The sequence below is a fragment of the Amblyraja radiata genome, chromosome 4, assembly GCF_010909765.2.
Source record: "Amblyraja radiata isolate CabotCenter1 chromosome 4, sAmbRad1.1.pri, whole genome shotgun sequence".
NCBI classification, from domain to species: domain Eukaryota; kingdom Metazoa; phylum Chordata; class Chondrichthyes; order Rajiformes; family Rajidae; genus Amblyraja; species Amblyraja radiata.
Window position 1 is genome coordinate 50,675,702 of NC_045959.1, and position 228,209 is coordinate 50,903,910.

The following is a 228,209-nucleotide window of genomic DNA, read 5'->3' on the forward strand; positions in this document are numbered from 1 at the left end:
ATCAGGGAAGGTAGTACATCCGTGGATAACAAGGGAAATCAGGGATAGTATCAAAGCGAAGGATGATGCGTACAAATTAGCCAGAAAAAGCAGCATACCGGAGGACTGGGAGAAATTCAGAGACCAGCAGAGGAGGACAAAGGGCTTAATTAGGAAAGGAAAAATAGATTATGAAAGAAAACTGGCAGGGAACATAAAAACTGACTGCAAAAGTTTTTATAGATATGTGAAAGGAAAGAGATTAGTTAAAACAAATGTAGGTCTCTTGCAGTCAGAAACAGGTGAGTTGATCATGGGGAACAAGGATATGGCGGACCAATTGAATAACTACTTTGGTTCCGTGTTCACTAAGGAAGACATAAATAATCTGCCGGAAATAGCAGGGGACCGCGGGTCAAAGGAGTTGGAGGAATTGAGTGAAATCCAGGTTAGCCGGGAAGTGGTGTTGGGTAAATTGAATGGATTAAAGGCCGATAAATCCCCTGGGCCAGATAGGCTGCATCCCAGAGTACTTAAGGAAGTAGCTCCAGAAATAGTGGATGCATTAGTAATAATCTTTCAAAACTCTTTAGATTCTGGAGTAGTTCCTGAGGATTGGCGGGTAGCAAACGTAACCCCACTTTTTAAGAAGGGAGGGAGAGAGAAAACGGGGAATTACAGACCAGTTAGTCTAACATCGGTAGTGGGGAAACTGCTAGAGTCAGTTATTAAAGATGGGATAGCAGCACATTTGGAAAGTGGTGAAATCATTGGACAAAGTCAGCATGGATTTACAAAAGGTAAATCATGTCTGACGAATCTTATAGAATTTTTCGAGGATGTAACTAGTAGCGTGGATAGGGGAGAACCAGTGGATGTGGTGTATCTGGACTTCCAGAAGGCTTTCGACAAGGTCCCACATAAGAGATTAGTATACAAACTTAAAGCACACGGCATTGGGGGTTCAATATTGATGTGGATAGAGAACTGGCTGGCAAGCAGGAAGCAAAGAGTAGGAGTAAACGGGTCCTTTTCACAATGGCAGGCAGTGACTAGTGGGGTACCGCAAGGCTCAGTGCTGGGACCCCAGCTATTTACAATATATATAAATGATCTGGATGAGGGAATTGAAGGCAATATCTCCAAGTTTGCGGATGACACTAAGCTGGGGGGCAGTGTTAGCTGTGAGGAGGATGCTAGGAGACTGCAAGGTGACTTGGATAGGCTGGGTGAGTGGGCAAATGTTTGGCAGATGCAGTATAATGTGGATAGATGTGAGGTTATCCATTTTGGTGGCAAAAACAGGAAAGCAGACTATTATCTAAATGGTGGCCGACTAGGAAAAGGGGAGATGCAGCGAGACCTGGGTGTCATGGTACACCAGTCATTGAAAGTAGGCATGCAGGTGCAGCAGGCAGTGAAGAAAGCGAATGGTATGTTAGCTTTCATAGCAAAAGGATTTGAGTATAGGAGCAGGGAGGTTCTACTGCAGTTGTACAGGGTCTTGGTGAGACCAAACCTGGAGTATTGCGTACAGTTTTGGTCTCCAAATCTGAGGAAGGACATTATTGCCATAGAGGGAGTGCAGAGAAGGTTCACCAGACTGATTCCTGGGATGTCAGGACTATCTTATGAAGAAAGACTGGATAGACTTGGTTTATACTCTCTAGAATTTAGGAGATTGAGAGGGGATCTTATAGAAACTTATAAAATTCTTAAGGGGTTGGACAGGCTAGATGCAGGAAGATTGCTCCCGATGTTGGGGAAGTCCAGGACAAGGGGTATCTACACTGGTCACATCTACCTGTGTTTAGCCCATATCCCTCTAAACCTGTCCTATCCATGTACCTGTCCAAATATTTCTTAAACTTTCTCAACTACTTTCCCCGGCAGCTCATTCCATACACCCACCACCCTTTCTGGAAAAAAGTTACCCCTCAGGTTCCTATTAAATTGTTCTCCCCTCACCTTAAACCCATGTCCTCTAGCTCTCGATTGCCCTACTCTGGTCAAGAGACTCTGTGCTTTTACCGGATCTATTCCGGTAATAGATTCTAGGTATGGAAGTGTGAAAATGCACACCTCCAGATTCAGGGGCAGTTTCTTCCCAGCTGGTACAAGGTAACTGGGCCATCCTACCAACTTCTAGAGAGCGGTCCTGAACTACTATCCATCTCATTGGAGACCCTCGGACTATCCTTGATCGGATTCCAATGGCATTATGCTGCACTATATGTTATTCACGTTATTCCCTTTATCACGTATCTGTATCCTGTGAATGGTTCGATTATAATCAAGTAATGTCTTTCCACTGACTGGTTAGCATGCAACAAAAAGCTCTTCACTGCTCCTCAGTACACGACAATAAACTAAACTCAAATTAAACTAATCTATTCCTCCTCATGATCTTATACACTTCTACAAGATCACCCCTCATAGTCTTGTACTCCAAGGAATAAAGTCATAGCCTGCTCAACTTCTCCCGATAGCTCAGGCCAATAGATCTCGCCTTTACTTGTAGCACTAGCTGACCTTGTACCAGAATAACAATTGCAATTGTAAGATTATTTTTGTTAAAAGGAGGTTGAATATATATGTTAAAGAGAGATGGTGTGTAACTCCCCCTCGTTGGGAGGTTTGCAGGAGCGAGAAGGGGTGGTGCACACCATTGTTAGGGCTCCAGAGAGAAGGTGGTTTGCAGAGAGAGCTCAAAAGCTTGCAGTGTTTACGGTAAGGTAGACCACTGGCGGCTGGGATCAGCTGATTTGTGTCTCCAACGTCGGCCCTGCTGGTTGCACGATGGAAAACTGGCGATTTAAAATCATTTTCAATTGCAGTTTTTTTTTTGTTTTCCCATGTGTAATGTTTTAATATATCAAAAGACGTCCCCGGCTGCAGTCGTGAGTTTGCAAACGTGAGGATGAGGCGCTGATGGAAGGGGGGTGCGGCAGGGAGGGGGTTTACCTGCTGCTACTTGCGACATGGGGATGTGTTACAGTCTGCGACCGCGGCTCTTCAGTGATCCCTCGGGCAGCGGCGGCTGCAGCGGCCCAGACGTGGAGCTGCGCCCTGGGGTCGGGGCCGAGCAGCCGCACCAGGGGGACACGGCGGCCAGGCTGCGGAGCGCCGACGGCCTGGGGCAGCAGCTCCGCCGCAGGGAGACGGACGACTGGCAGCCGCAACAGAACGGTGCCGAGGGAGAGCGGGCACCTCCGCCGCAGGGCAGCAAAGGGCCGGACAGGGACAAGGTCGACAAACCACAGCCGCAGGACATTGAAGCGGACAGAGAGGCCAAACGGGTCAGCAAATGCATCGACAAGATGTTAAAGCAACAGAAACGCGAGTACAAGCAAACACATCGCCTGCTGCTCTTAGGTAAGGTTTCTATAGCCACCTGTCTCTCGGGCAAAGATGTGGGTGGAAGACCCCATCTTGTATGTTCACCCCAAATTTGTGCAAATTGTACCTTCAAGTTCTTTATGCAGTTTCCAACTACTGCTGTTGGTCTCCTTGTCTTTCAGTTTTGTTCACCGTTATTCCTGTGCATTGCTAAGCTGAAAAGAGTGCAACGATTTACTAGGATGTTGCCAGGACTTGAAGGGATGAGCTATATGTAGGGCGAGGTTGGACAGGCTAGGACTTTATTCATTGGATTGCAGGAAGGGATGATTTTATATAGTCGTACAGTGTGAAAACTGTCCCTTCAGCCCAATTTATCCACGCTGACCAACATGCTACATCTACACTAGTCCCACCTGCCTGCATTTGGCCCGTATTTCTCAAAACCTGTACTTTCCATGTACCTGTCTAAATGTTTCTTAATATAGTACTTGCCTCAGCTATCTCTAGCAGCTTGTTCCATACACCCACCACCCTTTGTGTATAAGAAAAAAGTTGGCACTCAGGTTCCTGTTAATGGTTCTCGATTCCCTTACTCGGGTTTAAAAAAAAAAAACTATTTACCCTATTAATTTCCCTTGATTTTGTACATCTCCAAACGATCACCCCTCATCCTCCTGCGGTCCAAGATATGATCTTATAGAGGTGTCTAAAATCATGAGGGCTGATCATGATCGGTTCAAGAGTCTTTTACCTAGAATCAAGGATCAGAGGACGTAGGTTTAAGGTGAGAGGGGAAAAGATTTAATAGGAACCCGAGGGGCAACTTTTTCACACAGTTGATGGTGGGTATATGGAATGAGCTGCTGGAGGAGGTAGATGAGGAAGGTACCATAACAGCACACAACAAAAGCCTTTCACTTGTCTTGGTACACATGACAATAAACTAAAATAACTTTAAAAGGCATTTGGACAGGTACATGGATAGGAAAGGTTTAGAGGCTAAATGTGGGCAGGTGGAACTAGTGTAGATGGGGCATCTTGGTTGGCATGGGCAAGTTGGGCAGAAGGGCCTGTTTTCATGCCGAATGACTCTAGTTCAGATAGGGAATACTAGATTGTCTCTGGTATAGAGAGGTTGTCTTGTGAGAGGTGGGGGGACAGAGGGGATGCTGGAGTTCAGTGGGTGAACACTACATTTCCCATTCCCGGTGGTATTTGCACCTTCTATCTGTGACTGGGTGTGTTTCCTCCAGGTGCTCTGGTTTTCTCCCACATCTCAAAGATATGCGAGTTTGTATACTAATTGGCCCTCTGCAAAATTGCCCTATGTAGGGAGTGGATGAGAAAGTGGGATACCATGGAATTAGTGCAAATGGGCGATTGATGGTTGGTGTGGACTCGGTGGGACGAAGATCTGTTGTATCTCGTAACTAAATCACCCATTAAGGTCGGGATGAGGTAGAATTTTTCTCTTGTAGGGCCATGAGTCTGGAATTGCGTATACTAGAGAGCCATAGAGGTTGTAATATTGCGACAATCGTTTGGCTGCGGGGAAGCCGAGCGTTATGGGGATCAGGAAAATGGAGCTCAGGCTAAGATCAGATGAGCCGTGTTCTTATTGAATGTCCCAGGGGACTGTGTGACCCAATTCTGATCCTATTTCCTATATTAACTCTAGCTGCTTGTGGTGGCTTCAGTTCGTTCCTAAGAATTTATATCAGCTTGCCATTCAAATCTTCAAATGCTGAGTTTGTGGAGACTATTACGAGCACACGCTGTGAGGAGTCGTGTTGCGCAATTTCTTTAGTCATAGGTAGGTGAATCTGTGGAATTCATTGCCACAGATGGCTGTGAAGGCCAAGTCAATTAATGTTTTGAGGGCCGAGATTATATAGGTTCGTGATTAGTACGGGTGCCAGGGGTTATGGGGAGAAGGCCCAAGAATGGGGTTGAGAGAGAAATTCTTGCTGATGTTAATCAATAGCTATTAAAGCAGTGGAGTTGCTGCCCTACAACGACAGTGACCCAGCTTCAATCCTGGCTACACGTGCTGTTTGTTGAAAGTTGTACGTTCTCCCTGTGACCGCATGGGTTTTCACCGGTCTCCTCCCACACTCCAAAGACGTACAGTTTGTAGGTTAATTTGGTGTCTGTAAATTGTAAATTGTCCCCAGTGTGTAGGATAGTGATAGTGCACAAGGATCACTGGTCGGCACAGTCATGGTGGGCCGAAGGGCCTGTTTCTGCACTGTATCTCTCAAAATCTAAAAACTAAAACTTTAAAAGCTCTATATCTTGTCTGATGTGCGATTTTTAGGGTTGGGACATGTCACTTATGGTTAATTGCACCCAGATTACCAGAGGACTGTGTTTTTTGTGTCACAGAAGAAATGTATTTTTAGTATAGATTGCAGAGCGAGGGCACAAAGCAGATCCCTGAAGGAAAGATGCTGAGGTGATTTAGAATGTTCTTGGGTTTTGGAAGGGCGATGTAATCTGTGTCCAGGTTACACAAATAAACCAAACACATGTGGAAAAAAAAGATCTAATACCTGTTGACCAGAAGGCACGATTTAATAGAAAGCACTCAAACTTTTTCTTATGTTATCAGTCACATTGGTGTGAATTGGAAATGGACTTGCGTTTAGTTTAGAGATAGAGCTCGGAAACAGGCCCGCCAAGTCGGTGCCGATCAGCGATTCCCGCACACTAACACTATCCTACACACTAGGGACAATTTACAATTTTACCCAAGCCAATCAACTTCAACAAACTTGCATGTCTTTGGAGTGTGGGAGGAAACCGGAGTATCTGGAGGAAACTCACGAAGGTCCCGGGGAGAGTGTACAAACTCTGAACAGACAACACCCGTAGCCAGGCTCGAACCCAGGTCTCTGGCATTGTCAGGCAGCCACTGTACCACTGCACCACCATGATGGCCTAAAATGCAGTTTTAAACTGAAATTCTGTGCAAACAGAATTCTATAGTAGAAAAACAAGGAACTGCAGATGCTGATTACTACACAAGAAAATAAAGTGCTGGAATAACTCAGCAGGTCAGCCAGCTTCCCGGGGAACATGGAGAGGTGACGTTTCGGGCGGAGACGTTTTAGGCCGAGGCCCTTCTAGAAATGTCGCCAATCCATGTTCTTTGGAGATGCTGCCTGTACAGCTGAGTTAGTCCAGCTCTACTTGTCCACGGGTATTTCTATATCATCTTGCATGTCCATTATCAACAGAGTGTACTCCCTGTTGTCATGAGAGAACTATTACAGCAGACGGGTCCAAGCTACTGGATGTAGGTTGTAAAGCGCTTGTAATTTGTGGTGCATTGTAATAATAATAATAATAATACATTTTATTTGCGGGCGCCTTTCAAAGTCTCAAGGACACCTTACAGAGATTAACAAGAGAGAAAAAACATATAGTCAGAGTAAAATAAATAATAAGGACATCACCAATACACAAATTATAGACAGAAATCGCTCCAAAGACAAAAAAATCAAAAACCCAATGTGAAGAGAGAGCAGCGGCAGCTAAAGCGCGCCAACGTCCACTCTCCCTTCCGACAGCCATCTTGGACACAGACTAACATATTAACTTACACACAAAAAGAAGCATCCCCCCACAATGATTGCCACTGTGGGGGAAGGCACAATGTCCAGTCCCCATCTCCAGTTCTCCCAAAGTCAAGCCTATTGAGGCCACCGCCATTGCCTCTACGGAGGCCCGATGTTCCTGGCCGTTCTGGCCGGGTGGTGTTGCCCCGGCGTCGGGAGAGTCCTTTCAGCGGCTGGGCCACCTGGAACGGCCGCTTCGTAACTGGGGACCGCGGCTCCCGAAGCCGACAAAGCCGCGCCGGTTTGGAGCTCCCAGGCTCCCGATGTTAGAGTCGGCGCCGCCCGCTCCGCTCCGCAGACCCGCAGCCCGGAGGTGTTGAACACGGCGGTCACAGCTCACTGGAGTTCCAGCGCGTCGATCCAGCGCGGCGACCCAGGCAAGGCATCGCCCGCTCCGCTCCGCAATAGCGCTCCAGCGCTGTGCCGCCACCGAAGCCGAGGTGCTGGGAGGTCCCCGACAGGAAACGGCGCTCCACGCCCGCTGGTAGGCCACGAGGACGGGTCGACGGGGCAGCCCGGAGAAAAAGCTGCCTCACCGACCAGGTAGGGACCTAGAAATATTATTACCCCCTACCCCCCACGTTAAAAAGTAATTTCTCCCACAGACAAGGCACAGAACACACTAAAACTTCCAAAAAAAAGTGAATTAAACGGACGTCTGCTGGTTAGCAGCCGTTCCCCAAGATGCCTCCTCCTCCTTGTAAAGCCCCTGTCCCACTGTACGAGGTCATTCAAGAGTTCTCCTGAGTTTTCCCCTGATTTGAACTCGGCGAATGTCCGTAGCGGGTCCTTAGGAATTGGTGGATGTCTCGTAGCGGCTCGTAATGCTAACGGTAGGTACTCGGGACATCCGGTAACTCGTGACGGTTTTTCATCCCTGCAAAAAATGTCCACGAGTCAAAAAATACTTGTGATGAAATTTTTAAAAACTTTTTATACCTACCGTTAGCATTACAAGCCGCTACGAGACATCCACGAACTTCTACGCCCCGCTATGGACATTCTCCGAGTTCAAATCAGGAGAAAACTCGGGATAACTCTTGAATTACCTCGTACAGTGGGACAGGGGCGTGTGTTAGTCACCTTACTTGCCATGCAAGCTGTGTAGGCAATTAGTGGGAAGACAGGTTTTGGATTGTTTGAGTTCAGGTCTGTAACCTTGTCAATACTGTGTGGCTGTTGTGAAGATTCCCACTGTCTCAGAGCCCAGTCTTTTGAGGAAGGACGTTATAGATTTCCTGCAACCTTGTTCTGGAAAGTATAGTGCTTCCTGATTTAATTTCTAAATGACTTGCTTCTTGTTTGGTGATTACACCCCCCCCCCCCCCCCCCCCCCCCCCACCCCACCCCCCTGTTTTTGAACATCATGGCAAAATATATACGGCAGTTACTTCGCTATTCGTGCTAAGTTGCAGCGCCTGGGTTCGTTCCTGACCACGTGTCCTGTCTGTGAGGAGTTTGCATGTTCTCCTTGTGACCGTGTGGGGTTTCTCTGGGTGCTCTCACATCCCAAAGACGTGCAGGTTTGTAGGTTAATTGGCTTCAGTAAAATTGTAAATTGTCCCTAGTGTGTAGGACAGTGTTAGTTTAATGGGATTGTTGGTCAGCACGGACTCTTGAGCCGAAGAGCCCAATTGCACGCTGTATCTCTAAAGTTGGTTATAGAGTCTGGAAACAGGCCCTTCGGCCCAAATTACCCATGTCGACAAACGTCCCATCTACACTAGTCCCACCTGCCTGTGTTTCGCCCAGATCCCTCCCAAACTATCCTATCTATGTACAGTACCTGTCTAAATGGTTTCTCAATGGTGTGGTATTACCTGCCTCAGCTGCCTCCTGTTTTTGTAAATTGCCACCAGTGTGTAAGATACGAAACTGGGATAGCAGAACTAGTGCTAGTGCAGATATTATTGTCACGCCTATCGAAGTGCAGTGAAACGCTTGTCTGCAGGTGGTCGTTGGTCGGCATGGACACAGTTGGCCGAGAGGCCTGATTCCATGCGATACCTTTACACTAAGCTTCCGTGGAATCAAAGTATTATTTATTTAGAATACCACGATTCAGTTTGCATTTCATCTGCTGTAGACATTACTAGTTTCAGCAGGATTTAGTACTTTCATATTTATTTTGATTATTAGTGAATCTGCACTGCAAGGACTGGATTTATCTTGAGTTTTTGATGTTCCCTTTCCAAGAGGACATGGAAAGATGACTCTTCAAGAAGATTCCAGACCTGAAACGTCACCTATTACATGAGGGACCTTGCCTTGCCCTGCCCCTCCTCTCTTCCAGTTTTCTTCCCCCCGCCCCCCCACCACACCCATTCAATCCAAAGAAGGTTCCCGATCCGAATCATCAACTATCCAGGTCTTCCAGAGATGCTGCCTGGCCTGTTGAGTTACTCCATCAATTTGTGTATTGTGTATTATCCAGCATTGATAATTCCTTGTTTCTATGTCCTCCAGAGATGCTGTCCTTCAGAGATGCTGCCTGACCCGCTGAGTTACTCCAGCGCTTTGTGTTTTGTTTCTCAATTCCTGTCCTTTATATAAAAAAAAGACTTTCTGTTAGTCCTTTAATTACTGTATCTTTGTATCGTTTGTAACTTTGCTCCGGCATTTAGTGGATTCTGCTCACTTGGATCATATCCGTGTCACACAGCTGCCTGCCTCTCACTATTGAATCAGAATATCTCGATTTTGCAAGATTTGGATCCAAAGTTTATTTAACGCTCCGTCTGTAGTCTCTGCTGAAGATGGACACAAAATGCTGTAGTAACCCAGCGGGTCAGGCAGCATCTCTGGAGAGAAGGAATAGGTAACGTTTTGGGTCGAGATCCTTCTTCGGACTGAGAATCAGGGGAGAGGGAAACTAGAGGTATGAAAAGTTACAGAACAAATCAGAGCCGGCACCGATGACCAACGAAAGGTGAAGCCCACAATGGTCCATTGTTGGCTGTGGAAGAGGTGATAATGAAGGGATACGAACCGTGAAACCAGCAAGCTGGCTAGGATGGGGGAGGGACGGAGAGCGAGGGAAAGCAAGGGTTACTTGATATTGGAGAAATCAATATTCATACCTCTGGGTTGCTGGTTATGTAATATTCATACCACTGGGTCTCTGCTGTAGACTATACAATGTGTCATGCTACCTAAACTAGTTCCTACCACAAACTTGCATGTCGTGCTCTGAGTTTCTCAAATATGGTGAAAGGCTACGGATTCATATTGGAGGGAAAAGAGAGACTGAGCTGGAAATAGTGCAGCAAAGATTTTCGATGATGTTGCCAGGGCTTGAGCGATAGGGAGAGGCTGTGAGTTTATTCTTTGGAGCACAGGAGGCTGATGGGTGATCTTATAGAGGTGTATAAAATCATGAAGGGAATAGATAGGATGAAAGCAAAGTGTCTTTTTTCCGGAGTAGGATAATCAAGAATCATAGATTTCAGGTGAGAGGAGAAAGATTTAAAAGGAACCCGAGAGGCACCTGTTTCTCAGAGGATAGTGAGTAGATGGAACGAGCTGCCAGAGGAGGTTGATGAGGGAAGTACTACAATCACATTTAAAAGAAACTTGGACAAGTACATGGATGGGAAAGGTTTAGTTTAGAAATACAGCATGGAAACGGGCCCCTCGGCCCACCGAGACCGCCCTGACCAGCGATCATCTGCACACTAGTTCTATCCTACACTCTCGGGACAATTTACAGTAACCAATCAACCTACAAACCTGCACATCTTTGGGAATATGGGAGGAAATTGGAGCACCCGCAGAAAACCCGCACAGGGAAAACATGCAAACTCCTTACAGAGAGCATCTGTAGTCTGGATTGAACCCGGTCTCTGGTTTAGAAGGATGTGGGTCAAACGCAAGAAAGAGGACTAGCTTAGATGGGGCATCCTAGTCGGCATGGGTGAGTTGGGTTGAAAGGCCTGTTTCTGTGCTGTATGACTCTATAGGTGGCACAGTGGTGCAGTGGTAGAGTTGCTGCCTTACAGCGCCAGATACCCAGGTTTGATCCTGACTATGGGTGATGTCTGTGCAGAGTCTGTACGTGACCGCGTGTGTTTTCCCCACGAGTTCCGGTTTCCAAGCACATTCCAAAGATTTGTAGGTTAATTCGCTTCAGTAAATTGCGAAATGTCCCCAGTGTGTAGGATAGTGTTAGTGTTATGGGGTGATTGGTGTTTGGCGCGGACACGGTGGGCAGAATGGGTGTACCTCGAAACTAAACTAAATGTGTGACTATATGATTCTATATATGGCACTATGAAGGTGCTGATATGCAATTGTGCAAATAGTCAACAGGTCAGGAAAGACCGGTGGAGAGGAAAAACACCATGCTTCTCTGTACAGATGTTGCCTGACCTGAACGTTTGCAACACTTTGTCCGAATACTGCTCCATAAGATCATAAGCGATAGGAGTAGAAGTAGGTCATATGGCCCATCAAGCTCAGCGATTCCCGTTGCTGCACCGACTGAAGCCAGAGCTCCGGGTCTGGGGAGAATCGCACCTGCCCTCCCCCACAGTGAGTGGGACCCGAATTCCTCGGCATCGTCACAGGTCACAGAGCGACCTCGGCGCGCCAGTGACCGTCGGCTGCACCTCTCCCCTTTTACAGTGGCTGTTGGTTGGCCCCCTCGGCCTCGGAGCAGCGCCGCCCTGCCGGGCCAACCGACAGCCCCAGACCAACAGGATTCCCGTCGCTGCACCGAGGGGGCCAACCGACAGCTCCCGGAAAAGGGGAGAGGTGCAGCAGACGGTCACCGGCCCGACGAGGTCGTTCAGTGACCTGTGACGATGCCGAGGAATTCTGGTCCCACTCACTGTGGGGGAGGGAAGGTGCGATTCTCCCCAGACCCGGAGCTCCGGCTTCAGTCGGTGCAGCCACGGGAATCGCTGAGCAACGGTTCCCGCAAAGGAGCGGCGGTCAAAGGGATAGATGGCAGGAGAGAGGAGGCAGGGACTGGGGAACGGGAGAGGGGCTTTTATTGGGCGGGTGTCTGCAGGAGAGTTCCGCTGTCCTGTCGGTACGGGGCTTTGGGTTGGCGGGGTGGGACAGCGCTTCTTCTTCACGCTGGCTGTGGGCAGCCGCCGCTCCAGTGTCTCCCCCTGTCACCCACTCGCATCTGCCCCCGCTCTCCTGCTAACTGGCATTCCCGTTCCTCAGATTAAATATATTTTTATACATATTTTACACATTTTTACACATAAATCATGAATAAAGATGAGAATTTACATAAGTTTATGCAGCCAGCACTTTGTTTGCTTTTTCTTTATAGCGAGTGACCTTTGACAAATCCCATGATTCCTTGCGTTTTTCGGAATACCGAACTCGCTTATTGCTCAGGTGTGTTTAATTCCCTTCTTAACACAGATATAAGGGAGCTTTCAGCACCTAGTCTTTCCATCACCGTTGGAAACATTTATTGCTGTTTATCAACACGAGGACCAAAGTTGTGCCAATGAAAGTCAAATAAGCCATTATGAGACTGAGAAACAAGAATAAAATTGTTATCAGCCAAACCTTAGGCTTGTTAAAATCAACTGTTTGGTACATCATTAAGAAGAAAGAGAGCACTGGTGAGCTTAATAATCGCTTAGGGACTGGCAGGCCAAGGAAGACCTCCACAGTTGATGACAGAAGAATTCTCTCTATAATAAAGAAAAATCCCCAAACACCTGTCCAACAGATCAGAAATAATCTTCAGGCGTCAGGTATGGATTTGAAAAAGCTACTTTCTTAACTACTAAACCAGGTTCGCTTCTTAATAAACAGACACCACACAAACTGTTTGGTAGACCAGTTCACAACTTTACTTATTATCGGCCGATGGAAGGGAGGGAGAACTCCAGTCAAGTGACCAATACAGACACTTGACCGTCCTCCGTCCACCACACTGAACAACAGAATTACATTGCCTTAAATAGGGTTTTTTTGTCCCCTTAGCACATTTCACAGACATTAGTCATGGTCAGAGGTACAGGAAAAGGTTTCCACAGAATGCATCACATCAAAGGCCTTTTGTTTACATAGTACAAGATAACATTGGCCATTTGGTTTACGACATTTTATCTTTCCACTTCCCTGGTTTCTCTCTCGTCCTTCATAAACATTGGCTATTTGGATAATGCCATTTTATCTTCACAGAGATCACCCTAGCTCTTTCGCTGCTTCCTCTCTGTCATTTGGTCCTTCATAAACATAGGCCATTTGGTTTATGGCATCTTACTTCAAAGATGTGACTAGCTGTTTCTTTCTCTGTCACTTCCTCACTTGGGAGACAATGTTATAGGATTTATTATCCCACACACCCGCAACCTGAGGCAAGCCTAATTTGAGACTAAATATAAGCTGTAAGCTAGCCCAGAAGCCAATTTAATATCTTCTTATATTTTAACTAAAATTCAGCTTCATCAGATTTGTCAATGACCACTGTCTGCAGAAGACTTCATGAACAAAAATACAGAGGTTACACTGTAAGATGCAAACCACTAGTTAGCCGCAAAAATAGGATGGCCAGGTTACAGTTTGCAAAGAAGTACTTAAAAGAGCAACCACAGTTCTAGAAAAAGTTCTTGTGGACCAATGAGACAAAGATTAACTTATATCTGAGTGATGGCAAGAGCAAAGTATGGAGGAGAGAAGGAACTGCCCAAGATCCAAAACATACCACCTCATCTGTGAAACACGGTGGTGGGGGTATTATGGCCTGGGCACGTATGGCTGCTGAAGGTACTGGCTCACTTATCTTCATTGATGATACAACTGCTGATGGTAGTAGCATAATGAATTCTGAAGTGTATAGACACATCCTATCTGCTCAAGTTCAAACAAATGCCTCATAACTCATTGGCTGGCGGTTCATTCTACAGCAGCACAATGACCCCAAACATACTGCTAAAGCAACAAAGGAGTTTTTCCAAACTAAAAAATGGTCAATTCTTGAGTGGCCAAGTCAATCGCCCGATCTGAACCCAATTGAGCATGTCTTTTATACGCTGAAGAGAAAACTGAAGGAGTCTAGCCCCCAAAACAAGCATAGGCTAAAGATGGCTGCAATACAGGCCTGGCAGAGCATCACCAGAGAAGACACCCAGCAACTGGTGATGTCCATGAATCGCAGACTTCAAGCAGTCATTGCATGCAAAGGATATGCAACAAAATACTAAACATGACTACTTTCATTTACATGACATTACTGTGTCCCAAACATTATGGTGCCCTGAAATGGAGGGGACTATGTATAAACACTGCTGTAATTTCTACATGGTGAAACCAAAATGTGTAAAAATGGCCCTTAATAAAATCTGACAATGTGCACTTTAACCACACGTGATTTTAAATTTGTGAAGTCTCAAGTTGTGGAGTACATTGTCAACTCCATTCTACTGCCTTCCCTCATAACCCCTGACACCCGTACTAATCAAGAAACTATCAATCTCCACCTTAAAAATATCCATTGACTGCCTCCACTGCCTTCTGCGGCAATTAGTTCCACAGATTCACCACCTTCTGTCTAAAGAAATTCCTCCTCATCTCCTTTCTAAAGATATGTCCTTTTATTCTAAGGCAATAGCCTCTGGTCCTAGACTCTCCCACTAGTGGAAACATCCTCTCCACATCCACTCTATGCAGGACTTTCACTATGCGTGGGGCATGATTGGCCGGGGATTCGCTGGCCACAGATTGCAGCTCAAAGCTCATTATTCCCTTTCAACGAATCGTTGGAACGATTTGTGTGATGAATTAGATGCGTGTTTAAACCTAATTGTTTAAATGGTTCAGGATGCATGGGAGGAGAAGAGAGCGAGGCCTTATTCACAGTGCAGTCAGCTTACTGACTATGACTCGCTACGAATAGTGAAAGGCCTGGATAGAGTGAATTTGGAGAGGATGTTCCCACTAGTGGGAGAGTCTAGGACCAGAGGCCACAGCCTCAGAATATAAGGACATACCTTTAGAAAGGAGATGAGGAGGATTTTCTTCAGTCACAGGGTAGTAAATCTGTGGAATTCATTGCCACAGACAGCTGTGGAGGCCAAGTCTATGGATATTTTTAAAGTAGAGATTGATATATTCTTGATTAGTACAGGTGTCGGGGGCTATGGGGGAGAAGGCAGGGGAATGGAGAGGGAAAGATAGATCAACCATGATTGATTGGTGGAGTAGACTTGATGGGCCGAATGGCCTAATTCTCCTCCTATAACATGAGCTAGGGCCCGGTGATGTTTGTGGATATGTATATGTGCTCATAAACACAAGTGTTGCATTTTTTATGCGGAGCTATGAATTCCTAATGCACAGCGGAGTGCAATGAGCAAGCAAACATCTGTGCTGTATGTAATGAAAAGGAGATGGAGGGAGGCTGGTTTAATCAATATGACTATGTTTGTTTCAATATTAATGTTCTATTTCTGTGCTACTGCCTCACTACCAATGTCCTTATAAAGGACGTTGCCTCAGTTTGAAAACAATAGGCCTGCACACTCCCTGTGACCTTTGTAAATGCTGCATGAAAGTGCTGGGCTAAATGTGTGCAGCCTGTATTCGGTGCTGGAGAGTCAATGTGGGGCTAGCTCCTGCTATTTCCTTTGGCTGAGTAATATTGATACTTCCGATTCTGTGCACTGAAAAAAACCCACCAAATGATGAGGCGGAAAAAAAACTCCTCGAGTAAATTAAGATGAGAATTGTTGTAAATGCCCTTTAGGGTGGGCTGTGTGTGTATGTATGTGTATGGGGGGGGGGGGGGGGGGGCTAGAGAGAGAGGGAGACGGGGTTGGTGAGAGGGAGGGAAGGGGGTTCGAGAGAGGAAGGGAGAGGGTTGGAGGGAGAGGGGTAGAGGGAGGAGATGAGGGAGAGGATTGGAGAGACAGTGCGAGGGAGCGGGGGATTGTGAGAGTGGGATAGAGGAAATAATTGCTCAGTGTGTTAGGCAGCAACCCTGGTGGATGTATTTCCTCTGGAGGAAATGGATCAGCCATGTTTGAATGGCGGAGCAGACTTGATGGGCTGAATAGTCTCATTCTGTCTTATGTCGGTACAGTGGCGCAGTGGTTGAGCTGCTTGCTGTCTTACTGCAGCAGAGACCGGGTTTGATTCTCACTACGGGCGCTGTCTGTATGGAGTTTGTACATTCTCCCTGTGACCGCGTGAGATTCGTCCCACATTCCAAAGGCGTGCAGGTTTGCTGGTTACCTGGCTTTTATAAATCGTCCCCTAATGTGTAGGTTAGAACTCGTGTGCAGGTTGATCGCTGATCGGCACAGGCTCGAGGGCACGAAGGGCCTGTTTCCACGTTGTATCTCCAAGTTATTAAAACCAAGGACTGCAGTTGCAGCTTCCACTGACAGTGTATTCCTGTGTTCTGTTTCTTTAAAAATGGAACCCTCTTATTTAGAAACGTAGAAAATAGGTGCAAGAGTAGGTCATTTCAGCCTTTTCACCTTTTTCATACCAAAGTATGATACTTCACAGTTCTCATTTTAATTTCACACACCACTTATCCACCCACTCCTGACCTATGTCTCTCATTGTAGAAACAAAGCTGCAGATGCTGGTGTTTTCACAAGATAGGCACAAAGGCCTGGAGTAACTCAGCGGGTCAGGCAGCATCCATGGAGGAAAACTATGGGAAGAGTCCCAAAACTTCATCCTTTTTCTCCTGATATGCTGCCTGAACCGTTGAGTTACTCCAGCACGTTATGGCGATATCTGCCAGTGGTATCCCGGGTTCGATCCTGACTATGGGTGCTGTCTGTAGGGAGTTTGTACGTTCTCCCCGTGACAGTGTGGGTTTTCTCCAAGTGCTACAAATTCCACCCACATTCCAAAGGCGTGCAGATTTGCAGGTTAATTGGTTTCTGTAAATTGTCACTCGGGTGTAGAATAGAATTAGTGTGCAGATAATGTTTGGTCAGCACGGACTCTGTGTACACTCCTCACAGCCTCCTACTCTTCCAGGTTTTGTCATTTGCAGATTTGTAAATCATCCTATGAAGCCAAGTTCACATCATCAGTGTATGTTAAGAAAAGTAACGAGCTGATACTGATCCTCAGCAAACTCTTCCTTTCTCCAATCTGAAAATACATATTTCACCAATACTCTGTTTCTGATTATCTTTTCCTAATGTTCTACTTCTTTCTCCCTGCAATCCCTTTTATTCCATTCCAGCCTAGGAAGGAACTGCAGATGCCAGTTCACACCGAAGATAGACACAAAAAGCTGGAGTAACTCAGCGGGTCAGGCAGCATCTCTGGAAAAAAGCAATAGGTGACGTTTCGGGTCGAGGTCTGAAGATGAATCTTGATCCGAAACGTCGCCTATACAAAAGTACAGCACAGAAACTGGGCCCCACAGCGTACAATATGTGTGTCCACCACGGGCACCCTCGAAGGATTTTGTTTTTTGTGCAAAACAAAACTTGTCCTGCGCATCTCCTTTAAACTTTCCCCTCTCGCCTTAAAGATATGCCCTGTAGTCTTTTACATTGCCACCCTGGGGGAAACAGTTCTGACTGTATCCTCTCCTTGTCTCCCATAGTTTTATATGTTTCTATCAGATCTCACTTCAACCTCCTGCATTCAGGAGAAAACAACGATAAGCCTATATCCGCAGGAACTGCTGACACAAAATGTTGGACTAACTCAGGCAGCATCTCTGGATAACCTGGATAGGTGAATTTTCAGGTGGGGGACCCTCTCTTCAAACCTGATCTGAAGAAAGGTCCCGACTCGAAACGCTGCCTGGCCCACTGCGTTACTCCAGCGATTTGTTACTCTATTATTTTGAGTTACTCCAGCTTATACATATATTCCACATCAGTCCCTTTTCCCATCCACCCTCGCTGTTATTTCATCAGCACCCTCTATCAAGTCAGCCACGTGATTTGCCTTTCACAAATTCACGCTGGCTTTTTCCAATTCTCCACACTTGTTCCAGTAACAGCTAATTCTGGCCCTGATTATTGTTTCTGGAACTTTCCCCACTACTGTGCTTAAACTATAGTGTAGTCTTCTTCTTCGAGTCCGTTGCAATCTCAGATGTCGTTCTGCCAGTATCTGGCGCAGGTCACAGCTGGTCGGGTCGGTTCAGCCAGGTCCTGGGGGCTGCACTGGGGGGCGTCGTCACACTCCAGTAGGTGGGACATTGTACTGCTCCACAGCTGCATGTGTCTTCTGCCTGGTAGTTCCATGCTTTCATAAGTGCTTTGCACCTCCCCTGCTCCACTCGTAATCTGTTGAGGGTCTTCCAGGTTGGCCATGGGAGGTCGTGCCCGACGGCGAGGCATTCAGTCGGAGTGATTCCTCTCTCCATCCAGTCGTGGGCTCGTGTGTTGAGCTGATTCCATTCATCTTTCCAGATGTTGGTCCTTGCTGTTTCTTTGGTTGTCTGGAGAGGTGGGACTGTCTGCAAGAAACTGGCTCTGGGTTTCGGTCGGGGTGGAGGTGCTGTGTGCCCGTGCCTGGAATCGGTCTCCTGCGCTCCCCGCTCGTCTTGGGCGACGATGGATCGTCTGATATGGGGGGGGGGGCAATACCGGCTAGGGGTGTAGAGGCACGGGACTGGCGTTGTCTTTATGCATCCCGTGGTAATGCGGTTGAGGGTTGAGTCGACCAGTTTGGTGTGGTGGGAGCGGCTCCAGCTTGAGCAAGCGTATTCAGCTGCGGGGATGCACGGGGCTAGGGCAGTTGCACGGATGGTTGGCGGATCAGCGCCCCAACTTCGAGTTTACCAGTTTGCGCAGGATGTTGTTGCGTGCGTTGACCTCGGCTTTGGTGTTCCGAAGGTGTGAGTGTCCTGTCGAGTGTGTGACTCCGAGGTACACGGGGGTGGGAAGTGGTTGGAGAGTTTGTGGCCATCCCACGAGGCCCTCAAGTTGTTTTCCTGCATCTCGGTTTTCAAGATGGAAGCTGCATAGTTGGGTTTTTGAATAGTGTAGTTACTGGGTTTATTCCTACACCCTTTTATGAACAAGGATACAACAACTGGTGGTTTCCAGACTCCTGGGGACCCCCCCCCCACCCTCCATCCCCCCCCACCCTCCATCCCCCCCCCACCCTCCATCCCCCCCACCCCCCCCATCCCCCCCACCCCCCCCCCCCACCGTCCTCCCCCCCCCCCCCCCAAAGGTGTGATCTCAAGAGGGACACAATGTGGTGAACTGTGGAACTGGTAAAATGACTAGGGGAGAGGAAGGGAGCAAGAGTGAAAAGGAGTGTTATTAGGTTACTTAAAATTAGAGAATTCGGTTTTCATAACTGGGTTGTAAGCTACCCATGCTGTCTTTGTGGAGTTTGCCTGAGCTCCCTGTGACTGCATGAGTTTCCACCGGGTGCTCTAGTTCCCTTACACATACCAAAATGTAAGGGTCAGCAGGTAAATTGGCCATTGGAAATTGCTCCTGGTTTAATTTAGGTTCGAGAGACAGCATGGAACCAAGCCCCTTGGACCAACCAACGATCACCCGTACACTAGTTCTTGGCTTCTTGCACTCCTACATCCCAGAATACAAGGCCAATTCACTGCAAACCTGTACGTCTTTGGAGCATGGGATGACCGTCCAAACTCTGTCCAGACTGCACCTGTAGTCAGGATGGAACACTGGTCTCTGGCTCTGTATGTCCCGGACTACTGTGGAGGCCAAGGTGATGGATAGTTTTAAGGTGGCGATTGACAGATTCTTAATTAGTACGGGTGTCAGGGGTTATGGGGAAAAGGCAGGAGAATGTGGTTGAGAGGGAAAGATAGATCATCCATGATTGAATGGCATAGTAGATGGGCCGAATGACCTAATTGTGCTCTTATAACTATGAACTCGTGTACTGCGCCACCTGTGTGGGTGACTGTTTGTCTTGCGGGAGCTGTGAGGAGTATAAATTGAGATTAGTGTAAGATTAGTATGAATGGTCGGCACAGACTCTTCAGGCTGCAGGGCCTGTTTCCACACTCTCTGAGCTCTGTGAGTATTTTTGGATTCCTTTGTATTTTTGGATATTTTTCACTTTCTTTGCCTGCCTTATTTCCTTTTTTTTTTGTAACTTCCTCACTGCGCTTCCTGCAATCAGTCTGGTCCCTGCATGTAAACACCTGGCACCAGTTCCCCTTTTATTTTTCCTGCTGCATTTTATACTCTTGTGGAGATGAGGTGTTGTTCCTGGATTTTCATTGGACATGCCCAGCAGGTCAAAGAAAGAGGTCAGAGTGGGATGGAGGGTTAAATTGAGAGACATCTGGAAACTCGATCACCCTTGGTGACTAAATGGAGATGTTTTGTAATTTGGTCATTCAGTATGCTGTTGTCATGGAGTCACAGACCTGCATCACGGGAATAGGCCATTCGACCCACCATGTTCACTGTACTATACTAACTAATCCTATAGACCTGTATTAAGTACGTAGTGTTCACCGCCTTGGCAATTGCAGGAGTATTGGGTTTCTTCTGTTTTAGGATTTAGTTATTTGAGATACAGCGTGGAAACAGGCCCTTCGGCCCCCCGAGTCCATACTAACCAACGGTCACCTGTACACTAGTTCTATCCTGCACACACTAGGGGTAATTTCTACAGAAGCCAATTGACCTATAAACCTGCAGGTCTTTGGAGTGTGGAAGGAAACCGGATATTCCGGAGAAAACCCATGCGGTCACAGGGAAAACATACAAACTCCGTACAGACAGCGCCCGTAGTCGGGATCGAACCCTGTGTCTCTGGTGCTGTAAGGCAGTGACTCTACCTCTGTGCCACTGTGTTGTAAGCTATTTTGTCAGTGTGCTACAACGAGTAAAGAATTATGACGGGCGTAGATAATATAAACAGGAATAACTTGCAGAGTTTGCAGAGACTTATTCCATTAGTGATGCTGTCCATAATAGGGAGACATGGGTTTAAGGTGATTCTGAATTCTGCCAGAAACTCTTTCCTGCTCTCTTAATCACTGAATTTTCCGCCTTACGACAGTGACAGAGAAATTAATAGAGAGGATTTACGCTTATTTGGAAAAGTGTGCGGTTCTTAGGGATAGTCAGCGTTGCTTCGTGTGGGCGAGGTTTATGAGGATGTTGCTGAACTCAAGAGCTAAAAGGCTCTGTACATTTACTTTAAGTAGGGGAATCAAAAAACAGAAGACATTGGTTTAAGGTGGGGGGGGGGGGAAAGATGTAATAGGAACCAGAGAGGCAACTTTTTCACACGTGGGGTGGAGGGTGTATGGAACGAGCTGCTTGAAGAGGTAGTTAAGGCAGGTATTTTCACAGCGTTTAAGAAACATTGACAGGACATGGATAGGACACGTTTAGAAGGATCTGGGATAAACGCAGGCAGGTGGGACTAGTGTAGATGGGCATGTTGGCTGGCGTGGGCAAGTTAGTCTGAAAGATCTTGTTCCTCGCTGTATGACTCTGACTCCAGGAGAGGTTATGTGTCACAAGTTGTGATTGATTTTTTTTTTGAGGAGGTGACAGTGAATTGAAGATAGGGCTGTGTATGCTTCGGGGATATTTTTCAACAATTAAGTGTCTACTCCATTGACTCAGGGTGATTTTTTTTAAATGGTCAGTATCTGTCCACTCACCCAGTGCTGGAGTAACGCAGCGGGTCAGCCAGTGTCTATGGAGAACCCTTTGCCAGTCAGCATTTAGTGTATTTTATAAACTAGCATCTGCAGTTCCATGTGTCTGCCCCAATTTACTCCCCCACTACATCTCAAGGTATGCCGGCTTTGAAGAAGTTCTCCTCATCTGTCTGACAGGAGTCTGTGAGACCCTCTCTCACTGCCTCCCCTCCGTGATTCAGGCCTCTCTCCTGCTCTTCGACAGCATTCTGACCCAGACTCTCTCCCAGAGCCACGATTGTTTGAAGCAGGGTCCTGACCCGAAACATCGCCCATCCACGTCCTCCAGAGATGCTGCCTGACCGCTGAGTTACTCCAGCTCTTTGAGTATCTTGTTGGTAAACTAGTAGCTTATACCTCTTCAGTCGCTACAAGTTGAATCGGTAGTAGGGAAGACAAATATGCCCCTGCCCCACTTAGGAAACCTGAAGGAAACCTCTGGAGACTTTGCGCCCCACTTAAGGTTTCCATGCGGTTCCCGGAGGTTGCAGGTGGTTGCCGGAGTTTGCAGGTAGTGGAAGCAGGTAGGGAGACTGACAGAAACCTCCTGGAACCTCCGGGAACTGCACGGAAACTGTGGGTGGGGCGCAAAGTCTCCAGAGGTTCCTGTTCAGGTTTCCTAAGTGGGACAGGGGCAATATAGGCATGTAATGCTGAGGCATTACATGCTCTGGTCAGCCTGCATTTGGAATATTGTGAGCAAATTTTAACCACATATCTGAGTAAGGATGTCCTGGCACTGGTCCAAAGGAGGTTTACGAGAATGATTCCAGGAATGTTTGGGTTAACATATGATGAGCGCTGGAAGACACTGGGCCTGTGCTCGCTGGAGTTTAGGATGAGGGGGGCTTCATTGAATTATACAGAATAGTGAAAGGCCTGGATAGAGTGAATGCGGAGAGGATGTTTCCACTCATGGGAGATTCTAGGACAAGAGGCCATAGCCTCAGAATAAAAGGACGTACCTTTAGAAAGGAGATAAGGAGGAATTTCTTTAGTCAGAGGATGATGAATCTGTGGAATTCATTGCCACAGACGGCTGTGGAGGCCAAACAATGGATGTTTTAAGGTGGAGATTGACAGATTCTTGATTAGTACGGGTGTCAGCGGTTATGGAGATGGGGGGGGAGGCTGGAGAATGGGGTTGTGAGGGAAAGATAGATCAGTGATGATTGAATGGCGGAGTAGAATTGATGGGCCGAATGGCATAATTCTGCTCCTAGAACTTATGAACTTGTTGGCTTAACTTGGCTTCCTTAACATCTCCATACTCCATTTACAAATCAATAAGGGCTTCACTTTAAGTGCTTTAGAATGTCTGTACAACCTTTTGAAGGTAGTCAGGGCTGTGATTTATCCTTGAGTTCTGAGGAATCTAGCATCACAGAGATTGCAAAACTTACTGTATTATACCAACTTTTATATCTGACAGACAGAGGCTGCACCTATATTCTTAACAGCAGACTTTTGTCTCCCCAAACTTGGGGACATGGGCTCATTGCTTGAGACCTTATTGAACATATAATGCAGACCCAGCATAGGAACAGGCTCTTTGGCAATATCTGTACTGAACATGATGCAGAGACCAACTCTTGCAGTATCTGCCTGCACGTAATGCATCCTCTGAAGAAAGGTCCTGACCCAAAACGTCACCTATTGCTTTTCTCCGGAGACACTGCCTGACCCGCTTTGCAACCACTTTGCCCACTCTCCTAACCGATCCAAATCCTTCTGCAGACTGTCTGTCTACCTTATCTATGCCTGTTATAATTGTACATACTTGACTTTCAGTCTATTTGAAGTGGCGGCGCTGGTGAACGGCTGCGGCTCGCCTGCAGTCCGTTTGTTTTTACTTTTTTGTGTTGTTTTTTTTGTCTTGTTTGGTTAAGTTTTTGGTTTTTAGGTTTGTCTTGTGTGGGGGGGGGGGGGGTTGGGGGTTGAAACAGGGCTTTCTGTCTCTCCCTTCGGGGGAATGCGACTTTCTTGTCGTATCCCCCTTCTCTGCCTCCGTCTGCGCTGAAGCCTAATGGCGGAGCTGGCGACCTCGAGGCTCCGGAGGCAGAGCCTGTCGGGACTCGCCCTGGGCTCGCTCCCGTGAGGGCGGCCCGGCTCGGGGCTGGAACGGCGCTCCCGTGAGGGGCTGAGACGCTCCCATGAGGGCGGCCTGGCTCGAGGGTAACGGCGCTCCCGTGAGGGCGGCCTGGCGCGGGGCTGAGACGCTCCCGTGAGGGCGGCCTGGCTCGAGGGTAACGGCGCTCCCATGAGGGCGGCCCAGATCGAGGGTAACGGCGCTCCCGTGAGGGCGGCCTGGCTCGAGGGTGGAACGGCGCTCACGTGAGGGCGACCCGGCTCGGGGCTGGAACGGTGCTCCGGTGGCTGAGACGGCGTTCTGGCGGCCTGAGTCCGGGGTTCGGCCGCGGGCCAGTTGATGACGTCGTCAACAGCTGTGTCCGCTGGACTGGAGGGCGGCAGCTTTGACCACCCCGGGCCGCGGTGTTTGAACCGGCCCGTTCGCGGAGCTCGGTGAGCCGCGGGACTGACTTACCATCGCCCGGTGGGGTATCGCCTCAGCGCAGAGGGAGAAGAGGAGGGAAGAGACAGCAGCCCTAAGATTTTTGCCTCCATCACAGTGAGGAGGTGCTTGGTGGACTCACTCTGGTGGATGTTAATTTGTGTTTACTGTCTGTTCTGTTTATTATTGTATGTATGGCTGCACGTAACGACATTTCGTTCAGAGCGTAAGGTCTGAATGACAAATAAAGGATCTAATTCTAATTCTAAATTTGTCCTATTGTCATGATTAGCATTTAGCAGCCACAAGTGTTTAGTATGTTGAACACAGATGCTGCCGTCCAGTTTAATTGATGCCGAGGGTGCACATCACTACTTCCCGAAACCTGCGTGGGAGGTGTTACGTACTTATTCCATTCTCGTCTCATTATTACACTTGTCGCTAATATTATCTTCCAGCAATGGCGGGGGCTTGTGTTTCTGGCTCGGAGAATGACAATTCAGGAGAGGTGGCATTGAAATGTCGCCGATAGATTAATAGAAAATGTTTGCCTTGTATGAAAAATATCTGCCTAGTGTTGAGTGGATGACCAGACTCCACTTGAGCTCTGCTTTGGTTGCCTGGCAACTTGAAAGGGAAGTGAATGATGGTTAAAGTTACTGATAAATGGTTCATTTTATCCCCGGCATTCTCCGGCATTGCTGTAAGGAGCACCCATGAGAAGGTTGCCATGGTTAGTGGAGCTTCTTGAGGTAATCCCTTGAGTACACGTTTAGTGTAGACTTACAGTGTGGAAACAGGCCGTTCGGCCCTCCAGATCCACACCAACCACAATAATCCATACGCTAGTGCTATCCTTTAAGCCAATTAGCCTACAAACCTGCACACATTTGGGCTTTGGGAGGAAACTGGAACAGCCAGAGAAAACCTATGCAGGTCACAGGGAGATGGTATAAATGCCGTACAGACAGCACCCGTCGTCAGGAACGAACCTGGGTAGGCAGCAACATTACTGTTGTGCCGCTGTCAAAAATGGTAGTGTAAAGTTAGTGCCACATTGCTGTTGGGTAGAGAGATCGAACACCCCACCCCCTGGCCTGCCTTCCTCCACCCTCCCTCCCTCCCTGCCCCCTTGGCCTATCATCCTTCCAACATATTTACATGGTTAGACACAAAATGCTGTCGTAACTCAGCGGGACAGGCAGCATCTCTGGAGAGAAGGAATGAGTGATGTTTTGGGTGGAGACCCTCCTTGCATGATTGTTCCACATGGGCCTTTGGTCGATGATGCTACCCTTGACATCTACTTTATTGCATGGAATGTATGACTCCATTTATTGGAGTTTTGTCACCCGGATACTCATTGACACCTTGATGGTGAAACTTGGTGAAACGCTGTCTTAATGTCGAGGACAGTCACACTCTCCTTCGCTCTCAACGTCCTCTGTTTGATCCACGTTAATACGAAGAGTGCAAAGAGATCTGGAACAGAGCAGTCTTTGCAGAACTCAAACTGGGCTTTGGCGAAAAGTAATATTGTTCAGCAAGTGTCACTGGATAGTACCTTCCACCACTTGATTGAGAGGTGACTCATAGAGACATACAGCATGGGAACAGGCATTTTGACCCATCTCGTCCATGCCAGCCAAGATGCCCCATCTACACAAGTCCCATTTGCCTGCATTTGGTCCATATCCCTCTTAAACCCTTCCTGTCCATGGACCTGTCCCAGTTAAATGTTGTAACTGTACCTATCTCAACTACCTCCTCTGGAAGTTCATTGCACATACCCACCACCCTTTGAGTGAAAATGTTGCCCTCAGGTTCCTTTTAAGCCTTTCCCCTCTCACCTTAAACCTATGTCCTCTTGGCTCTTGATACCCTTATTCTGGGCAAGAGACTGTGCATTCCTCTCATTATTTCATATGCCTCTATAAGATCACCCCTCATCCTCCTGCACTCCAAGGAATAAAGTCCTAGCTTGCCCAGCCTCTCCCTTCAGGCCCTCGAGTCCTGGATACATCCTTGCAAATCTTCTCTGCTCTCTTTCCAGCTTATCAACATCCTTCCTATAGCAGAGTAACCAAAACAACACAATTCTCCAAATGCGGCCTCCAACGTTGTGTATAACTGTAATATGATGTCCCAACTTCTGTACTCGACACCCTGACCGATGAAGGCTAATGTAACGAAAGCCATCTTGACTACCCTAGCAACCTGTGCCACCACTTTAAGGGAATTGTGCACCTGTATTCCTAGATGCCTCTGCTCTACACCACTCCCCTGGGGCCCTATCATTCATTGTGAATGACACCATGGGTTGACTTCCCAAAGTGAATGATCGGGCTGTAATTAGTTGCATTGGATTTGTCCTACTTTTTGTGAACAGGATGTACCTGGGCAATGATCCACATGGTTGGCTAGATGCCAATTTTGCAACTGTGCTGGAACATCTTGGCTGGACGTCAAAGAGAAATACAGTGCACACATTGTGTGGCATTGCCCACACCGGCCAACATGTCCCATCTACACTGGTCCCACCTGCCTGAGTTTGGCCCATATCTCTCTAGACCTATCCAATCCATGTGCCTCTCTAAATATTTCTTAAACATTGTGATTGTACCTGCCTCAACTACCGTCCGGCTGCTTGTTCCATACACCCACCATCCTTTGAATGAAAATGTTACCCCTCGGGTTCCTTTTAAATCTTTCCCCCCCCTCACTTTAAACCTATGTCCCCTAATTCTGGGCAAGAGACTCTGTGCGGCTACCCGATGTATTCCTTTCTTGGTGTGGCTAGTTCTTGGGTCCATGGCATTACAATCAAAGGTTGTCGGGTCCTGTAGCCAACATTGCAACCAGTCTTCTCGGACATTTATTTCGGTTGTTATGAATTTGGCTAAAGACTAGTTTCTGGGGTGGGTGAGATCTCGTGTGAATCTCGGGGCGGTAAAGTTGCTGCCTTGCGCCGCCAGAGACTCGGATTCAATCCTGACTACGGGTGCTGTCTGTATGGAGTTTGCATGTTCTCCCTGTGATCGAGTGAGTTTCCTCGCACATTCCAGAGATGTGCACACTTGTATGCTAATTGGCTTCAGTAAATTGTTCCCAGTGTGTAGGATAGAACTGGTGTACAGGTGATCGGAGGTCAGCGCGGACTCGGTGGGCCAAAGCGCCTGTTTCCATGCTGTATCTCTAAAGTAGACTAAACTAAAGAAACTGGGATGGATCATCCACTCTGGCTGAGACTGCTTCAGCACAATGTCTGTGGCAAACAAGATAAACTAATCTCATCTACCTGCACATGGTCCATATCCCTCCACTCCATTCCATGCCTACCTAAAAGCCTCTCACATGCCACTATCATGTCTGCCTCCATCACTATCCTTGGCAGAACACTCCAGGCCAAAACTCTGCGTATCAAACTCTAAACAAAAAACATGACCCGCACAACTCCTATTAACTTTGCCCCTCTCTCCTTAGGGCTGTGCTCTCTAGTCTTCGACATTTCCACCATAGGCTCTGACTGTCTACCCTATTTATGCCTCTCATAATTTTTTATCTGTCATATCTCCTCTGAAGCATCTGGTATGTTTAAAGCGGAGATTGACGGGTTCTTGCTTAGTAAGGTCATCAAAGGTTATGGGGGAGAAGGCAGGAGAATGGGGTTGAGAGGGAAGGGTCGATCAGCCATGATTGAATAGTGAAGTAGACTCGATGGATCGAATGGCCTAATTCTGCTCCAATGATTTATAAAGTTAAAAGAGAAGGGAGACGAGTTTGGGGAATTGAGGTCTAATGGTGGTTTTAATTTTCGTTTAGTTTAGAGATATCGCCCTTTGGCCCACCGAGTCCGCGCCGACCAGTGATCCCCATACACTAACACTAATACTAAGGACGATTACATTTTTGATACCAAGCCAATGAACCAAAAACCTTGTACGTCTTTGGAGTGTAGGAGGAAACCGAAGATCTCGGCGGTCACAGGGAGAACATACAAACTCCGTAGTCGGGAGCGAACCCGGGTCCTTGGCGCTGCAAGCGCTGTGAGGCAGCAACTCTACTGCTGAGGCAGCAACTCTACCACGCCGCCCCTTTAATGATGCTTTTTATTGTTACACGTGCAAAGCACAGTGAAATTATTTTCTTACGAACGGTCCAGCAGAGTTTTGCCGTACCTAGGCACATCGCCGAGTACCAAATTGCACAGAAATAGTCCACTGACCTGCATGCAAGAGGCGCCATGTTTTGGCGCCATTTTCAGAGTCCGGTCCACGCTCTGGGTATTATGGGCGGTGCCCGTTCCACACAAGCCCCAGGCTGTTGCAGGCCTCCTGCCGTTGCCTTCCCCAATATGTGCGGGTCACTACTGTAGGGACCAGCCCAGAAAAGGCATAGGAAGGAACTGCCGATGTTTGCTTTCACCGAAGATAGACACAAAATGCCAGAGTAACTGAGACTGCTTCAGCTCAATGTGTGTGCTGAACACAATGCCAAGATAAACTGATCTCATCTACCTGCACATGATCCACATACAGCCATTCCATTCCTATCTAAAAGTCTCGGGCAGGCATCTCTGGAGAGAAGGATGTTGCCACTAGTGGGAGAGTCTAGGAGCAAAGGCCACAGCCTCGGGATAAAAGGGCGTACCTTTAGAAAGGAGATGAGGAGGAATTTATTTTATCAGAGGGTGGTGAATCTATGGAATTCATTGCCACAGAAGGCTGTGGAGGCCGTCAATGCATATTTTTAAGGTGGAGATTGATAGTTTCTTGATTAGTAGTAGGATTATAAAGGAATAAGTGACGTTTTGGTCGAGACCCTTCATCAGACCCAGAAGAGGTGTTGTAAGCCCAGGAGAGTTAAGCATGGCTCATATTAAACAGTTGAGCCACTTTGCTCCTGTTTTGTTGAGTTCCTGTGACTGCCATAGCAGAGTTCATAAAACGGATGTGGAGTCGGAGGTAGGAAGTTTACGTTTGGTAACGTTATTTGCATGTGTTGGGGTGCAAACTTTGATGCTGCATGAAGTGTGCCCGTCAGCTTTTTCCTGCAGTCTCCAATATCCCTGGCAGTGGTAGCTGTTGAAATATTATTCATCAGCATAAATCATCCAGCTACAGCTAAATTATGCAAAAGCTAAATGCTGTGGGTGCTGGAAATGTGAAAGAAAACCAAGAAAATCCTTGCAGTATTCAGCATGTCAGGTAACAAGGGTCTAGAGACACTTGGTGCATTCTCCATTGAGACCATGTCTAGTTACTCAAGGCTGTTGAACAGTAAACTGTTTTATACGACATGTTTTTTCGTAATTCCAAATGTGCTTGTCAAAGAATATCTCCAGCTTAAAGCTGAACTGAACCTATAATACTTTATTTACACAAGCGCGCGCACACACACACACACACACACACACACACACACACACACACACACACACACACACACACACACACACACACCATCCTCCTCCTCCTGACTACGGGTGCTGTCTGTATGGAGTTTGTACCTGCGTGGGTTTTCTCCAGGTGCCCAGGCAGCTACCAATCGCGGTAGAGTTGCTGCATCAAAGCGCCAGAGACCTGGGTTCAATCCTGACTACGGGTGCTGTCTGTACGGTGTTTATACGTTCTCCCTGTAACAGCCTGGGTTTTCTCTCAGTCTGAATATAAATTGTCAGACAGAGGCCAAAATTTCCTAAGCACGGCCAAAGAAATGCCCTCTCTGTTGAGACAGACTTCATGTTGGTGAACGGGGATATCAGTATTATCTTAAAGGTAGACACAAAAGGCTGGAGTAATTCAGCGGGACAGGCAGCATCTCCGGAGAGAAGGAATGGGACCCTTTTTCAGAATTGGTTGCTTTATATAAAAATAACTGGATCAATATCTTCGGGTGGTCAGGTGTACCTAATTTCAGCGGCCACTTGGTGGTGCAGTGACATACATTTTAATACAGAAGCAATGAAACCCAGTGTTGTAAATAGATGACAATAAAGGATAGTGTATGGGAATCGTTGGTTGACATAGACTCGGTGGGCCAAAGTGTTTATTTCCACACTGCATCTCTAAACTAAGCTAAAAGATATAGCTGAGATGTATGGTGCTGGAGTTCTCTCTCATGGGTTGGTATGATGGGTGTGATGTTTGCGACAATAAATCGCAAAAGAGAGTAAAACTAAGAGCAGCCAAGTGACCGGCTGATAGAACTGCTGCCTCACAGCGCCTGAGACCTCGGTTCCATCCTGACCTCTAGTGTTGGCTGCGTGGAGCTTGCGCATTCACCCTGTGGGATTCCTTCAGGTGCTCTGGTTTCCACCCACTTCCCAAAGAAATGCGGTTTTGTAGGTTAATTGGCCTCTGTAATATTGCCCCTAGTGTGTGGGGAATGGATGGGAAAGTGTAATTACGTTAAACTAGTGTGAACGGGTAATCGATGGCCAGCTTGGATTTGATGGGCTGAAGGGCCTGATTCCATGCTGCATCTGTAAAGGAAACTGTATCTATCCTATCACTGATGTTGGACTCACAAACCTAGTTACCAGGCTTTTTCCTGCTTTCTTAAAACAAAATGCCACACTCCTATTCGCATTTGGTCCCACACGACAAAGATGTGCAGGTTTGTAGGTTAATAGGACTCTGGAAATTCTCCCTAGTGAGTAGGCTAGAACTAGTGTGAATGGTGATCGCTGATTGGTGCGGACTCGTTAGACGAAGGGCCTGATTCCACGTTGTATCTCTAAACTAAACTAAAAATGCCTGGTTTGACCTGTGTGTAACTCCAGACGCAAGGAACTAAGGCTGGCTTAGTCCCAGTTAATCATTCCATCGACGTTCAGTGCCTGCTAGATTTGCCTGCAATGATAGCCTCTGACAAGAGCAGCACGGTGGCGCAGCAGTAGAGCTGCTGCCTTACAGTGCCAGAGACCAGGATTCGATCCAGACTACAGGTGTTGTCTGTACGGAGTTTGTACGTTCTCCCTGTGACCGCGTGGGTTTTCCCCGGTTTCCTTCCACTCTCCAAAGACGTGCAGGTTTGTCGCTTAATTGGCTTCAGTAAAAATTATAAATTGTCCCTAGCGTGTGGGATAGAGCTAGTGGATGGGGTGATCACTGGGCTGTTTCCACGCTGTATCTCTAAACTAAAACTAAAGATAGACACAAAATGCTGAAGTAACTCAGCTGGTCAGGCAGCATCTCTGAAGAAAAGGAACAGGTGATGTTTTGTGTCAGATTGAACTATAACTAATCTATCTGGTCTGACCCTTGAGTAACTCCTGACCCATAGTATTGTTGACTTTGTGCCAGAAAATCATTCCATCGATGTTCTGTGCCTGCTAGCTTGCCCCGCAACGCTCGCCTCTGACGAATTAGTAAATGAAAAGAAAATCCCTGCCACCTTTCTTTAATGTAAGCGGTTTGGAACGTTTCCCCCACCGAGGTTGGTGTTGGGAATTCTCCGCTTGCCCAATCCAGTGGATTCCCAGCGCCTTGGGTCACATCCACAAGGTCAGCCCCACCCAGCTGGCTTGAAGCCGGGCAGTGAGCCAGGCCCCAGGCCTAACCTCGCACCCAGCCAGCTTTTCCATCTGCCACTTGTCCACCTCTCCGTTCAACTTTTTTTTTAAACAATATTTTAGACTTTAGAGATACGGCACAGAAACAATCCCTTCGGCCCACCGGGTTCTCAATGACCAGTGATCACCCTGTACACTAGCATTATCCCACACACTAGGGACAACTTGCAATTCACCTACAAATCTGTACGTCTTTGGAGTGTGGGAGAAAACGGAGCACCCGAAGTAAGCCCACGCGGTCACAGGGAGAATGTACAAACTCTGTACAGACAGCACCCTTAGTCAAGATCGAACCCGGGTCTCTGCTGCTGTAAAGCAGCAACTCTACCGCTGTGCCACCGTACGAACGCCTGTGCTGTCCGCTTCTGCAAAGGTGAAGCTCTCCAAAAATGGCACTGTGGTAGAGCTGCTGCCTTACGGTGCCAGAGATCCGAGTTCGATCCTGACTACGGGTGCTGTCTGTACGGAGTTTGTACGTTCTCCCTGTGACTGTGTGAGTTTTTTCTGGTTTCCTCCCACACTCCAAGGAGTACAGGTTTGTGGGTTAATTGACTTCAGTAAAAAAGAATGGCAATTGTCCCGCGTGTGTAGGGTAGTGCTAGGGATCGCTGATCAGCGCGCACTCGGTGGGCTGAAGGGGCTGTTTCCACACTGTATCCCTAACGAATGAGAGGCTATTCAACATCACACGCATCTCTCAAGTTTGGAAAGCCCAGTTCAAAAATCATTCACTTGATGGATACACGGGAGAGAGCAGTGGAACTATTGTATTATAGTTGCGCCTGGACTTATTGCTTTGACTGCCAGCGAGGGTGTGTGGGTTCAGATTCGGGCCTGCGCCCTACTCTGTCTCCTGAGATGGCTGCAGCAAGTGAAAGGAGATCGTGAACCGCCAGTACTCAACTGAGAGCAAGGCATCAGACACCCAAGCTTGAAACGGAAAAGAACCCATACATTTTTAATAGACCTTATTATATTTTGCAGCTCCATTTCTGCAGAAAGTGGTTCTCTGATCGGTCTTTGGGAAGCTTCCTGCCGACATTTAATTTCCACCTAACGGTCCCTCAATGCTCGCCCTCCCAACTGTTTGCCTTGTTTTCAAGCTGTTGCATCCATCATTTGCTTTAGACTTTAGAGATACAGCGTGGAGACAGGCCCTTCGGCCCACTGCGTCCGCACCGACCAGTTCATGCTATCCTCCACACACATGACACAATTTTACAACTTACCAAAAGCCAATCAACCTACAAATCTGTACGTCTTTGGCGCGTGGGAGGAAACCAGAGCATGCGGAGAAAACCCACAACGCACAAACTCCCTACAGATTGCACCATAGTCAGGATCGAACCCGGGTCTCTGGCGCTGAAAGGCAGCAATTCCACTGTTGTTTTGGAAAGGGTGCAGAAGAGGATTAATTTGTCTGGAATGCCAGAGGTTGATGGGAAACCTGATGGGGGTGTATACAATTCTGAAAGATATCGATAGAATAGCCAGTCAGAATGAATTTCTCTCCACAGTGGAACTGTGCTGTAATTAGGCAGCATTGTGCCACTGTGATCACTGGTCAGCTCTCACTGTCTCACCTACTGTAAAGACTTGCAACAAAAGCTTTTCACTCTACCTCGGTACACGTGACAATAAACTAAACTAGACTCCACCACCTACAGCTTCACACTGCATGCATACTTCAACACAGTTCCCTGCTGCTCCAGCTTGTTTCAGGTCTGCGTCCTAATTTTAACCAATTCTCCCTTCCTCAGTCTCTATCACACTCGCCCCAAACTCATTTCTCTTTCTCGCCACTCCCGTGGGGCAGAAGGTGCAGAAGCCTGAACGCAGGCGTGCACCACCAGACTCACGCACAGCTTCTTCCCCTCTGTTATCAGGCTCCTGCATGCTACGACCATAAGAACATGGAACAGCACAGGAACGGGCCCTTCGGCCCACAATGTTTGTGCCGAACATGATGCCAAGTTAAACTGATCTTTTCCTGCCTGTACAGGATCCATATCACTCTATTCCCTGTACTTCCATGTGCCTATCCAAAAGCCTCTTAAACGCCCCTATCGTATCTGCCTCCACCACCTCCCCTGGTAGTGCGTTCCAGACCACCACTCCACTATGTATATATTTTTTAAAGTGCCCCGCACATTTCCATTAATATTTCTCCCTCTCACCCTATAACTCTGCCCTCTAATGTTGGACATTTCCACCCTGGGCCTGAAGGTTCTGACTGGCTAACCTATCTACGCCTCTCATAATTTTATATACTTCTATCGTCTACCCTCCACCTTTGACGTTCCAGAGAAAACAATCTGAGTCTGAAAACCTCTCCCTGTAGCTGAAAGCTAATCCAGGCAGCATTGTGCAAACCTCCTTTGCACCTTCTCCAAAGACTCCAATTCCTTCCTGTAGTAGGGTGACCAGAAATACATGCAATAGTCCAAATGTGGCCTGACCACAGTCCTGCACAACTGCGTTGACTTATTGACTCATGTATTCAATGCCCCCAAGACAAGCAGACCATATACCGTCTTAACCATCCTATCTACTTGTGCTGCCACCTTCTGTGAGCTTGCACCAAAATCCCTCTGCAGATCAATGCTGCCAAGGGTCTTGCCATTAACAGTACACGAGCAAGGGTACTGTCCGATTCATCTCTACCCCACTGCGAACATTGGACTTTGTCTATGCTCTAGTGCTCTGTATCTTCCCCTTTGCTCTACCTATTGTACTTGAGTTTGACGATTGTATTTATGCATATTATGTATTATGCATAGTGTTATGTGATCTGAAGCTTTTCGCCGTATGTGACATAATAATAAACCTTAATCTCATCTTTCCCTTGTGACCTTCTCTACAGATTCTAACTGCAGCGTGCATTCCGGCTCTCCATCTTACATTATGGGTCATACAGCTCAGCAACAGGCCCTTCTGCTCACTTGACCACACTGACCAAGATTACTCATCTACACTAGTCCCACTTGCCTGTGTCTGGCCCATATCCCTCTGAACCTTTCCTGCACCACCGCGCAGAGTTACTCCAGCACGTAGCATCCAACTGTGCATCTAATCTTGCCTCCCATGTTCTCCACTGCAGGGGATTAACTATTTACTAAGAAATCTCCTGAGAGGCCCTTATTAGTGGCCCATAGAACCCTGCACCACAGTGAAGGTGACAAAGAAATTAATTTGTACGTCGAAGATAGACACAAAATTCTCAGACACTCAGTGGGTCAGGCAGCATCTCTGGAGAGAAGGAATAGGTGACGCTTTGGATCAAGAGCCTTCTTCAGACCGAGTCAGGGGAGAGGGAAACTAGGGATATGAACAAATCTGAGCCTGCACCGATGGCAAAGGAGCCCACAATGGTCCATTGTTGGCTGTGGAAGGGATGTATTTGTATGCCTGGTGCAGCTGCCATTAAACACGTCTAGTTGGTTCCACCGACACCCTCACCAAGTAACTTCCTGCATAACAATGTCTCTCGTGACTACGTAAGGTCTTTGTAAAATGTGTTGTGCAGACGGTTTGAGTGTGTTTTTAGCTGTGCAGAACATCCGTGGTGTAGCATACTGTAAATCACTTTGAACGTGCCAGAGGCCTTTTCCGGAGCCGATCCTCCCGGGTCTTGCTATTCTAACATCGTGAAATGCTTTGCAAATTTTTAGGTGATGCCCATTTGCTGTTAAGATCCCTGTGCACAAATCAGCTTTTTTTTAGGCAACTGATTAATGGTGTTGGTGATAAACGGAGGCACTTCTGCAAGTCTGAAGAAGCGTCCTGACCGGAAGCGTGACTTATCCTTGTTCCCCAGAGTTGCTGCCTGCCTAATCGGTTTGGTTTAGCGTTTAGTCATACAGTGTGGAAGCAGGCCCTTCGGCCCACCGAGTCCGTGCCAACCAGCGATCATCCCATACACTAGTTGAACCAACACACACCGGGGACAATTTACAGAAGCCTGAGTGTGGGAGGAAACCTGAGCACCTGGATAAAACCCACGCTTTCACAGGGAGAACGTACAAACTCTGTTACACACAGCACCCATAGTTAGGATCGTGCCAGGTTCTCTGGCGCTGTGAGGCAGCATTCTAGTGATGGGCCTCTCGGTGTCGACTCAGAGGGCTGAAGATCCTGTTTCTGCGTTGTATCTCTAAAGTCTAAAGTAAAAGACTGTGCAGCCAAATCCTGCTGTAACTACATTTACACGTTTGCTGAGACCACCATCGACCGAGCTCTGTAACTCGAACAATGATGAATTGGAGTACAGGGAAGAGATAGAGAGTCAAGAGTGTTTATTTTCATCAGTAACGAAACGGAACAATGGAATTCTTACTTGCAGCAGCACAACGGTTGTAAAACACAGTACTCAATAGGTAACATAATGAGCTTAAACAAATTGTTTAATAAGTAAAAAATACAATATAGTACAAAACAAAACAAAGCCCCGAGTCCCTCGTGCAACCCAAGCAGTTTGTAGTTCAGAGTTTAGTAGGAGTTTGTACTGTTCAATAGCCCAATGGCTGTAGGGAAGAAGCTGTTCCTGAACGCTAAAGTTTTAAGACTCCCATACCTTTTTCCCAATGTCAGGAGTGAAATGAGAGCGTGGCCATGGTGGTGTGGGGCCTTGATGATGCTGGCTGTGATTTTTAAGGCAGCGACTCCTGTAGGTGGTGGGGAGATCAGTACCCATGATGGACTGGACAATGTTCACCACATTTTTTAAACTGGGCATTCCTTCATTCTTGGGCATTTGAGTTTTCGAACCAGGCCATGATGAAACTTGTCAATCTGTTCTCTACTGTACACCTGTAGAAGTTCAAGAGTATTTGTCGACATACTAAATCTCCTCAAACATCTGAGGAAGTATCAATCTGCTGGGCCCAGGACAGATCCTCAGTGTGTGTATGGTTTCATCGCAACTTTGATGTGAACTTTGATTGTTACCCAGTGATGGGTGTCAGGAATTATGGGGCGAAGGCAGGAGAATGCGGTTGAGAGGGAAGGATAGTTCAGCCATGATTGAATGGCGGAATAGACTCGATGGACCGAATGGCCTAATTCTGCTCCTAGAACTTATGAACTTCGGAATCAAGTTTCGGAATCAAGCCATAGGAACAGCACAGTGGCACAGCAGTAGAGTTGCTGCCTTACAGCACCCGAGACCCAGGTTCAATCCTGACTACGTGTGCTGTCTGTACAGAGTTTGTGCGTTCTCCCCGTGACTTGCGTGGGTTTTCTCCATGATCTCCAGTTTCCTCCCACATTGCAAAGACGTACAGGTTTGTAGGTTAATTGGCTCATTATAATAGTAAATTGTCCCTGGTGTGTGTAAGATGGTGTTAAAGATGCAGCGTGGACTCAGTGGGCCGAAGGGCCTGTTTCCGCGCTGTATCTCTAAACTAAACTAAATTAACCTCACATGCTGCTTGTATAGAGTTTGCATGTTCTCCCCATGACTGCATGGGTTTCCTCCCAGTGCTCCGGTTTTCATGACTTCATGAGTTATTGCAACAGAATTAGGCCATTCGGCCCATCACGCCTACTCCGGCATTCAACCATTGCTGATCTATCTTTCCCTCTCGACCCCATTCTCCTGCCTTCTCCCCATAAGCCTCTGACATCTGTACTATTTTTTTCCCGCATTCCAAAGACATGTGGGTTTGTAGGTTCATGGGCCTCTGTAAAATTCCCCCTACTATAGAGGAAGTGGATGAGAAAGCGTGATAACATGAACTAGTGTCAACAGGTGATCGATGGTCGACGTGGTATTAGTGGGCCTAAAGGCCTACTTCCATGCTGTCTCTCTATTTCAATTGGGATGCATCATTGGGGAATTGGTAGATAAATTACCACTGAAAATTATAGGTGAGTGGTAAAATATACCATGCTCTCCAGAGGTGCTGTCTGACCTGCTTGTTTAACTCTGGCACTTTGTGCCCTTTCAGTCAAAGCAAACATGAATAGATGCACAATTTAGTTTAGTTTAAAGATACAGGCCCTTCGGCCCACCGAGTCCGCACTGACCTGCAATCCCCGGATACTAACACTATCCTGCACACACAGGGAACAATTTACAATTATACCAAGCCAATTAACCTACAAACCTGTACGTCTTCGGAGTGTGGGAGGAAACCTGAGATCCCGGAGAAAACCCACGCAGGCCACAGGGAGAGCGTACAAACTCTGTGCAGACAGCACCCGTAGTCGGGTCTCTGGGCACCAACTCTCCCGCTGCGTCACCATGCCGCCCTATGTTGTAGAATAATATCACACGTTTGCCTCACAACGCCTTGCTTGACAACAGGCAGATAAAAACCACAAAGCCAAGGAGCCAGGAAGCCATCTGGGATCAGGCTCGAATAATTAATTGCTGATGGCGCCTTTGGCAATGGGTCAAGGAAATGTGATTATGGTGAAAATTCCTGTGTGAATTCTCTACACTTTTTGATGAGCCAGGCTATACTGATATAATTACATATTGCACTGAGACAGCGCAGCCTGCTTCTTTAATATCATGCCTTACTGAAAAGACCATGTTGAGAAGATGCTTGCGGAACAGTTATTGGATCAGAAGCAACGAGCATCTTTGACAATGCAGAGCCATCTCCTGTACACAATGGTGCCTGAGATTCCATAGAAATTACTGATGTTTTAGCAAATTTACCAATGATCACAGTGAAAGGTTCATAAGTAATAGGAGCAGAATTAGACCATTCCACACATTGAGTCTACTCCACCATTCAATCATGGCTGTTCTATCTTTCCCTCTCAACCCCATTCTCCTCTCTTCTCCCCAAAACCTTTGCCACGCTTACTAATCAAAAATCTATTAATTTCCACTTTAAAAAACCCAATGACAGCCAACACAGCTGTCTGTGGCAATAAATTCCACAGATTTACCACCTTCTGACTAAGGAAATTCCTCCTCATAGTCTGTGAGATGGCACGTTAGGCATCAACATGCCATGGTCAGTTCTGGGTACCATATTATAAGAAAGATGTTGTCTAGCTGGAAAGGGTACAGAGAAGGTTTACAAGGATGTTGCCAGAACTAGAGGGTCTGAGCTAAAAGGAGAGGTTGAGAAGGCTGGGTCTCTATTCCCTTGAGCACAGGAGGATGAGAGGTGATCTTATTGAGGTGTATAAAATCATGAGAGGAATAGATCGGATAGATGCAGAGTCTCTTGCCCGGGGTAGATGAATCGAGGACCAGAGGACATAGGTTTAAGGTGAAAGGGGAAAAGATTTAACAGGAATCTGAGGGGTACCTTTTTCACACAAAGGGTGGTGGGTGTATGGAATAAGCTGCCAGAGGAGTAGTTAAGGCTGGGACTGTCCCAATGTTTAAGAAACAGTTAGACAGGTACATGGATAGAACAGGTTTGGAGGGAAATGGGCCAAACACAGGTAGGTGGGACTAATGTAGCAGGGACATTGTTGGCCGGTTTGGGCAAGTTAGGCTGAAGGGCCTGTCTATGACTCATTCTGCATATCATTCTGCATAAATATTCTTGTTATCAGCAGAGAGGTGTGTTTTGGCAGATTGTTGAAGATAGTGGTCCACGGTATGTAGAGTTTTGGAAACGACCTTATCTGCTTTGTGATGGCCCCTCTCTCCATCCCAACGCCTGTGTATGATGTGCTGAGTGTTCCAAACAACCGTTGGCACGTGCTGGATCTGGCTGAGTTTATTGCAGGACCTGTCCATGCAGCACACTCAACCAGTTCCCCATCCTCAACACTAATCAAGAAGCTTGATACCATCCAGCCCACTGGATTGGTACCGCGGCCACCATCCTCAACATCACAAAACATGGACACAAACAGCTGGAGTAAGTGAGCGGGACAGGCAGCATCTCTGGAGAAAAGGAATGGGTGATTCCGGTATTCCTCCTCAACATCACTCTCTCAGCAATGCCATTGGGTTACACAAATGAAGTTAGCCATCTTGAAATTCCTCCTCATCTCCATTCTAAAGGTGCGTCCTTTTATTCTGAGGCTGTGCCCTCTGGTTCTCAGCTGCATGATTAGCTCCTGATGGGCCAATTAGTGTAAACTCTTTAGGAACTGGATGTACCATCAGTACCACGTTCCTTCATTGTTCTCTGTAACATCGGCCTCGGCCGTTCGTCTCTGGTGTGAAAGGATTTGCTTCGATCAGGAAATGATTCCTTTGTGTGTTGTGAATTATCCTCGCTGTAGATTCCACACTCATCTTGAGCCATACCTTTCCCCTCCATTTAATCGTTTGTCTCTCTGAGGATAATTAGGCTGAAGAAGGATCTTGACTCGAAACATCACCCATTCCTTTTCTCCAGAGATGGTGCCCGTCCCACTGAGTTACTCCAGCTTTTTGTGTCTATCTTCAGTGTAAACCAGAATCTGCAGTTCCTTCCTACACATAATTTAGCTGTTGTTTATTGCAATATTATGCAGAAATTAGCCTGGTGCGTGCGAGGAGAAGTGAAAGAGTAATGCTGAGATGGGGTAGATGGAACGGGAACAGACTTGTGAGGTGTATAAATACTTTGACAAGTTAATGCAAATGGCCAACTCTCTACTCTCTAACATTGGACTTGTTACACAGAATAACAGCCCTGGACACGCTCTCATTTTACTCCTATAGGGGAAAAAGTATAGGAGGCTGAAAACTGGGACCTACAGGTTCAGAAGTAACTTCTCCCCACAGGCTAGTGTTTAACAGCCTGATAATTATTGGGAAGAGGTCAGGCCCAAAGTATTTAATTGTCATATGTACGGAAACGCAAATATGAAATTCTTACTTGCAACAGCTTAACAGGTCTATAAACACATTATTCAATGGAAAATAATCCTAATACAAAACAAAAGCCTGAAGTCCCTAGTGCAACTATGACAGTTGGTAGTTCGAAGTTTAATTGATCTTTGTAGGTTCAATAGCCTGATGGTTGTTGGGAAGAAGCTGTTCCTGAACCTGGATATCTTTTTCACACAAAGGGTGGTGGATGGATGGAACAATCTACCGGAAGGAAGTAGTTGAGACAGGGACTATCCCAACATTTAAGAAGCAGCTCGACAGGTACATAGATAGGACAGGTTTGGAGGGATATGGACCAAATGCTGGCAGGTGGGATTAGTGTAGCTGGGACATGTTGGCCGGTGTGGGCAAGTTGAAGCGTGTGTCCGCACTGTATCACTGACAGCGGTGAGATTCAAGATTCAAGAGAATTTATTGTCATGTGTCCCTGATAGGACAATGAAATTCTTGCTTTGCTTCAGCACAACAGAACATAGTAGGCATGACTACAGAACAGATTAGTGTGTCCATATACCATTATATAAATATATACACATGAATAAATAAACTGATCAAGTGCAAATAACAGATAATAAGTTATTAATGTTCAGAGTTTTGTCCGAACCAAGTTTAATAACCTGATGGCTGTGGGGAAGTAGCTATACCTGAACCAGGTTGTTGCAGTCTTCAGGCTCCCGTACCTTCTGCCTGAATGTAGCAGGGAGATGAGTGTGTGGCCAGGATGATGTGGGTCCTTGATGATGCTGCCAGCCTTTTTGAGGCAGTGACTGCGATAGATCCCCTCGATGGAAGGGAGGTCAGAGCCGATGATGGACTGGGCAGTGTTTACTACTTTTTATAGTCTTTTCCTCTCCAGGGCGCTCAAGTTGCCGAAGCAAGCCACGATGCAACCGGTCAGCATGCTCTCTACTGTGCACCTGTAGAAGTTAGAGAGAGTCCTCCTTGACAAACCGACTCTCCATAATCTTCTCAGGAAGTAGAGGCGCTGCTGTGCTTTCTTAATAATAGCATCAGTGTTCTCGGACCAGGAAAGATCTCAGAGATGTGCACGCCCAGGAATTTGAAGCTCTTGACCCTTTTAACCATAAAAACGGGCGGTGGGTCCTCATCCTACTCCTTCCAAAGTCCACAATCAGTTCCTTGGTTTTGCTGGTGTTGAGGGCCAGGTTATTGTGCTGGCGCCATATGGACAGTCGCTCAATCTCTCTTCTATACTCTGACTCATCCCCATCAGTGATACGTCCCACAACAGTGGTGTCGTCAGCGAACTTGATGATGGAGTTAGCACTATGACCGGCTACGCAGTCATGAGTATAGAGTGAGTACAGCAGGGGGCTGAGCACGCAGCCTTGAGGTGCTCCCGTGCTGATTGTTATCGAGGCTGACACATTTCCACCAATACGAACAGACTGTGGTCTGTGAATGAGGAAGTCGAGGATCCAATTGCAGAGGGATGCGCAGAGACCCAGTTCTGCGAGTTTGGTAACCAGCTTGGAGGGGATGATGTGTTAAATGCCGAGCTGTAATCAATGAATAACAGCCTGACATATGAGTTTTTGTTGTCCAAGTGGTCCAGTGCGGAGTGGAGGGCCAGCGAGATCGCATCCACCGTTAATCTGTTGTGGCGGTAAGCGAACTGCAGAGGGTCCAGGTTTTTGTCGAGGTAGGAGTTGATTTGCGCCATGATCAACCTCTCAAAGCATTTCATCACCACAGGCTTTAGTGCCACTGGTCGAAAGTCATTGAGGCACGTCACCTTACTCTTCTTGGTCACTGGTATAATTGATGCCCTTTTAAAGCAGGTGGGGACCTCAGAAGTGAGAGGTTGAAAATGTCCGTAAAAACTCCAGCCAGTTGGTCCGCAGTTTTTTAGAACACGACCGGGTATACCATCAGGTCCAGGCTCTTTTCGAGGGTCACCCCTCTGAAGGATTTCCTGACGTCGGCCTCTGTGACTGAGACTGAAATACCACCACAGCGAAATAAGAGCATGGCCAGGATGGTGTGGATCTCTGATGATGTTGGCTGCCTTTTTTGAGGCAGCGACTGTTGTAGATCCCTTCGATGGTGGGGAGGTCAGTACCTCTGATGGACTGGGTGTGTTCACCACGTTTTGCAGTCTTCTTCGTTCCTGGGCTCTCGAGTTGCCGAACCAGGCCGTGATGCAACCAGTCAGTATGCTCCCTACTGTGCACCTGTAGAAGTTTCAGATAGTATTTGTTTACATACCGAATCTCCTTGATCTTCTCAGGAAGTAGATGCATTGACGGGCTCTCTTTATGATTGCATCAATGTGCTGGGTCCAGGACAGATCCTCAGAGAGATGCACGCCCAGGAATTGGCGGGAAAGAAAAGAGAGTGTGGTCAGAGTGGTGTGGGGCCTTGATGATGCTGGCTGCCTTTTTCAGGCAGCGCCTCCTATAGATCCCTTCGATGATGCAGAGTGGTGCTCTGACCTTGTTAACACAAACTGCAGGTGACATCTAATCCATGGATAAAACATCAAAATATCACCATATATTAGCAATGTTACAAAATTCTGAGATTTTAACAATCAAGTCTTTAATTTATCCCATCAGATAAAGCATAAGAAGAAGTTTAATTTGACACCTAATTCACTTTCATATCTTCAGTATTAAAAATGTTATGGCCATTTTCATACTCGGAAATTGGCATCTTGTTCCCTATTGCTTTTTCATTGACTTAACACAAAAGCTGTGATCGAGAACATTTAAAAGCCCATAACTTTCTTAAAATTTAAGAGAACTGAAAGAAATTTTCAGTTATTGTAGATTGAAGCATTCTGAAACAAATATGACACAATCTTACTTAGATGACTTGAAATTAAAGCATATAGTTAGTTAGTTACCTAATTGTAGCTAATTACAAAATTAAATTACTAGATCTAAACATCTATCCATTTCCTAAGAATAGATTAACATTTTTAAATAGCCTAAGTGTCCAAATAACATTCACACAAGAATTCAGATTATAACATAATTTTTAAATCTCATTGTCATGGGTTTATAGGCCAAATGGAAGGAATTTAATGTTTAATACCTGTAAATGAATGGCCATTTAAATCAACTTGCGAGTGGGATTTTCTGGAACGGGACCATTTGGAACATTGAGGTTGCGGTGAATTTAGACCCATATCGGCAGCAAATACACTGCCGGTTCGTTCGGGGACTAAATCACCGTTTCGCAGCTTAAAATGTGAATTAAATACATCTTAAGAAACACTTTTATACATAAAAATAAACTACTTTCTTTTACCTGTCCCCTACATAAAATCCGGCCCCGTTGTCGGCATTGACGGCTTCAGAAGCTGGTTTTAAAATCACTCCAGCGATTACTTTGTCGGGCGAATTTTTAAAAAAAACACACAGAAGGGCCGTCGGAACGATTCTTTAGCAACATCTTGCACTCCAACAAAATATAATTCAGGACCAGGTCGGAAAAAAACCGCATTTTAACCCCCCCCCCCTCAAACGCGCGCCAAAATCGCGCACACGGCCAGTGGCAGAATTGCAGCGCTGCTGAAGGTAATTGTTGTAACATACCTACATATATTGCTGGTGACTTTGTTGCAGAACATGGACCAGTTGGGCTGTGTGTCCAGTCTCCATGCTATGTGACTCTGTGCCTCTATGACTTGACCTATCCCTTTAAATGCTCTTAGAATTTTAGCAACGTTTTAGTGGCAACATCTTAAGTTCAGTTGGGTGGTTTATGCCACTTACAAGAAGTTGTACAAAATACAAAGTGCTGAATAACTCAACGGGTCAGGCAGCCTCTGTGGAGGGAATGGGGCCAGGCAACACTTCGGGTCTGAAGAAGATTTCCGACCCAAAAATGTCACCCATCCTTATTTCTCCAGGGATGCTGCCTGACCCACTGCGTTACTACAGCACCTTGTTCCTATCTTCGATATAAACCAGCATCTGCAGTTCCTGCCTACACTAGAGGTGTGTGTTGTACAACGTCCGCAGGTTGTGCAGTTGTGGTCTGCATAGACAGAAATTTCAGGGCAGAACCCCAAACTTAAGTAGCCACTGTTTTCATATGTACGTTGTTAGGAAGTGTAAGTAACCAGGTAGTTATGGCCTATATTTAATTAACCAGCGACCAAATGACCCTTTCAGAGGCCAATTAAGGGCACTGGTGAAGTCCTGATTCACATCCAGCATGTAAGGACGACAGCTTATCTTCCCTGCTGGTGAACCAGCTTATTAAACTGGATCAGTATTAAGCATTAATAAGCATTACGAAAGATAGACCAGTCCAATGCTTTCCTTATCGATAACCAGTTTATACCCGCTGCCCTTTATAATTCAAGACACAAAGTGCTGGAGTAACTCAGCGGGTCAAGCAGCAGCTCTGGAGAACATTCGTGGGTCTTGACCCGAAACGTCACCTTTCCATGTTCACCAGAGATGTTGCCTGACTCGCTGAGTTACTCCAGTACTTTGTGTCTATCACATGTATCCACCAATCACGTGCCAGGCTTGACCTGAAGTTACCAGCACTTTGTGTCTTTTTTTTGTAAACCAGCATCTGCAGTTCCTTGTTTCTGTATTTCCCCAACTACATTACCCAGAAAACTGTGGGGATTTGCCTATTAAACCAGCAAGGGTACGTTACAGAGAGAATAAACACAGTTTATTAAAATAGTGGCAGCAAGTTCCTGCCAGAATTCATTTTTAAGACCATGGAGCCACCTAGTGGAAGAATCTATGTATGAAAACTTTGGGAGATAATTACCTGGAGAATTCATTTGTTAAAACAATAGTTATTGTGAGAATACAATTGTTTCGTGGAGAGATTGGAGAAACTGGTTCTTTTCTCCCTGGAGCGGAGGAGGTTTAGAGGGGACAAAGATTGTGATATATAAAATCATGAAGGATAGTGTGCAGGAAAGCTTTCCCCATTCCAGAGGTGGATGGACCACAGTCTTTGGTCCTTCCGCTGCTGGACATTGAGGGGCATTAACAGAGAGGACACCCATCAAACAAGGGAAGGGACATCACCTCAGGAGGTCGCACGTACGTGGTATAAGGATAGTTGCGAACACTACTGAATATGAAACTAATTCATGGATAGATGCAGAGAATGTCTGAAGTGGCACGATGGTGCAGCAGTAGAGTTGCTGCCTTACAGCCCCAGTGACCCGGGCTTGATCCAGAATAAGGGTGCTGTCTGTACGGACTTTGGCAGAGTGGGCCTTGGATGGAGTGTGGGGCCATGGGATTAATTCGGAAGGATGCCCACTGGTCAGCGTGGATGTATTGGGCTGAATGGCCTGTTTCCATGCTGTATGAGACCGAGATTCCACAAAAAAAATTCTGCCTTTCCCTTATGCCTCAAATTGATTTCCACTGCCTCAGACTTTAAGGGCCCCACTGAAATATCTGTTATTTCCTTGCTTTTTGCATATGTACAGAATCTGGCTAGACTTCTTTCGTACTTTCCCATTTCTCAACAGTGAATTCTGAAACTTTCCTGTTCACTGTTGAGAAATGGGGAAAGTACGAAAGAAGTCTAGCCAGATTCTGTACAAGTGGTTCAGCTGAGATTAACAAGAGGATTTAAGGATTATATTACATCAAAGGGGAAAGACATAAAGTCAAAATAGTAAATCCTCTTGTTAATCTCAGCTGAACCACTTTTGCTGTTAGATTTTATACTTTCAAGAAAGATATTTTGGTTATAAACCATGTGTATTCTTTTTTTTTAAACATAGACATTGTTTACTGGCATATCTATATTACTAAAAGTCTGTTCTTGACCCGTTTTGGCGATCTGTGCTGCGATTTCCGAGAGAACACCGCCACCTACGGCCGTCATTTTTGGCCACCTCGCTCAGAGCCCCCCTCCGCCACATGTGTGCCGAGGATTTTTCCAGTCGATGAAAAATGACAGAGATATTAATGATTTTACAAAATTCCCCATTCTCTCTGCTGCCCCCACTGGCGGCAGGGGGGATGGACTATAAAACCAGGAAGTGGTGTGCCTCAATTAGTCTGCAAGCTGGATGAAGGCAGAGGGTTATGTTTCTCTGAGCTGTGAGTAACACTGAACACATGTCCACACAACTGTGAGTAAGTACCCTTAATGTGGTTTGAAAATGAAAATATGGTTAAAGTAAAAAAGCACTGCCTGCAAATGGTTGCTTGGGGAGTTTGGGTTGAAATAAAAAGGCACTCTCTCCCCCCCTCTCCTCTCCCCCCCCCCCCCCTCCCCCTCTCCTCTCCCCCCCCCCCCCCTCTCCTCTCCCCCCCTCTCCTCTCCCCCCCTCTCCTCTCCCCCCCTCCCCTCTCCTCTCCCCCCCCCCCTCTCCCCCTCCTCTCCTCTCCACTCCCCCCCCTCTCTCTCTCCCCTCTTTTTCTTCCCCTCCTCCCCTCCATCCCCTCCCCCACCGTCCCTCCCCTAAACCCCCTCCCCTCCACACACCCCTACACCACCCCCTCCACCCCCCCTGCTCCCCTCCTCTCCCCCTCCCCTCAACTCACCCCCTTCTCAGCACACCCCCTCACTCCCCCCTCTCCTCTCTCCCCCCCTCTCCTCTCCCTCTCCTCTCCTCTCCCCCCCCTCTCTCTCCCCCTCTCTCTCCCCTCTTTTTCTCCATGTCCTCCCCTCCATCCCCTCCCCCACCGTCCCTCCCCTAAACCCCCCTCCCTCCACACACCCCTACCCCTTCCCTCACCCCCCCCTCCCCCTCCCTGCTCCCCACCTCTCCCCTCCCCTCACCTCACCCCCTTCTCAGCACACCCCCTCACTCCCCCTCTCCCCCCCTCTCCTCTCTCCCCCCCCTCCTCCCTCCCCCCCTCTCCGCTACCCCCCCTCTCCTCTTCCCCCCCCTCTCCTCCCCCCCCATCCTCAACCCCCTCTCCTCTCCCCCCCTCTCCTCTCCCCCCCCTCTCCTCTCCCACCCTCTCCTCTCCCCCCCTCTCCTCTCTCTCTTCCCTCTTTTTCTCCCCCTCTTCCCCTCCATCCCCTCCCCCACCGTCCCTCCCCTAAACCCCCCCTCCCACACTCCTACCCTCTTCCCTCCACCCTCCCTGCTCCCCACCTCTCCCCCTCCCCTCCCCTCTCCCCCCTTCCCCTCACCCCTCCCCCCTCTCTCCCCCTCACTCTCACCCTCTCTCTCTCCTCCACTCCACCCCCACCTTTCCCCTCTCACCCACCCTCCCTCTTCTCCTCCTCACCACCCCCCTCCCTCTTGCCCCTCTCTCTGTGTCCCTGCCCCTTCTCTCTCTGCCCTCACTCTCTACGCTCCCCCCCTCTCTAGATGTGACTGCAAGTTGGGGGCTATGCGTCAGTAGATAGGGTGGTTATGGGGTAAAAGGAGCAAATTAATAATATTAATATATCAAGGGGGGTAATTAGCGTGAGTGCGGGGGGGGGGGGGGGGGATAGTTAGTGTGTGTGACGCTGCATGCCGCCTCCCCCCCCACAACCGCACGTTGGGGGAACAGACCCAACGGGTCTGCACTTGGTCTAGTCTCTTAATATATTTTCTTCCCATCTACTCTTGCCTCTTAATATTTCTTTAAAGTTGTATTGTAGGTCTCGGATTAAACTAAGTCACAAAGTGCTGGAGGAACTCAGCCGGTTAGGCAGCATCTCTGGAGATCGTGGGCAAGTGAAGCTTCATGCTGGGATCCTTCTTCTGGCTTTTTCTTCTGAACCCATGTTCACCGGAGATGCTGCCTAATCTGCTGAGTTACCCCAGCATCGTGTTTAGTTTAGTTTAGTTTAGAGGTACAGTGTGGAATCATGCCTTTCGACCCACTGAGTCTGCGCTGACCAGCGATCACCCGCACGCTAGTTCCATCCTACGCACTAGGGATAATTTACGCTAACAAATTGTCAATTTGAAGCCAATTAACCTACAAACCTGCACGCCTTTGGAATGTGGGAGGAAACCGGAGCACCCGGAGAAACCCCACGTGGTCACAGGGAGAACGTACAAACTCCATACAGACAGCATCTGAACCCGGGTCTCTGGCGCTGTAAGGCAGCAACTCCACCACCGTGCTACCAAACTTACGTCGCAGCGGCCTCTGCAGTCCGTCTGTCTTTTTATTATTTTTTGTCTCATGTAGTTTTTATTTTATTTTTTGTGTATGTGTGTGGGTATGTGTGTGTGGGGGGCGGGGGGTGGGGGAAAATTTTAAAATCTATCCCCTGCACGGAGAACCCGACCTTTTCTCTGTCGGGTCTCCGTTGTCGTTTGGGCCTAGCACCGTGGAGCGGCCTCCAGCAGGAACGACCTGGGGCTCCAGTCGCGGAGCTGCGGACCTACTCACCATCATGGAGCTGGCCGAGTTCGGAGCGGGTGGAGCTGTGGTGGCGCTCGGCTGCGACCCGAACCCGGACATTCCGAGGCTCCAACCGCAGGTCTGGTGGACGGTGACACTGGGAGCCCACGGGTCCCTGCTGGGAGACCGCTTTTCGGGGCTTCCGCAACGGCGACTTCACCCGCCCGAGTTGCGGGGTTGAAGAGTACCTGGAGCGTGGCCTTGCATCACCCGGTGCGGCGTTAATGGCCACGGGACAATTACCATCGCCCGCCGGGGGCTTTGATTCTGACATCGGGAGAAGAACGAGGAGTGCAGGGGAGAGATAAGTTTTTGCCTTCCATCACAGTGAGGAGGAGATGCGCTGTGATGGATGTTTGTGTAAATTGTGTTGTGTCTTGGTTCCTTCTTGTGTGTATGACTGCAGAAACAACATTTCGTTTGAACCTCAATGGGGTTCAAATGACAAATAAATTGTATTGTATTGTATTGTATGATGCTTTTGGCACATTCTGTCTTTTTCTATTATACTATGATCATCCCACCATAAAGGCATACTAGCCAACAGTTTGTTAACTAATTAACCCTTTAATATTAAATACTAGATATAATATACTAGATATAAAACAGTACAAGAATCTTGAAGAGAAAATTCAATTCTGAACAGAGCAGACGACATCCGGAAGTGGCGGCGCTGGTGAACGGCTGCGGCTCGCCTGCAGTCCATTTGTTTTTACTTTTTTGTGTTTGTTTTGTCTAGCTAAGTTTTTGGTTTTTTAGGTTGTGTTTATGTGGGGGGTGGGGGGTTGAAACAGGGCTTGCTGTCTCTCCCTTCGGGGGAATGCGACTTTCTTGTCGTATCCCCCTTCTCTGCCTCCGTCTGCGCTGAGGCCTAATGGTGGAGCTGGCGACCTCGAGGCTCCGGAGGCAGCCTGTCAGGACTCGCTCTAGGCTCGCTCCCGTGAGGGCGGCCCAGCTCGGGGCTGGAACGGCGCTCCCGTGAGGGGCTGTGATGCTCCCGTGAGGGCGGCCTGGCGAGGGGCTGAGACGCTCCCGTGTGGGCGGCCCAGCCCGAGGGAAACAGCGCTCCCGTGAGGGCGGCCCAGCCTGAGGGAAACGGCGCTCCCGTGGGGACGGCCCAGCTCGAGGGTGGAATGGCGCTCCCATCGGGGTGGCCCAGCTCGAGGGTGGAACGGCGCTCCCGTGAGGGCGGCCCAGCCCGAGGGAAACGGCGCTCCCGTGAGGGCGGCCCAGCCCGAGGGTAACGGCGCTCCCATGAGGGCGGCCTGGCGCGGTGCTGAGACGCTCACGTGAGGGCGACCCGGCTCGGGGCTGGAACGGTGCTCAGGTGGCTGAGACGGCGTTCTGGCGGCAGCGGCATGAGTCCGGGGTTCGGCCGCGGGCCAGTGGACGACGTCGTCAACAGCTGTGTCCGCTGGACTGGAGGGCGGCAGCTTCGACCACCCCGGGCCGCGGTGTTTGAACCGGCCCGTTCGCGGAGCTCGGTGAGCCGCGGGACTGATTTACCATCGCCTGGTGGGGTATCGCCTCAGCGCAGAGGGAGAAGAGGAGGGAAGAGACTGCAGCCCTAAGATTTTTGCCTCCATCACAGTGAGGAGGTGCTTGGTGGACTCACTGTGGTGGATGTTAATTTGTGTTTACTGTCTGTTCTGTTGTCTATTATTGTATTATTGTATGTATGACTGCAGGCACGAAATTTCGTTCAGACTGAAAGGTCTGAATGACAATAAAGGAAATTCAAATTCAAATTCAAATTCAATTGCAGGAAAATATAATTATTAAAACAGTGCGGTGCTGTTATCGGGAGAAATCTTCATTAAAGCAGCAGATGTATTCATTTATAGCAACAAATTTAGACAGCAGCAATTAGGATATTCCATTTACCAAAACACTGAGTTAGTGGGAGAAATCATATATAGATTATGAATATCCTTATTTTAAAATTAGGGAAAAAAACTATTCCAGGATGAAAACATCAAACACTAGAGGGCATAGCTTTAAGGGTAAAGTTTAAAGGAGATGTGCGGGAAAGTCTTTTCCACTGAGGGTGGTGGGTGCCTGGAACACACTGCTGGGTGGTGGTTGAGGCATATGTTAGTGCCATTTAAAAGATATATGGATATGCAGGGAATGGAGGAAAATGGCTTATGTGGTTAAGTGCTTGTCTTTGTATCATAGATAGACACAAAATGCAGGAGTAACTCAGCTGGTCAGGCAGCATCTGTGGAGAAAATGAATAGGTGACGTTTTGGGCCGGGGCTCTTCTTCAGACTGAAAGATAGAAGTGGGGGGGAAGTGAGAAAAGGCGAGAACAAATAAGGAATGGCAACAGATTACCACAACATTTAAGAAACAGTTAAATAGGTACATGGATAGGACAGGTTTGGAGTGATATGGATCAAATGGAGGCAGGTGGGACTAGTGTAGCAGGGACATTGTTGGCTGGTGTGGGCAAGTTGGGCCGAAGGGCCTGTTTCTACACTGTCTCACTCTATGACTCTATATTCTATTATTTAGCAATGGGAGACGGTCACAGTGGACATAGCGCAGACCATCACACAAACCAACCTTCATTCCACTGACTCAATTTAAACCTCACGCTGCCTCAGCGAGACCAGCAGCATAATCAAGGACAAGTCACACTCTGGCCATTCCCACTTTTCCCCTCTCCTGTCAGGCAAGAGGTACAGAAGTGTGAAAACGCACACCTCCAGATTCAGGGACAGTTTCTTCCCAGCTGTCATCAGGCAACTGAACCATCCTATCACCAGCTGGAGATACTATCTACCTCATTGGAGACCCTCGGACTATCTTTGATAAGACTTTACTGCCTTTATCTTGCACTGAAAGTAATTCAAGTTATTCCCTTTATCATTTACAGTATCTGTACATGGTACGGCCCGATTGTTATCATGTGATAGCACGCAACTAAAGCTTTTCACTGAACCTTGGTACACGTGACAATAAACTAAACACAAATCAAATCAAACTGGGAGAATTCAGTTAGTTACAGAGTATAATGGTTGGTTCCTTGGTAGAATTCAATTATCAAAATAGTTGGGGAAAACGGATGAATTCAAGGGTTACTGATACTCAAGTTGGAAACCAAGAGAGTGAATCAATAATACAACAGGGGACATTTACTGGAAGAATTCAGTTTAAAACAATATGGGAAAGTTACTGGGAGAAATCAGAGTAAACAACAGAAGATCGCATATCACTCTACCTTAATTGGTACAGTGATATGCGAAAGACCTTTGAAACTTTTGAAGAATATAAACTGGAGGAATTGAATTTAAAGCAGTAGGATTGAGTTAGTGGGGAAATAAATGAACAGGAGACGTATATCAGGCACCACTGTTGCTGCCCAATGTGGAGGATAAGTTTGAGGGAGAGGATTATCAGTTGGAAAGTTAAAGGTTGCATTTTGGGATTGGATTCCTGTGACTAGTGGTGTCCCCCAAAGATCGGTGGTGGGGCCCTTGTTGTTTGTAATATATGTCAAAGGTATGGACGTGGAGCAAGATCGATAGGTTCATGGATGGCAGGAATATTGGTGATCGTGTGGAAGGTGGAAGATCATGTGGGCGTAGCCCAGACCATCACACAAACCAATCCCTTCCATTGACTTCAACTAAACCACGCTGCCTCGGCAAGGCCAGCAGCATAATCAAGGACCAGTCTCACCCCGGTCACTCCCTCTTCTCCCCTCTCCCATCAGGGAAGAGGTGCAGAAGTTTGAAAACGTACACCTCCAGATTCAGGGACAGTTTCTTCTCAGCTGTTATCAAGCAACTGAACCATCCTCTCACCAACTAGAGAGCAGTCCTGACCTCCCATCTACCTCATTGGAGACATTCAAACTATCTTTAATCGGACTTTACTGGCATCTATCTTGCACTAAACATTATCCCCTTTATCCTGTATCTGTACACTGTGGACGGCTTCATTGTAATCATGTATAGTCTTTTCGCTGACTGGATAGCACGTAAACAAAAAGTTTTTCACTGTTCCTCTGTGCACGTGACAATAACAAACTAAACGAAACTCATTGCTGTTTTGATGAAATGAGCTGAAAAATGGCAGATGCAAAATTTTCAATTTTCCAGGCAAAATTGAGATGACACGGTTTGCGAGTACTAATGAAGCTAGAATATGTAGTGTGAGTGCAAGGGCAGAGGTCGTCTTGAGGAACAGAAGGACCTCAGAGTAGAAGTCCGGAGATCATTGAACGCAGGTAGATAATGTGGTTGGAAAAGCATGCAGGCATATAAAGCCTTTGTCAGTCAGCTCTTTGAGTACAGTAGTAAAAAGGATATGCTCCAATTTTATAAAACCTTGGTCAGACTACACCATACAGTTCCAGCCACCAACACATAGGAAGGATGTGGTAACACTGGAGTTTCAGTTTAAAACTATCTGCTATAGTGGGAACAGTTACTGGGAGAATTCAGTGATAGTGGAAGATAATTACTGGAAGAATTCAAGTGTAAAGTCAGTGGGATCTAGGTACAGGGAGAATTTGATTATTAAATCAGTGGGAAAACAGTTACTGAGAGAATTCAGTTATAAACTCAGAGAGATAGTTACTGGGAGAATTCAGTTGTAATAACAGTGGAACAAATTACAGGGAGAAATCATTTGTTAAAACAATAGGAGATGGTTGGAGGGAACATTATTTTATTAAATCAGTAGTAGAAAGCTGCTGAGAGAATTCAGTTATTACACCTGTGAAAGACAGCTACTGGGAAAATAGAAGACTCGAGGAGAATTTAATTCTAAGGTGGTGAAGTAGTGACATAGAGAGACAGTTAGGAGGCAGACAGTGACAGGGAAAATTCACCTCTATATCAGCAAGATACTGACTGGGAAAATCCATCTCTTAAATCAGCAAGAGACAGTGACTGGGTGAATTCATTTATTAAATAAGCAAGAGGGGGTGATTCGGGAAATTTCAGCTATTAAATCAGCAGGAACAGTGAATGGGAGAATTCATCTATTAATCAGCAAGATACTGACTGGGAGAATGTATCTATTAAATCAGCAAGAGACTGCTAGTGTACGGGGATAATGGTAGTGTATGGGGATCGCTGGTCGGCGCAGACTCGGGGGGGCCGAAGGGCCTGTTTCTGCACTGTATCTCTAAACCAAACTATCTGTTGTTTTAATATACTAATTCTTTAAACAACATTGGCGTTTTGATAAACAAATTCTTCCAACAACTGTCTGCCACAATTTTACAGCTGAATTTTCCCATAACTGTCTCCTGCCCGTTGTAAAAATGAAATCTCCCAGTTACTATATTCCATGACTTTAACAAGTGCATTATCCCAAAAACACTATCCATGTTAAGATAAAGTGGTTTAGAGAATTCATCTATTAAATCAGCAGAGACGGTGACTGGGAGAATTCATCTTTTAATCAGCAAGAGGCAGTGATGTGGAGAATTAATCTATTAAATCAGCGGAGACAGTGATTGGGAGAATTCAGTTATTAACTCAGCAGGATTTGGCTAATTTGGGAATTCAATTATTAAAAAAATGGTAGGAAGTTGCTCGGAGTACTGGGTTATTAAAAGTACAGGGGATGATTCTTTGCAGAATTCCTATATTAAACCATTGGGAGACTTTAATTGGAATGATTCATATATAAAACAGATGGAAACAGTTACGTATTCATTTGTTACTGCCAGAATTACTTTATCTTAACATGGATATTGTTTTTGGGATAATGCACTTGTTAAAGTCATGGAAGAGAGCTACTGGGAGATTTCATTTTTACAACGGGCAGGAGACAGTTATGGGAAAATTCAACTGTAAAATTGTGCAAGACAGTTGCTGGAAGAATTTGTTTATCAAAACGCCAATGTTGTTTAAAGAATTAGTATGTTAAAACAACAGATAGTTTAGTTTAGAGATACAGCGTGGAAACAGGCCCTTTGCCCCCCCCCCCCCCCCCCCCCCCCCCCGAGTCTGCAACGACCAGCGATCCCTATACACTAGAATTATCCTACACACTAGTGACAATTTACAATTTTACTAAAGGCAATTAACCTACGAATCTGTATGTCTTTGGAGTGTTGGAGGAAACCGGAGCCCCCGGAGAAAACCCAGGTGGTCACGGGGAGAACGTACAAGCCCCATACAGAAAGCACTTGTGGTCAGGATGGAACTCGGGTCTTTGGCGCTGTAAGGCAGCAACTCTGCCGCTGCTCCACCGTGCCATAATTACTGGAATAATTTCTTTAATAAAATAATGGTAACAGTTAATGGGAGAATTCAGTTATATATCAGTTTGGAAGTCAGTTATTGTAGCAATTTTATTAAAACTGTTGGGAGAATTGCAATTATTAAAGTAGCAAGAGGCATTTTCTGGCGAAATAATTCATAAAAAATAGCCAGGGACAGTTATGGGGATAATTCATTTATTATAACACAGGAAGACAGCTTTTGCAAGAATTTATGTATTATAATATCAGGAGATAGTGCAGGGACATCTGATTTATTAGAACATCAGGGCCCAGTCATTGGAAGAATTCGGTTATTAAAATAGAGAAAGGCAGCTCTTGGGGGAATTCAATTATTAAAACTAGGAGACAATTAGTGGGAGACTTCAGTCATGAAGGCAGAAGTAGAGAGAATTCATTTATTGAAACAGCAGGAGACAGATGTTGGAAGAATTCATTCAATGAAACATGGATGAATTCAGTTGCTATTATTAATGCAGTAAAATGGAGGCATAAGAAACAGCAGATGCTGAAATCTTGAGCAAAACACAAAATACTGGAGGAACGGAGTTTTCACTTGTTAAAGCAGATATAATAGTGCCACTTAAAAACCTTTTGGACAGGCTCATGGATATGCATGGAATGGAGGGATATGGGTTATGTTCAGGTAGATAAGTGATGGTTTGGCATCATGTTTGGCACAGACATTGTGGGCTGAAGGGTTTGTTCTTGTGCTCTACTGGTGTAACACGTAGACTATTTTCTAAATGGGGCGAATGCAGAAATCGGAGGTACAAAGGGACTTGGGAGTGCTGGTGCAGGATTCCCGAAAGCTTAATCTGCAAGTCGAATCGGTAGTAAAGAAAGCAAACTCAATGCTAGCATTTATTTCAAGAGGACTTGTATACAAAAAAAGGGATGTAATTTTGAGGCTCTATAAGGCGCTGGTAAGGCCGCATTTGGAATATTGTGAGCAATTTTGGGCACCATATCTGAGGAAGGACGTGCTGGCTCTGGAGAGGGTCCAGAGGAGGTTTACAAGAATGATCCCAGGAATGAGTAGGTCAACCTATGATGAGCGTTTGTCAGCACTGGGCCTGTACTCACTGGAGTTTAGATGAAACTCCATATTCCTTATGACATGTTCTATTTTCTATGTTAATAAGTAAGAGGCAGCTATTGAGAGAATTTAGTTGCTATAGAGAGTTACTGGGATAATTAACTGAAATGGTTGGAAAGGTTTTCTGGGGGAATAAAATTATTCAAAGTGCTGGAGAAAGTCACAGAGAGAATGTATTTATTAGGACAGTGGAAGAAAATTACTGGGAGAATTAATTTCTTAAATCACCTGGAGAGAATTTGTATTTTAATGTATGTGGGGAGATTACAGGGAGAATTTATTTCATTGAAGAAACGGAATTTAGATGACGATTACAGAAATAAATCATTTTCTGGGGAAAATTCAGTTAAAGGAACATGAGAGAGAGAGAGAGAGAGAGAGAGAGAGAGAGAGAGAGAGAGAGAGAGAGAGAGAGAGAGAGAGCGCGCGCGTTGCAGGGCAATTAATTAATTCAAACAATGGGAAGCAATTATTATGAGAAATCAATTATTAAAAGCAGCAGCAGGTTTTGTGGCAAAATCAGATACTGTATTAGACCATTTGGAGATGGTCACTGGGAATGGCAGATATAATCAGGATATATATTAGGTGAAATCACTGGGAAAATTCAATTACTAAAGAAACGAAGACAGAACTAGGAGATTTCAGTTACTAAAATAATTGGAGATAGTACCTGAGATAATACATTTATTACAACAATGGGAGATGATACAACATTAACAGCAGACCATTGTAACTAGGTGAATCCTTTATTAAAACTGATGGAGTAAATATTTTGTATGTTAAAGAAGTATCATCATCAGAATCAAGAACAGTCTGATGTTCTTAGGGAGGCACAGTGGTGCAGCGGTAGAGTTGCTGCTTTACAGCGGCAGAATCCCGAGTTTGATCCTGATCATGGGTGCTGTCTGTACGGAGTTTGTACGTTCTTCCCTTGACCTGCGTATGTTTTCTCCGGGATCTCCGGTTTCCTCCCACACTCCAAAGACGTTCAGGCTTGTAGGTTAATTGGCTTGGTGTCATTATAAATTGTCCCTATTGTGTGTTGGATAGTGTTAGTGTGCGGGGATTGCTGGTCGGCAAGGACTTGGTGGGCCAAAGGGCTGTTTCTGTACTGTATCTCTAAACTAAACAGTTTCTTCTCCTCTGTTATCAGGCTTCTGAACGGTCCTTCCATAAGCTTGAGTACAGACCGATTCACGTCCACCATATTGTACTTTGTCTATGGAACTGATGCGCTACAATGCTGAGAACTATATTCTTCACTCTGTATCTTCCCATTTGTGCCATCTTAGTTTGAATTAGTTGTATATATCCATGGTATATTTGATCTATTTGGATAGTTTAGTTTTGTTTATTGTCATGTGTACCAAGTTACAGTGAAAAGCTTTTAATTACATGCTAACCAGGCAGCTGAAAGACTATATATGATTAAAATTATGCGTCCATAGTGAACAGATACAGGATGAAGGGAATAATCTTCAGTGCAAGTTAAGGGCCTGTCCCACTAGGCGATTTTTTTAGGCGACTGCCGGCGACTACGACAATGGAATTCACCGTAGTCAGCACCGGCGACAACCTACGCTATCCTGGCGACAACCTCCGCTATCCTGGCGACAACCTACGCTATCCTGGCGACAACCTACGCTATCCTGGCGACAACCTACGCTATCCTGGCGACAACCTACGTCACCTGGCGACAACCTACGCTATCCTGGCGACAACCTACGCTATCCTGGCGACAACCTACGCTATCCTGGCGACAACCTACGTCACCTGGCGACAACCTACGTCACCTGGCGACAACCTACGCTATCCTGGCGACAACCTACGCTATCCTGGCGACAACCTACGCTATCCTGGCGACAACCTACGCTATCCTGGTGACAACCTACGCTATCCTGGCGACAACCTACGTCACCTGGCGACAACCTCCGTCACCTGGCGACAACCTACGCTATCCTGGCGACAACCTACGACAAAATATGACAGCACCTACGTCAGGAGAAGACAAGCTACGACAAGCCCACGGTCGCCGACTGTCGCCGAAAAGTTTTGAACATTTCAAAATCCAGCGGCGACCAGAAAAACGCTACGATTCTTTGGACGACTGAAGAGTACTAACGAACCATACAGGCAACACCCTGGCAACCGTGTCTAGTCTAGTCGCCAGCAGTCACATAAAAAATTGCCAAAGTGGGACAGGCCCTTTAGAGTCCAGTAAAGTCCAATTAAAGATAGTCCAAGGGTCTTCAATGAGGTAGATAGTAGCTCAGGGCCGCTCTCTAGTTGTTGCCAGGTTGTTGCTAGGATGGTTCACATGACAATAAACTAAACTAAACCCGTAAATGAGAGATGGTAACCAGGAAAATTCCATTATTAAAGCAGGAGGAGGCAGTTTCTCTGAGGAATTGGGATTAGTAAGTGGGAGAAATTCCTCATCAAAAAAGTGGAAGGTTGTAATTGGCAGAATTTAGTTAATGAAACAGTCACTGGGAGCATACAGTAATTAAAACCTTGGTAGGCAGTTTCAGGCAGAATTAATATATTGCAAGGTTGGAGGTCAGATACAGAGAGACTTCATTTATTTAAATGGTGGGAGACTATTACTGGAGAAATCCCTCTTTCCAACTGCAACACAGGCTCTGGGGGGAAAAGGCAATTAGACTGTGGAAGGTAGTTACTGGGGAAATTCAGCTATTTGAAAAGAAGTAGACAGTTCCGAGGAAAGATTGTCGGAGCAGTCATTGGGAGAAACCCTTTATTAAGACAGTCAGAGACAGCGACTTGTGAGAGTTTGGTTATTTAAACAGAATCAGACTGTTCCTGGAGAACTCAGTACTTATAAGTGTGAGACAGAGGCAGAAATTGTATTAAAATAGTGGGAGAGATGAAATATTTACATTATAGGAACATTTATTTGGGCTAACCATTAATTTACAGTGGACAAAACTTTTTTTTTTAATTAGTCAGTGTTACATAGAACATAGAAAGGTACAGCACAGCAACAGGCCCTTCGGCCCACAATGTCTGTGCTGAACATGATGCCCAGACCAACCCTTATCTGCCTGATCAATATGCCTCCATTCCTTGCATATCCATGTGTTACTGGGAGATTTCATTTATTGCAATAGTGGGACAGAGTTACTAGGAGAAATCCGTTATTTAAAACATGAGGAGGAAGTGTCTAGGAGAATTTTAGACATTAGAGATACGGTGTGCATTCAGCCCATCAAGTCCATGCCGACCAACAATCGCCCCATACACTATGCACTATCCTACACACCAGGGACAATTTACTGGAGCCAATTAACCTATAAACCCGCACGTCTTTGGAATGTGGGAGGAAACTGGAGTACCCGGAGAAAACCCGGTCACAGAGAGAGTGTACGAACCCTGTACAGACAACACCCGTCGTCAGGATCAAATCTGGGTCTCTGGTGCTGCAAGGCAGCAACTCTTCCGCTGCGCCACTGTGCCACCCCTTCACCACGCAGCCCCTAGGTACAGTGAAATTATTTGCTGCATACAATCCAGTAAAATCATTTTATAGATAATCACAATCATAGATAAGTACAAAAGTGCAACGATTGTAGTGTAATAGTAGACTTCACCGAGAGAGTACACAAAGAGTCGCCATGTTTCTGGTGCCTTCAAAGTTCTTACGAGTGCGCTCTGATCTTGGCTTTAAAGGCCGTCGTCCTGACGACACCGATCCTCTCCTCTATCCGCCGCCATCTTGAAAACGGCCCTTTGTCCAGCGTCCACCGCAGCCGTTGACTCCCTCCTCCCCGGTTTTTAGAGTCAAGCAGGAGACGAGCGTCGGACGACCCTGCGTGGGTTGCCGGTTCCGTGGCAGGCGGGCCAGGCCTTCTGTCAAAGTATGGCCTCTGATCGCCAGGAGCTTTAAGTCCTACCGCTGTGCTCTGGATCCCTGCATGGATGTAAACTGTAAGAGGCAGTTACTGAAAAAGTAGAAATCAGTAATGATAGAATCATACAGCACAGAAACAGGCCCTTCGGCCCAGCTCATCCATGACCACCAGGATGGCACCTCTATTTGCCCATGTTTGGCCCATATCCCTCCATAGTTTCCTATCCATGCACCTCTCCAAATGTTTTTTAAATGCTGTTTTTGTGCATGTCTCAACTACCTCTTCTGGCAGCTCAATGTGATATGTTGTACTATTTGTTGTACCCTTTAGTTTAATTTAGTTCAGTTTAGAGATAGAGCGCAGAAACAGGCCCTTTGGCCCACTGAGACCATGTCGACCAGCGATCCCCGCACATCAACACTTATCCTACACACTCGGGATAATTTTACATTTATATCGGTGCCAATTAACTTACAAACCTGTACGTCTTTGTTGTGTGGGAGGAAACTGGAGCTCCCGGGAAAAACACACGCAGGTCACGGGGAGAATGTACAAACTTCATACAGACAAGCACCTGTAGTCAGGATCAAACCTGGGTCTCTGGTGCAACTCTACTGCTGCGCCACCGTGCCGCCCTTTAAAGGGTCCTGACCCAAAATGTCCAGTGCGGTCCTGACCTCCCATCTACCTCATTGGAGATCCTCAAACTATCTATAATCAGACTTTACTGGACTTTACCTTGCACTAAATGTTATTCCCTTTATCCTGTATCTGTACACTGTGGACGGCTCGATTGTATGCTGACGGCTTGACGCTGACTGGATAGCACACAAACTAAAGCTTCTCACTGTACCTCAGTACCCATAACAATAATAAACTAAACTAAACTAAACTAACCACCCTCTGTGTGAAAAAGTTGCCCCACAAGTTCCCATGAAACCTTTCCCCTCTCACCTTAAACCTATGCCCTCTAGTTCTTGATTTCCCCTACCCCGGGGGGAAAAGACTGTGCATTCACCCTATTTGTGCCCCCCCATCCCCCCACCACTGTAAAATCATCTCTTAGTAAATGAGAGAATTCAGTTATCAACATAGCGGAGGCAATTACTGGGGGATTTATTTAATAAACAGTAGGACACAGTTACTGTGGGAATTCAATTATTATACAGCAGGAGACAGCTACTGGGAGAACTCAATTCAACAAAAGGAAACAGTTTCTGGGAGAATTCAGTTATTAAAAAGGATGAAGAGTGTTACTGGCTAGGTTCACTTGTAAAAACAGTGGGAAACACTCACCGGGACTAAAAACGTTCATTAGAACTGAGAGAGATTTACTGGAAGAATTCTGTTATTGAACTAGCAGGCGAAGTTACTGAGAGAATTAAATTATTAAAACAACAGAGTGTCTCTGGGAGAATTCACTAATTAAAACAGTGGGAGACGGTTACTGGAAGAATTTTGTTTTAAAAATAACCCATGGGTAGAGAGTTTCTGCTAGGATTCAGTTACTAAAATAATGGGTGACAATCTATAGGAGAATAGTTGTGTTGCCACTCCTTGATTTACGTAAGGATTACGTTCCATCAACGTAGGACTATCCTTGATGGGACTTTGCTGCCACTCCTTGATTTACGTAGGATTACTTTCCCTCAAAGTGACTATCCTGATGGGACTTTGCTGCCTTTACCTGGCACTTAACGTTATTCACTTATCAGTATCGGTACAACTGTGATGTTTTGATTATAATCATGTGTTTGTCTTTCGCTGTACTCTGTTAGCACGCAACAAAAGCTTTCACTGTAACCTGGTACACGTGACAATAAACTAAACTGAACTGAATTTGAAGTGTAACACAGCCCAGACATCACACTAACCAATCTCCCTTCCATTGCCTCGACAATGCCAGCAGCTTATCGGGACGGATTCGCACACTGGCCCTCCCTCTTCTCCCCTCTCCCATCGGGCAAAGGGTATAGAAGTGTGAAATCGCACACCTCCAGATTCATTGAGATGCTTCTGTCCCACTGGTTACTCCAGCAATTGTGGTCCATCTAAAGTGTCTTCACACTTAGTAGGCAACTGAACCAGTCTCCACAACTAGAGAGCAGCCCTAAACTTCATCTAACCTCAATGAAGCCCTCGGACTAGCGACATTATACTTTACTGGCTTTATCTTGCACTAAACGTTATTCCCTATCATGTATCTGTACACTTTGATTAGCTAGAATGTAATCATGTATTGTGCTTACGCTGACTGGTTAGCACGCAACAAAAGCTTTTCATGTACCTCGGAACACGTGACAGTAAACTAAATAAACTAAATGTTACACAAGTCTGAATCACCGACTCTCGAAGTTTGGGTAAGCATTGCCGTCATTGCCGGCTTGTTTTCAATAAAACCTTGTGTAATCATTCAGTGTTGTGGAGTTTACAAACTGCCGTGTTAACACTAGGGACTGAGTACAGAATTGTTTATGTAAGTCCGAGTTTCCGTAGGTTTACGTGTCGCCTATCCCGTAAGTCGGGGAGTGTCTGTATGTCCTTTTTATATTCCCTTTCTTCCTCCCCCCCCCCCCCCCCCCACTGTTTCCTGTGCCTCCTTCCACCCCAGTGCTCACCCATTTCCCCAACTATCCCCCCCCCTCACTTTCCCCCTTCCACGTACATCCCTCAATATCAATCAATATCAGTTTTATTCGTCACTTATTCGTCAATTTGCCAGCAGCGGTACAATGAAAATAGAACACACAAAAACAAAATCAAAATATAATACAAACATCCACCACAGCATTCATCACCGTGGTGGATGGCACAAAAATTGGCCATTGCTCCTCCATTTTCCCCCGTGGTTGGGACCTCAACCCGACGCTGCGGGCATCTAGACAGGTAAATGTCCAGGTAAAGTCCAGAGATTAACTTGCAGACAGGTAAATGTCCAGGTAAGTCCAGAATCGGCGCTTCCCTACCGGAGACCGCGGCCTCAAGTTGGTGTAGGCCGCAGGCCGGCGGTCGAAGATTTAAAGTTCCCGCCGCGCCGCAGCCAGAAGCACCACAGACCGCTGGGCCGGCGGTCGGAGCTCCTCTCCAGGGGTCCCCGGCGAGGGACCCCGCTCCTGATGGTAAGTCGCCGCCGCGCCCGCGGTAGAAATAAGCCGCGGGCCGGCGGTGGAAGCTTCTTCTTCTCCCGGGTCCCCACGAGGGATCCCAGGCTGCAGACGCCGCACCAGCTGGAGCTCTGCAGACCCCGGCTTCAGGCTTCCACGGGCCAGCGAACGGAGCGCTCCCCTCCTGCGAGGGCTCGCCCGCTCCACGCCGAGAGTCCGCGATGCGCCCACGGCTGAAGCCCCGGGCGCTTCTCTGGGAAAGGCTGCCCGATCCTCGATGTTAGGCCACGGGGGAGACAACATGGAAAAAGTTGCCTCTCCATGGAGGAGGCGATCAAAACGGTTTCCCCCTTACCCCCCCCCCCCTCCCACACACCACCCCCCACACAACACATACAAATAAACATTTAAAACAAACATTAAAACACACCAAAAAAAGTTGAAAAAACTAACACGCTGCTGACAGAGCTGCCGCCATTACAGCGCCCCCTCCCTCTAGTTTTACATTTAACTCCTCTTCTCATCTGGCATTGTGTCTCCATTTTGCCTCCTTTCGTCACCCTTTGGTGATCTTTACGTCTCTATCCTTTGTCCACCCATCTACCAACCAAACCCCCTTTCCCATGGCCCTCACCTGTATCCACCTATCATTTGTCAGGCTTAGTCCTGCAGACACGTCTCTTTTGCAGCTTCCTCCCTTCGACTACAGAAAGGTCCCGACCCGAAACATGTCTATCCACATCTTCCAGAGATGCTGTGTGATCTGCTGAATTACTCCATCACTTTGTGTCCCACATTAAATTAACAGGAGACAGTTATTGGAAGGAATCCTTGTTTGAAAAAAAAGTGGGAGACAGTTAGTGGTAGAAATTGTTATTTAAAAAAAATGGGAGATAGTAGGTGGGAGAGGTCTCTAATTAAAACTGCAGAGACAATTTGCTGGATTACTCAATCATTCAAACAGTGACAGGAGTCAATTATTGTAGTAAATGTTAGACAGTAACTGAGCAACCTCAATTATCAAAGTGACGGGAGGCTGTTTCTGGGAGAATTCTGTCCTTTAAACAGTTTAGTTCAAAGATACAGCGCGGAAGCGGGCTCTTCAGCCCACCGGTCCACGCCGACTGGCGATCCCCGCACACTAGCATTATCCTACACACACTAGGGTCAATTTACAAACTTTACCAAAGCCAATTAACCTACAAACCTGTACGTCTTTGGAATGTGGGAGGAAACTGGTGCGCCCGGGCAAAACCTGCGCAGTCACGGGGAGAATGTACAAAACACTGTACAGACAGCACCCGTATTCAGGATCGAACCCGGGTCTCTGGCAACAACTCTACCGCTGCACCACTGTGCTGCGCACAGAATATTGTCATTAAAACTATTAGATACTGTTACTTGCTGAATTTAGTTCTTAAAATAATGAGAGTCGGTGACTGGGAGAATTGACTGGTTAGATCTGTGGGATTTAGTTAGTTACAGCATGGAAACAGGCCCCTCAGTTCATCTCAAGTTATCTATCTAGTCCCATTCGCTTGTGTTTGAGCCACATCTCTTTCAACCTTTCCCATCTGTGTACCTATCCAAGACGTTGTATCTGTACCTGCGTCTACCACCTCCTCTGGCAGCCCATGTACAAGCCACCCTCTGTGTGAAAAACATGCCCCTCCGATCTCTTTTAAATCTTTATCTTCTCACCTTAAACTTATGCCCTACCAAGTGGCAATTCCATATTGAGTCAGTGGGAGATGGTTACTGGAAGAATTGAGTTATTAAAATAGTTGGGGTTTGTAGGTTAATTGGTTCTCTGTAAATTGTCCCCAGAATGTAGGGTGTAGGTGAGAAAGTGGGCTAACATAGAACTAGTGTGAATGAGTGATCGATAGTTGGTGTAGACTCCATGAGCCAAAGGGCCTGTTTCCATGCTGTATCTCAAAACTAATAAAACAGGAAGAGTTTATATCATTCCATACACCCGCCACACTGCATGTGAAAAACTTGCCCCTCTTTTAAATCTTTCTCCTCTCACCTTAGATGCACACTAGTTCACACTAGTTCTATGTTAGCCCACTTCTATGTGCCCTACCATGTGGCAATTCCATATTGTCCATTGGAGATGGTTATGGGAGAATTCAGTTATTAAATTAACAGGGTCATTCATAGGGCAAATTCAATCTATCAAACAGCAGAGCCATGTAAAGGGAGAACTCGGCAGATAAAACAGAGGGATTCAGTGGAAGAAGAGCGACACGGTGGCCCTGCGGTAAAGTTGCTACCTTACAGCGCCAGGGACCCGGATTTGATCCTGACTACGGGCGCTGTCTGTACGGAGTTTGTACGTTCTCCCTGTGACGACTAATTAAGAAGCTAATGGAATTGGGGCTCAACACCTCCCTATGTGCCTGGGTCCTGGACTTTCTCACCGCCAGGCCCCAGGTAGTCAAGATGGGAGGGAATACATCGAAGTCCCTCACCCTGAGCACAGGATCGCCCCAGGGTTGCGTCCTCAGCCCCCTATTGTACTCCCTGTACACACATGACTGTGTGGCTAGGTTCAGCTCCAACTCATTAATTAAGTTTGCTGATGACACTGTGTTGGTGGGCCTGATCTCAGACAACGACGAGAAGGCCTACCGGGAGGAGATGGCTGGTCTAGCACTCTGGTGCCAGGATAACAGCCTCCTCTTGAACATCAAAAAAACGAAGGAGCTGATCATGGACTTTAGGAGGGCACATCATCCGAGGACATACACTCCATTGAGGATAAATGGGGATCCTGTGGATAGAGTGAACTGTTTTAAATATCTGGGAGTCCACATCTCTGAGGATATGACATGGACATCACACGCCTCAGCACTCGTGAGTAAGGCAAGGCAGCGCCTTTACCACCTCAGGCAATTGAGGAAATTCAGAGTGTCTCCGAGGATCCTCCAGTGCTTCTACGCAGCGGTGGTGGAAAGCATCTTGTCCGGGAACATTACCATCTGGTTTGGGAATTGCTCTGCCAAGGACAAGAAGGCTCTACAGAGAGTAGTGCGTTCGGCCGAACGCACTATGGGAACTTCACTTGCCCCCCTGCAGGAACTATACATCAGGAGGTGCAACTCCAGAGCCAACAATATCATGAGAGACCCCTTCCACCCCTGCAACGGACTGTTCCAGCTGCTACGGTCGGGCAAACGCCTCCGTTGCCATGCGGTGAGAACAGAGAGGTTGAGAAGGAGTTTCTTCCCAGAGGCCATTCGGACTGTAAACGCCTATCTCACCAGGGACTAACTCTACTGAACGTTTTTCCTTCCATTATTTATTATGTAAAAGAATATGTGTGTTATGATTGTGTTTATAGTTTGTTTGGTTGTTTGTCTTTTGCACAAAAGTCCGCGAGCATTGCCACTTTCATTTCACTGCACATCTCGTATGTGTATGTGACAAATAAACTTGACTTGACTTGACTTGACTTGACTTGACTTTTCTCCGAGTGCTCTGGTTTCCTCCCACATCCCAAAGACATGCAGGTTTGTAGATTAATTGGCTATGGTAAAATTGAAAATTGTCCCTGGTGTATAAAATTGTTAGTGTACGGGGTGATTGCTGGTCGGTGTAGATCCGATGGGCCGAAGGGCCTTTTTCTGTGCTGTATCTCTAAAGTCTAATTCAATGTTTTGAATAGTGGGTTTCCCCTACTCCGGTTAAAGCCTGTGCATTTACCCTATCTATTCCTCGTGATATTGTACACATCTATAAGATCACCTCTCATCTTCCTATGCTCCAAGGAATAAAGCCCTAGCCTGCCCAACCTGTCCATGTAGCTCAGGCCCTCGAGTCCTGGTAACCTGTTGCAGCAATGAATTAGGAAAGTAAATGGTTTGTTGTTTATTATTATAAGAGAATCTCGGTACAACAGTACTGGTGCTCCAATTATATTGAGAATGCATCTGGAAAGTTTTGTACAGGCCCATCTCCCTGTTCAGGAAAGTTCACCAAGTTGATTCTTGGAATATTGTGAACAAGTTTGGTTGAGTTGAGTTTGAGTTTAGTTTATTGTCACGTGTATCGAGGTACAGTGAATAGCTTTTATTGCGTGCTGATCAGTCAGCGGAAAGACTACACATGATTACAATTGAGCCATCCACAATGTACAGATACGATAAAGGGAATAATGTGAATAACGTTTAGTGCAAGATAAAGCCAGTAAAGTTCGATCAAAGAAAGTCCGAGGGTCTCCAATGAGGTAGATAGTAGATCAGGACCGCTCTCTGGTTGCTGTAAGATGGTTGAATTGCCTGATAACAGCTGGGAAGAAATTGTCCCTGAAACTGGAGGTGTGCAATTTCACACTTCTATATATTTTGCCTGATGGGAGAGGGGAGAAGAGGGAGTGGCCAGAGTGCGACTCGTCCTTGATTAAGCTGCTGTCATTGTCGAGGCAATGGAAGGGAGGTTGGTTAGTGTGATGGTCTGGGCTGCGTCCAGAGTTCACTGCCATTCCTTGCGGTCTTGGACGGAGCTGGTCCCAAACTGATTGTGATGCTGAATGCTGTGATGCCCCCTGATTAAATGCTTTATTCCCAATGTCAGTTCCCTATCCAGGAATGTTTCTCCAAATGTACCCTCCCTATCCAAGGAGGGTTCACCAGATAGATTCTTGCGATAGTGTTTGCATTGGGTGAAGAGCGATGAAGTAGATCTATACTGGAGACACATGGGACTGCAGCTGCAATTACCTGGAGCAAATCTGGATGTTCCCAGAAGTGGGAGAGTCTAGGATCAGAGGGCACAGCCTCAGAATAAAAGGACGTACCTTTAGAAAGAAGATGAGGAAGAATTTATTTAGCCAGAGGGTGGTGAATCTGTGAAATTCATTGCCACAGACGGCTGTGGAGGCCAAATCATTGGGTATTTTTAAGGCAGAGATTGACAGAGTCTTGATTAGTACATGTGTCAGGGGTTTGGGGGCAAAGGCGAGGGAATGGGGTTTAGAGGGAAAGACAGATCAGTCCTAATTGAATAATGGAGTAGACTTGATGGGCCTAATTCTGTTCCTAGAACTTATGAACTTATGTGGGGGCGCCAATGGTGGTATCTTTCCAGTTCCTGAGGTACCTGCTGTAGGTGACATTCTGAAGAAGGGTCTCGACCCAAAATGTCGCCAATTCCTTCTCTCCATAGATGCTGCCTCGCCCACTGAGTTTCTCCCGCCTTTTTTGTCTACCTATGTATAAATATATATGTGTGTGCATGTGTATTTGCATGCATATCTGTGCCGGTACACACACACATATATATATAGGCATTATATTATATATATACAGTGGCTTGCAAAAGTATTCACACCCCTTGAACTTTTCCACATTTTGTCACGTTACAACCACAAACGTAAATGTATTTTATTGGGATTTTATGTAATAGACCAACACAAAGTGGCGCATAATTGTGAAGTGGAAGGAAAATGATACATGGTTTTCAAATTTTTTTACAAATAAAAAACTGAAAAGTGTGGCGTGCAAAAGTATTCAGCCCCCTTTACTGTGATACCCCTAAATAAAATCCAGTGCAACCAATTGCCTTCAGAAGTCACCTAATTAGTAAATAGAGTCCACTTGTGTGTAATCTAATCTCAGTATAAATACAGCTGTTCTGTGAAGGCCTCAGAGGTTTGTTAGAGAACATTAGTGAACAAACAGCATCATGAAGCCCAAGGAACACACCAGACAGGTCAGGGATAAAGTTGTGGAGAAGTTTAAAGCAGTGTTAGGTTACAAAAAAAATCCCAAGCTTTGAACATCTCACAGAGCACTGTTCAATCCATCATCCGAAAATGGAAAGAGTATGGCACAACTGCAAACCTACCAAGACATGGCCGTCCACCTAAACTGACAGGCCGGGCAAGGAGAGCATTGATCAGAGAAGAAGCCAAGAGGCCCATGGTAACTCTGGAGGAGCTGCAGAGATCCACAGCTCAGGTGGGAGAATCTGTCCACAGGACAACTATTAGTCGTGCACTCCACAAATCGGGCCTTTATGGAAGAGTGGCAAGAAGAAAGCCATTGTTGAAAAAAAGCCATAAGAAGTCCTGTTTGCAGTTTGCCACAAGCCATGTGGGGGACACAGCAAACATGTGGAGGAAGGTGCTCTGGTCAGATGAGACCAAAATTGAAGTTTTTGGCCTAAATTCAAAACGCTATGTGTGGCGGAAAACTAACACTGCACATCACCCTGAACACACCATCCCCACTGTGAAACATGGTGGTGGCAGCATCATGCTGTGGGGATGCTTTTCTTCAGCAGGGACAGGGAAGCTGGTCAGAGTTGATGGGAAGATGGATGGAGCCAAATACAGGGTAATCTTGGAAGAAAACCTGTTAGAGTCTGCAAAAGACTTGAGACTGGGGCGGAGGTTCACCTTCCAGCAGGACAACGACCCTAAACATACAGCCAGAGCTACAATGGAATGGTTTAGATCAAAGCATGTTCATGTGTTAGAATGGCCCAGTCAAAGTCCAGACCTAAATCCAATTGAGAATCTCTGGCAAGACTTGAAAATTGCTGTTCACAGACGCTCTCCATCCAATCTGACTGAGCTTGAGCTATTTTGCAAAGAAGAATGGGCAAAAATTTCAGTCTCTAGATGTGCAAAGCTGGTAGAGACATACCCCAAAAGACTTGCAGCTGTAATTGCAGCGAAAGGTGGTTCTACAAAGTATTGACTCAGGGGGGCTGAATACTTTTGCATGCCACACTTTTCAGTTTTTTATTTGTAAAAAAATTTGAAAACCATGTATCATTTTCCTTCCACTTCACAATTATGCACCACTTTGTGTTGGTCTATCACATAAAATCCCAATAAAATACATTTACGTTTGTGGTTGTAACGTGACAAAATGTGGAAATGTTCAAGGGGTATGAAAACTTTTGCAAGCCACTGTATATATATGTGTATATATGTGTGTGTGTGTGTGTATATATATATGTGTATATGGATATATATATATGTATTGTATACATACACATATATGCATTATATATATGTATGCGATATATACTAAATAAATGCATTTGCACCATACATATGTGCATGCATGTGTATGTGTATATATATACACAGTATAGAGATATTGCATGTAACTATATAGTGTGCATATGCCTGTGTGTGTGAGTATATATACACACACACAGGCATTGTATACATATATGCACTATATAGGCATGCTATATCTATTTAGTGCATAGATATATGTACATATTGTATTATATAAAATGTATTTATACCATACATGTGTGTGCATGCATGAATATATTTCATGTATAAGTTTTATTATGCAACATATGAATATATAAATGAAATGTGTGTGTTTGCTTAGTGTGAACCATTTCCCCAATAGTTTAATTTGGCAAGTTACCGGGTGCGGGGTGGGAAGGGGCACTCAGAGGTATCAGCATCAGAGCAGTTTTTGCTTCGAAGTGTCATCAGAACAGTGTTGTTTTTCTCCTCTAACCTCCTGTGCATTAGCGGTGGTGGATGCGCGGCGCCGCTGTGTGGGTTTGGATGGGTGCCCGGGCGTGCGGGGATGGTGCAGGAGCCGCACCGCCCTGTGCGGGAGCCGCGGGGACGCGCCCGTGGCCGCGCAGGCGGAGCCTCTGTGCTCGCCCCCGGCTCGGCTCCCTTGCAGCCCGTGCGCGCTCCCGCGCTGGGTTATTTATAGCATGTTTTTAAAAAAAACATTTGCCCATTATCTACGGCGTCTTCTGGCTGGATTGTTTGATGATTGCATTTCTGCTTTTATTCCAGCTATTGCGTGTTTGTGGTTTAGCGGAGGACGATAGTGCATTTGTTTAAAATATTATTTTGAGGTCTCTTTGGGTAAAATATCCAAGGGGGGGGGGGTGGAGGCGTTTGTGACGGGCAACTGGTTCTCTCTTCCCTCCCTGCCGTTGCACAGAGGGAGGGAGAGAGAGGGAGGGAGGGAGGGAGGGAAGGAAGGAGAGAGAGAGAGAGCCAGCAACCCAGAGTGCGCGCTCCCTGCTTGTGCATCAGTGGCAATTTTGTATCTGAAACCATCTGAGAGAGAGGGAGGAAAGGGTGGGGAGAGGAGAGAGAGAGGAGGGAGAAGGAGGTTGGGAGGAGAGAGAAGGTGAGTGGGGAGAGAGAGCGGGGGTAGCAAAGAGGTAGGGCGGTTTGCTAGAGGTGAGTTGTTAGGGAGCAGGGGACCGAGGCATAGATGAGGCGATAGTCGCGTGGGTTGGAGAGAGCAGGAGGTGCGTTGTTGGTGGCGCGCGACCGGAGCGTTGAGTGGGGTGTGGTGGGGGGGAGGGTGAGGGAGGTGAGGTGAAAGGCAGGGCGAGGAGTCCAGAGACAGCCATGGGTTTGTTTGGCAACAGCAAGACGGAGGATCAGCGGCACGATGAGAAAGCCCAGCGAGAAGCCAACAAGAAAATCGAGAAGCAATTGCAAAAAGACAGGCAGGCGTACAAAGCGACACACCGGCTGCTTCTGCTGGGTAAGCGCCGTGGAGCAAGCGACCGCTCTTGCAACATCATGTTACAATGGAGCTCCTCTCGTGTATCTGCTCCTTCAGTGGCAACACCGGCGCAGCGCTCGGCGTATCTTCATATTGCAATATAATACCAATAGACTGCACTTTGATGTGTGTGTGTGCACTGCAGCCGTGCGAGTGGAGGGCTCCACGGAGTGTGTACCCCTGCGATTGCCGCTTTGTATTTCAGAATCATGTTTCAGGAAAGCTTTGGTGTTTTTTTTTAATTTCTTGCAATATGATGCCAACGGAGTGCATCCTGATGTAGCGTTTTGTTGCAACGCAGTGTCGGCGGAGTGCTCTTCGAAAATATACTGCAACATCATCTTTATATTGCAATATCACATCAAAAGAATACGCCTTGTTGTATATGTCAGTGGCACGCTCCACAATGTATCTTTATATTGCAACATTGTGCCAGCGGAGTGCTCGGCCATCCTAAGTTGTAACAGAATATCAGTGAAACGCTCCTCATTGCATCTGTTCTGCAATATATGTATCCTTGCATCAATGCTTGCTGTGTCTTTACACCACGATATTTCAATGGAGTCCACCTAAATATGTCATCCAGGGTTGGTTACTGTTCCTGTGCTGTACTGTTGTATTGCAATACAATATCAGTGGAATGAATGCACTTTGATATATGCTTGTACTGCAAGGTAATGCGAATGGCTTGCTCCTTGAAACCTATATTGCAACGTAGTGCCAATGCAGGACTCCTTGATGTACATATGTATTGCAACACAACGTGAATAGGATTGATTTCCCTTCCTTTAAATCGCAACCTTATGTGAGTCTGAATTAGCACGTTGTCATAATATTGCAATATGTCAGTGCTGTGCTCCATGCGTTTTTGATCTTGCAACAGCATGTCAATGGAGTGCAGCTTGATGCATCCGTGTTGCAATGTTGTCAGCGTGCCTCTCCTCACCATATTGTCTTGGGTTGCAATATTGTGCCAAGAAAGCTGTGTATCAAAATGTGGTAACTTGATGCTTCCCCACTCCCCCCCCCCCCCCCCCCCCCCCACTCCCCCACTCCCCACTCCCCCACTCCCCCTCCCAGCTTCACTGTTCATGACCCTTCGTTATCACCTCTTCAACAGCCAACAATGGACCATTGTGGGCTCTACCTTTCCTGGGTTATCGGTGCTGGCTGTGATTTGTTCTTTTCATACCTCTAATTTCCCTCTCCCCTGAAGAAGAGTCTAGACCCGAAACGTCACGTATTCCTTTTCTCATGTGATGCTACCTGACCCGCTGAGTTAACCCAGCACTTTGTGTTTATCTTCTGTGTAAACCAACATCTGCAGTTCCTTCCTACGCGTAACCTGATTCTATTGGCATGGCCCATGCTCCATTGTACTGTGACAGGAGCCCTCCTCTCTGTCAATCCTTAAGATAATACAAGATGTTCATACATTATAGGAGCAGAATTAGTCCATTTGACCCATCAAGTCTACTCCACCATTCAATCATGGACGATCTATCTTTCCCTCTCAGCCCCATTTCCCTGCCTTCTCCCTGTAACCCCCGCCAACCATACTAATCAAGAACCTATCAATCTCCAAATTAAAAATATCTGTTGATTTGGCCTCCACAACCGTCTGTGGCAATGAATTCCACAGATTCACCACCTCCAAAATGGAGATATGATGGTGTTAATTCCAGAAAGGAATGTAAAAATACAATGTATGTTTATATACACGTCCATATGGTCATACGCATGTACGTTCTGTTTCTCTCTCTCACATACGCAGAATAGTAAGATGGTTTTGTATTGATGATTCTATTTTTTTTAATTTGCTTGTACCTGCTTCTTTTTCAGGGGCTGGTGAATCTGGAAAAAGTACAATTGTCAAGCAAATGCGAATCTTGCACGTCAATGGATTTAATGCTGAGTAAGTTTTTTTTTGCTGCTTGCTGTGTTTAGGGTTTAAGGCACAGTTGCATGGGGAAGGGGATAAAATAAAATCTGTTGGATTAACTCAATGGGCTGAGCAGTATGAAAGAGAGACACAAAATCTTGGAGTAACTCAATGCGTCAGGCAACATCTCTGGAGAAAATGGATAGGTGACATTTCGGGTCAGGATATCAACTTAGGATATCACTGATATCAAATGACCTCAAAATAACTATTCTTGGTTTGTGCGGGTGCCAGGGGCTATGGGGAGAAGGCAGGAGAATGGGGTTGTGAGGAAAAGATTGATCAGCCACGATTAAATGGCAGAGTAGACTTGACTTAGGCCGAACTTATGAAGTATCTTTGGAGGGGGAGAGGAATGGTTGACATTTCAGGTCGACGATTGGTGGGTCAGTTGGATATGGATTGGGGAGAGGAGGTGGGATGAGAGGAATGTTTAGTAAAACACAAAATGCTGGAGGAACTCAGCGGGTCAGGCAGCATCTCTGGAAGAAATGGATAGGCTTAGTTTAGTTTATTATTGTCACGTGTACCGAGGTGCAGTGACAAGCTTCTTTGTTGCTTGCTATCCAGTCATGATTCCATTCAAGCCATCCACAGTGTACAGATACAGGATAATGTTTAGTGCAAGGTTAAGTCCAGTAAAGTCTGATTAAAGTGAGTCTGAGAGTCTTCAGTTAGGTAGATGGTAGATCAGGACCGCGCTCTAGACTTTTCATGTCGGGACCCCTCTTTAGACCTCAAGATTCCAGTGTTTGCAGTTTCTTGTGTATCCTGGGACGATGTTTGTTGGTGTGTACCAAAGTTAGACACAGAGTGCTGGAGTAACTCAGCGGGTCAGGCAGCATCTCTGGAGACAGTGACATTTTGGGTTGGGACATTTATTCAGACCCCCCCCTCCATACAGTTGAACAGTTTTTTGAGAACATTAGATAAATTGGTTTTGCAAGTAGTTTTCTAATGATATTGCAGTAACATTTGGGATATCTTGAGAGTAGCAGCAACAAAGTGACATCTCGCTCTCTCTCCAGGTTGATAGGTAGCTAAATATCAACATGAGTTGTTTCTACAAGCATGATAGATCCCTTATTGCTGAATACAAAGGAACATGTACGGAGCAGGGTGGAAGCCTCACAGTGCTAGAGACCTGGGTTTGATCCTGACCATGGGTGCTGTCTGTACGGAGTTTGTACGTTCTCCCTGCAGGTTTCCTCCGGGGGCTTCGGTTTCCTCCCACACTCCAAAGATGTGCGGGTTTGTAGGTTAATTAGCTTCTGTAAATTGTCCCTAGTCTACACTGGACACAGTGTTAGAGAAGATCAATGGTCAGCATGGAGTTGGTGGGCCGAAGGGCCTGCGTCCACGCTGCACCTCCAAATCAACATTTACCTTGAATAACTCAAGCCATTCCTGTTATTTTTAACACAGAGAAAAGAAGATGAAAGTGCAAGATATTAGGAAAAATATTAAAGATGCCATCGTGGTAAGTGTTCTGATGGTTTTGCTCATTCTATCGACAATTACATTGATGTGACTGAGCAGAACAAATCCAGCTTTGTCACTCAAATAAACATTCTCTGATTAATGTCCGTAACTGTTTCCTATCCGATTTCAGACGATAGTCTCAGCAATGAGCACTTTAATACCTCCGGTCCAGTTAGCCAACCCTGAGCACCAGGTTCGATTGGATTATATTAAGAGCATTGCCCTTCTTTCCGACTTTGAATACACACAGGTAAGAACCGTTTACCTTTCACAGATCGGTTGTTGGATTTTCTCTTTCAGATGTTGTTTCAGTGTGTTTGGCAATTTCTCTTGCCTTCTTTTGGCTTTCTCCCTAGTCTCAGAGAATAGAAGTTTAGTTTGAAGATAGACACAAAATGCTGCAGTAGCTCAGCGGGACAGGCAGCATCTCTGGATAGAAGGAATGGATGACGTTTCAGGTCGAGACTCTTCTTCAAAGTTCCAATTTAGTTTTTGTAATGTGCACCAAAGTACAGTGAAAAGCTTTTGTTGCGTGTGATCCAGTCAGCGGAAAAACAAGACATGATTACTATCAAGCTATTCACAGTGCACAGATACATGATAAAGGAGTAATGTGTAGTGCAAGATGAAGTCAGTAAAGTCCAATCAAAGAAAATCCGAGGGTCTCCAAATGAGATGGATTGTAGTTCAGGACTGCTCTGTAGATGTGGTGGGATAGCTCAGTTCTCTGATAACAGCTGGGCAGAAGAAATACGAATGAAAATACAGTACCGGAAAATGTTAAAAGGGGCTGAAAGATTGTCTGTCAGATGGTCCTTGCAGTCCATTCCTGACCAGCACGGCTTGCTGTTGAACAAGGAAACTTATACAAAGTTGGTTATAGTGTCATTGAAGGCAGCATGCAAAACGGTATCATGGGTGATTGCACGCTTCATTCTGGTGCACAGTAAGCTGCTGTGATCATGTGCAGCTCCTGATTATACTGATTAGAAAAAAACTTCACAACAGGCTAAAGCCTGTTCACTGTATTACCATCCATCCCTCTCTTGTAGGATGCGGCAAATGGTGTTTGTCACCCATCGAACCAGCCGATTGTAATACTATTCCAGTATCAGTAATGATGCAGCATTGCTGCAAAGTTGCTCCAATAGACAATAGGTGCAGGAGTAGGCTATTCGGTCCTTCGAGCCAGCACCGCCATTCAATGTGATCATGGCTGATCATCCCCAATCAGTACCCCGTTCATGCTTTCTCCCCATATCCCCTGACTCCGCTATTTTTAAGAGCCCTATCTAGCTCTCTCTTGAAAGCATCCAGAGAACCTGCCTCCACCGCCCTCTGAGGCAGAGAATTCCACAGAATCACCACTCTCTGTGAGAAAAAGTGTTTCCTCGTCTCTGTTCTGAATGGCTTACACCTTATTCTTAAACTGTGGCCCCTGGTTCTGAACTCCCAACATCAGGAACATGTTTCCTGCCTCTAGCTTGTCCAAACCCTTAACAATCTTATATGTTTCAATGAGATCTCCTCTCGTCCTTCTAAACTCCAGAGTGTACAAGTCCAGCTGCTCCGTTCCCTCAGCATATGACAGTCCCGCCATCCCGGGAATTAACCTTGTAAACCTACATTTCACTCCCTCAATAGCAAGAATGTCCTTCCTCAAATTAGGGGACCAAAACTGCACACAGTACTCCAGGTGTGGTCTCACTAGGGCTCTGTACAACTGCAGAAGGACCTCATTGCTCCTATATTCGATTCCTCTTGTTATAAAGGCCAACATGCCATTCGCTTTCTTCACTGCCTGCTGTACCTGCATGCTTACTTTCATAGACTGATGTACAAGGACCCCCAGATCTCGTTGTACTTCCCCTTTTCCCAACTTGACGCCATTTAGATAGTAATCTGCCTTCCTGTTTTTGCTACCAAAGTGGATAACCTCACATTTATCCGCATTAAACTGCATTTGCCATGCATCTGCCCACTCCCCCAACCTGTCCAAATCACCCTCCATTCTCATAGCATCCTCCTCACAGTTCACACTGCCACCCAGGTTTGTGTCATCTGCCAATGTGCTAATGTTACTTTGAATCCCTTCATCCAAATCATTGATGTATATTGTAAATAGCTGCGGTCCCAGCACCGAGCCTTGCGGTACCCCACTAGTCACTGCCTGTCATTCTAAAAGGGACCCGTTAATCCCTACTCTTTGTTTCCTGTCTGCCAACCACTTCTCTATCCATGTCAGCACTCTACCCCCAATACCATGTGCCCTAATTTTGCCCACTAATCTCCTATGTGGGACCTTATCAAATGCTTTCTGAAAGTCCAGGTACCTTACATCCACTGGCTCTCCCTTGTCCATTTTCCTCGTTACATATTCAGAAAATACCAGAAGATTAGTCAAGCTTCACTGCATTAATGCCTCGATTATGAATCCTCAGGACAGCTTGCATCAGAGATGCCACAAAGCTGAATAGAAATGGCCTGTCGTTTTTTTTCCTTGTGGTGCAATTCAGATGGTTGTTAGGAAGTGTTTAGCTCACTGTTTGTAAAATTTACAAGCTTATCCCGATGTTGTGTAAGAGCTTACTTTACTTTGGTGGAAACAAAGAACTGCAGGTGCTAGGTTTTTGCCAAAGTCCATTTCTTTAATGTAGGAAGGAACTGCAGATGCTGGTTTACGCTGAAGATAGACACAAGATGCTGGAGTAACTCTGCAGGACAGGCAGCATCTCTGGAGAAAAGGAATGGGTGACGTTTTGGGCCGATACCCTTCTTCAGACTGAGAGTCGGGGGAGAGGGAAACTAGAGATGAAGTTTACTGTGCTGAGAGAATGTGCTGTATAGTTTTGTTGGGAGAAATGCAAAGATTTTAAATGGAAAATATTGATGGAAATGTTCTTTAGTAACTTGTCAGTTTCTTTGTTGAACTAAATTAAGGCGCATGTTTCAATCAAAAGCGCTTGAACAATTGGTTGGGAAGAAAGCCAAACTGTAGATGTTTTTTTAATATTGAGCTTATTCTCAATTTTTCATTAAAAAAAATGCCCATTATCGATTATCCTGAGTAAAGAAAACCTGTAAAAATTGTGAAATATGTTATTTTATTTCCTTCCTATGTTGCAGATTATGGAGACCTTAGTGCAATATTGTTTATTAAACCAATTGTAATTATGTTTAAGATCGGATCCAGCAGTTAGGTGGGTTTCAACAGTTCATTTGGCCTGATGTTCATCGGGGCCACATATGAAGTATTGTGTTCACGCTTGGTCACCATGTTGTAGGAAAGATGTTGTTATGCTGGAAAGACTGCAGAGAAGGAAAGAGTCCAAGGATGTGGCCAGGACTCGAGTGTCTGAGCTACATGGAGAGATTGGGCAGGCTAGGTCTTTATTCCTTGTAGCACAGGAGGCTGAGGGGTGATTTTAAGGATGTAGAGATGTGTAAGATCATAAGGGTGAATGGACAGAGTCCTTTACCCACAGAGGCGAATCAAGAACCAGACGACACAGGTTTAAGGTGAGGAGGGTCAGATTTAATAGGGACCTGAAGAGCAATGCTTTCACACTGAGGGTGGGTATATGGAACGAGCTGCCAGAGGAGGTAGTTGAGGCAGGTTCAATCACAACATTTGAAATATATTTGGACAGGTGCTTGGATTGGAAAGGTTTAGAGGGATATGGGCCAAATGTGGGCAGGTGGGACTAGTGTAGATGGAGCATCTTGGTCAGACTGGGCAAGTTGGGCCGAAGGGCCTGTTTCCATGTTGTATGACAGTGAGTTATTTAATTCTGCATATATGATTAAAACTAACAATTTTCCCGAGTCTTGAATTGTGTTGAAGGTAAATTAGTTTGGTCCTGTTACATGAAGAGGTTTCCAGTATTTGGGTTTCGGGTTCGAACATTTACTTCCGAAAGCATCTCCTTCCCCCCACTGTAAATGATTGATGATACACAGGTCTGGAGTTTCAAGTCATCTTTAATTGTTACACTTGGTATCGTGGTACAGCAGGTGGTTAATTGTTAGTTCATCACTACCGTTTCCAAGACTACTTAATGTAGGAAGTAGGTGTTAATATAAAGTATACAATAAGGTGGGGTCAGTGATGCTATTCTACTATGACTGGTTCACATGCAGTAACCAATCTACATCCTTCCCCGTAAAGAGCGAATATAGTTAAGCACAAATTTAAACGTACTCGCCGTATCTGTCAGGCGGGCGGTCTACTAATACGACCCAACCGCGTACGCACCAACCCCTCTCCATCCGTACCAGAAAAATTAGTGGGGGAGGGACGTATTGAACCCGGAAGGGAAAAAGCAGCTGGGGACACTTTAGGCGACCGGTAGGGTGAGCATGTGGGAGAGGTAGTGTTTTGTTAGACGGGGTTGCCGGCTGGGGCGGAGAACGGGACTAGCAGCAGCAGAGGGTTTAAACAGCAGGGGTGGAGCAAAAGGATCGGCTGGTGGTGGACGAGGTTCTTTTACAAGCAGCAAGTGTTGACGGCTCCGTCTGTACAGGGCACCATCAACCTTGACAAGGTAGGATATGGAATATGCGCCAAATATGGAAAAGTGTCTCTGTAGCTTTTGAATGACCACGTCGGATGTGATGGTGGGCAGTAAATCCATTTCGAACCAGTTGGAGTAGGAGTCAACTTGGACTAGGTAGTGTTTATCGTGCCATTCGAAAATGTCTGCTGCCAGCGACGTTCAAGGCAGTGCTGGTGGGGGTTGTTGTAGCAGAGGCTGTTTCTGTTGGTGCGGTGACAAACTGTTGCAGATGGGACAGGAAGCTGTTCTGTCCCGTATGTACCGGGCCAGTAGAACATGCTCTGTGCGTGGGCCAACGTGGCCTCAGTACCTGGGTGACCGTTGTGTGCCTCTTTGTAGTATTCGTTGGACATAACCCCGAAACGGCATCGCTGAGCCATATATTTCAAATCGCAAATAAATCTTTCACCAGGCTCGTCGGGAAGCTGATGTTCCACGAAGAATTTTGCTCTTTCTAAGATACGGTTTGAGGGTAGGTTCGCATAGTTCCCGGAATTTACGCAGTAAGACGTTAGGGTCACACACCGTCTCAGCAGGTACAACAGTCATAGTGAAGTATCCCACTCTGACACCATGTAAATGATTGATGATACACAGGTCTGGAGTTTAAAGTCATCTTTAATTGTAACACTTGGTATCGTGGTACAGCAGGTGGTTAGTTGTTAGTTCATCACTACCGTTTCCAAGACTACTTAATGTAGGAAGTGGGTGTTAATATAAAGCATACAGTAAGGTGGGGTTAGTGATGCTACTCTACTATGATCGGTTCACATGCAATAACCAATCTTTCAGAGACTATCTTCAAATATAATTGTTGGGTCAAGGCATTTTATGATATTTTTAGTGGCCCAGATTGTGTCATTTTGTCACATCAAAGATGCTATATAAATGGGCGTTGTTTCTCTGGAACAATGTTTATCAAAGATATGGTGGTCAAAAAGTATTGAGTATAAAAGTTGGGAGATCATGTTGCAGTTGTATAAGATGTTGGTGAGGCCTCATTTAGAGTATTGTGTTCAGTTTTGGGCACCGTGTTATAGGAAAGATGCTGTTAAGTTGGAAATGATATAGTGAGGATTTACAAAGGTGTTGCCAGGACTAGAGGGCGTGAGCTACAGGGAGAGATTGAGCAGTCTGGGACTCTATTCCCTGTCACACAGGAGGATGATGGGTGATCTTATAGAGGTGCATAAAATCCTGAAAGGAATACAGGGGTGGACGCACAGAGTCTCTTGCCCAGAGCGGGAAAATCGAGAATAAGGGGGCATAGGCTTATGCTGAAGGGGGGGGGGGAAGGAAAGACGTTATAGGAATCTGAGGGGTAACCTTTTCACGCAAAGGGTGGTGGGTATATGGAAGCAGTTGTTGGAGTGGTGTGTGTGCGTGTGTGACCCACAAAGTCCACACCGACCAGCAATCAACCCGTTCACTGCACACTAGGGACAATTTTACAACTTACCAAAGTCGATTAAGCTACAAACCTGTACGTCTATGGAGTGCGGGAGGAAACCGCAGCACCCGGAGAAAACCCACGGGGGTCACAGGGAGAACGAACAAACTCCATACAGACAGCACCCGTAGTGTGGATTGAATCCAGGTCGCTGGCGGTGTAAGGCAGTAACTCTACTGCTGTGCCACTGTGCCGTCCTTGAAATCTTCTGGAGCCTTGGTTTCTGTCCTACCTCTTAACCCACTAGGGCCACCTACCCTGTGCTCCCTTTAAACATACTCAGTTCACTGGGGAATTTATTATAATGCAAAATTGGGGTATTCATAGGAAAAACACCCCAAATCCCTGAAAATCGGCCTGGCTCCTCGCAGGATTTCTTTCAAGATCTTAGACACCTCTATAAACTCGCCCTTCATCGTCCTGCGCTCCAGAGAATAGTCTCAGACTCCTCACTCTCCGACGGCCCCCCCTGCTCTGCAACGCCCCCCCCCCCCCCTCACTGTCGACCCTCACCTGTGTACTTGACGGCCCCCCTCGTTCCACATCATTCATAAAGGGTATAGGTGTGGCCACAGGGGGAGATAGATAGATAGCCTTTATTGTCATTCAGACCGAAGTCTGAACGAAATTGCAGCAGTCATACATATAATACAATAAAAAACAACAATAAACACATATTAACATCCACCACAGTGAGTCCACCCAGCATCTTCTCACTGTGATGGAGGCAAAAATCTTAGGTCTGCAGTCTCTTCCCTCCTCTTCTCCCTCTGCGCTGAGGCGATACCCCCCGGGCGATGTTATAAATCAGTCCCGCGGCTCAAACACCGCGGCCCGGGGTGGTCGAAGCTGCCGCCCACCAGTCCTGCAGACGCAGCCGCTGGCCCGTGGCCCGTGGCCGAACCCCGGACTCAGGCCACCACCGCCAGAACACTGTCCCAGCCACCCTCACGTTAGTATCGTACCGTCTTCAGCCTCGGGCTGGGCCGCCCCCGACATGGGCGCCGAACCTCCCCCGGGCCGAGCCGCCCCGACATGGGCGTCGCTTCTTCCCCGGGCTGGGCCGCCCCGACATGGACATCGCTTCTCCCTCTGGCCGGGCCGCCCCGACTTGGGCGTCGCTTCTTCCCCGGGCCGGGCCGCCCCGACTTGGGCGTCGCTTCTCCCCCCGGCCGGGCCGCCCCGACATGGGCGCCGAACCTCCCTCGGGCTGCGAGCGCCGCACCTCCCCGAGCTCGGCCGCTCCGACGGGAGCCTCGTTCCACCCTTGGGCTGGCCGCCCTCACGAGAGCGCCACAGCCTCTCACGGGAGCACTGTTCCAGCCCTGAGCCGGACCACCCTCACGGGAGCGAGCTCAGGGCGAGTCCTGACGGGCTCTGCCTCCGGAGCCTCGAGGTCATCAGCTCCATTAGGCCTCAGCGCAGACGGAGACAGAGAAGGGGATTACGACAAAAAAGTCGCATTCCCCCGCAGGGAGAGACTGCAAACCCCGTTTCAACCCCCCACCCCCCCAAAACACAAACTAAAAACCAAAAACTAGACTAACCAAATCAAGATGGCAGCCCTACCGGCAGTCTGTTTGTCTTTTCATTCTTTTTGCTATTTTTTTTATTTTAGTTTGTTCTAAGTTTGTTTTATTGTTCTTTGGTGTGTTTTATGTGGGGGGAGGGGAGTGGGGGAAACTTTTCTCATGTTCTTACCTTCCCGGAGATGTGATCAATTTTCGGATCACATTCTCCGGGTGCTGCGGCCTACAATCGCTGGAGCTGGAAGCCTCCTCGGACTGTCATGAGCCCCACCCCAGGGCACGGATTTAACATCGGAGCGGGTTGCTTGCCTGGGATCGCTCCCACCATGACCACCGCAGACTTTAACATCAAGGGCTCACAGTCTCGGGTGAGGCCGAGTCGGGTGCTCCAACGCCGCGGAGGGCTCGACCAGCCCCGACGTGAGATACGATCGCCCGGCGCGGGGGAGCTGACATCCCCCCGATGCGGGAGTGGAGCGCCTCGATGCGGAGGGCCTGACCGCTGGCTACGGGAGTCAAGATCGTCCCGTCAATGGGGGCTCGAGGCCCACGACCGAGGAAGAGCTAGGGGAAGGACTTGAACTTTATTTTGCCTCCCACCACTGTGATGAGTGTGCAGGAGTCACTATGGTGGATGTTCAATGTTAAAATGTGTTTTGATTGTTCCGTTTCCAAGATGGCTGCCGGAAGGGAGCGTGAACGCTGGCGCGATTAGCTGCCGCTGCTCTCTCTCTGAATTGGGTATTGTTGATGTCCTTACTATTTATTTTTTATTTTTTGTTGTTATATTTTTTAAATTTTTTTTTTTTGTTTCATTCCGCTTACATGTTTTGTAATCTGCTTACTAAATTTTGTAAGATGTCCTTGAGAGTCCTTGAAAGGCGCCCATAAGTATAATGTATTATTATTATTATTATTCCTCCCAAAGTGACACCCACCGCCCCATCAATTTACACAAAATGTTGAACTGTTACACAATGTGCAATAATAAACTCTTCAAATCAATGCCTTCTGCCCCATTCAAAAGCAAGACTTTAACATTTCAGTGTGATCATTGAAAAGAATAATCTCCCATTTTCGACAGACCACACGCCTATGATTTGGTTGCAGTTAATGAAACCGTGGAAGGAATGGTCATTGAAGGAAACTGGGCTGATGGTAGAATCTGTTTGAACTATTATGCAACTTTAGGCAGAAATACTTTGTAAAACTCTTGATCTGCGTTGAGATCAATAAGTAACCTCAGATATTTTTAACTCTGTTAATTTTGAGAGGTTTGCTTCTAATTATAGAATTAATTGTAAAGCCAGCTATAAAGCGTGTTCACAGTGCAGGGCCCAATAAAAGGAAACTGAACCAAGATGCAGGTTTTTGAACAGTATATTTCTACACGTTTCTTTCATTCCTGTGCAGTACATTTGTATAGGTCCGCCAATGATATTCTGTCTGGCAGTTGAGCTTAGTTTAGCATGGTCTCATGTCCGGCACGGACATTGTGTGCCGAACCCCCCTGTTCCTGTACTGTACTGTTCTATGCACGGTGGCGCAACAGTAGAGTTATTGCCTTACAGTGCCAGAGACCCGGGTTCGATCCTGACCACGGGTGCTGTCTGTACGGAATTTGTAAGTTCTCCCTGTGACCACGTGGGTTTTCTCCGGGAGCTCCGGTTTCCTCCCACACTCCAAAGACGTGCAGGTTTATAGGTTAATTGGATGCTGTAAATTGTCCCTAGTGTGTACGATAGAATTAGTATACGGGCGATGGCTGGTAGGTGTGGACTCAGTGGGCCGAAAGACCTATTTCCACAATGTGTCTTTTTGGACATTCTGTTATGCTATTCTGAGCATCATTCAACACACATAGACCGAATTGGTTCAAGTGCTGGCTGGACTATCCATCTGTATCAAGAACTTGATTTTATTTTTGTATCAATAATGACTTTCGGGTGACCTTTTTAATTTTTTTTTTGCTCCTGTATCTTAGGTGAGGTTTATAAGGTTCTTGGGAGCCCAGTTATTTTAAAAGCGAGCACAAACTTGTTGATTGTTAATGGGGCATAGCTGTCATGGTGTTGAGTGACACTTGGTCCGTGAGAGATACGCACACACGTTTCCGTATTCACTCAGGACCTTTACACCAATGTATAACTTTAGGCTCACGAGTCATTGACTCAGAGTCTGGCCATCGCTGGACCTCTGAAGTGCATCGGATTAGTGTGTCCGATCTTTGCCCAGATAGTGTCTTGAGATATTTATTTACGATAGTAAATTAGAATGGCACCAGCTCTATCAGCAATACAAGGAACTGAAGTGCTTGGAAAATATTTCATCGGTGTAATCATTACCTTGTAGGAGGACAGTCTACACATATAAGATTAAGATTAACGATTAGCTTTTTATTATTTTCTTCATGAGTTATTCCTGATATTCACAGCCAGAAGACTCCATTACTGTTCTCAGAGGCTAGTGCACAGTTCTGGTTGCCCCATTACAGGAAGGACGTGGAGGTTTTAGTTCAGTTTGGAGATACAACGTGAAAACATGCTCTTGGGCCCGTGCCGACCAATGATCAGCCCTATACTAGGGGCAATTTTACAGAAGCCAATTAACTTATAAACCTGCACGTATTTGGAGTGTGGGAAGAAACCAGAGCACCCAAAGAAAACCCACGTGGTCACAGTGAGAACCTGCAAACCCCATACAGACAGCACACGTAGTCAAGATTGAACCTAGGTCTCTGGTGCTGTAAGGCAGCAACTCTGTTGTTGCACCATTGTGCCATCCCTTTTAGTAGTTTATTAGTAGTTTACGATGCTTGAATAGAACAGCTATGAATAAAATATATGTCCAGCACTGTAAATCTGCCCTCAGTCTGGATAGAGTGGACGTGGAGAGGATGTTTCCACTCATAGGAGAGTCTAGGATCAGGGGTCATAGACTCAGAATAAAAGGACATACATTTAGAAAGGAGGATATTTTTTTTCAGTCAGTGGGTGGTGAATCTGTGGAATTCATTGCCACAGACGGCTGTGGAGGCCAAATCAATACATATTTTTAAGGCAGAGATTGGCAGATTCTTGATTAGCACAGGTGTCAGGGGTTATGGGGAGAAGGCAGGAGAATGGAGTTGAAAAGGAAAGATAGATCAGCCATGATTGAATGGCGGAGTAGACTTGATGGGCCAAATGGCCTTATTCTGCTCCTATAACGTACTTATCAGCGTGAGGCATGTTGCTGGCATGGAATTAGGATAGGAATACTTCAAAGTAAATGTAATATTGAGTAAATCTCTGAGGCAACAAACTGAATCTCAATCAGAACCATTATCTCGGTACAATGGCGTGCCTACTGGCATTTTTTTGAAGAATGCCAAAAAAATCAGGGAATGAACAGAGGATATTAGACTTTTATGCTTTGGCGATACAGTGCGAAAACAGACCCTTCGGCCCACTGGGTTCGTGCCGACCAGCAGTCACCCCCGTACACTAGCACTATCTTACATACTCGGGACCATTAACAATTTTGACTGAAGCTAATTAACCTACAAACCTGCATGTCTTTGGAGTTTGGGGGGAAACCAGAGCACCCGGAGAAAGCCCACGTGGTCACGGGGAGAACATACAAACTTCGTACAGACAGCACGCGTGGTCAGGATCGATCCCGGTTCTCTGGCGCTGTAAGGCAGCAACTCTACCATATTGAGTCATTTTTTTCTCTGACCTTCAGTTTGTTCTCCCTACACCAAAGTCCAAGTAATTTATGCATAACAAGAAAATCAATGATCGTAAAAGTAACCCCGGGGGAAATGGCGCTGCAGCCCATTAACATCTGTCCATGCTGCCTCCTGTCCCTCTGCCAGTTACACGCCGCTGATCACCAACTCCCCTGTGTTCATTCCCTGAGTAAGGTAACTACGTGGTACAGTGTGTGTGTGTGTGTGGAGTTTGTGCGTTCTCCCTGTGACTGCGTGGGTTTTTCCGGATGCTCCGTTTTCCTCCCACATCCCAAAGCCGTGTGGATTTGGAAGATTAATTGGCCCTCTGTAAATTACTCTAGTGTGTACCGAGTGGATGCAAAAGTGGGATAATATAGCACTAGTGTGAACGGATGGTCGATGTTTGGCATGGACTCTGTGGGCCAAAGGGTCTGTTTCCATGTTGTATTTTCCAACCATCCAATGGTACCTTATCGTCCATGTAAAAAACAACATATTCGAAAAATTCTGTGCGCAAATGAGCTAAGAATAACTCTTAGAATCCATATCCTTCCATTCATTGCATATCCATGTGTCAATCCAAAATTCCATAATAGCGTCTGCCTCCACCACCATTCCCGGCAGCAATTTCCATGCACCCGCCACCTTCTGTGTAAAATAATGTGCCCCCGTACATCTTCTTTAAGCATTGTCCCTCTGGTATTTAAACAAGCTATACCCTCTAGTATTTGATACAAATTCTGACTGTCTACCATATCTATGCCTCTCATGGCACCTGTTGGCCCGTCTCAAATGAAGTGGCACGTTCTGAATGGAATTGTCTCTTTTGCTTTACATTAACGATACAGCGCAGAAACAGGCCCTTCGGCCCAGCAAGTCTGCGCCGGCCAGCGATCACCCCATACACTAGCACTATCCCACACACTCAGGACAATTCACAATTTTTACTGAAGCCAATGAACTGACAAACTTGTACGTGCTTGGAGTTTTTAAGGAAACCGGAGCACCCAGAGAAAACCCACGTGGTCACAGGGAGCAGGTACAAACTCCGTGCAGACAGCACCCGTAGTCAGGATCGAACCCCGGGTCTCTGGCGCTTCATAAATAAAATATGGAGCGTGTTGGGATCTATATTTCTGTGGCATCTTTCATAGCCTGTCCACTCTGTTTGAGGCAAGTACAATCACAACATTTAAAAGACACTTGGACAGGTACATTGATAGGAAAGGTTTGGAGGTATATGGGTTATATGCAGACAGGTGGGAACTTGGTCAGCATAGGCATGTTGGGCCGATGGGCAGGTTTCTGTGCTGTTTGACAATGAATCTAAAGAACAGAAAATCTGAATATTTTTAGGTGGTGAGTGATTGGGTAGTGTTGATGTTCCAAAGGGATCTTGGTGTCCTTACACACCGGCATGTAGGTGTAGCAACCGATTAGGAAGCCTTTGGTCTTTATTTTAAGACAATTTGATTCGAGAAGTAAAGAGGTCTGATGACAATTGTGATCGGCCATTTGTGAAAATGCACCTGCAATGTTAGGTACAGCGTTGGTTTCCCTAACCCAGAGCATACACTTCCCAGAAAGGGAGTACAAGGAAGATTTGAGACTGAGGCCATTGTCTCAAAATATGCATTTCTTTAACCCACTCAGCAGTAATGCATTCTGGTTCTGAGTCACCGAATGAACAAAGTTTCTTCCACAGATTGAATGTACAGGAGGAAGTGTAGCAAAGTCTAGATAATGAGAAATGGCATTTTAAATGTAGACGTTTCTGGGTGAAGTGGACAAAGGCAGTCAGAAAAACGATGTTGAGTTTACAGGTTTTAAGAAGAAATTAGCAAATTAAAAATGAATAAATAAAAGAACCATAATACCAGTGTAAAAAAACCTCTGAGTCTTTAGCGCAACCAAAGATAGTCCATAGAAGTTCACATTACTAGAGGTTAGTGTTGTGTACGTGGAATTGAGCCTGATAGTTGTTGGGAAGAAAATACTCTTGAACCTGGTGGTCACGGTTTTCAGACACCAACCCTTCTTCCTGATGGCAGTAGTGAAATAAGAGGTGGTGAGGGTCTCTGATGATGCTGGCTGCCTTTTTGAGGCAGTGGCTCCTGTAGATCCCTTCGATGGTGGAGAAGTCAGTACTTGTGGTGGACAGGGCAATGTCTAACGCTCTCCTTCATTCCTGGGCGTTCCAGTTGCTGAATCAGGTTGAAGCTGTGGACCTCAATTAAGATCTTCCATTTCTATTTGAAGGCTTTGGCTAAGAGCGTTTCCACTGGCCTGGCGGGTTGAGAGCTATCGTGTCATCTTTCACCTTGGCTTCTCAAAACCAAAACTATGCGGTTCACAAACAGGACTGTGTTGCAAAGCTAAAAATTAAAAATGAAACACACTTGTTCTTGGGGGGAAAAAAAACTGCCCAGGCATCATTTGCTGCTGAATATATAAGTTGCAGAAGCTGGTCTGAGCCTTGTGCAAGTAATTAGATTCATCGATTCAATGGTACTCTGTCACATGTACCTAGGTACAGTGAAATGCTTTGTTTTTGCATACAATACACAAAGTACGCAAAGAGTCGTCACGTATCTGGCGCCGGCAAAGCTACGAAAGTACTCAGAGTCTCGATGTTCCCTCTTTGTTCTGTCATTTCCCCCCCCCACACTGGGTCCCTCTTTTATCTCGGCGGTCTGACCTCCTCTCTGCGGCCTGTCCTCGCCCTGTCCTCTCCCCCTCTCCGGGCCTTCAGCCTTCGTGCCCCGGGGGGCCGCTCCCACAGGGGAACGAAGCCAGAAGGCTCGGAGAGGAGAGGGACGATCGCTGGCAAAGGACCTGGGGCCTAGTACAAACAAGAACAGTTCCTTCCCCACTGCCATCAGACCCCTGAACCAATCACCTCTTTCTCACTCCCTTCCGAGAGATGCTGCCACATACCCTTGCTCTTAATTCTACCTTGTTCCTTTAAGCTCTTATCGAACGTCAATATTTTTTGCACCAGATTAGAGAGACAGCATGGAAACAGGCTCTTCGGCCCACTGAGTGCATGCCAACCATCAACCGTTCACACTAGTTCTGTGTTATCCTACGACTGCACTGCAGTCTTGCACCATTCTGCTGCTAGGCTACTCTCCTTGTATTTATTACCGCTGTATGTCTACAGTTTACTCTTGAGAGTTTCATGTGAACAAAGAATTTAATTGCACCCTGCCTTACGTGACAATAAACAAATCTGATCTCAAGGAATTGTCTCAAACCTATTGTGGAAAGAATTCCACGCTGCAATCTCATGCATCATAGAGTCATACAGTATGGAAACAGGCCCTTCGGCCCATCTTGTCCAACTAATTTAATAAAATGTCTGGTATGAGTAATAGTGATTGGCAAACAAAACCACAGGTGGTTGACAAGGAACGGCAGAGTGTGTAGAAATCCAAAGAGGGGTTCCAACCCAAAACGTCACCCATCCTTTTTCTCCAGAGATGCTGCCTGACTTGCTGAGTTACTCCAGCACGTTGTGTCTATATACAGTGCCCTCCATAATATTTGGGACAAAGACCCATGATTTATTTATTTGTCTCTGTATTTCCACAATTTGAGATTTGTAATAGAAAAAAATCACATGTGGTTAAAGTGCTCATTGTCAGATTTTATTAAAGGGTATTTTTATACATTTTGGTTTCACCATGTAGAAATTACAGCTGTGTTTATACATAGTCCCCCCATTACAGGGCACCATAATGTTTGGGACACATGGCTTCACAGGTATTTGTAATTGCTCAGATGTGTTTAATTGCCTCCTTAATGCAGGTATAAGAGAGCTCTCAGCACCTAGTCTTTCCTCCAGTCTTTCCATCACCTTTTATTGCTGTTTATCAACATGAGGACCAAAGTTGTGCCAATGAAAGTCAAATAAGTCATTATGAGACTGAGAAACAAGAATACAACTGTTAGAGACATCAGCCAACCCTTAGGCTTACCAAAATCAACTGTTTGGAACATCATTAAGAAGAAGAGTACTGGTGAGCTTACTAATCGCAAAGGGACTGGCAGGTGAAGGAAGACCTCCACAGTTGATGACAGAAGAATTATCTCTATAATAATCAGAAACATTCTTCAGGAGTCAGGTGTGGATTTGTCAATGACCACTGTCCGCAGAAGACTTCATGAACATAAATACAGAGGCTACACTGCAAGATGCAAACCACTGGCCAAAATAGTATGGCCAGGTTACAGTTTGCCAAGAAGTACTTAAAAGAGCAACCACAGTTCTGGAAAAAGGTCTTGTGGACAGATGAGACGAAGATTAACTTATATCAGAGTGATGGTAAGAGCAAAGTATGGAGGAGAGAAGGAACTGCCCAAGATCCAAAGCATACCACCTCATCTGTGAAACACGGTGGTGGGGGTGTAATGGCCTGGGTATGTATGGCTGCTGAAGGTACTGGCTCACTTATCTTCATTGATGATACAACTGCTAATGGTAGTAGCAGAATGAATTCTGAAGTGTATAGACACATCCTATCTGCTCAAGTTCAAACAAATGCCTCAAAACTCATTGGCCGGCGGTTCATTCTACAGCAAGACAATGACCCCAAACATACTGCTAAAACACAAAGGAGTTTTTCAAAGCTAAAAAATGGTCAGTTCTTGAGTGGCCAAGTCAATCCGATCTGAACCCAATTGAGCATGCCTTTTATATGCTGAAATGAAAACTGAAGGGGACTAGCCCCCAAAACAAGCATAAGCTAAAGATGGCTGCAATACAGGCTTGGCAGAGCATCACCAGAGAAGACACCCAGCAACTGGTGATGTCCATGAATCGCAGACTTCAAGCAGTCATTGCATGCAAAGGATATGCAACAAAATACTAAACATGACTACTTTCATTGACATGACATTGCTGTGTCCAAAACATTTTGCCCTGAAATGGGGGGGACTATGTATAAACACTGCTGTAATTTCTACATGGTGAAACCAAAATGTGTAAAAATGGCCTTTATTAAAATCTGACAATGTGCATTTTAACCACATGTGATTTTTTTCTATTACAAAACTCAAATTGTGGAGTACAGAGGCAAATAAATAAATGATGGGTCTTTGTCCCAAACATTATGGAGGGCGCCGTAAGTAACGACCGATTCTACTTTACCAAAAAAGACACAGAGCGTTAACAGCAAATAAGAGTCTTTTGGAGATGAGGAGATATGGGTTATTTTCAGGCAGAGAAGTTCTGGTTTTTGCATCATGTTCGCATTAATATTGTGGGAACATGGCCTGTTCTTGTGGTGCACTGTTCTATTGTGTGATCATTTCAATACCTCTTGCTTATATATTTCAGTGGGACACATTCTGGAAGTGTAACCCATCTGGTGTATTTTTATATTCGGGGGGCGGGTGAGGTGTAACTGCCACAGCCAGCATTTGTTGCCTCTTTTGGTGCTGTGTCTCTGAAACTAAAAACTCTTAAAACTAAGATAAAGGATATTGAATTGCAACAAATAGGACGAGACAGTAATATTACACTTAAATCAAGCATTGGACATTGCTAATTGTATTGCAGCCAACAAAAATGCTTGGAGTCCACTTGTTGTTGTGGAGTGGAAATGGCGCTGCCAAATTTTGTGTCGGAGTCTCCCAATGTGACCAAATTGATTACTTTTTCTGGCTGAGTAACAAGGGATAATTCCTCTGCAACTATAGGATTTGCTGATATTCTGGATCAATATCCAGAATATTGGCGATAGACGCAAATAACTGCAGTTGAACAAGGACCTCCCAGATCCCCTTGTACTTCCTCTTTTCCCAACTTGACACCATTCAGATAATAATCTGCCTTCCTGTTTTTGCCACCAAAGTGGATAACCTCACATTTATCCACATTCAACTGCATCTGGCATGCATCTGCCCACTCACGCAACCTGTTGAATTCACCCTGCATTCTCATAGCATCATCGTCACAGTTCACACTGCCACCCAGCTTTGTGTCATTTGCAAACTTGCTAATTTTACTTTTTATCCCTTCATCAAAATCATTAATGTATATTGTAAATAGCTGCGGTCCCAGCACCGAGCCTTGGGGTACCCTACTAGTCACTGCCTGCCATTCTGAAAGGGACCTGTTTATCCGTACTCTTTATTTCCTGTCTGCCACCTAACTTTCCATCCATGTCAGTACCTTACCCCCAATACCATGTGCTCTAATTTTTCCCACTAATCTCCTTTGTGAGACCTTATCAAAAGCTTTCTGAAAGTCCAGGTACACTACATCCACTGACTCGATTGTCCATTTCCTAGTTACATCATCAAAAAAATCCAGAAGATTAGTCAAGCGTGATTTCCGCTTCATAAATCCATGCTGACTCGGACCGATCCTGTTACTGCTATCCAAATGTGCGACTATTTCATCTTTTATAATTGACTCTTCCCCACCACCGATATCAGGCTAACTGGTTTAAAATTCCCTGTTTTCTCTCTCCCGCCTTTCTTAAAAAGTGGGATAATATTAGCTACCCTCCTATCCACAGGAACTGATCACATGTGGTTAAAGTGCTCATTGTCAGATTTTATTACTAGGTCACTAGTACATCAGGAAGATTGTTTGTGTCCTCCTTTATGAAGACGGATCCAAAATACCTGTTCAACTCATCAGCCATTTCCTTGTTTCCCATAATAAATTCACCCTTTTCTGTCTTCAAGGGTACAACTTTGGTCTTAACTATTTTTTTTCCTCTTCACATACCTAAAGAAGCTTTTTACTATCCTCCTTTATATTCTTGGCTAGCTTACCTTCATACCTCATCTTTTCTCCCTGTATAGTCTTTTTAGTTATCTTCTGTTGCTCTTTAAAAGTTACCCAATCCTCTGACTTCCCGCTCATAGTTGCTATGTTATACTTCCCTTTTATTTTTATGCTGTCCCTAACTTCCCTTGTCAGCCAGTCGCGCCTTACTCACCTTGGAATCTTTCTTCCTCTTTGGAATGAACTGATCCTGCACCTTTTGTATTATTCCCCAAAATACCTGCCATTGTTGTTCCACTGTCATCCCTGCTAGGGTATCTTTCCAGTCGACTTTGGCCAGCTCCTCCCTCATGGCTCCTTTGTTCAACTGTAATACCGACACTTCTGATTTTCCCTTCTCCCTCTCAAATTGTAGATTAAAACTTATCATATTATGGTCACTACCTCCTAATGGCTCCTTTACCTTGAATCCCCTTATCAAATCCAGTTCATTACACAACACTAAATCCAGAATTGCCTTCTTCCTGATAGGCTCCAGTACAAGCTGCACTCCACAAACTCCCTTTCTTGGGGTCCAGTACCAACCTGATTTTCCCAGTCTACCTGCATGTTGAAATCTCCCATAACAACCGTAGCATTACCTTTGCGACATGCCAATTTTACTCCCATTAGGGTCTTTTTACCCTTACAATTCCTCAGTTCTATCCATACTGACTCTACATCTGTTTCTATGTCACCCCTCGCAAGGGACTGAATTTCATTCGTCACCAACAGAGCTACCCCACCCCCTCTGCCCACCTGTCTGTCTATTCAATAGGACGTATACCCTTGAATATTCAGTTCCCAGCTCTGACCCTCTTGCAGCCATGTCTCTGTAATTCCCACAACATCATACCAATTTTAAACTGAGCCTCAAGCTCGTCCACTTGATATCTTATACTTCACGCAGTGGCGGACTGGCCAGGGTGTCAGCTTGCCCGATGGCAAGTGGGCCCCTAATGAAGTGGGCCCTCTATATCAAGTGGGCCCCTTTGTCTCCTGGCAACCAATATTGTTAGACCCAGTCCGCCACTGACTTCACGCATTCATATACAACACTTTAACATCGGTATTCACCTCCCCTCTCCCACCGGTCACTATTGGCCCTGACCTTACTCTCTTGTCCCTTCTCGAACTTTCCTTCCCATTAATTTGCGAGTCTTTTGTAACTTTTCCTGTACTTACTTCCCCTTTAACTCCATCTTAATACTCCCAATTTGTCAACCCCTCCCCCCAACTATTTAGTTTCAACCCACACATGTAGCACTAGCAAACAATTTACATACATTGTACAATTTAGGTACAATTTACAATTTTATGAATCTACAAACTTGCACATCTATGGTATGTGGGAGGAAACCGGAGCACCTGGAGAAAACCTATGTGGTCACAGGGAGAACATTCAAACTCCGTACAGCCAGCACCCGGTCAGGATCGAACCCGGGTGTGAGGCAGCAACTCTACTGCTGCACCACCATGCCAGGAGGCAAGGGTTTGTGCCGCCTCTGTGTGCATCGTTCCTTTCTTTGTGGTTGTGTTGTAACAGGCACCATGCGTGTTCTCTGAAAAGGAGTTGAAATAACCCTGTTTGAGCATTGTTTCGTTGGTTCCTTAGCTTAATTCTTGCAGATGGTGTGAGCGTTTCAGCTCCGGTCGGGTTGTTGGGTCTTGTCATTCCAAGATAGCGCCGGAGCGTGGTGACTCTTTGCGTGCTGGTCCCAGAAGACCATCTGTTATCATCCACTACAATCATTCCCCTCTTTTAAATCTTTATTCCAATAAAATATTTATCAGGTTTTCTGACACCCCAAACACTAGTCATACAGCATGGACACAGGCCCTTCGGCCCAACTTACCCACGCCGACCAACATGTCCCACCTACACTAGTCCCACTTGCCTGCATTTGGCCCATATCACTCCAAACCTGTCATATCCATGTATCTGTCTAAATGTTGCAATAGTCCCTGCCTCAACTACCTCCTCCGGCAGCTCTTTCTATACACCCACCATCCTTTGTGTGAAAAAGGTGCCCCTCGGGTTCCTATTAAATCTTTCCCCCTTCACCGTAAACCTCTGGTTCCCGATTCCAACATGTATTCTCCATTCTGCTATTTTTCTTTTTGCCCTATCCCGTGTACTTGTGTGTGACTTGATTGGACTCGTGTATGGTACAATTTGAGTGGATAGCACCCAAACAACGTTTTTCACTGTATCTGAGTACTCGTGACAAAATAAACCAAACCATACTTCATTAATCTTTTATGCAACTATGGAATGTTTTATTCAGCCACTGAAAATTATCAGTTTTAAATTTATGCTATTTTTAATTTTGTTTTAAGTAGTTATATAATCACAATGGAAGCTTGTTGGGAATCAGGTTTGTTGGGTCAGGTCTGATGACATTCTTGGCTCTCCCTCAAGTTTATGATGGTGGGGCACCGGGCAGTTGAATGAGACTTGGGAAAGTTTAACCTTCTCCCTCCTCAAGTGGCTAAATACAGCAGCAGACATGTAGCCACTAAAACTAGACCCCTGTGTTATATAAGGCCAGACCTGCGCACATCTGTATTGTGCCCTAGTGCATCTGTAATGATGTACCTGCATCTACTAACACTGGACCCCCAGTGTTACATAACAACGGACTGGTGCACATCTGTATTGTGTTTAGGGATACAGCACGGAAAAAGGCCCATCGGCCCACTGAGTCTGCGCTGACCAGCGATCACCCCGAACACTAGCAGTATTCAATCATACTCGGTGCAATAGACAATCGGTGCAGGAGTAGGCCATTCGGCCCTTTGAGCCAACACCGCCATTCACTGTGATCATGGCTGATCATCCACAATCCGTACCCCGTTCCTGCCTTCTTCCCATATCCCCTGACTCTGCTATCTTTAAGAGCTCTATCTAACTCTCTCTTGAAAGCATCCAGAGAATTGGCATCCACTGCCTTCTGAGGCAGAGAATTCCTCGGATTCACAACCCTCTGTGTGAAAAAGTTTTACCTCATCTCCGTTCTAAATGGCTTACCCCATATTCTTAAACTGTGGCTCCTGGTTCTGGACTCCCCCAACATCGGGAACGTTTCCTGCCTCTAGCGTGTCCAAACCTTTAATAATCTTATATGTTTCAATATAACCCTCTCATCCTAAATTCCAGAGTATATAAGCCCAGCCGCTCCATTAGCCCAGCCGCTCCATTCTATCAACATATCACAGTCCTGCCAACCCTGGAATTAACCTCGTGAACCCACGCTGCACTCCCTCAATAGCAAGAATGTCCTTCCTCAAATTTGGATGATGAACAAGAACCCCCAGATCCTGTTGTACTTTCCCTTTTCCTAACTTGACACCATTCCTTTTTTTTTGACACCAAAGTGGATAACCTCACATTTATCCACATTGAACTGCATCTGCCCACTCAACCAACCTGTCCAAGTCACCCTGCATCCTCATAGCATCCTCCTCACAGTTCACACTGCCACCCAGCTTTGTCTAATCTGCAAATTTGCTAGTTACTTTAATCCCTTCATCTAAATCATTAATGTATATTGTAAATAGCTGCGTTCCCAGCACCGAGCCTTGCGGTACCCCACTAGTCACCGCCTGCCATTCTGAAAGAGACCCGTTAATCCCTACTCTTTGTTTCCTGTCTGCCAACAAATTTTCTATCTATGTCAGTACCCTACCCCTAATACCATGTGCTCTCATTTTGCCCACTAATCTCCTATGTGGGACCTTGTCAAATGCTTTTTGAAAGTCCAGGCACACTACATCCACTGGCTCTCCCTTGTCCATGTTCCTAGTTACATGCTCAAAAAATTCCAGAAGATTAGTCAAGCATGATTTCCTCTTCGTAAATCTATGCTGGCTCGGACCGATCCTGTTACTGCTATCCATGAAATAGCTATGTGCAGCTATTTCATCTTTTATAATTGACTCCAGCATCTTCCCCACCACCGACGTCAGGCTAACTGGTCAATAATTCCGTGTTTTCTCTCTCCCGCCTTTCTTAAAAAGTGGGATAACATTAGCTACCCTCCAATCCTCAGGAACTGATCCTGAATCTATCGAACATTGGAAAATGAACACTAATGCGTTCACAATTTCTAGAGCCACTTCCTTAAGTACCCTGGGATGCAGACCATCAGGCCCTGGGGATTTATCAGCCTTCAGTCCCATCAGTCTACCCAACACCATTTCCTGCCTAATGTGAATTTCCTTCAGTTCGTCCGTAATCCTAGATCCTTTGACCACTAGTATGCCGGGGAGATTGTGTCTTCCTTGGTGAAGAGGGATTCAAAGTACCTGTTCAATTCGTCTGACATTTCCTTGTTCCCTATAATAAATTCACCTGTTTCAGTCTTCAAGGGTCCAGTTTTGGTCTTAACTATTTTTTTCCTCTTCAAATACCTAAAGAAGCTTTTACTATCCTCCTTTATATTCTTGGCTAGCTTACCTACGTACCTCATCCGTTCTCTCCTCCCTCATGGCTCCGTAGTCCCCTTTGTTCAACTGTAATACTGACACCTCTGATTTACCCTTCTCCCTCTTAAATTGTAGGTTAAAACTTATCGCATTATGGTCACTACCTCCGAATGATTGGCTCCTTTACCTCGTTACCTTATCAAATCAGTTTCATTACACAACACTAAATCTAGAATTCCTTTCTCCCTGGTAGCCTCCAGTACAAGCTGCTGTAAAATTCCATCACGGAGGCACTCCACAAACTCCCTTTCTTGGGGTCCAGTACCAACCTGATTTTCCCAGTCTAGCTGCATGTTGAAATCATCCATAACAACCGTTGCATTGCCTTTACGACATGCCAATTTTAAGTCTTGATTCAACTTGCACCCTATATCCAGGCTACTGTTTGGGGGCCTGTAGATAACTCCCATTCGGGTCTTTTTACCCTTACAATTCCTTAGTTCTATCCGTACTGACTCCACATCTATGTCACCCCTCGCAAGGGCCTGAATTTCATTCCTCACCAACAGAGCTATCCCACCCCCTTCAGTTCCCAGCCCTGGCCCTCTTGTAGCCATGTCTCTGTAATTCCCACAACATCATACTTGCCAATTTCAAGCTCGGCCACTTTATTTTCTATACTTTGCGCATTCATATACAACACTTTGACTTCGGTATTCACCTCCCCTCTCACACCGGTCACTATTGGCCCTGAACTTACTTCTCTTATCCCTTCTCGAACTTTCCTTCCCATTAATTCGAGAGTCTTTTGTAACTTTTCCTGTACTCACTTCCCCTTTAACTCCCTCCCCCCCCACTATTTAGTTTAAACCCACACGTGTAGCTCTTGCAAACCTGCCTGCCAGAACGTTGATCTCCCTTCAGTTAAGGTGTAACCCGTCCATTTTGTACAGGTCACCCCTACCTCAGAAGAGATCCCAGTGGTCTATAAATCTAAATCCTTGCTCCTTGCACCAGCCCCTCAGCCACATATTCAGATCCCCTATCTCCCTGTTCCTGTCCTCACTAGCACGAGGTACTGGAAGTAATCCAGAAATAACCACCCTAGAAGTCCTGCTTTTCAGTCTTCTTCCAATGCCCCTGTCCCACATAGGAAACCTCTGGAGACTTTGCGCCCCACCCAAGGTTTCCGTGCGGTTTCCGGAGGTTGCAGGTGGTTGCCGGAGGTTGCAGGTAGTGGAAGAAGGTAGAGAGACTGACAAAAACCTCCGGGAAACGCACGGAAACCTTGGGTGGGGCACAAAGTCTCCAGAGGTTTCCGTTCAGGTTTCCTAAGTGGGACAGGGGCATAAAAAACTCGCGTTGCAGAACCTCCTTCCTCTTCTTCCCGACGTCGTTTGTGCCCACGTGCACAACTACTGCCGGCTGTTCATCTTCCCTCTCGAGGATGTTCTGAATTCGGTTTGTGATATCTTGAACCCTGGCACCAGGGAGGCAACAGACCACCCTGGAGTCTCGTCTGCCGCTACAGAATCTCCTGTCCCCACCTTGGACAATGGAGTCACCCACACTGTGGCTCTGCCCGACGTCGGTCTCGCCAGTTGAGTCTCATCGCTAGGATTGGAGCCAATTTACAATTTTTACTGAAGCCAAGTAATCTTCAAACCTGTACGTCTTTGAAGTGTGGGAGGAAACCGGAACACCCGGAAAAAGCCTGCGCAGTCACTGGGAGAACGTACAAACTCCATACTGACTGCACTTGGAGTCAGGATCGAAGTGAGGTCTTTGGCACTGTGAGGCAGCAACTCTGTAAGACAGCAAACTCCAATTTGCGTGGTCTTACTGTGACAGTGGAGGAGTCCCAGGACAGAAAGGTCAATGTGGGATGGGGAGTTAAAATGGTTAGCAACTGGAAGATCCAGCAGGATTCTTTGTTTCAACTCTTGGCTCTTGATTCTCTCACACAGCTACTTTCTAATCCAACTTGCCGCTCTCCCTTGTACCCCATGGGCTTATGATTTGTAAAACGCCTTGTAAAAATCCTTGTTTCCCCGAGACTTTGTTTTATATACTCAACGGTTTTGAAAACAAGTGTAACCATGGCTGTGTTTGTTTGGCGATGCTTGTGATTCACTGGCTGGGACTTCAGAGTGCCCTTTGCTGGCATCATTTCTTCTCAGTCGTAAGCAGTCGCTCTTCTGAGGGTGATGGGTGGGGGTGAGGTGATGGGTCAGTGACCCACACTAAAGCTTTCAGGCCATCATATGCAATGGCTGATCTCCCCTGTGACGCAGTGGCCTCGATCCAAACGTATCCATTACCCATACGGCGGCATGGTGCTGCAGCAGTTACTGCCTTACAGTGCCAGAGTTCCAGGTTCGATCCTGACCACAGGTGCTGTCTGTACAGAGTTTGTCCGTTCTTCCTGTGACTGCCTGGGGTTTCCCCGGTTAATTAGCTTGGTGTAAATGTACAATTGTCCCGAGTGAGCGTAGGATAGTGTTAATGTGCAGGGATTGCTGGTCACCGTGGACTCGGTGGGCCAAAGGGCCTGTTTCTACGTCGTATCTCGAAACTAAACTAACCTCAAAGGAATAAAGTCCTAATAAAGTTGTGTCTTTGAAAATAAATAAGCTAGTTAAAAGCTTCAGTAGAAACACAAATGAACCCATCAACATGTTGCAAGGGTCTACTTCTACCTGTGAATGAAACATAAACCAAAGAAATAGTTAGATCTCAAGCCGGGAGTTGAGCAGCCTAGTTGTTGTCTCTGCGTCAATGTCTGCCAGGCCCTGAGCTCCATTTGGTGGGTGGTAGAGCGGGCACCCAGAGATGACATGGTTGGCTGTCTGTTGTTCTGCTCCGCATTCACAGGCTGGGCTCTGGCGGAGTCTCCATCTCCACATGCTGGCACTGAAACGCACAGGGTATAATGTAATAAGAATTGCAGGGGTATAATGTAAAAAGGATCCATTCACATTATTGGTGAGAACGTGAATTGTCTTTTTGAACTATCCTTGCAGAGATTCGCTGTGAAAAGTCATGACAGTACCCCTTTGCTTTATGCTAGGTCTTTAGGATTGCTATCAGCTTGTTTCTTCTTTCTGACAGAAGGGCCTGTTTCCGTGCTGTATCTAAGCTAAACTAAACTTGTGGGTTTGTTGGCCTATTGACCTCTACTAATTGCTCCTACTAATTGCTTTATTTCACTGCACATCTCATATGCATATGTGACGAATAAACTTGACTTGACTTGGGATGTGGGGATCGAATTGAAAAAGTGGGATAATGTGGTGTAACTCTGCTCAGTCCGCCTAAACCTACCTGATCTCCTGGTTGCTCAACACTTTAACTCCCCCTCCCATTCCCACACTGACCTTTCTGTCCTGGGCCTCCTCCATTGTCAGAGTGAGGCCAGGCAAATTGGAGAAACAGCACATCCTATTTAGCTTGGACAGCTTACACCCCAGCGGTATGAACATTGACTTCTCTAACTTCAAATAGCCCTTGCTTTCCCTCTCTCTCCATTCCTCCCCCTCACAGTTCTCGGACCAGTCTAACAATGTATTATCTGAATGGTGGCCGATTAGGAAAAGGGGAGATGCAACGAGACCTGGGTGTCATGGTACACCAGTCATTGAAAGTAGGCATGCAGGTCCAGCAGGCAGTGAAGAAAGCAAATGGTATGTTAGCATTCATAGCAAAAGGATTTGAGTATAGGAGCAGGGAGGTTCTACTGCAGTTGTACAGGGTCTAGGTGAGACCACACCTGGAGTATTGCGTACAATTTTGGTCTCCTAATCTGAGGAAGGACATTCTAGCCATAGAGGGAGTACAGAGAAGGTTCACCAGACTGATTCCTGGGATGTCAGGACTTTCATATGAAGAAAGACTGGATAGACTCGGCTTGTACTCGCTAGAATTTAGAAGATTGAGGGGGGATCTTATAGAAACTTACAAAATTCTTAAGGGGTTGGACAGGCTAGATGCTGGAAGATTGTTCCCGATGTTGGGGAAGTCCAGAACAAGGGGTCACAGTTTAAGGATAAAGGGGAAATCTTTTAGGACTGAGATGAGAAAAACATTTTTCACACAGAGAGTGGTGAATCTCTGGAACTCTCTGCCACAGAATGTAGTTGAGGCCAGTTCATTGGCTATATTTAAGAGGGAGTTAGATGTGGCCCTTGTGGCTAAAGGGATCAGGGGGTATGGAGAGAAGGAAGGTGCAGGATACTGAGTTGGATGATCAGCCATGATCATATTGAATGACGGTGCAGGCTCGAAGGACCGAATGGCCTACTCCTGCACCTATTTTCTATGTTTCTATGGAGTCTATTCTACATTTTCCTTGAAATTCGTCTCTTTTGTTGTCTCACACCTTACCCTTCCTTATCTCTAGTCTCCCTCTCCCCTGACTCTCAGTCTGAAGAAGGGTCTCGACACGAAACGTCATCTCCCGAGATGCTGCCTGTCCCGCTGAGTTACTCCAGCACTTTGTGTCTATGAACGGGTGATCGATGGTTGGTGTGGACTCAGTGTGTCGAAGGGGCTATTTCCATGCTGTATCTTTCTATCAATATCCAAACTCTCCCTATCACTCAAGCCTGCATCTATAAAGGAGATCATATTACAACTACGGGCGACACGGCACGGTGGTGCAGCGGTAGAGTTGCTGCCTTATTGCACTTGCAGCGCCAGAGACCTGGGTTCGATCCCGACTATGAGTGCTGTCAGCACCCCTTCTTTGTATGTTCTCACCAGGTGACAGTGTAGGTTTTCTCCGAGATCTTCGGTTTCCTCCCACAGTCCAAAGATGTGCAGGTTTGTAGGTTAATTGGCTTGGTGTAAATGTAAATTGTCCCTAGTGTAGGATACTGTTAATGTGCGGGGATCGCTGGTCAGTGTGGACTCTGTGGGCTGAATGGCCTGTATCTCTAAACGAAACTGAACTAGTAGGCATCACATCTTTCAGGAGTAATGTAGTCGACAATCAATTTTGCCTCTTTATTTTCCCTCCTGTCCACCCACAAGCCATTTTGTCTTTTCCAGTCGGATAGAAGGCAGAGCTTGCCTTCACTTTTATGGAAATGCTTCCTGTTTTTATGGTAACATCTTTTCCATAGCAACCAGCCAGCATAAAGCGGGTTGTCACGGTGTTTTGGCCATGTTTGGCTTTGATCTGTGTGGTTAACAGTAAAGGGCTTAACAGTTGACACAATGAACTGCAGATGCTGGAATCTGCTGCAGCACACAAAGTGCTGGACTAACTTAGCGGGCAGGCTGCATACCTGGAGGACATGGATAGGTGATGTTTTAGGTCAGAACCCTCCATCAAATCACCCATATCTTCCCCCCACCCCCTATTCTCCCCTCCTCTCCCCCCCCCCCCCATCCAGTCCCCAGTCCCCACCCCACCCACCTCTTCCTCCCCCCTCTTCCCCCCCCCTCTTTCCCCCCCTCTTTCCCCCCCCCCTCTTCCTCCCCCCCTCTTCCTCCCCCCCTCTTCCTCCCCCCCTCTTCCCCCCCCTCTTCCCCCCCCTCTTCCCCCCCCCCCGTCCCCGTCCCCGCCTTCCACCCCCCCCCCCCATCTTCCGCACCCCCCCCCCTCCTCTCTCCCCCCGCCCTCAAAGGTAGTCCCGTGGAGCTCCCACAACTCAAATTAAAACAACTTCACTTTAATCCCAGCTTCTCGTCGGAGCATCTGGGTCTGTGCAGATTTAGACCGACAGACATTTCAAAGGGATCTTGGCAATGACCGTGTCTTTCTGGAATGCATACATGGGAAAATCTTTTTATTAAACAACGTTTCCTAGAATGATACCAGAGCCCATCAGGAGAACATGAACAAGCTTGGGGGAATGGAGTGGGATTAGTGCAACTGGGAGCTTGATGCTTGGCATCGACTCAATCGGCCGAATGACCTTTTCCACGTGTAGGAAGGAACTGCAAATGCTGATTTACACCGAAGATAGACATAAAATGCTGGAGTAACTCAGCGGGACAGGCAGAGAAGGAATGGGTGATGTTTTGGGTCGAGACCCTTCTTCACAGGTAAATTGCCGGTGGAAATCTTTCTTCCACTGAGCCGTTCAGGTAAACATTTCACACCAGGGTCTCCACATTCTCCCTAAAGTAGAGTGGCCAGAATGGCATGGAGGTGTGCACTTTGTGCTGGGCTTTGTTTCACTTGAGAGATTCTGGGAAGTTGAAGGAATGAAGCACAGGAATTTAATGAGGCCACGACAGAGCAAATGGTTGGTCTGAGAAAGCAATCTGGAATCAGGGCAACAAATGTAGGATTATTGGGGAAGGAATACGGGCGAATGTTTACATTGAGAATGTTTGGATTGCTTCTCATAGTTAAGGGGAAAGGTTTGGGTTATGGGAATGATGAGATTGCTCCAGCATGAGCTAGCATGGACTCGACGGGCCGAATGGCTGCCCTGTGCACTGTCACGGGTGCCTGGTGGACGGGTACATGGATAGATACGGTTTAGAGGGCTATGGGCCAAATGTGCGCAGGTGGGACTAGCGTAAATGGCATATCTTGGCCAGCTTGGAAACAGGCCCTTCGGCCCATCGAGTCCACGCCATCCCGTTCACACTCAGGGCAATTTACAGAACCCAATTAAGCTACAAACCTGTACGCCTTTGGTGTGTGGGAGAACGTGCAAACTCCGCACAGACAGCACCCGAGGTCAGGATCGAACCTGTGAGGCGCTGTGAGGCAGCAGCTCTACTAGCTGCTTTCCACACTGTACAACTCTATGACTCTGCTTCTATGAGAAGCATCTGCACATAACTACAAATGTTCTATGATGTTTTCGCTGAAAAGAGTTCAGAGAAGATTTATGGGGATGTTGCCAGGACCAGAGGGTCTGAGTTCTCGGGAGAGGTTGAGCAGGTTAGGACTTTATTCCTTGGAGCGCAGGTGGATGAGGGATGATCTTATACAGATGTACAAAATCATGAGAGGAATAGATCGGGTAGAATCTTTTATCCAGAGTAGGGGAATCGAGAACCAGAGGAGATAGATTGATAGGTTTAAGGTGAGGGGAAGAGATAATCTAATAGGAACCTGAGGGGAACATTTTTCACACAAAGGGTGGTGTGTGTATGGAACAAGGTGAGGAAGGAGGTAGTTGAGGCAGGGACTATCACAACGTTTAAAAGACATTTAGATAGTTACATGGATAGGATGGGTTTAGAGGGAAATTGACCAAACGCAGGCAGGTGGGACTAGTGTAGATGGGACATGTTGGCAGGTTGGGCCGAGGGGCCATTCTCCACGCTGTAAAACTCCATGATGAAGGGTATGTGCAGCAAGGCCTGGTCTCAGAACATCCACCGTATGAATACACCTCGCTCTCTTGGTACCTTTTCGTTTATCCCCACAGCCTGGTGGGAGGGAATTATTTTTAGCTCGGAGCCGCAGACGGCTGCCGAGATGCAGAGTGACGGCTCTGCAGTGTAGCACATGGCTTCAGCGACGGAAAGCTGCCGGCAGGTTGATGACATGAAAGGCTGCAGCCATGCGTCTGGCTTTCCCACCCCCCCCCCCCCCCCCACCTCCTCTCCCCCCCACATTCTCTTCCCCACCTCCTCTCCCCCCCCCACCTCCTCTCCCCCCCCCACCTTCTCTCCACCACCTCCTCTCCCCCACCTCCTCTCCCCCACCTCCTCTCCCCCACCTCTCTCCCCCACCTCCTCTCCCCCACCTCCTCTCCCCCACCTCCTCTCCCCCACCTCCTCTCCCCCACCTCCTCTCCCCCACCTCCTCTCCCCCACCTCCTCCCCCCCCCCCCCACCTCCTCTCCCCCCCTCACTTCCTCTCCCCAACCTCCTCCCTCCCCCCCACCTCCTCTCCCCCCCCCCACCTCCCCCCCCACCTCCTCTCCCCAACCGCCGCCCCCCCCCACCCTCCTCTCTCGCCCCACCTCCTCCCCCCCCACCTCCTCCCTCCCCCCCACCTCCTCTCCCCCCCCACCTCCTCTCCCCCCCCCCACCTCCTCTCCCCCCCCCCACCTCCTCTCCCCCCCCCCACCTCCTCTCCCCCCCCACCTCCTCGCCCCCCCCCCACCTCCTCTCCCCCCCCCCACCTCCTCCCCCCCCCCACCTCCTCTCCCCCCCACCTCCTCTCCCCCCCCACCTCCTCTCTCCCCCACCTCCTCCCCCCCCCCCCACCTCCTCTCCCCCCCCCACCTCCTCTCCCCCCCCCACCTCCTCTCTCCCCCACCTCCTCCCCCCCCACCTCCTCTTCCCCCCCCCCCCCTCCTCTTCCCCCCCCCCACCTCCTCTTCCCCCCCCCACCTCCTCTCCCCGCCACCTATTCCTTTTCTCCACTGATGCTGCCTGACCTGCTGACTTACTCCAGTCTTGATGCAGATCCTACATAGACACTTTGCCCTTGTTATGTCCTGAAAGAATTCAATCAAACTGATTTATTCATGGACTTCCCTTAACATCTGTGCTGATTAAGATGTGCTTTTCTAACGGTAGACTTTATAATATCCCTTAGAATTAATTCCAATCATTTGCCCATCACTTACGTTTAACTGTTGTGTTTAACATTTCCTCCAGTATAACAAAGAGGGTGGATAAAGGGGAACAAGTAGACCTAGTATATTTGGATTTTCAGGAGAAAATCAATGAGATGCCACACCAAATGTTAGTGAGAAAGGTGAAGAGTGAACAGATCAGGTTGTGATGGGTGGGGTATTGGCTCACTGACCCCAGAGATTCAAGCTAAATCTTCCTTGTGCCAGGTGTGCCCATTGTCTTCAGTTTTTCCATGATTCGAAGGCTTGAGCTATAGGGAGAGATTGGACAGGCTAGGACTTTATTCCTTAGAGCACAGGAGCCTAAGGGGTGATCTTATAGAGGTGTACATGAGGGGAATTGATAGGGTGAATGCACAGTCTCTTATCCCGAGTAGTTTAGTTTAGAGGTACTGCGCTGAATGAGGCCCTTCGACCCACCAAGTCTGCGTCAACCAGCGATCCCCGCACACTAACACTGTTCTACACACTAGGGACAATTTACTGAGCCAATGAACCGACAAACCTGTACGTCTTTGGAGTGCGGGAGGAAACCAGAGCTCCTGAAGCAGAAGGTACAAACTCGGTGCAGACAGCATCCTGTAGTCAGGATTGAACCCGGGTCTCTGGCGCTGCAAGGTAGCAACTTTACCACTGCACCAACGTGCACAACAAAAGTAGGGGAATCTAGAGTCAGAGAACCTGGGTTTTAGGTGAGAGGAGAAAGATTTAAGGGGTTTACACTCAACGCGTGGTGGGTGGATGAAACCCGACCTGAAACGTTGCCTGTCCATTCCCACCCCAGATGCTGCCTGACCTGCTGAGTTCCTCCAGCACATGGTGTTTTTCCAGAGACAATAGATCTAATGGCAATTCGGTCGGTAACCAGTGAGCAGGATAATTAACGGGAAACAGGAGGTGGTGTTTCACTGTTCAATCAGGAACACGCTGCCTCTCCGTCTGGTGGAAGGAGGCACGAAAATAGCCACAAAAGGGAATTAAATGGGAATAAGAGAACGTTAAAACTGTGGGAAAAGGGCAGGAGAGTGGGACTAATTAGATCACTGACTCAAAAGAGCTGGCATGTGCTTGATAGATGGGATACCCTTTTACAGTGCTGTATCATGCGAGGATTCTGTGATTATCTTTCAAGTGTTTTGTGTCTAATATTAAGTTTCTCAGTGTTTGTCTTCTTCCCGGCTGCTGTTTCCTCGCTAGAAAGAGTTGGAAGACGATTCGGAAAATATTGCTGTTTAGTTTGCTTGGAAACTGGCTGCAGGAGAGGCTTCCCAGCCCAGTGCAAGACATGGGTCTTGGGACTGAGTTACACGCATCTTGGCAGTATTCCTCATTCATCCCAACAACTATTTACTTTCATTATATAGGGCCGTACGTACACAGGTGGGACTGGCAAAGTATCCATATTGTGGCATGAGCAATCAATATTTGACATCAAACCACTTTGATCATTATCGGCGTGTTGGAAGATGCTGACATACTGAAGGTAGACACAAAATGCTGGAGTAACTCAGCGGGTCAGGCAGCATCTCTGGAGAGGAGGGATAGGTGACGTTTTGGTTCTTCAGACTGAAAGATAGAAGTGGGAAGGAGGGGAAACTGGAGTCGAGAAAAAAAATCAGGTTTCGCAGATAGACATATATCTGTACAGCAGAGAAACGGGCCCTTCGGCCCACCTAGTCCATACCGACCTAGTTGGCCTACAGTTGTACCTGACCAAATGTCTTTGAAATGGAGTTATTGTACCTGCCTCAACGATGTCCTCTGGGCAGGTCGTCACCTATATCGACCACTTTCTGTGAAAACGTTGCCCCTCAGGTTCCTATTAAATCTTTCTCCTCTCACCTTAAACCTAGAGTTCTTGATTTCTCATTGGAGATCACAGTGCAGACAGACTGTGCAGACAGAACTCGTCGTCCGTATTGAACCCGGGTGTAAGGCAGCAGCTCTACCGCATCATGGTCCGCACGGAATTGTGGGCTGAATGGCCTGTTACTGTGCTGTACTGTCCTATGCTCCAATAGCGGACAAAACAACCAGAGGAAGCTGGGACCATTTGCTTGCTGTTGTTTATGGGCTAGGAGCGATGACCTGGCGAGCTGGCAGTGTAATTATGTAGCATCTAAATACAGAGTGAATGCACCTGATGCCTGGTCATGTTTACAGAGCAGTGGAATACTCTGCAAACGTGTCTATCAGCGCAATATTCTTTTGTGCATTTGGTTCCTTCACAAGGTAGGATTAACAGTCAGCTATTCTGTGCACAAGGCCACATATACAGATGATGCAGTGGGAACTTTGAATTCATGTACGATGACAGGAGAAAGATTTAATAGGAACCTGAGGGGTAACTTTTTTACACTCAGGTGGATGTATACAATGAGCTGCCAGAGGAGATAGTTGAGGCAGGGACTATCGCAATGTTTAAGGGACATTTGGACAGGTACACCGATTTGGACAGGTTTAGAGGGATATGGGCCAAACGCAGGCAGGTGGGACTCATGTAGATGGGACTCTAGTGATATGGGCAAGTTGGGCGGAACAGACAGCACCCATCGTCAGATTGAACCCGGGTGTCTGACGCTGTAAGGCAGCAACTCCACCACTGCACCACCGTATAGCACTCCCAGCATGATTTTTTTCCTTTCATAGTTAATGCCTTGCACACAATCTGTTTTATTTTAACCACCTTGCAATGGCTTCCTACCCTTCACAATGTGTTTGTACGGGCATCATCTATACTTTAAAAAAGACATGCTGTCTTTCAATATGGATTACTTTTGCCGCATTTCTCCGCACAGGACTGTAGCTGCCGCACAGTTCACCCTTCTGTCAATCATCCGAAAGCCCACATCCGACTTTGTTAAGATTATACTGTTTGACATCTTCTGCTGAAGAGGGGTCCTGCCCTGAAATGTCACCTACCCATGTTCTTAGTTTAGACATACAGGCCCACCGGGTCTGCGCCGACCAGCGATCCCCCTACACACTAGGGACCCTGTACCACTTACAGAAGCCAATTAACCTACAAATGTGGACGTCTGTGGGAGGAAACCGGAGCACCCGGAGAAAACCCACGCAGGCCACGGGGAAAACATACAAACTCCGTACAGACAACACCTGTAGTCAGGATCGAACCCGGGTCTCTGGTGCTGTAAGGCAGCAGCTCTACCGCTGTACCACCGTGCCGCTCCAAATGGACAAAATGGCATAATGCTGCTCCAGTGATTTATGAAGCTGATAGCGGTGAAGAAGAGGATATCACCCTTTATCCTCTGTTTCATTAACACCTCCCCCACATTGTACGTTGCCAACTGCATATGTCAGAGCAGAATAGGGAAAGCATCTGACAGAGTTGGCAACACTTGGTGTTGGCTGTTGTGAAACGGGGAGTGGTTAACAATTTACATCCAATAAGACTTTGCCAGGAATATGATTCTCTTAAGCCTGTTTGTGTGTGGATTTGAGATTCCCTTTGCAGAATGTTCCAGTTTTACTCAGGACGAAATGTGGGCCTGTTATTAAAGTTATCGCTTCGATCTCTTGGCTTCAAGATAATCTGGAAAGCACACTACTTGAGTCGGTACCAGACCTGGGGAGGCCAGTAGCGGTGGGGTGTGGGGGGGGGGGGAGGGGAGGGGGGGGGAGTGGATTAAATCATCTTTGCTACATGATGCACCCATACTCTAATAGCTGGGCTTGATTTGAGAACAGCTCTGCCCAAGACTGCAAGAGATTACCGGGAGTTGTACAGGTAGCCCAGTCCATCAGACAGACAACACTCCCTGACATTGATTCCATCTACATAGATTCTAATGAAAGGCCTAGATAGAGTGAATGTGAAGAGGATGTTTCCACTAGTGGGAGATTCTAGGATTGGAGGGCACAGTCTCAGAATAAAAGGATGGACCTGTAGAAAGGAGATGAGGAGGAATTTCTTTCATTGGAGGGTGGTGAATCTGTGGAATTCATTGCTACAGATGGCTGTGGAGGCTGTCATTGGGTATTTTTTGAGTGGAGTTTGCCGTTTTCTTTGCTGCCGTGTGCTGGGGCAGCAGGGCGAAGGCCACCGACGCTAACAGGATCAAGCGTCATCAGGAAGGCTGGCTCCGTCCTTGGGGCGGAGTTGGATTCGCGGGAGGTGGTCTTGGAGTGGAGGATGCTCCTCAAACTGTGGAGCATCCTGGACAATACAGCTCACCCCCTCTATGACACACTGGTCAACCTGAGGAGCACCTTCAGCAACAGACTGGTTCCACCAACATGCAGGACAGAACACCACAGGAGATCCTTCTTCCCTGTGGCGATCGAATTGTATAACTCCTCACCCTTCTGTCGTGGGTTAGACCCCCCCCCCCCAATCTTTACACATTTACACATCCCCAATCATGGGCTTTCCACTCGTCACTTTAATTTCATGCTTCATGTATCTTGTGTTTATGACTGGTGACAGACCAATTTCCCTCCTGGGATAAGTAAAGTTCTATTGTATCAATAGATTCTTGATTAGTAAAGGGCCTGTCCCATGAGCATGCGACCTGCATGCGGCAAGCGCAACCAAACCGGAAGCAGGGGCCGCGCAGAGGTCGAGTGATCTCGTACGAGTTGACGTGAAGTTCGAGCGAAGTCCACGGGAAGTTCGCGCTAGGCGTACGCCCGTCAAGGCGGTGCGTACGGTGTCAATGTAGCTGCGGGCCGGCAGGCTGTTGCCGCGCGGAAATTTTGGACAGTGTCAGTTTTTCAGAGCCCCGCGCAATGTCGGGACCAGCTCCGCACAACTCACATCTTTCCCCTCTCACCTTAAACCTATGTCTTCAGGTTATTTCCCTACTCTGCGTAAAAGGCTCTGTGCATTTATCCGAGCTATTTCTTATTCATTTTACAGACGTAAAGCTGGCAACATGTGCAGGCAGGAACTGCAGACGCTGGTTAAAAACAACGATTGATACAAAAAGCTGGGGTACCTCAGCGGGTCAGGCAGCATCTTTGGAAAGGAATAGGTGATGTTTCAGGTCGAGACCCTTCTTCGGACTGAGTGTCAAGGAAAAGGGAAATGAGAGATATAGATTGTGATATAGAGGGATATAGAACAAATGAATGAAAGATATGCAAAAAAAGTATCGATGATCATGGAAAGGTGGAGCCCACAATGGTCCGTTGTTGGCTGTGGGCTCGGTTATAACGAGCCATACAGACTGAAACTCTACAGGACAACAGTGAAACTAGTACGACGACTAGGTTAGGGATGCGGCGGAGAGAGGGGGAGATACAAGGGTTACTTGAAGTTAGAGAAAGGGTCTGAAGAAGAGTTTTGACCCGAAACGTTACCTATTCCTTATCTCCAGAGATGCTGCCTGTCCCAATAAAGCAGGGAGACATTGCTCATCTGGCATTGTCTGTCATCGTTATGACTTGCTGAGCATGTCAGAGGCCGGTGAAGAGTCCACCACATTGTTGGGTCTCAAGCTGGGTGTTGGCCAGACCAGGGAAGGGTGGCAGATTCCATTTCCTGAGGAGAACATGGGTTTTTAACGACAGTCTGGTAACGTTACGACCGCTGATTCTGTTCATTTGAAGAACTCTGGCTTATTTCATTAACTATATTTGAATTCCTCAGCTGCCGTGGTGGGAGCGATGCCTGGAATGCTTCCTTAGGAAGTTTGTATGGGATGAGAGCTGGGATCGTAGTGTGAACTTTGACCTTTTGGTGACTCACAGCTTCCTGCATGGGCCTCTCTTGTGGCTAAAAGTGGTTACTAGTCAAGAGCCTGGGAGCTCATCGCTGTTGTGTTCAAAACCAGCAAATCCCAGAATTCCTCCTTTGGGAACTACATTCATCCCAGGGTTGAAATTCTTTGATGTTTTTTATGGTTCAGTACGAGGGTGCTTGTAAAAAAATGTATTAGTGTTTGTCAGGAAGCGGTATACCAAGAATAATAGGTTTAAGTTTATCAATGCGACATGTACAATAAAATGCTTTGTTTTGCAATGCTATCCAAATAGATCAGGTATACCAGCGTGGAAACTGGGGCCCTTCGGCCCATCGAGCCTGCACCAGCCGACACAGTGGTGTGGCACATTGGCGCAAGGGTAGAGTTGCTGCCTTACAGCGCCAGAGATCCAGGTTCAATCCTGACTCTGGGTGCTGTCTACGTGGAGTTTCTATGTTCTCTCTATGGCTGTGTGTAAGATGGAAATGCAGATGATGGTTTACACTGAAGATAGACACAAAATGCTGGAGTAACTCAGCGGGACAAGCAGCATCTCTGGAGAGAAGGAATAGGTGATGTTTTGGGTCGAGACCCTTCGACCCGAAACCTTACCCCTTCCTTCTCGCTGAGTTACTCCAGCGTGTTGTGTCCATCTTCAGTTTTGTAGGTTAATTGGTTTCTGTAAATTGTCCTTAGTGTATAGGACAGAACAAGTGTGAGCTGAAAGGCCTGTTTCCGCACTGTATCTCTAAAACCAAACAAAAACTGAAACACCCACTCACTTACACCAATCCTACCACAATATCTTTTCATTCATCCCGATACTCATCAATTACCCCCCCTCCCCCACACACACACACACACCGCCCTCCTCTCCCCCCGATTCTGTCTCACCCCAACACACCAGGCAATTTCTGCGGCCATTTAACCCAAGTTTAAACGAGATGTGCAGGGCAGGTTTTCTGTTGCGTTTGCACAAAGGCTTGGTGGGTGCCGGGAACAAGCTGCCAGGGGTGGGTGGTGGAGGCAGATACAATAGTGGAGGTGTTTGCAAGGCTTTTAGATAGTTTAACTTAGCATTGTGCATGGCACAAACATTGTGGGCCGAAGGGCCTGTTCCTGTGCTGTACGATGTTCTATCCTCTGTGTTCTACCAGCCTACACCTCCCTGTGATTGGGGAGGGGGGAGGGGTGGGGGAAACTGGAGCCCAAGGAGAAAATCCCACACTTACTTTGGACTTTAGAGATACAGCGCGGAAACAGACCCTTTGGCCCACCGAGTCCGTGCTGACCAGCGATCACCTTCCTCCCCCTCGTGTTCACCAGCACTATCCTACATACTAGGGACAATTTACAATTCTTTTTTTACCAAAGCCAATTAACCTACAAACCTGCACGTCTTTGGAGTGTGGGAGGAAACTGGAGCATCCGGAAGGAACCCACGCAGGTCACGGGGAAAACGTACAAACTCCATGCAGACAAAGACAATAGTCAGGATCGAACTCGGGCGTCTGGCAAGACAATAGGTCTTGTAAGGCAGCAACTCTAGCGCAGTGCCACCGTGCCGTTCCACCACCACACCACCAACGGGGTGGCTAGATGAAGTCCTGCACTCCAATTTAAGCGCCCTAGACTAGAGCAAACAAGCCACAGGTGTGGTGCCCAAGCACATGATCTGTTTACAATGCGTTTCTTTTCATTGCCTGCTGAACTTGGAAAGCAGTGACAGGATCGGTCAAAGTCAGCATGGATATATGAAGGGGAAATCATGCTTGACTAATCTTCTGGAATTTTTTGAGGGACCACACAAGAGATTAGTGTGTAAAATTAGAGCACATGGTATTGGGGGTAGGGTATAGACATGGATAGAGAACTGGTTGGCAGACAGGAAGCAAAGAGTAGGAATTAACGGGTCCTTTTCAGAATGGCAGGCAGTGACTAGTGGGTTGCCGCAAGGCTCGGTGCTGGGACCCCAATTATTTACAATATATATTAACGATTTAGACGAGGGAATTAAATGTGACATCTCCAAGTTTGCGGATGCACAAAGCTGGGTGGGCGTGTGTGCTGTGAGGAGGATGCAGGGTGACTTGGATAGGTTGGGTGAGTGGGCAGATGCATGGGAGATGCAGTGTAATGTGGATAAATGTGAGGTTATCCACTTTGGTGGCAAAAACAGGAAGGCAGATTATTATCTGAATGGTGTCAGATTAGGAAAGGGGAGGTGCAACGAGACCTGGGTGTGCTTGTTCGTCAGTCACTGAGAGTAAACATGCAGGTACAGCAGGCAGTGAAGAAAGCAAATTGCATGTTGGCCTTCATTACGAGAGGATTTGAGTTTAGAAGCAAGGAAGTCCTACGGCAGTTGTATAGGGCCCTGGTGAGAGCACACCTGGAGTATTGTGTGCAATTTTATAGACAATAGATAGATAATAGACAATAGGTGCAGGAGTTGGCCATTCGGCCCTTCGAACCAGCACTACCATTCACTGTGATCATGGCTGATCATCCACAATCAGTACCCCGTTCCTGCCTTCTCCCCATATCCCTTGACTTCGCTATCTTTAAGAGCTCTATCTAACTCTCTCTTGAAAGCATCCAGATAATTGGCCTCCACGACCTTCTGAGACAGAGAATTCCATAGATTCATGACTCTCTGGGTGACAACGTTTTTCCTCATCTCCGTTCTAAATAGCCTACTCCTTATTCTTCAACTGTGGCCCCTGGTTCTGGACTCCCCAACATCGGGAACATGATCTGCCTCTAGAGTGTCCAATCCCTTAATAATTCTAAATTCCAGTGCATACAAACCCAGTCACTCCATTCTTTCATAGAAACATAGAAACATAGAAACATAGAAAATAGGTGCAGGAGGAGGCCATTCGGCCCTTCAAGCCAGCACCGCCATTCATTGTGATCATGGCTGATCATTCCCTATCAATAACTAGTGCCTGCCTTCTCCCCATATCCCTTGACTCCACTAGCCACTAGAGCTATATCTAATGCCCCTGTCCCACTTAGGAAACCTGAACGGAAACCTCTGGAGACTTTGTGCCCCACCCAAGGTTTCCGTGCGGCTCCCGGAGGTTATTGTCAGTCTCCCTACCTGCTTCCACTACCTGCAACCTCCGACAACCACCTGCAATCTCCTGGAACCACACAGAAACCTTGGGTGGGGCGCAAAGTCTCCAGAGGTTTCCGTTCAGGTTTCCTAAGTGGGACAGGGGCATTACTCTCTCTTAAATCCATCCAGTGACTTGGCCTCCACTGCCCTCTGTGGCAGGGAATTCCATAAATTCACAACTCTCTGGGTGAAAAGGTTTTTTCTCACCTCAGTCTTAAATGGCCTCCCCTTTATTCTAAGACTGTGGCTCCTGGACATATGACAGTCCTGCCATCCCGGGAATTAACCTCATGAACCTACGATGCACTCCCTCAATAGCAAGAATGTCCTTCCTCAAATTTGGAGACCAAAACTGCACACAAAAATTCCGGTGTGGTCTCACTAGGGCCCTGTAAAACTGTAGAAGGACCTCTTTGCTTTTATACTCAACTCCTCTTGTTATGAAGGCCAACATGCCATTCGCTTTCTTCACTGCCTGCTGTACCTGCATGCTTACTTTCAGTGTCTGATGAACAAGGACCCCCAGATCACGTTGTACTTCCCCTTTTCCCAACTTGACATCATTCAGATAATAATCTGCCTTCCTGTTCTTGCCACCAAAATGGATAACCTTACATTTATCCACATTAAACTGCATTTGCCATGCATCTGCCCACTCACCCAACCTGTCCAAGTCACCCTGCATCCTCATAGCATCTTCCTCACAGTTCACACAGCCACCCAGACTTTGTGTCATCTGCAAATTTGCTAATGTTACTCTTAATCCCTTCATTTAAATCATTAATGTATATTGTAAATAGCTGTGGTCCCAGCACCGAGCCTTGCAGTACCCCACCAGTCACTGCCTGCCATTCAGAAAAGGAGCCTTTAATCCCTACTCTTTGTTTCCTGTCTGCCAACAAATTTTCTCTCCATGTCAGCACTCTACCCCCATTACCATGTGCCCTAATTTTGCCCACTAATCTCCTATGTGGGACCTTATCAAATGCTTTCTGAAAGTCCAGGTACACTACATCCACTGGCTCTCCCTTGTCCATTTTCGTAGTTACATCCTCAAAAAATTCCAGAAGATTAGTCAAACATTTCCCCTTCGTAAATCTATGCTGGCTCGGACCGATCCTGTTACTGCTATCCAAATGTGCTGGCTGCTCTCATATTTTATAATTGATTCCAGCCACTGATGTCAGGCTAACCGGTCTATAATTCCCTGTTTTCTCTCTCCCTCTTTTCTTAAAAAGTAGGATAAAATTAGCCACCCTCCAATACACAGGAACTGATCCTGAATCTATAGAAGATTGGAAAATGATCACCAATGCGTCCACGATTTCTAGAGCCAATTTCTTAAGTATCCTGGGATGCAGACTATCAGGCCCAGGGGATTAGTCAGCCTTCAATCCCATCAGTATATCCAACACAATTTGCTGCCCAATGTGAATTTCCTTCACTTCCTTCATCACCCTATATCTGGCCACTAGTACATCAGGGAGATTGTTTGTGTCTTCATTAATGAAGACAGATCCACAGTACCTATTCAACTCGTTTGCCATTTCCTTGTTCCGCATCATAAATTCACCTTTTTCTGTCTTCAAGGGACCCACATTTGTCAACTTGTTTCCTCTTCACATACCTAAAGAAGCTTTTACTATCCTCCTTTATATTCTTGGCTAGCTTACCTTCGTACCTCATCTTTTCTCTCCATATTGCCTTTTTAGTTATCTTCTGTTGCTCTTTAAAAGTTTCCCAATCCTCTGGTTTCCTTCTCATCTTCGCTATGTTATACTTCTCTTTTATTTTTATACTCTCCTTGACTTCCCTTGTCAGCCACGGTTGCCTCTTTACTACTCTTAGAATCATTCTTCCTCTTTGGAATGAACTGATCCTGCACCTTCTGTATTATTCCCAGAAATACCTGCCATTGTTGTTCCACTGTCATCCCTGCTAGGGTCTCTTTCCAGTCAACTTTGGCTAGCTCCTCCCTCATGCCTCCATAGTCACCTTTGCTCAACTGTAATACTGACACTTCCGATTTTCCCTTCTCCCTCTCAAATTGTAGATTAATACTTATCATATTATGGTCACTATCTCCTAATGGCTCCTTTACCTTATCAAATCCGGTTCATTACACAACACTAAATCCAGAATTGCCTTCTTCCTGATAGGCTTCAGTACAAGCTGCTCTAAGAATCCATCACGGAGGCACTCCACAAACTGCCTTTCTTGGGTCTACTACCAACCTGATTTTCCCAGTCTACCTGCATGTTGAAATCTCCCATAACAACCGTAGCATTACCTTTGCGACATGCCAATTTTAATTTGTGATTCAACTTGCACCCTATATCCAGGCTATTGTTTGGGGGGCCTGTAAATAACTCCCATTGGGGTATTTTTATCCTTACAATTCCTCATTTCTATCCATACTGATTTTGGTCTCCTAATTTGAGGAAGGACATTATTGCTATGGAGGGAGTGCAGTGTAGGCTCATAGAAACATAGGTGCAGGAGTATGCCATTCTGCTCTTCGAGCCAGCACCGCCATTCATAAATCCATGCTGACTGACTGATCCCATCACTGCTTTCCAAATGCGCTGCTATAACATCTTAAATAATCGACTCCAGCATCTTCCCCACAACCGATGTAAGGCTAACTGGTCTATAAATCCCTGTTTTCTCTCTCCCTATTTTCATAAAAAGTGGAGTTACATTGGCTTCCCTCCAGTCCACAGGAACTGATCCAGAGTCGAGAGAACATTGGAAAATGATCACCCAATGCATCCATAGCTTCTAGGGCCACCTCCTTGAGTATTCTGGGATGCAGACGTTCAGGCCCTGGGGATTTATCTGCCTTCAGTCCCAACAGTTTACCTAACACCATTTTCTGACTAATGTGGATCCCCTTCAGTTCCTTCCTCCCTCGGTCCCCTAGTATTTCCGGGAGATTGTTTCTGTCTTCCTTAGTGAAGACAGAACCAAAGTGCACCAGGTTAAATCCCGGGATGGCGGGACTGACCATTTTGGACTGAGATGAAAGAATGGGTCGACTGGGCTTGTATTCACTGGAATTTAGGATGAGAGGATATCTTATAGAAACATATAAAATTCTTAAGGGATTAGACAGGCTAGATGCAGGAAAAATGTTCCCGATGTTGGGGGAGTCCTGAACCAGGGGTCACAGTTTAAGAATAAGCAGTAGGCCATTTAGGACTGAGAGGAGGAAAAAGAAAATCACCCAGAGAGCTGTGAATCTGTGAAATTTTCTGCTACAAAAGACAGTGGAGGCCAATTCACTGGATGTTTTCAAGAGAGAGTTAGATTTAGCTCTTAGGGCTAAAGGAATCAAGGGATACGGGGAAAAAGCAGGAGCAGGGTACTGATTTTAGATGATCAGCCATGATCACATTGAATGTCGGTGTTGGCTTGAGGGGCCGAATGGCCTACTCCTGCATCTATTTTTCTATGTTTTCTATGTACTATGTTTTCTAACTGGGGATAAATGTTTGTGCGTAGGCACCTTGTGATGTGGCGCAGGTGGGATGAGAATAAAATTTGGGAGTATCAGCAAAATTAGCCTTAAAACACCTCACCTACATAAAATCAAGAGTTTGTTTTAATTTCCTCAAGGCGGGAAGTTGTAAGTCCACAATGGTGCAGCGGTAGAGTTGCTGCCTTACAGCGCCAGAGAATCCGTTTCGATCCCGACTACGGGTGCTGCCTGTACGGAGTTTGTACGTTCTTCCTGTGACCATGTGGGTTTCATGCGGGTGCTCGGGTTTCCACCCACACTCCAAAGACGTACAGGTTTGTAGGTTAATTGGCTTCTGTAAATTGTCCCTAGTGTGTAGAATACAACTAATGTACATGTTATGGTTGGTCGGAGCGGACTAGGAGGGTCGAAGGGTCTGCTTCCACATTGTATCACTAAACCAAACTAAGCTGCTGCCTGGGTTTGATCCTGACCTTGGGTGATGTCTGTGTGGAGTTTGCATGTTCTCCCTGTGACTGTGTGTGTTTCCACTTGGTACCCCCGCATTCCAAAGACGTGGGGTTCTACGGTGGTCAACGGTATTTTTGTTGTTACACGTGCAAAAGCACAGTGAAATTATTTTCTGACACAGTCCAGTACAGTATTCCTATACCTAAGCACATCCCTGATGCATGCAAGAGGCACCATGATTTGGCACCACGCCTCTAAATTAAATTGCCCTTCACGTATAAGTAGTGGATGAGGTGGTGGAATAACATAGAACTAGTGTAAGCGGGTGATCGATGGTCAACGTAGACTCGATGGGCCGAATCTATTTCCATGCTGTATCTCTAATATCTAATATATACCTAACCTGTGTTTATGTTCACCTCAAGCCTCCACCTATTGGTGTCTCCTTTCCCCAACCTCCTTATAAGAATATCTATGCTGTCTCTGGTAGTGAGATCCATTATCTCTACATCCTTTAGGTTAACATGTATCTTCTGAATTTTAGTGCACAATGGAACAGAGTTGCTGCCTTACAACCCTGTAACCTGAGTGTGTTTTCTCCGGGTGCTCCGGTTTCCTCCCACACTCCAAAGGCTTGTTGGTTAATTGGCTTTGGTAACAATTGTAAATTGTCCCGAGTGTGTAGGATAGTGCTAGTGTGTGGACTGATCGTGGTCAGCGTGGACTCAGTGGGCCATTGGGGCTGTTTCAGCGCTATATCTCTGAAGTTTAAAAGTAAAATTTAAAGTTCACATTGGGTTTTTTTGATGATCACTTACTATCGAGCGCTTCTAAAAACAAAAAACGAGCTGGAAAGGCTGGAAATCTGAAATAAATATTCAGCAAGTCGGAAATGTGTGCAGAGAGAGAAACAGTTAATATCCCTTCCTCAGAAGGCAGATTCCACATGGCCACCACTCTCTGGTGCTTGTTTGTAATGGGCCACCAGTAAAAGCGGGAAGAGAAGTTTCTTCTGAACTTCTTGGTGTATTTATTGCTGACCCTTTTATAATAGGGGCCTCCAGTTTTGTCTTGGACATTAGACTTTAGAGATACAGTGTAGAAACACGGCCTTCAGCTCACTGAGTCCACGCCGACCAGCGATCACCCTGTACACTAGCACTATCCTAGGGACAATTTGCAATTTTACAGAAGCCAATTAACCTACAAACCCACACGTCATTGTGATGTGGGAGGAAACCGGAGCACCTGGAGAAAACCCATACGGTCACAGGGAGAACGTACACACTCCGTATAGACGGCATCCATAGTTAGGATTTGGGTCTCTGGCGCTGTGCGGCAGCAACTCTACCGCTGCACCACTGTCATCCCAGAGATGGAAGCATTTCATCTCTGTCCACTCTATCTAATGCCCTTCTGGGCCAGTCTGTAGCCTTGCTTCCTACCCTGTTGCCGGAGGTGGTGGTGGAGGCAGACACGATATGCAGGGAATATGCAAGGAATGGAGGGATAGGGATCACGAGCAGATGAGTTTATCTTGGCATCATGTCTGACACAGATATTGTGGGCTGAAGGGCCTGTGTCTGTGCTGTACTGTTCTATGTTGATGAAAAGAGACCCAGTCACTTCCCCCTTTCCTGATGTGCATGGCCTCGCATTTATTTTTTTATCGTGCATCACCTCTTGTGCTCGATTGGCGACAGTGAATAGCTGAGCGCTGGAAAGCCCATCATGTGATTTTCCAAAGGTTTATTTTTAGATTCCTTATTTTGTTCCTCGGTGTGTTTGAACACTCGAGCTGCCGCTGAACTTGAAGCTGTGGCCGAGGTTTCAGGTTTCATTTTTACATAATTGAACGGACATCTTTGGCATCGCATTGTCTGTCGCATAGACCAGCTTCCTCACCCCCACTCCTCAACAGGTTTTGCAACAATTCAAAGCCCATGAACATGGAAAGTAGGAACAGGCCATTCAGCCCTTCTGACCTGGCCCACTTTTACAGCCTATTCTCCATTTTAGTACCTTGTTCCAGTTATATACATGGATCCCTTTGTCATTAAGAAATATATCTCCCTCCTTATTTGTTTAGGAAGGAACTGCAGATGCTGGTTTAAACTGAATATAGACACAAAATGCTGGAGTAACAGCGGGACAGGCAGCATCTCTAGAGAGCAGGGATGGGTGACGTTTCGGGTCGAGAACCTCCTTCAGAACCCTGCCTATCCATATTATATTAGTTTTGGATTTAGTTTTGCGTTTAATTTGGCCTTAGCTTTGCGCTTAGCTTTGTGTTTAGAAATTGTTTGGGATATATGAGACAGAGAGCTGAGAATGTACTTCAGTTGGCAGGATGTGACGAGTGATGCTCATCGGGGATTCTGAGGAATCCTCAGACTACCTCACCCCAGATACAACATCCTGGCTCTAAAACTGTAGTGGTTGCTTCATAGTGACCCATACAAAGGAAGAAGCCGCACCTTTGTTCTACTTCTTCTTCTTCTTGCGTATGGCGTGCACAGCCTAACAAAACACTACATCTATTTGTTTGTGCACGTCGGGTTAATTGCTTTCGTCGAAACATGGTGGACCACGTGAAGGTTGCAACCTCCTAATTCTACTAATGTCGGGAAGATAAAGACAAAGCAATCCTTTCTTATTGAAGATAGACACAAAATGCAGGAGTAACCCAGTGAGTCAGGCAGCAACTCTGGAGAGAAGAAATAGGTGACGTTTCTTGGGTCGAGACCCATCATCAGACTCGGTCTCAAGCCAAAACGTCTCTTATTCCTTTTCTCCAGAGATGCTACCTGACTCACTGGGTTACTCCAGCATTTTCATAGCAAAAGGATTTGAGTATAGGAGCAGGGAGGTTCTACTGCAGTTGTACAGGGTCTTGGTGAGACCACACCTGGAGTATTGTGTACAGTTTTGGTCTCCTAATCTGAGGAAGGACATTATTGCCATAGAGGGAGTACAGAGAAGGTTCACCAGACTGATTCCTGGGATGTCAGGACTTTCATATGAGGAAAGACTGGATAGACTCGACTTGTACTCGCTAGAATTTAGGAGATTGAGGGGGGATCTTATAAAAACGTACAAAATTCTTAAGGGGTTGGACAGGCTAGATGCAGGAAGATTGTTCCCGATTTTGGGGAAGTCCAGTACAAGGGGTCACAGCTTAAGGATAGAGGGGAAATCCTTTAGGACCGAGATGAGAAAAACATTTTTCACACAGAGAATGGTGAATCTTTGGAACTCTCTGCCACAGAAGGTAGTTGAGGCCAGTTCATTGGCTATATTTAAGAGGGAGTTAGATGTGGCCCTTGTGGCTAAAGGGATCAGGGGGTATGGAGAGAAGGCAGGTACAGGATACTGAGTTGGATGATCAGCCATGATCATATTGAATGGCGGTGCAGGCTCGAAGGGCCGAATGGCCTACTCCTGCACCTATGTTCTATGTTTCTATGTACCTATCTTCGATGTAAACCAACATCTGCAGTTCCTTCTTACGCATTTCATATTGAATAGGGTTTGATTGAACATACAGGGCCACCACCGATTTTCCGGCACCCTTGGTTTTAGAGCCTTGCTGGATTATACGTTGTGCCGGACCAACAGTGATCACGTAATATTAATTCAACAATACACCTCTGACCCACTAATTATGCCCCCTCTTGTCTCTAATGCACCATGGACTGTTGGAAACTTTAATAAAGAATCAACAATTAGCCAAGTAAACAAATAACTTTTCGTTAAGTTGAATTTAGAGATACAGCATGGAAACGGCCCATTGGCACACCGAGTCCGCACCGACCAGTGATCCCCGTACAGAAGAACTAACCTTGGAGGTGAGAGAGGGAGAGAGAGAAAACAACACACATAAACTTTTCATAAACTAACAAAAATAAATATAAACATACTTACATTATTAAAATTCATATAACATCCCTAAATGATGGGTAAAAATTACTAAGTAAGGTGAGTGAATGAGGGGCTGTACCAGCATGCCAGGAAGCACAGACATGACTGATGGAGACCGTGCATGCGTCTGTACTCGAGTGAGTCACTTCATGATACACAAATCCGTCACGTACAGCTCCTGTCCACTGACCACTAAAGACCGTTTCACACTGGCGCCGTATAGACGTCGCTAAATATGACATCGCTAAATAGACGTCGCTAAATATGCCGTATGTGTATAATAAAATTATGAATATGAAATTAAACACAAAAATGACTGAAAAATGCATTTACATATGATTAGCCTATTTATCACTATTTCTCGCGGAACCCCGAGCGCCCTCTCGCGGAACCCCAGCGTTCCGGGGAACCCCGGTTGAGAAACACTGGTCTAAAGAAATGCGTGGAATATTAGAAATTGAGTTGAATGCCTTGGTCACTTCCTCTTATCCGTGAAAGAGATGAGACCATTTCCTCAAGGTGATTGAATACACATTGAAAAATTATTTTCTATGAACCGACTAGTTCTTTAAGGCCAAATTGTACGCTGCTTGAAACAAAAAATCTCGGCATATTGAGGATTAAATATTCTGCTTTTTTTTAATTGGAGTTATAACATTTATATTCTAATACATATGAATTTCATAATGTGAAAGTCAGTTAGCACGGGTTGTAAAATATTTTGTATTTGTTTTAGAGATACATTGTGGAAACAGACCCTTCTGCCCCCATATACTAGTTCTATCCTACACACACTAGGGACGATTTACAATTTTACCGATGCCAATTAACGTACAAACCTGCACGCCTTTGGAGTGTGGGAGGAACCCGGAGCACCCATACAACGTACAAACTCCATGCAGAGAGCACCCACGGTCAGGATCGAACCTGGATCTCTGGCGCTGCAAGGCAACAACTCTTAACACTGCGCCACTGTGCCCATTAGCTTTCCTGGAAGTCTGCAGATTGATGGTCATGTGAACGTTTTGAATGTGTTAGAGAGGGACTGAAGTATACAAGGAGCGTGATCTCATTATATAAGTTGTTACTCTATGTTTTTCACATAAGAATGTTAAATAAGCCTGTGATCCGCATAGTTTTGATAATTAATCGTGATTTTCTTAGTCGTTAATTTGGATTAAGGCAGCACTGTGGATCTGTCTCTCTTCAACAAGGGAAGAAGCTCCCTGTTTATTTTACACAATCCTTGGGTAACTGGTTGAGCCGCTGCCTCACAGCGCCTGTTCGATCCTGACCTCGGGTGCTGTCGATGTGTGAAGATTTCACGTTCTTCCTGTGACCACGTGGGTTTTCTCTGGGTGCTCTGGATTCCCGTAATTACTGTTATGTCTTTTTTTTAATGTAAATACTGGTTCTGTTCTGTTGTTTTGCACAACGCCGCAGGCATTGCCACTTTCATTTCACTGTACATCTTGTATGTGTATGTGACAAATAAAGTTGACTTGACTTGACTTCATGTTTGGTCTGAAGAAGGGTTTCGACCCGAAACATTGCCTATTTCCTTCGCTCCATAGATGCTGCCTCACCCGCTGAGTTTCTCCAGCATTTTTGACTACCTTCGATTTTCCAGCATCTGCAGTTCCTTCTTAAGCATAAATAAATAATAGTTGACATGGACTCGGTTGGTCGTAGGGGCCCGGCGCAGGTCACTGGGAGAATCTGCAAATTGCACAGACAGCTCCCGTGGTCAGGATCAAACCCGAGTCTCTGACAGTCAGGCAGCAACTCTACTGCTGTGCTACTGTGCCGCCCATACTGTGGAGGGGAGAGAATGTTTGACCTCAGGGGGTAAGGACCTGAAGAATGAGGCAGATATTGCAGAGAGTTGTAGATGTAGCCCAGCCCACAGACCAGACCAGATGTCCCACCATTAATTCCATCTACACTTATGCCCCAGAAAACCAGCCAACATAATTAAAGACTTGTCACACCCCGGTCATTCCTTCTTCTCCCTTCTGTATGGCAGAAGGTACATAAGCTTAAAATCTCACACCATCAGATTCAGGAACAGCTTCTTCCCCTCTCATGTCAGGCTTTCCATAAGCCAGGGAATGTCCATAAGCCACTGACCGATTCACCTCTACCCCATTGAGGACATTGGACTTTATCTAAGGTACTGATGCGCTCCAACGCTGAGAATTATTTTCTGCCCCCGGTATCTTCCCCTTTGGTCTATCCATTGTACTTGAGATTGAACTGATTTTATCTATGTGTGGTATATCTGATCTTATTTTGGTTTAGTTTAGAGATACAGCACAAAAACAGGCCATTTGGCCCACCAAGTCTGGGTCGACCAGCGATCCCCATACACTGCACTATCCCACACACTAAGGACAATTTACAATTGTTTTTACCAAAGCCAAATTAACCTATAAACTTGCACGTCTTTGGAATATGGGAGGAAACCGGAGCACCCGGAGAAATCCCATGCGGTCACGTGGAGAACACACAAACTCGTTACAGACAGCACCGGTAGTCAGGATCGAACCCGAGTTTCTGGCGCTGTAAGGCATCAACTCTGCCGCTGCGCCACCGTGCCATTCTGATTGGATTGCATGCAAAACAAAGCTTTGCACAGTACCTCAGTACATTTGACAGTAATAAAAGCAAGCATGCAAGTTGCTAATGCAGGCAGAGAAGGTGAGGTATCTCCTGTGTCTGCTAACCCTTTGATGTTTTCCTTGTATGACAACAACTTTCCAAAGTTTACGATGAACCTTTAAGAGCCATCCGGTTTTACCAGCTGTGAGTTAGGTCAAAATGTAAATCCTGTCATTTCAATTATAGAAACATAGAAAATAGGTGCAGGAGTAGGCTATTTGGCCCTTCGAACCAGCACCGCCATTCAATAATATCATGGCTGATCATCCCCAATCAGTACCCCATTCTGGCTTTTTCCCCATATCCCTTGATTCCCTTAGCCCTAGGAGCTAAATCTTACTCTCCCTTGAAAATGGTTGATTCTGTGGAAATTAAGTATTTTTAACAATAACATGAAGTTTACATTCAGGATACGATTAGGAAAATCTGGGTACAGGCCAAAATTTGATTATTTTTTCCTCTTGCGTTCATCTATTCTGCTTTCTTAGTAAAATTCAGCTCAAATACATGGAAAAGACTGCATTAACCTTGGTTCAAGTGTCAAGAGTATTTAATTGTCATATGTCCCAAAACAGAACAATGACATTTTTACGCAGCAGTGACAATATTGAAAAGGACATTTCCTTGCATATTTAATACTCATTTTTCTCAATATTCAGCCTCAGAATAAAAGGACGTACGTTTAGAATGGAGCTGAGGAGGAATTTCTTTCATCAGGGTGAATCTGTGGGATTCATTGCTACAGACGGCTGTGGAGACCGACATTGGGTATTTTTAACTCTGAGATTGACAGGTTATTGATTTGTAAGGGCGTCAAAGGTTATGGGGAGAAGGCAGGAGAATGGGGTTGAGAGGGAAAGATAGATCAGCCAGGATGGAATGACGGAACAGACTTGATGAGCTGAATGGCCTAATTCTGCTCCTATGTCTTATGATCTTATTTACCTAGTGATCACAGCCAATTTATAGTGGTTTGCACAGTGTTTTTGAATAGTGTGTGACTTTAACAGGTTACTAAATTTGGAAACTTGGTTATTAGAATCCAGTAGAGAAGGGGAAAGAGGTGGTAAATTGTTCCTCGATATTATGGTTTATAGGATATCATCCTTTGTCTAACTTTTACTGGCAGAGGTTTAGTGTAAATTAGTGAGAGTTTGACATGTAAGGTTACAGCTGTCCAAAAGATAAAAGTCAGTAATGTAGATCATTGAATATGCTTTAGTTTATTTTAGTTTTGGTACAGCGTGGAAACAGGCCCTTCGGCCCACCGAGTCTGCGCTGGCATTATCCTACACACTAGTGACGATTTACAATTTTACCAAAGCCAATTAACCTACAAACCTGCACATCTTTGGAGAGTGGAAGGAAACCGGAGCACCCAGAGAAAACGCAAGCAGGTCACGGCGAGAACGTGCAAACTCCAAACAGATAGCACTCGTAGTGAGGATCGAACCCGGGCATCTGCTGCTGTAAACCAGCAACTCTACCGCTGTGCCACCTTGCTGCCCCTAGAAGCATGGGGGGAAGCGGGGAAGCGGGGGGGGGGGGGGGGGGGGGGGGTGGTTTACCTGGACAGTGAGATCCTGAAGGCAGTCGTACCACTGAGGTCGAGCGCTGGCCTGGATTTGAGCAGGAGTGAAGAATTAATGGGTGTAATTGCATGTCAGACAGGTATGGGGACCAAGATGTGAAGAGATGATTTACGAGGATGTTGCCAGGACTTGAGGACCTGAGCTATAGGGAGAGGTAGAAGAGGCTGGGATTTTATTCCTTATAGTGCAGGAGGATAAGCTCGGCGGCTCTGGAGGCCAAGTCAATGGATATTTTTAAGGTGGAGATTGACATTGTTGATTAGTAAGGTGTCAGGGGTTATGGGAAGAAAGCAGGAGAATGGGGCTGAGAAGGAAAGATACATCTGCCATGATTGAATGGTGGAGTAGACTCGGTGGGTCGAATGGCCTAATTCTGACCTGCAAGGTCATCCTTTGTCCAGCTGCATCCACTGTGGTCCACCTAGCACCCAACAACAGCGCTGGGAAGAGGATCGAGATTCTGTCAAAGCTAAGGACCAAATTAAAATGCAAAGATAATGAACCTGGGATTATTAACTGAACAACGCTCTAATCGGCGGAGCCCTAAGTGGATCGGAAACGTAGCTGCTGACACAAGTGAAGAGAGAGCTTATTCCACCGAGAGAGGTTTCCGTTGAGCATGAACCAAAACCAGTGCTCTGTGAATTGCATAATTAGAACTTAAAGGAATAAAAGAGGGGAGAGTTTAAGTGAGGAAATGGTGATGTGTGTGACAGGAAGGGCAGTAATGCACAAACACACTAATGCATCGCAAAATAGGAGAGAGCTCAAATTAAAGCTGTTGTATGTGAATGCACAAAGCATTTGTTATTAATGGTTATTGCAAGAGGGATTGAGCACAAAACTAGAGAGGACGTTATGCTGCAAGCTGAGAGATGGGGGGCAGTCAAAAAAGTGGAGTTGCAACTGATAGATTGGTCAATGGACATTGGCATATTGGCGTAGCGGTAAAGGTTGTACCTCACAGCGCCAGAGATCTGGGTTCGATCCTGACCCCTGGTGCTGTCCGTGTAGAGAGGGTTTTGCTGCAAGGGTCTGAAGAAGCATCCCGACTCAAAACGTCCACGTAATCTCAGACTGTTAAACAGGCTAGTTTATATTATTATCATCGCGTGTACCTAGATAAGCGCAAAGCTTATTCTGTGTGTCATCCAGTCAAATCATACTACAGACAGACACAAAGTGCTGGAGTAACTCAGTGGGTCAGTCAGCATCTGTGGAGAAAAAGGATTGGGGACCTTTCTTCACATGAGGGGGGACCTCATTGAATCTTACCGAATAGTGAAAGGCCTGGATAGAGTGGATGTGGAGAGGATGTTTCCACTCATGGGAGTCTAGAACTAGAAGGCATAGCCTCAGAATGTACCTTTAGAAAGGAGATGTGGAGGAATTTCTGTAGTCAGAGAGCAGTGAATCTGTAGAATTCATTGCCACAGACTGCTGTGGAGGCCATCATTGGGTAATTTAAAGGTGGAGATTGACAGATACTTAATTGTGTGCCAATTAATAAATGGTGTCAAGAGTTACGGGGAGAAGGCAGGAGAGTGTGGTTGGAAAGGAAAGATTGAATGGTGGAGTAAACTCAATGGGCTACTTTTGCACCTATGATTTATGAACTTCTTTGAGGGGGCATTGCGAAGCAATGGCTTTCTCTACCACTGTCCTGCCCCAGGGGTACTCTGGGGTTGAATTCGTTGAACACATTGAAAATCGAGATAGATTTTTAGTTACTAGATGACCTCGGGGCAGTCAAGAAAGTGGAGTTGAAACCAATAGTCAGATTGGTCAAAGGACATTGGCATAATGGCCAGCGGGAGAGGTGCTGCCTCACAACGCCAGAGAGCTGGGTTCGATCCTGACCTCTGGTGCTCTCCATGCGGAGTTTGCACGTTCTCTCTGTGACAGCGTGGGTTTCCTCCGGGTGCTCCAGTTTTTTCCCACATCCCAAAGACGTGCGGGTTTGTAGGTTAGTTAACCTCTGTAAATTTCCCTTGGTGTGCAGGGTGTGGGAATCAAAGTGGAATAACATAGAACTAGGTGGTCTTTTACATAGAACGGGTGATCTATGGCCGACATGGACTTGGTCGGCTGAAGGGCCTATTTAAAAGCTGTATCTCTAAATTAAACTAGACTAAATTGTGGGCGCAACGGTAGAGGTGAAGCCTTACACTAACAGAGACCCAGGTTCGATCCTGACCGCGGGTGCTGTCTGTGTGGTGTTTCCACATAATCCCTGTGACTACTGGGTTTTATTGAATGACAGAACAGACATGAGCAGCATTTAAGAAACATTTAGACAGGTACATCGATAGGACCGGTTTAGAGAGATATGGGCCAAACGCAGGCAGGTGGGACTAGTGTAGCTGGGGCATGTTGGCCGGTGTGGGTGTTGGGGCTATTTCCACACTGTATGACTCTATGAGTCTAACCATTTGGAAAGAACAGTCAGAAGGAACGTGAGGCAAAGATGCCCTAAAATAAAGGATGAATGAAAGAAAATAATAGCAAATAATCTTGTCCCAGAAGAGAAACAATTAGAGTCAGGATGGATAGAGATAAACAGGGATTATAAACACTGCTTGGAGTAGTTTATCAACCCTTGGCACCAGCTACACAGTTGGGGAGAGAAATAACTTTAAAAAAAAACATTTTGCAAAAATGATTCGATAATCAAGAGATTTTCAATCTTTATACAGATCGAGCAACTCAATTTAGTTTTGATTTAGTTTTGATTTACCACCTCAGATTTTGCTTGAGTAGCTTGCACCCCAGCAGTATGAGCGCCATTGACTTCTCTAACTTCAAGTAGCCCTTGCTTTCCCTCTCTCTCCATCGCCTTCCCAATTCTCCCACCAGTCTTACTGTCTCCGACCACATTTTATCTATAATAATAATAATAATAAATTTTATTTATGGGCGCCTTTCAAGAGTCTCAAGGACACCTTACAAAAATTTAGCAGGTAGAGGAAAAACATGTAAGGGGAATGAAATAAATAGTAGAGACATGACTAGTACACAAAGTAAATACAGAATTCAATACAAAACACAGTATGAGGCAATTAATGCACAGATGAAAAGGGACGTGGGGCTAAGGATAGGCAGAGGTGAAGAGATGGGTCTTGAGGCGGGACTGGAAGATGGTGAGGGACACGGAATTGCGGATCAGTTGGGGGAGGGAGTTCCAGAGCCTGGGGCTGCCCTGGAGAAGGCTCTGTCCCCAAAACTGCGGAGGTTGGACTTGTGGATGGAGAGGAGACCAGCTGATGTGGATCTGAGGGACCGTGAGGGTTGGTAGGGGGAGAGGAGGTCAGTGAGATGAGGGGGCCAGATGGTGGAGGGCTTTGTAAGGATGAGGATCAGGATTTTGGTGAGGATCAGGATTTTGTAGGTGATCCGGTGGGAGATGGGAAGCCAGTGAAGTTGTTTGAGGACTGGAGTGATGTGATGCCAGGATTTGGTATGGGTGATGAGTCGGGCGGCTGCGTTCTGGACCAGTTGGAGTCGGTTGATGTAGGTGGAGCTGATGCCAAGGAGAAGTGAGTTGCAATAGTCCAGTCGGGAGGAGATGAAGGCATGGATGAGTCTTTCAGCAGCGGGCGGTGTGAGAGAGGGTCTGAGTTTGGCGGTTGCGGAGATGAAAGAAGGAGGTTTTAATGACATGGCGGATGTGAGGCTCAAGGGAGAGGGTGGAATCAAAGATCACGCCAAGGTTGCGGGCCTGGGGAGATGGGGAGACAGTGGTGCCGTCGATGGTGATAGTGGGGTTATTGATTTTGCTGAGTGTGGCTTTGGAGCCTATGAGGAGGAATTCTGTCTTATCGCTGTTGAGTTTGAGGAAATTATGTTGCATCCAGGTTTTTATAGCTGACAAACAGGAGTTGATATGGGAGAGGGGGGGTTGTGGGGGATTTGGTGCCAAGGTAAATCTGGGTGTCATCAGCGTAACAGTGGAAGTCCAGATTGAAGTGGCGGAGTATCTGACCAAGGGGGAGGATGTAGATGATGAAGAGGAGGGGGCCGAGTACGGAGCCTTGGGGAACGCCTTGAGTGACTGTGGCTGTAGCAGAGGTGTGGTTGTGGAGAGAGATGAAGTGGGATCTGTTGGAAAGGTATCTATGTACCGCCCACTCCCCTGACATCAATCTGAAGCAGGGTCTCGACCTGAAACGTCACCCATTCCTTCTCTCCAGAGATGCTGCCTGTCCTGCTGAGTTACTCCAGCATTTTGTGTCTAATTTCAAATTAGTTTAGTTTAGTTAAGAGGTACAGCGCGAAACAGGCTCTTCAGGCCCAATGAATCTGCTCTGACCATCGATCCTTGCACACTAACACTATCCTACAAACTAGGGACAATTTACAATTCTTGCTTAAGCCAATTAACCTACAAACCTGTACATCTTTGGAGTGTAGGAGGAAACCGGATATCCCGGAGAAAACCCATGCGGTCACGGGGAGAACGTACAAACTCCCTAAAGACTCCACCCGTAGTTAAGGGGCTGTCCCACTGCGGCGACCTAATCCGCGAGTTAAGAAGAGTTGCCTTCGACCTTCAAGCTCGAGGGCACTCGCCTGGAAAACCTCGAGCTGGATCGACCGTCCGCGGGAACTTCCCTCGAGCATGAAGGAGAGTTCCAGCGACCTCATAGGACCTCCTAGGATCACGTGTCGACCATGCTTTGAGTTTGAGTCAAGGGCAAACTCTTCTAAACTCGCAGATTAGGTCGCCGCAGTGGGACAGCCCTTTATGGGTCGAACCCGGGTCTGGCGCTGTAAGGTAGCAGCTCTGCTACTCTGCCACTTCGTGTAAGAAATGTTGAGGATAACTTTTACTGAAGCAAGATGTCATGGAGATAACTATGGAACTGGGCTATTTTACTGAGAAATGATTAGTTAAAATAATAAACATTAGTTAATCATTTCTAGGAGAGGGACCTAGATGAAATGCGATCACAATATGGTACATTTTCTTTATACAATTTGAGAGTCTTGAAATTAAACTGAACCATGAGGCATCCATTAGTCATTGGGAAATTCGAGAAGAGATTTTTAAATTAAATATGGCAAGCTTGTAAAGAAGTAATTAAAAATATTCAAAAACTGAAAAACAAAATTCCACAAGTACAGTGATTCATGTGTGGCCATCTAAGGAGGTTAAAGATGTGGTTAAATTAAAAGTAGTTGGGAAATGGGTATGTTTTAGGACATCGTTCCTTTTTTCTGATGGTCAGAACTGTTTTCCCAGGGTGGAAATGTCAAAGACTTGAGGCGTAGCTGTTAGGTGAGGGTCAAAGTTTAAAGGAGATGTTTAGTTTAGAAATGTTGCTTGGAAACAGGCCCTTCGCCCCCTGCGACTCCACGCCAACCAACGATCCCCGCACACTAACACTATCTTACACACTAGGGACAATTTACAATTTTAACCTACAAGCCTGGACGTCTTTGTAGTGTGCAAAGAAACTGGAGCACCCGGAGAGAACCCACGCAGGTCACGGGGAGAACGTATAAACTCCGTATAGATGGCACCCGTGGTCAGGATCGAACCCAGATCTCTGGGGCTGTAAGGCAGCAACTCTACCGTGCCTGACTACGAGTGCTCTCTGTATGGGGTTTGCACGTTCACCCCGTTACCGTGTTGGTTTTTGTCCAGGTGCTCCGGTTTCCTCCCACACTCCAAAGAGGTTTGTAGGTTAATGGACGACAGTCAACATTATAAATTGTCCCCGGTGTGTGTAGGATAGTGCTAACGTGCGGGGGGGTAACAATAGACAATAGGTGCAGGAGTAGGCCATTCGGCCCTTTGAGCCATTCAATGTGATAATGGCTGATCATTCCCAATCAGTACCCCGTTCCTGCCTTCTCCCCATATCCCCTGACTCCGCTATTTTTAAGAGCCCTATCTAGCTCTCTCTTGAAAGCATCCAGAGAACCTGCCTCCACTGCACTCTGAGGCAGAGAATTCCACAGACTCACCACTCTCTGTGAGAAAAAGTGTTTCCTCGACCCCGTTCTAATCGCTGGTCGGAGCGGACTCGGTGGGCCGAGTCCTAGTTCCGCGTTGTATCTCTAAACGTCTAAAATAGTCTATCCTTCACTCAGTATATTTTCTCATTTGCCTTTCCTTATTTGCACTACCTGATATACTCGTGTAATGGTACGACTACTTTGGGTAGCATGCAAAACAAGTACCTCACAACATGTGAAATAAGAATCCAATACCAAAGCGAACACCAGAATGGTGATGTTAGTGCGACATCAAAAAGATGTACAAAGGAAGGAGTAATAACAAGGAACTGCAGGTGCTGCTTTACACCAAAGAAAGACACAGAATACTGGAGTAACTCAGGCAGCATCTCTGGAGAAAATGGATAGGTGATGTTTCAGGTCGAGACCCTTCGTCAGTCTGATTGCAGTTGTGTGTGTGGGGGGGGTGGGGGTTAAAAAGTCAGGGAGTGAAGAGAGGGCCGGATAAATCTTAGCCGACAACATATTGCCTCAGGCACGGGGGTTCCTTGATAGGCAGATTATTGGATAGAAACAGGTGTGAGCACAAAAGCAATACATAGTTGTGAACTGTAAAGCTTCATGAAGGATGGTGGGTGGGGGCTGCACGTCTTTGGAGTCACCCAGGTCCCTGGTGCTGTAAGGCAGCAGCTCTACCACTGTGCAGACGGTGCCAGAGATCCAGCTTCAATCTCGACTGTGTGTGTTTGCATGTTCTCCCTGACTGCATTAGTTTCCTCCGGGTGCTCCGATCTCCTCACAAATACTAAAGAAATGATGCTGATCTGTAGCCTAATTGGCCCTTTGTAAATTGCCCCTAGTTAGTAAGGAGTGGATGAAAAAGTGGAATACCGTAGAACAAGTATAGGCGGTTGATCGATGGTCAGTGCAGGCACGGTTTGCTGAAGGGCCTGTTTCCATGCTGTATCTTTGAATCAATCAATTGACGTTAGCACTGAACACAATGATGTTTTAATGAAGTCATTCAGTTGCTTCAGGCAGCGATGAGGGGGTTGAAAAACTTCCAAGTCCTCTTGGATTCAAACTAAAGTTGTCTTGGATTCAATCGAAAACATTCAAGGCCAAGATAGATTCTTGGGCTGCAGAAGTTGTGGGGATCAGGTCATCTAGAATCTAAATTTAAAAACTGACTTGATGGTGAAGTGTCCTTTTTTGTGGAAGGAACTTGGGCAGAGATTGAAATGAAGATGGGAAAAGCTGGAAATGTTCGGCTGCCCGGGAGTATTTTGTTGTTGGGCTGAAGGCAAAGACTGAATTGAAAGCTATCATTCGCCCCTCTCTCTCTCTCTCCCCCCTCTCTCCCTCTCCCCCTCTCCCCCTCTCCCCACTCTCTTGCTCTACCCCCTCTTACACTCTCTACTCATGCTCTCTCCCCCTACCCCTTTTCTCTTGCCCCCTTTCTCTTCCCCCTTTCTCTCCATTTATTAGTGCCCTTCCCTGAATCTGTATTTATTGGTGCCCTGCCCTAATTCCCCATTTACCAGTGCCCTCCCCTAATTCCCCATTTACCAGTGCCCTCCCCTGATTCCCCATTTACCAGTGCCCTCCCCTAATTCCCCATTTACCAGTGCCCTCTCCTAATTCCCCATTTACCAATGCCCTCCCCTGATTCCCCATTTACCAGTGCCCTCCCCTAATTCCCCATTTACCAGTGCCCTCCCCTGATTCCCCATTTACCAGTGCCCTCCCCTAATTCCCCATTTACCAGTGCCCTCCCCTAATTCCCCATTTACCAGTGCCCTCCCCTAATTCCCCATTTACCAGTGCCCTCCCCTAATTCCACATTTACCAGTGCCCTCCCCTAATTCCCCATTTACCAGTGCCCTCCCTTAATTCTCTCACTGAATACAGAGGGAAGCCACACTATTTCTCTAGCTGGTGCCAAGCACCAGTGACAGAAGGACCTACACCGATCGCCACCCCCCTGCCACACGGACATGCGAGAAGTGGACAGGATTGCGTTGGACTGAGATTGCCGCCAGCAACAAACGGCCTCCCCACACTCTCCAGGAAGTGTGGACTTGAGCAAGATCTGACATCCCAGCGTGAGTCCCTGTTTAGAGAGACCCGTGGAGGAGGTTGGCAATTAGTGTGAGGCAGAATAAGCCAAGTATGGCAAGCAGCTGCTGAGCTATTTATCCACACTTGGCTGTTCAACAATATATGTATTTTTTGCTTTTTCTGGCTGGGTAGTTTTGATTTTTCAGAGAATCTTCAGGAACTGTTTTAATTTTCACAAATGGTGGTGTATGTATGGAACGAGCTGCCAGAGGAAGTAGTTGAGGCAGGTACTATCTCAATGTTTAAGAAACAATTAGACAGGTACATGGAAAGGACAGGATTAGAGGGATATGGGCCAAATGCAGGCAGGTGGGACTAGTGTAGCTGGGACATGTTGGTCGGTGTGGGCAAGTTTCCACACTGTTTCCACACTGTATGACTGTGACTCTAATCACCAGGTATCATCCGTACCATAATAATAGCATGTCCCAAAGGATTGATTTGGTTCTAATTAAGCAGATTCTAATTGCCTGAAGAGGGAATGCTGAGGTTTTTATAAAATCTGTAATGGATACGGATCTGATATCTCTCCCCTGTGTCTACTGATTGAGTCGTTAGAAAGTAGAAACAACAGCAGATGCTGGTTTATACCAAAAATAGACACAATGTGCTGGACGAACTCAGCAGGTCAGGCAGCATCTCCGGAGAAAAAGGATAGGTGAAGTTTTGGGCCCGGTCTGAGGCAGGGTCTCGATCCGAAACATCACCTATCTCTTTTCTCTGCCTGGCCCGCTGAGTTACTCCAGTACTTTGTATCTATCAGAGCCTAGGTAGAACTCTCTGCTGCCTCTGATCTTAGAGTTGATCTTAGAGGAACAAATACTTCCTCATGGATGGTATAATAGCTGCACGGTGGCGCAGCGGGTAAAGTTGCTGCCTGTAAAGGTTAATTGGCTCTGTAAATTTCCCCTAGTGTGTTGGGAGTGGATGTGAATCTGGGATATCATAGAACTAGTGTGAACGGGCGATTGATGTACGGCGTGGACTCGGTGAAATAAGTGCATCTCAAAAATGTAATTAATTTAGTTTGTTGTCACATGTACTGAGGTACAGTGAAAAGCTGTTTTGTTGCATGCTAACCAGTCAGCGGAAAGACAATACATGATTACAATCAAGCTGTCCACATGTGCAGATACAGGATAAAGGGTATAAACTAAATGAAAAGCTTTGCATTTTCACTCACAGGGTCTGACTATAGGCTGCTCCTGTTGATCATTGTGGCTGGCTTGTTAGTTTGTAGAAGTTAGGAACATTATTTATGGCACCAATTTGTGTGGCAAGTGCCTTTTCACTAACATCTAGTGTGCTTCTCTGAGGGAAGTGTGATCATAAACTTACTTCACAGTAAATAAATATATTTGAATGGTTCCTGGCTGTGAGACCCATTGCTACGATGCATCACTGCAGTACTGCTGATGTCACATTTAGAATCAAGAACTGCAGAACTTTACGGGAGGCACGGTGGCGCAGCGGTAGAGTTGCTGCCTTACAATGCCAGAGGCCCGGGTTCGATCCTGACTACAGACACTATCTGTACAGAGTTTGTAAGTTTTCCCTGTAACCGCGTAGGGTTTTCTCTGGGATCTCTGGTTTCCTCCCACACTCCAAAGACGTAGGCTAATTGACTTGGTAAAATTGTAAATTGTCCCCAGTGTGTGTAGGATAGTGTTAGTGTGCGGGGATTGCTGGTTGACGTGGACTCAGTACGTCAAAGGGCATGTTCCACTCTGTATCTGTATCTCTTTCTCTAGTTGCTAGTTAATAGCAAAGATAAGCAGAAAGTACTGCAGTAACTGCGAGACTGACCACATCTCTGGAGAAAAAGGATGGGTGACTTTTCGAGTCGGGACCTGTATTCAGACTCTCAAAATGTAGAAACAAAGAACTGCAGATGCTGGTTTATAGCAAAGGTAGACACAAAGTGCTGGAGTAACTCAGTGGGTCAGGCAGCATCCCTGGAGAAAAAGGATGGGTGGGCAACCTTCTTCATTCACATTTAGAGTATTGTGTGCAGTTCTGGCCACCCCATTACAGGAAGGATGTGGAAGCTTTGTAAAGGATGTGGAGGAGGTTTACCAGAATTATATCTGAACTTGGGGGTATCAGCTACAGGGAGAGGTTGAACAGACTTGGATTGTTTTCTCTGGAACACTGGAGTTGTGGGGAGACCGGATAGAGATATATAAAATGATGAGCTGCATTGATAGGGTAGACAGTCAGAATCTTTTTTCCAGGATAGAAAAATCAAATACCAGACGATGAAAGGGACAATGTCTGAAGGAGATGTGCGGGTTTATTTACATAGTGGGTGGTGAGTGCCTGGAACGTACTGCTGGGATCAGCGGTTACATATAAACATAGAAAATAGGTGCAGGAGTAGGCCATTCAGCCCTTCGATCCTGCACCGCCATTCAATATGATCATGGCTGATCATCCAACTCAGTATCCTGAACCTACCTTCTCTCCATACCCCCTGATCCCTTTAGCCACAAGGGCCACATCTAACTCCCTCTTAAATATAGCCAATGAACTGGCCTCAACTACCTTCTGTGGCAGAGAATACCAGAGATTCACCACTCTCTGTGTGAAAAATGTTTTTCTCATCTCGGTCCTAAAAGACCTCCCCCTTATCCTTAAACTGTGACCCCTTGTTCTGGCCTTCCCCAACATCGGGAACAATCTTCCTGCATCTAGCCTGTCCAACCCCTTAAGAATTTTGTAAGTTTCTGTAGCTTCGGTTGAGACAGATCTGATGGCGGCATTTGCGAAACATGAACCGACTCAGGGAATGCAGGGATATGGATTATACACAGGTGGATAACAGATGGACTTGGCAGTGTGTTCGGCACAAACATTGTGGGCCAAAGGGCCTGTTCCTGTACTCTTCCATGTTGATTGTTCATCGAGTCTATAGATGTACCAGTCAGAAATAGGACCACGTTTCGTATCGGGACCCTTCTTCAGTCTCTAGATGACGTTTTGGATCAGGACCCTTCCTCAGTTTGTAGAAGGCCCCCAACCAGAAACGTCACCTATCCATGTTCTCCAGAGATGTTGCCTGACCCACAGTTACTCCAGCACTTTGTCTTCTTTGGTTATGTTGGTTGCTTGGACAGGAACATTTTAGAAGGATATGGGCCAAATCCATTTGGCAATTATAGACTCTTGATCCATGATGGGTCTTGATTAAGCTGCAGGAAATTGTAACCATACCACATCTCTAGAGCAGTAACATGCCAAAAGCAATTGAATGCAGCAGGCCCGTTGTTGGAAGCATGTACTGCCCAGAGCATGTAAACCACATCTTTGACCTTATTTCTTTGGAGCCAGAACTTCCAGGTGTGTGACGTGGTGTGGAAGGGGCCCTCGTGGGTCTCCACGACCGTAGGGTTTAACTGGGTGGGGTTTTCTGTTTTTGTTTTGTTTGAGCTAAATTTGAGCTGCCGGAGAGTTGGAGCAAACAAAAGTCATTGTCAGCAAACACACAAACTGCTCGTTCTGTTCCCGTGTGGGCTTTCCCAAGTGAATCTCCTCTGCTCCTGACTCCCCAAAGATGTAATCTGTTTGTGCGTGCCAGAGTGTTCCAAAAAAAACATAACGAAGCACCGGTTTATAAATAGAGCTCGTCTCGATAGGGATGGGTGCATCGTGGGCACATACATTTCTTTCCTAAACAACTCTTCAGACTAGATCCCAATCAGCAGCTTAAGACAATGTAATCATCTGCTGACTTGTGGTGGGCTTCTCCAGGAGTTGCACCATGCAAGAAGGAGTTAGAAGCCTTTTGCTGAGCTTTATCATGCTTGCGTTAATCTTGATCTGGTGATCAGTTCTGAACACAATTAATGCTCTCAAGCTGGACACAAAGTGCTGGAGTAACTCAGCAGAACAGGCAGCATCTCGGGAGAGAAGGAATGGGTTAAGTTTTGGGTCGAGACCCTTCTTCAAACGTCACCCATTCCTTCTCTCCAGACATGCTGCCTGTCCAGCTGAGTTACTCCAGCATTTTGTGTCTATCTTTGGTTTAAACCAGCATCTGCAGTTCCTTCCTGCACATAATTCTATGAAGTACTTGAACTTAAGCATCATACAATATGAAGCATTTGAACCTAAGCGTCATACAGGCCCTTCAGCCCAACTCTCCCATGCCGACCGACCAAGGTGACCCATCTAAGCTAGACCCACTTGCCCGTCTTTGTCCCATATCCCTCCATATCTTTTCTCTCTACTTTCCTGTCCAAATGTTTTTTTAAATATTATAAAGACTACAATTCATAGTCATGGTCATGAGCACAGGAAAAGGCCCTCTCTCAGCCCACTGGTATCTTGAAGAATGGACGAAGAGAGCAGTGATGCAGTGAACACCGAACACTTGGCAGACGTCTCAAAACTTGAATGGACCCAAACAGTGAAGGATGGAATTGTAGTTGGAACACGTGTAATCCAGGGGTGGAGGAAGCAGGAGAAAATGGCTGAAAAATCCTTGGCCCTCATTCTGCTGCTTGGACAAGTCCACACCAAGCAACATGAGGCCTGGCACGGACACTCGGCAACTACTGAACAGGGTGCCAGATTCACTGCCTCGGCAAGGCCACCAACATAATCAAGGACCAGTCTCACCCTGGTCATTCCCTCCACTCCTCTCCCATCGGGCAAAAGGTAAAGAAGTGTGAAAACGCACACCTCCAGATTCAGGGACAGTTTCTTCCCAGCTGTCATCAAACAAATGAACCATCCTATCAACAACTAGAGAGTGGTGCTGACCTCCCATCTCCCTCATTCGAGACCTTCGAACTGGGAGGGAAAGGAAGAATTGACAAGGGAGTTATGGAGGGAGCGGTCTTTGCGGAAGGCAGATATGGGGGGAGATGGGAAGATGTGGCGAGTGGTGGGGGTCACGTTGGAGGTGGCGAAACTGACGGCGGATTACTTGTTGTATGTTACGGCTGGTGGGGTGAAAGGTGAGGACTAGGGGGACTCTGCCCTTGTTGCGAGTGGGGGGATGGGGAGAGAGAGCAGTGTTGCGGGGTATGGAAGAGACCCTGGTGCGAGCCTCATCTATGGTGGAGGAGGGGAACCCCCGTTCCCTGAAGAATGAGGACATTTCAGATGCCCTGGTGTGGAACGCCTCATCCTGCGTGCAGATGCGGCGTAGACGGAGGAATTGGGAGTAGGGGATGGAGTCCTTACAGGAAGCAGGGTGGGAAGAAGTGTAGTTCAGATAGCCATGGAAGTCAGTCCACTGACTGGTTAGCACGCAGCAAAAGCTTTTCACAGTACCTCAGTACACGTGACAATAAACTAAACTTGACTACCTTGACTGAGGTGCAACAATCGAACCTCCATGTGAGTAATACACACAGGAATGAGGACTGAAAGGCAGCACTAGATTTAGCTTAAGGCAGAGATTGGTCAAAGGGAAATGAGGACCCAGTGAATGCCCAGGTCCATTGGCACTGTGAAGTGTGCTGGAAGAGGCAGTGAAGGTTTCAGTCCAGCATAACTCATGGTTCCATGTCTTTGGAATGAAAAGATCATAGCTGTGCCCACGGGAAGGTGATTAATTCTTCATACTCTGGCAACTGCTGGGAGTCAACATGAGCACAAGCAGCCTCTGTTGTGCCCATTAAGTGCCTGGCTACAGACACGTTTGTGTATGTCAGACCACATTTATGGTACCTCCAGCACTTTGTGCCTTTTTTGTTGTTAAACCAGCATCCTCTGGCATGGTGGCGCAGCGGTACAGTTGCTGCTTTACAGCGCCAGGGACCTGGGTCCGATCCTGAGTACGGGTGCTGTCTGTACAGAGTTTGCACGTTCTCTCTGTGACTGCGTGGGTTTTCTCCAGGATCTCCGGTTTCCTCCCCCACTCCAGACGTACAGGTTTGTTGGTTAATTGGCTTGGTAACATTGTAAACTGTCCCTAGTGTGTAGGGTAGTGTTGGTGTGCGGGGATCACTGGTCGGTGTAGACTCAGTGGGCCAAAGGGAAGTATTTCTAAACTATACTAAATCTCATGTACTAGTGAGGCATTGAGTCATAGTGTGGAAACAGGCCCTTCAGCCCAACCTGCCCATGCTGACCAATAAGCCCCATCTATACTAGTCCTCCCTGCCTGCTTTTGACCCCTATCCCTCTAATCCATGAACCTGTCCAAATTTTGAATGTTGTGATAGGAAATGCCTCTAGTACCTCTTTAAGTTTCGTTTAGTTTAGAGATACAGTATGGAAACAGGCCATTCGGCCCACCGTGTCTACGTTGACCAGCGATCAACCCGTACACTAATACTAACCTACGCACTAGGGACAATTTTATAATTTACAGAAGTGAATTAATCAACAAACCTATACGTCTTTGGAGTGTGGGAGGAAACCTGGGCACCCAATTAAAATCCACGCGGTCATGGGGAGAATGTACAAACGCCGTACAATAGCACCCATAGACAGGATTGTACCCGGGTCTGCAGCACTGTAACTAGCAATGTTACAAAATTTTGAGATTTTAAAAATCAAGTCTACAATTTATCTCATCGGATAAAACATAAAAATAAGTTTAATCTGACACCTAAATCACTTTCATATCTTCAGTATTAAAAAAGTTATGGCCATTTTCATACTCGGAAATTAGCATCTTGTTCCCTATTGCTTTTCCATTGACTTAACACAAAAGCTGTGATCGAGGACAGTCAAAAGCCCATAACTTTCTTAAAAATTAAGAGAACTGAATGAAATGTTCAGTTATTATAGATTGAAGCATTCTGAAACAAATATAAATCATCTTACTTGGATGACCTGAAATTAAAGCATATAATTAGTTAATTTCCTTATTGTAGCTAATTACAAAATTAACCGTTGTGACGGACATAGAAACACCCAGACTGCCTTGAAAATTCAAACATGTGATATTCTCAAGATCAGAACTTTAATATTATTGTATTATATGCTGTAAGTCCGTAACAGATATGTAAATAAATTACAATTTCTAGCAATAGACCAAGTCTTTATGGAGAAGATCAGTTACTAGCTGGTACTTTGGCATATCATAATCAGTAGCATCATCATACTCCTTGTGATTGTAACCAATAAGCAACTCTGCACACCTTGTTTTTCCTCAACTTTTCAATTTTGGCATTGTAAACTACAAGTTTTTGCTCTTCAAACCACGCATGACATGCCTTTCTGCCCACTACTTTCCCATTAATAATGTCCTGTAGATTCCATTTCTTAAGAAAAGGATAATTTTTTTTAATAGCCTAAGTATCCAAATAACAAACTAATTCCATTCACACAAGAATTCACAATATAACATGATTTTTAAATCTCACTGTCATGAATGTATATGCCAGATGGAAGGAATTTAATGTTTAATTCCCATAAATTAATCTAGAAACATCTACCCAAAATATAATCAAATTATTGTTTTTTGCACAATACATGTGACTCAAACTGTTGTGAATATTTAGTTTAAAAATAATGATCATGGAGAGAGAGAATAACACAAAATACAGACACTTTAGACGGCTTATCTCCAAAGAAAATGGGCATTTTAATCATCTTGCTTCTGGAACGTGATCGATTGGAACGTTGCATTTGCAGTGAATTTGAACCCCATATCAGCAGGAAAAACATTGCCGATTCGTACGGGGCCCAAATCACATTTTCGCAACGTAAAATTAGATTAAAGCCATCCCAAGAAGCAAGATTATAGGTAAAATAGACGACTTGCACTCTGTTTCATCCCATTCTTGCGATTTGTCACGTTGTAGGCGTTGAGGACGTTCAAAGTCATTTTTTATTTTAATCCAAATATTAAATTGTCCAGCGATTTTTTTTTAAAATAGCGCGAATGGGAGGCGGATCGATTATTCCTCAGCAGCTTAGCAGCCCGAGGAAATCCACCTCCGATAGGCAGTACAAAACGGCATTTTAATCCCGCCCCCCCCTCCCCACATGGCCAGTGGCAGAACTGCAGTGCCGATGAAGGTAAGTATTGTAACATCGCTACTGTAAGGCAACAATTCTACCGCTGCACCATTCTGCCACAATTTTCAGGCAGCTCGTTTCATATACCTACCATCATTTGAGCCAGCTCTGCCATTCAATATGATCATGGCTGATCATCCAAATTAAGGCTGAGGAGAAACAAGGAATAAATGCTGGGTCACAGTAAATACGGCACAAAGTGCTGGTGCAACTTGGCGGGTCAGATAACATCTCTGGAGAAAAATAATGGGTGGTGTTTCGAGTTGGGACACTGCCTAAGTAGAAGAAAGTATCCCAGATCTGTGAGTAGTCAGAGGAGCCCATTCCCTGGTGTTCAACCCACAATGGATGTAGCGAGCGGCACAAACACGCGGTCTACTGGGGAAGGTTCTCGTGTGCAGTCAGTAATTTAATCCTTTGGGTACCAGGATGGCAGTTTTTAAAGACTTTTAATGACTTCAACCATTACCCGGGTGTTGATGTAACATTGACTGAAATTAGGCACAAAATGCTGGAGTAACTCCATGGGTCAGGCATCATTTCTGGGGGGAAATTGGAATAGGCTTTTCGTGTCAAAACGTCAAATATTCGTTTTCTCCAAAGATACACCTGACCCACTGAGTTACTCCAGCATTTTGTGTCTTTCTTCTATATAAACCAGCATCTGCATTTCCTTCCTCCAACACTTTGACTGAAATACCTCCTTCAACGTAGTTCATAAGTAAGCCATTTGGCCCCTTAAGTGTACACCGCCATTCAAGCATGGCTGATCTATCTTTCCCTCTCAATCCCATTCTTCTGCCTTTTCCCCATAACCCTTGACACCCTTACTAATCAAGTATCTGGTCATCTCTGCCATAAAAATACCCATACCAAATATTAAGTTGATCTCCTAGCAATTTGTTACGTTTAACTCCAATAAGAAAGAAAGACTAATTTTTACATGGCATCTTTTACGTTAAAGATTGTTCCAATGCACTTGGTAGACTCACAGTTATTATTTGTGTAGTTGCTTTTATAATTCAGAAAATGTTGGCCGCTAACATTATTGATGGGTCAACCTTCAGACAGGATGCTCCCACAAATATGATAATTGTTTGGCACAGTGGTGCAGCAGTAGAGTTGCTGCCTTATAGCACCAGAGACCTGGGTTCAATCCTGACTATGGGTGCTGTGTCTACTGAGTTTGTACGTTCTCCCCATGACTGTGTGGGCTTTCTCACTCATCTGCTCATTGAAGCTAGCAATGGGATTCAAGAAAAATTGTTACAGTGTTAATAATCGTGAAGTTTAGGGATACAGCACAGAAACAGGCCCTTCAGCCCACCAAGTCTGAGCCGCCCACACTAACACGATCCTACACACTAGCGACAATTTACAATTTAACCAAAGCCAATTAGCCTCTAATTCTGTATGTTTTTGGAGTGCGGGAGGAAACCGGAGCACCCGGAGGAAACCCACGCAGGTCACGGGGAAAACGTTCAAACCCCGTACAGACAGCACCTGTAGTCAAGATCAAACCCGGGTCTCTGGTGCGGTAAGACAGCAACTCTACCGCTGCGCCACCGTGGTGAATGGGATGAACAGCTGGGGGAGGTAGTTGAGGGTAATACTATCGCAATGATTAAGAAGCATTTAGACAGGTACATGGATAGGGCAGGTTTAGAGGTATATGGGCTAAACGCAGGCAGGTGGGACTAGTATAGATGGGACATGTTGGCAAGTTGGGCCAAAGGGCCTGTTTCCCAGCTGTATGACTAATCAACAACCTGTCAGCAAAGCTACTTAAATCAGAGTGAGGATGTCAAGATATTGTCAAACTTTACTACTGGGCACAGAAATATCTATTTTTAACTATAATTTTGATAATTGAGTGGTTCTGAAACACCAGTAGATTGAAAAGCATTTTTTATTTACTGGATAAGATTCATTAGTCAAGGGAATTGAAGTTGGTGAAATTCTAAAGGCCGTCCTTCGACTAAATGAAGTGGTGCAGGAGAAGTGTGGTCTTTGTTACTTTATTTTTATAAGCATTTTCTCCTCTTTTGTTCTTAGTTCAATGGATCTCCAGGCTCAACCTGGAAGATTGGATTCCTTTGATTTAAAAATAATTTACTCTTTGAAAGATAAAATTGTCATTAGTCAGACACATAAATCCATACATTTGTAGCCAGTAAGGAGCAACCTCATCTGAAGTCCATGGGCAGGACATAAAAACGTAGAAAATAGGTGCAGGAGTAGGCCATTCGGCCCTTCAAGCCAGCACTGCCATTCAATATGATCATGGCTGTTCATTCAAAATCAGTACCCCGTTCCTGCTTTTTCCGCATATCCCATGATTCCGATAGCCCTAAGAGCTAAATCTAACTCTCTCGTGTACAAAGACATGTACAAAGATGTAAAGATTTGGGACGACACGATGGAGCAATGGTAGAGTTGCTGCCTCACAGCGCCAGAGACCCAGGTTTGATCCTGACTACTGTTGCTGTCTGTACGGAGTTTGTACATTCTCCCTGCGACTGCGTGGGCTTTCTCCGGGTGCTCCGGTTTCCCCCCACACTCCAAAGACGTACAGGTTAATTGGCTTCAGTAAAAATTGTAAATTGTCCCAAGTGTGTATAGGATATGGCTGGTATATGGTGTGATTGCTGGTCAGCACAGACTCAGTGGGTTGAACGACCTGTTTGCATGCTGTATCTCTAAACTCAACTAAACTATAAACTAAACTAAATCCTGTGGAGAAAGGAAATGCAGGTGCTGGTTTACACTGAAGATAGACACAAAGTGCTGGAGTACTCAGTGGGTCAGGCCACATCTCTGGAGATAAAAGCATGGGTACCATTTCGGGTCAGGACGCTCCTTCAGACTCTTGAACTAAAGCCAGGTAAGGGGAGGGGTGGATTTAGAAGAATGAAACAGGTAGATGATAGAAACTGTGAGAGAATGAAAAACAGAATTGGTATAAAGAGACACGAAGTGCTTCAGTAAAAGTTGTAAATTGTAGCAGTTGTAAAACCCACATGTGCAGTTCCTTGTATCTCCTTGGTATAAAGTGACATGTTTCAATTTGATAAATAAAAGTCACCTGTTAGTTTTGTATCATGTTTATTTAACAGAACTTTTCCTCCTGTTACAGGAATTTTTTGATCACGCAAAAGCACTTTGGGATGACGAGGGTGTGAAGGCGTGCTTCGAGAGGTCCAACGAGTACCAGCTCATCGATTGTGCACAGTAGTGAGTACACCACCATTTGCTCAGACCACATTTGGAGTATTGTGAACAGTTTTGGCCCCACATCTGTGGAAGGATGTGCTGGCGCTGGGGAGGGTCCAGGGGAGGTTGACGAGAATGATCCCAGGGTTGAGTGGGTTAACATATGATGAGTGTTTGAAGGCACTGGGCCTGTACTCGCTGGAGTCTAGAAGGATGAGGGGAAACCTCAGAATAGTGAAAGGCCTGGATAGAGTGCATGTGGAGAGGATGTTTCCACTAGCGGGAGAATCTAGGATCATAGCCTCAGAATAAAAGGATGTACCTTTGCAAAGGAGATGAGGAATTTCTTTAGTCAGAGGGTGCAGGGCCGGTCTTAGGAGGTGCGGGGCCCAATTGGGGAAAATTTTCATAGAAATATAAACAAATAATTATAAATGAGTCGCGTGTCGTGAGTAATATGACAATTCGGGGGAGAGTTCCTTTCACAGCGTGTGGGGAGCCTAGCCAGGGGTAAAGTTGCGGGGAGGGCAGAAGCGTTGAGAAGGAGGGGGTAGGGTTCATGCCAGTAACTCACTCACTCACCGCTGCTGCGGCGCTCCGGGCGCGGAGCAACCACATTGTGGCCGAGGAGGGAAGCAGCTCGCGTGGCTATGAGCGGCCGCCATCACTGGACAGCGGAACCGACTGCCATCTCAGCGCCTTCTGCCGGCCCGCTCACCTCTGGCAGTGCTCTCCGTCTGAACAGTGAGGGGATCAGCTCAAGAGCAAAGATCATAGAGTGGAGCGGGTCAACGGGTGATGGATAACATCACAGCGGGCGGTGGAGCTTACTCCTGTGTCAGCGCGAACAAGGGATCAATTGAGGTTACTCACACTGACATATGGAGTAAGCTCTAGCGCCCGCTGACCTGTTGTCCATCGCCCGCTGACCCGCTCTTGAGCTGGATGATCCCCGACCCCCTCCTTCTCAACGCTCCTGCCCTCCCCGCAACTTTACCCCTGGACAGACTATCCACACGCTGTGAAAGGAACTCCCCCCACCCACCCCCAGCAGCGCTGTCCTTTTACAGTCGCTTCCCATCAGCTGCTAGCAATGAGGGATAGACTTGGCTATACCTCAGTACAGCAACATCGTTCTTGATGTTGCTGTACTGAGGGATAACAAAGTCTATCTTTTTTGGCTAACAACCTAACCTTCGGCCTCCAAGATGCAGGTACATTTTCTAGCAATGTTACAAAATTTTGGGATTTTAAAAATCTAGTCTGCAATTTATTACCATCAGATAAAGCATAAAAAGAAGTTTAATTTGACACCTAATTCACTTTCATATCTTCAGTATTAAAAAAAGTTATGGCCATTTTCATACTCGGAAATTAGTATCTTGTTCCCTATGGCTTTTCCATTGACTTAACACAAAAGCTGTGATCGAGGACAGTCAAAAGCCCATAACTTTCTTAAAAATTAAGAGAATTGAATGAAATTTTCAGTTATTGTAGATTGAAGCATTCTGAAACAAATATAAAACATCTTACTTGGATGACCTGAAATTAAAGCATATAATTAGTTTATTACCTAATTGTAGCTAATTACAAAATTGACCGTTGTGACGGAAATAGTAATAAACACCCAGACTGCCTTGAAAATTCAAAAATGTGATATTCTCAAGATCAGAACTTGAATATTATTGTATTATATGCTGTAAGTCCGTAACAGATAGGTAAATAAATTACAATTTCTAGCAATATACCAAGTCTTTATGGAGAAGATCAGTTGCTAGTTGGTACATTGGCATATCATAATCAGTAGCATCATCATACTCCTCAGATTGTAACCAATAAACAACTCTGTACACCTTGTTTTTCCTCAACTTTTCAATTTTGGCATTGTAAACTACAAGTTTTTGCTCTTCAAACCACGCATGACATGCCTTTCTGCCCACTACTTTCCCATTAAGAATGTCCTGTAGATTCAATTTCTTAAGAAAAAGATAATTTTTAAAAATAGCCTAAGTATCCAAATAACAAACTAATCCCATTCACACAAGAATTCACAATATAACATGATTTTTAAATCTCACTGTCATGAATTTATATGCCAGACGGAAGGAATTTAATGTTTAATTCCCATAAATTAATCTAGAAACATCCACTCAAGATAATCAAAATTATGTTTTGCACAATACATTTGGCTAAAACTGTTGTGTATATTTAGTATAAAAATATTGACTATGGATAGACAATAACACAAAATATAGATGATTTAGATGCTCTTATGACATGATTGTCCAACAAAAATGAGCATTTAAATCATCTTGCGAGTGGGTGTTTCTGGAATGCGATCGATTGGAACGTTGCCGCTGCAGTGAGTTTTAACCTCATATCTTCCAATTCCCACTTTGAAATAAAATACAACTTTCGACTTAAAAATTTCGCAGCAGGATCGCTATATAATTGCAAATATATGGTATTTTATCCGAGCAATCCCCCCCCCCCTTACCACTACACAAGAAGCGTAACTTGAAGCATTTGCATTTTTAGAAGTTCAATACGGACGAGGAATGTAAATTAATAGCTATGAATCGATTAACAGCGAGCTACGAGGTTAGATTGAAACACCTGTCAGGGGCTAAGAAACAATCCTGAGTTGACAGCGTATTGTTTTAAGTGAGCATTTTGCAGCGACCTCACCTTATATTCTGGTCAAATATTCTTTCTGAGTTGGATGATCAGCCATGATCATATCGAATGGCGGTGCAGGCTCGAAGGGCCGAATAGCACCTGTTTTCTATGTTTCTATGTTTCTTTCCACGGAAATCTCCTATTTCACTTTGAAATTATATTCATTTATAACCATTTGTAACATCAGTAACCACCTTAATGTTCGTGCATTTAGTGCCAGGTATGTTTGAAACAATTTATTGTAATTTACTGTATCTTTAAAAAAAACTACATAAACCAGGTGTGAAAATTACACTGAATCGAACGATGATTGAAAATGCATGGGAATCGACTAATCGCGATCCTGCTGCGAAATTTTTAAGTCGAAAGTTGTATTTTATTTCAAAGTGGGAATTTGAAGATAGGGGCAGAGATGCTACACAGAGATTTTAAGATCTTGGGTGAACTCGCACAATGGGACAGGGCTTGAGGCAGCATCTATAGAGCGAAGGAAATAGCCGGGTCTGAAGAAGGGTTTCGACCCGAAACGTTGCATATTTCCTTCGCTCCATAGATGCAGCCTCAGCCGCTAAGTTTCTCCAGCATTTTTGTCTACTTCTTCTTCTTTTCGTGTCTTTGAAGCTGGTTGACTATATGACAGTTTCCCATTCCTTTACACAGTCCTTTGCGTTTTTGTTGAACACTGCAAGATCCTTTGAGCTGCACTGGTTGGGTAGTAGGGGGCAGACAAGGCAGTGCTGCATTGTATGGTCCTCTTCTCCACATTCACAGGTGGTTTGGCCAGTTTCATAGCCCCATCTGGCCATGGCAGCTTTTGATCGCCCTGTTCCTGTTCTCAGGCGGTTGAGCGTCTTCCACTGGACCCATGGTGCTTCTGAGCCCGGAGGGAGGACTTCAGAAGGAGGGATACCCATGTCAGTAGGAGGGGGGTCGTCCTCAAGCCTTTTTGTCCATAGTAGGAGTCTGGTTTCTTCCCGTGATGTTATTAGGGGCTGGACATGGCTGAGAAAGCTTCTCCTGGACTTCAGCCGTTGGGCCGGGGGTACACGTCCATAGAGGAGGTGGCGTTCATCACTGGTGGCCTTGGTCATCTCTACTCGGCTGGCGACTTCCCGTCTCACATCAGCAGGGGCAATGCCAGCGAGGAGGTGCAGGTTGTTTATGTTGGTGGGCTTCAGGCAGCCAGTGATTGAGCGGCAGGTGTTATTCAACGCTGGGTCTAATTTCTTGGCATGGGATGATCTCTCCCAAACAGGACACGCATACTCCGCAGAGGAGTAGCACAGGGCCAGAGCAGTAGATCTTAATGTGTGTGCTGTGGCTCCCCATTTGGAGTTGGTCAGCTTCCGGAGGATGTTATTTCGGGAGTTAACTTTCAGTTTGGTGTTTTTGACGTGTTCCTTATAGGAGAGAGTGCGATCCAGTGTTACACCGAGGTAGACAGGGTTGGTGCAGTGCCCAAGAGGTGTTCCAGACCATGTGATGTTAAGGGGTCTGTTTGCTTCCCGGTTCCTGAGATGGAACGAGCAGGCTTGGGTCTTCGCAGGGTTTGCGTGTAGGTGGTTGCACTCGTAGTAGAGGTGTAGCTCATCTAGGGATGAGGTGAGATTCGCTTCTACAGCTTCAAACGTACTCTCTTGGGATGTTACACAGAGGTCGTCGGCGTAGATGAACCGTCTACTGAGGAATGTGGATCGATGCATTGATGGCACATTGTATAACTACTTGTTAACTACTGTCTGTTAATAAGTGCTACAGTAGTAGTTAGCACATCGTTTGTGTCTGATGGCCGTGTAGCACTTGTTATCCATGTAAGTTTTGTAAAAAAATCCGTATGGCAAATGTTTTTTTAAACTTTATTTAACAAAGCGAATTTGTATTTCCATATGAAATACGGAAAATTAACGCGGGGCCCCCCTTGGGCGCAGGTCCCAATTTGGAAAAATCGGTCCAATCGGCTTAAGGCCGGCCCTGAGAGGGTGGTGAATCTGTGGAATTCATTGCCACAGGTGGCTTTGGAGGCCGTTAATGGATATTTTTAAGGTGGAGTTTGAAAGATTCTTGATTAGTAATGGGGCTTTTTCACGGGGCGAGTTGACGCAAGATGTCACCAGAGTGAAGTGGTCGTGGTCCAGCACGAGTCTCGCACGATATAACGGGGGGTAGATAAAGAGTTCCCACGGTACTCGGCATTTCTGTTATTTGTGCGAGTGACTTGTCCGTCTCCCGAGCTTTCACGTTAAATATTGAATGAACATCGTGAACTACACGTGACACAAATGATGTAACTTTTTTTTTCACACACTATAAATATCCTCCCTTGGTTGAATTGGCTCATTTGGAGACATGTTTTACTGTGTATGTGGGAGACACAGATGGACTGAGCACAGTACCTCGGTCTTACTGTGTGTGGGAGCGGGGGAGAAAGAGACGTACACTCACAGAGGCAGAGTCTCTCAGCCTGTGTAAGAGGGAGGGAGAGAGAGAGAGAGGCACACACAAGGTGGATGTGAAATCTCACCTGCCTGTTTCAGTGACAGACACCCGCCGCCAGTAAATGAAGACACCCCCATCTGTCTCCCCCTCCTCTCCCTCGACTCCCCCACCTTTCCCTCCCAACTCCAGTCCCGTCCCGACCCCCTGGGAAACTGAATAGAGCAACAATATAGATATAGAAACTGAAACAATATAGAAACTGAATAGAGCAACATGGCAAAAACATCTCTGACACGCTTTACCCCCTTTCTTTGAGATTTTCTGGGAGCCATCTCTGCAAGTGTTCCTGTTAAAAAGATTATCCAACAATGACAATTAGGTGGGACGTCCTCGAAGGACACATGTTCCCTTGTCGATATTGAGACCACCTTTTTTACTCACCTTCTGTCCCCTCTGTCCAGCTTCCGGGTTTACCGTTCGCAGGAGTTCCCACGCGCTATATCTCTAAAATCTGAAGTTAGGTAATGTCTAAAGGAACTGCAGACGCTGGTTAATGCTGGTTAATACGCACAGAAGGACACAAAATGTTGGTGTAACTCAGCAGGTAAGTCAGATCTGGGAAGAAAAACATAAAAAGCTGGAGTAAGTCAGCGGGTCAGGCAGCATCTCTGGAGAAAAAGAATAGGTGGCGATTCGAATCGGAACCCTTCTTCAGACAGCCTAATCGGAATTGAGTCTGAAGATGTGTCTCGTCCCGAAACATCAGCTATTTTTCTCCAGAGATGCTGCTTGATTCGCTGAGTTACTCCAGCTTTTTGTGTCTGTCTTCGGTTTAAACCAGCATGTGCAGTTCACTCCTTACACGGGTCTCTGTACAACATTGATTGGTAGCGTTCCGGACCCTGCTTCGGAAAGGCATCGATCGCTAGTCGGCGAGGACTCCGACCTGTATCTCTCAAAGAAGTACATGTGAAAAATTTCTAACGGACCATAAAAATGCGTAACCTTTCAGTAAAGTCCCTTTTAAAGTCCCTTTTAAAGATTATAGTTATTTTCTTGAATCTCATTAACATAACTCATGAATAAGTTGATGTCCATATGCGGATGCAAATCTTTATTTTTATTTATTTTTTAAATTCAATCCCACAGAAGACAATTTTTACTCACCTTCTGTCCCCTCTGTCCAGCTTCCGGGTTCACCGTTCGCAGGAGTTCCCACGGTACCCGCAAGAGTTATTACGGATATCGCACTGGCCACTACGTCCATATAATGTTGCAATACTCAACCACAAGTGTACAAGTCACTCTTGGAGAAATTCAAACTTTCTTGAATTTTCTCCCGAGTGACCAAGATACACGATTACCTGCCGTTAGCGCTACGGTGGTCCACGGTGGTCCACGAATGCCGTACTGTTATCGCACGAGGTTCCCACGATGTTAAGCTCTGGTTAACTCTTGCGTCAAGTCGCCCCGTGAAAAGGCCGCTTAAGAGTGTCACGGGTTATGGGGAGAAGCCCTGCAGAATGGGGTTGAGAGGGAAAGATGGATCAGCCATAATTGAATGGCGGAGTAGACTTGCTGGGCCGAATGGCTTAATTCTGCTCCTATAACTTATGAACATGAACCTTCGCTAAAGTGGATTGCTGCAGCTCTACTACATTCAAAAAAGAAGTCTCCTTATCTTAAACTGCACAGTGAGGCTGAAGTGTTTGAAGGTTTTACAAAATGTTACAATGACCTCAACTCCGTGAAAGGACAGCAATGTTTCTGAAGTGCGAGCCAAAGTTGATGTGTACTTTGTTGGCATTCCGGTAGCTCTGTGAGGTAGCAGAGTGGTGAAGAATTAGAGGGTCTCAACTGCATTGCTCTGCATTGGGCTGTGGAATCAGTGTCCAGCTATGACTGTGTTTGTTTGGTCAGCACTGTGGTGCAACGGTGCAGTTGGTAGAGCTGCTGCCTCACAGCGCCAAAGACCCACGCTCAATCCTCACCTATCTGTGTGGAGTTTGCATGTTCTCCGTGTGACCGTGTGGATTTCCTTCAGGTGCTCCGGTTTCCTCTCGGGTCCAAAGGCGTGCAAGCACATAGATTAACTGGCTATTGTAAATTACCCCTAGCGTGTAGATAAGTAGAGTCTGGGGGGATTGGTAAGAATATGGAGAGTATAAAAGGAGGGTTTAATGTAGGATCAGTGTAAATGACAAATAAAGGATCTAAGTCTAAGTCTAAATCAGTGGTAGATGGTCAGAATGAAATGGATGGGCTGTGGGGCCTGTTTATGTTCTTCATAGTCATACAGCACGGAAACAGGCCCTCTGTCACAACTTGCCCATGTTCACCAAGATGCCCCATCTGCACTAGTCCCACCTGCCCGTATTTAGTCCATACTGCTCAAAATCTTTCCTTTCCATGTACTTGTCCAAATGTCTTTTACATGTTTAGTTTAGCTTTAGTTTAGAGATAGTTTAGCATGGAAACAGGCCCTTCGGCCCACTGTTCACACTAGTTCTATGTTATCCCCATTTCTCATCCATTCCCTACTCATTCGGGTCAATTTACAGAGAGTGAATAACTTACTAACCCGTGCGTCTTTGGGATGTTGGAGGAAACCGAAGCACTCGGAGGAGACCCACGCGGTCACAGGGAGAATGTGCAAACTACACACAGACCGCACCCGAGGTCAGGATCGAACTGGAGTCACTGGGGCTGTGAGGCAGTGGCTCTACCAGTATTTATAGGACCAAACATTGTGTAGTTCTCTCTCGCTCTGACTCTGCTGTCACTGGTGAGCTGCCATTGTACTACTGTTTATACATATATATATTTTACTGCTCATTATTCTATGTTCGCTCTTCTGGGTGAGATGCTAACTGCATTTCGTTGTCTCTGTACTGTACACTGCACAATGACAATAAAGATTGAATCTGAATCTGATTGTATTGAGCATCTGCAGTGAAAATGTGTTTATTCTGTCACTTAAGCAGAGAATAAGAGTGCCCATGCTATTACCCAAGTGGTAAAATCCTAATTGAGTCTGATAACTATTTCCACGGCAAACTGGTATTTCCATTTATTACTTGGCAATGTTTCATTGATCTAAATATATATATATATTTCTGTTTATGTTCTTCATAGAGTCATATATATATGCATCGCCATGCAAATGATATTGTCGAGCTGGATTAATTACACCTTCAGAAATATGTTTTGACTCTGTTTACAAAACAGGATTTTAAAATAGCTCTGCTGTATTTGTGACTGTAGTCTTGTTTTGCATTACGTTCTGGTCCAATGGTACTATATTGTAACATATACCTAGGTGCAGTGAAATTATTTTTTTGCATACAGATCAGTAAAATTCTGACTATGCATAGGCATGATCATGCAAGAGTGTAAGAATAGTAGATTACACTGAGACAGTACACCAGAGTCAGTGTTTCCAGCATCATTTTGTATGATTTGACTCCAAAGTTGTTGAAAATGTAGAATCTTATCTTGGCCATATCACCCCTTCCTTGTCTTGCTGGCAGCAGTGGATCAGAGTGGCAGAGGTCAGTCAGCCTGGCCAGGCAATGTCGTCATTGTCCTTCACCGCTCCGTGCCACTGCAGGCCACGTCCCATCCATGAGCATGGCCCCTTGGAGTGCCGCCCTCTAATCGAGTCCCAGGCTGCTGCAAGGCCTCCAGCGGCCCACTCCACCAACGCCCCGATCCTGACACATCGACCCAGGAACACACCACCCCTCGCCTCACACGGCTACCATTCGACCTCCGTGTCCCAGGTTGCCACCCGCAGCTGACCTCAGAGCACCCAGAGCGCCACCACGTGTGCGGGAGGTGCATCCGCTGCCCACTCACTGGCTCCATTGTTCTACTGCGTCAATGGCTGCCACCGCCATCTTGAATCATCAAGTCAGTTTGTTGTCATTAGCTGGTGTGGCGTGGCGCGGGTACAATGAAAAACCGTGCTTGTAATGTAGTAGAGGATTTGCATCGTGGCACTTGCTGTTGGTCTCCCAGAATGTGCATCGATTGTGGTGTGCAAACTGTACTGAGTGAGACAGACAGATTGGGGAGAAGTCTTAAGTGTGTAGATGCTTCATCAAATATCTATTGGATCATGTGTTCAAAAGGGAACTGCAGATGCTGGAATATCGAAGGTACACAAAATTGCTGGAGGAACTCAGCGGGTGCAGCAGCATCTATGGAGCGAAGGAAATAGGCGACGTTTCGGGCCGAAACCCTTCTTCAGACTGATGGGGGGTGGGGAAAGAAAGAAGAAAAAGGGAGGAGGAGGAGGCGCCCGGGGGCGGGCGGATGGGAGGGTGGGAGGAGACAGCTAGAGGGTGAAGGAAGGGGAGGGGACAGCACAGGCTAGCCAAATTGGGGGAATTCAATGTTGATGCCATAAGGGCGCAAGGACCCCAGACGGAATATGAGGTGCTGTTCCTCCAATTTCCGCTGTTGCTCACTCTGGCAATGGAGGAGACCCAGGACAGAGAGGTCGGATTGGGAATGGGAGGGGGAGTTAAAGTGCTGAGCCACCGGGAGGTCAGGTAGGTTATTGCGGACTGAGCGGAGGTGTTCGGCGAAACGGTCGCCCAACCTACGCTTGGTCTCACCGATGTAAATTAGCTGACATCTAGAGCAGCGGATGCAGTAGATGAGGTTGGAGGAGATACAGGTGAACCTTTGTCGCACCTGGAACGACTGCTTGGGACCTTGAATGGAGTCGAGGGGGGAGGTGAAGGGACAGGTGTTGCATTTCTTGCGGTTGCAACGGAAAGTGCCCGGGGAGGGGGTGGTGCAGGAGGGAAGGGAAGAATTGACGAGGGAGTTGCGGAGGGAGCGGTCTTTGCGGAATCTATTGGATCATGTTAGCTGCAGGAATGGTTAGGCATTAAGCCACAAGAGGCCTCCGTCTGGTTTAATTTTGACTGGGACACATCTATGGGTTTGCACCAAGATAAATACTTCACAAATCTTTAAAACATTTTTGTTTTGTTACAAGAGAAAAGGTCTACGTCTGTGTGTAGGGCCCGGGAGATTAATTGGTAAATGAGAACAGTATTGTGAGGAAAACTCACCGGGAGTGAAGAACATGACATTGAGTCATTGAGCCTTACTGCAGAAAAACAGGCCCTTCGGCCCATACAGACCAAGGTCCCTCATTTAAGCTAGTCCCATTTGCCCGCATTTTGCGCAAATGGGAGAAGCAGAAATGCAGAAATTACAAAATGACAATACCTTGAATGCAGCAAGAACAGAAAGTGTGAAATGCTGTCTGAAATTGGTGAGTTAGATATTAGATGAGTGAGATGAAGATAACTTGGACTTTCCAGGGTAACAGTATGAAGACTGTGAAGTTCATTCTCAATTAATCATGTCAGTCATCTCCTGAACAAGAGTAGGGTCAGGCTTCTTAGGCACCCTTGGCATCTCACCCACATCAAGTCAAGTCAAGTCAAGTTTATTTGTCACATACACATACGAGATGTGCAGTGAAATGAAAAGTGGCAATGCTCGCAGACTTTGTGCAAAAAGACAAACAAACAAACAACCAAACAAACATCGCAAATGCATTTTGAAAAACTATAACACATGTGTTCTGGGAACTTCTTTGCTCTTTGGCAGATGAAGGCCTGAGCAGACACATGTTGCACAGCGGGTAAAACGATTCCACATTACGTCACTATGATTTTATACCCAGTTCTTTGGCTACTATGTTTTATACAGTGGTTTGGCCTCTGGTATTTGGAAGTCCAAGAGCACCATTTGGTGCATATTTTGTTCATAAATAAGGCCTCGATTTGGAACATTTCTGTTTAGACTTTAGAGATACAGCTCGGAAACAGACACTTCGGGCCAAGGAGTCGGTGCCAGCCAGTGATCTCTCCGTATACTAGCACTATCCTACACACCAGAGCCAATTTTACAACTTAGCAAATCCTATTAAGCTACAAACCTGTACGTCTTTAGAGTATGGGAGGAAACCAGAGCACCCAGAGAAAACCCACGTGGGTCACAGGGAGGACGTACAAACTCTGTACTGACGCACGCATAGTCAAGATGGAACCTGGGCCTCTGGCACTGTAAGGCAGCAATTCTGCCGCTGGGCCAGTTACTTTTGATCGGTTGAGTTTGTTTTCCCTAGAGAGAAGGAGACTGAGTGATGCGCAAAATTACGAAGGGGATAAACAGACAGCACCATTTTTTCCCTCTTGATGGGGGTATCTAAAACAAAAAAGCAAAGATATAAGCTGAGAGGTAGGAACTCTAGAGGGGATTTGAGGGGGAATGGATTCACCAGGGGAAAATTTGGAATATGGAATGTTCTGCCTGAAAAGATAGTGGAGGCAGGTAATCACAACATTTAATGGTTCAATGATACTTTATTGTCCCAGTTCGGTGAAAATATTACTATACATCAGCACAATCTTAGTTCTTCTTTTGCCCAGAATAGGGGAATCTAGAGGATTCCAGAGGACATATGTTTAAGGTGAGTGGAGGGGAGAGGGGGGGGGGGGAGATTTAATAGGAACCTGAGGGGTAACCTTTTTACCCAAAGGATGGTAGGGGTATGGAACGAGCTGCCCGAGGAGGTAGTTGAGGCAGGTACTATTGCAATGTTTAAGAAACATTTAAAATGGATAGGATGTGGGCCAAACACAGGCAGGTGGGACTAGTTTAGATGGGGCATGTTGGTCTGCATGGCAAGTTGGGCCGAAGCGCCTGTGTCTACGATGTATTACTCTATTAAGTATAGGAATAGTACACTGTGACTTTACGCAAGTCGTCAGGTTTTGGCACCATTTTTTAAGACCTAACCGAAGACCTAATCAGAAGGTGACAGACCAAATGCAGGTAAATGGCACATAAGATAAGTACAATGGTCAGCATGGATGGGGTTGGCTGAAGGGCCTGTTTCTGCACTGTACAACTCTAACTATGACTCAAAGTGCTTTGAGGAAGAATAAGTTTGTGACAGGCGCTATAGAATGCGTATGTGATGAAAACACTTTTCATTGAAAACCTACCAATCTGGCAGGAATTAGTTGATTTGACCAAGCCATTTTTTCAACTGAGATTAATATTGCTAAAATGAACTAGGACTGCTAGAATGTTAGGGGCTTAGATGGTGTGGAATTTGCTAAATGTGTTCAGGAAAGTAGCCTCGGGCAATATACATGAAGATACATTGATATTCTGAATGGGGAGAGAGCTAAGTTCAAACTACTCTTGAAAAATAGAGCAGAACAAGAGACTGAGATGTCAGTGGTGAGGCACTTTGGGACTGGGAACCATAGATGATATATTAGTTTTTAAATAGTTAAGGAAAAGCTCCAATTTTCTCCCACACTCCAAAGACGTACGGGTTTATAGGTTAATTGGTTCCAGTAAATTACAAAATTGTCCCTCATGCCCTTGTCCCACTTAGGAAACCTGAACGGAAACCTCTGGTGACCTTGCGCCCCACCCAAGGTTTCCATGAGTCGCCAGAGGTTTTGGTCACTTGCCTGGAAAGCATCGACCGAAGTGTGAGCTGCTTCTACAGACCAAAGATCCCACAGGATCTTTGCTACCAACCGTACACACACACACACACACACACACACACACACACACACACACACACACACACACACACACACACACACACACACACACACACACACACACACACACACACACATCGCGAAGGTGGGGGCCAGGGACAGCGGAGGAGCGCTGTCTGCATGATGAAGAGGAAGGTAAACGGCTGCCACAGAGCACGGTAAGTCCTTTAGAGAGCGCGGGAGGAAGGGAGAGAAGGGGAAAGAAGGGGAGAGAGATGGGGAGAGAAGGGGAAAGAAGGGGAGAGAAGGGGAGGAGAAGAACTGGAGACAGTTTTAAGAAGTTTAATAAAGTTAGCGGGCATTTTACCTTCCAGCGGATCTTCTAGGTCAGTCAGCAAATGGCCGGTCAGCGAAGGAGATTGCCTTCGACTGCCTGTAAGTAAATAGCAACCCCACTCCACTGGCTTCGACCAAACGGCAACCTATTTTTAGTAGAGACCGGTTTTGTTTTTTTTTTAAATAATCGCAGGAACATAGAAGAAGCCTCGACTACGCGGAAACCACTTTCCACCATTAGGGAGAGTGACCAAAACCTCCGGGAACCTCACGGAAACCTTGGGTGGGGCGCAAGGTCTCCAGAGGTTTCCGTTCAGGTTTCCTAAGTGGGACAGGGGCATTAGTGTGTGTAGGTTAGTGTAGGCATGATGGCTGGTTGGCACAGACTCGGTGGGCTGAAGGGCCTGTTTCCGCACACTGGATCTCTAAAGCCTTAAGTAAAGATTCTATTAGTGTAGTTGAATTTGGTTGACCTGGTTCAAACATTGCAATTCATATTTGTTAGTTTCGACCAAGTTGGAGAAATATTGTCATGTCACAACTTTGAATTGTAAAATGGGAAAAAAAACCTCCATGACAGATTTCCTGTCTCTGATGTTTGTTTAGGCTGTGGGCAGGTCTAAAATGTCAGCTGGTTAACCCAGGGGATTCTAAAGTATCCACTGTAACTTTGTGGTGTGGGAGCGTGGGAAGCAAACGGGCCAAGTAGCTTTTACTTGATTAGTTTAGTTTAGAGATACAGCGCGGAAGCAGGCCCTTCGGCCTACAAAGTCCACTCTGACCAGCGATCCCCGCACACTAACACTGTCCTCCACGCACTAGGGTCAATTTACAATTTTACCGAAGTCAATGAACCTACAAACCTGCACGTCTTTGGAGTGTGGGTGGAAACCGGAGCATTCGGGGAAAACCCACGCAGGTCACGGAGGGAACGTACAAACTTCACACAGACAGCACCCGTGGTCAGGATCTCTGGCACTGCAAGGCAGCAACTCTACCGCTGCGCCACTGTGCCACCCCAAATGTTGAATAGTTGGGTTAGTAAAGGTTTACAGAGTTAATAAATAAAGGGCTACCAGATGCTGTGCCGCAAACATTTTCACTTTCCCATTAGATCCAGCTGCCCCCTCGCATTCACAGCCTGTGTAAAGTAACCTTCCCTGATGTCTTAGGGGTTTGACCCTGGACTTCGCCAGTGCGGACTGGAAGAACGGCCAACTGTCTGGAAGATTTTGAGAGCCCTTCGTGAAGTATGCCTGCTATTTTATTCCACTACCCAACGATAGGAAATCCACAGCTATGTGTCTGCGCCTGGTCATCAAACTGCACAGTGGAAATATCATCCGAGGTATTACATGAGTCATCTGTTTAGTTTAATGTAGAGGGAGTTCTGCCTTGTGCCTCAACAATAACTTGAAAGGGAGAGGAGATAATCTTGCCTTTAAAACTATCCAGTTTTACAAAGAGTTTATTTTCCTTTTTTTTTTTAATAATAGCAGATCTTCACAAGGGAGAAGGGTTTTATAGGCACGGTATCAGGTTTAGCTTGATGGTGCTTCTCGAAGTTTTCAGTGGTGCTGCATAGATGTTGGCATCAGCAGTCTAAAAATATTTTGTCCGAAATATTCTATTTAAACATCATTTTAAAGTGGAAAATGCTTCCACCTCCTTTTAACGTGGTTGGTCGGGGGACCGTACAGCTGCAGGTATGACCGTCCAGCTGTGAAGGAAACGCCTGCTTCAAAGATACTTACAGGCCTCAACAATCCCACAGACATCCCAGTTACCAGGGAAGGCACAGTGGTTCAGCGGTAGAGTTGCTACCTTGCAGCGCCAGAGTCCCTGGTTCGATCCTGACTACAGGTACTATCTGTACGGAGTTTGTCCGTTCTCCCTGTGACTTCCGTGGGTTTCTCCGGGATGCTCCAGTTTCCTCCCTCACTCTAATAACGTGCAGGTTTGTAGGCTAATTGGCCTGGTATACATTATACATGTAATTGGCCCTAGTGTGTGTCGGATAGTGTTAGTGTGAAGGGCTCACCGGTTGGCGCTGAATCACTGGTCCGAAGGGCCTATATCCGTATTCCATCTCTAAAACTAAAACTAAAACTCAAAGATGGGGAACAATTTGGGGTCAATCCTCATTTGTTCAAGGCCAGTCTGCATCATTCTGAAGCCTGTATATTTTTTTGAGGGGTACTTCATTCATTCCTTCTCCTTCTGGGCATGACACGACATCCCTCACAAAACAGCCACGCAATCTCAGACTGTTCTTTCCCCACTCACCTTAAAGCTATGTCCTCTGGTTCTCGATTCCCCTACGCTGGGCGAGAGACTTGGTGCGTCTACCCGATCTATTCTTCTCAATGATTTTGTACACTATAAGATCACCCCTCCTCCTCCTGTACTCCAGGAGACAGAGTCCCAGCCTACTCAACCTCTCCCTGTAGCTCAGGCCCTCGAGTCCTGGCAACGTCTTCGTAAATCTTCTCAGCACCCTTTCCAGATATGAATCTTGAGAACTGAAATGCATTTGGTTTGGAGGGAGAAGGGGGGGGGGGGGGGGGGGCGAGAGGGTGGCAAAAATGAGTTTTATCAGACGTGTAACAAGCAATTCCTACATAGAAGTTTAATTTAGTTTATTGTCACGTGTACAGAGGTACAGTGAAAAGCTTTTGTTTGCTAACCAGTCAGCTGGAAGACTACACATGATTACAATCGAGCCATTGTATCTACATCTAGAGATACAGGATAAAGGGTATAACGTTTCGTGCAAGGTAAATGTCAGTAAAGTCCGATTAAAGATAATTTGAAGGTCTCCAATGTGGTCGATGGGTGATCAGGACTGATCTCTCGTTGGTGAGAAGACAGTTCAGTTGCCTGATAACAGCTGGTAAGAAACTGTCCCTGAACCTGGAGGAGTACGTTTTCACACTTCTTTACCTTTTGCCTGATGGGAGAGGGGTGAAGAGGGAATGACCGTGTGTGCGACTGTCCTTGATTTATGGTGGTGGCCTTGCCGAGGCAGCGTAAGGTGGAGATGGAGTAAATGGAAGGGAGGTACTAGGGCTCAAATTTGCAGGGATATGTGTGAAGAGTTCCATGAGCTATGGGTGACACCATTATTCAGAGCAAGTGGACAGGTCATTTCAGGGGTCAGTTACGTGTCGGCAACATTCATGTGGGTACGAGGTCAGGTTAGGATAGCAGATTCCCTGCCCTACTGCCACGAGTAGCCAGTAGTGTAGGAATCTTCACGCTGATGCTGCCTTTTCATTTCAGTACGTTTTGCAAGGTTTTGGAACAGCGGGTCAGGCAGCATCTCTGGAGAGGAGGAATGGGTGACGTTTCGGGTCTGAAGCTGGTGGTCATGGGAAGATGGTATTCTTGAACCTGGTGGTCACAGTTTTCAGACTCTTGTATTTTCTTTCAGATGGTGGAGAGGATGTTTCCACTAGTGGGACAGTCTAGCGCCAGAGGCCCCAGCCTCAGAATAAAAGGACATACCTTTAGAAAAGAGATGACGAGGAATCTGTGGAATTTATTGCCACAGACGGTTGTGGAGGTCATGTCATTGGACAATTTCAGGCGTAAATTACCAGATTCTTGATTAGTAAGAATGTCGGGGGTTACGGGGAGAAGTGAAGAGAATGGGGTTGAGGGACAGATAGATCAGCCGTGATTGATTTGCGGAGTAGATTCGATGCGCTGGATGGCCGAATTCTGCTCCTGCGACTTACGAACCTCCTGGGGAAGGAAACAAGCCATGCAGGCAAAAGCCATTTGGACAGGTCATCAGATAGTAGGGATTGGCAGGGCCACAGTGGGCCCAGTGATGAAGTTTTGCCACAGAGCTGGTAGGACATCTGCTTCATGGGCACATTAAACATTGGCACTGAGGCTAATGGACTTTGGACAATAATGTAAGGTAATCCCACTGAGATGTGACAGTTTATGTTACCACATGAGCGGCACAGTGGTGCAGTGGTTGAGCTACTTGCTCACAGCGCCAGAGACCAGGGTTCGATCCTGACTACGGGGGCCTGTCTGTACAGAGTTTGTACGTTCACCCCATGACCTGCGTGGGTTTTCTCTGAGATATACGGTTTCCTCCTACACTCCAAAGACATACAGGTTGGTAGTTTAATTGGCTTGGTATAAATGTAAAAAATTGTCCCTTGTGTGTGTAGAATAGTGTTAGTGTGCAGGGATCGCTGGTCGGTATGGACTCGATGGGCCGAAGGGCCTGTTTCCACGTTGTATCTCTAAACTAAACTAAATGACGCAGTGGGAGAACTTGTACACTAGCATTATCCTACACACGATGTAAAGGGTTTAACTGGGCGACGTCTAGATGTCACAGTTTTGGCCTCCACCTTTTCTATGTGTGGTGTATAATATCATGGGGGAATAGATAGGGTGAATGCAAAGAGTTTTTTTCCCAGGGTAGGGGAATCAAGAACCAAACGACATAGGTTTAAAGTGAGAGAGGAACGTGATGGGCAACATTTTCTCTCAGAGGGTGATGGGTGTATGGAATGAGAGGAGGTAATTGAGGCAGGCACTATAACATTTGGACAGGTACACAAATGGGAAAGATTTAGAGAGATATGGGGCCAAATGCAGGCAGGTGCAAGTACTATAGTAGGGTACCTTGGTCAGCGTGGGCTTTGGGCCGAAGCATCTGTTTCCGTGCCGCATGACTCGATGTATGCTCGTTTAATTTATTATTTTAAGCACTTGATTTCCGTCTCATGGGTGGTTAATGCAGTTGACCGACAAGAGAGAGAGAGCACGCAGCACAGTGGTGCAGCGGTAGAGTTGCTGCCTTACAGCAGCAGGTGTGATCCTGACTACAGGCGCTGCCTGTACGGAGTTTGTACCTTCCCCATGTGACCCCCATGGTTTTTCTCCGGGTGCTTCAGTTTCCTCCCACATTCCAAAGACATGCAGGTTTGTCGGCTAATTGGCTTGGTAAAAAATACGTAAATAGTCCCTAGTGTGTAGGATAGGGTTAGTGTATGGGAACCGCTGGTCGGCACGAAGTCGGTGGGCCGAGGGGCCTGTTTCCGCGCTGTATCTCTAAACTAAACTAAACTAAATGAGCTCCAATGACTGTCTGCGAGAGAGATCACGAGAGGAATAGCTTTCCTCTTCTATTTCCAGGAATTCCTCTGAGATTTTGCACAATACAGGACGACTCCAACAGGGCCTTAATGAGCCTTGCTCTCATGTTATCTTCAGGTTGTTTGCACTCCATTTGTTAGCTGCCAGATCGGATTTATGGAGTAGCCATCGGAACATAATAAGAGGTCTTCTCCCCCTGAACTAACGCGTTACTGGTGCCAACAACACTGTGTTGTTATTGCAGCAAATGTGTCCCAAGGCACAATGCAGGAGCCTCATCAAACAGAATCTGATTCCTAACCGTAGAAGGACATATGTGGATCCAACACCAAAAGCCTGTTCTAAAAGGGGGATTTCACTATTTAAAATAGACCGGCTTCTATTCATCAGAGGAATAGATCGGGTGGACGCACAGATTCTCTTGACCAGGGATGGGCGGGTCAAGAGCCAGAGGTCATAGAGCACACAAAGTGAGAGGGGAAAAATTTAATAGGAGCCTGAGGGGTAATTTTTTCACACAAAGGGTGGTGGGTGTATGGGACGAACTGCAAGAGGATGTAGTTGAGGCAGGGACTATCGCAACGTTTAAGAAACATTTAGACAGGCACATGGATAGGGTAGGTTTTGAGGGATGTGGGCCAAACGCAGGCAGGTGAGACTAGCGTGGATGAGACAAGTTGGCCGGTTTGGGCAAGTTGGGCTGAAGGGCCTGTTTCCACGCATTATGACTGTGACTCTTAAGGACCGACTTGCCAATGGTGGGTACGACAAAAACTGGAGGTCAGGACTAATTCAAGGGGCGGCACGGTTGCGCAGTTGTAGAGTTGCTGCCTTACAGCACCAGAGACCCGGGTTCGATCCTGAATACGGGCGCTGTCTGTATGGAGTTTATGCGTTCTGCCCGTGCCCACGTGGGTTTTTCCCGGGTGCCCCAATTTCTTCCCACACACCAAGGATGTACAGGTTTGGAGGTTAATTGGCTTTGGTAAAGATTGTAAATGGTCCCCAGTGTGTAGGATAGTGCTAGTGCACAGGGATTGCCGGGAGGCGTGGTCCCGATGGGCCGAATGGCCTGTTTTCACGCTACATCTTTGAATTAAACTAAACTAATCTAATGTGCAGCTTACATAATGCATGCATAACGTGTTCCTTTCAGATCATCCCCTTTGTCTGATAAGGAATGATGCGTTTGTATAATACAACCATTGATCCACAGAAGATAGACACAAAAAGCTGAAGTAACTCAGCGGGACAGGCAGCATCTCTGCAGAGAAGGAATGGGTGACATTTCGGCTCGAGACCTTTCTTGAGACCCGTCTCGAACCGAAACGTCACCTATTCCTTCTCTCCAGAGATGCTGCCTGCCCCGCTGAGTTAATCCAGCATCTGCAGTTCCTTTGAACACAACTAATCCACAGAGTTTAACGCTGCCAGAATTAACTCCATGTGAACAGACCTGTGATCTATGACTTTAATGATATATTTCCTTAACGTAAGCAAATAGCCTCTGAGATTAATAAACTTGCCTCCTCATGAGGTATAAATATCTTTATATTACCACTTTTCCCACACGGTCTTGCTTATTTTTTAGCCAGACCGATATTCATAGCGATTAAAAGTATTATTTTCCATGACTTGGTCGGTCAGGATGTGGTAATATTTCAGTGGACAAAAGAAATCAATTACTCATCGAATACAGCATTTGGATCTGATTAGACAGAATCATTTCGACACAAAACCAGAAGATTCTGGAAACACTCGGAGAGCCAGGCAGCAGCTATGGAGGCGTGTGGGAAAGAACTGCAGATGCTGGTTTAAACTGAAGATCGACACAAAAAGCTGGAGTAACTCAGCATCTCCGGAGAGAAGGAATACGTGATGTTTCGGTTCAAGACCCTTCTTCAAAGTTTACTTCAGTTTCATATTGTCACGTGTGCCGAGGCACAATGAAAAGCTTTTCTGTTGTGTTCGAACCAGTCAGTGACATGACTATACGTGATTACAATCAAACCGTCCACAGTGTACATATACAGGATAAAGGGTATTATAATGTTTAGTGCAAATAAAGTCCAGTAAAACCCAATTAAAGTAGTTCGAAGCTACACTCTCACTCTGTCTCTCGCTTTCTCTCTCTCTATTTCATCCCAGCCCTGAATCAGCCATTGCACCATTCCCCAACATGCCGCTGTATCTGCTCGGGTCAGCCTCGCACAGGTGCATGCTGCAGCGGGGACACTGTGGTCCAAGCAGCGGTCGCCCACTGTCAAAGAAGGCAGGACAATGGGGTTGAGAGGGAAAGATAGACCAGCCATGATTGAATGGCGGAGTAGACTCGATGGGCCGAATGGCTTAATTCTGCTCCTAGAACTTATGAGCTATGAATTGATTACGTGCAGGCAGATAAGAGTTGGTCTTGGCATCATGTTCGGCACAAACATTGTGGGCCACAGGGCCTATTCCTGTGCCGTGCTGTTCTATGTTCTACATACGGTTTGTTTCACTCAAATGCACGCAAAACATGAAGAGATATTATTAATTTGGGAGCTTGTAATGGAGTCTGAAGTCTGTGCTGACTTCTGGTGTTCCAGATTCGATGTGTAGTGTGCAGGGAGCAGGGATAGTCACCGTTCAGTGTGGATGAGAATGACTTATCATGTTCTCCTTGTAGGTCAGGAGGTTAGGTGCAGAACGGTGAGAATGTCACAGCTTTGGTTGGGTCAGGTCACCGTGACTCGTACGTGACAATGGGAGAGATAATCTGGTAACGCGGTCTAGATTAAAGAGTCATCACAACCTTGCTTGGCCTGTAGATGGAGGTGAGGGTGGAGATATAGGGACAGGTGTCACATCTCCTTAGGTTGAAGGGAGAAAGTACCTGGGGAGCGGGAGGCAGTTTGGTTAGAATTGGGAAGTTAGAGGAGGTGAATTTACCAAATAGTGAAAGGCCTGGATAGAATGGATGTGGAGGGTAGACACAAAATGCTGGAGTAACTCAGCGGGACAGGCAGCGTCTCTGGAGAGAAGGAATGGGTGACATTTCAGGTCGCGACCCTTCTTCAGACCCAAAAACGTTGCCCATTCCTTCTCTCCAGAAATGCTGCCTGCCCGCTGAGTTTCTCCAGCATTTTGTGTCTAATACCAGGGAGTACAAATACCTTGGAGTAAACTGGACTGGTCCAGGAACGCTGAGGCCCTGTAAATGAAGGGACAGAGCTGGCTGTACTTTTTGAGAAGGTTCCGCTCCTTCAACGTCTGCAGTGAGATGCTGCAGATGTTCTACCAATCGGTGGCAGCCAGTGCCATCTTCTTGGTTGCCGTGCGCTGGGGCAGCAGGGCGAAGGCTGCAGGCGCCAATAGGATCCACAAACTCATCAGGAAGGCTGGCTCCATCCTGGGGTGGAGTTGGATTCATGGGAGGTGGTCTTGGAGGGGAGGATACTCCTCAAACTGTGATGCATCCCGGACAATACAGCTCACCCCCTCCATCAAACTGTACAACTCCTCCCCCTTCTGTCGTGGGGTAGACTGAGACTCACCACCCGCACCCTCCGCACTCTTTGGCTCTTTGCCCCAAAGCCGTACCACTCGTCACTTTAATTTCATGTTTCACATATTTTGTGTTTTTTATGACTGTTGGCAAATCAATTAAACAAAGTTCTATCGTATCGTTTCGCTAATGTGGATTATTGCAGCTCGACTTTGTTCAAAAAAGAATCCATATCATAAACTGCACAGTGAGCTGAAGTATTTGATGGGGCGAATAGCCTAAGTCGGCGCCTATAACTTATGTGGCCGTCTGTTTCACTGGGTATGGCTGCTGGGGTCCTTGGATGGAGGTGATGGTGGGAGGTTGGTGATGTGCTGGGGGCTGCTGAGTGAGTGAGGGGGGGGGGGAGAGTTGCAGCGGGTGGTGGCAGTGGACGGCCAATGGGTGACTTGGAGGGTGGCCGCGTACAATCCTTGAGTAAGCCGAGGAAAGACGCGGGAAGTTCAAGGATCCCTTATAGTACCTTTCAAACAGATTCTTCAAACACAGAATGGCTCAGAAATATAATGCCAACATTTAGTTTAGAGTTACAGAAAAGAAACAGGACCTTCACCCAATGAGTACGCGATGACCATTGACAGACAATCAGATTTATTCATCACATACACAATAAAGTGCAGTGAAATGAATATGCCAGCAGCGGTACAATAAAAAAAAACACACAATACACAATAAAAATTGAACACAAACATCCACCACAGCATTGTTCACTGTGGTGGAAGGCACAAAGTATAGACAGTCCTCCTCCATTTTCCCCCGTGGTCGAGGCCATAACCTCCGCAGTCGCCACTGCGGGCGGCCAGATGACAGGCCCACTCGTCTGGAAGTTAAGTGCCGAATCGGTGCTTCCCTACCGGAGGCTGCGGCTTCAGGATGACGTAGGCCGCAGGCCGGCGGTTGGAGCTCTTCACACTAGTTCTATGTTTTCCCACCTTTGCTTCCACTCCCTACACACTAGGAGCAATTTACAGCTGCTGATTAACATACAAACCTGCAACAATCTTCCGCCATCACCTTTTCCTTCCTTCCATGAAGCCAATCCTCTATCCAGTGCGAAGCAAAGTGTTGGGTCAGGCAGCATCTCTGGAGAACATGGATAGGTGATATTTTGGGTCAGGACACTTCTTGAGACGTCTCGATCCGAAACGTCACCTACCCATGTTCTCCAGAGGTGATGCCCAACCCGCTGAGTTACTCCAGCACTTTGTGTCCCTTTGTGTATTGATCAGCATCTGCAGTTCCTTGTTTCTACATCTATCCAGCCAGCTACCTCTCAGTGGATCCCATGCGATCTAACCTTCCAGAGCAGCCTAATGCGCAGAGCCTCATAGAGGCCTTGCTGGTTGCCTGTTTGAGTTACTGTGGCACGGTGTGCAGTGAAGGGAACAAGCAGAGTGGTTGGAGCAGGAGGCCAGAGGGGATGGCAGGGTCCCTGCTAGCAACAGGACACTGGTTGTGCTGACTTTCAAAGTACTTGCCAGTTTTAACTGCTTTATCTTGTTTCCAGTGATTTGGCTGCCAACTGATGCATGCCGTGATAAACTATGTTGAGTGGATATGTTAAATATATCTACAGGATTTGGCTGCAAGTTTGTGTATGTTTGAGTACACACCTGCCTCTATGTCTGCATGAGTGCCGGTGAGTTTGCATGTGTGGTTGGGTTTATACCTGAGTGTGTACATACATGCATCCACAAATCCCTAAGTCTGTGTGTGCACAAGTATACCTGAGTGTGTATTTGTGTGCTTTTATGTGTGTACACATGTTTTATGTTGTCAAGCTGGAAAGGGTGCAGAGAAGAGTTACGAGGATGTTGCCAGGACTAGACGGTGTCAGCTATAGGGAGAGGTTGCGTAGGCTGGGTCTCTATTCCTTGCAGCGCGGGAGGATGAGGGGTGATCTTATAGAGGTGTACAAAATCATGAGAGGAATAGATCGGATAAACGCCCAGTCTTTTGCCCAGAGTAAGGGAGTCAAGAACCAGAGGATATTGGTTTGAGGTGAGGAGGGAAACATTTAATAGGAACCTGAGGGGTAACCTCTTCGCACAGAGGGTGGTGGGTGAATGGAACGAGTTGCCGGAAGATGTAGCTGAGGCAGGTAGTATCACAGCATTTAAGAAACATTTGGACAGATACATGGATAGGACAGGTTTAGAGGGATATGGACGAAACGTAGACAGGTGGGACTAGTGTAGATGGGGCATGTTGGTCAGTGTGGGCAAGTTGGGCCGAAGGGCTTGTTTCTATGCTGTATGACTATGATGTCCTTATGTCTGGGTACACATGCACACACACATTTGTGTATCTGCGTGCGTACATGTGTGTGTCTGCATTCATGTGTGCTTTCTACAGCGGGTCACTACATATGATTGTGTGTGTGTCTGTGTGCCCATACACGTGTCTTGTTTGTGTAACTGTGCAAATGCATGTGTCTGGACATGCATGTGGAAGTATACCATGAATGTGTGTTTAATACATGTGAGCCTGCTTGCATGCATTCCTGTGTGCATGTGTATTTGCACACACTAAACCTGTGCATGCTTATGAGTGTGTCCATGAGAACACAGACTGGGACGCACTCTGTAGTCCCGATGGTGTCAGCCCTAGGTGTGTGGAGTACTGCAGCATATCTTCAGCCTGAGCCTGAGCCTGGAGATGGTTCCTGTGATGTGGAAGACATCCTGTCTGGTTCCTGGACCAAAGAGGACGCGCCCCAGCTCCTCCAATAACTACAGACCAATGGCACTGACTTGACACATGACAAAGTCCCTGGAGAGGCTGGTGCTTACTCACCTGCAACCCCTGGTTAAACCCTACCTGGGCCCCCTGCAGTTCGCTTACCAAACAAAGATAGGGGTTGAGGACACCATCATCCACCTGCTCCATCGTTCCTATGCTCATCTGGATAAGCCGGGAAACATTGTGAGAGTCATGTTTTTTGACCTCCAGTGCTTTTAACACCATCCGGCCTGCACTGCTAGGGAGCAAACTGACAAAGATGCTGGTGGATGCTCCATTGGTGTCCTGGATCACCAACTACCTGACTGGACGACCACAATATGTCAGGCTACAGAACTGTGTCTCGGACATAGTAGTGAGCAACACAGGGGCCCCACAGGGGACGGTCCTCTCTCCCTTCCTGTTTACCATCTACACCTCGGACTTCAGATATAACTTGGTCTCCTGCCACCTGCAGAAGTTTTCAGATGACTCTGCAATTGTGGGCTGCATCAGTGAGTGGAGGGAAGCTGAATACAGAGGTGTGGTCAACGACTTTGTTGAGTGGTGTGGGCTGAATCACCTGCAACTCAACACCGACAAGACTAAGGAGTTAGTGGTGGACTTTAAGAGGAGAGGAACACCCCTGTCTCCATCAATGGTGTGGATGTACAGTTTACCAGGGAGTACAAATACCTTGGAGTGTACATGGACAGTAAACTGGGCTGGTCCAGGAACGCTGAGGCCCTGTACAAGAAGGGACGGAGCCGTCTGTCATTTTTGAGAAGGCTCCACACCTTCAACGTCTGCAGTGAGATGCTGCAGATGTTCTACCAATCGGTGGCAGCCAGTGCCATCTTCTTGGCTGCCGTGTACTGGGGCAGCAGGGCGAAGGCTGCAGGCGCCAATAGGATCCACAAACTCATCAGGAAGGCTGGCTACGTCCTGGGGGTGGAGTTGGATTAATGGGAGGTGGTCTTGGAGGAGAGGATACTCCTCAAACTGTGATGCATCCTGGACAATACAGCTCACCCCCTCCATGACACGCTGGTCAACCTGAGGAGCACCTTCAGCAACAGACTGGTTCCACCAAGATGCAGGATAGAACACCACAGGAGATCCTTCTTCCCTGTGGCTATCAAACTGTTCAGCTCCTTCTCCTTCTGTCGTGGGGTAGATTGAGACTGAGGCTCACCAACCCCGCCCCACCCCACTCCCCACCTCCTCACTCTTTGCACATCCCCAAAGCCTTTCCACTCATCACTTTAATTTCATGTTTCATGTATTTTGTGTTTTTTATGACTGTTGGCAAATTAATTTCCCTCCCGGGATAAATAAAGTTCTATCATATTGTATCGTAGGCACACACATGTATGCACACACATGTTTGCGTGTTCATGTATGCCCGTCTGAGTGTACGTACACGTGAGGACAAAGGTATATTAGAAAGTGAGCGTGAGAGATTGTATTTACTAAAGGTTATTTTGTAATTTAAGGGTAAAAAGGTTCAGACTTTAGAGATAAGGCGTGGAAACAGATCCTCCGGCCCACCGAGTCCACGCCGACCAGCGATCACCCCGTACACTAACACTATCCTACGCACAGGGGACAATTTACAATTTTCAGAAGCCGATTAGCCTACAAACCTGTACGTCTTTGGGGTGTGGGAGGAATCCGGAGCACCCGGAGAAAGCTCAAGTGATCACCGAGAAAACGTACAAACTCCACAGACACAGCACCCATAGTCAGGATTGAACCTGGGTCTCTGGCGCTGTAAGGCAGCAACCTTACCTACTGTGTCGCCCAAGTCTAAAGGGTATAAAAGTCTTTAAATATCTAAAATTGATTTGCATACCCCCTCCTCCCGTTCAGTGAATTTAAACTCAGCACAACATTAGAGAATAGGAAGGGAATAGTGAATGAATTCTCTTGTTGCTTGTGCGGATGCAGGAGTGGAGATACACAGTGTGCAGTGTCCATTTAATTGCATCTGTTGCTATGTGGAGACAATTGATAGCAACCAAACACTTCAGTCACAACATGACTGAACAAAGAACAGGCGTCACCTCTGCATTGTGCTGTTGGAGAGGAAAAGTGCTCGGGAAGGGGTGTGGGAATGGAGGAGGGGGGGGTGGGGGGGTCAGCTTCCTATTTGATCTGTAGTGTAGGGGCAACAGGGCTTGCTTCATGGCATATGGGTGCCAGAGGTGGGATGGATCGGTGGTGGGTGCTGGAAGTCTGGCGAAGGTGCGGTGGGTGTCGAGGGTTGGACGGGCCCGCAGTGGGTGCCCGTGTGGGGCACTGAGAACCAAGATGGACCATTGAGACTACATTGAACACTTTGTAACTTGTCGGCGCCTATACGTGACGAATCTTTGCATACTTTGTGTATGGTATGCAAAACAAAGAGCTTCACTGTGACATGTTCCGTTCAGTTTATTGTCACGTGTACCGAGGTACAGTGAAAAGCTTTTGTTGTTGCATGCTATCCAGATGTGATAATAAAGTATCAATCACTCATTCATAGTGATCGAGTCGCACTGCACTGAAACAGGCCCACCTGTTGCCCACTTGCCCACGCCGACCAACATAGAAACATAGAAAATAGGTGCAGGAGTAGACCATTCGGCCCTTCGAGCCTGCACCGCCATTCGATATGATCATGGCTGATCATCCAACTCAGTATCCCATCCCTGCCTTCTCTCCATACCCCCTGATCCCTTTAGCGACAAGGGCCACATCTAACTCCCTCTTAAATATAGCCAATGAACTGGCCTCAACTACCTTCTGTGGCAGAGAATTCCACAGATTCACCACTCTCTGTGTAAAAAATGATTTTCTCATCTCGGTCCTAAAAGACTTCCCTCTTATCCTTAAATGGTGACCCCTAGTTCTGGACTTCCCCAACATCGGGAACAATCTTCCTGCATCTAGCCTGTCCAACCCCTTAAGAATTTTGTAAGTTTCTATAAGATCCCCCCTCAATCTTCTAAATTCTAGCGAGTACAAACCGAACATATCCCACTTACTACTACCAGCTGCCTGCGTTTGGCCTATATCCCTCGAAACCTGTCCTATCCATGTACCTGGAACTGTTCATATAAGGATATGGGCCAAATGCAGGCAAATTAAATTAGCCCTTTATGCCAATATTTTCTGGCATGGACAAGGTGGGCCGAAGGGCCTGTTTCCGTGCTGTACAGATATATGACTCTCAGGACACCAGAAATAGAGCCACACAGCATGGAAACAGGCCTTTCAGCCCAACTTGTCCATGCCGACCAAGATGCCCCATTTACGCTAATCTCACCTCCCGCGTTTGGACCATACTCCTCTAAGCCTTCCATGTTCGTGTATGTGTCCAAGTGTCTTTTGAATGTTGTTATAGTACCTGCCTCAACTACCTCCTTTGGCAGCTCGTTCCATATACCCACCTATGTAAAAAAGACATCCCTCAAGTACTAGCCAGACCTGTGTCTGCTTCACTTCTGAGAGCTGCTACGATCAGTAGCAGTAGGTCCAGGCAGAGATGCGGAGTTGTGTGTGGCGGCAGTAGCTCCCGCGAACAAAGAGGGAGTATTGGGGACTATAATTAATAGTTTGTAACTTTGACGGTGCCCTATATGTGGCAACTCTTTGCATACTTTGTGCATCGTAAGCAAAACAAAGAATTTCACTGTGACAGTTCACATATGATAATATAAAGTATCTGTCAATCAATCAACATGGAACAGTAGAGCACAGGAACAGGCCCTTCGAACCACAATATCTGCGGCAAACATGATGCCAAGTTAAGCTACACTTGCCTGCACATGATCCATACCCCTGCGTTCCCTGCTTCTCCATGTGCCTGTCTAAAAACCTCTTCAAAGCCACTATCGTGTCTTCCTCCCTTCGTCATCTGATGCCCCTTTGTCTCCTTTTTACCTCCAGCCAACACTATCTCCACCCATCTGCCAATGACCCCTCACCTGCATCCACCTATCACTTGCCAACCATCTCTACCGGCCATCTCCCCTCTCCTCCATCAGTCTGAGGAAGGAACCCGACCCGAAACCTCATCTGTTCATTTCCTTCCACCTTTGAATGTGGCACCAGTCACCCTGAATTTTGTTTAATTTAGTTTAGTTTATTGTCACATGTACTGAGGTATGGTGAAAAGCTTTTGGTGTGTGTTAGCCAGACAGTGGAATGACAACATATGATTACAATCGAGCAGTCCACAGTGTACAGGTACACGATAAAGGGAATGACGTTTAGTTAAGATAAAGTCCAGTAAAATCCGATTAAAGATAATCTGAGGGTCTCCAATGAGGTAGATAGTAGCTCAGGATTGCTCTCAGGTTATTGGTAGGGTGGTTCAGTTGCCTGATAACAGCTGGAAAGAAACTGTCCCTGAATCTGGAGGTGCACATTTTCACACTTCTATACCTTTTGCCTGGTTGGAAAGGGGAGTTTTATGCTTAATACTAAGTTAGAATTTGACCTCACCATCGGCACTTGAAATGTTTGTCGAAAATTGTGGGAGACAGGCTTGTGACAACATGCTCTGGGCAAGTAAAGGGTACAGTCCAATTCTCCTCCACCTCATTGCAGACTTTAGACTTTGTCTCTGGAACTGGTGTGCTACAATTAACTCAGAGGGTGGTGGGTATACGAAACAAGCTGCTGGAGGAGGTAGTTGAGGCAGGTACTATAACAGCATTTAAAACACTCTTAGACAATTGCATGGATACGAATGGATGGAGCGTTTAGAGGAAAATGGGCCAAACGCAGGCAAGTGGGACTAGTTTAATTCGGACATATTGGTTGGCATGGACTAGTTGCTCCGAAGGGCCTTATTCCATGCTCAATGACTCTATAAGGACAGCAAAGTGGGTCAGTGGTAGATTTGCTGCCTTACAGCGCCAGAGACACGGGTTTGATCCTGACAATGGGTGCTGTCTGTACGGAATTTGCACGTTCTCCCCGTGACCGCGTGGGTTTTCTCCGCGTGCTCCGGTTTCCTCCCACACTCCAAAGACGTACACGGTTTGTACATTAATTGGCTATGTTAAAATTGTAAATTGTCCCTAGTGTGTAGGATTGTGCTAGTGTACGGGGTGATCACTGGTCGGCGCGGACTCAATGGCCGAAGGGCCTGTTTTCACGCTGTATCTCTAAACTAAACTAAACTATAACTCTATCTAACTGAATTGAACAGCATGCAAAGCAAAGTTCGGTACATGTGAGAATAATAAACCTAAAACGCCACAGAAGCTGTCTGACACGCTGCGTTCCTCCAGAAGTTTATGTTTTTGCTTTTTCCCAAGCCCACTGTTTAACGTTCTTGGATTTTAAACAGTTGGCCCTTTAAGTGTGGTGGCAAAGTCCCACGTGTTGCCCGAAAACAGGCCCTTGATTCCGTTAGCCCCAAGAGCTCTACCTAACTCTCTCTTGAAAACTCTCTTGTTGTTCCTCATCTGTCTCCCGCTCACAATTCCCAGCAAACATTTAACATGGCATCGGAGATGACAAATTCCTGCTGAGTCATAGGCACCCAGCACAGAAACAGGCCCTTTGGCCCAACTCGTCCATGCGAACCAAGATGCAGGAAACATGTTCCCGATGTTGGGGGAGTCCAGAACCAGGGGCCACAGTTTAAGAGTAAGGGGTAAGCCATTTAGAACGGAGATGAGGAAAGACTTTTTCACAGAGAGAGTTGTGAGTCTGTGGAATTCTCTGCCTCAGAGGGCGGTGGAGGCCGATTCTCTGCATACTTTTAAGAGAAAGCTAGATAGGGCTCTTAAAGATAGCGGGGTCAGAGGATATGGGGAGAAGGCAGGAACGGGGTACTGATTGTGGATGATCAGCCATTATCACATTGAATGGTGATGCTGTCTCGAAGGACCGAATGGCTTACTCGTGCACCTATTGTCTATTGTCTAGTGTGTAGGATAGTGCTAGTGTATGGGGATTGCTGGTCGGCGCGGACTCGGTGGGCTGAAGGGCCTGTTTCTGTGCGTTATCTCTAAAAAATGTTTAGAAAAACCATCCTTCCCACAGCAGGGCGACCAAAACAACACAACCCTCAACACGGTAAGTGTAGAAATTAATGTTCTACCCTTTGCCTGAAGGATTGGTCTTGTGATCGTTAAAGTGGGTGAAAGTAAATCAGTGTAAAAACGTCAGTCAAATCAATTTGAAAAGGTATCCGGACATTCAGCGCAGTTATTCTCCCTGAGTCTCTCTAAAGCACTCTGTCTCCAGCCTGCATGTGTAGCCCTGGCACACAATGGTTTCACACAATCAGCTGGCACTGCACCCTTACTGGAACTGCATCCTGTGAGGTCAAGTTTCCCTTCCAGTAAGCTGGGCCGATGAGATAGTGATCTTATTTACAGGGATCTGATTGAAATATTGATCATTGCTGTGATATTGATGGATGGTCTTTGCCACTGCTATCCTGCATCAAGGCATGCTGCCGCTTATTTAGAAATCCCCTCGCCAGTGGGGGCTCAGCTTGTAACCCTGGAGAAACAAGGAACAGGAGATGCTGATTTCCAAAGAAAGACACAAAGAGTTGCAGTAACGCCAATAATGCTGAACTACTATCTACCTCTTTGATCACCTTCTGACTATCCTTAAGCGGACTTTGCTGGCTTTGCCTTGCACTAAACGTTATTCCCTTATCATGTATTTGCACACTGTAAATGCTTTGATTGTAATTATGTATTGTCTTCCTGCTGACTAGTTAGCACGTAACTAAAGTTTTTCACTGTACCGCAGCCAGACACCCGGGTTCGATCCTAACTACGGGTGCAGTCTTGTATGTTCTCCCTCTGATCACATGGGTTTTCTCCAGGTGCTCCGGTTTCCTCCCACACTCCAAAGACGTGCGGATTTGTAAGTTAATTGGCCTCTGTAAAATTGTTCCTAGTGTGTAGGATAGTGCTCGGGTAAGGGGTGATCGATCGCTAGTCGGTGTGGACTCAGTGGGCAGAAGGGCTTGTTTCCACGCTATGTCTCTAAAGTCTCAATTCTACATTAAGGGCAGCACAGTGGTGCAGCTGGCAGAGCTGCTGCCTCACCACGCCAGAGACCTGATTTCAATCCTGACTTCAGGACCTGTCAGTGTGGAGTTTGTATGTTATCCCTGTGTGGATTTCCTCCGGGTGCCCCAATTTCCTCCCACACCCTGAACACAGCTGAGTTTGCAGGAAAATTGCCCCCCTTGTGTAGGAAGTGGATGATAAAGTGGGACAACGTACAACTAGTGTGAATGGGTGATCGATGGTCGGATTTCTCAGCTCTAATGATGCAATGGTATTTTATTCTCACATGTACCTAGATCCTTTTTTTGTATACAATTCAGTAAAACGTTTAATATCCATAGGTACAATCATACTTAAATAAAGGAGTTTAAGAATAGTAGTTTACACTGAGGCAGTACACAAGAGTCTCCATATTTCTGGTGCCATCTTGTACCCTTCAAGTTGAAAGTTGTTAAAAATGTAGGCTTTTAACGGCCATAAAGGCCCGTAGTCGTTGCGGCGTCACTGGTTTGGGGTTGCAGGGGTCGGCCTGGCCTGGAGATGATGTCGATGTCCTCCGCCACTCTGTGCCGCTGCAGGCTGCATCCGATCCATGTGCTCGGCCTCTTGGAGCGGCGCCCGATCTAATCGAGCCCCAGGCTGCTGCAGGGCCTCTAGCGGCCCACTTCACCGACACCTCGACCCGCGAACGCGGCGTCCCTCACTTCACGTGGCCACCGCTCAGCCTCCGTGCCCCGGGGAGCCTCCCGCAGCCAAACTTGCAACACCTAGAGTGCCACCTAGAGCACGGGAGGTGAACCCACAGCCTGCTCACCAGCACCATTCCTTTCCTCCGACCGCCACCACCAACATGAAGGTCTGCTGTTGAACTGCTCTTTAAAACTATTCCTCTTGATGACTCTTTTGAAACCTACTTCTTTGAACAAACATTTGAGCATCTATCTGTATATCATCCAATTTGGTATACTACCAAAATTTGTTCATAGATTCATGTTATAGGGGCAGAATTAGACCATTTGACCCATCGCCCATTCCGCTATTCAATCATGGCTGGTCTATCTTTCCCTATCAACCCCATTCTCCTTTGTGAGAGTTCTTTATCCTACAACCAGTCCAGTAGAGTGTTGCCATTATACCCCCCGATCCCAGATTAGCAAGTGTACAGGAATAGCCTACTGAGCCCGCATGCACGAGGCAACATGTTTTGGTGCCATTTCCAAAGTCCACGTTCCAGTTCTTGTGCGGGGTGCCTGTTCCAGGCAAGTCCCAAGCTGATGTGGGCCTCCAGCTATCTCCTACCTTGGACGCCACGTCCCTCTCCTTGCCCGTCCATTTTTGTTCCCCGGGGGCGCCTCCCACAACAGACCACGATGGCGACAACAAAGGTTTCTGCACCTTTTCAGACAGTGAGTCACAGACCTCTCCGTGAAGTGAGCTTGGATAGGCAACGTTTTGGGTTGGAACCCTTCTGAATTGTCGCCTATCCATGTCCTCCGTAGATGCTGCATGACCCATCATGTTACTCCAGCACTTGTTCTACACCAGATTCTGACATCTGCAGTTCCTTGTGTCTCCAGCAAAGAACAGTTGTTTGTATCAGTCATATCTAAACCCAATCTTTCAGTTTTGATTAATAATAGCTTTATCGGACTTTATCTTGCGTTAAATGTACTCTTTATTCGTTATGCTATGGTCAGGCAAACGCCTCCGCTGTCATGCTGTGAAAACAGAGAGGATGAGACGGAGTTTCTTCCCACAGGCCATTAGGACTGTAAACTCTTATGTCACCAGGGACTAATTTACTGTACCAATTTATTGTTGTGTTGTGTCTTTTTTAAATTGCTGGGGGTTTTTTCTAATATGTAAATACTGATTCTGTTCTATTCTGTTCTGTAGCTTTTTGCACAATCTGCAGGCATTGCCACTTTCATTTCACTGCACATCTTGTCTGTGTATGTGACAAATAAACTGGACTTGACTGTGCACTGAGGAAGGCCTGATTGTGTTCATGTATAGTCTTTTCTTTGACTGGGTAGCATGCAAACGAAGGTTTTTCACTGTACCTTGATACACGTGACAATAATAAACCATGGTATGTGCACAAAGGAATTAAATGCATGACAGAATTGCACATTTCTCAATGTGTCTGTACATTTAAAACACCAGATCAAATACATTTCCCTTCCAGTTGAAGAGACCGGGACAGAAATACCAAATAGGTAAGATGTACGTGTGCACCACAGTAATGTTTCTAACCATTTTTGGTCACGGAATCATTTAGTGATGCATCAGCATTAACCAATAGTCTTGGTGGAGGTGAACAGTGCAGCACTGAGCAGCAGCAACTTATAGCCTGATAAGATGCAAAGAACTTGAACAATGATGTCTTCTGTAACGTTAAATTGATTGTGTCAAGCATTGCGTCTAAATTATTAAAAACAACAAATTGATCCACGGCATCTGACTGCTCTGTTTTACTTCCGGGAGTGAGGAAGGTTTTATCTCGAGAGTAGAACAAATCCAGAGGGGGCTCTCTCTTTTTCGCTCCCTCTGTCTCTCTCTCTCCCTCTGTCTCTCTCTCCCCCTCTCTCTCCCTCTATCTCCCTCTCTCTCTCCCTTTATCTCTCTCTCCCTCTCTCTCACTCCCTCTCTCTTTCTCTCTCTCTCTTCCTTTCTCCTCTCGCTTTCCTCTCTCTCTTTCTCGCTCTCCTTCTATCTCCCTCTCTCTCCTTCCCACTCTCTTTTCTCTCTCTTTCTTTCTCTCCATCTTCCTCTTCCTTCTCCTCTCTCCTCTTGCTTTCCCCTCTCTCTCTCTCTCTCTCCCCCCCCCCATCCCTCTCTTTCCCTCTCTTCCTCTCACTATCTTTCTCTCTCTTTCTTTTTTGCACTTTCTGTGTCACACAATTTCTCTCCGTCTCTGTCTCTCCCTGTCTCTCCCTGTCTCTGTCTCTCCCTGTCTCTGTCTCTGTCTGTCTCTCTCTGTCTCTGTCTCTCTCCTGGTGAACTCGCCCATGGCTGAATGCGGCTGAGTGCTGCCAGGTTTAATTTTGTGTGTGGTTGGAAGGTTTGCGCTGCGGACCGACTCTGCTGCCTGTTGTGTATCCACCAGTGAGGGCCCCATCCCCCTAAGTGCTTATGTAAACCAGTGGCAGAGCCAAGGCAAGCTCAGGGCTATTTTTAGCAGCACCACTGCAGGGCAGGAACTGGGTCGGAGTCACATGGGCCCAAGCTGAGTCAGTCAAAGGGAGTATCCCGGCAATGTGCAGTAAACAAAAGGGAAGGTTGGCAGTGGTGCCCTTCTCTCCGTCTCCTACCACCTCTCCGGCCTGCAGCAAGCCCCCCCCCCCACATGCACACTGCTTGCAATCTCAAATTCACAGTCGCTTCCAAAAATAGCATTCCCACTCACTCACTTTAAAAATAATGCCACAAAGAAAATGGACCCGGCACCAAGGACAAACACATGCAAGTTTTATTCAGGCAAATATTCATCCAGGTCTTGCCCGGGACATCACGGAATGGTGATGATCCACGGGGGCAATTCACTAGCTGAATACAAGAATACAAGAAAGATCAGGCCAGTCTCAGCCCCCCCACCTCTCCCTTACCCCCTCCCCCCCCATCCACTACCCCCCCACCTCTCCCTTACCCCCTCCCCCCTATCCACTACCCCCCCCCCACCTCTCCCTTACCCCCTCCCCCCATCCACTACCCCCCCCCCCCTCGTCTCCCGCTCATCTCTATCCCCTCCAACCCTCATCCCCCCACCCCTTCACTCCACGTCCCCCCTCTCTCCCCTCATCCCCCCACCTCTCTCCCCTCGTCCTGCAAGTTATTTTGGATAGTTATCCACTCCCTTCAGCACACAGCAGTTTAATCTGTCTATTCTTCGTCTGGCACTGTATTTCAAGATCTAGGTGTTCGCTGTGTTTAAACTAAAACTATTTCTTGTGGAACCAAGGAACCTGCTTCCCTTTTTTCCATTGGTACAAGGATAGGACAGGTTTAGAGGGATGTGGGACAAAACAGGCAGGTGGGACGTGTAGATGTTGGTGGGCGTGGGAGTTGGGCCGAAGGGCCTGTTTCCAGGCTGCAGGACTTTATCACTGCACATGCAGCAGGAGAACTAAAGAAGGATCCTGACCTGAAATCTCACCGATCTATGTCCTCCTGCAATGCTCCCTGACCTGCTGGGCTGTTCCAGCACACTGTGTTTACTAGATTTCCTGTTTTCAGGTTATTTTGCCGAGCTTCTTCTTTATTTGCCCTCTACATTTTGATCTACTCTGCCAATGGGAATAGTCTCTCTTCATCTGTTCCTGTCATTATTTCTTCATTCATTCATTCCTTCCTTCCTACCACCTCCCTTCCAAGGAGAACAATCCACCACCTCCAGTCCGTCTGAAAACTAAAGTCATTTTGAGAAATCTCGTCTGCACCCTCTTTTTCCATCTGTTTTGCCCTAAAGTTTGGCATCCAGAACGGGAAACAATATTCTGGTTGTTGCTTAACAAGCATTTTATTAAAGTTCATCTTGACTTTTTTGCTCCTGTACTTTGTGTCTCTATTCATAATGGCCTGGATATCGTCTTACAATAAATAGTTTGTAAACACACCCAAATCTCTCTGTTCTATCCCTTTCGAGTTTCTATTACTTTAGTTATTTAGTTATTTATTTACAGCCTGGAAACAGGCCCTTCGGCCCACCAAATCCATGCCGACCGCCATTCACACTAGTTCTATGGAGAAAAAGAATAGATAATGTTTCAGGTCGGAACCCTTCTTAAGTCTTTTATTTATTACCGCTGTAAATCATGCTTTGAAACAGTTTTTACCTTAGCTGTCGCTTGCCCAACTTAGTCACAACAGTGTGGTGGGTGTGTTTCTGAACAAATTGTCTTTAATGACCTGGATGGATAATCTGGAAAAGACATGTGACTTGGGTGTTCAGATTCATTTTTAAAAGCCTATTTAAACAGAAACACAAACGATTATTAAAGTTTATTTCAAGTCATCAGCTTTTCAGTCTTAGGCTCCACATGTGAACTACAGGTCCACCGCCGATTTTCCGGCAACTGGTGGTCCGGCATCTCCTTTAATCCGGACAAAATTACGAAGGCACACTTGTAATCCCGCCCGGAAGTCCCCCCGATAATGTGGTGCCTGAGCCGGGAGAGGCGGCCGATCTCCACCTCATCGGGACTTCCACGGACCGTCGGCGGGTCGAATTTGCCCACTGAGGCCGGGGCTGTGGAACTTCAGCCCGGCCGGAGCCGGCGGATACGTTCCCATAGCCAACCCCCCCCCCCTCCAGGCCCTGACCTCTGTTGGTCCGGCAAAACGGATAATACGGCAAGGCTCTGGAACCAAGGGTGCTGGAAAATAGGTGGTGAAACTGCACAATGAAAATCTTGCTTGCAGCAGCATAGCAGGCACATAGACTCAAACAGACACAATAACATAAATGAAATATAATTAATACAAAAATTACATACATTCTGCAAGACAGCAGGATGAAAAAAGACACATTTGTGCAAAAAAAACAGTAGGGATAAACAGGTCCATGGTAGCGTGCAAGAGGTGGTGTTCCCTTAGTGTTCTGTTGTCGGAGTAGGATTAGGGTTGTACAGGTCAGTTCAAGAAGGTAGAAACAAGGAACTGCAGTTGCTTGTTTACACAAAAGGAAGTGTCCCAAGTAAGTTTAGAAACATAGAAAATAGGTTCAGGAGTAGGCTATTCGGCCCTTCGAGCCAGCACCACCATTCAATATGATCATGGCTGATCATCCAAAATCAGTACCCCATTTCTATTTTTTCCCCATATTCCTTGATATGGGGAGCTTAGGGCCTTTCCCCTGCTGTATTTGTGAGGGGCAGGGTGTGGTGGCGATATTCCTCAAACACTGCAAGGGATATCACCCCAGGGGGGCCACGTGTGTGGCAAGGGTAGACACAAAGTGCTGGAGTAAGACAGGCAGTATCTCTGAAGAGAAGAAATGGGTGACGTTTCGGGTCTACACCCTTCTTCAGACAGGCAAGGGTGTCTGGCATAATGATAGTTCCCAGAGCACTACCAAATACAATGACAATTAATGTATGTATGCTACTGAGAATGTTGGAGGAATTTTGCACGATTTTTGTTTTGTATATATTTTTTATTCTAAACAAAGTTTATTTTGGTTGGAAAAAATCTTAGTGGGTCAGGCAGCATCTCTGGATAGGTGACATTATGGGTCTGAGGAAGGGTCCCAGCCTGATACGTCACCTCTCCATGTTCTCCTGAGGCTGCCTGACCCACTGAGTTACTCCAGCATTTTATGTCGTTTTGGTTCAAGAATCTGATGGTTGAAGGAAAGTAGCTGTTCCCGAACCTGCTGGTGTGGGACTTCAGGCTTCTGCACCTCCTGCCCAACGGCAGCACTAGGGTTGCCAACTGTCCCGCATTAGCCGGGACATCCTGTATATTGGGCCAAATTGGTTTGTCTGCCCTTGTCCCAATATACAATAGGTGCAGGAGTAGGCCATTTGGCCCTTCGAGCCAGCACTACCATTCAATGTGATCATGGCTGATCATCCCCAATCAGTACCCCGTTCCTGCCTTCTCCCCATATCCCCTGACTCCGCTATTTTTAAGAGCCCTATCTAGCTCTCGCTTGAAAGCATCCAGAGAACCTGCCTCCACCGCCCTCTGAGGCAGAGAATTCCATAGACTCACCGCTCTCTGTGAGAAAAAGTGTTTCCTCGTCTCCGTTCTAAATGGCTTACTCCTTATTCTTAAACTGTGGCCCCGGGTTCTGGACTCCCCCAACATCGGGAACATGTTTCCTGCCTCTAGCGTGTCCAAGCCCTTAACAATTTTATATGTTTCAATGAGAACCCCTCTCATCCTTCTAAACTCCAGAGTGTATAAGCCCAGCTGCTCCATTCTCTCAGCATATGACAGTCCCGCCCTCCCGGGAATTAACCATGTAAACCTTCGCTATGTAAACCATGTAAGTCCCGTATTTGAGTGCTACTACTCGGGTCGAGGGGATTTCAGGTCGGAGCGCAGTGTCCTGCTCCGCCTCACCCGTCCCAACATAGTGCAGCAGCAGCGCCTCGCCCATGCTGTCCGACCTTCGGACCTTCGCTTACCGCCGACACCACCACCCCTCCTTCTCATGGCCGATCATCGGTTCATGAGTTGGATGGGATGCCGAACTTCGCGCGCGACATCGCGCGGGCCAAATCTCCTCAGTTGGCATGCCGGCTGGGCTTTGTGTGCAGTCCAGCACCCGGGCCAACTCATTATTCACCCAGCCACGGCCGAGTCGGTCAACGAATTGCCGTCAGGAATTTGTCCCGTATTTTGACCTTTCGTCCCTTATTTGGGAGTGAGAACGTTGGCAACCCTAGGTAGCAATGAGAAGAGGGCACAGCCCTGGATCGTGGGGATCCTTGATAGTATATTCTGCTTTCTCGAGGCAGCGCCTCATGTAGATGCTTTTGATGGAGGGGAGGGCTATGCCCCTGATGGACCGGGCTGAGTCCACCACTCTCTCCAGCCACTGGTGCGTTGGAATAGCAGTATCAGGCCTGAATCACTCTGGAAACTTTCAATAGTACATCTATAGTCTGAAGAAGAGTCTCGACTCGAAACGTCACCTATTCCTTCTCTCCAGAGATGCTGCCACTCCTGCAAAATTACTCCAGCATTTTATGTTTATCTTCGGTGGAAACCAGCACCTGCAGTTCCTGGCCACATCTATAGAAGTCCTGGCTGAATCTCTTTAAACAGATTTGAGTAAGGATGGAGGATTTTTTGACTGGAGGTCTGTGACCAGCGATGTTCTGCAGAGATCAGTGCTGGGACCTCTGTCGTTTATGATAATGTAAACAGGCTGATTACGTTTGCAGACAACACAAAAATTGGTGAAGTTATGTTTGGTGAAGAATGTTATCAGATGATATCACAGAATATAGATCAGTTGAAGATATGGGCAGATAAATGTCAGATGGTGTTTAATGGGGATAAATATGCGATGCTCCGGTTTCCTCCCACACTGCAAAGATGTACCGATTTGGAGATTAATAATTGGCTTCTGTAAATTGTCCATAGTGTGTGGAATAGATTTGCTGTCCAGGCTGATCACTGGTTGGTGCAGGCTCGTTGGGCCTAAGGGCCTGTTTTCATGCTGTATCTCTAAACTAAACAAACTTTTCTTGTGAAGGTTCTATGGACTGATGCATGAATTCTGTCGCCCTTTCCACAGATGATGCCTGAGTGTTTCCAGCATTTACTGTTTCTATTTCCATAAACCTGGTGTCTTGTCTATTTGCTGTAAACCCCGTAGTGGCCAAAAAATCCGTGCATCACATCTTTGAACACAGGTTTTGTTTAAAACTGCGTCACAGTGGTGATTATGCAGGAATAATTATTCCCTAACAACGAGGCAGAAAACTGGTTATCCTTGTTGAGTAGAAAAAGTTCAGATTACACTGTATTTAGACTTTTGGGATTCAGCGCAGAAACAGGCTCTTTGACCCTCCCCCCCCCCCCCCCCACTCCGAGTCCGTGCCGACCAGCGATTACCCCGTACACTAGAACTATCTTATTCAGGTAGTGTTACAATTTTACAATTGTACCAAAGGCAATTAATTTACCAACCTGTACGTCTTTGGAGTATGAGAAGACCGGAGCACCCAGTGAAAACCCACGCGGTCTCAGGGAGAACATACAAACTCCATACAGACATCACCCATAGTCAGCATCGAAACTGGCACTGTAAGGCAGCAACCCTTGCACTAAACTTGCACCATTTTCCATTGTGTTTATTGTATTTATCATTGCTTGTGTGAGCAAGGGATTTCATTGCACCATGGTCACAATGATAAACTGATCTGATCTGAAATCTCAGTAAACAATTATTATGGTAGGTCAGACAGCATTTTTTCCCAGAGAGAAACACTTCACATTTCTATTCCACGACTTTTTATCTGAACTGGAGAGGTTTGAGATTTAATAAAACACGAAATGCTGGAGTAACTCAGCAGGTCGGGCAGCAACTGTGAAGAAATGGACAGTGAATAAGAGGATGTTTGGGGTCAGGACCCTTCTTCAGATCCTTCCTGCAGTCCTGAACTGAAACGTTGCCCATCTATTCCCTACACAGGTGCTGCCTGATCCGCTAAGTTCCTCCAGCACTTTGTGTTTCATTCAAGATTCCAGCATCAGTGGTTCCTCGTGCCTCCATTGTGATTTAACAAGCTTGTTCAGAGTCAGAGACAAAATGGTTGGAGTTGAAACAAACCCATTGATTATGTGTGAATAAAGATTGAATAACTTTAGACGAGGTTTTATTCTTTCTACTGCAGATGTTTGGATGTAATTGGAAGTAAAATTATTTTATTTTCAAGGGATGCATATTTAGGATACTTTTCAGTAATTATTTTGATTCCTAGGAAACAGTGGTGCAGATTTTGTTTCTAACTATATCCTTGTCCAGTAACACATTCAGGCGGAGATTTGCGAAGGGTTTACAGTTTATTTTAGGACTTTAGGCCGTGGTTTCCAGGTAACTAGTATAAAATTACTGAATCCAGAAGTACTTGTAATACCCAATAAATCTTAGATGCTGTTGTATGGTTAATTAATTGGCACATTTTGTTCTTTAAACTGCTGAGGAAAATTGTTCTCTGTTTAAAATCTGCCATCCTGTAACCTAACAACTATTCCCAGCATTTGCAGTGTGCTTGTCATGTGTGATTTCTGAAATATTGCAGGTATAATTTTTCTCTCACTTTAGTAACCATTGTCAGTTTGAAGATAAAATCAGATAAGAATCATGAGATATACAGACTCGTTCACCAGCGATCAACATACACTAACACTATCCTGCACACTATTTTTACTGAACCCAATTAACCTACAAACTCGCACGTCTTTGGAGTGTGGGAGGAAACCAGGACACCCGGAGAAAACACACTCAGGTCACGGGGAGAACGTGCAAACTCCGTACAGACAGCTCCTGTAGTCAAGATCGAACCCAGTCTCTGGCGTTGTAAGGCAGCAACTCTACCCCTGCGCCACCGTGCCGCCCAGATCTCATAAAATGCAAGACAGGGAGGGCTCGAGACCATGCAGGAGGTTAGAGATTCAATTGTGTATCACGACAGACCCCCTCAATGCCTTTGCACATCAGGTGCGCGATGGCATGCCCTGCGCTGGCCTGGAGAGTGATCTTGCTAATAGAATCCTACAGGCCATTCAGCCCATCTCCCTAAGGACACTGGAGCTCTCCTGTCTGCTCCACTGTGATACCCTGACTTGAGTTGGATTGGATTTTAGACTTTAGAGATACAGCGTAGAAACAAGCCCTTTGGCCCACCGAGTCCGCACAAACCAACATTCACCTGCACACTAGCACTATCCTATACACTAGGGACAATTTATAATTTACAGAAGCCAATTAACCTACAAACGTGGGTCTCTGGCACTGTAAGGCAGCAACTCTACCTCTGCGTCGCTTAAAAATAATTACTTGAGCTGAATGAGAATGTGCTCAAAAACAGTGGTTGTCGTGGAGATGCTGCCTTAAAGCGCCAGAGATCTGGGTTCGATCCTGACCACAGGTGCTGTCTGTGTGAAGTTTGTACGTTCTCCCTGTGACCACATAGGGTTTCTCCGGGTACTCCGGTTCCCTCCCACCCTCCAAAGACAAGCAGGTTTGTAGGTTACTTGGATAAGGTAAAAATTGTAAATTGTCCCTAGTGTGTAGGATAATGCTAGTGTACGGGGTGATCGCTGTTCAGCGCAGACCCGGTGGGCCGAAGGGCCTGTTTCTACGCTGTATCTCTAAACTAAACTAAACGTGAGCAAATGAGACTAGCTTAGATGGGGTATCTTGGTTGGCATGGACGAGCTGGGTCAGTTTCCGTGCTGTATGACTCTATGATTGGTAAATGGAATCCATTTGCCATGTTTATGTTATCACAGGGACAAGCATTATGGTTTCCATGGGAACAGCCAGGCAAATTAGATGCATGTTGCTGGACTCTGTGTCACTTGGTGTGAGCTATGGTTGTACATTATTCAGTTCAGGCTTTTTGGAAGATGATCCACTGACACTGTTTAAAAGGAACGCTTTAGAGAATCACAACCCAATGACTGATACTGCTTTTGGAAAGGAAATGTGATTCGGGGACATTAATTTATGATGAAGATAAGCAAAACGATCACACTGTGATTGTGAATTCAAGGAGTCAGCTTCAGCTGATTGTACCAGTTGCCTTGGAGACCAATTTCCTGGCGATGATTGGGTTAACGTATGAGGAACATCTGACGGCTCTGGGCCTGGTCTCGCTCGAGTTTAGAGGTCTGAAAGGGATCTCATTGAAACGTAACAAATAATGAAAGGCCTAGATTGAGTGGGTTAGTTTAGTTTAGAGAAACAGCACAGAAATAGGCCCTTCGGCCCACTAAGTCCACGCCAACCAGAGATCACAACATACACCAGCCATATCCTACACACACTAGGGACAGTTTACAAGCTTTGCCAAAGCCAATTAACCAACAAGCCTGTACGTCTTTGGAGCGTGGGGGGAAACCGGAGCATCCGGAGAAAACCCACACAGTCATGGAGAGAACGTATAGACAGCACCCGTAGTCAGGATCGAACCCGGGTCTCTGGCTCTGGAAGGCAGCGACTCTACCGCTACACCACAGTGCCGCCCACGAGTCGATGCAGAGAGGATATTTGCTCTAGTGGGAGAGTTTAGGACCAGAAGGCACAACCTCAGATTAAAAGGACGTGCCTTTAGAATTGAGATGAGGAGCAATTTCTTTAGTCAGAAGATGGTGAATCTGGAATTCAGTGCTGCACACAACAGTGGAGACCAAGACATTGGGTATGTTTAAGGCAAAGATGGACAGATTCTTGATTAGTAAGGGTGTTGGGGAGAAGGCATGAGAATGGGGAAAGATAGGTCAGCCATGACTGACTGGCAGAGTAGACCTGATGGACCTAATGGCCTAATTCGGCTCTAAAAAAGATTAAAGTCAACTGCCAAGCAGGTGTGAAGTAAATCCCCCATTGTAGGAAGGAACTGCAGATGCTGGTTTACACCGAAGATAGACGCAAAATGCTGGAGTAACTCAGCGGGACAAGCAGCACCTCTGGAGACAAGGAATGGGTGACGTTTCAGGTCGAGACTGGGTGAAGAAGGGTCTCAACCCGAAACGTCACCCAATCCGTCGCTCCAGAGTTGCTGCCTGTCCCGCTGAGTTACTGCAGTATTTTGTATCTATCCCCATTTATCACACTGTGTATCTCTGGCTCTGTTTGTGCAAGTAGTGTGTTTCCTGCTGTTTTGATCAGACTTTGAGGACGACTAAAACGAGAGAGATCGTCAAAGGAAAAATGTGATTGTGCTCGTCCAGTCAGCTCAGCAATCCTTTCCCTTTGCCCTTTTCAATATCTGGATCAATAAAGTATCAATATACTTTCACAGCCCTGCCTGCCCTTTTATGGAAGTAATATTCTCTCGGGCGTTAAGGTGGAGGGATTGTGGTTGGGACTAAAACCCTCCTCATTTAGTTTAGTTTAGAGATACAGCATGGAAACAGGCCCTTCGTCCCACTGAGTCCGCACCGACCAGCGACCCCTGCACATGAACTCATCTCCTTCATTCCACCCCATTGCCCTGTTTCAAAAGGAAAGATTTAATCATGGGGGAATCCAGCAGCAAGTGGGATTTCTAACGGGGACAATGAAAGACGACACAGGAAAAAATAGGCCTGGACTGCCTAATCTGTTGTAAACACTGGTGGAGAGAAATGTAGCAATCTTAGAAATATTTCCCAGAAGGAATTCTTAAACATAGGGAAACTTTCCATAAAACGCTTGCGACTAAGATCAGTAGTCATTGTTTAGAATGATGATTCACTCTGCCTTTTGTAGTTCATGGTTTTAATTCTTTAAAGAAAACTGTCTGTCTTTTTGAGGCAGCGACTCCTGTAGATCCCTTTGATGGTGGGGAGGTCAGTCCCCATGATGGACTGGATGGGGTATTCCGTTTGGACACCTCCGTGTGACATCCCGCTGACTAACATTGCTTCCTTTTTGCTGTCCCTTTCAAATTCCCAAATCCCACAAGATAAGGCCATAAAATATAGGCACAGAATTAGACCATTCGGCCCATCGAGTCTACTCTGCCGTTCGATCATGGCTGATCAATGTTTCTCTCTCATCCCCATTCTCCTGCTTTGTCCCCATAACCTTTGACGCCCTTACTACGGTGTCGCTGTAGAAAGGTTGCTGCCTTACAGCGCCAGAGACCCGGGTTCGATCCTGACTAGTGGTGCTGTCTGTATGGAGTTTGTACGTTCTCCCTGTGTCCTGCGGGGGTTTACTCAGGGTGTTAAGGTTTCCTCCAACACGCCACAGACGCCCAGGTTTGTAGGTTGATTGGCTTTGGTAAAATTATAAATTGTCCCTGGTATTGTTAGACTACAGGGTGATCAGTGGTCGATGCGGGCTCAGTGGGTCAAAGGGTCTGTTTCCCCGCTGTATCTTGGAAGTCTAAAGTCTAAAGAGGGGGTGGGGGGGAGAACTTTGTTCAGATAGATTGTTTCAGGGGGCTGTTAAGCTACAGGTAAAAGACAGATTTTGGCTGCGTTTGAATAGCACTGGATGGCCGCAAAGTGAATGATGTCCTTCTGATGACTGATTACTGGCGTATTGTATCCTCTGCAATGGAACACTGGGCTGAGCAGGTCTGAATTATACATCCTGCCAAGGAAAACATTCCTTTGTAGTGTAAAACTACTTTTCTCATAAAATGCATTCAGTTGAAGTTTATCCCAGAGTAGGGAAACCAGAGGACATGGGTTTAAGGGGTGGCACAGCGGTAGAGTTGCTGCCTTACAGCGGCAGAGACCAGGGTTAGATCCTGAATACGTGACATCTGTACAGAGTTTGTACGTTCGCCCTCTGATGAGTATTCTCCGGGTACTCTGGTTTTCTCCCACACTCCAATGACATATGAATTTGTAGGTTAATTGAATTTGGTAAAATTGTGAATTGTCCGTAGAATGTAGCATAGTGTTAGTGTAGGCGTGATCACTGGTCAAACGCGGACGCGATGGGCCGAAGGGCCTGTTTTGTGCTGTATCAAAATTCCAAAAGAGGGGAAAGATTTAATAGGAACCTGAGGGGCAAATTTTTCACTCAGTAGGGTGGCGGCTATATGGTGCGAGCTGCCAGAAGAGGTAGTTGCGGCAGGTACTATAACAATATTTAAAAGACACTTGGACAGGTACATGAACAGGTTTGGAGGGATATGGGACAAATGCAGGCAAATAGAGCTAGCTTAGCTGGGGCATCTTGGACGAGTTGGGCTTGTTTTCGTGCCGTATGTCACTACGACTATCCACAAAGTACAACTCCCCACAGCATCCATTAATCAGCTTTTCTCTAGAATGAACATTTGGCTGTCTTTTCTGTCGCCGCCGCCCTGTGTGGACACGTTAGGCTTAGTGGCTCCTTGGTGAAGAAGTACTTCTTCATCATTTACAGTGAAAAAGTAGTGAGACATTGTAAATGAGTAGCTAGGTGGGTAACCAGGTAACCATCTCCTCCACAATTGCCCTTTCTTCTTCCTCCCCCCCCCACCCACCTCGGCGCCCAAGTGGACTCGTGCTTATTTCTCCCCTCCCCCTCTCTCGTCCCCTACGCCACATTCACAACTCCGTGTCTCACACCTTCAGTTTTAATCTCTGGCCATTGTAACCCTCCCTGCCCTTTGCTCCCTTACACCCCCCACCCGGCTCTCCTACACACCCACCTACCCTTCCCTCCCCCCCCATACTGCCACATACCCCTGCTCTCTCCCTCGCCCCAGGACCCACTGGACACCCCACCTATTTCTCCCCTCGACCTCCCCCCGTCCTGCCGCTAATTCCCTCCTCGATTACACAATCCACACCTCTTCAAACCTGTCTCATGCCTACTGTTCTTATCCCTGGCTCTTGTTCCACCCATCTGCCAGTCAAGCATTCCCCCTCGCTTGTTTCCTATTACATGCCACGCTCTGTCTTGCCCCTCCCCTTTCACAGGTCTCAGAGAAATGTGGCAATCCTAGGAATATTTCCTAGATAACTACTGAGCTATGGGTGATGTGCAGGCAGATAAGAGTTTGTATCTGCATGCTGTTCTGTAGAGTCCTCGTGGGCTGAAGGGTCTGCTCCCGTGCTTCACTGTTCTATGTTCTGTGAATGTGCAATGTAATAAACTACCATCTTACTGAATGCGGGAACAACCACGAAGGGCCGAATGGCCTGTGTAATAGGAATGTCCCCCTGAATGGACTTCTGTGACTTTGCAGAGTTAGCGTCTGATTGTAAACGTACCCAGGAAAAGGCTGGTGAGATACTATGCTTGACTTTGCCTGAATACAGTTACATTCCAAAGATGTTTCCGATTAGTTGGGTCATTTCACACCTGGCTAAAGAGGTAGTTCAAGTGAATGTTTGAGTTCCTGGTGTGGTAACATAGTGGTTAGGTTACAGGACGGGTCATTTCACACCTGGCTAAAGAGGTAGTTCAAGTGAATGTTTGAGTTCCTGGTGTGGTAACATAGTGGTTAGGTTACAGGACTAGCATGCACAGGCCTGGATGACTGTTCTGGAGCCTTAGTTCAATTCCCACCACAGCAGCTGGGAAACATCAGTTCAGTCAATTAAATGCACCTGGAATAAAAACCAAGTCTGAGGAAAGATGGCCAGGAAACTACTTTGTGATGGTAATAAAAACCACGTCTGATTCATCCATGTCCTTACAGCTGGTAGGGAGAATGAGAAGAGGGTTCCTGGATTTAAAAACAGAACTGTCCTCTGCCTCTCAGCTCATGGTCCACACTCGTGTGCTCTTAAAGTGCTCGTCTATATAGTGCTTTAATGTCTGTAGCTGGTGGAGAGAAGTGAAGGGGCTGAGGGGGAGAGGTGGAATGGGACAAGGAGAAGGGAGAGGGAAAGGATGGAGGGGGAAGGAGAGGGAGATGGAAGGGGAGGGAGGGAAGAGGGGGCGAGAGAGGTAGATGGAGGGAGGGTCAGGGAGAGGTAGATGGAGGGAGGGGGCGGGAGAGGTAGATGGAGGGAGGGGGCGGGAGAGGTAGATGGAGGGAGGGGGCGGGAGAGGTAGATGGAGGGAGGAGGGGGTGGGAGAGGTAGATGGTGGGAGGGTCAGGGAGAGGTAAGCGAGTGAAGGGCAAAGTCTGAATGAGATGGAGTTGAGAGCGAGAGTATGTGGCAGCACCACTGGGAAGGGGAGGTTGTTTCATGAGGCTGACAGCACAGGGGCAGAAACAATCCTTAAACCTGGATGTCTGAGCCTTCAAGCTCCTGTGTCTTTCAGTCTGAAAACTGTAACGCTCAGGTTCAGGAACAGCTTATTCCCAACAACCATCAGGCTATTAAACACTACAAACTCCAACTAAACTACAAACTGCCTGGGACTTTGGGCTTTGTTTTGTTTTTGCACTATATCGTTTTTTAAAATTTAATATTTTATGTTTGTTTATTAATGTGTTATCTATAGAGTGCTATGTTTCGTTTATTATTGTCACCTTTACTACGTATGTTTGCGTACCACCAGTCAAAAGGACTACATATGAATACAATCAAGCCGCCCGCCCACAGTGCAAAGTAAAAGAATAAAGGTACAACCGTTAGTGTCAGGGAAAGTATGATAAAGTCTGATTAAAGATAGTTCAAAGATCTCCAGAGAGATAGATGGGTCAGGCCGGCTCTCTAGTTGTTGGTAGGATGGTTCACTTGCCTGATAACAGCTGGGAAGAAACTGTCCCTGAATCTGGAGGTGTGTGTGTTTTCAAACTTCTGTACCTTTTGTCTGATGGGAGAGAGGAGAAGAGGGAGTGGGACTGGTCCTTGATTATGCTGCCGGCCTTGCCGAGGCAGCATGAGGTGTAAATGGAGTCAACCGAAGGGAGGTTGGTTTGTGTGATGGTCTGGGCTGTGTCCACATTTCTCTGCAATTTCTTGCGGTCTCAGATGGAGCTGTTCCCAAACCATGCTGTGATGCATCCCGATAAAATGCTTTTGACGGCACATCCTTCCATCTTCCAGCCACCCTGATACGACGGACAGTAAAGGTGCGCTGGATGGAAGGCGGTGAGGTCCTGTGATGGAACTGGGCAACAATTACACTAGAGTGTGATGGCATGTAGTTAATACAGTAAACAGCATACATACAGTAGTAATAAATGCAACAATAACAGTGTGGTACAGCAGAATGGTGCAAGGATTGCACTGCCAACACGAGAGTTAAGTCAAGTCAAGCGTTATGGGATAGAATGGGGGCGGGGAAGGGGAAGGGGAATTGACAGGTACCTGGTGAGAATAGGTCACAGTGAAAATTAATGAGGGAATGGGAGTCGGCATGGGGCACGATGGGCTGAGAGTTTGGTCAGAGGGTGGTGAATCTGCGGCGTTCATTGCCACAGACGGCTGTGGAAGCCAAGTCACGGGTGATTTTTAAGGTGGAGATTGATAGATTCTTGATTAGTCAGGCGTTATGGGGAGAAGGAAGGAGAATGGGGCTAGGAGGAAGAGAGAGATCCGCCATGATTGAAGGGCGGGGTGGACTTGATGGGCCGAATGGCCTAATTCTGCTCCTAGAACGTATGAACTAATGAACAGCCTCCTGCTGCGTTGCATGGGAGTGAACTGGTTTGGAAAAATAAGAGTCAGCGGTTTGACATAAATCGCTGGGCTTTTGAGAGAATCAAGACCGGAATGGAACCTGATAACGGCGTTTGGAAACTTCACGTTAAACCACTGGTGAGTATGGCACAGAAATATTTCCAGGAATTAATCCTGGAGCGATGCAGACAAATACAAAATTCCCCAACTTCCACCGGCTGCATTATCAAACTATATTTGGAACAGCTTTCAGAAATATTTCCAGCTGCGCAGGCTTTTAATTGCTTCTCACATTTGATACGGTTTGCTTTAGGGCTGGAAAGCTCAGTCCCAACTACAGCTTATATTTTGATGGTGGACAGAGTATAGAAGTTGGGAAGTCATGTTGCAGTTGTATAAGGTGCTGGTGAGGCCACATTTGTGTTCACCATGTTATGGAAATGATATTGTCAAGCTTGAAAGGGTGGAGAGAAAGGGTGCAGAGAAGATTTATGAGGAGGTCTGGATTCAGATCAGTCTGAAGAAGGGTCTCCACCCGAATGTCACCCATTCCTTACCCCTCCATCCCCCACCAGGAAGGCCTCAAATCCCTCCATTTCTTCCTCGACCACAGAACCATTCAATTTCCCTCTACTAACACTCTACGCCGCCTAGCGGAGCTGGTCCTCACCGTCAACAACTTCTCCTTTAACTCCTCCCACTCCCTCCAAGGCGTAGCTATGGGCACCCTCAAGGGCCCCAGCTATGCCTGCCTCTTTATAGGGCACGTTGCACAATCCCTGTTCCAGGCATACACTGATGCTATCCCCGAACTCTATCTCCGTGACATTGACAACTGCATCGGTGCTACCTCCTGCACCCATGCAGAACTCATGGACTTCATTAACTTCACCATCAATTTTCATCCTGCACTCAAATTTACTTGGACCATCTCCGACACCTCCCTCCCCTTTCTTGATCTCACAATAAACAATAGGTAGGCCACACGGCCCTTTGAGCCAACACCGCCATTCAATGTGATCATGTCTGATCATCCACAATCAGTACCCCGTTCCTGCCTTCTCCCCACATCTTCAAGTGCCCCATCTAGCTCTCTCTTGAAAGTTTCCAGAGAACCGGCCTCCACCGCCCTCTGAGGCAGAGAATTCCACAGACTCACAACTCTCTGTGTGAAAAAGTGTTTCCTCATCTCTGTTCTAAATAGCTTACCCCTTATTCTTAAACTGTGACCTCACAGTCCCCATCACAGGCAATAGACTATTGACTGATGTCTATTACAAACCCAATCACTCCCACAACTACCTTGACTACACTTCTTCCCACCCTGCTTCCTGCAAAGACTCTATCCCCTACTCCAAATTCCTCGGCGTCTGCGCCCAAGATGAGGTGTTCCATACCAGTACATCTGAGATGTGGGGGGGTTCCCCCCTCCCATCATAGATGAGACCCTCATTCGTGTCTCCTCGGTACCTCACAGCTCCGCCCTTGCTCCCTCTCCCCCAGTCGCAACAGAGACAGAGTCCCCCTAGTCCTTACCTTCCACCCCATCAGCCATGGCATACAACACATACAACACATAATCCTCCGTAAATTTCTGCCATCTCCAACGGGATCCCACCACTAGCCACATTTTCCCATCTCCACCCCTGTCCGCCTTCCACAGAGACCGTTACCTCCACAACTCCCTGGTTAGCTCATCCCTTCCCACCCAAACAACCCCCTCCCCTGGTACCTTCCCTTGCAACGGCAGAAGATGCAACACCTGTCTCTATACCTCCTCCCTCGACTCTGTCCAGGGACCCTGATAGTCCTTCCAGGTTAGGCAGAGGTTCACTTACACCTCCTGCAACCTCATCTACTGTATCCGATGTTCAAGATGTGGACTCTTATACACCGGCGAGACCAAACATAGACTGGGCGATTGTTTCGAGGAACATCTTCACTCTGCCCGCCTGAGGCTAAATGCAAATTGGAGGAACAGCTTCTCATTTCGCTTGGGCAGTTTACAGCCCAGTGGTATGAATATTGATTTCACTCATTTCAGGTAGCCCCGGCATTCCCTCTCTCTCTATCCCTCCCCCACCCCAAGTCTCACTGGCTTCTCGTTTTCACCCTACAAACAGCTAACAATGGCCTGTTTCCTTTATAATCATTACTTTTTTGCATATCTTTTATTTATTGTTCTTTATCTCTCTACATCATCGTCTATATCTCTTGTCTCCCTTATCCCTAACCAGTCTGAAGAAGGGTCTCGACCCGAAACGTCACCCATTCCTTCTCTCCAGAGATACTGCCTGTCCCGCTGAGTTACTCCGGCTTTTTGTGTCCATCTTAGATTTACGAGGATGTTACCAGGACTCGAGGGCCTGAGCTATAGGGAGAGGTTGAGCAGGGTGGGACTGTTCCTTGGACAGCAGGAGGATGAGGGGTGATCTTATAGAGGTGTACACAATCATGAGGGGAATAGATTGTGCAAAGGCATTGAGTCTTTTCCCCAGAGTAAGAGAATCGAGAACCAGAAGACATAGGTTTAAGGTGAGATGGGAAAGATTTAATTGAAAGCTATGGGGTAACTTTTTTACACAGAGGGTGGTGGGTGCATGGAACAAGCTGCTGGAGAAGGTAGTTGGGGCAGGTACTATTGCAATGTTCAAGAAACATTTAGACAGATACATGGATAAGGTCGGTTCAGAGGGATATGGGCCAAAGCACGCAGGTGGGACGAGTGTAGATGGGACATTTTGATTAGTGTGGGCAAGTTTGGCCGAAGGGCATGTTTCCATGCTGTATGACTTTCTGAATCGATGTCATCAAAGCTGCTGATTCCTCCAGCTGAGAGTTTACTCCCACGGCAACAAGTTGGATTAACACAGCCACTTCAACAGAGTTAAATGCCCAAAACACTCCTTATGCGAGCTCTCAAACAAGCCTCTCATTAGCAGTCCAACAGCTCAAAGCAATTTTATATTCTTTGTTTTGGGGCACAGTAGCACAGAGATAGAGTTGCTGCCTTACAGCCAAAGACCCAGGTTACTACGGGTGCTGTCTGTACGGAGTTTGTATGTTCTCCATGTCTTCCGTGGGTTTTCTCCAGATGCTCTGGTTTCCTCCCACACTCCAATGACGCGCAGGTTTGTAGGCTAATTGGCTTCGGTAAAATTGTAAATTGTCCCTAGTGTGTGTCGGACAGTGTTAATGTGCGGGGATCGCTGGACCCAGTGGGCTGAAGGGCCTGTTTCCTAGCTGTATCTTTAAACTAAACTAAGTCATGAATCATAGAGGAGAGAAAGGTATTCGTATTCCCGCGAATTCACAGCTGCCAATTCCTGTATAATCCCAAAGCAGCAGGTAGCTTCACTGCACTATCCCTGGCTGCCAGGAACTATCAATGTGTCAGCATTTATGCCCCAACACAAGACCAAGCTCTGGGTAAAACATGGCGCCGAGCCAGACCATTAAAGCAACCAATTCTATATAGAGAAATTCAACAAAGATTTATATTTCTCAAGATAAACGCCTGGCCACTTTGTTCTGGCGATTCTTTAAAAATTAGAGGACTCTACAGTATGTTATTTAAGATAACCGGGTCATTCTGGTGAATTGAAACACTCCTTTAATAATTTAGGATTTGACCAAGGGACATATCTCGGCAGTTCCTTCCAACCTAATTGCAACGGAATGGAGAGTGCTGGTGTCAAAAGCGATCAGAGCTTTCTTCTCAAGAAGTTCAAACCCAATAAAGAATTTCTAGAGTTGAAACAAGGAACTGTAGATGGTGGTTTACAAAAAAAGACACAAAATACTGGAGTACTGCCTTGTAATAGCACATTATATTCCGCTTGGGTAGCTTCAAACCCAATGGTATGAATATTAAATTCTCCAATTTTAGGTGACCTCTAACTACCACACCCACCTCTCTTCTTCCTCCCCGCACTGTGTCTCTAAACTAAACTAAACAGTGGTTTAGACCTCAGCATTATACTCAAGCCATGGAATCAATGACCTTGACAGCACGGGAAGAGGCCACTCGGCCCATTGTGTCGGTACTGACTTTGATGAGGCGGCTGCTTTGGCCAGGGTACAGGTTTAGTAAGCCTGTGCAAGCCCAGCCTGTACACAGGCATCTCCAGGTAGATTCAGTGTCTCCGCACCTCAGACAAAATTAGTGTGCCTATCAGTTTCATGCCATCTATACCCATTGACAGCACTTTCAACAACCTGTACACACACATCCCAAGTCGCCGTCGTCCTCTCTCTCTCTCTCTCTCTCTCTCTCTCCCTCTCCCTCTCCCTCTCCCTCTCCCTCTTCCCCTCCCCCTCCCTCCCCCTCTCCCTCTCCCCGTCCCTCTCTTCCTCTCTTCCTCTCTTCCTCTCTCTCTCTTTCTCTCTCTCTCTCTCTCTCTCTCTCTCTCTCTCTCTCTCTCTCTCTCTCTCTCTCTCTCTCTCTCTCTCTCTCTCTCCCCATCCCCTCTCTCTCCTATCTCGCTCTCTGTTTCTCTATCTCTCTTTGTGTCTATCTCTCTTTCTCTCCTCTCAGTCTCTCCTCTCTCTCTTCCACTGTCACTCCTAATCTCTCCCTCCCCCTCTCACTTTGTAACTGCTTCTCTTTCCCTTCCTCCCACACTCTTTTTCTGCGCCTCTCTCTCTGCCCTCTCTATATCCTCCCTATCCTTCCCTCTCCCTTCCACCCCCTCTAACACCCTCTTCCTTTCTCTTCCTCTCCCTCCCTATCCTCCTGGTCTTTCTCTCCTCTCACTCTTGCTCTCTCTCATATCTGTCTATCTCTGCCTTAAAAATATCCAATGACTTGGCCTCCACAGCTGTCTGTGGCAAAGAATTCCACAGATTCACCACCCTCTGACTAAAGCGAATCCTTATCACAGCACATTGTGTTTTGATCAAAATTCCAACGTCCATGGATAGGAAACATTTAGGGAGGTATGGGTCAAAAAGTGGGTGGGTAGGACTAGTGTGGATGGGGCATCTTGGTCGGCGTGGGCAAGTTGGGTCGAAGGGCCTGCTTCCATGCTGTATGACTAAGATTTTATCTGCATTTCCTCGTATCAGCCTTTATGAAACCTCTTAAATCATGTTTGAATCTAAGTCTTTGGTGAATGGACCCGACGTCACCTTGTAGGTCAGTGTCAAATTCTAATTTGGTTTAGAGATGTAGCAAGGAAACAGGCCCTTTGGCCTACCGTGTCCATGCCAACCATCGATCACCCAGTTCACACCAGTTCTATGTTATCTCACTTTTGCGTCCTCCACTCTTGGGCCAATTTACAGAAGCTGATTAACCTTCAAACCTGTATGGCTTTGGGATGTCGGAGGAAACCGAAACACCCGGAGGAAACCTATGCAGAGACAGGGTGAACATGCAAATTCCATACAGACTGCACCTGAGGTCAGGATTGAACCTGGGTCTCTGGCGCTGTCGGGTAGCAGCTCTACCTGTTGCACCACTGTGCCGCCATGTTTGACGTTGCTACGGTGATGCAGGCCTGGGCGTTTTGCTCTTGAGAGTGTTTTCTGCGACCAGAGCGCGATGCTTTCTGCATGATGAGGCTGCAAAGGGACTCTTGTGTCGCAGATTGCTTTTGCTCTAGTTTAGTTTAGAGATACAACATGGAAATGGGCCCTTTGGCCACCGAGCCCGCGCCGACCAGCGATCCCCGCACACTAGCAGTATCGTACACACTAGGGATCATTTACAACTTTACCAAAGCCTATTAACCTACAAATCTGTACATCTTTGAAAAGTGGCAGGAAACCGGAGCACCCGGAGAAAACCCACGGTCACAGGAAGAACGTGCAAACTCCGTATAGATAGCACCCGTAGTCAGGATCGAACCCGGGTCTCTGGTGCTGAAAGGCAGTAACTCTACCGCTGCGCCACCGTGCCGTCCCTGAGGGCGCCCCTTAAGTTCTAGTACTTAATCTCAAAGAATGTTTTACATTTAAAGTAATTTAATTTTGTTCATCCAAAGCGTTGAGTGAGCGGAGGGATTAATCAATGGGAGTGCTACGTACAATATTGGGAGCAGCCAGTGTTCACCACTGCCCTCTGGAGGAGTGGATGTGCACTGTAACATGCCGGCTGGGTTAACATATGCTGTGGCCTACATACAGTATAGAGTCATAGAAGATGGACACAAAATGCTGGAGTAAATCAGCGGGCCAGGCAGCATCTCTGGAGAGAAGGAATGAGTGAAGTTTCGATTCGAGACCCTTCTTCAGACTGAAGGTCAAGAGAGAGGGAGACGAGAGATATGGAAGGGGAAGGTGTGAAAACGACAGATCAGAGCAGGTTGATCAAGGAAATATAGAATGGTTCATTGGTGGCTGGTGGGCAGGTGACAGTGAGGCATACAAACAATAAAATTAGGAGGATGGTGAAACTAGTCAGAGAACTAGGCTGGGAGAGGGACATTTCGGCACATGCACTTTCGGGTGCATGTGACGAATAAAATTGACTTTAACTTTTGACTTTGACTTTGAGAGAAGGAAAGCAAGGGCTACTTGAAGCTAGAGAAACCTCTGGGTTGTAAGCTCCCCAAGCGAAATATGAGGTGCTGTTCCTCCAATTTGCATTGGGCCTCACTCTGACAGTGGAGGAGTGAGCCCCTTTCACCAAAAATCCTATAGCGGAGCTATAAGATCTTTGCCTTTCACCTGAAGCTACAGCTGACAGAGTTGCTGCCCCACTGCCCCAGAGTTCCCGGTTCAATGCTGACCTCGGTCACTGTCTGTGTGGAGTTTATACCTTCTCCCTGTGACCTCATGGGTTTCCTCCAGGTGCGCGTGTTTCCCCCCACATCCAAAAGACATTTGGGTTTGTAGGTTAATTGGGCCATTGTAAAAAAGAAATTGCCCCTAATGTGTAGTGGGATAACATGGAACTTGTATGAATGGGTGATCGATGGTCGGCATAGACTCGTTGGGCCGAAGGGCCTGTTTCTGTGCTGTATCTCTAAACTAAACTATTCTAAACTGTGCCCTGTAGTGTTTAATATTTCCACCTTGGGAAATGTTTCTGATTGTCTACCCTATCTGTGCCTCTCATGATTTTATATATTAATGTTAGCCGTGGTACAAAGTCAGTAATTTTCAGGGTCTTGACCAAGAGAACACAGTTCAGGAAGGGTCTTAGACCTGAAGGATGATGCGGAAAGTTTTTTGTATTCTCGGGATTTGTTTCGTTTTTTTCTGCATACTCTGTTTTTTTTCCTAATTGGAAATGGGAATGTTTCAGGCAAACTCATGGAAGGCTTTGAAAGGAACAGATAGAGGACTGGGAATAAGCTCTTTCTCATGGTCAGGAAACCAGACTGTGCAAATGTGCCAAAGCTCCAGGACTGGGCCAGTCAATGATGAAGTTAAACACTCAGCAAATGGAGTAGCATAGAGTCGTACAGCACTGGAACGGGCCCTTCAGCCCACATGTTTTGTTTCAAGCATAGTGCCAAGTTAAACTGATCTCCTGTCTATACTATATATATATACATAATGTGTATATATATTTATATTGGCTGGGCAAGGGTTAAACACGCGGTGGTTTCCCTCACCAAATGCTGGAGTAACTCAGTGGGACAGGCAGCATCTTTGGAGGATAGGAATACCTTATTGTCACATATGACTAGGCACAGTGAGATTCTTTACTTGCATACACAATGTATACAAATAGCAGCCACCTACGGCACTGACAAAGTTACAAAGCATGCCGGCTCCCCCTTTTGTCCCCTCTCCCCCCACACGCCGGGTCCTCCATTGTTCTTCCCCTCCCCGCTCACGGCGGTCACGAGAAGGAATGGGTGACATTTCGGGTCGAGATCCTTCTTCCAACTGAAGAAGGGTCTCGACCCGAAAAGTCACCCATTCCTTCTCTCCAAAGATGCTGCTTGTCCCGCTGAGTTACTCCAGCATTTTGTGTCTATCTTCGGTTTAAACCAACATCTGCAGTTCCTTCCTACACATATATATACATCTGTGTGTGTGTGAGTATATATACATACATATACAGACCTTTTTTTGTTTATTATGGTGTTTACACAGTACTATGTTTACATATCTGTTCTACTGCTGTAAGTAAAAATGTCATTATTCGGTTTTGAGACATATGACACTCTTGACCCTTCTGCAGGAGATGGGCATTAAAATGAACTGTAATCCTTCAAATCTGCTAACATTTCCATCCACATATTCAGAGGAAAGACATAACGTGTTGGAGTTACTCAGTGGTTCAGGCAGCATCCCTGGAGCACATGGAAAGATGGCATCTCGGGTCGAGACCCATCTTCAGTCTGAAGAAGAGTTCCAATCTGAAATGTCACCTTTTCATGGAGTCTGAAGAAGGGTCCCGACACAAAATGTCACCCATTCATGTTCCCTAGGGATGCTGCCTGACCCGCTGAGTTACTCTAACACTTTGTGTCTTTCCTTGGTAAACCATCATCTGCAGTTCCTTGTTTCGACAAATTCAGAGGCCTTTCACCCACTTAGTTGCTTTTTTCGGTGCAATGCTAAGATGTGATTAACCACAGTGCAGATATTTTGGTCTGACCTTCAAGACGTGTTTCTTTTCAGGAAGTAGCTGAACATATCTCTTCGCTTGTGAGGGAAACCACTGCGTGTTTAACCCTTGCCCTGCTACAGTCCCACCAGTGCTCAGTGAGGCTCATGACTCTGCCAGGCTATGTTGGGGACTTTCCCGTTGCCACGGTGACAGGGCTGAATCAATCCCTGGTGCTCTGGCCTTAAATGGCTGGGAGATGGCTCGGAACCTGGTAGCTGAAACGAGGTCATGTTGGCTAATATTTGTTCTCTGGCCAGATACACAAAAGATGGTGGGACCTAGACCACCCAAGACGAAAACTGGGAGAAAATAGTTCAAATTGGTGCTTTATAAATAGAACGTGGTCAATTAGAAAATAGAAATCCAAGCAGAGAATAATACTAAAAATACCAAACATGGAACACAACGACTGATTGCTGCATTCCGATCAAATCTGCTCGTGCTAATGCTTCCTTAAGCAGTATTGCAGGGTGAGTCCGTCGCTGTTGGCTTGGTTTTGTTATTGCCAAACACTTACAGAAGGAAAAATAGTCCAGCTCAGGGTCTGCAGTTTCCCGGGATTTAGAGAGACTGAGAGTGTCGTACAGCGTGGAAACAGGCCCTTCGGCCCAACTTTCCCATGCCGACCAACATGTCCCCATCTACACTTGTCCCACCTGCCTGTGTTTGGCCTGTATCCCTATAAATTCATGTACCTGTCCAAATGCTTTTCAAACATTGTGATAGTAGTTTAGTTATTGTCACATGTACCGAGGTATAATGTAAAGCTTTTATTGTGTATATTGTATAAAGTGAAAAGTAGCGGACCCAACACCATCCCATGCGGAACACCACTGATCATCGGTAGCCAACATGAAAACACCTCTTTAGTCTAGTTTAGATTAGTTTAGTTTAATTTATTGTCACATGTACCGAGCTTTTGTTGCATGCTAACCCTGAGGAAAGACTATACATGATTACAATCGAGCTGTCCACAGCGAAAAGATACACGGTAACGGGATTAATGTTTAGTGCAAGATAAAGTCCAGTAAAGTCCAATTAGTACCTGCCTCAACTATCTCCTCTGGCAGCATGTTCCATATACCCATCACCACGAATGTCAGAGGTATGGCGAGAAGGCAGGAGAATGTGGTTAGGAGGGGGAGATCAGCCATGATTGAATGGCAGAGTAGATTTGGTGGGCCGAATGACCTAATACTACTAATCCTTATGATCTTATGATGACCCTTTGTGTAGAAAAATTGCCCCTCAGGTTCCTATTAAATCTTTCCTCCTCTCACCTTAAACCTATGGCCTTCGGTTCTTGATTCCCCTACTCTGGGTAAAAGTATTTGTGCGTTTACCCTCTCTAGTCTGCTCATGATCTTGTACACATCTTGCGTTCCAATGAATAAAGTCCTAGCCTGCTCAACCTCATCCTGTAGCTCAGGATGAGTACAGATTTCCAGCAGCCTAGCAAACGCTGGGGGAGTACCTGTAATTCCTCCGCTCAGTGTTGTTTGCTCCCAGTTCCTTGCTTTGTGTCTCTCTCCCGCAAAACCAAATGGGACAGTGAAGAGTGATGAGGAAATGAAGAGGCTTTACTTTCGACTTTAGACACACAGTGCGGAAACAGACCCTTCGGCCCACTAATTACCCTTTGGTCCCAAAGGGAACGCGCTCTTTCCCTGACTATCCTCTTGTTCTGATATACTTAGAGAATGCCTTTGGATTCCCTTTTACCTTACTTGCCAAGGATATTTAACACCCCTTTTTACCCTCCTTTACAAGTTATCTCCTACACACTCCCTTATCCCTTAAGTATCTCCATCGATGCTAGTTGCTGGTCAATCTCCGATCTCTTCACTCCGCCCATTTTCTGCCCGATTTGCTTGTGTAAATCAACTTGCCCACGGGAGGCTTAAATGGTATCAGAGGTGGTGCGGCACAGTGGCGCAGTGGTAGAGTTGCTGCCTTACCGCACCAGAGACCCGGGATCGATCCTGACTATGGGTGCTGTCTATACGGAGTTTGCACGTTCTCCCTGTGACCACGTGGGTTTTCTCTGGGTGCTCCGGTTCCCTCCCACACTCCAAAGACGTACAGGTTTGTAAAAATGTAAATTGTCCCTAGTCTGTAGGATAGTGCTCGTGTACTTGGTGATCATTGGTTGTGTGGACTTGGTGGGCTGAAGGGCCTGTTTCCGCGCTATATCTCAAAATTAAACTTAAGGTGACTGGAATAGCTGTTGAATATAGCTGTTCCTCTCGTAGCAGGTTTACGGTAAACAGCGTTCAGATGAAAGGCACTTTCACGCCCTCTACTGGTCGCACACAAAATAGATAAGCAAATTTGTGTTTTGGAAAAACGTAATGTCTGCTCTATGAAGAGACGTTCTTTAGGTATAATTAGTCCACAATTCTCAGGAGCCCACTTGAATGGTCAATTTTCCACTTTGCCTGTGGGTCTGCATGCACGCTGTGAGGTTGATATAGATGTGCAGGAAGGAACTGCAGAGGCTGCTTTCCACCGACGATAGACAAAATGCTGGAGTAACTCAGAGGGACGGGCAGCATCTCTGGTGAGAAGGTATGGGTGATGTTTTGGGTCGAGACCCTTCTTCAGACTGAGAGTCAGGGGAGAGGGAGTCTAGAGATGTGGAAGGGTAAGGTGTGAAAACGACAGATCAAAGCAGACGATGATCAAGGAAATGTAGAATGGTTCATCGTTGGCAGAGGGGATGGTGACAACGAGGCATAGAAACAGTACAACTAATCAGGAGTACAGTGAAACTAGTCGGAGAACTAGGACGTGTGAGGGACGGAGAGAGAGGGAAAGCAAGGGTTACTTGAAGTTGGAAAAATCAATATTCATACCACTGGGTTGTAAGCTGCCCAAGCGAAATATAAGGTGCTGTTCAACCAATTTGCGTTTATCCTCATTCTGACAGTGGATTAATATAGAATTTGTTTATATTCGGCATGGACACTGTGAAACACATTCCTTTGACATTGCCCATGTCTGTTATGTGATGTCATTCTTTGCGCTAAGCGGTGACTTCTGGCCGCACAAGGGCAGCAGAGTGGCACAGCAACTAGTCAAACGCTACAGCATAGAAACAGGCCCTTCGGCCCAACTTTCCCACACCAACCAACATGTCCCATCTACACTAATCCCACCCACATTTGGCCCATGTACCTCTAAACCTGTCCTATCTATATACCTCTCCAAATGTCTTTCAAATGCTGTTATTGCGCCTTCCTCAACTACCCACTCTGGCAGTGTGTCCCATTCACTTCTCTGAGTGGAAAAGGTTGCCCCTCAGGTTCCTATTAAATCTTTCCTCTCTCACCTTAAACCTATGTCCCCTGGTTCTGATTCCCCAAATCTGGGTAAAAGACTCTGTGCATTCACCCTATCTATTCGCCTCATGAACTTAAACGCCTCTGAAGATCGCCCCTCACCTCCTGCGCTCCATAAAATAAGCTGCTAGCCTGCCTAACCTTGACCATTCCAGCCCTCAAGTCTCGGCGACATCCTTGTAAATCTTCTCTGCACTCTTTCCAGCTTAACGACCTCCGTCCCATAACAGGGCGACCAAAACAGAACATAATGTTCCAACCCCTTGTGTAACTTTAACATAACTTCTATACTCAGTACCCTGACTAATGAAGGCCAATGTGCCGAAAGACTTCTGAAGGTCCTGCCTTGGTTTGACTTCCCCAAATGGACTTATCTGCATTAAACTCCATTCCTCAGTCCACCTGGCCAACTGATCAAGATCTTGCTGTCATCTATACAATACAATACAATACAATACAATACAATACAATACAATACAATTTATTTGTCATTTGAACCCCATTGAGGTTCAAACGAAATGTTGTTTCTGCAGTCATACACAGAAGAAAGAACCAAGACACAACACAATTTACACAAACATCCATCACAGCGCATCTCCTCCTCGCTGTGATGGAAGGCAAAAATGTATCTCTCCCCTGCACTCCCCATTCCCCTCCCGATGTCAGAGTCAAAGCCCCCGGCGGGCGATGGTAATTGTCCCGCGACCATTAACGCCGCGCCGGGTGATGCAAGGCCACGCTCCGGGTCTTGTTGTTGGAGCCCCCGGCGGGAGTTAGCAAAGTCCCGCAGCCATTCCAAGCCGTGCGGGGCGGTGATGTTAGGCCCCGCTCCAGGTAATCTTCAACCCCACAACTTGGGCGGGTGAAGTCGCCGTTGCGGAAGCCCCGAAAAGCGGTCTCCCAGCAGGGACCCGCGGGCTCCCGGTGTTCCTGTCTGCCAGACCTGCGGTTGGAGCCTCTGAATCCCCGGGGTCGGGTCGCAGCAGCGCGCCACCACCGCTCCTCCCGCTCCGAACTCAGCCAGCTCCGCGATGGCGAGTAGGTCCGCAGGCTCCGCGACTGGAGCCCCAGGTCGTTCCTGCCGGAGGCCGCTCCACGGTGCAGCCCCAACGACAACGACAGAGAAAAGGTCGGGTTCTCCATGCAGGGGATAGATTTTTAAAGTTTCCCCCGCCCCCCGCCCCCCGCCCTCCACACACACATACCCACACACATACACAAAAAAAAAATAATAAAAACTACATTCAAACGAGACAAAAAAAAATAAAAAGACAGACGGACTGCAGAGGCCGCTGCGACGTGAGTCGCGCCGCCCACCGATCATATGACAACATCTTCACTATCTGCAGTACCACCCACTTTAGTGTCATCTGCAAACTTGCTAATCATGCCTTCTACATTCTCATCCACATCGTTGATCTAAACCACAAACAGCTGCAGCAACCTGGACCTTTGAAATGAAAGGCTGATGCTGGCGGCCTGAAACAAAGGTCAGTGTTAGGCCTATCAGTGGCTGGAGCAGAGCATGTAGGACGGCACGGTGGTGCACCAGGAGAGTTGCTGCCTCACAGCGCCAGAGACCCAGTTTCGATCCTGTCTGTATGGAGTTTGTGTGTTCTCCCTGTGACTGCATGGGGTTTTATCCGGGTGTCCAGTTTCCTCCAACATTCCAAAAACGTACACGTTTGTAGGTTAATTGGCTTTGGTAAAATTGTAAATTGTCCCTAGTGTGTAGGATAACGCTAGTGTATGGGATGATTGCTGGTCAGCGCGGACTCGGTGGGCCAAAGGGCCTGTTTCTGCTGTGTATCTCTGAAGTCTAAAGACTGTTGTACTTTACAAGGTCGCTATTTCAAGGCAAGAGGCAGAGACTAGTTTAGAGAAACAGTATGGAAACTGGTCCTTCAGCCCATAAGTTCATATTCATAAGTGATTGGAGCAGAATTAGGCCATTCAGCCCATCGTCTACTCCGCCATTCAATCATGGCTGATCTTTATCTCTTAACCCCATTCTCCTGCCCATAACCTCCGATGACCATATTAATCAATAATCTGTCAATCTCCCCCATAAAAATATCCACTAATTTAGTCTCCACAGCCTTCTGTGGCAAAGAATTCCACAGATTCACCATCCTCTAAATTCCTCCTCATCTCCTTCCTAAAGGAACGTCCTTTAATTCTGATGCTATGACCTCTGATCTTAGTCTCCCATTAGTGGAAACATCCTCTCCACATCCACTCTATCCAGGCCTTTCACTATTTGGAAAGTTTCAGAGGTTCACCCTCATCCTTCTAAACTCCAGCGAGTAGGCCATTCGGCCCTACGAGCCAGCACCGCCATTCACTGTGATCATGGCTGATCATCCACAATCAGTACCCCGTTCCTGCCTTCTCCCCACGATATAACACCTTTAATACTGTGTTCACAGCCCCTCCTCTCACATCGGTCCTGATTTTACTTGACCTTATTCTCTTATCCCTTCTGAAACTTTCCATCCAATTGCTTCTGGAGACGTCTGTAACTTCTCAAGCACGCTCTTTCCCTTTAACTCCACCCACACACATCCATTTTGTCGACCCCACCCCCACGATTTAGTTTAAAGCTCCATCCACAGCCCTGGTTTTGCGGTTTGCCAGGACTCTGGTCCCAGCTGGTTTCATGTGGAGTCCGTTCCGTTGGAACTGTTCGCTCCTTCCTCAATACTGGTGCCAGTGTCCCACAAATTCAAACCCCTTCTTCCACACCAGTCTTTGGGCCACACGTTCAACTCTACAATCTTGGGCGAATGAAATTATTTTATTATGAAACTAGAGTGGCGAATGAAGGGTGAATGACTTAATTTATTCAGATATTTATATATTTTTTCTATACTTAAAAAAGGCATTGCCATGAGAGTGGTTAGTAAACTCTGATTGCTTTTAATGGCAGTGGAGCTAGAAATTTCATATGCTGTTTTCTCTCTACCTGTGATTTTCTAATTTCAAAGTAGCAGGATATTTCCCAAATTTACTGTAATATAACCTTTTTGGGAAGACCAGACGAGCTAGTGGGATCATAAATGTATAAATGGCAACACTGGAGGATCCCCATAGGCAACTGTTGAACTGTAACTTTACTTTGTGTAGCAATTTAGCTACCAATGTTGATATGTAGTGGTATTGTGAGCTTTATTTGGGGAGAGCTGTACAAAGTTATATTAGTTGGATACTAATATATTAAATCACATACTCCATGGTTTTTTGAGCTAGTTTTCCAAGAAAAAACTGCAGTAATCAAAGCCCGAAAGGCTAGGATGGGGCTGAAGCCCTGTGTTTACATGTTGGAATGGTTTTTTTATCATTCTAATAGAATGATTTTCCAACTCCAGTGGTAAATAAACTTTTTTTTCACCTAGTTTTCTTTACATATTTTTAGGATGTTCAAAAAGTTGAATAAAATAAACACTTAAGAAATGAGTTAATTTATGTTTTTTGCTCATGTGACAAAATAAATTAAATATAAAATTATACACAAGGGAGAATAAGACGAAAATTACCAAAAAAACATAATAAAATTGAGTCGAGAGTGAATGAAATTTTGTGATAAAGACTCAAGGGTGAATGACACTGAAATAGTTTAAGAAACACTGATCTAAACCCTGTGCCAATTTGCACACGCCTCAAGTAGCAATCCACAGATTGTTACCTTTTTGGTTCTGCTTTTCAATGTGGTGCCTGGCTGTTCAAATTCCCTCAGCAGAACCTCTTTCCCCATTCCCCACGACGACCGGATCTTTCCCCTCCCACTCCAAGTTTCTCTACAGGCCAGACGAGATGTCCTGAACCCGGGCACCAGACCTTTGGGACTCTCGATCCTGGCGACAAAGAATAGTGTCAATGCCCCGAACTATACTATCCCCAATGACAACGACAATTTTTTCCCCCCATCTCCTCTCGAATGGCCTCCTGAATCACACCATGTCAGGTTGCTCATCCTTCCTACAGCCCCAACACTCGTCTGCACAGGGAGCAGGAATCTCAGACACGCCTGACAAGCTCAAGGGCTGAGGCTCCTCTAACTCAGTCCTCACCCCTGTTCCCCTACCTGCCTCACGAATAATCACACCCTCCTCGTGACCACGGACCACATTGGAAGCAGTTACTCTAGGGGGTGTCACTGCCTCCAGAAACAGCGTCCAGGTAAATTCTCCCCATTCCTGATGTGCCATGCCGACCATTGATCCTAGTTCACCCTTCACTCCCTACACACCAGGGGCAATTTACAGAGGGCCAAGGAACCTACAGACCTGCGGGTCTTTGGGGTGTGGAAGGAAACAGGAGCACCTGGAGGAAACCCACGCGGTCACAGGGAGAATGTACAAACTCCGTACAGACAGCACCCGTAGTCAGGATCGAACCCTGGTCTCTGGCGCAGTAAGGCAGCAACTCTACCGCTGCTCCACCTTGCTGCAAACAAGAGTCTTATATTCCTTTCTATTTATGAAAAACGGAGTTAAACTGCGATATTTTGATTTTCTTTTCCAGTTTCTTAGACAGAATTGACCAAGTGCAGCAAAATGACTATTCCCCGTCTGATCAGGTGAGTGGCTGAATCTTTAACCTGTGCGTGGCCACAGTGTAATAGATGTATTGTTACCTCCAGCCCACAGTACTCTGTGGGTTTCTGTTGAGTGAATTAAACTGTAAACTGTTCACATCCTGGTAAATATATTAAACCCTCGTTAAAATGGATGATAGGGGGCCGAATGGTATCCGTTATTGCCGATTGGCCATTGTAACTGAGTAAAGTATTATCATTGTATGTAGTAGAAACACTGCAGATGATGGTTAATACACACATAGACACAAGTGCTGGAGTAACTCAGCGGGTCAGGCAGCATCTCTGGAGAAAAGGAATAGGTGATTTTTCGGGTCAAGACCTTTCTTCAGTCTGAAGTAGGGTCTCGACCCGTAACATCACTTATTCCTTTTCTCCAGAGATGCTGCCTGACGCGCTAAGTTACTCCAGTTTTTTGTGTGTCTAAGGTCAGTATGGGAATAGGAAGGGGAGTTGAAATGTTTGGCAACCTGGAGATCGAGTAAGCCAAGGCATGTTACTCCAGCATGTTATGAAGCATTTTATCTACTTTCGGTATAAACCAGCATCTGCAGTTCCTTCCGACATGATTTGTGTAAAGAAGTTTGTCTTCCCTTTATTAATTACGAGTCTGTTGTCTGGTTTACTGGCAGAGCCTCGAATGAGCCAGAATTATTTGTGAATGGCCTTCTTTTTCATTCCGACAGGATTTGCTTCGATGCAGAGTTTTGACATCAGGGATTTTTGAAACAAGATTTCAAGTTGACAAAGTAAATTTTCAGTGAGTATGATCACACTTGTAATTCCAACCGTGGCAAGGTCATTCCAACTCTCCCAATAATGGTCCCTTCAACAAGAAAATAATGCCGTATGGGAGAGGGGGGGATGGTTGATTTTAAGTTTAGTTTATTGTCACGTGTACCGAGGTACAGTGAAAAGCTTTTGTTGCGTGCTAACCAGTCAGTGGAAAGACAATACATGATTACAATCGAGCCGCCCACAGTGTACAGATACATGATAAAGGGACAAAGTGAATAACATTTAGTGCAAGATTAAGCCAGTAAAGTCCGATCAAAGATAGACCGAGGTTCTCCAATGAGGTAGATTGTAGTTCAGGACCGCTCTCTAGATGCTGGTAGGATGGTTCAGTTGCCTGATAACAGCTGGGAAGAAACTGTCGCTGAATCTGGATTTCTTGGATGAAGCTGTTCCCAAACCATGCTGTGATGCATCCTGATAAAATGCTTTCTACGGCCCTTCTGTAGAAGTTGGTGAGAGTTGTTGAGGACTTGCCAAACTTCCTAAGGTTTCTAAGGAAGTAGAGGTGTTGGTGGGCTTTGTCCATTGCTTCAATATGGGTGGTCCTGGGGAAGTTGGTGATATTGACTCCTTGGGATTTGTAGCTTTCAAACGTCTACTTCGGTGCCATCAGTGTGTACTGCTTTGCTTCCTGAAGTTCAGCACTATCTCCTTTGTTTTCCTGACATTGATCATAAGTAAGATCATAAGTGATAGGAGTAGAATTAGGCCATTCGGCCCATCAAGTCTACTACACATTCAGTCATGGCTGATCTATCTCTCCCTGCTAATCCCATTCTCCTGCCTTCTCCCCATAACCGCTGACGCATTGAGAAAAAGGTTGTTGTCTCGACACCAGGACACCAGGTTCTCAATCTCCTTCCTGTATGTACTCCGTCTCATCATTATTTGATATCCGACCCATATTGGTGGTGTCGTCTGCAAATTTGAAAATTAAATTGGATATGTACATGGCTCTACAGTCGTGGGTGTACAAGGAGTAAAGAAAGGGGCTGAGAACGCAGTCTGAGAGGGATTCCCCATACGATTGTAGGTGGGAATAAGAGTAGGTCACTATTCCCTCGAGCCAGATAAGTCATTCAATGAGGTTAGGGTTATTCCATGATTTGATTCTCATTTACCTGCATCGACCTATGTCATCTACCCCATCTGCCTATATCTGTTAGTTGGATTCTGTGAACCAGAATCACCACGTTGGTCAGTGTGGACTCGGTGGGCCGAAGGGCCTGTGTCCATGCTGTATCTTTCAATCAATTGAAAGATTGGTGAGTTCCACAGATGGAATAAAGTGCCTCCTACAAAAGATACTAGCCTCTATCCTCAGCATGCATTGAATATTGTGATGAGAATACCCACTGATTGCAAAGGTTTCCTCAAGTAAAGAAAAACATTGCTGTGCAAGCTCTCTTCAAACAGAATCATGCCCGATGCTCCTGTCTGAATGTCGTTCAAGGAGAGAGTGGTCAACATTGATCAGTAGTCTTTCCAAAGCTCTGTGCTGGGACCATGGCTTTACTACAATAGTTGCCCCCTAAGATGGACTCAGCGGGTCAGGCAGCTTCTCTGGAGAAAAGGAACAGGTGACTTTTCGAGTCGAGACCCTTCTTCAGAATCAGGGGAGAGGGAAAGGAGAGGTATGAAAAGGTACAGAACAAAGCCGACACCGATGACCTAGGAAAGGTGGAGCCCACAATGATCCATTGTTGGCTGTAATAATAAAGGGAGACAGGTACATAGGTACTCCCTAACAAGTGAATGTGCGGAGTGATGTGGTACTACAGCCACATGAATGTGCATCCAGTGACATTGAGATTTTAGCACATTTAAAAACTGATCAGACAGATTAGACGAGTTAAATCCCAGCTGTGACAGATTGTGATTAGTTCAGGGCGTTATCCGAGGGCTCGGGGCAACACGGTGGTGCAGCCGTAGAGTTGCTGCCTTACAGCGCCAGAGACTCGGGTTTAATCCTGACTAGGGGTGCTGTCTGAATGGGGTTTGTATGTTCTCCCTGTGACCGCGTAGATTTTCTCCGGGTGCTCCGGTTTCCTCCCACATTCCAAAGACGTGCAGATTTGTAGGTGAATTGGCTTCTGTAAATTGCCCCCCAGTGTGTAGGGAACTGTAGATCAAGGTTTACAGAAAAAGACGCAAAGTGCAGGAGTAATTCAGCAGGTCAGGCAGCATCTCTGAAGAATATGTAAGGTAATATCTGTTGACTGTCAGATACCAACGAGAATTCTCCAAGCTCTGAGCAATACCAGTGTGGGATTGGAAAAGTTGGAGGTTACGGCGGTGAACTTGGTTCCTAATTTGTTCACAGGATAAGCTTCATCAATCCATTCGCTGTGGATGAATTTTGAGTCGTATTTTCCAGCAGAAAGTGATGTGAACAGTGAGCATCTTTCAGCACAGTGCAGAGACCACAAAATCATTCTATTGTCAAAATGGCAACATTTTCTGTCATCAGTGTTGTGAAGTCACTGTGTAATAGTTGCTGTGACCCAGCCTGGACTGCATGTGTTTCACTATGATGGAGCTCAACTGTGCCGTCTCTCTCTCTTCCAGTATGTTCGACGTGGGAGGACAGAGAGACGAGAGGAGGAAGTGGATTCAGTGCTTCAATGGTTAGTAAACAGGGAGGAGTCTTTCAAATACAAACCCTTGCCTCTTAGCACGGTGGAGCTGTGGTAGAGGCCCAGCCTCACAGCGCCAGAGACCCGGATTCAATACTGACCACGGGTGCTGTCTGTACGGAGTTTGTACGTTCTCCCTGTGAATGCATGGTTTTCTCCAGGTGCCCCCAGTATCCTCCCGCACTCCAAACACGTACAGGTTTGTGAATTGGTTTATTGGCTTCTGTAAATTGTCCCTTGTGTTAGATGCAAAACTGTGATAACATAGAGTTAGTGTATGGGTGATCGCTGGGTGGTGCGAACTCAGTATTTCCACACTGTATTGGTAAATAAACTAAACTAAGTTCTAGAACGGCCCAGTGGCTCTGTGGTAGAGCTGCTGCCTCAAGGTGCCAGAGACCCGGGTTCCATCCTGACTACTGATGCTGTCTGGACAGAGTTTGTATGTTCTCCCAATGACGGCGTGGGTTTTTTCCAGGTGCTAAAGTTTCCTTCCACATTTCAAAGACGTGCAACTTTGTAGGTTAATTGGCTTCTGTAAATTGTCCCTAGTGTGTAGGATGGAATTAATATATAGATGATCGCTAGTCGGCACGGACTCAGTGGACCTCAGGGCCCAGTGTTGTACCTCTAAACTACATCAGTTGGTTGTAAAATCCACCACGGGGCTCCTTGCAGCAGCGAGCGAGTTCAGTTGTCATTGTTTTTTTTTGGCTGCTGGCCCCCCTAATATTCCTGCTCTCTTCCTCCTCTCCCTTGTCCCCTCCTGCCCCTACATGGACTGCACTGGGTCGCCTACCACCATCCAATCACAGACGTCACAGCTATCATTTTTGTGGTGGCCAGCAGTAGCTATAACATGGTGATACGGGAAGACAACAACACCAATCGACTCCGAGAAGCTCTCGATCTCTTCAAAAGCATCTGGAACAACAGGTAGGGTGAAAGCCTAAGCTCACCGCTCTTTCTAGCGTTGTCTTAGAGTTTACAAAGTGTCTCTAGATCTGACGTCCATGACCTTTTAAAGCTGTCCTTTGAAAGGGGCGGCACCGTGGCGCAGCGGTAGAGTGGCTGCCTTACAACGCCAGAGACCTGGGTTCGATCCTGACTGCGGGTGCAGTCTGTACGGAGTTTGTACATTCTCCCTGTAACCGCGTGGGCTTCCCCCGGGTTCACCGGTTTCCCCCCACACTCCAAAGACGTGCAGGTTTCTAGATGAATTGGGTTCTGTAAATTGGGGCAGTGTGCACGATAAAACTAGTGCACGGGTGATCATTGGTTGGTGTGGACGGTGAGCCGAAGGGCTGTTTCCACCCAGTATCTCTAAACTAAACTAAACTAAAACTTTTGCTTAAAACATGCACGTCAGTAACACAAATTGGACATAACATGATTAATGAATTAGGGAATTAGGGTATAACACAAACCAAAATGGTTCTAATGTGATTTTGATCAGGAACTGGAAAACCACTTAAAAATACTCTGCAAATTAACAAGCAGAAAAAAAACTATCCTGAGGAAAAACAGTCTAGGAGAAAGACTGTTTCCATGTAACCTCCCCACAGTAATTAAACACTATTGTCCCTTTGGATCATAGCTGATAGTTTCACTGCGGTTAGTCATTGAAATTAACAAGCAATCACTTCTATTAGCACTCGTGCTGTGATCCTCGATTAAACAATGATAGGTGCAGACATTAGTATTAATGTGCAATAACTAAAATAAACTATAGCAATTATAAAGATATTTGTTTTTGTAAATCCTGGAGGAACAATAGCTTTATTGTTGCGAGTCTGATACTCTGGAGCCCCTAACCCGTTATTTTCCGTTGATACAATTGTGTTTCTAACATGATTTTCTATAACTTGAAGTTTCTTAAGAATTTGACAATTAGAACTAACTGCACGGCACAAGGTGGAGGTGGGAACGGAGGCTGGGGTGAATTAATGAGCTAGTCAGGCTTGAGCCACATTTAGGTTTCCATTTATTCTTGTCACGTGTAACAAGGTACAGTGAAAAGCTTTGTTTTACATGCTGTCCAAACTGATCAAATATACTTCGCGTAGATACAATCTGATCAAACTCAAGTACAATAGATAGAGCAAAGTGGAAGATTCAAACGCTTTACATATACGGTTCATAAATACAATCATGTTAAAGCCAAGTATAATACATAGAGCAAAGGCGAAGATACAGAGTGCAGAATATAGTTCTCAGCATTGTAGCGCATCAGTTTCATAGACAAAGTCCAATGTCCACAATGGGGTAGAGGTACTCTACTCATTCTGGTGGAGGAAATCCGCCAGTTCATCACGGCCATCGAAGGAGCCCAACATCGGCCCAGACTGGCCTCCCTACAGTGGCCAAACATAGCTCGCTGAACCTGACCCTCAAAAGGAGGGGGAGGGGCATGGAGGTGAAGGGGAACGACCGGCGTCAGCTCAGGTCCTTCTTAGACGACCTGGAGAAGGATGCCAAGGCCAAGAGCAGCGTCGTTCCTGTTGAGGGTAGAGGGACCAGTGGAGCGTCCCTTGTAGCCAGGGTCCGGAGGGCAAGGAGCACCGCCACTCCACCTAGGGTCCGCATGAGTGGCTCTGCTGTCAGGATGAAGGATGAGACGGGATCTCATTGAAACATATAAGATTGTTAAGGGCTCGGACACGCTAGAGGCAGGAAACATGTTTTCCGATGTTGGGGGAGTCCAGAACCAGGGGCCACAGTTTAAGAATAAGGAGTAAGCCATTTAGAACGGAGACGAGGAAACACTTTTTCTCACAGAGAGTGGTGAGTCTGTGGAATTCTCTGCCTCAGAGGGCAATGGAGGCAGGTTCTCTGGATGCTTTCAGGAGAGAGCTAGATAGGACTTAAAAATAGCGGAGTCAGGGAATATGGGGAGAAGGCCCTTCTGCCAGGCGGGAGCAGGGAGAAGAAGGAATGATCAGGGTGGAACATCTTGGATTATGTTGGCTGCTTTTCCGAGCCAATGTGAAGTGTAGATGGAGTCAATGGTGGGAGGTCTGGTCTGTGTGATGGACTGGGCTACATCTATAACATTCTGCAATTTCTTACAATCTTTGCCAGTGTTACCAAACCAAACTATGATGCAACCTGATAGTATACTTGTTACTGCATCAGATATAACTATAGTTATTTTAGTCATAGTTTAGTTTATTGTCACGTGTGCCGAGGTACAATGAAAAGCGTTTTGTTGCATGCTGACCAGTCAGCGGAAAGACAATGCATGATTTCAGTTAAGCCATCCACAGTGCACAGATGCAGGATAAAGGGAATAATGTTTAGTGCAAGATAAAATCCAGTAAAGTCCGATTAAAGATAGTCTGAGGGTCTTCAATAATGTGTATAATAGCTCAGAACCGCCCTCTAGTTGTTGGTAGGATGGTTCCGTTTACTGATAACAGCTGGGAGGAAACTGTTGCTGAATCTGGAGGTGTGTGTTTTGTTGCCTGATGGGAGAGGGGAGAAGGGGGAGTGACCGGAGGCGAGACTGGTCCTTGATTATGCTGCTAGCCTTGCCGAGGCAACATGAGGTATAAATGGAGTCAATGGAATGGATGTTGGCTTGTGTGATGGTCTGGGCTGTGTCCACAATTCTCTGCAATTTCTTGTGGTCTTGGATGGAGCTGTTCCCAAACCATGCTGTGATGCATCCCGATAAAATCTTCTCTACGGCGCATCTGTAGAAGCTGGTGAGTGTTGTTGGGGACATGCTGAACTTCCTAAACCTTCTGAGGAAGTAGAGGCGCTGGCCATTGCTTCAGTATGGGTGGTCCATGACAAGTTGCTGGTGATATTGACTCCTAGGAACAGTGTCAGCCGGTCTCCTGTGCACTCACAGCTCTTCCCTTCCACTAGGTGGCTGCGAACAATCTCCGTCATCCTCTTCCTGAACAAACAAGACCTACTGGCGGAGAAAGTGCTGGCGGGGAAATCCAAAATAGAAGACTATTTTCCGGAGTACACGCGTTACACCACTCCAGATGACGGTAAATGCTTCTAGTGTCCCTGAGTCCCGTTAGGAACAGGAAGGGGGGTGCAGAATGGGACGGGGCTGTTCACCAAGCGCCTTCCACCATTCACAGTGATTATGGTCGCCCCTCACAGTTCCTTGAAGGTGGAGTCGCAGGTAGATGGGTGGTCAAAAAGGCTTTTGGCACATTGGCCTTCATCAGTCGGAGTATTAAGTATAGAAGTTGGGAGGTCATGTTGCAGTTGTATAAGACATTGGTGAAGCCACATTTAGGGTATTGTGCTCATTTCTGGACACCATGTTACAGGAATGATGTTGATCAAGTTACAAAGGGTGCAGAGAAGATTTACGAGGATGTTGCCAGGATACAAGGGCCTGAGCTATAGGGAGTGGTTGAGCTAGCAAGGACGATTTCTTGGTGTACAGAAGGATGTATATATACATATATATATATAGGTGTATATCTTTTAGAGGTGTATAAAATGATGAGAGGAATAGATTGGGTAGATGTACAGAATCTCTTGCCCAGAGTGCGGGAATCGAGAACCAGAGGGCATAGGTGAAGGGGGAAAGAATTTGTAGGAATCTGAGGGGTAACTTTTTCACGCAGAGTGGTGGGTGTATGGAACAAGCTGCCAGAGGAGGTAGTTGAGGCAGGGACTATCGCAGCGTTTAAGAAGCATTTAGGCAGGTACAAGGATAGGACAGGTTTAGAGGGATACTGGCAAGTGGGACGTGTGTAAATGGGACATGTTGGTCAGTGGGCATATGTATCTCTATGACTTCATGAGAACCAGGAGTAGATCAACAGACGCCACGATGGTCATGGCTAATCACATCTGCCTTTGTCCCACCGTCCTTAATCTGTTGACACAAGGAACTGCAGATGCTGGTTTACCAAAAAAAGCACAAGTTCTAGAGTAACTCAAGCAACAATTACAGTAACTAATTAGGGAAACAAAAGTGCTGGAGGAACTCAGCAGGCGAAGCAGCATCTCTGGAAGATGTGGATAGCTGACATGTCAGGTCGGGACCCTTCTTCAGTTTGAGGGTCCCAATCTGAAATGTCGCCTATCCTTGTCTTCCAGAGATGCTGCTGGACCCGCTGAGTTTCCTCCAGCACTTTGTGTGTGTGTTTCTTTTTCTATAATCTATTTCTGCAATTGTTGCATCAGAGAGCTCCAGACTTGTACTGTTATCTTTGCATTGTGTTCACCGGATCGTGTGGGTTTACTCCGGGTGCTCCGGTTTCCACCCACGTTCCACAGATGTGCAGGTTTGTAGGTTAATTACCCTCTAGTGTGCAGGATAGAACTAGTGTACGTGATCTTTGATCGACACGGTGGGCCGAATGGATTGTTTCCACGCTGTATCTGTAAACTAAATTATATTTCGTCATCATTGGGGACATGGAAACCAGCACCAGGTGTTTTGGAATCCAGGGAATGGAGGGATATGGGGAATGAGCAGGGAAAGGGTTGTCCACGATCCTGTTGGATCAAGAACCTGCTGTTCCTGATCTGTACAGGATTCTTGTTGTGAATCCTTCGTCCTGCAGAGCTGAGGAACATTGCACTTCATTGAACGGTTCAGTGACCCTTGGCAGTTGCCAGAAAAGTCAACAAATCTGTTGTAAGACTGTGACCTTTGTACCTTTTATGTCTTGGGAGCAGCAACACCAGAACCTGGAGAAGATGCCAGAGTTACAAGAGCAAAATATTTTGTACGAGACGAGTTTCTTGTGAGTATTCCATCGCGGGAGGTGTCATAGTGGCCATTCAGCCCATCGAGTCAATGCTGACCCGTTGTGGAGCAGCCCCAATCCCCAGCTAATTCCCCGCAGTGGCGCAGCTGGTAGAGCCGCTGCCTCACAACGCTAGAAACCTGGGTTCGATCCTGACCATGGCTGCTGTCTGTGTGGGGTGTGCACGTTCTCCCTGTGACCACGTGGGTTTCCTCCGGGTGCTCCAGTTTCCTCCCACGTCACAAAGACATGCAGGTTTGTAGGTTAATTAGACTCTGTAAATTGCCTCCGGTTTGTAGAACTAGTGTGAGCGGGTGATCGATGGTTAGCTTGGACTCGGTGGACTGAAGGGCCTGTTTCCATACTCTCAATCAATCAATTCAGTCAAAAACCCAGCCAATCGTTCCCGCCTACCCAATTGCGCTTAATTGATTCTGTTTCCACAAAGCCCTGAAATCCCAGGTTAGAACCACTCTCTTTGTAAAATGCCAAAACATTTTCCTCACCTTCCTCCTTCATCCGACATCCACAGCTCTGAGTCCATCCTCAGTCCACTACCAGAAGCACCATCCCTCCCACTGTCTTACCCTCAGTGTTAGAGCAGAGCACCACACGGTGGCACAGCGGTAGAGTTGCTGCCCCACAGCGCCAGAGACCCGGGTTGCATCCAGACTACGGGTGCTGTCTGTACGGAGTTTATGTGATCGCGTGGGCTTCCTCCAGGTTCCTCCCACACTCCAAAGACGTGCAGGTTTGTAGGTTATGTCGGTAAATGATCCCTAGTATGTGGGGTAGATCTAGTGTACAGGGTGGATCGCTGGTCACTGCAGATCGGTGGGGCCAAAGGACCTGTTTCAACGCTGTGTAGGAAGGGACCGCCGATCCTGGTTGACACTGTCTTCGGTGTTTCCGTGCTGTATCTCTCGTCTGAAGGCTTCCCTCTCTTCCTGCAGAGGATCAGTACAGCGAGCGGAGATGGACGCCACTACTGTTACCCGCACTTCACCTGCGCGGTGGACACAGAAAACATTCGCAGGGTATTCAACGATTGTCGGGACATTATTCAGAGAATGCACCTGCGGCAATATGAGCTGTTATGATGGAGAATCAATCTGACCCCTTGGTTTTTGGACTCTGCTGGTTTCCGTACCCTCGACGTGACCCGCGCAGGGGTGGAAGAAATGCGAGAGACGTGTGTCAATGTTGCTCTCTCTCTCTCGACGCCATTTTGTTCTTCATTCCTGACTTCACTTTATTTAGTGCACCACGCTCTGTGTTCGTTTTGTTTTCTTCTTCAAAACTCCGCCGTATTCCCCCCCCCCCCCCACCCCCTGGTTCCACCGAGACCTCTGGTTACCTCTCGTGTCTTGACAGAAGTCTGAGTATGTACCTCAGACCCATCTCCCTACAAACTCATCACTCTTGTTCCCCCCCCCCTGTCCTCCCGCCCCGCAACTGGGCAACTGACCACAGCCCATTTACCAACCGCTCTCTCTCTCTCTCTCTCTCTGGGTTTCTCTACAACACAATGCTCAAGAGTACTTGACGGGGAAAATATATATTAGGACGACAATGCACTTTTTTGCATCAGGGTAATTTAAAACAAATAAACTATCGAGGAAGATCACACAATGTAGCAGCACCCAGAACGTTTAATAGTTTCACAGTTTTCTGCGTTAACAATTGCAGTTCGGCTGAAAAAAGGACCTCGTCTTAAGCCAACTGAGGCACAGGAATAGTAAAGAGGCAGGATGTCTGAGTCCTACTTGTAGGAGATATTTTTGAGGTCCTGGAGCTTTGGAGTCTCATCACACGTTAGATCTTGAACAGGGACTGCTTTGGCCTAGCCACCTAGGTTGAAACCACCACACACTAATGTTTGTTCAAGTTGTCCATCGTGACCTCTTCGGGTTGACTCGCGAAAAGGCTGATAGCCCGAGCATTTGTTCCTTTATTTTTCTGTTTGTTTCACTGCTGGATTATTATCTTGTACAGACTGTAAAATGTATTATTTTGTACAACTTTATTGAAAAGAATACTTGTAGATGATCTCTGTGCCTTGATTATGGCTGTACTTGTAAAATGAGCTAAGATGTAAGTATGTTTGATTGCATTGTACAGCTTTATGTCGAAAAACCTCTTTCTACAGCTGTGGCTGCAGATAGGACGTTTATCTGTAGAGTTTAGGTTTTTTTTCCTGGTTTATAAAGAAGGAAATCGCTCTTTAGTAAAAAAAAAACAAATGTATAAATTATGCAAACTAACCACTTACCTTTACAAGAAGAGATCACAGGTGATGAGGTGTTGCAAGATCATGCCTTGTTTTGGATTTTCAGCTTTAACATATTAGAATCCAATCAAGCGACGTGGAATTATTTCTATGGGAACCAAGGTTTTTTTGCTAGAAGTATACATGTTTGGTAATTCTTTGGTCATTCATTGACCTTCACAAATGCGCCAGGCATTGTGGAAGTGTCGAGTACCATTAGATAGGTTCTTAAATTCTTGTACCATCTGCAGTTATTATTGTGCAAGTCAGTAGAAACAGAAACAAAAAAAAACCTAAGGTGTAAACCTTTGTGTCTGGCCTAAGAGAATTACATTTTTATTTCTCTTTTAATAAAGAGATATGTTAGAAAAGTTTATTTTAAATATTGTAGAATTTGAGATGTGTGAAAATTTCTCAGACTTGAATAATTTATGCAAATCACATTCTCAGAACAAGTGGTGGAACCGTTTGAAAAATAAGCAAAAATTGCTGTAGCAATAAGGCATGTCCTTTTTAGTAACTATTACACTGCTTTATATTTTATACCTAGGTGTTTTATGTCTCTGTGAGTATATACTTTTCATGTGTCCGGAATAACTTGTACAATTTGTACAATGTTAAAAGAAATTACAGCTACAATAACAGAAACCCAGGAAGTGTTAATTCTATATTACTTTAAAATGGAGACCCGATGGTACAACTCTCTCCCTCAGCCTCCCCTGTGTATAATATTTTAAGTATTTTTGTTATGTTCTGTGTGCTTAATTAACGCCTATCATTGCAAAATCTAGCTCTATTATACAGGTATAGGGCAGCAGTAAAGAACCAGAGGCCTGGTTCAATCCTGACTACAGGTGCTGTGTGTGTGCCTGTTTCTCCCTGTGACCGCCTGGGCCTTTATCCGGTTTTGTCCCACCTTCCCAAGACGTGCGTGTTTGTTCTGTAATTGGCCTTGGCAAATTGCGGAAGTGGGATAACATAGAACTAGTGTACGGGCGATCGATGGTCGGCGTGGACTCGATGGGCCTGTTTCCACACTGCATCTCTAAACATAGGTAGATATGGAGAGACCAAATCCTTCTGTCAAGGGATTAGAGGGTTTCAGCTACAGGGAGAAGTTGGATAAATGTTTTCTCTGGAACGTCTGAGGTTGAGGGCAGACGATAGAAAGTATATAACATTATGAGAGGCATCGATAGGATTAGTCAGAACCTTTCTCCCAGAGTGGCAATGTCCAACACTAGAGGGGGCAGCTATAAGGTGAGAGGGAGAAATATAATGGAGATGTGCGGGGCAATTCTTTTACAGAGGGTGGTGGAGGCCAGGGGTGGTGGTAAAGGCAGATACGATGGTAACGTTTCAAGAGGGTTTTAGGTAGACACAAGGATGTGCAAGGAATGAAGGGATATGGCTCATATGCAGGCAGATGAGATCAGTTGAACTTGGCATTATGTGCAGGCACAGGCATTGTGGGCTGAGGGGCTTATTCCTGTGCTGTTCTATGTTCTGAGGGTATGACAGGCTGGAGAGGCTTCATAGGGCGCCTTCTGTCCCCTTGGTACTCTTAGGGCATCAGAAAGTTTGTACGAAAGGCTGTGGAGAGTGGCAGGAATCACAGAGCGGGAGCAATGAGAGGGTCTCATAGAGTTCTCACAGAAGAGAGGAGGAGAACTTCTATAAAATAGCTGTACTTTATTTTAGTTTAGTTTTAGAGATACAAAACCAGGCCATTCGGCCCACCGTGTCCGTGCTGACCAGTGATCACCCCGAACACTAACACTATCCTACACACTAGGGTCAATTTACAATTTTACCGAAGCCGATTAACACACAAACTTGTACGTCTTTGGAGTGTGGGAGGAAACCAGAGCTCCCGGAGAAAACCCACGTGGTCACAGAGAGAGCGTACAAACTCCACACAGACAGCACCCGCAGTCAGGATCGAACCCGGTTCTCTGGTGCTGTCAGGCAGCAGCTCTACCACTGCGCCACCGTGCCGCTCTCTCAGAACTCTCAACAAAATTCTGAAATCGCAACCGAGGGGTTTGAAATCCAAATTACCCCTAAGATTTATTTGAACATTCTCCAATTTTAGCTAACACCCCACATTTTTCTATTTTTCTTTCTTCTTTTCACTTCCCCCCCACCTCACCCTTTCCCGTGGCCAACCTCCTCCCCTATCCCAGCAGTGCGCACCGATTTCTCCCACTATCCCAACTCCTCTTCCCTCCCTGCTCCTTCTAGCTTTACCTTTCACTCCACATCTCATCCTATCTGAGACCCTCTTGTCTTCTTTTCGTCTCCGGCCTTTGTCCACCCATCTGCCAATCAATTTCCACAACCCCCCCCCCCCCCCCATCCGAATCCACCTATCACTTGCCAGACATAGTCGCACCCCATCTATCTTCTCCAGCTTTCTCCCACCTACGACTATCAGTCCAAAGAGGGTCCTGACCCAAAACATCACCCCTTTCCAACGTCATCTGAAGCATTCTCCACAAATGCTGCCTGACTCGCTGAGTTACTCCAGCACTTTGTATTCTATGCAAGATCCCAGCATCTGCAGTTCCTTGTGTCTACATTAGCCCTGTGTCTGAACATGCAATTAATTATTACATGTAATTAAGTTGATGTGTGACTAAGATATGAAACACACCAGTTCAAAGGGCGGCACGGTGAAGCAGCGGATTAGTTGCTGCCTCACAGCGCCAGAGGGCCGGGACCGATCCTGATTACAGGTGCTGGCTGTACGTAGTTTGTAGATTCTCACCGTGACCACGAGGGTTTGCCCCTGGTGATCCGGTTTCCTCCCACATTTGCAGGTTAATTGGCTACTGTAAATTGTCCCTAGTGTCAACAATAGAATGAGTGCACAGGGTGATCACTGGACGGTGGGTCGGCCATGACTGTGCGCTCGGTGGGCCGAGGGGCGTGTTTCTAGGTTGTATCGCTAAACAGTGTCATGTCGTAATGGGAAAACTGGTTCCCTGTGTGAAAAATCCTAAGCTATAGATTTTTAAATAGATTTGCAATTTATCGTGCAAGCAGGCTCTATGAAACCAAAACATGACTGATGCTGAAAATCTGAAATAAAATTTGAAAATATTGGAAGTGCTCAGCAGGTCACCTGAGAGAAACAGAGTCAATGTTTCGGTATAAGGGTCCCGACCTGATTCATTGTCTGTCCACTCCCTCCACAGATGCAGAAGATAGACACAATGTGCCTGCCATAGTAACTCAGCGGGTCAGGCAGCATCTCTGTAGAAAAAGGAATAGGTGACGTTTTAGGTCGGAACCCTTCTTCACATTCTTCTGTTCCCACCTGAAATGTCACCTATTCCTTTTCTCCAGAGATGCTGCCTGACCCGTGGAGTTACTCCAGCATTTTGTGTCTACCTTTGGTATAAACCAGCATCTGCAGTTCCTTCCTGCATCTTCCACAGACGCTGCCTGATCCGCTGAGTTCCTCCAGCACTTTGTGTTTTGCTCAATACTTCAGTAGATGACTTTGTATCGGATCTGTAAATAGCAAACAGGAGCTTTTGGTAAATCCTTTAACGTCTGCCTGTTTAACTTTGCACAATCACGGTCGACCCTGCCAAAGATACAACTCAATCCAACAGTTTAACAGGACAAGGAGCTGCGTGAAAATGAACACAGGAAGCTGTTCACCAACTGCAGCGAATCGCTGTTGGCTCTCTGGTTCCCTTCACCATCCAGGTTACTGACGTAAACAAGAACCAGAAAGAACGATTTGCATCAAATGGACAAGCAGTGATGGCCTCCAAACCACAAGGTGCCGCTGTGGAAGAAAGACCGCTCATTATTAGAACAACAGTGTTGTGTACACAGCAAGGAGTCACTGGTCACAATAGTCTGGAAACCAATCACCATATTTATACTGGTTTAGTTTAGAGCTGCAGCATGGAAACAGGCCCTTCAGCCCATCGAGTCCACTCTGACTAGCAATCCCTATACATCAGCACTATCCTACACACTAGGGACAATTTACAATCTTTTACCAAAGCCAATCTTTTACCAAAACCTACAAACCTGTACATCTTTGGAATGTGGGAGGAAACCGGAGCACCCGGAGAAAACCCACGTGGTCACAGGGAGAATGTACAAACTCCATACAGACAGCGCCCGTAGTCGGGATCGAATCCGGGTCTGACAGCAACTGTACTGCTGTGCCATTGTGCCTCCCCAGCACTAGTTATTCCCTGTGTACATATTTATCGTTAATTCTGGTTAAGATTGGGTCAGAGCACCTTTTCCCCAGCAAAAGTAGTTAGTTAGTTTCATTTATTGTCACAGGTACCGAGGTACCGTAAAAAGCTTTTGTTGTGTGCTAACCCGTCAGCGGAAAGACAATACATGATTACAATTGGAGCCATTTACAGTGTACAGATGCATGATAAAGGGAATAACGGTTTGTGCAAGATAAAGCCAGTGAAGTCCAATCAAAATAGAACAACACAGCTCAGGAGCTGAGGAACACGAGCCCGTTGGCACACAACGCCTGGCCCAACACGCTAACTGAAATTGCATATCTGCCTGCACACAGTCTACGTCCATCCGTTCCCTGTCTGTTCCTGTGGCTGTCTAAACGCGCCTTAATCACCACTATAGCATATGTTTCCAGCACTTCTAGAAGTGCAGTTCTGACAGCCACCACTCTCTGTATAAAATAAAGCCTCCTAAATCTCCAATAAACATTCCTCTTCTCATCTTAAAGTTTCACCCTCTAATATTTGACATTTCACCCTCTAATATTTGACATTTCTACCCAAGGAAAAAATACTTTTAATTATCTATCCAGTCTATGCCTCTCATATTTTTATATAGTTCTATCAGA

General features: G+C 46.4%; 1 protein-coding gene across 2 annotated transcripts; it reads left to right on the forward strand.

The window, feature by feature from the left end:
- Positions 1–2,631: 2,631 nt before the first annotated feature.
- On the forward strand, positions 2,632–223,999 carry gnal (G protein subunit alpha L). Of its 2 annotated transcripts, none has more exons than XM_033019397.1 (12): positions 2,632–3,354; positions 73,460–73,532; positions 74,985–75,039; positions 75,172–75,291; positions 146,197–146,294; positions 211,844–211,898; positions 212,603–212,676; positions 215,283–215,341; positions 216,166–216,286; positions 219,224–219,354; positions 221,012–221,079; positions 222,036–223,999. In XM_033019397.1, exons 1-12 carry the CDS (start codon positions 2,961–2,963, stop codon positions 222,180–222,182), a joined length of 1,395 nt encoding a protein of 464 aa, XP_032875288.1. In that variant the 5' UTR covers positions 2,632–2,960; the 3' UTR covers positions 222,183–223,999. The 2 variants fall into 2 exon arrangements, with proteins under 2 accessions (XP_032875288.1, XP_032875289.1); XM_033019398.1 differs by lacking the exon at positions 2,632–3,354 and adding an exon at positions 71,397–71,596.
- Positions 224,000–228,209: the final 4,210 nt, after the last annotated feature.

Bases quoted from the DNA above. Each gene is read 5' to 3' on its own strand.
- gnal (XM_033019397.1), top strand. From the start codon at position 2,961: ATGGGGATGTGTTACAGTCTGCGACCGCGGCTCTTCAGTGATCCCTCG. The intron at 146,295-211,843 runs GTGAGTACACCA...TTTCTTTTCCAG, and splicing joins CTCATCGATTGTGCACAGTA to TTTCTTAGACAGAATTGACC. The intron at 221,080-222,035 runs GTGAGTATTCCA...CTCTTCCTGCAG, and splicing joins TTGTACGAGACGAGTTTCTT to AGGATCAGTACAGCGAGCGG.